This window comes from Nesoenas mayeri, assembly GCF_963082525.1.
Source record: "Nesoenas mayeri genome assembly, chromosome: 3".
In the NCBI taxonomy this organism is placed as follows: domain Eukaryota; kingdom Metazoa; phylum Chordata; class Aves; order Columbiformes; family Columbidae; genus Nesoenas; species Nesoenas mayeri.
In genome coordinates, this window is record NC_137544.1 from 95,758,450 (window position 1) to 95,999,573 (window position 241,124).

A 241,124-nucleotide genomic window follows, 5' to 3' on the forward strand; every position below is an offset into this window, starting at 1 on the left:
CTGCTTCATTTACAGAAGATTTACTAATTACAAATAATGCAGAAACTTTCTTTAAAAAGGAATGATCTTGCAGTAATATAATACACGTCATCTCTTTCAGTCCTTTTTGTTGCTCAGTTTGTGAAATGTAATGCTGACTGTAGAATTTAATAAAAAATCAACATTAATGTTATATGCATAAGGAAGGTGCTCGGATTTTCCTAATATTTTCAACTTTCCATATAATAGAAACACTGACTTAGAAGCCAGTCAAAAACAGTTTTTCAATGGACGTGGAAGTGTTTTTATTCATTCTGTTTGTGGATATTTGGATGCTCTTTCCTAAACCTGAAAGTTCTCTCTTGATAGTTGTCTGTGTGTACAAGTTTTGCTTTATAAAATAATGTGTATTATTTAACAGCAAGAACAGAGCAAATTAATTGCAGTGGATAATATACTTAACATTACCAGTGAACAAATGAAGAAGTCAGTTTGGAAGGTACAGCAAATAACCTCTTACAGAACCAAAAGAAAATAAACTGTGTCATAACTGGGGTTTCTGTTTGTAGGTTGCATTGCTTCAGTTTTACATCTAACCATTCAGCTTTCTAAAACACCAAAATATTCATTTAGGCACAGCAGAGATCTATACTAGTGCATGTTGGGCACATTTGGGAAGAGGAATCTCTTTCTAGATGATGTGTCTTTTCCCAAGGTATCCGGGTGCAGTCTGTGCTTCACAGAAGGAGGTTTGGCTTACTTGGATTTATACTATACAAAGGCTGAGAACTGAATGTATAAAAAATGGAAATGAATGATGTATTTTGAGGGAGTAGAACATGGATTTTTCCATGCAAAACCAGTCACACCAATAATTGGATTTGCCCTGGGATTTTTATGAATTAGTTATAGTATCAATAGCTGTCATGTTGGTTTTTTCTTCCCAGATCCCATTCCTGTGATTTGTTTGCTCTTTTGTTTTTCTTATTGCTTTATGCAAACCTATACTTTTGTATTGGAAATCTGCCTTAGATACTGTTTTTTTTAAACCTTGCATAAGGGCTTATAAGTGTGCTTTTGTGCTTTCAGTTAGGTCTTAAGTATGGAAAAGAATTTCTAAAGAACAAAGTATCAGAAACAAATTAGAGGCATTTGTGTTTTCCTCAGAGTTGTCTGTGCTTTTTTATTTCATAGCTTTTTGTTGTTTACCTTTGTTCAAAAGTACAGCAAGTACTCGGAAGAGTTTATTAAATTATTTAATTACTTTTCTGTGTGCCAATATACCGTGTAGAGATTACAATTATTGAATTGAATCTATCTCCTGTCAGTGTGGCCTTAATTATAGAACAGTGATGTTCTATGGATTCTATTCTTGAAAATATTGCATCTTTTCTGCATACATCTATTTGCTTTAACATCTAAACATTTCACGTAGGTCTTTGGGGAGTATTATAGATACGAAAAAGTCAGTTCCTTTCTGTGGTAAGGGCGAGATTGTGAAGGGCAGCACAGGCACGCATGGTATCCCTGCGCAGGGTGGCACAGGGAAAGGGAGGTGGCACTGGGTAAGGTCCAAAGCTCGGTCCCCTTGGTTCTGCCTCATGCTCAGGGCTCAAGACATCATCTGTGTTGTAACCACGCAGCGAGGTCTGACTTTGCAAAGGAAGAAGTTACGTGAGGCACAAGTTATACAACCAGAGAAATATGATGTAATTTCTAAATCCAGTTAAAATCCTCTAACCTCATTAGTAATTAGATTTCAAAATGTGGTGAGCCCTTCGAATGAATGCTTGTGCTCTTACTGGAGCTGAGCGTTGTTTATCAATTAAGAGACTACTTGAGCCAAAGACAGATTTTATGGCATTCGCTGTAGAAGATATTTTCACCTGTAAATTTTTGCAACCATTCCTGATGGCGGATGTAGTGCCAGCATCGGTACCTTCCCATTTTTCACACCTTTGGAGCAATTTTTTTGTTGTCTGAAATGTGTGTTTGTGTTACTCATTTATTCTCTTTTCTCCCTAATGACTTGCTCCTGCAAACTCCCCAGCACCCCGAGAAGCTGTCTGTGGCACTCACTGGACCTCAGAAGTCAAAGATACCCTGCACCTCTTAAAATAAGGTACTGGTGCAAAATTTCTGTGACCTGTCCAACTCCCTAAGATTTCTGAAATGCAAACCATCAGTTTTAATGTAGTGAAGCGGAAGACGTAATTGTTTTTCTTTGAAGGAGACGTTTTAGTGTAGGAATTGAACAGAGATAAGTCTGGCACATACCATTTCTAACAAAAAGTCTGTGGTAAATCCAGAGAACAGGGTTTGAGGGGAAGCCTTTTGGCCTGAGCTGTTCCAACTGGAAACTAACAGCCGGATGACCTTTCATTTAAATGAGAGTTGTATCAAGGCCTTTACTTGCTGATTGCACTTTTCTGGAAGAAAAAAAACATCTTGTGTAAAACAGTCTTTAATATTGCGGCTTGTCATTTGTAAGGCAGACTTGACTTTCTCCTGAAGCTGAAACCTTAGTAACAGCTAAACATTGGTTTAATTCTCCCGCTGATGTGCATGCCTATCTGCTATTAATGTTAATGAGAGGAGTGCATGGGCATCAACAGGAGAGTAGACCTGACCCTGAAAGTGTGAAGTGCAATAGAATCAGCAGATTAGAGCAGTGATACCACATAGCACCTGCAACACCATCAAATGTAATTTCAGTTATGGATGGAGATTAAAAAAAATATCCAGATACTGTCATAAACTTGCTATTTAAACATTATCTCTTTTTTTTGTTTCTTCTTTTCCTCAGCTTCTGAAATATTTTTTAAACTTAATGTTAAAAATGTTAAAGTAATCCTCAGACATCTTGATCATTTTAACTGAAACATTCAGCAGAGTTTTTTGTTAGAACACGCGATCAAGAATGTTCTGTATTTTGGTCTATTTAACTCAACCGCCAGATTTTGCAGAGCATCCCAGCTGGATTTCAGACTGCTTTGTTCTGAGGGAGGTTTGTGAGGGGAAAGTCACAGGAGCATTTGCTTGTCAGTGAATCATCGCCTGATGAAGAGATGTCACCTGAGAGCAAGAGCATTAAAATAAGAGATGACTTCGTACAATGGTAGCGATGGTGACTCAGATTCCACTCTTGGAGCCGTGTGGCCCTTGGAGGGCCCTGCTCAGAGAAACTGTGAATTGTGGGAGTTCATACATTCAAAGCAGCACAGGTTTGTGTGGGCAATCTGTGGCTTCTAACCTAGCATGTTTTACAGATGTAAGCAGGGTAGATGGTGTTTATTTGCGTAGGGTGAGTACCAACTGGCCTACAGCAACATGGATTAGTTTAGCCTTAAGAACTTATCACTGCCTCTCCTTAAGTTCAAGCAGGGTTTCTTCCTTTCTGCAGATTATGCAGAAATCTCATACACCCAATGTATCTGCTTATGTTATGCCTACCTGCATATGGCAGAATTATATAAATGCTAGCAAGCTTAATTCATATGTAACATGGTGTGACTGAATTAAATTGGTCTGATACATGCTGGATCACGTTTTGCTGTGCAGGCTTCTGCTGGTAAAATATAGAAGTAAGATTCTTATGGAGAGGAATGTGCCAGGAGTCAGGAAAATGGATAGTAGTGCTTCTGTAGGAATGAAGGCCAGGAAACAGCAGTGCCCAGGCAATGGGCAAGGCTCACCTCATAGCAAGAAGAATCCATTCACTTTCTTGGAAGCATCTACTGGTAGAGCTGGCATAAAGCCTCCAAAAGCTGCCTGTCTCTGAGGACCATACTCAGGAGAGCCGAATCAGTGATAGCACTGAAGGAATACCTCACGGACATTCAGGGATGTAATTACTATCATCCTTTTTTCTCTCTTATATATGAGGACAAGAGTCTTGCCCATTGTATCAAGTTAATTTTTTGGGCAGTGTTTTGCATATTCTTTGGACACTCACTGCATGCCGAGGGTCTAAAGTGGGTTGCTTTGTAACTTGTGGTTCATTTCCAAAGCAGGAGTTTGAATGAATTTACAGAATTAACTAGAAGCATTATCATAGCTTTGAGATGTACTCTCTAGGCCGTAGCGCAAGCAAGGAACAGGGCTTTAAACAAGTTTTGATAGAAAATTTTGCAAATGGCTTATTATGACATTTTAATAAAATTTCTAAGTAGTTGAATGTTATTAGGGAATATTTACAAAAAAGGACATTGAGCAATGATCTTTTTTTACTATACAGCTAGTTTGCTGTCCTTTCCAGTAAACCACAAGGTTCATTAGTGCTCAGTACTGTTTCATTTATGATAACTGTTTTTAATGTGATTTTCATGACAAAGTGTAATTAGTAAAACCTTTTATTCGATTTTCCCCTTTCTTTGCTTTTTTTTTTTTTTAAAGGAGCAGATCCTCCTTATATAATATATATACTTTCTTACAGAGCTTTCTTACCTATTTTTATATAAGATGGTTTAACAATGTAAAATTAAATGCTCTATGAGCAAGCTATATCACTGTTACACAATCTAAAGTGCTAATATAATGACTAAGGGCCTGAACCTACTGCCTTTTACTCAGGTCCTGGTTTAACCACTCGTCTTTCATGTTGTTTAGTACCTTTCCCTATAAGCAGTTCCATCTATTTCTCCGTGATGGCTCAGTGAAAGGCACTAGTAACATGAATAACAGTGGTAAAACTGAGCCTCCTCTCCATTCTTAGTGGGACATCTGTCACGAGTAAAGGCTGCTGGCTGTCCCAAAAGCATAGTTATAGATTATAGTTCCCTTGATCTTCAGTAATTTTGAACTTGTTTTCTGGTGACTATAAGCTAATAACTGATACAAAGAATACAAAGACTGAATCGTGCTGTTACCAGCAAGGTTATTAAAATGTGGTTCACATTTTAATTCATTCTTTCATTGGGATATAAGGAATTGGATTTGTGAAGCATTATATTGCATAGAGCGAGCGCACATTCACCGCATTTTTAAGAAGTATGAAATATACGGTATGTAGCATTTTCTTGCATACTTTTATACTGCCTGTATGCCACCGATGCACTCGGTGCCTTCTTTCTTTTATAGAAAACAAATATGTGGAGAAACGAAAGTCATCATGTGTAAGCAATGTCACTGCAAGTGAAGAGATGTCTTAACCTGATTATTCCCAGCACAGGAGGTTTCCAGTGGCAGTTCAGTTTAACACAATGCATTTCTTTGAGTTTGAAGTTTGCCCCTTTCCAAGAGACCTCCCTGTACGACTGTTTATTCTTAATTGATTGCTGTGTCTGATACTTATATCACATGATGTTAACCAAAGAACCAAGTCTGTTTCTAATTCTTTGGACAAATAATGTTTGGACTTGCTATCATTTAAAGACAGAAATGATGTCATGGATCTCTTTGAAAAAAACATAAAATAGGTTTCTGTAAATGTGACTCACAGTTGAGAAGTCAAGATACCTCTTTTCTGACTGGTTGTGCACTATTGTATTGGTAGCAAAGTGTTTGAGTTGTATTTCTTTGTGTATTTTGATCAGAATCCCATCAGAAGCAAAAAACAATAAGTCAGTGCCGTCAAATTAGCTTGTTTTACCCATTTTATACCTGAACCTGAAGTGTGCAACTTTGAGAATGGATTTGGCTTTTCAGTGTCTGAAGTCCTGATATTATTTGATAACTGTCTAGTGTGAATGCTGGTCTGACAGAAACGGCCTCATGCTGCATTGGATGTACACTTCCCACTAGTACCCCCGCATTGTATAATTTACATAATGTTTTCAACTACTGTTTCAACTTGCAATTCCTTAAATTTCAGTGCATGTATAGCCTTAAGCATTTAAGACACCAAGCAGAGTTTTAAGGGGAATAGGTTGTATTTGCAAGTCCTGTTAGGCACAGAAATCTGAGAATTATTTTTATATATCAATCAAAGATTGTAGAAAATGGGTATATTGCAGTCATGTTATCAACTATGCTCCTAATTACATGCATTTTTTCAAGAGCATTTTTGCTGAAGTTTTTCGAGGTGAAATATCAGTGCTCATTTTCTTTCCTCAATTTGTTGTGGTTTGTGTGGGGTTTTTTTCCATACTTTCATTTCTGTACAGAACCTTGAAGCCCCTAATGAATGTCCATGACTGAATTCACCCCCATTTTTGGAATTTCTTGAGCTTTTGTTTTCTGCTATATTTTTAAGTTGAATAAGCAGTAATTAAAATTCTCATTGGTTTTGGTTTTTGTTCTGTTTTGGTTGTTTACATTTTGACAGTAACATAATTAGAGCAAATGACTGTTTGCAACTGTTTATGCAGCTTATTGAAGTCTTAGGACTTTGTTTGGAACTGTCATTCCAATCCAGATGAAGACATATGTTTCGTGGCATTGCAGTCCACAGCAGGTGAAAACAGGAGTTCTGGCGATAAATGTGCAGATCTGCATATTGGGTGTCAGACTGTGAATCCCCAGAGAGATTTATAATTAAGTGTCGCATTGTATCTACAGTATCTCCAGTTGCGTGTTGTCAGATACGTGGTGTTTTGTTTTCTTTATTATTACCTAGCAAAAAACTGCTTTTATCATTTTGTGCTCCTGTATATTAATCTTGAGGGTTTCCAGTGTGCAAGGTTAGTTTAATGTTGTCAGTTCTCTTTTTGTATAAAAAAGCTGGAATTTCAGCATACGCATCCCATTACTATTCTGATTTTGGGGAGAGGCAGAATTCCATCAGCCCTTTTTAGTTATATTTACCTGCACAGCATAGGTAGCTTTAATCCCATGTAAGTTTGATTAAAATGTGCTATAGTATATTTTCAAACCATGGATCTGTCGCAACATTAAAATAGTCATTTTGCTATACCTGAAGCTTTGCTGCTGTGGATTTGTATTTTGTTTGCTCACTCTCTTTGTATTGATTACTTTGTGAAATGTATTTTTGTCAATTTGAGGACTGGAATGGGTATCCTTTGGTTATTTCAAAGTATTTTCTGTATGTGGAATCAGCTTTTTGCATGTAAACTTAATTGCTGAAAAGTATTTTTTAAAAAATGAAAAAAAAAGGAAAAATCACTTTGAAAAACGGTTATTGTCACTTTTCTTTGGAATTCATTAGATCGTAAACAAATGTAATAGACTTTCCTGTGTAGAAGGTAGTAATGCTTGGTCAACCATTTGAACTGCTATCATTTAAGAGAAGAAAATCTGTTTAATTTTGGCAAGGTAACTAACTCTAGCCCTAACACACTTTTTGGCTCTGTTTCCAAATTTCCTAAGTTTCCCCAATTCCCTTTCTGTTGCTCACAGTCTTTGTTGAAGTCATGAATCTTCTATTTAGAGAATTTTAAATTAACCAGTGTGATAATGTTCTGACAAATATGATGTGTATACTGGCAAATAAAGACACACTCAGGTGATGGTTCTGTTTGACTTTATACAGTTTTCTTCTGGAGTCACCTGCAATTCTCTCTGCTTCTTTGTCCTACATATATTTCTCAGAAAATATTTCATCTAACATATTTAACTTCGACTTTCTAAGGTATAGGTAGGCTGAAATAATTGAGGTGTGATTTAAACATGAAAGAACACATTCCACAAGCAACAATCATAATTTTACTGTGACCCAGCTTAGATCTTTTGTACTATCCTCTAATGATTTTTGAGGTACATGTTAGAGAAAAGCTTTCTGGGCTCTCAGGGCAGCTCTGCTTCAGGATGTGCCTGAATATATGCATGTTTTAATACATATTAGCATACATGAAAAAAGCATTGTTACAACAATTAAAGCTTTTTTTTTTCCTTTCCTAAAGGTGGGAAGACTTAGTTATAAAAACCTTTTACCATTTCTCCTCCTTTCAACAGACGGAAGGAGCATAGCCCGGTGATTTTTACCAGGTGGAAGTGGACAGAGGGGTGCATTTCTTTGCTGTATGATCCTGATGATCTGGACCCATCCTCAACATATGTGCAAATCCTAGGACTTCTACAAATAAGATGACATGGTACTCATTTCTTTTAAGGCTGACATTTTCAAAAGGCTATACACTTAAAAATAACTTGTCATTCTGTATGAAGACTGGTACATGGTACTGGTACTGGTACTGGTCTCCAACTAGACTCCGCACCATTGACTACCACTCTCTGGCTTCTCTCCTTAAGCCAGTTTGTAACCCACCTCACTACTCTATTGTCTAGACCACACCTCCGCAACTTAGCAACTAGGATGCTGTGGGAGACTGTGTCAAAGGCTTTACTGAAGTCAAGGTAGACCACATCCACGGCTCTGCCATCATCCATCCACCTTGTTACATTCTCATAAAAGGCTATGAGGTTGGTCAAGCATGACTTACCCTTGGTAAAGCCATGCTGACTGCCCCTAATAACCTTCTTATCCTTGATATGCCTTGAGATAGCACCAAGGATAAGTTGTTCCATTACTTTCCCAGGGACAGAGGTGAGGCTGACCGGTCTATAGTTACCCAGGTCCTCCTTCTTGCCCTTTTTGAAGATTGGAGTGACATTTGCTTTCCTCCAATCCTCGGGCACCTCTCCCGTTTCCCAAGACTTGACAAAGATGATGGAGAGCGGTCCAGCAATGACCTCAGCCAGCTCCCTCAGCACTCGCGGATGCATCCCATCTGGACCCATGGATTTATGGATGTCCAGTCTATTTAATTGCTCCTTAACCCAGTCCTCATCAACTAAAGCAAGCTCCTCCATTGACCTGGCTTCATCTGGGGTCTCAGGGGTACAGGGCTCCCCAGGACAGCCTCCGGCAGAGTAGACAGAGACAAAGAAGGCATTCAGTAATTCTGCCTTCTCTGTATCTTCCGCCACCAGGGCACCCACCCCATTCCTCAGTGGGCCTACATTGCCTCTGGTATTAGTTTTATCCGCTATGTATTTGAAAAAGTTCTTTTTGCTGTCCTTGACCCTTCTCGCCAGCTGTAATTCTAAGGAGGCCTTGGCTATCCTAGCTGCCTTCCTACATCCTCTAACAGCAGCCTTATGTTCTTCCCAAGTGGCCAGCCCCTGCTTCCATGACCTGTAAACTCTCCTCTTCTGCTTGAGCATACCCAATAGATTCCTATTCAACCACGCAGGCCTCCTGGCTCCCTTCCTTGACTTCCTACGTGTGGGGATGCTCTGATCCTGAGCGTGGAAGAAGCAATCTCTGAATGCAATCCAGCTATCTTGGGCCCCTTTTCCTTCAAGCAGTCTTGCCCATGGGATTTCCCCCAGCAATTGCTTGAAAAGGCCAAAGTTAGCCCTGCTAAAGTCCAGGGTTGTAATTCTGCTTGCTATTCTGTTCCTGCCACACAAGATGCTGAACTCCACCATCTCGTGGTCACTGTAACCCAGGCAGCCCTCAACCTGTACTGCTTCGACCAGACCCTCCTTGTTAGTGAGGATGAGGTCCAGCAGTGCACCTCTCCTAGTCGGCTCCTCCACCATCTGCATGAGGAAGTTATCATCAATGCACTGGAGGAACCTCCTGGACTGTGGCTGGCTGGCTGAATGGTCCTTCCAGCAAACATCAGGGAAGTTAAAATCACCCACAACAACCAGGGCCTGTGACTGTGAGGCCACTCTCAGCTGCCCATAGAAGGCCTCATCAACTTCCTCAGCCTGATCTGGTGGCCTGTAACAGATGCCCACAACAGTGTCACCCCTGCCAGCCTGCCCGTTGATCCTGACCCATACACTCTCAACTCGCTCATTATCCACTCCTGGGCAGAATTTAGTACATTGTAGTTGCTCTCTCACATAGAGAGCAACTCCACCACCACGCCTGGCTGGCCTGTCTTTTCTGAAAAGGGCATAGCCATCCATGACCACATTCCAGTCATGTGAACTGTCTCACCATGTTTCTGTAATTGCCACCAGGTTATAATCTCCCAGCCGAACATAGGATTCTAACTCCTCCTGCTTATTCCCCATGCTGCGCGCATTGGTGTACAGGCATTTCAGGGACCGAGCAGAGCACACCGATTTCTCCCTAGGGGCATAGGAGGCCACCTGGTCCTCATCAGTTTTAGAATGCTGCCCCACTGGGACAAGCCCAGCTACAACCCCATCCCCCTTCGAGCCTAGTTTAAAGCTCTCCAAATGAGCCCAGCTAATTCCTGCCCCAGCATTCTTTTGCTCCTCTGAGATAAACCTTTCCCACGTGACACTGTCCGGACTGGTGTCTTATAGAACCAACCATTATCAAAAAATCCAAAGCCCTGCCTGTAGCACCACTCTTGGAGCCAACCATTTAGAGAATGAATTTTCCTATTCCATCCCACATCGTCACTTGAAGATGGAAGGAGTGAAGAAAAGATCACTTCAGCCCCTGAGTCTTTCACCATCCTTCCCAAGACCTTGAAATCATTCTTCATTGCCCTTAGACTACGGGAAGCAGCTTCCTCCCCATCTGTCTGGAAGACCAGCAGTGGGTAGTAGTCTGTCGGGTGCACCAGTCTTGGGAGCTCTCTAGCAATATCCTTGATCCGGGCTCCAGGTAGACTACAAACTTCCCTAAGATGAGGGTCAACTCTGCATACTGTACTGGGGCCAGTATTATTCAATATATTCATTAATGACTTAGACGAGGAAATAGAGTGTACTATCAGCAAGTTTGCTGATGACACTAAGCTGGGAGGAGTGGCTGACACGCCAGAAGGCTGTACTGCCATCCAGCGAGACCTAGACAGGCTGGAGAGTTGGGCGGGGAATAACCTAATGAAATTTAACAAGGAAAAGTGTAGAGTCCTGCATCTGGGCAGGAACAACCCCAGGTTCCAGTATCGGTTGGGAAATTACATATTAGAGAGCAGTGTAGGGGAAAGGGACCTGGGGATCCTGGTGGACAACAGGATGACCATGAGCCAGCACTGTGCCCTTGTGGCCAGGAAGGCCAATGGCATCCTGGGATGTATTAGAAGGGGGGTGGTTAGTAGGTCCAGAGAGGTTCTCCTGCCCCTCTACTCTGCCCTGGTGAGACCCCATCTGGAATATTGTGTCCAGTTCTGGGCCCCTCAGTTCCAGAAGGACACGGAACTGCTGGAGAGGGTCCAGCGTAGGGCAACCAAGATGATTAAGGGAGTGGAGCATCTCCCTGATGAGGAAAGGCTGAGGGAGCTGGGGCTCTTTACTTTGGAGAAGAGGAGACTGAGGGGTGACCTTATTACTGTTTATAAATATATAAAGGGTGAGTGCCATGAGGATGGAGCCAGGCTCTTCTCGTTGGCAAACAATGATAGGACAAGGGGCAATGGGATCAAGCTGGAACACAAGAGGTTCCACTTAAATTTGAGAAAAAACTTCTTCTCAGTAAGGGTGACAGAGCACTGGAACAGGCTGCCCAGGGGGGTTGTGGAGTCTCCTTCTCTGGAGACATTCAAAACCCACCTGGACATGTTCCTGTGCAACCTCACCTAGGCGTTCCTGCTCCAGCAGGGGGATTGGACTAGATGATCTTTTGAGGTCCCTTCCAATCCCAAACATACTGTGATACTGTGTGATACTGTGATACATATTTGGTAATGGAGAAACTTCCAAGAGGAACACTTACATTGTGTCCATATTCTTTAGCAGTTGTTGAAAGGCATTTGGTGCCCTTGTCTATCAGAAAAACAAAAACACCACAAATGTTTTCCTGCAGATTATATGAGATCTATTAAAAGATGATAAAATGAATTATTCGATACTTGTTTAAAAATGAGGATTTATGAAGCTCTGAAATCTATGCAGAATAAGTGAAATAGGTACGTTATCTGTATGGTTACAGTTGTTCACCATATATGAACAGCTATTTTCTAATCAAAGATCACAGGAAAAAATAAGTTAATACACCTGTGAAACAAGTTCAGCTTTCAGCTGCATGTGTGGCACTTTTCGGTCACCCATGGTTCATGCATGTGTTATAGCTGAGCCAAATTACAAACAATGCTCATAGTTTTTAAACAGTTTGCGCAAGAGCAATTGCTTTGGGCAGGTAGAGCCAAGTTATAGCACTTCTATGCAGATACACCTTTACCCGTCAAAGGTTTTCTCTGAATAATTGTCTTTGCGTCGCAAATTCCACATTAGATAGTATTTAAAATTGCTTTGAAGTCACTAGGTACTTGTTTCCAAAAACTCTTGTGAGGGCTATTTAGCACTTTTCCTGCTGAAATTTGTAGCACACATTTTCTGTCTCTAGTATTTTTCCTCCTATAGTCCAGCAGTGCAGTTCTAATTTAGTCTTCGGTTCATATTAGACATTCCATTGTAGTTGTAAATTACTTCCCCAAAATTAATGTGACCATTACTAAGGCATTTTGTTACCTGCTCATCATTTTGAGTAGCTACATGTCAGGGTAGAGTTTCTAAAAAAACAAATTTGCTGTTGTATCTAAGTACAAAAGGAAGCCAAAAAAGCAGAAATTAAATAAACTCTCATCAAGTAAGATCATGCAACAAGTGAGCTGGGCTTTAGATAAATGATTTACTATTAAATTCAAAACCTAATAGGTTTGTGTGTTCTGAGTGTAGTTTACACTGGTTTGTTTTCCGCTTAATTAGAAGCCTTACATTTCATCTTATTAATAATGAAACCCCTCTTGTCAAATTGCGTAAGATCATGTTGAACTACTATGTATATTTTAGAGGCAGAATAAAATCCCCCCTTGTAGCTTTTCACATTATTTCATTGCATTGTGCAAAAATGACATTCTGCTTTTAATTTTGCTTGTGTGAAATAAGAAAACTTCATTTTTCAGTTCTGGTTGAGGAAGTCCTGGTTTCAAGAACTCTGATGAAGCTAGTTCAGTCTCTGTAGCCCACTGGTTACAATTAAAGGTTAACATGTAAACAGAAATTCAGCATGCCAGGCCAATTCGAGTTTATAAATGCAATGAATAAGAGTATAAAAGATGATAATTAGTCAATAATCAAAGCTTAAGTTACGATCTTGTTGGAGTGGTTTGACAGTTCAGAAAGGGAGCAGGCTCAGTCATGCCAAAAGAGACCAGATTTGTACCCCATTTGTATTAAAGTTCACATTTTCCATGTTACCACGGCATTTTCATCTGCCTGTGCAGAGGCCTAAAGTACCAATAGACTAAAACATCAGTCACACAAGCCTTTGCTAATTAATGCCTTCACCAGAAAATGGCATTCTTAGGAAATCGGGGAGATCTAGAATGTGGAGATCATTCATATATATATATATATATAAAGCATATAATTGGCTATTTTAAAAAGCTCCGAACCAGTCAGCTGGGCTAAAGGTCATGAAAATGTAGCTAAACCTAAGCCTTGGTGGCAAATCATCGCACAAGCTCGTTGCAGTTTTCAGAGGCGGCACAGAACACTTTGGAGCTGACAAGCCAGGCCAGGGGGCTGAGTAACAGCACGAACCGTTCAGCCTCCGCCATCTGTTCTGCACTCAGCCAAGCCAACAGTTGGGATGAAGACGTTCTATATGTTTCCTTATTTCCAAGCACATGGGTTTTTTTTTAACTGAACTTCTTCACAGCAGGCTTGCCAGCGAATACAAACTACTGTCATCGGCAGCAGCCGTATATGTAAAGTATTGATTGGGAAATGGCAACCAGACTGTTCCCAGACTCTTCAGCAGAGCTGTTACTAATGCAGGGTGAGGGTGTGATGGTATCTGATGGTCTAAGCCTGGGGTGAGAGTTGGGAATGCCCTTTAGTTCCATGTTCAATGCAGACTGGGTTCGTAACCTTGGCTGATTTACTTGGCCCTCATTCTCAGTGCCAAAATTCCCATTTTGTTCCATGTCATTGATGTGTCCAGGCACTAAATGATCTGTCAATCTATTAAATTAATCAGTAAAACTGATGCACCTCTTTCCTTCTATTGAAAGACAGTATGAAATACTCTCTTTAAAACATTGTTATGTAGAGATTGCTGCATGTGATACTGTATTCGGAAAAATACTTTTCTGCTTCTACTTAAACATACCAACTACGTATGCTGGATATGTCAGTTATGCAGTCTTTTTGTGATTATTACTGTCAGCAGAAGTCACTGAAGGATCAGCATAAAGCCTAAGAAGATGTTTTTAAAGTTTTCAGTGGGCCAGTTCCCTGCTGTAACTGAATTAGAGCCCAACCAAGCGCCGCTGACAGCACCAGGAGGGCAGTGCTAGGACGTGCACGGCTGGAGCTGAGCTGGCCCGTCCCTGGCAATCCACACTTACCTCACTTAAATACGATGCTGAAACCACCACCTGAGAAAACAGGTGTGAATATGGAGGCATTTTACATTGCTGACTGTCACCCACATGGAATCTGTCCAACCGCTTCTCATCCTAGTTTGAAATGACCTTGTACAAATTGTTAGGAGTTACATTCATAGGGGCAGGCAGAAACAATTCTATAATGAATACTTTCAAAACACCATAGAGTGTCATTTTGATGGGACAGAAATTGCTAGTTGGTTCTAGTATAATACATCCTTTCAAAACAAACAAACAAACAATTAGAAAATGTATAGCAATGTCATAATTTCAAATTATCTACATTTAATATGGTTGATGTTATTTTGGGGTTCTCCCAAACCTCCAACAACAATCACGCTTCCTTTTTTTCTTTCATTTCTTCCACCCCCAGGACACTTGTCCCACAATTTGTCCTGCTCCAGAGCCACAGGTTGCCCTTGTTATCTGACACAAGAGTCACTGTAGAAGGATTGACAGCGTTGGTGCTCAGACCCCAGGGAGCCCTTTGAGCGGGAGGGTGGTGGTGTGTGACCCTTGTGGGGACATCAGCACCACTAGGAAGCGGAGGGAGGACAATTGCTGAAGGTCATTCCAACGCAGGCATTTCTGATCTGTAAAGACCCAGGGATGCTGGTGCCCAAGCCACCACACATCTCACATGCAGAGCTGCTCCTTCTTTTCCTTCTTGGCTTTTCCGTGGAAGGGGGTGATCTACCCTCAGGCGAGCATTTCGCTGCCAGAAATATTTCAAGGAATTGCTCTTCTTTGAGTGCATATCCCACCCTCTAATTGCACCTAATATTTCACTGAAAGCTTTCTCAAAAGGTATACATGCAGCATAAGATCTGTGATGTCAACAGCCTGAAATACAAAATGCGCTTAAGCTGTTCATTGTCATCCTGGGCAATCCAAAGTAAGCGTCCCCAGCAAATGCTGCAATCCGAAGAACAAAAGCTGCAGAACAATTCAGTGAATTCATAGTCCATGTCACCACTGGATGACAGACGTTTCTGCCTTGTACAAAAAGTAGAAATGTTGTAGTTTATGCAAGCGGTGGACTTGAAAGAATGTTAACACGTCATAGTGGTCTGCAGTTAGATCTTCAGCCTTTGCTTCTATCCACTGACTCAATTTGTCAGTGAATTTCTCAATAAGTTATTGCTTACCTGGTTTATTTTCTGGATACATTGTGGAACTATGCTTTTCACTTGAATACTTCCTTTTGAAGCATTTAACAAATACTGATTGCGGTATATAGTCCTGTGTCGAGTCAGTGTATTGATATTCTTAACCAAACCCTGAAATGAGCCAGTTTGAAGATGAAGCCTAGAAAGCTCTTGGCAGTTCCAGCCACTGCTGCACACCAGTGTAAGGGAGGAGGCAAATACATCAATCCTAATTTAATGGGAGAATTTTCAGGTAGACAGTAATTGAGTTGGAATTTGGCCAAAGCCTTGAGGTTAAAGAACCTACTCTTATGAAATATATTAGAGGATCTTTCATGAATGCAAACAACTGAGATCACGGTTTCATCTCTTCTGCAAGGGATAGCAGAAAACGCTCGTTTCCCTCCAGGAATACTGTGCTGCCTGGAATCAGGCTGTGGCAGTGAAAAAAAATATGCTTTCTGAAACACCAGAACCATTTCCTCCTCAAAAAAGATCTCAATGTGTTGACCTGTAGGAGGAATACCTGACTCATGTATTATATTTTAGTAATAACCCTCACATCAATACTGAGAAACAGCCACTAAGCAAGTAAAGAGATCATGGACTAAATTGAATTGAACTACATTGGATTCAGCTAAGTTAGTTTTTTGGGTTTGTTTGTTTGATTGTTTGAGGGTTTTTTGGTGTGTTGTTTTTTGGGTTTTTTTTGTCTGAAAAATCCTGCTGATTTGCAGAATAATTTCAAACAAGTTTATTAAGCTCAGGTTGACTGGATAAGAGGAAGGTCTCCAGACTTGCTGTGTTCCATAGATAGATATTTCCATATCTATCAGTTACTTTGGATTTCTTATGTATTTATTTCTGAATATAGGTAATGGTTGGGGGAAAAAAAAAAAAAAGCATGACTGGAAGAGTTCTTGGCAGCACAAAAATGAAGGAAAATGGATGCTTTACAGGTACTAGAATTGTTTGCCTTTGAAGCATTCTGGGTGAAAAGAATTGTGTCAGCCTGCTGAACCCCAAAATGTAAGTTATGGTATGTACAGAGGGAATTAAATTTTTTTTATTTTAAATCACCTTCAGTGTGTGATACTTTAACAGCTGCAATAGAAGTACCTTTAAAAACAACAGCCTCTAAAATGCACATGAAGGTATTTACTTCAGAGATTAAAAAAAAATATAAGTCAAACTTCATATGAGTGCTTAAATCTTTCAATATGGAATTTGAAAAGCTGATGCATTTTGCTGCCTTGCACCAGGATGGCCCCAAAGGGGCAGATAAAGGTAACTGGCTTGGTTGCTTTCATTGATGAGAATAAGATAAGAGTAAATCCATTCATTTATATTTTTTTACATGCTATCAAAGTTAAATTCTTGCCAAACTAGCAGAGATAGTGGTTTGTTCCTGCTTTCACTACAGATTTACTATTGGTTTTAACCTCACAGTGGGTGTGTGGTTCCTAGCACACAGACATAGAAGGGCCTGATCCACAAAGCATCATTACTTACTCTGGAATTATTAAAGGCTTTAATGTTTACACCTGTGTCTGGAACAGCTAAAGTGGCACCAGGTGAATCAGGCTCAGGCTAACTGGTACCCTGCTGCAAAGCAGAGTGGCCCCAAGAGTGAAATCCAGTTCTAAAGTCTGCAATCAAATGTAAGTATTTAACTTTGAGCTTTTAGTAGGGTGATTACTTCCTTTGTTCAAGTATACTTTCAAACATAATATGTATTCTGTATTATCCAGATCAGATTTTTGGGGGGTAAAATCAACTATATTTAAAAATATATACTATATGTAAACTGAACAAGAAACTTAATTTTGGTGCCCTGCCTGAGATTCCGTGCATTCCCCTAATGCTTTCCTCCCCATCCTCTGTACTTAGAAATAAAGAGCAAAACCTGGGCAAGTGGTTAATTTTTTCAAGATGACATGGACTTGGTATCCAGCTAAATAATGTTCTTGCTTTTATATTTGATTCTTGGTTTGGATTATTCAAGGATATTTATCCTTCTCTCTTGGAATAATTTTGCTTTTGGAATAATTTCAGACAACAAACACAGTCTACGGTTTAACTTGCTGTGACCCACTCTGGCTCCCAGAATAATATTTCCTACCAATTTATTTCTCAGTCGTTGGCTATGCTCTGCTGGTTTTTAACTCCTTTTGTGCCCATCAGATTAGGAACTGCTGCCCAGATATTTTTCTTGAAGACCTTTTATTTCTGATTTACGGTGCTTCTCTAAGTAAAGAAATTGCTCTCATTGCTGTAAAGTAGTAGGAAGCTGCTAATGCTTTTTGAGAGCAGAACCACACACAGGAGGCTCATATAATTTACTTTGTAATTGAATGGTACATTTCTCAGCATCCAGATTTTTAGCTGTTGGGATTTCTTTTTTAAGATGATATATCCTTCAGAGGTTGTGATCTACTCCTATTTAAGACAACCGGGATGTATTTCCCCAGCTCATAATAATAAATTGCCTGAGCAGACTATTGCCAGCGAATCACCCCCCAGTTCTGCGTAATCCTCCGGTAACCTCGTGCAAACTTCTCCCAGGCTGTAGCAGAAACTTGGCACCTTCTTTTGGCTGTCCCCAGGCTGGGCTGCAGCCTCTTGGAGCTGTAGCCTCAGTGCTGCTGTGAGCTGGTTTTTGTCCTTGGATTGATGGGATCTTTCTTCTCAGGGCCAGGTTCTGTCGATTTTGTTCAGGCTGAGTAGTCCCACTGTGCACGGTGGAACTACTGGAGGGGTGAGGTGAGCTTGAGGAACTGCTCACCGGGAGCTGGGCTGGCACCGCCTGCTCCTTGGGAGCGGGGAAAGGAAAGGCCTTTTCTCCCTTTGTGAAAAGCAGACAGCGTGTGTAACAGAGAGGGATGGCGAAGAGGAATGCATCGGGCAGAAGTAGACGTGGGAAGAAGATTAATCTTAAACTCATTATCATGGAACAGCAGCTAAGCCAGAGCTAAAAAATACTTCAGAGATTTAACATGAGATCTAAATTTTATTTTAGAGTTCATGTTGCTATTTCATTCCAATGACAAAAATGAATCAACTGAGTAGTTGAACTGAAGCTGATCATTATTCAGTTTTTCTTGGTGGTTTGATGGATGAACTGATAGTGAAGTTTAAAAATCTCCTTTTAGCAAAAAAGCCACTGTTGAGCTCCAGAGTGCCTGAGGACTGGATATGCAGTGTCTTAGCTACTGCTGCTGGGGATGAAGGCGAAAGTGGATATGGGCACTGGAGTGAGCATCAAGATACTGGAAGCACAATGCAGATCTAAAGGAATACACAAGTGCTTCCCCATATTTTCCTGTTTCTGGGTGTTTTTTTTTTTTTAAATTTGGGGAATAGCATATTCCATTGAAATAGTGAATATTACTGCACATGTTTGTTTAAACTAAAGAAATTGCATGTTGCCAGACATTACTCATACCAGTTGGAAAAGTTCACAGGACTTAGCTTGGGCATCTCCCTGGTCCCTGGAGCTTAGATATAGTCCAGCACACACCATGTGGATAAACAAGAGGGTTGACACAGCTGTGCAGGAGCTAGGCGGAGGTTTTAGGGCAGACAAGCAGGAATGGCTTTGGGTAATTGCCACTGCACCAGATTCTGCTCTTAAAATGCTGTCCCTCCTACACATCAACATGCACAGGAGACACCACCAGGATACATGGTCCTTCCTGGTCCCTGGGAACATCACCCATGTTGGACTGTGCTGACCTTACAAACAGTCCCTACTCATGGCCATAAAAGTATTCCTGGAAAATGAAGTGCTGATAATGACCAACTTCCAGTGCCAAAGCAGAAACACTTGTGGGGATCAGAGAGCTATGAGCCCCAGCCTTAGTGAGGACATACACCTCAAAACAGTTCTCTAAATGAAAATTAATTCTCAAAATAACTTCAGGGGTTTTTTTATGCCACTGTTCAAGTAAAAGGAATAATCACTTCCCGTAGCACCAGCTAAATAATTGAAGGCAGATCTTAGCAGAGTATTACCAGTCCAAGGGCAGTCAAAATCTACACCTCCGCTTTTGCAATGACAAATTGTGCAGAGGAATACTTTTCTTATAAATGTCTGTGATCTGCTTATATGAACACTCTCATTACCTCAGCTGCTTTCACCACTTCCATTTCGTCTGTACAAGATTTCTTTTTTTTTCTCACTTTCCTTGGTTGTGTAATTATTTCATATAATAATTTAATTTATTTTTCCTTATCTCTAAGAGATGACTTTTTCTTTAGCTATTAAACCAATAAGTTGGACTTACAATGAAAACTGAACTTAAAATGTTTTATTTTATGAAAACTTGTTTTTTTGGGTCTGCGTTGTAAATTGAAAAGTAAGTAAAGCCTTTTAAATTTTGATAAAATTGGTCTTTTTTGCTTGCTTGCTTTTATAGTGACAAATGTTGAAATCTGAAAGCAAGGACACAGACAAGGAGACTGAGAAATGAACGGGCAAATTCATGTTAGTAAGAGTCAATCTGGATGCTGTAAGTCTCAAAACAATGTATATTTCTGTGAAATATGAAGTTCGGCATCAAAATATAATATTTCATCTTAACACTGTAATTTATGACACTACCCCAGAAAGCTCAATTTTGGGAAGATGTCCACAGCACACAGAGGTGAATGACTAATCCATTCCTGCTCAAAGTGTCTCTTACCCAGTCCAGGTCATTTGTGCTGCCCAGTTGCCTCATGAGCTCTTTCAGGCATAAAAAATGGATACTCAACAGCACTGGTATCACAATTTTATAATCTTCTCATTATTTAGACATTTCCCTTTTTCTAATTTATTTTATGTGCCTTGCAAAGATTTATTATGGAAAGAAAGCATTTTAAATAATCTTTTTAAATCAACCCCTTATATATCCCATACACTGGTAGGCTCTTTCCTGTCTCTCCCTTTCCTGGCTCCTCAGTGCAGATGTGCTGTGCTGTTGGCAGCTGGAAGACCTTTATCCTGCAACTCATCCTTCCTAACCTTAACAAAAACCATGAGAGTGATTCCCAGTATCTCTCACTGGGAAGGTGCTTCCTGCCAGTGCCCTCACCCAGATGGGTGTTGTTTCCCCTAGTTCAGTCTTTGCAGAGCGGCGGTGGAGAACTGGCAGTGCATGGGTGGGATCAGGTCCTGGATGGTTGGATGGTGGGATCAGGTCCCAGCCAGTTGGATGATGAGATGGGATCCTGGCTGGATGGAAGGCAAAATCAGATCCTGGCTGGTTGGATGGTGGGATTGGTTCCTGGCTGGTGGGATCAGATCCTGGCTGGCTGGATGGTGGGATTGGTTCCTGGCTGGTGGGATCAGGTCCTGGCCAGTTGGATGGTGGGATCGGATCCTGGCTGGAAGGAAGGTGGGATCAGGTCCTAGCTGGCTGGACAGTAGGATTAGGTCCTGGCTGGACTCATGTGGTTGCAGCTGCTCTGGCCACTTTGTGGGGACTTCCAGACAATGGGAAAAACTGAGAACCACAAGAGGCCAAGAATGGGTGTAGGCCAGTTGATTGCTGTGATTTTTGATCTATAGATAACTACATTTTCTATCATGTGCTAGCATAATGAATTTATTCCTAGTGATGGTCATTTTGTCTCCTTCATGAAGTCTATAGATTGCAGGATGACAAACCTGGGGAGTAACAAGACTCTGCTGCCTTTTGCTTTTCTTCCCTCTTTCTAGTCCTGTTCCTGTTTCTCCCCCTCCTTGGCTCAGTGTTTGTCCCTCTGTATCTCCTTCCCCGCAGCAGCTGCCACTTCCCAGCTGATCCCTCCTTCTTGTAACTAAAACGCCCAGTCATGCCATTATGAATATTAAAATTTGGCCATTAACAGTGCAGCGGGGTGGGGCGTGATGAGCTCCTACCTCCCAGCTTGCTGCGCCACCCCGCCAGCAGATTCGGGAAGGCAACACCGCACTGGTTTATCCTGGTTCTCTTCCCAACCCTGACAACTGGTTATAACTGGTTGAGCGATGGCTGGAGTTCAGCACAATTCAGATGTCTCAGACAGTCCGTATAAACATCATTCCTACTTAGAGGTCCCGCTGGAAGAAGTGTCTGTTGGGCACTTAGTGAATTACAGGCTTAAGAAACAACCTGGCAATGTTGGAGACCTCGAACCAGACGCAAAACTTCCACTAATGCAGCCCTTAGTGTTTTAAGTAGGTACTTGGCTGCCAATCAGTTTCAGGCAGGCTGTAAAGGGACTTTCTAAAAAAAATCTGACTGTGGACCAGCATCCCTGTTTGTTTCATCTTGATTTGGAGTGGTTAACTAGGAATTTGCAAAGGAAATGAATAAGGGGACCAGCTTCTTTCATTTAAAAGGCTTGTCTAAGTAGAACCAAGCGACAAAGGAATTCAGTGTAAGGTTTGCAATTTTTGTCACTCTTGTCTAACCAGATTTACATCGTCAGAAACAAAACAAACAAACAAACCCCCCCCAAACCAACATGAGACAGCACGAGTGTTTTAGAACGTGTGCATTACAAGTGATACAGAATATGTATTTATGATTCAAAATTTTAAACAGCTGAAAAATAAATATGCAAAGTAGATTCTTCTGTTTGCAGATGGTAATCCTGCCACACTGATTTTGCTCAGCTGTCTGATTTTTCAACGTCTGCATTCCTGATTCCCAGGGTTCCTGATTAAGAAATAAAACATGAGTCACGGTGCACAGTTACCTTCCGCACATCTGAAAGGATAACTCAGTGACTGAAAACAGATTATTAGAGGCTGATCCCTTCCTGCTGAATTCAACGCAGTGTCAGGGGACCGGGGGAAAAAAAGTCCCTGCTCTGTCCTTCATTGTTACAGCCGTAGGAGACGGGTTCCTGCCAGCTCCTGCAGATCAGTGCGGTTCTCCGGGGTCTCTGCAGGCAGGGACGGCCGGCGGGCAGCACGCTGCACGGCGAGGTGCGGCGCATCCCTTTCCCTCCCTCTCCCGAGGATGACTCAGTCGGTTATTAAAAATTTCCAGCTTCCAGCTAAAAATGGCATCAGAAGCAGTGCCCCGGAGGGAAGAGGGGGAGACGTGAGAAATGGGTTCTGTTCCTGTCTCCGCTTCCTAACACACACACACACACACGCGCGCACACACACACACACACGTGCATGATGTACAGCTCGTCTGGGAAAAGTTTATTTTGCAATAAGAAGGGTTAGTATTCTCCTAAAGGCTTTTGCGAAGACTGGATCCAATTTTCGGAGCCTGTTGCCAATATTTGTGAGTCATTTCCTTGGAATCCTACCTTTGGTGTTTATTTCCCTTAGAAGGAAACTTGTAAAAGAATAATAATAGCTCTCATTCTTCGTGGAAAGTAGCACACAGCAAAGTGGGAGACAAATCACTCTTTGTTCCAAAACACTTTTTTTGTTTGTTTTGTTTACTTTCCTCAGCAGACACAAAGTGAAGGCGGCAACATAATTAACCCCATAAACCATCTAATTTATGGTGCTGGTGACATGTGCGCGCTGCTGCACCGGAGTGAAAGTTAAGTGGGGAAGCAGTTTTAATTGGTACCTGGTTTAAAGAACAAGTGACGAGAGCTGCCTTTTGATTTGGGAAGCCGCCTCGTGTACCAGAAGGGCTTTGCTTTCTCAGCCCGTCCCGACTGCTGGGACCCCTCTTCCTCTCTGACTTCAGTCCCAATAACAACGTCTAGCACCTATTCAGTGTCAAACCCCACTGCCAAGGTTAACCAAGCAGAAATACTGTCAGTTATGGTTTGCGGCAATAGGAGCACCTTTTACCCCCAGGATACTGAAGTGTTTTGCAAACTCAGCTCCCTGGATGGAGCTTTCAATGTCTAGCAGGGCCGGGCAGCCACCAGCGGGGTGGAGGCAGAGAGCATATGAGACATTTTGGCTAAGAACACTAGAAAAAACATTTATGCTTACTGAAATAAATATCATGGGGCTTTATTGTTCTCCCAGAGCAGGCAGGCAAAGCAGCCTTAAATTTGCTTGCATTTTCATAGTTTTGCACAAATTCTGTGGCAAACTCTGTTAGAACCACCATTTAAGAGTTCATTGCATATAGGCTACCAAGAGTATTGATACGTTATGTAGACCTCTAAAGAAATAAAAACCTCTTTTCTGATGGTGTATAAACCTCCTCTAGTTCTGCTTCACAGAAACCAGAAGCAGGAGAAAAGTACAACTGTTAAGAATTCAAAAACACGTCTTCATTTTTCATTTTTTTCTTCAAAAAAATGCTGTTAAGAAATCAGGGGACGCTGACAAACAGGGGCAAAGTAGCTCTGAAAAGTCTTTATGGCAAGAATTCAACTTAAAAGCATTAAAAGGAAAAAAATAGCATGTAGGGATTAGGAAAGTTAGAAATATTTGCTTGGAATTCTGTCTTGAGAAAGAGATACTCTAGCGTCTGGAGCTGTATAATCTAAATTAGGAGAGAAGTGAAGATACCCTTGAAACACTTTCAGGGAAGGGCTGTATCTGGACACAGAAAGCAGTTTCTCATTTCAAGTTAATTCATTTTCCACCAACCAGTAAGTCCAGCTCTAGAAAAAGAAGGAAAAAAAAAAAGGCAAAAATTAGAAAAAAACCACACAACAGTGGATTCCTTGAAATTCCCCAAAGTGAGGGCCAAGAAACACAGGGAAAAATCACTAGACTTGGCAGGTCTATAGTTTATCTATACCTCCGAAGGATGAAGAGCTGAATTGACCCCCTTGGCACGCAGACCTGTTGTTCTACCAGTCTAGTTATTTCAGCCAGACTTAACCCTTGTATCACGCTTCTGTTAGAGGGCATTATATGCGTTTCTGACAGGAGGTACAGCTGAAGGAACAGAAAATCACCATTGCCCAGGGCCCATGCTGTCTCGCTGGGACTTGTCCTCGTTCCCCTCCTCCCTGCAGTCCCTGGCTCTGGTTCAGCATCTCCCTCACTGCAGACCAGGGACCACTCTGCACTGGTGCGATGCGGCACTGCTGTTCTTCTCAGCTGTTTTATACCAACAAGACAAGGAGGAGATCACTCTCTCTGTCTGCTCCCAACCCCTGGCTCTGGCTTTTGAAATTAAGTTTTCAGTTTAAATCCAGCATGGCCAGTTCTAGATGCTTTCCCACGCCTTGCAGCCTTGCTGCTTGCCTTGCCTCTAGGGCCCTGAGCACAGGAATGGTCTTTGACTCTTGGGATTGGGCTGCCCCAGTGTGCTGTGATTCAGTGTCCCCTCTGTTCCCACTGCTTCATTCATACTACAGCTCTGTGCATATCTATCCAGACAATAAACATTTTAATCATGGCCCTCATTATCTCCCATCTCTGTAACTTCCTCCTCCTTGAACTCGTGACATATCAGCCAGTTTGATCTATTTAAACACAAGTTCCCAATGTCCTCTTCCCTGTCCCCTGCTGTGGTTAGAGCCAATCCACCTCTCGCCTTTCCTCCGTGTTTGTCTGCAACTTGTCTTTTATTTTCATGTGCTAAATTGTCACAGCTCCACCTCAGCTGCCACCGCTCCACCACTGTCTCTACTGCATGGCTCTGCTATCTTTGCCAGTGATGTTGGTGTCCTCATGCGTTTATCTGCTTTTATGGTCAAGCCTTTATGCCCTTTTCCATGATGCTCTTGCCCGCAGGATGCTCTGCCTACCTCAGCTAAGCTGGCGATACCAAATTTCGTTGCAGCAACCATGAAGAGTAGAGAGTTTACAATGAAGTTTGCCTGGAATTGTTCACATGTGATATAGTTGGTCTTTTTTGGTTTTCATATATGTACACCGGTCTGGGTTTGTGATTGTGCCTTTCTTCAGCTGTCACTTGCTTTCTTAGGCTGCAGGTCTGCACAATCTGCATGCAGTGGGATCACTGATGGATTCTGCGGAGTCAGTTTTCTATGGTGCCAGTAAGGTGACAGCTACCAACATGACGGCAATTTTGCTTTGCGAGCACTGTGATCCAGGTGTTAACAATGGTGTAGTACAGTACAAATGCTGTTGTCTCCTCTGGTCAGGTTGTTGTGCAATGGAAACAGTCCAGAATATATGGCAGAAACTGAAACTGCTGCAGTACATGGGTACAAACCCAGGAGTTAAGAAAGGAATAGCCATCTTAAGTCTATCCCTTTGTCTTTATTGATCTTGGTAAGACCTGCAGCATTATTGTCATAGGCATTTTATATTTAAGTTTAGGTTTTTAGAGGCATTCTGGAACTGTATAAAGAGCCCTTTTCACTGACATCACATTAGGCTTGTTATAATGTGAATGGCATCATTACGGTTCTCTCATTAACATCATAATGGCTCTGAAGGAATAGTGAGTGAAAACCCCAGCAAATGGAGTAGTGTAGCAATGTATAGTTGTCTTACTGTGTAAAACTGCATATGGAAAAAGTTTGACATTTTAACCTTTAGGCTGCTGTAGATGCCTCGGGGTGTCCTTGCACTGCATGCATTTGGCTGACAAAATGGAAAAACTGTGGTAGTCTAAGGATGCAGGGCTGGGTTCAATAAAGCACTGTGCTGGCTTCCATGCCACTGAAGCCCACACAAGGCTCCCAAATGGATTTTTCAAAATTGAATCCAGCCCTAAGTGTCAACCTTTTGCTGTAATTTTGTATAGTAAATGTATTGTATACTCAAATGTACATCTTTCATCCTTTATTTCCAGTGGCATTAATGGAAATACAACAATGCGTGTGCTGTTCTGCAAAGTCGCATTGAAACAAACAGGATTTTGGATGAAATCCCTCCATTGCATATGATAATGTAATAGAAGTGGGTTCGGCTTACGGCTGGAGGACGATGAGATGTGGTTCTATTTCTGGCTCTGACACTGATTTGCTGTGTGGCTTCTGGCAAGATGCTCAGGAGTGGATTTTGCCACCCTTAATGGGGAAAAACAGTAGGTTGGCTCTTTGGGAGCAATGCCAGAAGGCCATTTTTGTGGAGCTAGGTCTGGTATCACCTTGTACTTCAGGCTTCCAGTTTTGCTATGTCCACCTTTACCTTCTAGGAGACCGACTCCTCACATGTGCGGAGTACTCGTAGCTCTCTTCCCACTCATTTGCAGCAGCTGGAAATCGGTGCTTCTGAAAATCAAATGGGAACGAATAGCACGCTGAGAGTCACAAACCCTTTCAGCAGACTGGTTCTCAGCTTCTGTGTGCTGAAACAACTCCTTTGCTACAAAATAGGGCTTTTTTTTGTAGCTGAGTGCTGCCTATACAGCTTTGTAATGCATGCTGAGATCTGCAAGCTTTGTTTGGGGCTTCGGTTTTCTGGTTGTTTTGGGGTTTTTTCTGTTGTTATTTTTTTTTCTTTTTTTCTTTTTTTCTTTTTTTTTTTTTTTCCTCCTAGGGAAGTTCTATTATTTATGCCTTGTTTTTATACAATTTGGAAACATGGAGAATGTGCATGGGCAGTAGCTGTTTATAGAAGTTAACTGGCCTGCCTCTATTAATTTTGCATGTTGTAAATAGCAGAAGCAGTTCATTTACTTTACCGGCTGTCCAGAGAACTCAGTTTTTCAAGATAAATCAGCAGCACTGTGCAGAAGGCATCTCAACACTTCCTTCCTTCCTTCCTGTGTGTTTCTGCTTAAGCACAGAAAGACCTACTTGTGATGAAATATGGTAGGAAAAATAATGCAGTCGAAATCTCCAACTCTCTTAAAAAAATTCCACGAAGAGATGCTGAATTCATTACGAGTAAAGAAATCTGGACCTTTCCAAAGCAGCAGTGAATTTCTTCCAATGCTTTTTCTCTGAGGACAAACACTGAGTGCTGACATCATGCCAACGTGAGAAGATTGATGTCTCCCTGTGAGTGATTCCTTCGAGCAGATTAATGAGAACAGTCCATGGGTGCTTTCTAATGACAGCCTAATCTTTTCAGCCACAAAATATATGACTTTTAAGCTGGTTCTTGGGCCACTTTTTGGCCCTGCTCTTAGGTCAGCAGACTTGACCCACTTGTTGTTTTGTCCAGTCTTTCCATGTGTTGGTACTCAGCTGGTAACAAAAGTTGTGGTGAATAAATTATATATATTGTCTGTGTCATGGATAACTTCCAATGGGAATGTCTAGTGGCTTGTCATTCCATGTGTCATTGTCTCCTTGCTCAGAAAAAGCAAGATGGCATTAATGGGCTGCTGCAAGAAAATGACTGTGGGCTATATGCAGTGCATAATCAGTAAATTGACTCCGAGGAAGGGGTTTAGGCATCTTTCAGTGTGATTGTAGTGAGGTCTGGTGGCTTTTACTCAGACAAACGGCTCGGGGATTTCAGCTGACTTCCCCTTCACCTCCCATTTTCTGCCCCGGTGAGGAGCATGGGGCTGACCCACACATCTGAGGAACAGAGAGCACATACTGGAAGCCCATTTCTTCATCAAGTAGCAGCCTTGTGCATTCTTCCAGGATTTAAGAAAACAACTGGCAGATGTGAATGATTTATTTTTCCACCCTCTTCTGCTGCGATTTATTTTTACCTCTTGTTAGCGAGCGCTCCGCTGCTAACACAAACATTTGCTGAAATTCCACCTGCCCACCTGCAGCCCCTCCTCTCGCTGCTTGCTCGGGCCCTCGTCTTCCTCCGGGAGGGCTGCACCGAGGGGAAACTACATCCCGCTTTCTTAGAGAGAGGAGGAGGAAGGAGAGGGAGGGGCCAGGCCGTGTCTGGGCGCATTGTTCCACGCTTCTCTGCCAAGAAGTAGGTGACTATGAACTCATCCCTTTCCCCTCGCAGAAAGTTTGCTCCCTCCCCTGCCCTCCCCTCCCGCCTGCTGTCGCGGCAGGAGGCAGCTCGCAGCCTGGCGCTGGCCCTGGAGTCCCCGCTCCTGCTTAATATTCCGCCTGCTCCGCCGATGTTGTGCTTGGCTCCGGTGGGACCGCAACTCACGGCTTGAAACCGGAGCCAATTTTCTGTCTTAAGTCTCGCAGTGTTTTGACTGGAGGCAGATCCAGTTCAGTCCGATCGGGGCTAGTGGAAACAACTACCTAAGTCTCTGCTGTCTTGTTTCGTTTGGGAGGGAAGAAAGAAGAAAGGAACGCGATCCCGAACTGCTGGGCGCGCTCTCTCTCACACACACACCCCGCTGCACACACACACACACACACACACGCACCGCAGGCACACACAGACGCGCACACACAGACTCGCACACCCGTCGGTGCCGAGCGCTCTGTGCCAACACCGCCGGGAGAGAATGGGAAGCGAGTGAGCGGATCCGTGCCGGTGTGTGAGCGCCGCTGGGGCCGGGGCGGCGGCGGCAGCGGGGCCGCGGGAGCGGGGCGGGCGCGGGGCCGCTGGGGGGGCGGCGTGGGGGCAACGCGCACGAACTCCCGGTGCCGGGGACCCTGCGCCTTTTGTGGAAGAAGGCTCCAGTCCTTTTCCTGCCGTAAAAAGGAAAAAAAGATGTATGTCTACGTAAGATAGATATGCGTATATTTGTGATATATGTGACTACAGAGGTGTGACTGCCGAGGGGCACAGGAGGCGGAACGCGGCGGGGCGGAGGGGGTCAGCTGAAGGGGTGCCGGGCGCTCACCGCGCTGCTTCGCTTCCAGGTGCCGGCGCCCGCGATGACCCTGGTGCTGCCCATGCAGCGGCTGGGCCGCCCCATCGCCGCCGAGGGAGCCGCCGACCTCGCCGCCTACCGCGCCCTCTGGGAGCCGCCCTGCTGCGGCCGCCCCGGCCCCGCCGCCCCGCCGGCCCCGACCCCGCCGGCCCCCGGGCCCCCCGCCGCAGGTAGGCACCGCGCCCATCCGCCGCGGGGGCCCCGGGCGGACACCCGGCCCCGCAGCGGCGAGGGGACGGAGGTTTGTCCGCGGAGGGGGGCGGCGGCGGGCCCAGGCTGAAGACGGGGGCTCTCCCGCGGGGCCGCAGGTGCGCGGGGTTCGGCGGGCGCCGTCGCACTCGGCTTCTCCGGCGCGGGGGATGCGCTGCTGAAGGCAGCTGCCCGCCCGCGGGCAGGAGGGAAAGTTTTCCCGAAGCCGAGCGTCCTGAGGACGGCAGCGGTTTCCCGTGGCTGCCTGTTAAAGCAGCTGCCCGAGCCGGGGCGCCTGGCGAGCTCTCCGTTAGGTGAGGGTTTGTTTTCGATCGCTGCAAATGTATGTGAAAATATGCGGTGGAGTTCTCCTGTAGCGCGAAGGGAAATGAAAAGTATTTTGTTTGGAGAACCTCCGGCAAACCGCATGTCATTTGTCATATCTGATTTATTACCCGCAGGATCACATTACAGGGGAATTTCAAATCCTGTAACAACATCCAAGATCACATACTTTAAAAGGAAATATGTGGAAGAAGAGGATTTTCATCCGCCACTCAGCAGCTGTACACATAAAGTATGTTTTCTAATAGTCATTATTTTTACTCTGAGTTTCAGATGCTTAGTAACACTCGATTGACCCATTTCCAGAAGGCTTAAATACTCGGCTGAAATTAGGAGAATGATCCAGCTGTTTGCTCAGAACAAATAGTTGTCACATTCATTTTTTTTATTGTCATCAAATTGCTTAAGAAGCAAAGGTGTTTATAACAACTGTAAATGGAAGTGCCAATAATAACTTTATTATTCAGATTATTTTGTTCTTAGGTAGTTTATATCATGTTTACAGAAACAGCCTCGTAACAGTGTTTGAACAGGAGAAATGAAGAATATAAATAAAAAGGATCTGTGATTCTCCACTTCATTCAGAACTTTTTTCAGGGGAGAAAAGAGTAATAGGTTCCATGTACCCTCAATGGGTTACAGATCCTATAGAAAAACAGATTTGGAAAGTGAGTACAAGCTCCTTCAGTATTTAATCCTGTTTATTAAAAAGGTAATAACTCCAAAAGAACAGATTAGTAAATGAAAGAATATATTTTTTTAAATGAAAGCTGTCAAGGGAGGGATTAGTGCAAATATTTCCTAGGTCAGTGAATACATACATTTAGTTTTTTTTTCCTTTTTTAATGGGAGATTTTGTGCTCTCGTTCATCAAGGGCTTAGTTCTGTAGGGAATTGAATGTCTGGAGTGATGTGCTTGCGCCTTGAGACCCCATCCTTACCTTGCTGGATCGTCCCTGGCCTGCGGTAGTCCAGTGCTACCCATGTGCTATTGGCAATAGAGAGGACACAATATAATCCGATTAAAGTACATCTTATGGGAGGCAATGGTGTACCACAAGAGCCCCAGAGACAGAAAGCTAAAGCGGATCAAGATGCAGAGGAAGTTTATACATCGTCTTTACCCACATCGCAGAGTCAGCCATCTGAGAGGAGAACTGGGTGCCTCATCCTTGCCAGGGACACTGGGCAAGGAACTCTGCCTGGTGGGATCTTGTTTCTGTGGAGAGATTTCCACAGAGGAGAAGCACACAATAATGCTGAGCTCACTTCTGAGGACCTTAGAGTTGCCAAAAGAATTTTCAGCTACAAATAGTGTTGGCTGGAAATAAGTACCTGACCAGGAAGGTGAAACACTGCCCTGCCATCAGTTCCGGAAGGTGTCCTTTCTGCTGCCAGAGCAATGAATAAGTAACACTGAGGGTGTCGAAAAATGTGTTCTGGTTAGTGAGCGTGTCTCCCACATGTTGCATCACTAGCTAGCTTTTTTCTTGGCTAGAATGTTGGATTTTTGTATCACTGATTGTTTTCCTCGCAAAGGGGAAGAATAGTTACTTATCCCATTCTAACAGCTTAAAAACCAGTTGTAGAGGTAGTGGTAAGATAGACCTGTCCCAGACGTTGTCTTGGAGAGCTGTACCATGTCAGAAACCCTGGGTCACCAGTTTCTTCTGTTTAGCACGAATATGTTTTCTACTTTGCAACACTGAGCTCTGGGGAAGGGAGAACATCCACCAGATTTATTTGAATTTCTTACCTCTGCTGCCCATTAAAGAAAGTTGTGTTCTGAGATTTCTTGTCCCATAGAGAGTATGATGGTAGGGCCCAGAGCCCCTCTCCAGAGGGCTTGTTGGCAAACATTTGTAGTAGAAAGCCTTTGACAACTTGTTCCTACTGGTGGCCCTCCAGGATGTATCTCCAGGAGGATCACAGTTCACAGAATCACCGAATGTTAGGGCTTGGAAGGAACCTCGAAAGATCATCTAGTCCAATCCCCCTGCCAGAGTGGGAACACCCAGATGAGGTTACACTGGAAGGGGTCCAGGCAGGTTTTGAATGTCTCCAGAGAAGGAGATTCCACAACTCTCCTGGGCAGCCTGTTCCAGTGTCTGTCACCCTCACTGAGAAGAAGTTTCTTCTCATATTTAAGTGGAACCTCCTGTGTTCCAGTTTGTACCCATTGCCCCTTGTCTTATCATTAGTTGTCATTGAGAAGAGCCTGGCTCCATCCTTGTGATACTCAGCCTTTACATATTTATAAACATTAATGAGGTCACCCCTCAGTCTCCTCTTCTCCAAGCTAAAGACCCCCAGCTCCCTCAGCCTTTCCTCATAAGGGAGATGCTCCACTCCCTTCATCATCTTTGTTGCCCTGTGCTGGACTCTCTCCAGCAGGTCCCTGTCCTTCTTGAACTGAGGGGCCCAGAACTGGACACAATATTCCACATGCAGTCTCACCAGTTCAAGTCTCACTGGTTTGCTCCAGGCTTTTACAGCTTTACGGACTGTTGCTGCAGTAGGTATAAAGGACGCAAATTAACCTGTAGGCTTAATATAATTTGTAATGACTCATATATTGTAGAAAATGACTCTGTCTAACAAAGGACAGCTTCAGCTGTGAACTCACATGAAAACACAGCCAATTTTTGTTTTTATGAGGCGCTGTGCTGCTTCTAAACCCTGTAGACAGGACAAGGCTGTGGAAAGAGCTAGAGGGCTGAGGAGAGCTGAATGGATGTGAAAAGCAGCTGTGCTTTAAGCTCTTTCAGTCCTCATAGCTACGACTTCCACTCTGCAAAAATGCTGTAACCATGTGGGAAAGGGAAGAATGATCAAGCCACAGATGGGGGGGATTTAGAGCAGTCTCGCTTTGTGCTGTGCTGCTTTCCTCCTACGCAAACCAAATTCTTACTAAAAATGAAAATTAGTTAATAGTGCTTACAGTAGCATGCCTTGCCCCCTCTCTTATTTTGATTCCCAGGGTAGCGATTACAGGGCAGAATCCGGGGCCTCCCGGGGGCAGTAACCTGCTTGTGCTGCCAGTGCTGAGAAAGGGAGTCCTGGAAGGACCATGGAAGGGAGAACAAATCTGTGGGCATTGAGCCAGGATTTCTGCAAATCCCTATCCTCTCTGCATTTCCTGACCTTGTCCCTGCCTATCTGCGTTCCCACCAGTCCTGGAGAGCGCAGGGTGTAGTACACAGGCCAACAGCTGCTCTCCAGATGCTGCGATGCTTTGGGATGGGTTTCTCCCTGCCTTCTTCTCCCCCATGCGCTTCTGTACACAAGAACGGTATAAGGGACGTTGTCAAATGGAGGCCTCCTCACCTGAGGACCTCTTCAGCTGGCAGTGGATGAAGTTCTCTGATACTTGCTGTGTGAGCCAATGGCTGTTGGTTACGTCTTGGAAACCTTGAGGCTGTAGGGGAGAGACCTTCACTTGGCTTCAGAGCTTTGGGGGGATGATGGAATTAGGTCCATTTACATCAGGAAGTCCCCAGTCATCACTGGAGTAAAACTGTGCAACCATTTGAGTTTTAAACGCAAGTGCAAATAAAGAGCCAGGTGTGAGCATCTGGATTTCCCTCTCCCATGCTGGATTTGTGCCCTGTGATTGCCTCTATGTTGTAACACTCAGCTACTTACCTCCTAAATCTGAATCTATGTTGTGGCTGAGAAAAAGCAGGTTCCCAAGCCATCTTTAGGCACCTCTCAGGAAGAGAATGAGAAAGTTAGCAGCACAGGGGGATTACTTTTCTTCATTTTCTCTCTCCTTGCCTGGAACTAAAGTGCCTGCCTTCAGCTCCGTGTCTTTTGTCTTTTGCATTTTCAGACAATCTCCGTGTTTGAGGAACGGGCCCATATTCTTTACATGTCTTTGGAAAAGCTGAAATTTATTGATGATCCTGAAGTCTACCTGCGGAGATCTGTCCTCATCAACAATCTAATGAAGAGAATCCACGGAGAAATCATCATGCAGAACAACTGGTGCTTCTCCGCCTGCTCCTTCGGTGGCACCTCGCCACAAGAGTGGTTTGTGCCTCAGGACTGCCCATACAGAAAACGCCTCCGGATGGCGAAGGAGGAGTATGAGAAGCTCCACACGTGCTGCTTCTATCAAGAGTGTGGCAGTCACTATTTAAATCTACCCTACTCCGTTAATGCTAGCACAGAAAATACTTCCTCCTCTTCCTCCTCCTCCTCCTCCTCCCCCATTTCTTTGCCAAGCTGTTCTCAGCAGGTGGATTATGACATTGGCAGTGCCCCTTCTTACAGGAGTGATGGCCATATCCCTGCTAATGAAATATTCATCGCTAATGCCAGGTCTCACGGTAATCAGGAAAAAGCAAAATTTAATGACGAGAAAGGAGGTAATGAACCTGAGCAAGAGAGCGTCACCCTAAACTGTGAACCTCTAAGAGGCATCCATGCTCTTGAATGTAAAGGCAAATGTTATGACTATTTTGAGACTGGATGTAATGACAAGAGCAACATAAGTGAACCTTGGAAAAAATCCTTAAGGAAAAAGGAGTCTTTACCAAGTAATAAAATATGCTGCAGCAAAGGAAGTAAAATATGAGGCATCTTTCTTGCTCTGTTGAAGCATGCGCAGCACGTCCATTTGTCTATCAAGATAATTTTTATTTTGAATGGATTTTTTATAGTTTTCTACAAATGATACAATCATGCCACAAACACTACGTGTAGTTTAAATGACTGGAGAGCAGATTGTGTAAGCGTCTCTGTGATGTGCATCAGCGGGCTATTTATAAATATGGAGACTTCATAAGGAATGCAGTTGTGTTAATGCTTAGCACTATAGTCTGTACAGCTATGGTGTAGCTTTCGTTACTGAAAATACCAATCAGCCAGATGGGGAAAACATATCGTTTTATATATCCCCGCCCCCAAGAAGTCTGCCATTAATTAAGAAGAACCTCTGTTATGTTTACCAAGGAATTAGAAGTCTGGTAAACAAATTGATGCTACCAGCAAGGGTGATGTGCTCCCTGTAACTCAGTATTTGCTCTGACAAAGGACCGTCTTCATGGACTGGGAATAAACTATCCTTACATTTTGTACTGACACTTACGAATTCCTGGATTCAGCGTCTTGCTCAACTGACAAAATAGGACATAGCATAAAGAAATAACCTGTTTCTGGGATCTTAATCAGAAACCCAACATGCAGCTCAAGTACTTGCACGTTGTCACGTTGGCTGTAGTAACTGATGAGGCTTGTTGTTATACAGGGCAGGTTTTTTTTTGGTGCCTTACATTTTGTCTTAATTTTTGCCAGTGTGAAAATTAAGTATAAATCAGTGATACAGCAGGGATTTAACCTAAACAGAGAAAAAAAAAATACCACAAACCACAGGGTGGATCAATATTATTAGGAACCTTTAACCTTTGAAGTACTGAGTTCAACTTCCTATTCAAACATCTCTGTTCTTCCTTTTTGATGCTCAATTGCTTTTTGATTTGCCATCCTTAGGAAGGGATTTAAGAAACAATAGAGAGCTGTCTCTTGTAAACAAGCATTCGATGCTTGAGTGTTTCTATGGCAACTGTCTGTTGCTGGGGCTCTTTTTTTTCCTTCTTCGTATAATGAAGTTCATGAACCAGTGGCATGTTTTATACTTTATTCGGTTTCACATAATTTCTCTCTTTTAGATTGCAAAAGCATGCGGGAGTTTTCTATGACTTTTGCTGTTGATTTAAAAAAGACAAGAAAGCAAAAAGCACAATGTTAATTGATAATGTGGCGATAAACATGATTTTATCTGAATGAATGTAAGGGGTTTAATTTTAAAAAAGAACATTTTGGAGAAATGAGCTGAGATTTCAGTGGCTAAGGACAACATTTAATCATCCCTAGGTAGACCATTTGCAAAAGCGTGCCGTTTAAGTGCCCAGAAGACATTAGTCGGCTTGGACTGAGAGTATTGAGTCTTAGATCCACCAAATTAATTAGTTCCCACAGTCCCCATAACAACTGGCAGGATGTGCTTGGCAAAATAGCCACATCCAAGCCATGGCTGACTCATAATAGCTGCCTGTTTCCCCAGCAGCCTGCATCCAAGTGACATCTTCTCCACTTGGTTCTTGTCCAAAGGCTGACATTCACCTCTGTGCCGGGGGAGCGGCCAGCTCGGCGCAGGGCACGAGGGTCCCCAGTGGGGGACACCGCCCTGGGCTGTCCCCGGTTGGGTGCTCTGGGTCAGAGACCTCCTGCTCTGGGTCTCCCAGGCTCAGCCTGAGTCCTCCCGGGCCATGGTTATTTTGGGTAGCGTGCACACCCCACAGTCACATTTGCAAACTGGGTGGTTTTCGTGACTAAGGCCAGTGGTCACAGGGGAAAGCTTCCTGCACCACCCCCCTTGCCAGCCAAAGTGACCATAAAGACAATATCTAGGATGTAAATCAATGATAACCTTTATGTAGTCAGGCGAGTTGGAACTGACAAGTTTGTAAGGGTTGTCATTGTGAAGAATGACAAAGAAAGTATAAATCCCACCTGATTTCTCCAAGAAAAAAGCTTTTTTATTAATAAAAATAATATTAAATATAGATCTCATTCATACAGTGTATGAGTAGGATCATCATTTAGACATTTGTCCACAAGGACCAATTTTTAAAAAAATCTGATTTTTCTTGTGTTACACCCAGATAGTCTAGTAATGTCTGCTCTTTTCCAATATTTGATAAACACTTGATGTTTTAAGCTTAAATATTAGATGCTTGTATACTAATGTGTTGTTGTAGTAAAGTGAAATTTCCTTGACATATATTTATTAAAATGACCAAAATTCATTTTAATTTTACATTTCCAATGGCTACTGGGTCCTTTCCCCCATGTTCCCCTCTCTCACTCATGGAAATGCCATTTAATCAAACTGCTCCCTGCTGAAGAGGTCACATCGCAGTTGACTGTGCACCTCAAGGTGGGTCCTGGATGTAGCTCAGCCTTCTCACAAGGCTTTAGGACAGTCTGAAGGTGCACTGAGGAGCAACAGACTTCTCTGTGGGTTTGCACAGACAGCCAAGGGTAATGCCAGGCCAGATGCTGCCAAGGCCACAGATCAGCAAACCCTTTGGTGGGGGATGAAAGCTTTTTGACCCTAAGGGGCTCCTTTACCTTCAGGAGCAAGCCTGCACGTATAACCCATTGCAGAGTCTTCTGAGTTGAATTTGCACCTGGTGAAGTGGTGGGTCAGCAGAGCTCTGTCTACTCTTCCCTCTCCAACAGCTTCTTCAATTCCGGGGACACCTAGAGATGAACCTATTACAGCTCTGGGCAGTCTTATTGAGTGACATTGGGGTATGTAAGGGGTGAAATGTCATCTGATGAAGGTTGGCCTAAGGATAAGTGGTCTTCTATGCCTTTCTCTGGACCCTGCCTCACAAAATAATAGCAAATACTGAAAGTAGATATATTGGACTCAGGGGTACAGCGAGTTCTGTTTGCTTCAGAGGAGACAGAGGTGTTACATGTTAGAAAAGAGAGTTGGAAACACCCTTGTCCAATTGCCAGGAATGTAATAGACCTCGATAGGCTAGCCTGAATGGATCTCATGCTTTACATTTGGTTTGATTTATGGCATGTGAAGACTATAAACCTGATAGGCCCTTTCCCTGTTGCACACTCCAGTACTAAGGACATTTTGCTAGTATCACATATTTTTAAGAAATAGTTGTTTTTCCAGGATTATCCTCATGCCTTTTATCTGTATGTCTCATGCGTACCTTCTAAATGAATGCTCCTGAACTTGACCTACCTGCCTGGAAGAACTGGGCAGAAGAGCTTCTCTTTAGGGAGATTGTTTTATTCCCTATCATAAGATACTTCTCTCCTAGAATGCAAGACTATAAGATACTGTGCTTTTCACCAGGCTCATAATGGTACTTCAATAATATATGGAAAACAGCAACACAAAAAGATGTTACTGTTGTCAGGTCTATTTTACTGTCACTAAGAACAGAAGTGTCATTTTACCTTCAGGATCGCTTTCCACCAGGTAATGCATTTCCCTTGGAAAAGCATAGTTCATTTGGACTGAAAAAATTATGTTCCTTTTTCAAAGCATGCAGCATAATATCAATGTGCTTCATATATACTTCTGGTAAAATTTTACTGTTTTTACTGGATTAGCTAATCTGTTGAAACAGCCTAATGTGGTTACTTAAGCACCCCCTGCACTCCAATAGCCTCAGCTAGCACCGATTTGCAATGCCAGCATAGCAGCCAGCTCTGCAGAGAAAACAAACGCAGGGTGAGACGCAGGAATGAAGTGCTTCTTTCAGTCCTGAAGCTGTTACACCCCAAAGCAAAGTTGCGGTAAGGAGATATTTTTCACATCTCATCTTCTTGCACGCCCTTCATCCTCTTTTTACTGTCATTTTGGTGGAGACCACAATGCGCTGCTGGGGCGGTGCACTGGGTGCCACCACCCTTTGGGTTTGCACAGGGGAAGTGCGAAGCCAGCTCAGAAGGCGCAGTGTGATCTGAAGTGGAACGTCAACAAACTAAGCAGGCTGCAGTGCCTCTTGCTGGTTTGTGGCCTTCTGGAGGCCCGGGCCAGGTGTGATCCACCCAGATAAATGGCCTTTCCAGCTGCTCGTGGCTCAGATTGCCACTTTGGTAGGGATCTGGTGATTAAAGGGCTCTGACTGAAGCAGAGACATGAAGGTGATTTCTAGCCCACATTTGACTCGTGCCCTTTCATTGCTTTCTTGAGATAAAGGCTATACCCAGAGGTGTAGCAAATGCAATTGCTGCCTACTCATGCCAGGAACCTTGATAAAAGAAGTTTCTTAAGTTTTGTCATGAAAAGAGCCAGTTAGTCACATTATAGAAAGGTTTAAACTGCTGTGGGGTAAAGGATTTCATCTGGCATTTTATTCAGTGAATGCAGCTCTCACAGGGAAGCCTCTAAAAGAGCCATAACCTTTTTCACTGCCTGTCCTCTGCTTTGCAGCCTGGAAGAAAGGGGCTGCCCTTGCTTTTGGAGGTAACCTTTTGGGCTCCTCAGTACTGGAACAAGCTTTTCTGCAGCTGCACAAAGCACCCCAGAGGCTTTTCCTGGCAGGGTGTGCAGAGCCTGCTAAAAGATTGCAGCCGGGAAAGTGCTGCGAAGGATCTTGCTGGAAATGTTGGGAGATGTGAATCTTCCACAAAGCATCCCATGTAACAGCCAAGCCGCTCAGTCACAACTACTTGGAATACACAGTAATTTCCTGTGTTTTTTCAATCTCACTTTAACTCCTCTGACAGATGGGGAAAGATGACTAAACCGAGGGAGTTTACGAAAGTTCGTCTTGTGGTGTTTGCAAACTGTCTCTGTGAGGTCCATTTTCTCTAATGTAAACACAGCCGTGGCAGGGTGCCGAGCGCTTTTGCAGCAGTTAATCCAGCTCAGCGTAAGGCTGCTAACGCGAGGTGTAGCCGGCTGGCGGGTCCACACCGGGGAACCGAGCACAAACCAGCCCTGGGATGATGAGACCTTCACTCCTCTTGAGTCTCCATGGAGAACATGAAACAAAGCAGCTGTGGCTGTAAGACCAGAATGAATTTGCCATTTCAGGGTCAGTGACTTTGCGTGTCAGGGGGCTTGGGGTCAGGTGTGGAAGGTTCGATTAAACTCCAGGGAAGTAATCATGTGTAAATGGTTGCATTTGGGGCAATAGTTGGCCTGTTGTTGCTCTCCCTAGTCTTTAAGTCATAGCAAGGAAGTGAGCATGCCCTAGAGAATGTGGAGTTTCAGTTCCTCAGCTTTGCAAAAGTGGTGCAGACTGCAAGGTACACGAAGCTTTCTCACCAGATCCAGCTGAAAGGCCAGGTAGGCAAGTACATTAACTTCTCTCAGTCTCTGTGTTCGACTTTCCCCCTCTGAGGAATGAGGGAGTGTGAGAAGTCACAGATGGGTGATCTGTGTAGACTCAGAGGTATGCACGATGAGAAAAAAAAAAGCCAAAACCCAATAAAAAACCCCAAACAGGGAGACACTGAATTTGAAAAGTAACTTATCTTCTATGCCTAGTAATTCTTCTCAATTAATACAGCATTATTCTCCAATTTACTGCAGATAGCATCTAATCTGTCATAGTGGGATTGCAGAAAGGAGATAAATTGTCCGTCTGCTCAAGGTCAGTCCATTTAGTGCTGCCTCCTGCAGAGGTACTTTCCCCATTGAATACCCCACCAGGCTCATCCATCTGTGCTGTGGGCTGTGGCTGCCTCCTGAAACAACTAGCAGCTCTGGCCACTGCAAAGGAGGTGATGGGATGACAATGGTTGGTGGATGTGTCTCCTCCACGAGACACTGGCCGGTAGCTGTCATGGCTGTGTGTCTCCAGCAAGCTCAGAGGGACCACACAACATCGCTTCCACTGTTCCCTCATCACCTTGTGTTTCCCATATAGCATGAACTATGATGGGTGTCAAATGTTCCAGGAGTTTGCTGGCTGATGGTTCAGAGGCTTTTGCAGCCAGATGATGGGGAATCAGACCCTCAGCTGGTGTCAGATAACGCTACACCATTGATTTTTGGAGAAGTTGTGCCTGGTGGTTTTATCAGCTGACCATCCACAGCTGGTTATTGTTGGTTTTGTCTTTCCGCTCCTGCTGCCTCATTTTCTTAATCAGAACAAGTTTCAAATGGCAATTACTCTTTTCCACCCAAAACAGTCTGGGACTGGCTACTCCATATTTACCCCTTTGGTTAGGGAGAGCCTCTACCACAGGAGTTGGAGTCGAGCAGCGGATTATTTTCAAATCTGGTTTTATTCCCTGACTCCAAAATAACTTCTGTTTCTAAGTGTATGTGTGAAATCTGTGCTCTATTCCTTTACCAACCTTAAAAACCCTTGTAAATTTTTATTTTTGCCTCCATCCATTGCTCTTTCATTGTGAAATCCTCTGTACTTATTTCTGTGAGTAGGCCCCACTTACCAGCCACATCATGGGGTCATTTATTCCTTTGAATAGAATAGTGTGGTTTTGGCTCAAAATGCAATTGTCCTTTATGTTACAAATCATCAGACAGTGCACACACATTAAGCGTTGCTACCCTGTAAGTGTAATGTACTTTCAGTATTATGTTTTCCCCAAATTTGTCTTCTGTGAGTCTCAACAAGTATGACCAAAGTGACCTACATTTCTATATATATCTAAAATATTATCATTATTATTATTATCATATTCTAAAAATACAGTTTGACTAATTTTTAAATCTTGAGCAGCTTACATTTTACCTGCAGAGACTGAATACATATTATTCCTTCTTTGACCCTTTCCTCTGTGTGACAGATTGGATTCTGGTTTACCAGCAGACTAATTAGAGTAATAGTGGCAAATTTCATTCTGTGTTTGCTGTGAGAAGTAAGGTGCATGGTATTAATTCAATCCTGAGATGTACCTTCATTGCAGAATTGCACCAATACTGAAACTTTTAAATAGCCTGTGTAGTCATCACAGTCGTGAAGAAAGTATTAAAATACGAGTAGGGCATAAGCTAGTGTCAGATCATTTTCCTTATTCTGCATGCAGGCTGAGACAAGGATTTTTATTGTATGAATTTATCCACCCGTTGAAAGCATCCGTTTGCTAATTCTGAGGCTTAAAGATGACAGTGGAATGTCAGCTTTTGAGGTATTTCACTAGTGACCATTATAAATAAGAAATCCAACTAACAAGCTTGCCCTGCATTCCCAGTTGTCTTCTGAGTCTCTCAAGCTGCCGGTGGCCCCCACTAGTCCCTTTCCAGCTGCCAAAGCTCCCTTTTCCCTTTGAATATTTCCATGTGCTATCAATAAAATATCTTCCTAGGCTCTAGAAACACAGGGACAAGACAAACTCTCTGTTAACTGAGTGTCAACATAAATAATAGAAAAGGTAACGAGGCCGATAATTTTATTCTTTTAATTTTGAGTATATGAAGCCTTTAAAAAAATTATTGTTTGGAAACTTAATTTTGATTTAAATAATGCAACCACAGCATTTTCTGGCTGTCATGAATCTGACACCCGCACACTAAAAATCCTTCATGATCACATAGCACTACCCTGGTGGGTGCCAAAATCAGAACCTCGTCAGAGCCTCTGAGGTTTGACTGGATGTTTTCCCACACTGCCTCGTTTTTCCGCTTTGCTCAGAAGTGCTGAGAAGATACATGTGGAGGGGGAGGGGACCTGAGAGAAAAATGTAAATCATGGCAACCTGACTGTCAAGAGGGTATCACTTTTTAATTCCTAGCTTGTGTTCCCAGCAGCAGCGGAGCTACAATATTAAATTGTTTTGTTTTACCTCTAGGCTTGGTTTACAGGTGCCGGAAGAGATGCAGCCCCAGCCCCCCCAAGCACAGAGGTAAGGGACCTTGCAGCAGAAAGCTCGCCTAGAGGTTTTGTTCCCCTTTGATAGGTCGAGCTGGCACTCATTGCGGGAGCAGCTGGGAAGAAATAATTAGCATAATAAAGAGCTATATTATAGTATTGCATTGTGCATTTTGAGCCTTCAGATACCTTGACACGTTCGGTTGCGTGATACATAAATCTGAATTCCAGGTAGAAATGGAAAAAAAAAACCAAACCCAACCAAAAACCAGAAAACAAAATGAAAATAAATAGATTGTCCCACCTATAAAATGAAAACAATTTGAATGCTTTAATTGCAAATGTAGAAATCCTCAGTGTTTTGAGCATAGCAATGCTGCAAGTGCATTAATCTACAACCAGGTGCCAGTAGCCATTGGCGTGACTGCCCAGTACACACAGTGAAGGACCATGGTTCTCCCTGGCTGGTGGGAGGGCCTGAGAGGACACAGGGCAAATTCTTCCCTTGGTGTGGGAGCTGAGTGACTGGGGTGCGTGGGGATCATGGGCTTGGGCCACTGCAGAGGAGCTGGGTGGACCCAGCCTCCCACTCAGCCACCTCCTGCCCTTGTGGACACAGAGGTGGAAGGGCCGTGCTCAGGCAGTGGGTTACCAAGGAGAAAGCTGTGGGTGCAAACGCTTTATGTTTTCCCCTGTTTTCATCGTTGTCCAACAACAAAGCTGCACTGTGGGGGCACAGATGATTTTTACCGGTTTAGTTGTGCAGGAGGTTCCGAACCCCACAGAAAGCTGCTCTCCCTGCCAGGGTGCTGTCCCCTGGGTGCTCCCAGCATCATCTGCTCTTCTCCCACCTCAGCTCCTGCCCTTCTATCTTGGCTCCTGCCCTGTGGCAGAGGTCAGACAGAGCCTCCTGCACCCTGTGGTGTTTGCAAAACCTTGTGCTTCCTTCCCCGGTGCCTGTGAAATAAGCTGCTTTGTGCCACTTACGTGCCTGTGCCCAATTGTGATCTGTTGCCTGCTCGCAGCAGCGTACCTCTCTGCTCCCTTTTTTCCCTCCTTTTGTCTGTTTTTTTGGCTGAGGAAAATTACCCACCCCAGGAGTTAGAAGAAATGCAGAGAATGAAGTAGAAGGAGCAAAAATATGCCAGGGAAGGTTTTTCAGAGCTGATCCTCCCCTGGGTCCAACGTCTGTCAGATGCGCTTGCAGCATGGAGCTGCATCATGCTGTCAGAAAGAGGGATTTAAAATCTAACCTGCATATGCAACTCTTTCTGTTGCTGCCTTGGATTAAGAGTCCCTGGCAGGGCAGGAGACTAAATCTCAGTTTAGGAGGGCAGCCCTGCAGGCAGTCAGTATTGCAGCGGGGAGCTGTGTAAGTTCTGTCATCATCCATGGTGGTGGCCATTTCCGCAAAACCTGAATATACTTCAGCCAGATATTTGTATTCAGCACAATCCTCGTCAAACAGGGAGATGCAAGTTGAGCAAAGAGCACGGCATATCCTACAGCTCCGTCCTGGCTGTGCATGCGATGGGAAAGCTGCTGAGCCTCTAACAGAGATAACTTAGGGGAAGAGCCGGAGGTAGGCTTTTGGGAAGGACAAAACCAGGACATTGCAGGAACATGTTATGGTTCTTAAATGGTTGTGGTAGTTTTAGGAAGCCATAACTTTCAAACTGTTACTAAATTCACGATGTTGTTTAGGTTTTATGCCTCTGATAGTTATAATAAAATTTATCAGAGAAACATGTTTGTCAAACCTAATGAGACTTTTTACATTTAAAACACACTGACATTGTCTTGCGCTTTCCTTTACAAGTAACATCTAAAATAAGAGTTACAGTTGAAAGAGATTCATGAGGAAAAATTACATAGATCTATTCTTTTGTTTACTTTGTGCACTTGACAGCCCCTGTACACAGTCAGGTTCTTTGCTTTGCCTGTGCAGTCTGTCAGTCAGTTTTCTGACATTTATTTGAGCCTTTCACATAGCAGCAGAGAAGACGGAACTGGTTTTCATAAGGAAAATATGTCCATGAAAACACAAAGGGTGCCAATGGATTCAGTGGTAGGGAGTGTTGTTGGGCTATGCTTTGCATTCATTCATTTCAGGAGGGGAAAAAAAACCCCAATGTTTAAACAGACTGTTTCTTTTTACAGCAGAGAATGCTTCTTTGCAGCCCGAGAGCACAAAACACTACACAAGAGCACTGATGGAAATTTTAAAAAGCAAGAGCTGAAAAAGCAAGAACCTCAGGTAAGCTCCTGTCTGGTCTGGGAGCGTGGGGCAGTGCCAGCCCACGCACTCGCACTGCACTGCCACACATACTGGGACAGTCACGTCTGGCCACAGCAAATGTGATTTTCCCCCTGGATGAAAAATCTCTTTCTTAGGATCTGCAATGACAATTACTTTGGGTCTTGCAGAGGGACCATCAGGTCTGTTCTCTCCGAGTCTGTTTCTAACATGACTTCAGAAAATGCATTGTTCCTTTCTATAATAAACATATAGCTTCACCAACCATGACCATTGCCAGTGTCTGTTTTCTACAGCTCACAGTACTTACATGGAAAAACAGGCTTTACTACTTCTTTCATCCTAATTTCACTCTTTCATAAGAAGTGCAGTCAATTTAAGCAAAGCATACCAGACTTAGCAGAGGATGGGTGCATAATCCGCTCTGCCGCACCTCCAGTGAGATCAGTAACTCTGCACGGGAGCAGAACCCTTGGTAAGACTCGTTGGAAGGGATCTTCTGGGCCACATACCATAGCAGGACACCCGTGGAGTTGTTATTTCCTCCTCCTCCCAGCGCTGGACTGAGGAAACAGAAATCAAGCAGGATTGAGAAGTTTTGGGGGTCAATGAGAGCTGCTGGCTGCAGTGCTTTAAATGCTTGACGCTTGCCAGACCCACTGTGCTTCCTTTGGGCCAAAAGTATACTGCTGAGGTCTGTAAGACATAACCTTCCTCGAGAAACAGCAGAAGATTAGAAAGGTCAGAAAGCTCTGTGTGTGAACTTTTGTAGCTGTATCTGTATGCAATTTCTGACATCTTTGAGGAATGGCAAGTATTTTGAAGTGTTTGGTGACAGCCAAATCTGCACAATATGAAGGACCTCCATGTCCCAGCCCTGTGTGTGACTAAGTGGTCTTCTCCAGCTGTCAATTTGTCCTTGCATTTGTCCTGGGTTTCGACTTCCCTGGGTCATGCAGATTCTGCTTGGAAGATCTGCTCCTGTTTGAGTGAGACTTATTGGGAAGAAACAGCTGCTTTTATGGCCCTTGCATGGTTGTCTGGAGGAGAGCTGCTGTCCTGCTGGGGCTTCCAGAAGTATGGCTACATGGCACCCAAAGGCAACTGCTCAGATGGGAAGGTGCACCTTGGGTGCAGCCCTCCACTGTAGGTGACCCCATGGGTCAGCCCTCCTGCCCTGCTCTGCTCCTCTAAAAGTGTCTCTGATGTTGAGAGGCTGTTGAAGAGATGTGACCATGTGCCTTTGAACCTGGGAAACTGGAGGTGACTTGGTGGTGTCTGAACTACAGTCCTACCTCTTTTAATTTTCTTTTTGTTTTGCATGAACACTGCTTTGAGTCAGATTCTTTCAAACTTCACATAGTTGGACAAGAACTGCTGCCAGACCCTCTGCTTTGAAGCAGAAGAGAAACACCTCTATAATTTCCCTAGCCAGCGCCAGAACATGGAGGAAGTCTGCCATGGTGCATGCCCCGATCCTGCTTTGGGGAATCACTCAGAGCTGTTCCTGTTTTGACAGAGCTCATTTACCTTTTCCTAACTGCTGTAATCTCTTAAGAGTGCAATTCAGGTTGTTAATATGAGCACCTTCATAAAGAATTTCCATATGCAAATTCCCAGTCTGAACTTTGCTACAATGAAGTCTGTGTTGCTGGAATATATTTCTCTGCACCCACAATAATCTTCTTTTTATTCTCTATGCACCATACCCTCTTCTACCTGCTCCGAGCTGCTTTCCACAAGCTGGAAGTTGAGAGCGTGAGTCTAATTTCACCCTTCAGTAAGCAGGGAATTCAGAAAATTCAGAAGTGCTGGGATCAGTGCTGGGTGCTCTGTGTAGCTGCTACGCTGTTGTTTTCTCTGCAGGGGAATCTGAAGGATGCTCTCCGAGGTCGCTGCCGGCAGCAGCAGCAGGCTGGGTTTGCCATGCCGGAGGGAGGCTGGGTGCAGCTTGTTGGAACACACGCACGTGTGTGCGCACATTCGCTGGGCTGTTTCCTGCAGCCCTGGCCTTGTTCAGTCTTGTCTCTGGGCTCTTGAAAGCCAGGGTCATTAGGGCTGTTCGGTCTGGCATTTGTTCATCCCACATCCTTCTCTGTATTAGACAATGTCTACCTTACAATGTCTGATCCTGATCCAGCAGAAAATATTCCATTAACGTGACTTGAAGAGAGGAATGTATTTTTCCCGGCCTCAGCCTGTGAAGTTAGTTGCATGGTGCTGCTTTGCACATTACGACTGAATCAAAACTTCCTTTTACTGGCACTGGCTGCAGCGCTTTACGCCTAAACCTGGGACACAGAGGAAAAAACCTATGGATCCAAGTCAGAGCAGGAACTGACCTCAGGCCATCCATCGGGCCTCAGGTCAAGTCTGCGTCTATCTCCTGTCATACTAAGCTGCTAAAACCAATTATCTCAAAAAAGGCTTTCCTGTATCTTTACATCTCATTAATTGATGGGTCCTGCTCTCTGTCATGCTGGCACGTCATGAAGAGTCAAAAGTGGGAGCGGGAAATTACATAATGAGTCAAACAACAGAAATTCAATGTCATCTGTTCAAAGAAAGGCTAGATTGGTTTAATGGAGGTTGGAAAGGGCATAGCATACATGGAAGTGTGCTGTTTACTCTCTGCTGATCTTGATCACGGGAAATTATGGCAAACAGAAAAAGAGGCATGAATTTACAAAGTGACATAAGGGCAGAAAACAGCAACACAAAGACACCAGTGGGAAAAAGGACTATTTAAGATGGCTCTTGGCTATAGAATGGAGCAAGATGAAATTAAATACTAAGAAAATATCAGCAAGATCTGCTTGAGTGTGGAACAGCCTCCAGAAAGAAACTGGGAGAGCCTTTGCTGAAGCCACTCAAAACTAGCCTGAACAAGGTGCTGGAAGAGATACACCACACAGAACAACTCTGCAGCTGCCATAGGGCTGCAATGATCTAATAGTTCTTTCACACCTTTAATCTCTGTGATCCTGCAGTTAATCATCATACATTCATTGTGAAATCTCTGCTCAAACCATTTGTTAAGCCTCTATCTAACCAGTGAAATTGTATACTCTCTAGAAAGGACAAACCTAGGAGTTTTAATCCAAAATTAAGCCAGCAGTGGGCTTGAAGCTGTGATTTTGCAGACAGAAATTTGTATCCAGGTCCAAACTTTGTATCTCAACAATGGGTAGATCTGAAACTCAGCTTCTTTGTTTCTGCATTGTGCTGCTGTAGAAGCTGCTTCCAAGAGATTTAGATAGTGAATCAGAGACAAGTTATTTTCCAGTGCTGTGGCAGTGACTAGCAACTACAAATAGCATTGAACCTCTTGAATGTAAGGGCATGAAGGGAGGCTGTTTTGTCCTTACGCTATTTTTCCCTTGCATCCTCCCTCACCGTTTCTTTACAAGCCCAGAGGTTGGGACTTGGGTGCAATGAAGACAGAGGTGGCCAGAAGAGAGTCCAGATCATCTCCATGATAAAGCTGCCTTCCTGGAGCTACAAGAAGCACTTCCTCCAGTTTGTGAGCTGCAAAGCATCGAGGTGGCAGGAGCAGTTGCCATCTAGAAATTTGTTTTTGTCACTCTGAATGATTATTATAGACCTGTTAGCAACCCCCTGGCACTATGTAGGCTTGCACAGCAATTACTTTTGCAATTACTTCTGCATCACCCTGCTGGGTGTAAACTTTAAGAATATCCCAGAAATAATGTTGAGTTTTGGGTTGATGGGTTCCCAAGCAATGAACTGTCAGATGAACTGTGGCCTGTTGTGCTTCCTGAGTTGTAGGGCAGGTGCAAAGGAAAGCAAATAGCACCGGTGCCCTTCCTCTTGAGCAAAATCTCATTTCTGGATATTGTCTGTAAATCAGAGAACATGGTGATGGCAAAAGGGCCACCAGCAGTGCGCTGGAAGGACACAGAGAGAGGGGAGAAATGTGCTGTAACTGAGTCATGAATATATTTCAGGAAATATATTTCTCTGAAATTTGCTGCCTCCCTCTCACTCCAGTCACAGACAAGCAGTTTCTCATTAGAATTTTGATCTCCCTCTTTTATTCCACCAGCAGTCCACATCATTCTTCCTTTCATTTTCTTTAAGCTGGTCTTCTCCTTGATGGTGCTTTTCTTTATGTATGGACCAGTCCTTATGGAGCTGCAGAAGCAGGGAGGCCTGCCCTGCTCTTACCTTAACTACAACTTTCTGAACATTTTTATTAATAATTCCCTTTTTCCTGCCATGTTACCTGAGGGTCCTAAAAACAAATTGGGTAACTCTGACTTCCCTTGCACACTTAGTATTCCATGCTCACTCCATGCAGCGCAGATAAAAGAAGTCAGATTTTTGCATAAGAGTTGATACTTTTTTCTGTGCTTTCTGCAATGAATATGACAGGATATGGTTCAAGAATGCACTAATGTCTTGACAATTTTTGCATCCAGATTATGCACATTAGTAACATGAGCAGTTCCTGGGTATGAATAGATGAGCTGCTTACGGGATTTTTTGCTGTGTCAAGCATGGGAAGCAGGTGAAGCTGGAGGAACTGGAAGGAAGCAGTTTTGCTTACAAAGACTGTCATTCTGAGTTTGGATGTTCTTTTTTCACCTAGAAAAGTTTACTAGTGGGTTTTGTATGTGAGTTTATTTTCTTCCCAGTGTTACTTTTGGGGTGCAAAGGGAAGGCTTGGAGGAGCTGAGGCGGTTGGGTCTTGAGAAACAGTGCAATGCTGGTAATACTATCCACCCTCCCTTCTCCAGATCAGCTGATAAAAGGCTAGAAAGAAGCTCTGCAACAAAGAAGAAAGAAAGAAAAAAAGAATTAAGAACTTTGCCTTACCCAGCCTTAATGATGGCCCAGAACACTTACTGGGGAGGCCAGATGACCCATTAAAAAAACACAATTCAGTTATGCCTCGGAACAGAGTAAACTGAGATCAGCAATAAAGCAGCTTTTGTACAAGTTGGGAGGATGCTGTAACATGCCAGGGTATTTTGCTAGTAGTGCCTTTCAGAGGCTGTGTTATGGCAAGTTACATTTTGCCTGGGCTATGTCCAGAGATGAGTTTCCTTTTGCGTTTCTTCTTTTTCCATTAATAAATTTTCTGCTGCATTCAGCCACAGATGAGAAGCAGTTTATGTGCTTGCCTGGCATTCTTAAGCAGTGGAGTTGGAAGTCAAGCTAAAGGAGTTGTAGGTAGAAAGGGCAGAGGAGTGTGTTAATGTAGTAATGCTGTGTCTGCCAAGAGATACACTGCCTAGCAAAAGCTATGAGCTAGAAAATACCCCAATATTTTGTACTAGCTTTCTTAGCATCCTCAAAGAGGGATGTCTTTTCACCATCTTTCTAGTTGTGTTCTGGATTACTAAACTGTGTCATTCCTGATTTATTTAATGATCCTTACCTTCAGTGGACTTTTCTTGGACTGCTTCAGGAAAGATCCTGTCCTATTTTAGAATGCTGCTTTTGGGCAGGAGGCAGGGATAGCCTTGCCCTTGCACATAACTGTTATAACTTCTCAACCCACAAATTCAACCTCAGGATGAGCGCATGTTGAAGTGGGGCTCTGTGTCCAGGGCATTCCTCAGACAATGGCCCAGTTCATCAGGAAACATCATGAGCACCAGGTCTGGACCACAGTGCCAGGGTAGCTCTGTTCTCTTCTTGTCCTCCTCTTTCTTCTTTCTCTGCTGTGGTTCATCCAGTCTACGAATGTGGTAGCTTGACAGCAGACAGCTGCCAGATGCCCATGCAGCCGCTTTCACATTCCCCCTCCTTAACAGTTGGTCAGGGGAGAAAATAATATGAAGAAAAGCTCATGGGTCAAGATAAGGACAGGGAGATCACTTGTCAATTACTGTTATAGGCAAGAGAGACTCAACTTGGGCAAAACAAATTTACTGCCAACTAAAATAGATTGGATAGTGAGGAAAAAAAAGATAGAATGGCACCTTTCCTCCCTCCTTTTCTTCATGCTCAGCTTCATTCCCAACTCCTCTACCTCCTGCAGGGGACTGGGTATAGGGATTTTGGTCAGTCCATGATGGGTCCTCTCTGCCCCTCCTTCATCTTCACACTGTTCCCCTGCTCCAGCATGCGTCCTCTCCATGGGCTGCAGCCCTTCACGACCTTTGCTGTGGTGTCTCCTCAAGCTGCAGAGAGACAACCTGCTCCCCTATGGTCATCTCTAGGGGGGAATCTCTGCTCTGGCACCGACAGTGCCTCTTCCTCCTTCTTCATTGCCCTGGGTGTCTGCAGGGCTCTTTCACACACTTTTCTTCTGTGCCTGTGTGGTGTTTTGCCCTTTTGCACAAGCTTTCCCTGAGGTGCCACCATCTTGGCTGAGGGGCTCAGCTGTGGCCTGTGGTGGGTCTGCTGGCAATGTCTGTGACCAGAGCCAGGCAGCCCCAGTCCTTCCTCACAAAGCTCACCCTGCAGCCTCCCGCTGCCAGCACTTGGGCAGGGACACCCAGTGCCATGACTTAAACTCAGATGGTCAGAAAGTTCCTTCTGAGGGGCTGAAGTCAGGTTTTTGCTCTCTGTAACCCAGCAGCAATGTGTTGTGGGTGCCTGGGGGCATCGGCCACTGCTCTCAGTGGATGCTGCTGGCTGAGGGAGCTGTGGGTGGAGACACCAAGCATGGCATGTGCCACGGAGGACACTGCCAAGGAGGGCTTGTGGTGGAGACAGCCAGGTGTGTGGTGACAGGGTGTCTCTGGAGGGAGAGGTGTGTTTGAGGAGAGCTGTGGTGGGCTGTTGATGACATGAACCATGCGGCTGCAACGCCCTTGTGGCACTGGTGCTGCTCCATGGAGCACACAGAGGTGTGAATGCATGAGTGTGTGCTATGCCACAACAAAATCATTGCTTTGGCCTCAGAATGCTTCTGTCTTGATTTTTTTTTTTTTTTTTTTTTTTTTTTTTTTGCATTTTAAGTCTTTATTACAGACTGGGGACCTTTGTTGCTTGTGTGTGTGTGTCTGGTTCTTCCTTTAGAAGACACAACGTGCCACCAAGTAACTCCCTGTGGTGCAGCACTCGCAGTTGGCCAAGCATGGCCCATGCCGTTGCACCCTTTGGAAGGGTGTTGCTTGGTGGGGATTTCTCAGAGCTGAGAGGAAAGTGGTGAGGGTGTTTTTTTCTCCCCTGGGCTGCAAAGATGGCAGCAAGAGAGAAGTTCTTGAACGGGAGAAGTATTTCAGGGAAAGGTGGAGAGGAGGCATGTGCAGCTGGAGAAAGGCTGGGGCTGAGGCTTTTTGGATTTCCTGAAGCTGTGGGATGTGGGAAGCACCGTGGGTGACAGACTTGGACGGAGGCGAGGAAACAGCCCAGCATGCGGTGGGCACCGGCCCAGGAGGAGCGTCAGCCGCCCTTCTGTGGGAAGCAGTCCTCCCCTTGCCGGGCAGGCTCTGCCGCTCTGCAGGGCCTGTCCTGTCCTTCCAGCGCCGCAGGGCAGTCTCCTGTCCCCTGTTTGCAGCCCAGCACAGCCTGGCCAGCCAAGCTGAGGGGCTCCTGGCCAGCCTGGAGTTGGCATGCACACCCGGGCAGTGCTGCTTGCCTGGCTGCAAGACCTGAAATCAGTGTTTGCCAATGTGTCTTCTGACTGTGTTTTATCTAAGAAACCCAGAGCTTCGGCTCTTTTCTAATCAAGAATTCATCAAGACAACTGCAGTTGAGCATGCTTTAAAGTAGCAAGCTAATATGGGCTCCTCTTGAAGTTTTGCTTTTGCAGACAGTTATGTTTTGTAACAGATACCAGCATGAACCAAGCTCCTAGATCCAAATACCTCCCAGCTTTTAGATCTGTATGTTCAGAACACTTCTACTTAATCATTAGTGAACCAGAATATTAAATGGCATCAAAGTGTGGCCATGAGCTAGAGATTTTGTCGGTAAGGTTTAACCTTCGCAGTTTCAGAGCCAAAGCTTTGCATAAAGGAGAAATTCTAGGGTAAATGTAAATAACACACACGTCTGGAGGATTAGCTGTCTCTTGTCCAGAAATGCCACACCTTGTAATTAAAGAAGAGGCTGTTAGTATGTGACACAGGAATGCAGAGGGTGTGGACCATCTCAGATTTACAGGCTATCAAGTTTATGAAAGAGATGAAATGCTGTTTAGTGTTACAAAGGTGGTAAGACCTTTGTTCAGTGTTGCCCCAAAAATCTGGCAAGCGTCTAGTGGGAAAACACTTTGCAAGTAAGATCTTGCTAGAAAAAGAATCTGTAGGAAAAATTCAGTAGGGAAACTCCAGTAGCTTCTGAAATGACTGCTTTTCTTCATGCACTGCAACATGATAATGGTGTCTCGGCTGAATGTGAATGTGTGTGTGTGAGTTGCCTACTGTGAACTGGAAAGTTTGACTGAATATTTTAATTTAACTTTAGAAGTATCCATTAAAATAAATTTGCGTGAGTGAACTTTAGCGCCAAAATAAGTGCAACAAAAGCATTTCAGCATGTAAAAAACAGTATCTGTGAAGAAGATCTGAATGTAAGCACAGGGCTGAGGAAATTATTTTGGTTGTGTCCTTTCCAGTGAATTGCTATACCTCAGGATATTTATAGCTGTGTAGAATAATGAATATTAACGCTTGTCATCTCACATCCAAAGTGTCATGTTAAAAAAGGGATTTGAACTCTAGAGATTAATGCGGTGAAAATTATGACATTTGGCTCAATGAAAGAAAAGCTTTGAGTTAACCATAAAAGACTCAAATGGATCCAAACTCAAGGATAGCCTTTATTTATTTATTTATTTTTCTCTCCAGACCACCATGGTGACTCTATGCTCCATGCCTTTGTGTCCATGTCTCAGATCTGAGTAAGGCTGCCTCCAAGACTCCTCTACAGGTCAGTCATAACACTAGTCTCTAAATCTAGTGAGTTTTGCCTTGGTTTTTGTACTCATGAATGGGCTAGAGAAGCCAACAGAATCAAATGCACTAACACGGCACTAGAAAATTAATCAGAGACATCCTCTTGCACAGCCGTGCTCACTAGAAGTTTGCATCAGGTCTCCTGCAATGAAGGCAAACTAGAGACTTGATTACCTGACTCTTCTGCCTGGTGAATATGTTGTTTTTTTCATTCTTTTGCATGGGCAAGCATTTAATTTTTCTGAAAGAATCGCAGAAATCCCCTCCTCTCAAGGCAATTTGGCTTCTAATGGGAAAAAGAAACATAAGCTACAGTGCTCTGAGTGAAAGGGAAAGCAGCTGATTCAGATATCTGGAGTCTGGAGGGCACCATTATAATTCAAAGCTTGACCTCCAGTTGGATGGTGTTTCCTTTCCATGCTAGGACTGGATTTAGTTGTGTCATTACAGATGCACCATTGTGAGGCCAGATTTTGCCCAGCTGCTCCATGGGTACACAAAGAGCTGAGAAAGCTGCAGGGAGCCTCTTCGTTGTGTGTTCCTGGACAGCAGCCAACCCACCATCAAAGGTTGCTCATTCCTTGAAAAAGCACAGGGCTCGCTTTCCGCCCCCCAGCAATGCCACGATTGAAAGGTGTCCGAAGAGAGATGGGAATGATATTTCCAGTGTCCCAGTTTATGGGACGGAGTGTACAAGGTGGGCTGGACAGGTAAATCTGCAGTGACAGAGAAGATAAGCAATGCCTAAATGGAAGGGTACAGAAAACTGTCTCTCAGGGACAAGATGTAAGACATGATAGAGCTTTTAATGGGCAAGCTGTCATCAAATTTCCTGTAGTCTTCAGCAGTGTACTTCAGTATGCCTCTGATTGATTTTTACATGCATTTGCAAAAACTCCTGAAACTGATCTGTACGCTGGCCTGCCTCTGACCAGCACAATTCTTTGTGTGTGTGTGTTAGTTTGCATCAAATACAGTCTAATTCTTATGTAAAAATTCCATGGGAAAATCCAGGAATGACTGCATAACTGATTTGGTATGGCACTGGGCTTTAATTGTTTTCAGATTTCAGTTTTCAAAGCCAAGAAACCAAAACCCTAAATAATGTTTCATTTCTATCCCTTTGCAAACTGAGTCTCTGTGGAACACACAACTGTAGCACTCCACACTGTATATAGAAAAGCACTTTCAGTGTCCTGCAGATGTCTGCTCAGTAGCTTCCATATGGCAAATTACTTGTTATTGGACCAGACTCGGCTCATGCTTGTGCAATTCTGTTGCAGTTGGCGAGGAGGTAAGGCAATCACAGCTCGATCTGGCCCGTTGGGTCAAATAAAGTCTCTGCACACTCGAGTAGGGGTTTCAAGCTGAATAATGTTGCTGGAACAATTTCCAGCCCTCACTCACACTGGTGCAGCCTTTCAGAGTGCTTGAAAGGCTCATGGGTCTAGTAATAGGTGAAGAGTTCTCTGCCACCTGAGTGCTGGGCGTGGGTGGAAACTCTTGGATATTCCTGGCACCTGAGGAGCCTTTATTGGCCCAATGCAATAAATTGGTGGTCTTAGTGAGGCCAAAGACCAGATAATTATAGAAACAGAATCTTCTTCCAGAAACTGTTCTCTCTGTCAAGGCTGAAATATTTTGGCAGGGGCAGCTTCCTCAGTGCCTCTCAAGTGCTATATTTTTTGTGGCTTAAGAGAATGCTGCATTCACTCGGGGTTTTGAGCCACCAAAGTCCATTCTGTTTTCTATTTATAATATTTTCCATGTTGATGTTGGGTTTTTTTTTTTTTGGTGAGACTTCTGTGTGTATGTCTGAAACAAAGACCAAAATTTGAATTTAGACTCTGCAACCCAGTCTTGCCAGTACTGGTGTCTGTGCAGCCTGGCTCTGTGCCCACTTGGTTTCGTGTTATGTTAGTGGCACTACAATATGAGGAGGATATGTTTTATGATGGTGTTGAGTGATAGCTGGAAATTGTTTCTTACATTCGAAACTTCATTTTGAGATATTTTTGATGAAAATGTGCTGGCTTCAGCTGAGTTGCACCTGCCTAGATCAGGTTGGGTCCAGCCTAACCAACGTAAGCTCGTGAGAGCCCACCTGAGGATACCTAAGCTTTAAAGATCCCTCTTCTTATTTAATCAAAAACTTTGCAGTAAATAAAAGGTTTTTTACAACTAGAAAAGCTGAGTTTGACCTAAAGTTTTCAGATAGGTGCTGCAGTTAACGAAGAGTTCAAGCAAGGCATTAGGGCACTGGAAAAATAAGGAAGAAATTCAGTGATCCTAACTTGTCTGCTTTTGCAATAAAAACAGTGGGGACACATAAATAAGAAAGTTTGCTCCTTCAGCTACCTTGTTTTGGCTTGAAATTTGCAAATCGTATTTGTAGCTCCGCTTATTTGGAAACAGCAGGAAACTCCAGTCTAGTTATGAAGAGACACTCGCCATCTGCAGTCTAGCAGTACTTGCCAACTATATGTTTGGGACACAGCAGTCTAGGCAAAAGTCGTATCATCTGACCCTAATATATCTGTTTCTCAGTTTAGGGTGTTCTAAGCATGTCAACAGAGCAGCTCTCAAACACGGCACATTTTGAAACGAGTAAATTATAGCACTAATCTAATGGCTGATTTTGTTTTTCTGACCTACTTAATTAGAAAAGTGTCTAAAAATGGAAATGCTGTTTGGCTTAATGTGAAGACAGAGCTGGCTTCCCCCCCACCAACATCTGTGTCCAGAAAGGAAGAAAAATCCTGTTTTGACTGGCCTTCCTCCACTAGTCTTTTCATTTTTTTTTTTTTTATTTCTTGTCTAAAGCAAAGTAAGTTACATAAACATTCCACCTCTTTCCATAAATTGGCTGCCGTTTCTGAACAATAGAGTTACTGTGAAGAGAAGAAAACCACAGACACACCCCACAACTGTTGGTCACACAGCCAAAGAGAACTAAAGACACATTCTTTGAAAGTACCAAAAAGGAAATCCATGGTCTTAAGGCAAGACCTTTTATGTTATGTTTGGAAATGTTTCTCATTTCTCTCTTTCTTCCCCCACCCCCGCTGCTTCTTTAGCTTTCTTAGTTCAACATGTTTGAGGGAGTGAAATGGCTCTAGACAGAACTTTATTCTTTGTGGAGATGTGTTGATAGTATTTGTCAGTACTCACTAACCTGAGACTGGATAGTGAAAGAAAGCTGAAAAGTGGGATTTTAGAAAGAGGAAAGAAAACTTGTTACTAATAATGCCTTTGAGGCTTCCTCGGTATGAAAAACACTTCACTTGAAAGAAGAGAGAGGCTAAGACAGAAATCTCTGTTTAAAGCTGATGGTTGTCAGTTGCAAAAGTAATAATTCTCTTCAGAGAACAATAAATCTGTAGAAACAATTGTTCACCTCTCTGAAGCATCTCAACACACTTTCCAAAAGGGAATTCACACCCATGGCAGCCTGTGTTCCCCAGCTGGGCAGGCTGCTGCACCAGGAGGTTAGGCGGTCCTGTCAGAGTCACGCTACAGCAATAAATACACCCTGAATTACTCTCCTTCACTGTATCCATCAGCCTGCACAGCCTCCTAAACACAGAATACCAAGCGGTTTGGCACTGTCTGTCGATATTCCCTCTTGGAGGCTCTGGGATTATGATCTCTGAAAGGCAAAGTTGCCGCTGATCTTACTGGGAGTTAAGCAAGCGTAAAGTCAGCAGAATCCTGCAGGCACCAGGAGCGCACAACAAAGCCGTGCCCATAAATCAGCGACGAGGTGTCTACTCGCCTCCTGCTCACTGGTATGCACTGCGGCTATCACAGCAGCCCTGCACGCAGCTGTAAAACCCAGCTGCTCTCCAGCCAGCCGTAGGGGCCAGCGGAGCTCACTGCTCGCCCATCGCAGCAGCCCACGCTCAGGTGTCCCCCTGGCAGAGCCACCCCACTGTCCTGGGGGCTACCGGGGCTCCCCACTGTGTGCCCGCCCTGCCGTCACAGCCCTTTGCGCCTCCATCTCTTGCTCCGGAGCAAGTCGCAAGAAATATTCAAATTATCTGTGAGGAGTGTGCTTGCGTTTCTGAGTGCATCTCTCTGTAAGTTAGTAAACATGCTTTGTCCAGGAAAGCAGCAGAAGCAAGTAAATGTTATACCGTGTAAGGAAGAAAACAATGAAAATAGCTGTTTCGTCAAAGTAAAGGCAGAAAGCACGTTCATTTTTCTTTTTTTTAAAAAAAAAAATCAGAATAAACCTCAAATGCAAGGAAATAAAGAAAAGGCTTCTGAAAACCAAAGGTGATTTTTTTAGAACCTCTCATGGTTCTCTGAAATTTTATTCTGCAGTTGCAACTTGCAGTTGTTTCCATCACGGCATTACTGAGACTTTTAGACAGGGTCCAGCCCCTCTAAGATATACAGTGTACATAAGCTGCTTCCAGGCCTCCAGCTTGAGGCAGAACACAAATGAAGGAGGAGAAAAATGAAGAATTATAATTACTTGCATGCTATTAAGCCCGGATATAGCCAGAAGCTAATCTGGTTTTAGACCCCACAGTGGCTGGTAGGTGCAGTACACAGCCTGTGGACTGAAAAAGGTTAATTTTTTTCCTTTTGCCTGCCAAATCATTTCTCTACTCCACCCTTGGTGTCCAATTTTCCAATCCCTGAGTCAGTGTCTGAAGTCAAAACAACCAGCTGGGCCTCACTAAACCTTTCACTGTGGGAAAGCTCAGCTCAAAATGGCTGCATTGTTTCTCTGTAATCTTATCCTCAGTGTTTAATATCCTCAGCAATTCACAGAATTTTCAGGATTGTGTTTTGGCCCTATGGGAAATGCTGACCTAAATGGTGTGAAGTTTTTGCTCTTATGTTATAAGGGAAAATATTCTGAAAAAGTAAACTACCCATTTACTATCTCTGTTGATGTATTTTGCCTACTACTTTGAGCAGAAAGCTGCAGGATTGAACTATATACACCTTTTTTGTCAAATTAATTCCTTAAACAGAATCTGATGACCTGCTAAGATGAAAGCACTGGCACTGGAAATGTACCTGTCATAAAGAATGTGTCATAGTGACATCTGCTAATGGAGAATAGTTTGTCCAAAGATTTTCAAACTGCCTTACAAAATTACTCATGGGAAAAGCATGCGGTATCTATTAATGTCTAAAGATCCTTATATAGGAAAAAGAAAAAAAAATGATTAAGAGTAGGATTACAGAGCACAGGATGAGTCTGAGAATAAGAAGACATATTAATTTGGGGGATGTTGTGTTGTAGCAGCATTTCCAAAGTTTTCAGTGTTAAGTACAACAAACAAAGGCCATTTTTAAAATAAACCCAGGAGGATCTCCAAATGTAAATAAATAGAAAAAGCGGCGCTTCAAGATGAGCAGTGCGTTAGATTTTGAAGGCTGGGAGGAAGTTGCTGTATTTGCTGTGTGTTGGACAAACAAGCGTGCCTCCCACTGCAACGTCTGCTTGAGTGGTGCCAGCCGGTCTCACGAGTGCATTGTTGGAGCAGGTGTCAAGGCAGGGCTTGTGGGCTGACCTCAGCTTTGGAAAAAGAAAAGCAAAACCAGAGGGACGGTCATATTCTCAGCTGTGAGCTGAAGGCAAAAAATCCTCCTTTTGGTGATGAGGTTTAAGTATCAGGCCAATATTGTGACAAGGTCTTTGATGTCAGCTGCATGTTCATGTACCTGTTGTTCAAATTGGGATGGCAGTGGTCAGGCAGGCTGGGAAGCAGAAGCAAGACTTTTCACAGTCATGGCAGATGGTTTGGTTGGTTTAAACCATTTGATTCCCTCATTAAAAACATGATGTTGATGCAGTGTCTGTCATCATTGGCTTATAATGATGTAAGAAAATCATCTACTGGAGAAACTCTGAAAGCTCTGGAGCTTCCTGGTCATTACAAATGGCTAAGTGCTGCAAGAGGCTGAGCCTTACAGCAGACAGCTGCAGCCTTCTGCTCCCGGACCTTGACCCCCAGTCCATGCCTGTTTCCATGCTGTTTCATAGCCTTGCTCCTCTATGTGGTCTTCTTTTAGAGGTAAGCATTTTTTGTTTATGGAGCATGTAGATGTCTTTTATTTAACAGTGCTCATTTTTAATGGGAGCCTACACCTTGAGATACTTGATGACTAGGTATTGTTCTGTGTGCTCACTTGGAGGATTAGGCAAGAAGCATCACTGATGCACAGTGTATGTACTTGCGTGCAAATTAGGTTTCTGCTGTTAAACATATGACTGTGAAAGATTTGGTTCACCCTTTTAGGGTTATTTTTCCCTTTAGGGAAAGGAATCCATTTTAGAAAACATACAGATCAGATGTACAGTTCGAGTTTCCACTTTTACTTAGTTTGCATGAAAAATCACCCCCTGACTTATTCCGCTGCAATTCAGTGTTTGCACAGTTGTCTTCCCCATTGCTTGTGACGTGATCTCTCCTCACCAGTGTGGAATTCAAAAGATCAGTTGTGTTACAATTGCATAAAAAAAGACTGTTGCGATTGCGACCACAGCAAATTATACCAAAAGATCTGTTGCTAATCTAGGCGAGAATGTCAAAGCCCTTCAACGGTGATTTGCTTTGGCATTGTCCATGGCACTGTCCCTGGGCTCCACATGAGGAACATGCAGGTGCTGTGCAGGCAGTACTTGGGCTTTTGGCTTTCTCAGAAACAGTCTGCCAGAAAGATCACAGGGATTGTGCAACTGAGAATTCAAACTGATTAGACATGTGTTTTTAAGTGAAATTGGAAATGAGGAGATCAGTGAAGACAGATGCTGCATTATGTACAAAAATCTGCAACTTGGTTAAACTGTGTTTCACATGACAATACGTCCTTATAGTGATCTTAATAGAGGGCAACTTTCCCTTCTGTTGACTTTTCCTACTTTTCCTGTTATTTGTACTGTAATAGCCCTGAGCCTTCTTACTGTCCAAATCCAAGCAGGTGTCATAACAAGGCCTAATAGTTCATAACAAGGCTCTATCAGCTAGTGTAATCCTTAAATCTAAGTAACTCACCATAAAATCTTGTCTACTGGCACAGCTGACACAAAGTCACAAGCTCAAGGGCATGATCCACCATGGGGATATGTGAGGTAACTGGGCACACTGCACGGAATAGGAAGGACATTGTGTGATGACCTTAGGGCCATCATGCTACTGAGAGACATACTTGAGATCATTGCTTACAGTCAAAGCAGATTGGCATTTGTACTGCTTTACAGCTTCTAATTCTAAAAAAGCACATACCTTTCCTAGCGTGAAGTTGCAGCCTGATAGAAAAATATTCACGTAGTTACAGACAAACATCCCTACCTTTAAAAAATTTGCTGTATGTATAATAGGCTGTGGGCCAGTTTCATGTGGCTACCTGAAATCCTGACACCAAAGGTACAAGAGATGTACTCCCAAGAGAATCAGAAACTTTTCTTTTAGTTAAGTTACACAGAAATATCCTTACATAGTTCACAATTCCATTAAATCTTTATTCCATTTCCTTGTTAGTTGGACCAGGCAAGTGTGTGATACCCTCAGCTGTACTGTGGTCTGCTTGTATTCCTTCCTATGTTAATTTTTCTCCCAGGTATGTTATTTTTGTTAGAGTTTATACTTGTGCTTGTTTAGCTTTAGCAAGAAACGTCAGCTCTTTCTACTTGAAGTCCCCAGTCATGCACTTCTACTGTTTTTCCTCAGACCAAAACATAATCTTTATAAACCTTGCTACTTTCTACAGCAACAAAAACATGTTGTATTTTCCAGTAAAATGTCTCAGGTGCCAAGCACAACCCAACTGGCAGTCTGAAGAATCTGTCTCCGAAAAAGGTTGGCGAATATGTGCAAACATGAGCTGTTTTTCTAAAGGCACTTGCCAGAGCCCTTCTGACACACCAAGCTTAGAAAAATATTTGGCATCAAGCCCTTCTTCCAGAATTTCTCCATTTGTAGACAGTGGAAAATGCTGCCTTTTCATGTATTCAGATCTTCTGGGTCAGTGCATAAGCAGAGCCTTCTATCTTTAGTTCAGCAATGGCTGGCAAATGCACCCTCTCTTTTAGCTTTTACTCACGATGCAATTATTTGTTCAGTTGGTCCGTGTTAGTCTCCTAGCTTCTCCATTGATATAAGAGGATATTTCCTAGGGCAGTAGCCATAGGATGGATGAAATCTTTTGGCTTTTTTCTTTACCCTGGGAGGAGTATGGTCCCTTGCACCTCCAACTTGCCAGTCCCCCTGTGACAAGGGATTTATGACATTCCACAGGAGAGATCATATACCTCTGCATAAAAAACATATGCCACATACTGTGAACAGGTTCAAAGACTGAGAATGAGGATTTCTGAAAGTCAAGTAGACATGAAGACTCATGGAGATGAGGGAAGAAATGAACTAAGCTTACTCTTTTGTGCAACTAAGCTATCTCAGCAGTTTGGCTGTATTCTTGGTGTCTCTGTTTCTTCCCATCTGGCTTGCAGGTCTTCCTCCAGACTTCCTGTAAAATTTCATCACTTACCTATTATACACTATATACTATATATCTACGTGGGCTTTTCCTGTATTGCAAAGTGCAAATTTATTAAATAAGCATGGTACAAATTCTGAAGCTGGTCGCGGTATGTCCACAGTAAGCTGGTAAGCAAGTCAGTAGAGCAACCTAAATCCATGAGAAGTCATCTCCAAATGTGCTTTCCAGGCATATCTCAGTTCTGAACTACAACAGATACCACTTGTTTTTATAACTCCTTCATGAACAATGCAGTGTTGGTCTCTGTTAGAAGCTATGGACCCAGCATGTAGACTCGCTGGTTAGACTAAGACTAGGTAAAACCCAAATAGTATTTGTGAGTTTTTCCTAGTTTCATCTTTTGTTCCTCACATTTAAGTTATTACAGAAGTTAGGATGAAAAACCTGACTGGTTTATTTCTGCAGAAGTCAGGGTGCAAGATCAATAATATTTTATGGCTGAAATCTTTACACAAGGCAACACCTTTCTAGCAGCTCATCACATTTTGTCTGCATGATTTCCTTATCCTGGCAGAAACAGGTGACCAAGAAATGCAAAGAAAAAATAATTTGGGGTTAAGTTCCAATTAACAATTTCCTAAAGAAGCCATTTATAACTGAAGCTACTTTATAGTTACTGTAAGTCATATCTGTTTATACATTCCACATGCACTGGGGGCAATTTATTCCATTACTTAAGTGTCAATCAGTTTTTAATTACAATCACTTGAATCTTAACAACATTTGTAGGGTCAAATGATGCTGCAAATATTTCATCAAAATCCTTGATGTTGTAACTGTCCAGCTACTATATAAATAGGTCAAGGTCCAAAGGCTTTGCTGCATCACTACCCAACTAACAAAACCAAGGACATTTTTCTGTACAGAAGGTAAATCTTCATACCTACTCATACTAGGTAATAAGGAAGGCTCTCTTATCAAAAGGCTCCCTTATCAATTAGACTCTCAGGGATTCTTTTTTTTTTTTTTTTTAATTGTTGCAATTGCCCATTGCCTCAAATGCTCAACTCTAGACTAGATGGAGGCCAGGTCTGCTAACATATGTCATGTTAATCACAGTCATTTATTACACAAGCAGGTAGCAGTGTACTCTGTTGTAGGCAAATCCTACAAACTTGTCCCATGAGCATATTTTCTGGGTAACAGCAGAAATAATTACTCAAAGTCAGAGTTATTGCTGTGTGTTCTGACTGATAGTTTATTAAATGAATAGAAAGTGTTGTGATTTTTTTCTTTTGTTTTTGTGTGTGTGGTTTTTTGGTGTGTTTTTTTTTTTTCTTTCACTTGTGGCTGATAATGAAATGCAGTGTCATCCTGAAGGGTCTCTTCACAGCTATGTAGAATCATATGAAGTTGTGAGACATGGTCCTTCCCTCCTTCTGATTTACACATGCGTATCATTTTTGGCAGCTGTTTGTCTCATTTGTTCCTACAAATCTACAAGGCTTGGAACTGCAGACTCCTTTGGTAACTTGTGCCAGTACTAAGCTACCTCTTTAGCAACTGCCTGCTCCCCACTGCTCTGAAACAGGTTTGGCTCTTCAACTTGTTTGCTCTCTAGACATAGCAGGACACTGGTGACTCATGTTAAAGCATGCAGATAATACGTGCTTCTCAGGGAAGAACATATTTGGATGGACAATCTGTAAAACTGATGTTTCTTCTTTTTTCAATTAAACCATTTGGCAAAAATAGATATTAACTTTGCTTTCCTGTTAAAAAAAAAGCTGTTTAGGAACTCTGTGGGAACTGATCCCACCCAGCTCATGGTGACCAGCTGGTTGTCAATGACTCTAAGTTCTCCATGGGCCAACTTATTTTTCATATCCTTGCAACTGTCCTCCCTTGTGTGTTTGTGCTCTCTTGCAAAGAGGTCGCAGACGAGTTTTGTCCTTTGTCCCTCCCATGTGTTGGGGCTGGGCCGTGCTTCTCCCAGGAGTGAGCGGACCTTGTGTAGTTATGGACAGGATAGCCCTCTCAAACAAAATAACCCTTTGCAATTCATAACAGGAACATAAAATAGAGTATAAGAGAAAAAGCAGCAAAAAGAAAGACAAGCTCTGTGTGCCTGCCATTTTGTTTAGTAACAAACAGGGACTGGCTGTTTCACACAGCTCAGCTGGAATCTGTGTTTCTCGTCTGTTTCCCATAGTAGTTCCCTGTCAACTACCAGATCCTTAAAAAGAAAGTAGCTTTTGTCCCTTTGTTTCAATTTCAGGGTCCTTTGTTATATTCTGCGTGTGAAAATGTGGATTTTTGACTTTTACCTGGAAATGCAAATGAAACCAAAACTTTTCCAGAAAGCAAACCACCACAACTAGAGGATGTCTGGAATTTTTTAAAAATGGTCTTCATACATGGATTGTTGTATGACCATATTTTAAAAGTACTTTCTTTTAATAAGCTCACTTATTTTTTTATATGGAAGGGATACTCAAAACTGTCAGTAGGCTGAAATTCACTCATATTTTGACACAACTGGGTGAAGTAAAACTCAAGTTCCTGCAAAATACCATTTTCCCTGGAGACTTCTCTCTGTCACTGGCAGCTAAATAAGCAAGAGACAAAATGAGTGCTTCAAATAAGCTTGTTTGGGGGTTCTCTCCACAGGCGATGTGAAATACAATGAGCTTGGGAATTTCGCGTTAATTCCTCTTGGAATAAACATGATAAAACCATGAGCCACTTAGCAAAGTAGGAATTTCCCAAAGTGCAAATACACTTCATGATGTCCTCCAGCAAAACTGAAAGCCACAGGAGAGGGAGAAGCAGCGTGGTTGGTGGCGAGGAACCGGGCAACGTGCAGCCTCCCTTGTCCCACACAGCTGTGCTGGAGGGGCAGCCCAGGGTGAGGGTGCCCAGCGGCCCCCAGCAGAGTCATCCTGTCCTGGTCTTGTTAAAAACAAGTTTCTCTTTTAGTGAATTTCCCTGTCAGCTGAAGTCTTCTTACTAACTGCTTTCCTGAAAGCCAGATACATGTTTTGGTAGACATAGCAATGGTATGCAAGGTCGCTGGACTGATAAGGATGGATGCACATCCCATGAGAGGGGCAATGAGAAGTAGTGAACTGAAACTGATCAACTAAGTATTCCATCCCATTTACATGATACTTCATATAAAAGTGAGAGATCACGAGGATCTCATCCCTTTTCCTTATGGCCGACATTAGGAGAGGAGCTTGCAAGTCGTCCCTGCAAACTGAGGCCTAGTGACAGACTGAATCCAGTTCCTGCTGGCTGCAGAATCCAGTCCAGGACTTCAGGTGCTGGCCCTACATCTGCAGGAGCAGTTGCCGGGACTTTCAAGATTGATTTTGTATATTTTGTATTATTTTCTCTATTTTTATTAGTAGCATTAGTAAAACATTCTTAATTTTTCCAACTCTCTTCTCTCTGTCCTTCTTTCCCTCCCAATAGCCTGTCCTTAGTGGGAAGCGGGGAGAGGGAGGAGCTGAGGGGGAAAAGGGGGCAGAGGAGGTTAACAATACATCTGTCATGGTTTTATTGTCACCCCGCAATCAAATCTCGACACATCCCCAGGGCCACCAAGATGGGGCTGTGGGGTGATATATCAGCCACAACAGTTGCAGCTCAAGGCGATGCAAGGGGTGGCCCACTGAAATGTGTATGTGGAGCTTGGATGTCATTGCAAGTGGCATCTCCCACAGCACTCACAGACTGCGGTGGAGGTGGTGGGGGCATGTTGGGCTGCTTGACGTTACTCCTGACCACCCCTGGCCAGGATGGCTGCAAGCAGGGGAGAGAGAGGGAAGGAACCTTGCGTCCTTCTGGGCACTGAGCCTGTGGCAGGAACGAAAGGGCAGGGATGCATTTGGCAGCACCCAGAAGGGACAGTGTAGCAAGGGGCCTCCATGGCAGCACTGCCAAGTGACGCTGCCCGAGGGGCCGTGCTGTGCTGGGGGAAGAGTCCTCTCTGGAGGCTGGAATGGAAAAATGAGAGAGGAAGGAAAAAGAGAGATTTTTGGTACAAAATGGAGAGAATCTAGGTTGAGAGGGTGTCTCCTGTGAAAATGGGTAGTGTAATGAGAGAGGAGGGAGTCACTTTAGCTGAAGAAGCAGCTGCAACAAGGGTGTGATGAAAGACAGTAAATCCAAACCAGAGGTCTTGCTGGCAAACCTCGATCCTCCTCAGGCATCTGATCTTTTCCCTTGGCAGACCTGAGCACTTAAGGGCCTTCTGTAAAGAAAGAGCCATTTCCATTTTTCTGGAGGTGAGCAGGCTGTTCAGTATTTGCAGGGAAAGAGACCTCTCAAAACATTTATGGTGGTGTCTATTTGTTCACTTGTTTTTCCTAGCAGGGTTACAGTTTCCATTGTTACATGCTGCATTTAGGGTTTGTGATCTATGGCAGTTGTACCGTTTTACTCCAGCAGAATTTTATTCAAATATCAGATGATACTTTAACGTAATGGACATGTTCAAAATCCTTGAAGTATTTTTCCCCCGTCTCTTAAACTGACATTGCCATGCACATGTGTATCCTGTGTATCTTGCCATGTATAAGCTTTTCCTGTTCCTTCATGTGTATGCTGATGATATGCTATGATTGCATGTTCTGATAAGAGACTGGAATAACAAAACCACATTTTTTTGTTTTCTTTCTTTCTCAGAAAGAACCGCACTCTGTTAGGAAAGATGTTGAGAGCTTATTCTTTACTGCGGCTAGTCCTTCCAGGCATTTATGTTACAATATCGTCAGTTCTTGGATGACATTCCCTTCAGTCAAGCTACAAGCTTGCCTTTCTAAATTTATAGCTTGCTCAGTGAATACAGTCTCTGGTAGCAATCCACCAGTTGGCAAGTCTGTTAGAGGTGTGATGTTATCGGCAGTTCAGTTTCATGATTTTCCACGTGCTGCAATACTGTACAAGAAAAGCAAAACAGCAGGGGAAGCGTGCATGTTAGGGAGGATAAGAGCATAGCAGAAAGCTGCCTGATTCTCAAACAAGTGAGAATTCCATATGATAACATGGGATTACAGTGGATTTGCAACCAGGACACTGGCTTTTACTAAGTCGGTGGATCAAAGCTTTTTCTCCGCATTGTCAGCTGGTTGAGTGATGTTTGCCTGCTCCATTTCAGATGGGAGGCTGGAAGTCGGTGTAGAACATTGCCTGCAAAATCTTGTAAAGTGACAGTGACTGCAGATCATGGGGCTAAAGGAAGAGGACTGTACGCATGCTCTTTTTCTGCTGTCAGGTAGAGAGGGCCTCTGTGGAGACAGCATAGAGCTGGGAGTCATGGCATGTGTATGCCGGGTCCTGCTCCTAGCTCCATACTGCTGTTTTTGGGGGTGTAGCTATACCATGAGGCCTCATATTAAAGCACAGACTGTTAATATTTGTGTCATAGTGCTCTGAGGTACTCGTCCAGAAAGGAGATGTCATTAGAGCACCCTGTATTCCACCCAGTCTGGCTAGGATTTATGGGGAAATCTTCACCATCAACCCTGTACAAGGAGCTCCCTGCACCTTTTCATTCTCCATTTCCCAGGACAGAATAGTCATTTTAATCCCATTTCTTAACTCTGGAAAGTTAAACTAAATTAACAATACAAAACTGAAATACAGAATTGCATTTTTGCCAAGTTGTGCCTCTAATTTCAGAGCTGCATGCTGTGGCAGACTGTGACTGTTTTTTTGTCCAAAAACTTAGATTTAGGAGACTAAATAGTGAGTATGGATCCAGCAAGGACCTAGAGGCTAGTGGCGTTGATGTCACATTCACTTTGCCTCTATACGAAAATGAATTAAGTTTCACAAAGGCAGAAAAGTGAAGGACTGAGCTGGCGAATTAAACCAGGATGAAAGGCGGTTGAACATTTTCTCATATTTGCTGTAAATCCCATTGGGTAAAAGATGGACCATGTTCTCTCCTCTTTGATCCTAAGAACAGCTGTAGTGAGTCAGACCAGAGGTTTGCCTGTTCCAGTGTCTCGTGTGTGATATGGTCTACTAGCGGAGCCCTGGGTAAAAAGTGTAAATACCAGACAAGCATAGAGTCTTGTTTCTCTTCAGTGCACTTTTCCAGTTTCAGGTAGTCTGCAGGTAGGGGTTTCATCAGCCAGAAATTTTATCCACATCTCCATGCTGAATAGGTTTTCATGGCATTTTGCAGGGATCAAAGTCGCTTCATTCACAGAGCTGTCTTCGCTCTTGAGGACAGGACATGAGCAGGCTGTAGAAATACAAATGACCGATCCACCAAGAGCTGGTATTTATCAGCTCTGTATTGTGGAAATGAGTTTCACTTCTTCAGTGTTACACGACTCCTACAGATGCAAGAGGAGAATTGGGCCCTTTTAGTCTATTGTATATTGTTTAACAGGCCATGCCTGTGCACACAGTGAAAACTTCAGATTTAGCATATGCTGTCAAAAGCTATTAGCCTCCACCTGTTTATCACTTTTTTTTCTTTAGAAACTAAATTAAAATGAAAAGCTCCTGAAGATCTCATAGGAAGTTTGCAATTCATATGAAAAGGGGATGAAGTGCACTTTAGATCACTTTCTAAATGGCAGCTTGTGGCATTTCTCCTGACCAAGGACTCAATGGAAGACAAAAATATGCAAAGGAAACAACACTGCAGGAGTATCCAGGGTACTGAGTATGCATGTACAAAACATCTTACCAGAAGTATATCTGCTCAGTCCATTAACCCATTCTAAAGGGAGAAACTCTAACTGATTTGGGTACAATAGTCAAATAATTCCATCAAACCAAATACAAGGAGAAACAACATTTTGTATTTCTTAATTATGCTAACTTTCCTTTTGGCTGTATGCTATACATAATTCTGCACGTGCTCCCCCCCCAAAAAATGAGGTAATCCTACCTGCACCCCAAAGCCCCCCACACTCTGCTGTGGGTCTTTTTCCAAATCATAAACTCTTCAGGTGACTCTTAGGGGACTGCTCATACACTGTTATTATCACAGTACAGGAGCTCACTGCGCTTGTACCCTTGCCAATTTCCCAGAGATTTCCTTTCAAATCAGATTGTGTGATCAGATCCCATTAAAAATCCTCAGCCTCTATATAAGCATAAGCACTGTTCAGGTTTGAAATATAATTTGGTCCTTTATAGAAAAGCAGAATTTTCAGAAGAAATGTGATGCTATGATCTAATGATTTAGGTTCACTGTTTTTGTAAAACATAAAAAAATTGGCAGTATCCTCTCTTTGGTAATCCTTTCTCGGAAAAACTAAGCTTCTTAATAAATCTTGGTAGCCATGGATGGAAATCCACCAACTGCAACAGTGTTTATTGACCTTTCCAAAGTGTTAGATTTAATTAGACTTTCATTACTACAACTGTATATAAATTAGTCAAGTCAGCTCTTTTCTGTGTTTTCACTGATGAGGTTCTCAGCTTCTTTAGCCTTGACTGGTTCCTCAGTTTAAAGGACATGTTCGTGCTACAGTCTGCAGTGTGTTGTGGAAATACCTCAGCTGACTCAGATACTGGAATCAGTTTAATTGCAGTGGCCTGGAGATGAGCAGAGGGCTTACCTCACTTCTTGACAGGCTAATCTGCAGTTTGACTATCCTCATTTAAAGCCAACTTGCCCATTACCCAGGAGGAAGAAATTTTTTACAATGAAGATGGTAAAACACTGGCCTGAGTTGCCCAGAGAGGTGGTGGATGCGACACCCCTGGAAACATTCAAGGCTGGGCTGGACGGGGCTCTAAGCAACCTGATCTAGTTGAAGGTATCTCTGCTCATTGCAGGAGGTTGGACTGGATGAGTTTTGATGGTCCCTTCCAACCCAAACTATTCTATGATTCGATGATCTCTGCATTAGGCTACAGCTGTAGTGCAGATGCGCACCTCAGACGTTTCGTGGTGCTCGAGCCTTTGCTCATGTGTTTGTTCAGTAAGCCCACTGAGGGAGCATCTTGCACCAAAGGAAATATGACTGGGGTCTTCAGTGTATACTTTTCTGCTTTCTTCTGTGCTTTCAGTGTCAAAACAAAAGTGGCTGTAGCCAAGCCCAGGAGTGTCTGGTTTTCTCCATCTATATTGTTAGAGTAGTGCAGCTATGGAAACATGGCTACAACACTGAGGAAATCTTTGTTTATCCAGTTTCAGTCTTATGGTGGACATGTATCTTTCCCTGCAAAGGGGAGTATGGAGTGGGAATCATCAGAGAAAAAGTACCTGATGTCACACCAAATACCGGTATTCAAACCTTTAGTTGCATCGACATGCTTATTATGAACACTTACCAATCAAATTGCTTATGGTGCCTTTTCAGGATATTTGCTCCCTTAGTAACACTGACCAAAGTTGTAAAAATATGTTTCCATGTTTAAAAATACTGGCTATAGCCCATGCACTTAAATACGTACAAATTCATGCAAACATACAGTGTACTAAGGGCTACCAAATTTTCTAAAGCACTCAAAATAAAAAGTTTCTGTTAAAATATTTCTATTATCAACACAGAACCACAGTACTTTGACAGACATTTTCTTGTTACTGAAAATCTTTATGTGTGGATGTTGGAGAGGGAGCATTTATGTATATAAAAGTACTCATTAATGTATATTGCTCAGAATGGTGATCATATAATCAGCCCAGTCGGAAAAGGCCCTCAAGATCATCAAGTCCAACCATAACCTAAGTTTAGCACAATGTAGAAGTCCATTTGACATCTCTTTCCCCAGAAGACCATACTCTGAGAACTACTGGGATGTAAGTTCAAAAATCTTCAGGAATTTCTCACAAATCAACCATATGAATGTGTACGTACAGTGTAGATCCCTGTGAGCCGTACAGCCTCCCTCAATGCTTCTAACACACCCTGAGACACTCATTTAGATTTTTCTACCTTCTTTCTTGGAGGCTTGTATTAGTGAATTAAATCTGCTGGTATTTGGAATATCATTTTTTCGCACAAGACATTAGGAAAAAGTCCTTTAAGGGGGCATTGTATGTCTGGAAGAGGTTACTCAGAGAGGTGCTGAAATCTGCTTCCCTGAAACTTTTCAGGACTTGACTAGACAAAGTTGTGGCTCTGCTAAAATACTGCCTTCCTTTCCACTGGTGTTTTCTGTTTTCCTATGCAAAATACTTTGCTTTTTCCTCAATGTTTATATACTTGACCAATGCAGTAATTTAGTCTAATCTTCATTACTCAGACTATAATAGTTCACTAGGAAAGCTGTCTCGTAGTTGACTGACGGTGTACACTGTAAAGAAACAATTCAGTCTTGCTTTAAGGATTTCGGGTGGTAGTGTATGCCCCAGTAATGTGGAGAGTTGACCCAACAGATAACTATCCTTAGAGCTGCTAATTTGCGGTTTGTTACCTGAATTTTTCAGCTTTCAACTTTTGTGAATTTGTTTCTCTGATATCTGATATAATCTTCCTCTGCAATGTTTACAAACAGAATTAAGACATTGTTTAATGCGTATAATTCCATTCATTTCTTATTATAACAATCTTAATTTTTTTTACCAGATGATTTTAAGTTTGGTACAGGATTCAGGGCTCTGTTATGATCTGTATTGATGCAGGCCTGCAGAAAGATAACTAAGAGACATTGCTTCTGTCTACCACTCTGGTACAAAGTAGTAGGGCAGAATTCTTGAAAAAAAACATATATATGTACATACATGTATCTTAAACAGCTGTGCCCTCAGCAGGGTCTTCAGGGTACATTCTTCAGAAAAAAATCATCAGTTTAGTTCATTTTGTTCTACTCAGATTGAGCAAGATTAAATTGTACTCCTTATCTACTGGCATTCCCTTTTAGACCAAAAACTCTTCATAGCAGGGAGTATGACTCTTGTTTACTTAGGAAATCACTTGCTGTCCTTCCAGGTCTTACAAGATAGACACTAAGTGTAGATTGCAGAGGAAAATCTTCAGAATGATTTAGAAAAGCATTATTGATTATTATAGATTTGTAAAATTATGCAATAAAAGTGACAGTAGAGAAAACATTTCAGAATGATAAATGGATTTTTTCATTCTCTGTTTGCTCAACCAGTTCAGTGGAGGGATCTTTTTTGTGGCATTTCTTAATCTGCCTGAACCAAAATGTGCGTAAACATAATTCCTGATGTGATTTGAGTGATATTGCCAAGTATTACTGTTGTGAGGTCTATCATGGCCACAACTGAAAACTGGTCAGCTGCATAGTAGATTCACCCCTAGATTTCTAAAGCTAGCCTTAGGTTTGTTGAGTGTACCTCATACATTTGTTCACCTAAGCTAAAGTGCAGGTCAAAACCAAGGCTACAATAAACCTTTTAAGAAACCTTTTAAGATCCCATGAGCCACAACAAGCACTTAGACTGACAGGAATCAGCTGTGCCATGAGAAATACTGTGGTGCTGAGGGGGTAAGGACAAATCCACACATGGATGTGATACTTTAGTGGGAATAACACATAAGTTGTGTTGCTGTACCATGATGAAATAATGAAAGCTTGATGTAATGCTTCTGATTAGCTTTTTCACTGGTTAAGTGTGCTGTCATTTGATACTCTGATGGAGAGATTTTTGGAAGGGAAGGGTTGAGCCCTGTGAAACCTCAAAGCACTTTCTTTCCATTGTGGGTAGCTCAGTTAAGCTCTTATTAAACTCAGCTTTTTCTAATTTTGTAATTCACCTCCAGACATTTGCTTTTGCTCCAAAAACAATATTAGCTGTAGATGTTTGTCTGTGTTTGTGGTGTGGGCTATTTTATTGCTTTTTGTTGTCTGGATTACCCTTTTCTACAGTCAGGTATCAATTAAATATTTGGTCTTTCTTTGGCTGTAAAACAGGTTGCTAGTCATCAGACTGACAGTTTTGAATTCAGGTTTTAACTGAGGTTTACTAGTGAAAAATATGTATATACGTTTAGATACACGGGAAGTAACGTGTTCCTGTTATAACTTTTGTTTACATAGAATGATCCATAAGTTGTAAAAGGTTTCTGGCATTGAAAACAAACTTAGTTGCAGTGAATTCCCTTCAGTATCCACCAGAATGTGCTTCACTTTTCCTGGAAAAAGCCCTTTTCAAGTTAGCTGCTCAAAATGTAGCAAGTGGTGAATTGCAGATAGCAAACTGGGTGTTTGAGCTCATGCTTCTTACAGCAGTGTTCTGGAAAGTGTTTGTGCTTAGGCTTTTAATAAACTCCCTCTAGAGATCAATTACCGTGATTTGTCTAGTTACCATGGATAAGAGGTTTTGGGGGGTTGTTGTTGAAATGCTGTGTTAAACTGTACAAGGATGCTTTTACTCAGGCAGAATGGAAAGAGAACGGGAAACAGAACATAGCATCTCTAAGGGAAAATAATAATTGAAATAGTCTTAGTAAAAGGACTCAGCAACATTATCAGGTCTTGTAAGACGGTTTTGTCTGTGTGGTTTAGGCTTGTTCACAGGTAGCCCAGAATGTAGGTCAGCAGGAGGAGACTTGTTGGAAGGAGGATAAACACCGATAAGTTAATACTCTTGACAAAGTTTTCTCACTATAAGGTTTCAGTATAATCAAAACCAGGTTAGCATTTGAGGAAAAGCTCCATGAAATGGAGTAATGGAATTAGCTTTTATGTTTTTCCAGGAACCTAAACCACATTTCCTGTCACAACTGTATATTATTAATACAAGGCATCTGCTAAACTGGAGCTGCACTAAAATGTGCACAAATATCGCGTCTAGTTGAAATAATTTATTTTTTGACATTTGCGGTGAAAAACTAAAGCAAGATGCTGCCTCAGCCCATCATAAAAAAAAAAGAGAGTATGATTTGGAATACAGCAAGTTTTCAGCATGGGCTCGCAGATAGATAATATAGTTCTGTTAATGTAGCAGCCAGGACTGTTACTGCCTGCATTTTTATGTCTTGCTTCCCTTTCATTTTGTATTCTGTGGTTGCAGCAATTAGTTTCCAGTCACAGAGGGAAATGAGCAGCTATCTTGAAACTCACTTTCCCAGCCCCCCTGTCCTTTAGAACTGGGAGTAGAAAGTTGTTTGTTTTCTGATTTTGGGGGAGGGTGGGGGGGAGAGGATGTGAGACAAAAGTCATCTTTTCTTACATCGTAAACAGCCTCTGCAAGCTTAAAGCGAAGGGCCCAAAGTCTGATAAAGAAGTAATTTCCCAGGAGACTAATGCCCTACCCAGACATTTTTCCACATTAATACCCGCTCTGAAAAAAAATAAAAATAAAAAAAATCTGTTACCGCATTTTGTTATAGATTACTTCAACATATACCAAGGATGACAGAGGCTTGTTTGGGAGCCAGACAAGCCTGGAAGTCTGGCACTGAGTCCTGGGCTGTGAACCAGGACAACGAGACTCAGAAATTCCTGTGCAGCTTCCCCGGCCCTTTCCCAAAGGCCTGCGTGGAAGGGCTCTGGATAGTGTCACAGGTCTTCTGTGTGCTGCATATGTCATGTTAGCCTCATCAGGGTGATAAACAGTGGGAGAGGCTATCTGAAATCCCACCTAAATACACCAGATGGCTTAACAGAGGCCCCTGAGACCAGCATAAACTTTGCACTAACATAGCTATAAGCTGAGATAACGTGAGAGCCCTGGCATGGAGATCAGATCCCTTGCAGAGCCGATCAGCTGGTTTTCTAGCCCTCAACAACTGGTTTTATGCTGACACGAACCATCACTTGGTGATGCTTCACCACCTTAGCCCTGGGCTTCACTCTGTCCCTTCTCCTGAACAGTTCCTCCTGTTCCCACAGACCATGCCCTGAAAAAATCCCTCAGCACTTTCAAGGATTTGCTCTTAATGAAATACAAAACCATACTGAAATGAGCAATGTGAGGAGTCCCTCTTCTGCTTCCATCATTAGTCCTTTTTCATCCTTGATCCGATGTGATCCCTTGGCAGTGTTATGTCTAATTTAGGGATTCTGAGATTAAGGGACAAACCTGTTAGTTAGTTCATGTCTGTAGTGCTGTGCAGGTTTATACCGGCTGAGTATCTGAATTTGTGTGCTAAATACCCTTTTGCAGATTATTCAGGTGACATTTCACATATGGAGGGAGTAACGTGCCTATCCAGCCATACAGCTGGTTTGAGCTCTGTGTATTTTGGCTGTGAAATAACAATGATATCCAGAACCCAATAGCTAAGGAGGATTTTTATAACCTAGTTTTCAGAAGCAGATCTGAGGATCTGAAAACCAAGCTGGGTGTTTTAAGGTTCACACATCTACCAGGATAAAGTTTTTGCAATTAGAATTAAATAATAATTTCATTGGTTGGTGAACCAAAACCAAATCCTGCTCACCCAGTTCAGACTGTGAAAAGAAAAAACAGTTTGGAGTTTACTCTCCAATGGGACTAATTATTCTCTATATTTCACCCATCACATTATAATCCTCCTCAGAGGAAAAAAATAAATGTTCTCATTGAATTCTGAAACAGGCATTCTTTTCTGACAAGTTGCTCTTCCTTTGAAGAGGCTAATATCCGATGATGGAAATCATAAAGAATAAATAAAAAAGCTTTGTAAAGAATTATTTACTTAAAATTACACCGTCAAAGAGCTTTTCATAATAATTAAAAAAAAAAAAAATCACAATGTTTGTGATGAAAACACTATTGAAACTGCAGTCTGCTTACTCACCTGGTGGCATTTTCATGTTCTTACTTAACGAACAAACTCTGCGTTTTGTTATTGTAAAGCTGCCTGGGAGAGCTGAGCTGGTAGCATTGACTCTTTCTTCAAAGACAGAAGTCTCAATTGAGTAAATCAGTCCTATTCAGCAAACCACTTGAGCAAGCTCTTGAGTGCCATTAATTTGAATGATTTTCTGACCTGGAGATGAAAGGGTCCCCAGTAGCTGCACAAGGCTTTGCTCTCATTTTCTGCAGTAGGAAGAGGTGTTTTGGGTACAGGGTGTATATTGGGGTGAAACTGGCTGGGAATGGTCTCTCTCCTCAGTAGCTGTATACCCACAGTGCCCATTTCCCTGTGAGAGCAGTGTGGGTTGATATGCGAGGGAGAATGGACTGACAGGTGAACAAGAGTTACGTCTTGTAGAGGACAGAGAGCAGTTTAACACAGTCAAAACCAAACTGCTCTGGTACTACGTCCTTTGAAAAGTAAACTCCCTTAAAAAACCAGACATGGTCAAATGAGGCTCCTGTGGATCATTACGAGCCTGGGCTTTTAAAGAGTAATTTCATCATTCCTGGAAGCCCATCATGTAAGTGTGCCTGATGAAACACACCTCTTGGCTGCCAGGTGAAGAAATAATTTTTCCTTAGTTAGGGAGCATCTATCCAAATGAAGAAAAGCAGCTCCACACTTAGCAGATCTATTTTTATATGTGAACCAGTGTAATTTGGACCTGTGTGATGTTCCTACCTGAACATGTGAAAAAAAAAAACCTTCCCTTTCATACATAGGAAAAAGTTGTCTGAGTTGGGAAGTAATTTGTCTGAAGTAGGGAATGATTATGTATTGCTCCAGGCCTGTTTGCCTGCTGGAGTGTTCCTGAGCAGCAGAAAGTGTCCTAGAGAAGACGGTATACAGTTTCAGTGGTACTATGCATGTAGGCTGATACCAGTTATGTGAGGGCAGCTCTAAGACTAAATGGTGCTTGTCCCAGTCTGACTGAAGTCCCCTAATCAACATGTCAGTGTTTTAAACATGTTTCCATGCTCTGGTGGCTCCTGCTACCTGCTCTCCCTCAGCTGCAGGACTTCTTGAACCTGGTTCTACCCCTGGCCTCGGAGTTTGTCTCTGTGGGTACCCGATCTGAATCCATGGACTGCTGCTGTGCCCTCTGTGAGCTGTCCTGTGTTACAGCTACTCTTATCCATCAGAACTGGAATAATTGCTTTTCCTATTGATCTACATTCTTTTTCAGGCTTAGCCTAATTTTCTAATCCAGCTACTATCTAGTGGAAGTAGGTATTAGAGACTCTGGCAGTTTAAGATCCTCTGATTCAGATACTTGAATGGCTACATGGCCAACACATGCCATCAGCCAACTCCTAAAACAATGTTAGAAAAGAGCTGCATTACCCTGAGAAAGTGGCATTATCCTCTCCTAATTTTGAAAACTATGCTGTACCTATTCTGTGGCCTGTTAACAAAAAATACGCTGCAGCCCACACCAATGAAATATGTATCCCACAGCTAAGTCCACACAATTTTTTCTTAACACACAAGCTCAGACATGGTTTTCAAGCGTGATGAATAGAGAACAATGTCCTGTTTGTGTGGGTGTGTGCACTGTTAAGCAGGCGAGATTTGAGTGACTACAGATTTTTGAATAGGAATCAAAAAAAGGTCATTTGGAAATGGACAATGTTTGCTCCTGCACAGTTTGTGACTAAACATCTGGGATTCACAGAGGACACTAGAAAAAGATACTAGTAGTAAACAGGATTTTGCTTGTTTCTTCCACAGAAAGAGCAACACCAAGAATAAAAACTGTAACAGAGTAGAAAATGATCAAAATTTGTGCTGTGTGCACTTAAGTGTTTTTAACAATTATGTTCTTTGTTGGTTTATTCTTTTTTTCTTTCTTCCCCCCCCCACTCAGGGCCTCAACAATTTTCTCTAATGAAAGAGAAAAGATGCTGATGTTATACAGTAGTGGAAAACAAACCAATTTGTTGAAAATTACTGTTGAAAAGTGTTCTTCACTAATAGGTTACATTTATTCTCTTGAAACATTGTGCAAATTTTTAAATTCTTCTGAGGCTGTGGTGAATGTTTTTCATCTTTACAGTAATGTTTTGAGGAATCACAGATAGCAGGCATCTCAGAAGGGGAACATAAGTACCCTCCCGAAGCAGTTTTTACCATAATCTCATACTTCTCTACCTATTTTCTCCCCTCTTCAGAAAATATAAAAAAAAATTACTTGCTTTCAAGCTATAATAACTTAGCAATTTCTTCATTTATGCCCTTCAAGAAGGTATATATCATACTTACAGTTGTTTCAACTGCCTCTTTTCTGTTGATTCCCCCCGTTTCAGAAAATGGACATAAATGAGAGTAGCTATTGATGTGAGGAATACTGATGCATTATTTTAACATATTTTCTCCCTGTAAACATTCATTAGTTGAAAAGGAACGCTTTTCTCAAAGCACTTCCCAGCACATTGTGTAAAACACAATTACCCAAATAGACTACTCCAAGAGCCAGCATCGCCCAGGCTTTAATAACCCAGTCGCTGAAGGCTTGTTGGCTTTCATACCAGAGCCGTCCTCCCAGCTTCTCTCAGTTGGGGAAAGCAAATGTGCCTTGCAGCATGCCCTGAAGGATGATAAAGCCAGACCATTATTGGCAATAATTAGCCTTTAGAGGTAAAGCATGAAGTATTATTCTGAGGACAAGACAAAACCTGAAACTCCCAGTCCTGGCTCGGACTATGATTCTCTCCAAGGCTTTGGGTAAATCACTTGATCTCTTCACCTCTGTTTCTTTATCTGTAAAATGATGATAATATCACTTTGTTTTGCTGAGTAATTTTACAAGATGCTGGAAAATTAATGCTTGGGAAACACTTTGGTGATAAAAAGTGCATCTAAGTGTGAGATTTAATACAAACAGCTCATAAGAATGGTGTTCCACACTCTATTACAAAGTAATTGGGACAGATGAAATGCTGAAGTCATAATGCAGGACCTACAGCTTTATTTATAAAGCAACCCACAACAGAATTTCCTTCGAAAAATCTATAGAAAGTTGAAACCAAAAATGCTCCCCACTGTTTCCTTGTGGTAAGAATGTTGCAATAGAAATGGTGAAGAGAGATATTGTTCAGAATATTTTAGACAAAAGGTCCACAGAGTGTTTCAGCTGAGAACAAACTGGCAACTCAGTGGAGAGTGATCCTGGGCAGGTCAGCAGCAGTCCAGCAGCTCAAGTGTCTTCCCTTCGTGTTGTAAGCAGCCACAGATCAGGTGGCAGGAAGTCTGGAGCAGAACAAAGCAGACCACGTGAGTAGCTAAAAATGACATTAGAAGGCGGAGTTTTCTCAAAGGCCACACGTTAAAATGAAAAGCAATTTTAACCATGAGTGGAATGGAAGACCTTTATTTTTTAGCCTTGTTCTTTACGTATGGGCTGCAATTCTGAATGGTGAGGCTAACTGAGCCAGGTTTTGTCTGAGCCTTCCTCTAGAAACTCCCTTCTGGAGAAATGGCTGTGTATGAACAGTCAGTTGAATGATGGGCTGCTTCCAAAGAAGGACCTGTTCTTCTTCTGTTCTAAAACAGAAATTGGATAAACTGGAGCTACCTGACTGAACACCACTACTTAAAAACCATTAATGACAGTGGTGCTGAAATTCTCTAGCATTTCCCTGTTTGACCCAAAATATCTTCAGGCACCTGGAGCTCTGTTTTATTTCTTGTGCAGATTCCTTGTGTCCCAGGGAGTGCTGTGAAAACTTATAGGGGGTCTCTGAGCTGGGTGGCAGTCCCACTGTGCTGCCCAAGGGCTATGTGGAGTATAATTGCCCCAGAAGCCAGAGCAGGTCCCGCTCTCCACACCCTCAAAGCAGCCATCACCACTTTCAGTTTAAAATATAAATGGTTAGGCTTCTTTGGTACAACCAAAAGCTCAGAGAAACCTTAGGATGTGAGAGTGATAGAAATTGCATTCTCTTCCACCTGTCTCTGTAACAGAAGGAAGCTTGTGAAAAACAGTGTGGTGGGGAAAGAGAGGTCTTCACTTTTCCACGGAAGGGCTGTCACCTGACAAAAAAAATAATGCAGAGTATCTGGGGTAAAAGAGAAAAAGATGCAAGTGTGGTGCTGTACTTAGTATCTAGAACACTCACAAGGGGAAGGATTTTTCTGTTTTTCGGTCTCCCATACCACTGTCTTTGTATTTTGCACTAAATCTCCGTTGACTCAACTGTGTAAACCACTATCCAGAGACAGTGACTCTCAGTTGTCTCCTCCAGGCAGTCTAGAGGATGATCTGTCTTGGAGGGCTTGCATTGTTTGGATGGGCTGGTCTTTAGTTCATTTTCCATGTCAAGGTGCTGTTTTAAAGAGGTGAATCCTCTTCTCGTTTTCCAGTAAAAAGCTATCAACTCAGACTATATAAGGCAGGAATATTATGGCAGTTCATGGTAGATATGAGGTTTGAAACCTATTCCAAACCTACAGCAGTCAATGAAGACATTGTGTACTGAAAGCAGCACCTTGTCCTGCGGCAGCAATTTGATGTATTTGCAAATCATATTGCAGTTATAAGCCACAGTTGGCAGTGACCCACTTTTTTATTGTACACAATGTTATTCAGTTGATTTGTGCTAGTCACAGAGCAAAATTTTGGCATTTGAAATAGCTGTAAATATTTATGAGTTAAATGCAATTTTTGCTAATATTTTAGCACCATTATATGAAGAGATTATCTGCAAAGGGTGAGATGTTGCTGGCATTTTTCACAGGCACCAAAAGAGCTTTTGAATACTTTTCCTTATTGAAAGGCATCATCTCAAGAACAACCTAAAAATGCTTCAAGTATGACAGAGCACTTCTTATCACATATATATTTATGGCCTTTTACATAAACACAGAAGCAAAATAGAAGATGTCTGCATCATGAAGTCAGGTTTTTTTATGACTTGGGAGCCCATCTTGGAGTACTACTCTCTCTTCAAGGAAAGGTGAAACAAAAATGGAGAAAATTAGTGGACAGTCAATGCACAAAGCAAGAAGGCATCTCAGATCAAACATAAAAAAGCTTTGTTTTCTGGAATATCCTGACCAGTAATGTAATGTCATCCATGCATTTAGGTAGGAAACCAGCTATAAGCTTTTTATTTACCGTTCAATGTGCAGGCAGGTGTGGACTGATCTAAGTGTGCATATGTGTAAAGGGAACGGGACCCTGCAGCCATAAGGCCACAGATGTACCAAGTAGCCAAGGAACATGCATGACTGTGGCCATGAATATACTTGCATTGACTTCAGTATTCAGTGACATTTTAATATTGATATTGTGGTAGAGTTTAGGAGGAATATTGGCCATTAAGGCATCGTTGAGTAAGGCACCACACACTCATGGAACAAGAAGGCAGTCCCTGAGGAGAGTGAAGCCCGAATAATAAGGGAAGTATTCACGTTGCTCATGAAACTAAGATGTAGCAAAATCCATTCACAAAAGACAACAGAATGTCTCCAGTCTACTTAGAAACATTTCTAAGCCATGATATTTCTTCAAGAAAGTTGACATAAAAGACTGAGGTCTATATCTTTACCTGATTCCTATGAGGGAGAAGTTTCTGAATCTTCTGGCGGTTGTGTCTGAACAGCTGGAGACTGGACAGGGCTGTGCTGGCTCCATTTGTGATGTGAACAGTCAACTCCACTGAGTCCTCTTATTTCACAGACCTTAAAAAGACAGAAGAAAAATATTCTGCCGAATAGAAATAATCAAACTAGAATGTATTCCCAGTCTTTCACAAGGATATGGCAAACAATAGGAAATAAGGGATAAATCAGTAAAATACAGGTGGTTGTGGTAGCTGAAATGATCCTTCACTGGCTGTTCATATAGCGAAGCGATGTGAAGAGATGGAGAGTTTAAAAAATTTGCTCAGTAGGCAGAGAGAGAGACCATTCCATCTGAATATTTTTGTCAACTATCATATAGTAACCTGAGATGTATTTTTTTGCTACATTTATTCCATTCACTGAGTTGATTAAAAAGGCAATGTTTTCAGGAATATAGCTATGGATTAAGTTTAGATATGCACAGACAGAAGTAATTTCTTATGCCACTGAAAAAGATGTGTATAATGTAGTATAATAGAATGAGATTTGCATCTGATTTACAACCTCATATAACTAAATTTAAAACACCTTTTGGCTCATTTACATTTTGTCAGCTACTTGCCCTGTTGGAGGTCGGGTGGGAGTCTTGCCATAATTTGTAATAATGTAAACTACAATTGAGTAAACTGGCTGTGATCTGGCCTTTTTTTTTTTTTCCTAAATTTCATTCTGCTATTACTTTAAAATGGTAAGAAAATTAATGCCTAAAGTAGAGACTTTTTTTTTTTTAAGAATCCCTGCTCCTGTGTTTGGACTGGACCATCTATTCTGCTCAAGGATGACCAAGATATCAAAATACTAAGGTGTTTAAATACCCCAATAGCGGATTATCACTTCCTCACTAGGAATCACAGGAGGTTTCAGTAGGATGGCTAAGGTATGTAGGAGTTGACTCACCATCCCCGTAACTCCCATCATTTCACACTTACAGCTATGCAAATTCTAAGGAGTATTGTTGGAAAAAGAAAAATAACCCCTTTGTGTTTAATAGCTGACTACTTAGAAACTGAAGCTCAAGCATGATTATCTAAGACTCAGGTGGGATAAAGGTAGTTGCACCTCATCCCAGCTGTGCTAACGCTACACAAGTGGACTCCACATTCATGGTGAGAGCAAGGCGGTATGACTTTGCTTACAACACTGCTTTCATTGAAGGGAAAACTGGGTAATCAGTAAAGAAGTCCATTAAAAGGCTTTTACCAGGAGCCATGGTTTTCAGGGCTTTAGTTAAGCAAAGCAGGTAGTGAGCTGACAAGGAAGTCTCTGAGATGTTCAGCATGAATCCAACTGTGAGCTGCTTAGTTGCAATACTGTATTAATTTACTGTATCTTTTACAAAAGTAATTTTATGAATCCCCAGTCAGAAGCATGATGGTAATTTTCCAGCCTCAAAGCATGAAACAAGTTCTCAAAGATGCGAAGGATTCATTAAAAAGAAGCCAGGAAAATTATTATATCTGCATGCACAGAAATACTGACATTGCAATTGCAAGGATCTCTCTATAAACAATGTCTACATAGATATGGGTAAAGGTGATGGGAAAAACAAACAAACAAACAAAACACAAAAACCAACAACAAATAGTTGGCACTTCACAAGAGCCAGTTTCAGGGTTGGGAGACAGAGGAGAAAGGAACCTGTAAAGATGTGGCTATCTGCAAGGCTGACCAACTTAGTGTAACATTCACTTTTCATTAAGCCAAGACAAACAAGACAAAAAGGGCAAACTTGCAGGTTGTCTCCAAGAGTCCATAACTCCATGCCTGAGATCTCTGAGGGAAGGTTCACGTTAGCCTCAGTTGTGTCATGTTTAACTTGGCCATGGCAAGACTCACTTGGCTTTCTTCAGAAATACCACACCTTTTATATTTCTGACTGTTCCTATTTTAATACAGCTGTTTTGCTATGTGGACATTTCTTGTCATACTTGTGATTTCTTCTAAATATACACGGCTCATCCTCCTGTCTACTGCTGAACTTCTAATCTGCAGACTCTCAGCATGTGCTGATCATGTCTCATCATTCAGATATTGCAAGCAGGGGGCATTACTGTGTGATTTCCAGAAGGTGAATCAAAACAAGAGGCTTGGTTCAATGCTGTAAGATATTGACCTGTGAGGGAAAGTTCTAGGTCACTGCTTGTAATTCCCAGAGAGACTTTACATTCAGAAAAGCAGTGAGAAGCCCTACACTTTAGCCTGCCTGAGGACTTTACTGCTGTATTCATGAATGCTCATTTTGACTTCTTAACTGCATGCAAAACAAATTATAAGCTGAAAAAAAAAAAGGGTTTCCTCAAAAACATGAGCTTTGGTTCACTTTCCCAGGTGCAAAATGCCTCAGTCACTCACCTCATTGCCTGTTGCACCCCCCACCCTACCTCACACCGTGGCCATGACGAGACCCTAGAAATTAGGAGTTCTGTAGTGAGTGCACCTCAGAAGAACTTGCATAGAACAGCCCTTTTAAAGGGTCTCCTGCTATCTCCATCCTTGATTCTGGAATTATTTGCCTAAGTTTCTGATGATCACATAAATAGCTGATCACATAAAAAAGGGAGACTCCCACCAAATGGAATTTGAACTTTACAGTCAAAATCCAACACTTCCAACTCAGATGCTATAACAGCTTCATAAAAGATGGAAATAAAAAATAGGGACATGAACATCTGCTAGAGATGGACTCTCTTCTAGTGATGCTTGAACTGATGTACAAGAGGCTGGCACTGCACCCACCACTGGATACCGAGGCTGTGGTGGAGACTGGATGACTTCCTGCTGGGTCCCAGTACTGAAGACAGACATGGACTTCTTTGGCAACTTGTTGCCTGTGCCCTCTGTAGCCATTCTGACAGTATCATAGAACCATAGAATGTGAGGGATTGGAAGGCACCTCAAAAGATCATCTAGTCCAATCCCCCCACCAGAGTGGGAACACCCAGATGAGTTTATACAGGAAGGGGTCCAGGCAGGTTTTGAATGTCTCCAGAGAAGGAGACTCCACAACCCCCCTGGGCAGCCTGTTCCGGTGTTCTGTCACCCTCACAGAGAAAAAGTTTCTTCTCATATTTAAGTGGAACCTCCTGTGTTCCAGTTTATACTCATTGCCCCTTGTCCTGTCATTGGTTGTCACTGAAAAGAGCCTGGCTCCATCCTTGTGATACTAAGTCTTTACATATTTATAAACATTAATGAGGTCACCCCTCAGTCTCCTCTTCTCCAAACTAAAGAGCCCCAGCTCCTTCAGCCTTTCCTCATCAGGGAGATGCTCCACTCCCTTCATCATCTTTGTGGCTCTGTGCTGGACTCTCTCCAGCAGTTCCCTGTCCTTCTGGAACTCAGGGGCCCAGAACTGGACACAATATTCCAGGTGTGGTCTCACCAGGGCAGAGTAGAGGGGAAGGAGAACCTCTCTCAACCTACTAACCACCCTCCTTCTAATACACCCCAGGATGCCGTTGGCCTTCCTGGCCACAAGGGCACAGTGCTGGCTCATGGTCATCCTGCTGTCCACCAGGACCCCCAGGTCCCTTTCCCCTACACTGCTCTTTAATAGGTCATTCCCCAACTTATACTGGAACCTGGGGTTGTTCCTGCCCACATGTAAGACTCTACACTTGCCCTTGTTATATTTAAGTGAAACCTCCTGTGCTGAGTTTGTACCCATTGCTCCTTGTCTTATCACTGGTTGTAACCGAGAAGAGCCTGGCTCCATCCTCCTGACACTCACCTTTACATATTTATAAACATTAATGAGGTCACCCCTCAGTCTCCTCCAAGCTAAAGAGACCCAGCTCCTTCAGCCTTTCCTCATACAGGAGATGTTCCAGTCCTTTCATCATCTTCGTGGCTGCAAACCTTCAAGCAGAAGTGATGCTCTGAATTTGTTCCAGAGAAATACCTCTACCGTCACAAATCATCATTCTGCCCAAGGTGGATTGTTTTGTTCGGCCTTAGATAAACCTTCCACAGGTGTACTCAGCATCACACCAATTTCTTGCCGAAGGACAGATGCCTTGAAGAGGCTGCTGAGCCTGTGTGGCTGCTGGGACACAAAGCAAGAGATGTTTAAAAAACTTTGCCTCCTTGCTGATCAAATGAGAAGTGGGGTTTTCTGCTGCCGCCTTTCTAGGGTTTTTACTCTTAGATTCCTCTGCTGCCTGTCAGTGACTTACAGCAGCATCAGGACTTGCTTTTTATTCGTGACATCTAAAATGTTGAGGACCATCTTCAATGCGTAGGTGTTCATGCCAACGATGTTCAGCAGCTTAGCTTAGATCTAGTTTTGCCAAGTCATTCATTGAGATTCTTGTCATGTTTTACTATATAAAACCCTCTGAATAAGGGTGGGGGGAAAAAAAATAAATAATAGTGTCATATAGAAGTCCAGGCAGTGAGATCTTCCAGCTGGGGCTGTTGTCAGAGTTCTTCAGCGTTCCTGCTCCATCGACTTGATGGTCACAGAGCATACATGGGCTCTTGGATGTCACCACATTACTAATGACAAAGACATCCTTTTCAGTGCAGCCTGATGTAAAAGCTGTAATTTGTTACACCTCTTCCCTTTCCGAAGCTGCAGTACCGCTCCTGCAAGCACACTGTTTGTGTTCTGCAGCCACCTAGAGGGCCTGCTGCCTGTGCTGACTTCACGCTCTTGACCAGAAACCACAAAACAGCAGGAAAATACAAGCTCTGCTGACCCTTAGTGGCCATAACTCGCCTGCAGTGCTGTGGAAAAGTTTCTACAAATTCAGGACTGCTGTTCTGGTGCTGTTACACAGGTTATCGTTACATTTTTTTAAAGGGGAAGGGCTGAGGGCAAAAGTTGGGGAAGCACTGTCGGCAGAAAAGAGGATCTAGGCATCACAGAGGAGAATGTACCTGACTTTGAGATTTTTACAGCAGTTCCACAGGGCATACGCAACACCTTGCATCTAGGGGGTATATAAAAATTGGCTCTGTAAACCAAAGATGAGCCATTCCCTGGCACAGAGAGACAGAAAGTAAAACTGGAGGCAAAAAGGCAAAATTATTAGGGACCACCATGCGGCTTTGACAAAGGCAGACATGATTTTTCGAGATACCAGGAGATGCTTGTCTGGTTCAGATAGGGAAGATTTAATCCCTTGTACTGGTGAGACTTAACCTGGAGTATCAGAGACAAGTTTGGCTTTTAAAGATCAGGAAACAGGGATTTTAATATGCAAAGAAGGCCTTAAGGTGATCAAGAGAACTGAAACCCTATTTATTAGAGAAACTCTAAAATCCAGCAAGATGACATGCAAAAGAATATGGAACATTTCTCCCATTAAAAAAACACATCACTGATGTCAACACCAAACAGGGATAAAAGTCACAGGGTGTGAGAATAGAGGAGTAAAAACTGCACAGACTTTATGGGCTGGGAAGTCAATGCATTTTTAATACTAAGAGCAGTGAGGCTCATCATCTGTGTCTGAAGTGCCAGGAGGAGGAAGCCCTTGCTAAAGCACAGGTTGATCCATGAGGTGGTTGTCAGCACCAGCACTTCCAGTCCCACATTCCTGCTTTGGTGGTGCTCTTCAGACCTGCTAACTTGTCAAGCTGTGTCATGATGACTGCAAAAAGTGTCTCTGCCTCGGTGTACCGTGCACTGCAGGAGGGGGTGGAGGGGAAAGTCTCTAAGAGGTTGTTACGGACATCCTTTTCATCTGAATGCAACCCTTCATTTTTACTTCAGTATTAATTTATATCACATCTTGTGGAACAACTTGTTGAATATGTGTTTTCACTCTTCCTTGCAGCACCTGTCTCCCAGTGCCATCCCTGTGGCTTGGTGTCACGGAGGCACCCCAAAGTCAGTTTTAGGCGAACAACAAGTTCCAAACCAGACTTTATTCTGGCCAGAAAATTGCAGCCAATAAACAGTCTAGAAAGAGGGTTTATACAATTAGTTAGCACTCCGACAACATAAAGTACAGGTTCGGATATCAGTTGAGGAGATTATTGGAGTGCAGCAAAATAAGAATAACGAGGACCCACAGCGTGCATGCACACACAAGAAACAAACCAGACCCTCTGATTCCAGGTACCCGCAAGAAATAAGCACTCTCTCAGGTTAGGCAAGGACTCACACTCACCTGGTTAGACAAGGACTTATTCGAGGGTATATCCAGTAAATTACCACTCACCCAAATGGGCACGTGAGGCACTCTCAGTCCCAGGAAGTCTTCTTAGATGGCATCCCAGTCTAAGGGGAGAGCTCCAGTTCACAGACCTACTGCTCCAAGAAGACCACTACAAAGGGGGCCTTTGGCAGGAGCCCCGTTTTATGGTCCGGTCAGATCTGGCTGTGGGCATTACAGCATGGTCCAGAAGCTTCTCAGCTTCTCTGGGCACCTCCTCTGCTAACCACCCGGTTAACCACTCAGGGTCCCATTAAGGTGCTAAAAGAGCCATTAACTGCCCCATTGAAGGCTCCAGATCTCAGGGGGGATGTGCCACTGCCATACTTGCTCCAGTGCCTGTGAAGCACTGGAGCTGGTGCCGTTTTCCCATAGCACCTTTATACAAGTGATGCTCTCTTACCGTCCCTCAGCTGTGAGGGTGCCTGCATCTGCAGTCAGGTCCTAATAAATGCTATGGGGAACACAGACCAGAACGACAACTTCCTACCCAAATGGCTCATGTGCTTGACATAAGCCAACTGCCGGGTTCTCAGCAGACCTAAGCAATCCTGCACAGCACATTTCATTCTCACAGACAGCAGCGTTTCTTATTTAGTGAGGAGAGACTGAGAGAGCTGCGTCTGTTCAGCCTGGAGAAGAGAAGGCTGAGAGGGGATCTCATCAACATTTATAAATATATCCAGGATGGGTACCATTCAATATATTCATCAACAACTTGGATGATGGAATAGAGTGCACTGTCAGCAAGTTTGCTGATGACACCAAGCTGGGAGGAGTGGCTGACACACCAGAAGGCTGTGCTTCCATCCAGAGACCTGGACAGGCTGGAGAGTTGGGCAGGGAAAAATTTAATGAAATATAACAAGGACAAGTGTAGAGTCTTGTATTTGGGTAGGAACAACTCCAGGTTCCAGTATAAGTTGGGGAATGACCTATTAGAGAGCAGTGTAGGGGAAAGGGACCTGTGGGTCCTGGTGGACAGCAGGGTGACCATGAGCCAGCACTCTGCCCTTGTGGCCAGGAAGGCCAATGGCATCCTGGGGTGTATTAGAAGGAGGGTGGTTAGTAGGTTGAGAGAGGTTCTCCTTCCCCTCTACTCTGCCCTGGTGAGACCACACCTGGAATATTGTGTCCAGTTCTGGGCCCCTGAGTTCCAGAAGGACACGGAACTGCTGGAGAGAGTCCAGTGCAGGGCAACAAAGATGCTGAAGGGAGTGGAGCATCTCCCTGATGAGGAAAGGCTGAGGGAGCTGGGGCTCTTTAGCCTGGAGGAGGCTGAAGGGTGATCTCATTAATGTTTATAAATATGTAAAGGTGAGTGTCATGAGGATGGAGCCAGGCTCTTCTCAGTGACAACCAATGATAGGACAAGGGGCAATGGGTATAAACCGGAACACAGGAGGTTCCACTTAAATATGAGAAGAAACTTCTTCACAGTAAGGGTGACAGACACTGGAACAGGCTGCCCAGGGGTGTTGTGGAGTCTCCTTCTCTGGAGATATTCAAAACCCACCTGAATGCATTCCTGTGTGATCTGCTCTGGGTAAACCTGCTTTAGCAGGTGGGTTGGACTACGTGATCTCCAGAGGTCACTTCTTACCCCAACCATTCTGTGATTCTGTGAAACGCGTTCTGCCGCAGCCGGCGGGGAGGCGGGAGCGGTCCCTGTCTAATTCGCATCTCCACGCAGATGCAGAGCCGCTGCTACCGGCGCAGCGCGCCAGGTTCGCCCCCCCGCGGCGGGGAGCGCTGCAGCGCCGCCCAGCGGCCCGGAGAGGGCGCGCAGGGGCGTGGAGCTCTGCCCCGCCCCGCCCACCGCGGGGGTGGCCGCAGCGCATTAGGGGGCGGGCGGGCGGAGCCGCGCGTGCTGTGGAGCCGTCCCGCCGGAGCCGTGTGCCGCCGTGGGGCTGGAGTCTCAGCGCGGGGCGCCTGGGGACGTGGTTGCTGTTCCTCCCGCTCCGGGTGTCGAAGCCCTCCTCAGGTAAGAGCGGTCCGCGCTCCTTCTTCCTCTCTCTACTCCCGCGTCGGCAAGAGCAGCCCGGGTCCGGCCCTGGCTCTCGTCCTGCCCCTAGGGCTCCGCCGGACCTGGGCCGTGCCAAGCCTTCAGCACTGGGCCCTCCGCAGCCGTCGCAGCTGGGCAGGGCTCGTCTCCCGTCCCCTGCCGGCGGAGCCCGGGCCCCTCTGTGCCCCGAGCCCGCCCCGCCGCAGGGCAGCAGCAGCGCGGTCGGTGGCCGCTGCTCGGCCCGCCGCGGTCCCGCCGCCAGGGACCGGCGAGGGGTTGCTGCTGTGTCCGATGCGTCTTGTCCCGCTGCCTGTCTGTCTTCCGCGGGGAAACCTCTCCCGTCCTCTTTCCGTGCAGGGAGGCGGCCGGCGGGGTTAGTGGGGGAGCAGCTCCCGGGCCGATGCTGCTGCCGCGCTGGGAGATGCGTCTCTACGGGCTCCTCGCCGTGGGCTCTCACCTCTACGGTTTCTACGAAGCGCACCAGGTGTCTCAAAGTAAGTCTGCAGCGGAGATGTGCTCCCTTCTGCAGCGCATCCTGCCCGCGGCTGGTGAGGCTGCTCAGCTTGAGTTGTCCTCTCTGGGTTGGTTTCTGCTTTGCTCCTCTGCAAGGAGCACCTGTGTTCTTCCTGGCTGTGAACTAGTCCTGTGTGAGGAAGAGGTGGTCATGTACTAGCTGGGATGAGAGCTTTGTCCCAAGGCTTTTCTGCCTCAGGTGCTGGGAAGGCCCTTGGCAGTGGTGTCCTGGCACTTGGTTATTCGGGAACTTGTGAGGGAGACCTTTGAAGCTCAGCTGCTCAGATGGGGGAAGTTTAGTGAAGTTGTGTCTGAATTTTTTTTGAGTGCTCACACCTGCAGCTCCTTGGAGGTGGGTGGTTCTGAAACAGCTGTGCCTCCTGATGGTGCTTGCTGGGGATTGAACCTGGAGAGGCTTCAGGGCAGGTGGGTGCTTCCCTGCCTGGAGCTCTGGGTTGTCTGTGCAGCTTTGAGGTTGGTTTGTTTCCAAACAAACACCTGTGTTTTGTGTAGCCTCTTATTATCTGCTATGGTAGGTTGGTTTATTTCCAAACAAACACCTGTGTTTTGTGTAGCCTCTCATTATCTGCTATGGTGGGTTGGTTTTGGTTCAATGTGGCTGCATAGTGCAGAGGAGGGGTGAGGTTTTGAACAACTTAAAGACAATTTGTAAATGGAAAAAAGTTGTGTTCTGGCACACTAATATTTTAAGGGGAAAAAAAGGGAGTATTATCTAATAAAAGTAAAGCTAGTTAGAGAGCCTTAGGGAAATGTGTATTTTATCTTGTTGGGTTTAATTAGTAAGGTGTTCTACAGTAGTGACCCTAGCTGACTTTAATAAAGGAACAACAGAAGTGTCAGAAAGGCACTTGCAGGGCAGTGAGGAAAGTGCTGTGTAAATGGGTACAGGGCTGTGCACCTGTGTGTACAGTGTGTCTTCTGTAGAGATGGCAAAAATTTGCATGGGAAGGAGCTCTGGAGGTGGCTTCTCTGAGCAGCTTTGCCCTACTCTGGCTCTACTGGTCACTGTCAGGTTTGTGTGCCCTTTCTGTTCCAGTGAGAGAAACCAGACAGCCCTCAGAAGGGGGAAATAGGAATTAGTGCAGCTCCTGTGTGGTAAAAGGTTGGTCCCTGTCTGCTGCTGCTCCTCTTGCAAGGGGGAATCAAAGCATAAGTTTCTGGGTGGGTCAGTGGCTTTGCCTTTGCTGCAAGGCAGAGCTGTGACCTGGTCAGGTAGGTTACCTGTGGAGCGGTGACATGGTGTCGTGCCCTTTCCTGGCTCCAAGTGTCCCCACTGGCAGAGGCAACACATTCTTGTGTTGTTCTTGAGCAGCAGAAGCCACATCTCTGGTTTTCCTAGCTCTGGCTGCTGTGTCCTTAGCAAAGGTTTGCTTTCTTTGCAGAGTATGAAGCTGTGTTGGATAGAAGGTTTGGGCTGGAACCAGGGACTCTCTTTCGAGGCCTCAAGAAGGTAGGATGAGTGACTAATACTAGCATTGCTTATTTTGTGTCTCTGTCCCCTTTGATCTCCTGAGCTTCTGGTCTAGCTTCAGAGGTTTGTAGTAACTTTGCAGATTCAGATACTCATGGTTAAGTTTGGTCTGTTTCTAATGAGGAAAAGGGACTTCCCAGGTGTGCCTAGGTCTGAGAATCATAACCGAAGTTTTGTTTCTCTTATTGATCCCCGGCCTAAGTGTGCCTCCTTCGTTACATCACTTAATAACCCTCTGTTTTTCTGTTTGGTCTTAAAAGCTATGATCACCCTTGATGTTTCCTGCAGCCCTTTTTTCGTGTCACTGGCTGGTTTGGATAATACTTAACATCAGTGAACGTGTTTTCTTCTTTGTTACCTTGTAGTCCAGAATAGAGGATAACAGATTTTAGGGGCATAAGGGCTTAAATAAACGATTGGTCTTAAAGAAAAAAAGAAAAAATCTAAGAAAACTAGGGCCTCTCTGCCTCAAACCAAAAAATGACCGAACACCTCCCACCTTGCTTGTGTTTGACCTCACGTCCTTTTGAAGAAGTGCAGCTAATGCATGCAGCTAATATTGAGTATGATCTACACAAGACCAGGAATGCATATCTGTGGAAGTATTTTGGTGTTGAGGCCCACCGTCACTGATGGTAAGGGACCCTTGACATGTGTTTTTGAGAAAGTCATAAAGCAGTTGTAGACATGAACTTTTAGTGGGGCTCTGTGTGAGACAAGGGGCTACCAGCTGATCCCTCTTACTTCACTTAGGTAAAAACCTACCTAGGCTTTGTTGAAACAAGGAATGAAGCTTCTCTTCCAGCAAGGTGTCTTTTCACCCAAGAATTCCTTAGGAGAGGTGAGGGGCATGTGCATGGAAAGCTGTGCTGTGCTTCTCTGTTGCCTGTCTTAAAAGGTTGATGGAAAGTGGGGAAAAAAAAAAAATCTTGGTTAAACTTTGAGTTAAATATAATCTAAAACTCTGTCAGTGTGTGTTTTCTTTTTCTGTCTGAAGTGAAAAAATACAATTTAAAGTTAAAAGGATCAGGGCAAGCAGAGGTGTGAATTTGCTGGGTTTGAAGAGATGGTCAGGAACAGTAGTAGCAGCTTAATTTGTTGTTTCCTAAGAAGCTTCTCAACAGTGAATAAAAGCAAGGATGTGTTGGACTGAGGAGCCCCTGAGAAGTGGGACTCTTGTTCCTGGTTGCATCTCTGTGTAGTCACTAGCCTGTTTCCCATGTCCTGGTGCAGAGGGATGTGTGGTTGCCTCGCTACCCGCTTTATGGTTAGAAAACTCCCATGGCATTTGTGGGGAAAGGCGGTGATTGCTGCTTGGTCAGGTTCGGTGCTAGCATGGGGGCCTAGGAGCCGTGATGCCATCTAAAACTCTTTTTCTGAATTTCACACCACTGCAAGTCAAAAAGGAGCTGTCAGAGCTCACCTCTGTAAGTGATGAGACTGTATTGCTGAAGCCAGATTTTCCCCAGATGCTGATTTCTGTGGTGTTGGGTAAGAGACCTAGTGTGTTATGGAGACATTTCCTTATCTTGTAAGGATGTGCTTTTGTGACCAGTTCCCTTGATGCTCCAGGATCCCATTGACTTTGAGTGGAGCTACTGGATCGAATGGGGAAAGGAACGTATAATGTGGCTTCTGGCTGGTCACCTGCTGGTATCACAAGTGTCCAGGCTCTTGATGGAGAAGGTATGTATGGATTTTCTTCACAGCAGGGAGTCTATGGGGTTTCAGCTTACTCTGGGTGTGGGAAACTCAGCACTGAGGCTACTGAGTATGGGAAACTGTTCTGTGGGGTGAATTGCGTGAGTGGGTGTGTAATGATGCACAGGTGAGAGCAAAGACATAAGTTGCCTTAGGTCTGTCTTTGGACACTTCAGCCTCCAACCCTTGAAAGTGTGTGCTTTGTTGTGCCATTAACCAGCATAATTTGTCCTGTACACAAAAGGCAGGTATGGTTATTCCTTTCCAGTACTGTAAAGTGACGACTGCTTGGGTTTTGGCATAACTGCATGATTGTGGGAAATGACTAGCATGTTGTGTCACATCTGCTAGTTTGGGGAAGGAAAAGAGAAAGTTATGTTCTCTCCCAGATCAAGGAGGCTGTGGGTTTCACACACACTGCTACAGAAACCCCTTCCTTTCTATCTTTATGGATACAGTTGGGTTTCCCTGTATTTTGTCATATGTGTTCTTAATCTTTTTGGCTACATTTGTTTCTACTATAGACCCTGTGTACCGTAGCACAGATATGCAGTGGTTTTCTTCTCTAGAAATAATAATCTAAAAATTGTTCATTTTTCTTTTTCTCACAGTATAAACCATGGTGCTTGATGGTTTATGGAATGGCTGCCTGCTGGTTGTTACTGGGAATCAAGGGCTTTGCTGTAATTTTGTTACATGCAGCAATTTCATTTGCTGTGGCTCAGTTTCGGCTGTCACTCCTGACATGGTTATCCTCCCTTATCCTGCTGTCCACATTACGCATACCAGCTGTGGAAGAAGCCAAGGTAATGTGGGAAGGATTAATTAAGCATCAGGTGAATTATGGTGCTGTTTGTCTGTTATAGCACCTATCTTGATGACAGAGTGCTATCCCTTCAGTTGATGTAAGCAGAGGATGGCTCAAAACCTTAAGCAGTAGAGCTGCAGTGACTTGTGCTAGAGCTTCTACAGTTAGCAAAGTTGTATTTCTCAGCTGATGCACTGAGACCAAAGTATGTACCTTAATGTGTAAGAGGTGTGACACACCAGGTGTGACAATACTTTACTAGTGTTCTAGTAAACACATTTGTTGTTCTTTGGAGCTAGAATTGTATCAACTTAAGCTGCTGTTCTTTGGGTTTGTATCCAGGAGTTGTTTAATTGAGCCTGAGTGTATTTTATTGGTGACTGCAGGCTTCTGTGTGGAAAGGGAGACTCTAGCACTTGATATGTACAAGACAAGTTGCTTGCTCACAATGGGTTGATGCAACCTCTGTTTTGCTCTTTCTCTAATGGCTTTTGCTGGGCAGTACAGACTTGGGAGAAATGGCTGTGCAGTTGTAAGGAAATGTCCTTGTATTTACTCAGACTAAGGGGAAAAACTGGGTATATGTTTTAAGGCTTGTTGTTCTGATCACAGGGGAAGTGCAGAGGGAAGATGAGTGGGTAGGGTCTCTTTGTGTGGTGCAGACAGCTTTGTGTCTTGCTGAGAGGAGGAAAAGGCCCACTGCAATACAAATGCAAAAAGGAAAAAAAGGCAAACTGTGCTGACATTTCCAAGTTTTTTTTTGATGATGTATGTGTGTGTTGTTGGAAGCAGGTGTGACAGAGTGTCAAAAACTTGATAAAGGCTCAGTAACATCTTTCCAGTCTTGGGCTTTCTTATTTCTTTTAGATCTGAACTGCAGCCTTGGCTTCAGCCCTAGCAGTCCTTTGGCTGTCAGTAGGATTGCCAGCTGGTTTGGATATTGTATTACTGGACCAAACCTGAGGGAGATAATGGCATTCCTGTAAGAAAAGCTCTTCTGCTGTCACAGTTTTTCACAACTTAATATGTTTCTGAAATCAAACTATTGTCTCTTTATGCTGGCTACAGTACCTCTGGAGACCCTTTCTTCATCAACAGCCAGTGCTTGTTGTGTATGCATTAAACAGTGCTGTTCACTTTAGATGCTGGTTTCAGCTGCTGTTTGCTTTAGTTTCTTCCTGCTACCAATGATCCTGAAAATTAGGATCTGGGTGGACATTGCTGTCCTGCCGCATAGAAAACACAGCTTTGCACTGTTGTGTTCTGGCTTTTTGTCTTGCAGAGAAAGTGGTATGACACTGAAAATGAGTATTATCTGCTGCTCTTCACGCTGTCTGTCCGTGGTCTCTTCTGCACTAGCTTCAGCCTGGAGTACTGCTGGCATGGACCTGCCCAGAAGTCATCCCACTCATTCCTGTGGATGCTGGCATATGTGTTTTATTATCCCACATTCCACAATGGACCTCTTATGAATTTTGATGAATTCAGTAAGCAGGTAATGGTAGTTTTAAGATCACACAGTTATAAATTTTCAGTGCATCTGCACCTCAGGTGAATTGGGTGAAGATCTATTGAAGTGCATGGTGATCTCCTTTCAGCTGCCGAATCTAGACACAGACCCTGTATTTTGGGAACAGATAAAGCATGATAGGTTGATTTCTGCCTCCTTCCTGCCCCTGATCTTGAGAGATTTTTTTTTTTAATATCAATCATGAGAAAATGTTAGGTAGACAATTTCATCTAGTTTTCCTTGAGATGCTCTTTTAACCTTGTGTTTTTGTAATGTAGTTTACAAGTAAGCCTGAGATTTTTTTTTTCTGCTTACTTACTTGACAAAAACTGATACAGATGAGACTTTGGAACAGATGGTGTTCCTAATGTTTGTTTGTATCTATCATCCTTTTCTCTGTAAGCATTGAAGTATACTGCATGGAAAAGGGAAGGCTGTAGTTAGAAACCAGTCTTGAGTATTTATGTTTGTATGCTAGTCCTGTCATAATACTGAACTTGCATAGGGATGGTAACTAACACTGAGAATATATTTAGTCAAAATATAATTTCAAAATAAGTCTTTGTATGTAGTGCTTGGGTGGAGAGAGTTTGATTAGGTTCCAGTGTTAGAGAAAGTGGAAAGAAAGCAAAACAGGTTTTGAAGGCTGGGTCATTAATCTTCTCTATCAGGCTCTGATCTCTCTTCCTTCTGAAATAAACATTTTTCCCTCAATGAGGTACTTTGAAAAATAAACCACAAACCTACAGAAAAGGATTTTTCATTCCTGCGTATTTTGACTTCAGTAAAAGCATCTAGAACTGATTCTATAATATTTTTCCTACTTAATGGTGGTGCAAAGTATGTCAGTTTTTACTTAGTCCGTGGAGTTTAAGAACTGTTTGGGTCTCTAAAGCAATCTCTTTTTTTTTTTTTGTCTGACATCATATTCATCCCTTCAACCAGGGAGCCACTGACATGTTGTTACGTTTGGAGAGGACTCATAATTTTAGCATGTAGCTGCTGAGCTGAGTTTTTGTTTTCTTCCATCAGATGGAATAATGTAACATTTTCAGCAGCACCTGCTTATTAACTCTGAAATGTATTTCAGAGTCACAGAAAGCTGCTGGTTTGTGTTAGGAATTCCTGAATACTCCAGTTTCCCTCATGTTGGTGTGAGAACAGCTGATGATTTAACTGGAACACTTCAGACTTCAGCAAGCTGAGCAGCTGCTTTAATGTGAAAGACATACCTATTGTACTGCATGTGTTTTTCTAGTGCCTTGCAGGCTGCTTTTCTGGCCTGCTTCTACATGATTGGGAAACCCCCAGATTTCCATGCTTTATTGCTTTCCTTATTTCTTGCACACTTGAGTAAGAAGCATAATCACCACCCGTAGTATCTATAGCTAATATCATTGGGATAAAGCAGGTGAATGGACATTTAAAACCAAAAACCTACTGTTTCAGTTTATAGAATTTTCTGATCAAGCCTCAGCAAATAGACTGGGCTTTATGGAAGTGAAAAGTGAGATTCTGGTAGACCCCTGAATGACGAGTCATAAGCTCATTTGTCTTTAGTAGCTTTGGAGGAGGCAAGGCTGAATGTTGTTATCCTGAGCTTGGATGTTGTAGGAAAAGTCCATATAAACTTGCATAGAAACTGAGGTAACTTTAACTGTTTTGTAGCTTCTGAAGTGTGTTCAACTATATTTTTGTACCTGTAGCAGGAGGAGAGTTTGTTTTTTGTTTGTTTGTTTTTTTTTTTTTAAGGAATGTTTTAGAAGACCAGTGAATTACCATGTTGAGAGCAGCTTGGGGGTAGCTGGTAGGAAAAAGTGTGTGTGGGGGTATTGCTTTGAAACTGAGTTCATTTGATATGGCTCAGCCAAGACCCCCATATTCTTGGTGTGAGGACAAAAAAAAAGGATTGAGAATAGGATGACTGTATTTGCAGTAAGTTCTCATTTAAATATACACAGACCTCTTTGGCTAAAGCAATAAAGATGGGCCAAACTGAACAACCTTAATGTGTTTCTCGTTGGTGTTTGCTAAAGTGCATTGTCAGAGCTCTTACCTGAGCCAGAGGATGTTGCTTTGACAGGTGAGGCTGGAGAAGGGTTTTGAAGTTTGCACTGCCCAGCAGTTGATTCAATGTGTGCAACAGAAACAGTGTCTATTTCTGCTATCAGAAAAGACCACCTGCAGAACCCCTTCACTGAAGCTGAGACGAGTGCTCCTGCTGAGCACACTGGAAAGCAGGAGTCCTGGACTTGGAGAAACTGCTGTATGGCCTAAAGAGCATAATACAAATGCTGGCAGTTGGCATCTCTTGCCAGGCAAAAATAAGAGACTGTGACACTTAATCAATGGCCTTGTTGAATTCTTGGACTGAAGCACATCATAGAGTTCTAGTCATGGGCTTGAATGCGTGTTGTGCAAAACCCTATGATGGTAGTCTCCAAGCTTTCATCAAATAGGTAGAATTGAATGTTCAAAATGGGTGTCCTGCTTCATTTGTAAGTGAGCAGAGCTTAACTGCATGTTAGCTGTGCTGTGTGCTGGCAATTAGGGGTTTTGTTTGTGCAGGTGGGTTGATTGCTATTCTTGTTACATGTGTTTTTGGTGGCTAGTTAGAGACTGGAGGAGATGTGCACATGTGCAATGATAGATGTACAAAATATGACTACATTTTTAGACAATTCTGTTTCTGTTATTAGTTCATATTCTCTTTTACTGTGGAAAGAAGTTAAAATAATAGTATACCAATGTGTTTACTATAGTTAGCAGGGTGTTTGGGATGTCTTGAAGCCTGTCAACTGCAAGCCTTGTCTTATCTGATATTTAACATGCACTTAACTGCCATTTGCTCAGCATGTCATGTAGGTCTTGCTGACCTTGGCAATGCTACAGGAGAAAGATGAAGAATTGTCCTCAAATCTCATGCAGCTGGTAGAGCTGGAGGTATTTTAAGAGTGAGCAGTTGTGTTTTTTAGGACTCCTGCTTGGAAAAGCTTCTCCTTCGTAGCTGTAGTTTCTTTAAACATTTTTTATCTCTAGAGGTTGATCAAGTTACAGGAATTAAAGAAAAGTATCTCATGTTTGGATTCTGTTCAGGTTAACAGCATTTGCCTGGCCTTTTCTACAGCACTTTGGTGCAGTATATGTTCACATTTGGCTTCTTGTTGATTTCTCCTGCTTGCCAAGATTGAGAATGGGCAGACCAGCCTCCCTCGAGTATGTCAGAAATTTCCAAATAGTGTAGTCAAATGGTCCCTTAGTAATAATAATGAATAGCAAGTGAAATTGTAAAAAGTTCTCAGGATGAGTATTTAAGTAAAAGTCAGTTATGTACCATATAACCTCTTTGGGTCTCTTCTTTAGATGAGGAGACAAGAAACCTTCAGTTTGAAGACCAATCTCGGCATCCTAATTATGGGGGTAATTCGTATTATCTTTTGGTGGTGCCTGGCTGAGCTGATGATTCACCTCATGTATATCCATGCTCTCTACAGCAGTGTTCCACCTTTGGAAGCTGCATCATACTGGGCCTTGGGTGAGTATAGAAACAATAGCAGAAATCTTCCTTCTCCCTCCACTTCAGGAACCCCAGTCCACTTCTCTTTTATGTCCATCTGTAGGTACTTGTGAATAGTACATTATGGCTGGTTGCTGTCAGAAAGGTAGTGTACAGACATAATATAACAAGTAGATCTCATAGGAAGCTCACAGTTGAACTTATTGAGCTGCTTCCTAAGTTAAAAAAATATTCTGTATTTTTTTCAATATAAAGTGTGTCTAAACTTTGGTTTAAAGTAGCTTCCCTCCAATAAAGTTATAGAAGCTTAAAACAAAAAGGTTAGTTTTAGTAGGAGGAGAGGAGATGTTAAGAATTAAAGTGCTTATTGATCTCCCTCTGTTTGATGTTTCTAGTTTGTATTCATGTTGAAAGTTAACATGACAGTACTCGGGAAATAAGAGAGGGAAGGAATTACAAAGTGACCTGGAAGTAGCAGTCAGTGCCATTCAGTTCTGTATTCCTGCTTGACTTCTTCTTCTTCTGCCCCTTCCAGCCTTCTGCTATTTCATTAAAATGCTTAACTATGGGGAAAAAGTGAGTGCTGGCGAATGTAGCATAAAACAGCAAGGGCTTTGGGTGCTGGCATGTGGGTAGACATAGGCTAATCTGTAAGCGACTGGTGTATGTGGTCGGTTTGATTTTTCCACTGTCCTGCTATGTGTATCACCAGGTAGGAGAAATGCAAGCAGAGAAACCCCAGGCCCTTAAAACTGGGTTCTGAAAAAGCCAATTGCTGGATTGAAGGAGAAGCCTCTTACTGTACCAGCAAGTAACAGGAATTGATACACACACACTGGTATGGTCCCATCAAGCATTCATTTGAGATCATGGATGATTAGCAGTGTATGTGTTGGAGGACACTGGTGTATTGGACTCTGGTCAGTAGAGGGCAATGTGTGTGCTCTGTATGCTTATATATGTATATGCACATATATGCACTTAAAAATGATATTTCAAAATATATATTATATATAAAAAAGAGTGAGAGCAGAAAGTGAGAGGTTTGCCTCTGTGGTTTGTTCTACCCCTCCTCACTCAGTCACTGTTTACAAAGTGGATTCTGAGTTTTCATCTGTTCTAAGTGTCAGTTCATTGATGAATTAAACCTGTTAGCTCCTGGTGTTGACTGTATGTCTGACAAAACGCTTTGATGTGTTACTGAGGATGTGGAACTTCATACGTGGTGGCCATTGAATAAGGCAGGCAAGGCTATGGAGTTGAGGACAAAATATTCCAGCTTTGGTGTTACTGGCAGGTTTCTCCCTCACTTATGACTACCAATGTTGATTTTAAAAAAAGAGGAGGGGGAGGTGGAAAAACTTACTCTCCGGACAACAGCCAAGTAGGCTGTATATTTATTTGATGAAATCAAGTGTTATATCTGAAGAATTAAAATGCATTTTGAACAGATAAAATGCCTTGAAGCAACAGGTGATGAAAGCCAGTGTTAAAGCAAGCTTGGACTGTAAAGCTGCCTGATTAAAATATGATCATTTGAATTTAAACAAGTCCTCTGTGGAGAGGTGTTCAAAGTATAACCCTACTGTCATTGAGCTTTGTCTTTCTAGTAATTAAAGCAATGTTTAAATATTATAGTGCAAATGAGATTGAGGCAGAAGTTTGTCACTTCTTAAAATGTTTTGTCTGCAGGTTTTATCACAATGATTTTACTGGTCTCCTTAGAGCCGAACAAGTGACAGGGCTGCTGTTGTGACTTTCTTTAGGGAGCCACTGATGTGAGTAAGAGTACTGGTGATATTTTTCTATTGATCTTTATGGATCTTACTATGCCTCTACACTAGTTCTTGTACAGAGCCACACACTCCCCCCAGTTATTTTGCATTATTTGTTTCACCAGTTTCATCAGATAATAGTCTTGACACCAAGGAAGGAGCTTGTTGTTGACTTGGGAGGATTAACCACATGGTATAGTAACCTTTCTGCACTGCTGAGGTTATTTGTTTGCTTTGTGTTTCCCCTTTAACTACAGCAGCTTCAAAGCAGCACGAAGCATCTCCTTGTATTGTGATGCCTGGCTGCTTTGATAGCCTGGTAAACTTAGGGGAAAGGATGTGAGGCTGTTTTGCAATCAGCTGTAATCAGCCCTGATTGGGGAGGCTATAACTGCTTCTCCATTTTTCTTCTGGATTATTTTTGAGCAATGAGCAATAAATTCCAGCGGTGCAGGTAAAGACAAACGTGCTAAGAGATTTGACATCTTACGGGCCATGATGATGGTCAGCGTACACCTCAGAAGTGTGAAGGTACACAATGTTCTCTATTGCTTTGTGTGGTGTTCCTGTGAGGTGAGACTGCAAAGAAATGGAAAAAAGAAAATTAAAACCAACCAAAACAAACAAAAAGCCTAAACCAAACCCTGAGTTGCAGTGCTTGTTTAAAAATGCCAGTGTACAACATTAATAAATGTGCATGGCTATAAATGACAAGGCAGAAGTGCTGAAGTTACATAACTGGGTACATACAGGTATTAACTGAAGAAAAAATAGTACCTGGGAGAATGTGCTACCAAACAGTAAGAGAAGTATTTTCCCATGTGTGGAAGGAATTAGGCAAATGAGTTTCTAGAAGCAGCAATATACCAAATGGTGCATGCGTGGTTTTGATGCCTGTGTATTTTACTGTTACAAAGATGCAAGCTGCATCCGGTATCACTCTTTGTGTTCATTAGCTACTGTTAGTACACTTTGTGAATTGTGTAGTGTTTCTTTTTTAAAACTTTTAAAAATGTAAAAACTTGTGTCATTTTGCAACTAAACCAAAGATCCTCTTAGGTCAAATGTTCGGGTTCCTTTCTCCATGCCCTTTACAAGCCAGTGCCTGCATCACTGTCACAGCACTCTTGGCATATAGGTTATGTTACCTCATTCCTTCCAGTTCACTTGCAAATGCCTAGTTTGTGTGTTCTACTCTTCTGAATGCGAACATGTCACAGTTGATGTAGAGTTTCTCATTTTCTAGAGGAAGCCGCGTTCTGTCCCAGATAACCCAGCTGGGCTGTGTGTTTCTCATGACGTGTTACCACAGTGTTTCAAAGGCTTGGAGGGCATTGCTTACCCTTTGCTTGTTGAATATCCTCCAGTTCCTTTATTGGCTATGTAATCTGGGTAGATGAGGCCTGTCTCTTGGATAAACAATGATGTGGCACATGCTCTGCTCTGTTGTTGTTGTTGTACTATGGATGGAAGAACTGTTGTCTTTTCCAACATGTTCTTGAGGCTTCTGCAGCTGAATGACAGATACACTGACTTTATGTAGTAACAGGGAGCTCAACAGCACTAGTTTAAAGATCTTAAATAACTGCTCTGTTTTTTTTCTTCACTGTGACAACGTAAGCATATCAATGGTAGCATTCACTCTGTTGGGGTACAGTCATTATATAGAAACTGGAATGGATGATGAGTGTTGCTAATTTGTGTGTTGTCTGATTCTGAAAATGCAGAAGTTAAATGCTGCCTATGTTTTCCTTATGAGGCTTCGTATTTAGCCTGCAGCACCATTTACTTATCTCTGCCCATCTGAGGAGAGCTTCATGTCAGTCTGACAAGGTATAAGGAATGATGAAAGCCAGAATTTTGCATGAGAATGTATTGTCTAACACCATCGGTGCACTGGATTAATCCAGGATACTAATAGGTATTGTTACTGTGAAAATATATTTGACGAGGAATCTGTATATACATGCTTTGTCAGAGGTGTGTGTCTGATCAGTACATCTTGTATGTATGTCTCTGCATGCATGATACAAAGCTATGAGTGTTCCGTGGGTTTAATTTATTGGTCTTGGCATGTGCCATTTGCTTGTCCTAGTGAAGCATGCACAAGTTAGTGTGGATTAGCTATCGCTGTTTTAATTATTAACTAGGCTCTAGTACTCCAAAAGGGTGTTTATTTTCTTGTCAGCAGTATGTAAGTCAATCTGGAATGATATGATCTGTTCAAAGGTGGAGAGCAACCTATTTTAATCTGTAGTTGATTTCATGTTTTGATTTGTTAAAAGAAGAAATGTTGTGTAAGTGCCTGTTTGAAAGTGAGACCTTCAGAGTAGTCTGTGTGAGTTGGATGTAGGATGCTGGTTTTGATGTGGTGTGGTTCTTTTTCTAATAAATCTATAGATAAGAAATGGATTTCCAAGTTCATTTTAAGAAGCAGGTAGTGGTTTGCTATTGAAATTAGATTGTCTGTGCATCTGTCTGAATGGTAACGAAATACTAAGAGTAATATGACTTCTTTTTTTATCCATTCTGTAAGGTAATAAGGCAAATCTGATTAATAATTGTCATCTTTATGTCTGTTTTGAAAACTGGAAATACGAACATGAATCAGAAAAATTAGTAAGACTTTATTCTCTAAAATATTGAGTTGTTCGCTGCTTTATAGAAAGAAGTGGGGAGAGGGAAGTAAATTTTTAATAAGCTTTCCCGCAGGCTAAACTTCCAGTTTAGTATTGGCAATTAACCTACTTTTATGACTGCTTTTTTTACTCATGTTGTGGCTTAACCCCAGCCGGCAACTGAACACCACACAACTGCTTGATCACTCTCCTGGTGGGACTGGAAGGGTAGAAGTGAGAACTCATGGGTTGAGATGGAGTATATTAGGTAAAACAAAAGCCGTGTGCACAAGCAAAGCAAAACAAGGGATTAATTCACTGCTTCCCATGGGCAGGGAGGTGTGCAGCCATCTCCAGGACAGCCAGGCTCCATCCTGTGTTATGGTTACTTGGGAAGACAAACACCATTGCTCCAATCACCCCACCCTTCTTCCTTCACTCAGCTTTTGATTGCTGAGCATGTTAGTTAACAGTAATAACAACTTAGATGTATGTTGTTAGAGATGGTGAAAATGCCCCTTTTTTTCTTGAAACTTGTGTATTATAACTGTATCTGAGAATGTGTAATCTTTTGTTGTTGGATTTAAAATCAAATATATTGATTTTTTTGGGGGAGGGTTTCAAGAGGGTGGTGGTCTGTGTCTATAAATCTGTCTTTCTGTCATGCACAGCCAAAGGATTTTGAATTTTACCAGTGCACATACAGCTGTGATCTTCATAATCAGTTAGTGTGGGTATCAGCATTCAGCTCTCCAATGAAATTTGTCAGAAAGGAAATGAGAAACTGAATGAGAAGGGAATTAAAGCAGAAAGTTGGCTGTATAGATGATTTAGCAGTAATCTAATGTATGGCTAATTGGCTCGTATTCAGATTGTGCTTCTGATTGTTTGTTTTTCTCTGGGGAAGAATGTTACTGAATACTAGATGACTGCTTCCCTTGAAGGAAAATACCATAAGCTTCATGTCTAGGTATTTTGTTCTAACATCACTTTTTATCTTGTGTGGCACAACTATGTCTTATATCGTGCACATGGAACGTGATATTAAAACTAAAAATGTTGGATTGTAGCAGCAACATTCTGGCCATGTGTAGGCCAGCAGGAGTTCTGCAATTTACATTATTAGTGCCAGAACTTCACCCTAGGTTGTTACATATTAGATGAATTTTTAATGTTTAACCTTTCATTGTCATCCATAATATACGATGATTTAGATTTTCAGAGACGTGTACTGCTGGAGTCAGGTTGAAAACTTTGTCTCCAATGAAAGTCTACTGGGAGACTTTAAAATTACATTAAATATATAAAGTACTGCAGTTAAATCACAAGTTAGTTAATATCAGTGAGGGGAAGCAAAACACTGGAAAAGAACATGATATAACAATTGTGGGTTTTATATATATATAAAATATATTTTTAATATATATATACATATATAAAATTTATATATATATCTGCTTTGAAGTTATAATAATTTTATTTTCCCTTGCTTGGGATTAGATTGTGTTTGTATCAACTGTTGGTCAGATGGAAAAGTTCACTAAAGTCAGTGGAACTTTTAGAAGGAGTAAACTCTCACCGGTTTCTGTGAAGGTGTTGGTCTCTGCTCTTCACTGATTTTTTTTTTTTCTTATGATTAGTGGCCAAATACCATGTAAAATATTATTTTTAATAATCTTGCTTTATTTGTAATGCAGTCTAAATTTTTTACTTGTATCAGTAATAACTTTGAAAATAGTCGATATGATTTTCATCTCACAGCTGTGCTAGGTGCCAAAATTTCTCCTTCGTAAATCAGGCAGCTAGAGCATCTTAAGGGAGACCTTTGTCCCATGGATTTGAAAACTGAAATAAGCCTTAAGCATTATGTCAAGTGGAGTTGCAGACTTTCCATGCCTTGGCTGCAGCAGGAGGGATCTTGGGGAGTGTTTTGGGGAACACATATAATCTGACAGTACATGGAATGTTTGTGGAGCTATTAAAATAAGCTGCAAAGATAACCATTGTTTATACCTGTTCTGCAGGAAGAAGTGAGGAGTGGTTGGTTGGGTTTTTTCAAAGATAAAAAAGAGTATTGTCTCTGTGGTGAATGCTCATCACTTACATCAGTATGTTCTGATTTTTTTTTAGCTCAATGTAAGTCAGTGTTTGCTTTTCATAGCAGTTAATACCCACAGTCCAAAGATATTTTTAAGTGGAACTACAGATAATAACTTATGCCTTTACATTGGAATGATGGTATTATTTTGTGTGTGTGCCTAAAGTCATAATTGCATGAGCCTGTGTCCTATAGCTGTTAAAAAAGTTGGTATTGTGTATCACATCAGCTGATGTGCTTGCTTTAGTTCTTTGAATAATGGCTGTTTGGAAGTAATCAGCATTAACAGGTTTTAAAAGTATTTCAGGACTTGTTTAAGGTATGATATTTTTTTTTTCTTTTAGGTGGCCTGGCTTTAGCTCAAGTGCTATTTTTTTATGTGAAATACCTGGTTCTATATGGCATTCCTGCCCTCCTCCTCCAAATGGATGGACTGAAGCCTCCAGCTCTGCCTTGCTGTGTGAGCCTCATGCACAGTTTCACTAAAATGTGGAGGTCAGTCATTATTGCTTCTCAGACAGCTTATTACTGATATATGACAGTGAGAGTATGAGAACATGCATGTGTGTGCTCATGGGCACATACACGTTCGCTTTTGTGTCCTTGTGCTTTTTCCTTCACCCCTGTGATTTGTCTTTTGTTCTTTCTAAATGAATTTCAATTTGGTTGCCTTTTTTCACACTGCAGAGGGTAGCGGCAAGTGCCTCTTTCAGCGTTTTTATCCTCTTAAATATTAGAATTAGACTCAGCCTACTCAGCTTCACTAAACAGCAATAATTTTTTCCAGATATCTATTAAATGGCTCATTTTTCAGTCTTGGTATAAAACCCACATATCAACTAGATATCCCTCTAGAGAAGGGAAATAAATGCTTGATTAATCACCCTGCAAAGAAACCTGTAGTTATAAGACTTTAATATGTAGAGTCATGCGGTGAAGTCTTCAACACATTAAAAATACTTCAAAAAACGGTGGCTTTTTATAATGTACGATGACTTTCTCAAACAGTACAATATTTCACAAAAAAATATCATTTTGAATCTTACAGTTGCCCTAAATCAGTGATCACTGAAGTATTTTCCCTGAGAACTCCCTCCCAGGTGGATTCTGCTTGATGTTCAGCCTGTGTGTAACACTGGATTCACTTTTCCCTTCCCTTGTTTTCCTCTCCACTATCTCTAGTTCCCCCAGTCTGTGGAATGCTGTGCCCCAGACTTCTAGAAGCTTGACATAAAATGATTTAGACTTGTGAGCTTTTTAGTGCGGAGCTTAACACAATGGTGCTTACCCCATTTGATCTCTGACTACTATGCAGTATTAATAAAGCTTTTTCATTTTATTCATAGAACAGCAAGCCTGGTATTATCAGAGCTTCATTTTAATTTTAGTTTTGTCTTGATGCTAGTTGTAACAAGAAAGCTTTATAGTTTATACTAGCTGGCAACTGTAGATAAGTAATATTCAAAAAAGTGCAGTGGAAATAGAGTACAGAAAACAAATGAACTGTTAAAAATTATTTGAGCTACTAGCAAATGCCTCTGTTCAAAATCTCTTCTGGAGCTTGAACTGAACTTATGACCTACAGAGTTAATATAGAAATCTGTGGCTTTTACCAGGCACTCTCCTGAGAACAGAATCTTCACTCCCAGCTATTATTCTAGGGAATCTGTGTATTGCTCTGGAGGTGCCAAACAGAATCATAAAATCTTTTTGGCAGGAAAAAACCTTTAAGGTCATCAAGTCCAACTGTTAACCTAGCACTGTCAAGTTCACTGCTAAACCATGTTCCTAGGAACATCATTTACATGTCTTTTAAACAGCTCCAGGGATGGTGACTCAACCACGTTCCTGGGCAGCCTGTTCCAATGCCTGACAACCCTTTCCATGAACTCATGTGTCAAACAGATGTTTGTGGTAACAAATGATGAAAAGGTACTTTATGCCTGTGAAGATGTGCAGTGTATCACAGTAGAAATATTGGGTATTGTTTAAAAAAAAAAAATCCATAAAAGTAATAAGAAAATTGAAACTACTTTCTAAGCGTAAAGTTTCATTATTTTTTACAGAAGAAAAAATGAACTGCTGATTTTTACCATTTGCCCAAGTATTTCATTCATATATGTATCAAACATTCAGTGCAGAAATAATAATAAAATTATCTTACAGATGGGATTTGTTTGTTTTCTTTGAAGGTTTTAAAAAAAATTAGTTTATATACAGATGATTTGATGTACAACTCTGTGGATAGTAGAATTTCCTACAGCTGCTAGTGAATTATGGGTCAATCTCAATTATCTACAAAATCTCATAGCTTGCCGTCTGAATCCCTGAATTATGATGACCCTATGCCTTTACAGTGAAACTCTTCAATCACTACTACCCAGAGGCTTTGCAGTCTTTTTATGTGTTTTGGTGTGTTATATAGGAATGCCTATGTTAAAAGTGAAAACAGCCTTTGTTTCTAAACTGTATGACTGTCTGAACAGGAGAGGATGTGTGGAAATAGTGGGTTTAGCATAAAAGCTAGGAAAAAGATGGTGAAAGGGAACAGCTTGTGTTGTGAAGCATTATGAACAGTGACACTGTTTCCTTGAAGTGCTAAATACTTTCTTTGTAGTAATGCAAATATGCTACTGAGGTGTCTTCCACCACCACCTGGTGTCCTTTGAGCACAGCAACAAAGATTTTGATCTGATGCATCCAGGCCAGTGTCCGTTATAATTGATGTATACTGACTTAATTCACAATGTGATACAGCAGGCGGAAGAGCTTTCAATGAGGAGGGTAAGAAAGATATTGCAGCTTGTCTAAAACTTCTCTAGAACTGAAAAGCGAAGCAGGTATTAGAAAAACAATTTGGCTACTCTGCCTCCCTATTTATGGTACTAAACTATAAACCAAATTGTGTCCATTCAAACTTAGAATCAAAAGGCTTTAATTAAAAAGGAGTTATCAAGTTTATAGTAGATTCTGCCAAATTTGCATTTTATTTAATCAAGGCAGTTGCTTGAGTTGAAAAATTAGCAATATTGTTTACTGTTTCAAGACAAATACAGGTTTCAAGACAAATACTCTGGTTTCATTTTACAAGGATATCGTTATCTTGCTAAACATGCAGCTGGATAGCTAATAAATGATAAATTTATTACTATTCAAAAGCTTTATTATAGCTGTGAAAAAGAGATTTTGAGCTCCTGACTTCCAGCTGGGGTGGCAGTTCAGTGACACATCAACTTAGAGTTTTCAATGTCTGCTTTATGTTAAGTCATGAGGAATTGAAACTTGGTTTTTCTGACCGAGGTTAAAAGCATGGTAATGTCTCATTTGAGAGCAACCAATGTTGTTGGAAGCTTACAAGTGCTTTTAAAGAACTGGTCAAGGCTCATAGCTGCCACACAGCTTCTCAGGTGGGAGGTGAATTGTGTAGTACAACTGGAAAAAGTGCTGCTGCTGAGACTTGCAGATTTGTTCAATATGGAAAAAATACCCTAGTAGGGAGTAAGGGTATGGAAACTACCAAAACAATAGATAGCACGTATATAAATCCTATATCAATTTTCAACACGTCAGTGAATGACTTTGGCAATGTATTCCACAAGAAAACTTGTCAGTTTGTAAATTAGGATATTTAGCACAGATGATGTTCATGGAAAAAAAACCCCGTTGTGCTGCCATTTTTATGTTTCTGTACTATGTTACTGAGTGTGGCAAGGGTTCATCAGCAAAGATGTTGAGTACATTGATCAGATGTGTTTTGGCATGCTGTGGGAACAGCGTGGTATAAGAAACCACTTATGTCTGGTCACAGACTGGTAAGAGATATGCAGAAGCATAACTCCCCTGCCTTTACACTTTAAAACTTCCACATTCCCAAGTATCTTATCCCAAAATAATTTGGAGACGAGGTTGTTGGGGAGAAATTGTGTTAAAACTTTGTGTTTAATACAGGTTAGCCTCAGCAAGGGTAGAGGTTTTTCAGAAAGGCGGTAAGGAGTAGTATTTGAAAGGTAGATTTCAAACGAAATGGAATTTCATCTGAACTAAAGAAAAAGGAGTTTAAGACATGCCGCCAGATAAAAATAAAGTAATGCAATGATGGAGAAAGATGTGGCTGCTTTCATCTGCTGTGCTTTAAAGTTTCAGATTCTACCTTGTACATAACACTGCAACTCTTGACCACACAGAAGTCTGACATAAGTCACCCCCCCATTTTTTTGCACGCTAACGAGTGGACTAGGAGGGCTATATTGGGTGTGCACAGACAAACATACACACTTTTATATGAACGTGTGTTAAGTTCATCCCATAGATGTTCTGGTGACATCCAAAAATGGTGTCTGGGTTAGAATTTGAAAGAAACTGGCTGCTGTTCAGTCTGGTTTACCTGCCTCGTCATTGCAAAAGCATTTCTTGCCTTGTACAGAAAAAAGTGGGCTATATGCCATGTCTCAGTGAATTGCTCCAGATTATGGATTAGAATTTTTCTGGTGGCTAATCACATCTCTGCTGCAACCATGCCACAGAAAATAGATCTACAAATGAAAATGTAATCTGCTCTGCATCTGTTTCTTCCTCATCCTGATACATTTTGTCTACCTTCATTGTTGTTCTTGAAACCTTCCCTGCTCAGGAAACAGTTCCTTGTGTGTGTCTCTTGGAAAGGACCACACAGAGCCTCTTCCCTTCCTTTCAGGTTCTTTTCTGGGAAAAGAACAAGTCCCACACTGATGCTATGTGTGAGTGTGAGCACAAGGGATCACTGTCTCCCCATGCAGTAATTTTGGAATGGTGAATAGAAAGCAAAAACTTACCATCTCTTATTTCTGGCTTAAGCACTTGGTAGTATTTACATCTAATTGCTGTTATTAGATTGTGGTGAGGATTGGAATAGATCTTTAAACAAGAAAAATGGATTTTCTGACCTGTAGGGGGAAAAAAGTAATTCTCAAAGTCTGTCACCTGTGTTTCTCACTCTCTCAGCCCAGTTTATCATGTATTTTCCTTCTTTGGGCTTCTGATTTTTGTATTGGAATAAATAATTTTGGGAGTTAAGTTTTAAAACTTACCACAGAACCATAGAATGTTGGGGATTGGAAGGGAACTTTAAAGATCAGATAGTCCCATCCCCCCTGCCAGAGCAGGAAGATGAGTAGGCTGCTGAAAGGCTTTATGTTATATCATTAAAGAAATTTAAATAAGATGAGAAATGGTGTTTCTCTCAGTTTGTTTTGGAAGCTTGCCTCCTTAAATTCCCAAATAGCTAATGTCTGGCACAAGGTAACACAAACATAATTGTCCAGGTGGAGCTGTGCTGTGGCCATGTGTATTGAGGATGACATCCCTGCATCTGGGCTCAGAAAAAGGTGCCTTTACAAGTTTAGAGGCTTGTACTTTAACAAATTCTCATGTAAGACTCTTGCTTTCTCTTTGAGTGTTGTAGTGCTCTTTTGCTGTGGTGCTTCTGAACAAGTTGATGGATGGTCTGAAGTTTGAGATGGCAGATTTTCTCCTTAAATTTCTCATTCCCATGAGTTTAGTTATCTGATAATACGCTAGTAATAAAAGCAAATCGCTGCTGTGCAACCTTTCATTTGGAGCTAATTACAGGGGAAAAAGGACAGATGCTGAATGATGGGTCGCAGGTATCCTCAGGAGTCAGTTTTGTTACAGATCCTTTGCGAATTTGCATTAGGGAAGGAGAGGCAGGCAGCAAAAAGGAGCTCCACATCTCTGTGGCAGTGCAAAGAAGGGGATTCAGTCTAAATCACCCAGAGTGTGGTGGAAATTTGGATGGCACATCCAGACACGTGGCTCAGCCCTGCTGCCCACCTTGCTGTGGCAGGGTTGGCAGCAGCAGCATCAGCTGCTTCCCAGAGCTCCAGGAGGATCTTCCCTGGGATCTGTGCCTGGGCAGAGGGTGCTGGGCCAAACCTACTTGTGCTATGGATAGAGAATCTTACTTTAAGTGGTGTAAGTGGCCTTACAGCAGTCAGCTGCAAGAGGATCAGGTATTTTGAGGCGATTGGTTTTGTATTTATCCTATAGATGTAGACAGCTATGTTTTTGAAAGCGTCCTACTCCATGCCTCTGACTGGACTCACTCAGTAGCTGGAACTGAGAGACAAGAAAAGCTAAAACAGGCTTATACATATTTCCCTTTCCTCTGGAGATCAGGAATGTCACTTCTGGTGTATTGCCAGCCTTTGATGTTTTCAAAGAAAAAGTTGTCTAGTGTGTTTTACAGTGTATCAGGTAAAACAAAAATGTTTTTAATGATCTAGCTTCTCACTGTTTTTAATTAAAAAAAAAAAAAGTTAGTGGTGCAACATTTCTATTATATTTAAAAATTAAAACGTACTTTTTCCCCACCCTGTTTTAAGATTTTTTTTTTAAATGTGAAAAAGGATTATTTAAAAGGATAGTTGGATTAAATAGAATTACACCCAAAGTGTTGAAATGGCCTAGCGCTCATGAGTAAGGGGAAGTTTTATTGAAATCTTAAGAACAGGAGAAATCAATATTGCTGCAGTGTGCGGAAGTCCAAATACATCAATGCCTGTAAGCCATGTTAAGCCTTCTTTTGCAAACTTGAAGTCATAAGATATGGTTTGTGTGTCCTGTCTGGACAAGTACACTAAATTGGGTCCCAAATTGGTAGTAACAATAAAATATTTAAGAACAGGTTTGTCATGGAAAGCTTGCATTTGCATGTATTTGTGGATGATGTACTTTAAAGAGCTTAAAGAATATTAGTTTTCATTGTTTAGAAGCTTTTTATGTGATCTTTGAAGATGATGGATGAGTCTTGGAAAGGAAAGGGCTCTTTTTTTCCCTTCTGTTGGTACGTAAAGACTAAAGGTGAACATAAGGCAGGACTCGCTCTGTCATTCCCACCAACAGCCCTGTGGTAGGTGTGCTGCTGTGTGAAATACCCAGCTGCTGTGTGCAGTAACAACTGGAATCGGGTGAAGAGAGCCCTCCTTGGAAAGGCTATGGAATTATATATAACCTTTAAACATGGCACCTGCTTGCCACTATCTGAATACTTAAGCTGCTCGCCCGAAAGTTGGGCATTTAATTGCAGAATTAGTGTGCATTTTTTAGCGGTGGAATAACTTGTTTTGAAGTCGAGAAAGAACACTTTTCCTGATTTACTTGTTGTATTTTTACATTAACTGGCTTGATGCTTACAGCAGGGCATTGATCTGTGACACATTGTTTTTTAACTAGTGTGTCACCTGAATATGTGAAAGACTTTAGTTCTGGTCTGGTTAGTCATTCTCTCACCGATAGAGACAAAAGATTTAATTGCTTTTGATGTCAGCCAAATTAGTGCATGCTACAGTTCTTATCTACTGTACAGCTTAATTTACTGGTTATATTAAAGCTTTAAAAAGCTCCTTAAATTTCTTCAGTAGAGAAAAAAGAAAATCTATTATTTGTCTCTTTGCAGTGTAAAACGAGGCAATAATGAAGCACCCTAATCCTTCTTGGATTGCATAAATTGCATAATTACTGGAAATCTATTCGTGTGGTGACTGCTTTGTTACTGTAATTTAAAATTGCTGGGCTTTTTTAACAAGCTAAGCCCACCTACTGCTGATCACCCATGAAGCCCATTCTTCACAGTATTTGACATGAGCTCTGCATAGATACAAACTATTTTACTGCTGCTCACATTTGGCAAACAACATTCTGCCTGCTCGCAGCCACTGTATAATATGAGTAATGGCTATTAATAAACTTCATTGTTCTGTTTGCAGTAAGGATAGGGATCTCCTAGTAATTGGACAGTTGTGCTGCTTTGCAAGTCTTCCTTGAGGAAAACCGAAGAACAACGTACCCTGTGGGAGTTTGCCACTAATGGGCATCAGGTTTCATCCACTCTCCATGAGTCTACCATGAGCTTTTGAAGAATTAGAGAAGGTATAAAATTAAAGTAATATTTCTTCTGAAAGGTTCTGGGGGAGATTAACAGAGTACAAATGAGAGTTGTGCTTTTTGAGAAAGTGTTTGCTGAACTGTATCACCAAGATCCAATATGAGAGATATGTGAGAAGCAGAACTCATTTATTGTCTTAAAGCCTCCTAAGTAGGCAGACCTGTGTGTAATCTTAAGTGTAGAGTAGCAATGACTGATGCCTCCTTGAAGTTCTGCTTATCTTTCTGGCCAGGAGATTGCAGGGGTGAGTGGAAGTCACCACACAGAATCGTTAAAACTTTCCTCAGGCTTTTGGATATAATACAAGTTGTGTGTTGAAGTTGAAATGAAACAACAAAACATATTAGATCATTAATCCAATTTGTAGGCTGGAGGCCACTAGCAGTTTGTGAAGACTCTTCATGTGGTCCACAAAAGAACTTTCTCCTTGTGGCCATCTTATTGTAGATTATTTTTGCTGTGCAGGTCTCCAGCCTTAACTCCAAGCTAATAACTGAAACTTCACATTGATATTTTCTATTCAGAGGTGAATGTGTCTGTGACAAAATGTATACCAAAGTTGGACTATACCCTGCACTATACAAGCTGTCCAGAGCTAGTCCAGGTGTTTCTGGTTCTCTTGAAATCAGTAAGGGTTTTGCTGCTGATTTTGCCTGGGTCAGGATTTCATTGTGACTTCCCACCATTCTCCCTGTGATGCTATGGAGGAAGTACTTTGCAAGTAAAATATTGAGTTTGCTCTGTTTGACCTTAAATATGTGATTACTTTACAAAGTGCTCTTTTGTGAAGTAACATGGATGTTTATGTATTGGCCATATTGGTGCTGAATATTGGTACAGCACTGAGCAGGATCTGTGGTTGGAGGCATCCAGCACAGGCTGAACCCAGTGGCAGCTTTGGTTATTCTAATAGGGGAGGAAACCAGAAAGCAACCTGGTACTGCTGAATCATGCCAGGAAGAAACAGAACAGAAATGCAAAGTGTTTTATCTAAGCACAAAGTGTTAAAATTTTAGCATGTCCTTAAGCAAGTGTTGGAGAATATGATAAATATATCTTCATATATACACAGGTCCTGCTTATTATTACTGTAACAAATTGCTTGTCAAAGACATGATATAAAAGTAGTTGACAGTCTTCATATTTTTTCTTTCAAATAATATTGGTTTTCTTTTTTACTCATAGTTGCATTTTTGCATTGAGACAAAGGAAAGCTGCTACTACTGGTTTGCCGTGTTGCAGATGGTTAAAACTTAAAATCAAAGCTCACAAACAAAAGACAGTCCATTGAAGTTTGAGATCTGGGCTTAGACAGGTCCTTAAGATCTTGATGTCTAAAAGAACTTTGAATTCACTTACACAGGAATTTTCTCACTGAGTTGAGCCAGGATTTGTTTCATTGCATGTTGCATGGTAAGAACTGTTTTGGTTTTGAATAGGAAATTGTAGGATTTGTTACTGTTTATCTTGAAGGAATGCCAAAAGAACTGCATATATGTATTTGTTCCAGATTCCAATACCATGTCAGTGGGCAGAGTGTAAAATCAGTATGTGGGTGGAATTCAGCAAGTGTCTTGCACTAGTTGAAAGTCTGACTTGAAAAATGAGAGCTCCAAGAACATACTTGTATGTGGCAAAAGAGTCCCCAGAAAATGTTGCACTGTGATTTCCAAGGCTCACTGTCCAAAAGTCTATTCCATAGTTTAGGTAATATTAATAGATAAATCCAAATGGGCTGTTGGATTGGATCTCATTTTTCTGTTTTATCTGCCTCATCATTCATCTTCCCATCTTCATTTTAAAAACTAACAACCCTAAACAGTCTGGACTTTTTAGTTGAGTATTTGCAGTTTGCTTGCTGTTTATTTTTACTGTCAAATACCTTGTAACTATTGCTGGTTTTTCTGTTTGAAATTGTGCATCTGCTTTCTAAGTAGTGTATCTTAGCATGGTGGCAGTTATATTATTTAGGAGGGAGTGTGATTGTCACTGAGAGACAAGCTGTGCTATGAAGGCATAATTTTCAAGTAAACTTGCAGAAAACAATATATCTGAATCTGTGCAAGCTATAGACAGGCTAGAGCGTCTTCTCAAAGTATGGATGGCTTTCCCAGATCTCTATTTAATAATGATGATGAATTGATGGGTAGTAGTCGCTACTTGGAAAATATGTATTCTATTTGGTAGGCATGCTCCCCCGGGGGATTTGCTGTAGCAAAGTTTTATAGTTCATTGAGACATTAAATAATAGATTATAGCAAATTCTGTATGCAGGTTTTGTATCTGATTTCATTGTAGTAATCTTATTCTTCGGACAACACTCTAAAACATTTCAGACTTATGTTGCACACTTGCAATGATTGTAATTTGAAAGCTTTTATTTTTTGGATTGCCAATTGGGGAGGTTGCCATCAAGTAGTGTTGGAAGAAAGATGAGCAGAAATAGGAGGATCAGGAAGAGTAGTTTAGAACTGCTAAATGGTGGGGCATCTGTCAGGTATTTTTGGCTTATGCTGTCTTCTGGGCATCCCTGCTGTAAGACGTTGCTTGAGAAAGAGGGTCAGTGAAGCAATTGAGGAGTATTGTGTTGGTGGAAGCAGCTGTCATTCCATGACCTCTCTGTCTCCAGTGCAAAGTGTTCTGGTGTGGAGAGACTTTCAGTCAGCAGCTCATCAGCAAAGTGCCAGATGTGTTTGCGACTGCTAATGGAAGTGCTGGTCTTGCAAATGCTGCTCTGTGGTTAAATAGGGTGGGCTCCTCTGAAGATATGTGATTGAATTAGACTTTCCAATGTCAAGTTTAGCCACACTGGTAAAAGGAAAGGCCAAGAACTGTTGTTGAAACACTGCAGCAACTACAAAGCCCGCAGGGTACAGAGTACTGAAGCTGTAATAAATAACCCACTTGTTGGATTTCATCACCAGCATAAGTGGCAACAGACAAAAGTTCTGAATTCTTAAAAATAGATGTTTTGGGGAACACATGTGATTCTAGCACAGGATCCCCAGAATTATCAAGTATTGTTATTGTGAGTGATAGATTTTTTTTTTTGTCTGTTCAAAAATGTGCGGAGTATATCTTGTATTAACCATAGTAGCTCTCCTTAAATCCTTTTTCTATTGTAAATAGATTTGTTTTCTATGTATATGGCTGACATATGCCATTATTTTAAGTTCACTAGAAGTGTTGGTTATATGGCACTCTTGATATCTAATCTGTTACTCTCTCAGAATGGAAGAGATTGTGCTATGTGAGTTTTCCCCATGTATTAAATTATATCCCATAATGAAGAACAATCCATTAAAATCTTACTTTCTCTAGGCTCTTAGGCTGATCAGAACCCTGATGGTGAATGTAACAGGTGCTGCACTTGTGAAAGTAATTTTTTCTTGCTCTTTAGGGAGTGTGGTTTTGATTCTTGTCTGTCATCTAAGTGATTTCAGGGCAGTTACTCTAGATATATCTAGAATTTTATTTTTGTTTTGAGGAATACTTGGGGATAAGTAGTCTCCGCTTATTTCTGTGAAGCATCCTGTCTTTAGTCCATGCATAAGACTTTCTGGCTTGGTGACATTGCACATGCTTGCAGTGGGCATCTTTGCTGAAGTGCACAGTCAGCCAAATGCTTCCCAGATTATGCTACAAGATGGGTGATTTTGGTTTTGCTTTGTTTCTAGGAATAACATGCAGTCCTGGAGGGGAACTGGTGGAAACCAAAACTGTGCTGGTTTCTCTTCAGCACACGATTTAAAATATGTGTATACAAAATCAGGGTTTAACAACTCAAATTATTGCAATTTAGGTTCATTAAAGTAGTTCCGTTAATGAGCTGTGCTTTAAATTTATTTGTATGATTCTGACACGTGCTTAGTAGTTACTTTTTTAATGCTGTAAATCATTGGAAATGAGGTCTTGCAATCAAACTTTGTTGCAAGATGGGATCCTTTAGACAGCACAATGGAATCCTGGTCCCCAACACAGCTCATTAGTAGCAGTTTTCATCTAGGTAGGTATGGGGTCAGATCCTGAAGTAATGTAATCTGACATAATTTAATTGAATTCAAAAGTTACATACTGAAGGCTCATACAGCTTCTCTGTTTAGATGAGGTTGTTATGGACATGGTTTAGTGCTGGAGTTAGGTTATGGTCGGACTTGATCCTGAGGGTCTCCTACAGCTGAAATGATTCTGTGATTCTATGTTAGGGAACCTGAGTTTAGACCCCAGTTGGAGGAAGGCCCAGGTTTGCAGAGCAGGACCATAAACAGTCCATCAGATAACGTGATGGTGATTCTCAGGAAACAAGAGTCTGTCACTGCATGTCAATCTGTAGCTCCACTGACAGCCACCCTGTCTGCTGTGCTGGGCTAAGGGCACCTGGCCAGGAAAATTGGAACCAGCTCCTGGGAGATGGTCCTGACTAATTCTTAATCCTGATAAGTATGTGCCAGCCTGCACTAGGCAGATACAGTCAGAAAACTGTGCTCTATAGCACTGTGAGGCGGCAAGTGGCAAGACACAGGATTTCAAAGTAAGGGGGGACTGTAGTATTTGGATAAATGGCAATCTTGGAGCATGTCTGAAGTACCAATAACACAAGAGAGGGAACAGGTGACTGGCTCATCCGATACCCTACTTTGTGGCAAGAACAAAACTTGTCACAGTTTTTCTCCTTTGGCTTTTTGATATGTATATATGCCTTTTTGCACCCTGGAGACAAAAAGACAGAGTTTGAACTTTTTTTTTCCTGGGAATCGTCAGGATTACAATGTTGCTGCATATGCTATTGCTACAGACCATGTTTCATACCAGCATGTTTCTGCCTTTTCATGTAATTTCTGTATTTTTCATGTATTTCTCTTCTACCCTCTAAGCTTTGTGCTGAATGCAAGTTGAGAGGCCTGTTCTCACACTATGCATTTAGCTTTTGATGCAAAATCATCACATCTGAAAAAATTTTAAGATGTACCTTGAGGAGAGAGATGTATGCTCGCAAGCAGAGATTTCGAAGATCACATTTTGGAAAAGGGCCTTGTTGGTTTAGTATATGTATATTGTTGGTCACTGATTTCTAGTTAATGTACTGGGAAAAGATGAATTTGATTAGGAAGGATTACATGTATAATCTTTCATTGAAATGTATCAGAAACTAGAACCTCTATGCTTAACAAAAGCATTAAAGTTCTGTACAGAGCAGAACTGTGATTCAAAACTGATGCCCTTCAGAGGAACAGAATTAGATACATTTTTATAAAGAAAATAGCTATCAAATTGACTGCAATGAGTAACATGATTATGAAATTGAATATTTTTGATTTTTTTGCTGTTCAAAGACTATTTTGGTAAACTAGGTTTTGCCCATTATTTCTCAAAAGCTTAAAATAATATATTGCTACTGACATATGAACAGTATAGACAACTTAACTGGCAAGTCATTCTTCACTCCCATTGCTGTGGATATCCTTTCCCTTGTTTTAATTAAAATCTAAAATAACCTTTCTTTCAGAAAAATTTTACTCATTATAAGATTTTTAAAAAGCATTTGTAAAACTTATATGTAGCTGTGCCCTAAATTGCAAAGGCTACCAGATATAACCTGTATTTTACAGAGAAGCTCAAGGTTGAACAAGCTGTTTAAAGCTGGTTATAAATGGTTGCAATATCAAGTATGGGTGTACTTCATAGGCAGTAGATAATGTCCATGTGCATGTGGTGGGTATAATTGAATTAATTGTGAGAGCATCCTGTCATGCCAGATTCCTATGATGTTGAAGGGATCACTATGAAATTTTTAATACAAGTGCAGTGTGATTATTTGTTCTCTTTTTTTGATTTAATGAAGTTGTTTTTTCCACCCCCAAGTTTGTCTGAACACTATAGTAAAAACCTGCTTCTTGTTTTTTTTTTTTATCATCTGAGAATGAAGGGATTAATTATATCTACTGGTTCAGCTTCCATTGCTACTGCACTGTATTTTCTTTTCACTTTTAGACTTAACTGCAGGATGTATTTAAATATGAACAAGTGGAAAAGTGGAAAGTAGTGTCTGTGGTAGTGTTTTGTCAAAGCCAACCTCCCAGAACCAGTGTTGGAGTACTTTTACGTAGCACAATGTCTCTGTTCGTTATCCTAGATGCTTAAAAGTCTACGCACCAAACATCCACAGCCTTAAGTAATGCAACTATTTCTCCCATTTACAGTTTGAGATTGTTCAGGCTTGGTTTTGCTTTTGGAACTAATCAATGATACTGTCTTGAGGTGTCTTTAAGATGAAGGTGCACACTCTGCTACTGTATATTCTTGTAACTACACTGTGACCAGCATAATTATGTCTTTAAATGACCACTTACACTGTTGAGAATTCAGGATCTTAGGTAGTCAGTTGAAATGTGTCAGTGCAGCATCAAACTGAGGCATAACGGGGCCTGCCTATGCTGCATTCTACCTAATGAGGCTCTGATCCTTTTTCCTCCTTTTCATTCTACTAAATTGAATCTATGCATGTTCATTTTTAATACTTATGGAAGATTTTGTGGAAATATTTTAATAGCTATAGCCCATATGAAATAGAGTTAACTTTTTTTTAATAGCAAGTGCATTATGTTTTGGAAAGAGGGAGAAATCAGAGAAAAGATGGCATGTAAGTTCACAGCAAACTGTCTAATCCTCCCTGTCTGTCTGAACTCCTCTGCCTCAGCTTTGTCCACCCCAGTCTCCTTTAGCTCGCTTATCTCAAGTTAGCAGGACCATTCAGTTTCCACAGTCATTGTAGGCTGAGTCTTTTGGCTTTTGCTTCAGCATCAAAAAGCGGTGATGTTTTGTACTCCACATCCCTGTCCACAAGAAACTCAGTTATTGTGCACCCTCAGCAGCTATAGCAGATTCGGTTGTTGCCATCAGATGACGGTGTGAAGGATGTGAAATGATGAGCTTGGATGCAGATGTGTGAGACAGCTGTTCAGCATACAGCTGTTCCCTGGGACTGTATGAGTTTCTTCTTCTCCCCATCCCAGCACAAACATACTGAAGTGCTCAGTCCTAGAAAGAAAAGTGTTTCAGAGCTATAAATATGGGCTGTGGGCAGCTGTGATACAGAATTCTGCCTGTACAACACAGAACATTATAGAGGAGGGGGGAGCCAAATCACAGTATGTGTCCAGGCAGGAGGAATGCAGAAAGATAACTGGATACACTTCATGCAGTATAATTACACAGTAATATAACAATAATGTAAAATGGAGAATTATTTTAGGGAAGGGATTGTGAAAATATAGGTTTAACCATGTGCATGTACCCAGCAGAGTATTTCTTCTGTTGTGAGGCAGCTTTTAAGTGAGAGATTTGCTACCCTGCTCTCCACCCTGCTGAACAAGTGAACTTTCCCTCCCTATTAACACCTAGAATTTTTACTGCTCATTATCTATTTGCTGTTATAAGGATGCTATTAACTATCTGATGACTTCTCTTGCTGTTTCAGGTAGAAGACAGCACACTGCAAGCAATACTGTTCAGATAAAACCATGTTGTACTCAAATCACCAATTAGTTGTTTTTTTAGAAGGGGATGCTCAAGAGCTTAGTATGTTTTCAGTGTACAGAATGTGAGCCCCTTCCAGACCAAGTCCAGGACTAGAAAGAAGACACTTGCATTTCCCAGTTGTACTGTTATGCACACAGTTTATCACAGAATATTAATCTGAGATTATATTGATAGTGCCGTAAAACTAGCACATATTTCATATATTATGTAAATAAATCAGCAGATACCTTCTTGTAGTGTCAAGGGTTTGCTAGTACATTATTCATGAGCTTGATTCTGCTGAACTGGCTGAGGGATGGAGGAAACAAAAAAGGCAAAGAAACACTGGCACTAACTGCCAGTGTATGTTAGTGCTGAAGTTTTCAGGCATGATTCTTGTAATTTAGTGTGATTGAACTTGTACTTATTGTCAGAAGTCCTTGAAGTTACGTTTCTCACCAGATCTGAATGGAATACACTTGCAAGGCCCACTTCTTTGTATATTCTGTGTATCTGAAGGAGGCGTAAGGGGGTTCTTTGATTATTCTGTATCCTGGAGAGAATGCTCAGCAATCCCTTACATTTTAATGCAGTACAGAGCAGAAAAGGGAAAGAAAGGATTCCACAGTAGTTTTGTGTAGAGGATGTACTTACATATATAACAGGAAACATGCGCACTCACTAGTCATCATGATGCTTAAAAAATTATTTCCAGTAACAAAGTATACACAATCTATGCCTTATGCTGGGTTATTCTACTCTGAATGTTACTGCCTTATTGAAGAAACACTCAAACGAGGACTTTATGAGCTTGTTAACATGAATCTAAATCTTTCTATATGGTGATCATATTAAATTTTGCATACCATTACAGAAAGGAAATTGCATACTACAGTTCTGTTTTTATCAGTTTCAGTAGTCTTATGTTTATCTTTGATATTACTGATTCTTTTGAAATACAGTGTTTGTACTATACTCAATGAGTAGTATTTATTAATAATTAAAGTATGGTGAATCTTTTGTCTTTCAGAAGTTTTGACGTTGGGTTACATCGCTTTCTGGTCAGGTAAGCTAATGCTTATTTTGAATTGCAATTCCATATTAAAAAGCATTTCTGTTATAAGTGGACATGGTTGTGTGAACTCAATACTACTTGATATATTTTTGTGGCAAGATCCTCATTTGTCTTTTGCTTGTATATTAGCTTGAGAAACTCTGACTATTTGGCTTGGGTATCTATCCAATGTCAGTCTCTAAGGAACCTCTTCAGATGTCATTCAGGAAAACCTTGACTCAGGAAATTTCAGTGGTGGTGTTCTGCCTGTTCCTGAGGAAATCTTAATTGTTCTTGTACTGAAGTTTTTTTCCACTGGAAAGTCCAAGTACCTTTGTACCCTCTAAGTGCTTGAATTTTGCAGAAAATTATGGCTGTGGAGGAGAGTTTTATTTTCTCAATAGAAGGCTAGATTGATTCAATGCACAGGATGGACTATGTTCTGAAGTGAATAAGGAAAGTGGAATAGTTGTTGTGTTTTGCTGACATTTAGAGGAGTGCAACGATTAAAACAGGGCACTTCAATAATAAAAGGGAGGTTAATACATTTGAATGCTACACTGAGGAACTGGTTCTGCTGTTTGGAGTTCTTTTGTGTGAGCAAAGTCGTAAGTGTTCACTAAAAATGTGTTTGTATTCATGTTTAATAACACACCTATCACTATCTACTGATCTTCACAAAAAAGTGTTATATGTAACATGAAAGATGAAGTTTTCCATGGTCTTCAGGCCCTTAGAAAATTAATTCTGTAAGTTATTTCATCCCACTGAAATGTTGCAATATCTGTCTGTGAAGAACTTTACCTTGGAAGAATGAATGCAGTATGAGAGCCAGAGGGTGCTTTTTGGGTCCCACCACAAGGACTGGGTGATCTTAGGCTTCCCTTGGTTTGGCCTTGCTACCAAACTCATTATCTTAGGATACTTGGTCATTTTTCCTGGATAAAGGCTCTGTTAAACTTTCACATTTGCGAGTCCTTTTTGCCTTAATACAAAGGGCATATCTTAAAGGGAAGAATACTGAGTAGGATCATACTGAACACCATGATTTTGTGGTTTAAACTAAATACAAATACCATGAAGGATTTGAGATCATACAGAGCCTATTATCACAGCGAAAATCAGGTGTGTTTTAAGGCTGACATCTCATAAGCTTTGAACAGTTAGCTTTGTAACCTTAGTGGTGTTTTCCATATTTCTTTGTATGTAACAAAAACTTCTAACACACAGCTGTCTTCACTAAAGCCATAGTGTCAATATTGCTGAAGATATGTACATTTCAGTGTGTAGATATAGTTTTTAGACTACCAAATGTATTAAGTTCTGCTATCTGTTCTATAGAATTAGTCTATATTTTGACCAGCAGATTAGTTTATTTTTTAAAAAATAATAATAGAAATCTAAATCACCGTAAAAATAAATGGTTTTAAAACATTCTACTGTTGTAAAGGGAATATAGTGCACAAGATCTCCTGGGAATGAGGACAACTACTTAACCAAGAATAGAATCATAGTAAGCACTGATGCACTAAGTTTGAGCCCCTGGTAATGCTTCTGCCACAAAACATGCTTCCACTTGGTTGTCACAAAGGATGTAATAAGATATTATTCTCTTGTACTGCATTGTTTTATATCCTGCAGAGATGCAGCGCTGGAGTTGGATGCTCATGCAATCTCTGGACTGCAAATAGCCATTGAATTTGGATGAGCTGAATGTCATCTTTGACTAATGTGTCATTTTTTTCAAAGCCCAGTGTGGATTTTATGCAGTGTGGTGTTCTAACCTTAGACAGCTTTGATACTTCATTCTCAGTCTGTCACTCCTGTTAACAACTTGAGGAGCCATCAGATACTTTCTTGGTAACTCTATTGCTAAGGAGGAAACATCATTGCCTTCTGTTGTGGCAGGATGAGTTTTGCTTGGATTTCCTTAACTAAAAGAAAAAAAAATCCTTTGTTTAGTAAATGACTTTTGGACTAGGAAACAGAAGACTTGGTGTTACATCTCTGCTGTTGGTCTGCCAAGTGACCTTTTAGGAAGTTACTGCCTTTGTTTTTGCCTATTTAGACAGTCTCTGCTCTTGAGAACTTGCAGATCTTCTCCTTCTGTGTTCATGTAGTATCTGTCATAAATGGTCCTCTTCACAGTTTGGGTTTCTATGTGTGAAATACAAACAGCGTGTGTGTGGGGGAAACCAAACCCAAACAAAACCCAAATAAACTAGAGTTGCAGGAAGTGTTGAAAAATCTGAGTTGAGATTTGAAATGTTCAAGAAATGGTATATTGTTTGAAATATAAGAATGCCACCCTGCAGTGGAACAGGGGACCAAGTATGACACTTTCAAATATAAGATTAAACCCAGCCTCAGCTAAAAGGACAACCTGTGTGTAATTACTTATTAAAATGCTGATTGAAGGAGCTAGAACTGCACATAGCCTGGCGTACACAGCCAATGGAGCTTGCCCAAGTGAAGTGTGACACCAAATATGATAGAATTACAGCCATACAACTTCTTCTATGTTCTTAGCAAAAAAAGTTTTTATATATATATATTTCTATCCATCCCTCTAGCTCTGGCTTGAACTGTGCTTCTGATGGTTTTAAAGATAGCTCAGAATAGTTTTAAAATCCCACCTTTTAAAATGCATTTGTAATTGAAAAGTGTGTATTATACCAAAAGGCAAACTCTGTGGTGTTTATTGGCTTGGTCTGAACTGGATTATAGGACTAGGTTTCTAATCACTGTACTTGCATGCTGTAATATGGTGGTGTCATGGAACTACTATTTGTGAAATTAAAGTTCAGCTGAGTATGTTGTGCTCTGGGCTTTGAACATTTTGTTAGCTATACCATAGTGTTTGAAATGGGAATCTTGGAAATTCATGGGGAAAATATCAGTAATTTCATTATGAAAACTGGGTTTTGATACTACTCATTAAAAATGTACTACCACACTTGGAAGGCCATGGTTTTCACACAATGATATAAAAGAAAGTATTTGTTACTACTTTTAAGATAAGCAAATTTGTTAATCAGTGGTATTTAAATCATACAAGTACTATATAAACAGAGTATTTTTTTTTCATGGTGACTACAGGGAAAAAAACCCTGTTTCACTTAAATCTAGATGTTCTCAGAATGGAGCAATGGATGTATTTTCAGAACTCAAAATGCATCAAAATAGCCTTTGGGGTGGCAGTTTAGAGGGCAAAGAGCAAGAGAGAGGCTGCCTGGTGCTGTTTGTTCACTGAAGCTATTTTATCCAGGCATGACCAGGGCATTGGATGAAATAAAATCATGAACATAAGAGAATATTTACTGTCCTAATGCCAAACAGTGCTTCCTTTAGGGCAACATTGATGAGGGCAGCAGAGAAGAATGACAGTTCCTGGAGGCATGATCCTTTTGAAATATCTCCAGGCTTTCAGCACTGCTGTGCCTTTGAAAAAATGTGAGTCATAATCATTCCAGTACGGATCTGGCTTTGAAAAGAGCTGCAGGACCACACACCCCCAGTGTCTCCCAGAGGTGTCCATCTGTTAGCAGTGCTGACAGCTCACCCCATGGTTTGCAATTACTTTACCTTGCTCAGAGTTGCAGGTTGTTTAGGTTTAGCTTATTACCTGCTGCAAAGGTTCTCCAAATATAAAGCCTGAAAATCATCTGTTTTTCTAGTTTTTTTAGGGAAGCAAGGCATACTTTAGCTCTGGCATCAAAATTTAGTATGTGTTGCCACCTCTGTTTTTTAGTTAGAAGCAGGACACCTCCATGTAAGGGCGGAATGGTCCCATGGTGAAAGAGCGATTATAGTTCTAAACAAGGTATTGTTATAAAAGAAAATAAGGAGAGAAGTCTGTTCATCAGCTAGCTGAACTGCTGTTTTGGTCTCTGTGAAATCCCATACGATGCTACCCAAAGGAGTAACAAGATAATGATGTTAGTGAACTATCTGATAACTGGTTTAAGTAAATATTTTTAGAAGTGAAGTTTTTTCCTTGTTCTACTCTGTTCAGAAAGGTACTACTGAGATCAGTTCCTGTGGGATCAAACTTCTTCTGAAGTGTAGACATTCCCTCGCAAAAGACATCGACTCTTTTCTGAGGTGGTGAGAAGTTGCTATCTAAGTGTTACCCTTATGGGAAGTGTAGACTTGCTGAAGAGCTCAACAATTTTCAGGCCATCCCAAGTTGAAGAGGTCTGTGCCCCTGCTTAAAGAAACAAGCATTTCTTGTTATCACTGTTTCTGTTAGAAAAACAAACAAAAAACCCAACTAAAAAAGTATCTGATGCAACAGTCCCTTTCACTTTGTATTTCATCCTTCCTCTGACTCCAGGGCTAGATAAGAGGTGATTCTAGGTTTTGGCAGCTTGACACACATTGCCTGCCCTCTCATTTGGAAGCCAAATACCAGTGCTCATGCTGTGCAGTCTCTCTGCTGCTGCTTTGAATGTGGCTTTTTGTTTCACTCTGTGTCTTGGTCACCTAGTCATCCTTACTGTGTGCACAATGATCATAGAACAGTTTGGGTTGGAAGGGACCTTCAAAACTCATCTAGTCCATCCTCCTGTAATGAGCAGGTTCACAACTAGATCAGGTTGCTCAGAGCCCCATCCAGCCTGGCCTTGAATGTCTCCAGGGATGGGGCATCTACCTCTGGGCAACCTGGGCCAGTGTTTCACCACCCTCATTGTAAAAATTTTCTTATAGCTAGCTATTTCTTATAGCTTAGTTTAAAACCATTACCCTGTGTCCTGTTGTAACAGGCCCTGCTAAAACGTCTGTCCCCATCTTTCTTATAGGTTCCCTTTAGCACTGAAAGGTGCAATAAGGTCTCCCTGGAGCATTCTCTCCTCCAGGCTGAACAGTCCCAGCTCTCACAAGAATGTATGCCCAAACTGTCTCCTGGAGCAAACCAAATAATTTCCTGGAAAACAAAAATCTGAGTGTGGTTCTGGGGGTTGTTCATGGCACAGACCCTTTCCAATAGGTGGTGTGGATATAAATAGGCCAATTTTGCCTTCCTGTGCCCCATGCAGTCCCCTAGTATTTCCCCAGTAGCTTTTACCTATAGGACCTTCCTTGTCTTTTCAGGCCATACTTTTGTTCAGCGCATAACCTTTTGCCATGGAAAGCGGCCACAGTGCTGCCCTCACCTTGCTTCAGCTGCCTTGAGAAAAACACAGCGCCTTAAGGGGCAATTTCTGCATTGTGTGGATATGGCTGATCTATTCCAAATTACGTTAATCCTGAGCAGTTCTGCCAGATATCTGTGCTACTTTGCCTGGGAATCCTGTATGAGCAGACATTTGGCTTTTATATGTAGCTCATGTGTCAATGGGAGACCCACTGAATAAGCAATATTCTTTGTGTTACCTGTGACAGTTTTATGTTTCTATCTCATTTTTCTCACTTGACTCACTGCTGGCACAAGGGTGCTGTATTGATTAAGGAGGAAAACAATTTATATTTATCTGTAATCAATCATCAAAGTAATGTACAGGGTGAAAGCTGCCAAAAATGTAAGTAACACACTGCATCATTCCATGTAAATCTACTGACATGCTTCCTAGGGGAGGATCCAGTCATACTGGTATGTGCAGGCAGGACGTACTGTGTGTAGGGTATGTATAACTGCTGTGCTTTCATTCTCTTTTGGATCCTTTCTGCCTCCAGTCCCTGGCCTTCATACCAAGCGAGGGCTAATAGAGTGTGAGGCTGTAGCAAGTGGTCACCAGTCTTGACTCTTTGGATCACGGTGCTCCTCTGGAGCAGTGCAGGTAAAGCCAGAGGAAGGAGCAGAAACAGAATATTCAGCTGAGCGTGTCCAGCTATGAAACAAGCTTCTAGAGCAGACCAACACAGAAATGGGCTGTTTCCAAGTTACATTGCAAAAACATCCTTTTGGAAAAAAAAAAGAAAGCTGCACTGTAACAATACCTCCTTAGTCGGGGAGCTTGGAAGAACAAAGGCGATTCTTGCTATCTTTTGTATGGCTTGTGATGGAAATACGATATGCAAGAGTCAGCCTTTGTAGAGAATTATTTGAAATTTTGTGATTAAGTTAGCACATTGAAAACTCAAGAATGTAGCCTTGTCGCTAATGAAAGCAGTTGTAGTAATCGCTAGATGTGATTGAACGGCTTTGTGTTTAATTGATGAGCAGTTTTAAGATTGAAGTGTTTATTTTATTACCGTGAAGAGGTATTGGAATTATTTCTTGTTTGAATTTACTTTTAACATGGAGCCTTAGTGTTTCTGCAAAAATAATTTTTAAGTTCGAAAAGAAAGAGTAGTGCAGCAATCAATTTATCTGTAGAGACCCCAGCATGGAGGAGCTGAAAGCTGGAGGTCTTTTTATAAAATCTTGCAGTTCTGTCCAGCATGCATCGCAGACTCCCCTGATCTCTGCTTTCAGAAGTGCTCCAACTTTTGCAATGTTTGCTGGTGTTGGCAATTTTTGAAGGGTCAGCACTGGTCTAATTGTGTTTTTGTTGAAAGCAGTGGTAACAGTGAAGTGGTATAAACAAAACAAAACCACAACATCCAAACACAAAACCCGAAACACAAACAAAACAACAAACCCTCCCCCTGGGTAGTGCTTGGAAGCTTCTGAAATATTCCCAGCTGCAAGATCCAGCCTTATTGCTGCTCAAGGGCGTAGCTGAACTGCTGTGGGTTGCGGTGGGAGGCTCCATGGAGGTTCTGCTGTGTGTGTGTGTGCTGGGCATAAGTATGGACTGTACAAGTGACTGTCATGTATGAAATCAGTTGGGGCTCTTTGCTTTGCATGGGACAGTATCCAAAAACCTCAAATTTGTTTAAAAGAATAAAACACCAAAAACCAAACAACAAAAAACCCCACTTGATCAGACAGTAATGAAGAATGATGCAGAATTGCTTCAGAGCAACTGCAGTCTCTCAAATGCCATCTCAGAATTAAACCTTTCTTTTTTTTCCTTTTAAATAGAGAAAACAATCTGTTGTTACATAATGAATTAGCATTGAGCATGTTGCAAAAATAAGGCTGGGGTTTGTATAAACAAAACTGAATCTTTATGTAAATGTTATGTAAATGTGACATTTAAGTTAAACTGTTGGAGTGCGGAAGTCGGGATTAACAAGGTACAGATCTCATCATGTTTATGTGTTGCAACTGTTGAATTAAAGCGGTTTGTTATTTTTGTTGCAGGGTGTTTGAGTTACTGTCTATGGGCAAGAAATACACCCTTTGTGGAATGTGAAGGAGCTTGAGATTCAGTTCAGGCTGCTTTTAAATAATTTTACTGAGTAGTTTAATGGAGCTGGATCAAAGATTGTATTTCAGTATAACAGAGGAAAGTATGTGCTCAGGATTCCTGAACCACCTGCGACTGTAAGGATTCTAAATTTGTTCTTTGTGAAGTCCAGGAAATTAGTTCATGGGAACATTTAGATTGCAAGGGCCAGAATTTGGCTGGAGTTTACACACGATTTTAGTCTGATGGACTTTGCATCTTTTATGACTGAACCAAACTGTATTTCAGAGTCACAAAACTGAATATATAAGAAATGTTATTTATGTGATGGTATTATTTATATAATACTTCCAATTCCACCGAGCACTGGTAGTTAGAGGCAAACATGTGTAAAGGTTTCATATGATCTAGAGTATAAATTCACAGATTTCTGTATAACTTTTTCTTTTTGATTAATTCTTTTGTCGTTCTCACCTTTAGTGTTGTCTTTTTTTTTTCTTCTATGCACTTTGGTCCGTATTTGTACTTTGGCATGCTAAGAGACACGATTACAACTTCCAAAGAGTGGGACGCAGTCAGTGTAAACTTCAGTTGCAAAGTTACTTCGTGTTTTATGTTTTAGATGTGTTTCGGTAGTCTGTGTGCTATTTTTGTGTGATGGTATATTGGACTGTGGGGGAAAAAAAAAACAACCACAAACCAGTATGAAAAGAGCATTCTTTTTTTCCTCTCAGCTTCTGGTAAATTAGTTGTGTGCAGCACAGCTGCTGGAAGTTACAGACTAAGCCTTGGTAACCTGAATAGTTGCGGCTCTGAGGTTTCCTTTCATTCTCCCCTTTAGAAATAAACGCGTTGTGCACCTCCTGCCTGTTTTCCCCTCCCGCTGCAGCAGAGAACGAACCCTCGAATTGCAGCGGCGTTATTCGTGGCTGGCGGCCGGTTCGGCACCCGGGGAAGCCCCGGCAGGAGGGGTCCCTGTGGAGCGCCGTACCCAAGGAGCCCACTCGAGTTTCCCGGCCGTGCCGCGGGGTTCAGCCTCACCCCCCCAGCACCCGCCCGCGCTGCCCCGTGGTGCCGGCAGGGGGCGGCCGTGCCCCGCTTGCTGCCCGCGGGCTGCCGGGTCAGCCGGGGAGCAGGGCACCCGGAGCCGCAGCGGGGTGTGCTGTCTGAATGCGGGCACAGAGCTGCCTGGCAGCGCCCGCAGCGCTGCAGGTTGTCTTTCTGCGCTTGTACTTCCCTTAGAAACGTCTCAGCTGGAAGAGACCCTCAGGATCGGGTCCAACCGTAACCTAACTCTAGCACTAAACCATTTCCCTAAGAACCTTGTCTATGTGCCTTTCAAACCCCTCCAGGCATGGTGACTCCACCACTGCCCTGGGCAGCCTGTTCCAGTGCTTCACAACCCTTTCTGTGAAGAAATGTTTCCTAAGATCCAATCTGAACTTTCCCTGGCACAGCTTGAGGCCATTTGTTCTTGTCCTGTCACTTGGTACCTGGGAGAAGAGCCCAACACCCTCCATGCTACAACTTCCTTTCAGGTAGTTGCAGACAGCAATACAGTCTCTCCTCAGCCTCCTTTTCTCCAGGCTCAACAGCCCCAGCTCCCTCAGCCGTTCCTCATCAGACTTGTGCCCCAGACCCCTCACCAGCCTCATCACCCTCCTCTGAACTCTCTCCAGCACCTTAATGTCTTTCTTGTTGTGAGGTGCCCAAAACTAAAGTCAAGTTTTGAGGTGCAGTCTCACCAATGCTGAGTACAGGGGGATGATCAATTTTAACTAGTTGAGGCTTGGGAATGGATGGAACTTTGTATGTTTAAGCTGTGCTTTCTCTATAACTTATTTCTCTTCATGGTCGACATCATGGGGAATAACATCGGAGTCCATAAGGCTGCCTTTGTGTTTTTTGGAAGACAGTCCCATTCTATGTAATGTGCATCCGCAAGGATGAAATCTATTATGCGAGCTCCTCTGCTTTTGTGTCTTCTCTTCCTGAAAAGTCCCAGTTCAGACAGTAGGTAGTTTTTATGACATATGGGATTCAGGCACAGCTGCTCAGAATAACCAATCTGGGTTAACACAGTGGAATGCAGAATGACTCCGCTGCCCCTCTGGGCAGGAAGGCTCATGTGTATTTCTCTTCCCTGGCTACCTTACTGTGTGGGGTGTTCTCTCCTGAAGATCATGGCTCTTTGGCTCATCTTTATGCTTGGAGTCAGCTTACTTGACTTTGCCTGGGCCCAGAGTGGTTTTGAGGTGCTTTGTGATACAGCATGTCAAAACAGCAACCCCTTAACCCCTTAATCTGAAGTCAGAAGTTACAAGGTTTTCTCACTTCGTTGCACTTGCATAGCCAATTCTCAGAGGCGATACTGAAATGGATGGCATTACTCCTGATTTTATGGCACTGCAGTTGTGTGCAGCAGTTTCAGTGGGATCGATAACCCAGTAACCCCTGTGGTTGTTGTTAATACAGTCTGCTCTCATTCCTTGTCTCAGACCATATATGCTCCAGTGTATGGACTTGGTTCTAGGTTCTCTGAATAATCCAGGGACGTTTATAGAGTTAAGGAAGTTTGTGAGTTTAAACATCTACCTTAGAGCGAGGTGCAAAGAGTGGGCATGAAAACCAAATATAAAAGAGGGGAGGAAAGGATGAGGGCAGGAGGCTTGATAACTCATATCTAGTTACTTGCAGATCAGGTGCTTGGAAGGTTTCAGTGTGGAGTGAAAATACTTTGAGACACCTGAGTGGTGTCATTAGACCTTGATATCTGTGTATCTGTCTGCAGCAGTATTGATTTCAGTAGTAAAACCCAAGTAGAGGACTCGACTGTGGTTATTTACAGCACCGCTAATGTATTCAGAACTGTAAGCAGGATACCCAGGAGAAGGTAGAGTACACTACTGAAAAGTGCTGCCTGTGTGGGATGGGAGGCATTTTAGTGAATGTCAAGCTGAATAAGATACTGTATTGAAAGCCATATTCTCTCCGGATTGATTCCTCGGTGGCACGTAGAGTTGCTGAGTGCAAATCACAGGCTGGTACTGTTATGGAAGGCTCTGGGATCTGTCTGCGGATACAAATGCTGCTCTCACTGGCGGGTGGTGTTGTGATGTAAAGTGCAATCCTTGCTCCACTGTGGACTGTGGGAATTCAGTGAGAGCTGAATTTCACCCTGAAGATCTCCATGTTTTTTCTTTTCATAGATGAAGCATGATAACGATCATCCTTTGTAAAATGCTTTGAGATCTATGGATTAAGAATGCTATATAAGAGCTCAACGTTGATATTTAGTATAATCTCTTTACGTAACACCAAGAACAGATGATAAAACAGGACAGGAAATAACTATTGGATTTGGAATTGTTCTATCACAGATATAAACTTAAGGTAAAAAATGGAAATACTGTGATTTTTGGAAATCTGTATGTGCTCTTAATTGCATTTACTTGTGTGGATTATGAATGTAAATAGGGAACTGTAGTAAAAAGTGGTCTTTTAAGCAGCAAAGATAAAATCAATAAAGCATGCATAAATTATGTAAGTTAACATCTTTGCAAATAAATGCTGTTTATGACACACAGTTTAAGGGGAAATACTCCATCCCTAGTTCCTAAAGGAATTGGGCCATGTGAATCAGAATCTCAGGCAGACCTCCATCTTAAAGGTCACAAATAAATAATTGGGTAGAACTCATATTTTTGAAGGAATGAGGGGTCAAAACCTGCAGACTTCTAGTTATCTTGCTGTCTGAAATAAGTGAGTAAAAGAACACACTGTAAGCTTCCTAGTATATCCCAAAAATGTGATTGCAGTGCTGAAGAACGAGCTAAGGTCATGGCGACTGGAAGATAATACTTTTTATCAGCTGTCATATAGTTCTTGTTTAGTTTCTCCTTGAGAAGATTTAGCATTTTCTTGCAAGCAACATAACCGGACACCTGAAAAGTAACTCGACTTTCCAGCAGCCTCTGCTGCTCTGTTCTGTGTGGACAGCAAAAGACAGTTGGCTTGCCTGAGTTATGTGATGTCACCGCAAACTTAAAAAGCATTAAATAAAGCAGAATTCTATCTTGGTTGATGTAAAGAGCATCAGGATGTAGAAGCAATAAGTATTACTCTACTATTTTTTGTGAATACTGATATTATATAATGAACAATATCTTCTCTAGCTATAAGGATAATGGCATTCCATGTGTAGTGCTTTTCAGAGACTCTTCTGCTAGATTTAAGAGATTATTTCAAAATGTATGTAGCATTTTGGTACAATGAATTGCTTTTCAAATCTGGATTAGGCTATTGCTGTGAAAATATTACATATTAGACATTCACAACTTGCTAGTGAGGCAGAGTAGTTTTAAATACTGACCTTAAATTTTGATCAGTGATAGGGAGCAAACATTAGAATATAAACTTCAGAAGTTTTTCTTCAAGTGCTGCCAAACTCAAGTATACATATATGTAATATATATAAATATATAAACTATTTTCTGGATGGATGGTATTAGAGTTACTTCTTGTTCCTTCCCCCAAGCAATAAGAAGCCTAGCTAAAATGAAAGTTTCCAGGAAATCAGAATAAAAATGACCTGATTTAGATGACACTTTTGCTGAAAAGTGCTGTTATGGAGAACTAAACTTTCATTTAGGGTGATGACTCAAGATAAGAGGAGCTGCTTTTGCATTAGAAGCGAATGATTAAAAGTACCGCTGTTGAAATGGATAGAGCTCGAGAGCAGCCTTTGGTGGTCAGTCAGTTTTAGCTGACAGCCGAGCAAGAGCTTATAAGTGAGACACCTGCAATTTTATCGTTGTTCTCAAGGCAAGGAATCATCTTCTATTGAAATTAAATTACACATGAAATATTAGTAAATGAACCTGAGTCAAGGGCTTCCTCTGTTCCTGTTCAATAAGGGTTTGTCCTATATAATGTACGTGAGAGCAATAGCAACTGGTATATGTCCATGTGCCTTTTAGAGCTTTGTTGGACGGTCAGCTGTTGAAATAGACGTGACATACTGTGGGGGCTTTCTGTGATGTAGATAGTAATAAATATTTCATTTCTTCTTGTTTATAGTGTCTCATAGGTTTTAAACTATGTAAACAGCAAAATGGAGATGGTTAACAAAGTAACCATGGAAACCTGCTTTATCCTCTTTCTCTCCCTCTCTCTGTGGAATTGTTTTTTGATGATAGTTATGATTTCTCGCACCGTAATTTGAAATGAACCGACAAAATAACCCATAAAAATGGTATTTTCAGTTGTTCGTTATCTAGTCACAACCAATAGACAAATATTTGTGCGATCAGTGTAAAGAGCTTCCATTCATGCTCTTTATTTGGGATAGCACTGAAAGAATAAAGTAAGGGATAGCAAATAACAGTATGTAATGCAGGTGAAGTGCCCTCTGAGGAGGAGGCAACCCGCAGCACTTTGTTCTGTTTGAACTCTCAGAGTGGGAGACACTCTCTTGGCACTTGCAGTCGCTTTGCAGTTTTTAAATGGGAGAGTGGTGCTTCCTTTTTGGTTCATTTAGCATATTGACAAAATACCGTCAGGTTTCGCAGAGCTGTTCATCCCTGGATCTACAGAACTGATAAAAAGGAATATGAAAGGGAGTTATGTTTTATGTTTAGAAATCACTAAGCTTTAGCATTAGAAGTGCTGGAAGACCAGTATTAGTTTAATTTACCTTTCTAATTAATTCTTCACAAAATAATAATTGCAAATACGAAATAAATATTTTACATAATCTGATACAATTTGAAGAAACATATTAAAATTTCATTTCAGTAATATAAAACCGCATTTTATTTTTTAGATTAAATTAGTTTCAGTGATTAGTTACAAGGGACATGCTTTTATTGTCCCTTGACTTCTGTAATTTGGAGTTGGAGAATAACAACTTAGTGGTCCTCCAGCGGTCTGGAGCATTACTCTGTTTATTACAGTACAGGTTGTGCTGCTTTCAATCAGGTTTTAAGAATTTCCATTGCCAGGATTTCTATCACTTTTTGTCCCTGCTTTTATGGGCAACAGTTCTAGTCCACTGAGATGGACTTTGGAAGATTTTCCCTGTCTTCTCTGGTTCCTGATTCCAGAACTGAAGATCTGTTGATATTTTGAACTCTCTAATCAGAGCTTTGTATGACTCAAGAGCAGTGGTTAAGGAGCGACAGTTATAATGGATAACTTTGTACTTTCTTATTCATGGTTTTGCCTCAGGTTTTGGTTTGTGGTACCATAAGGCATTCTGTCTTATGCAGGTTTCTAGTTGCTAAAGGAGTTGTTGTAAAAGTTAGGAATTAGTTCCTGACTTCAAGTAAAGAAATCGTGTAGAATCCATTAGTACTTCACTTCTGTAGATATAAAAAATAGCCTTAATAAGGCCAAAGCGTTGAATACACCAGGCAGACATTTTTCCTGCAGGCCAATCTTCTGTTATTTGTAGTCTCCTGTAGATGTGATATCAAGCTCTTTCTTCTGGTTTTTGAGTCTCAGAAATTAATAGTGGCAATGTTAGCATAGCTACAACTTAGTGAAAAGTTGTGATTTAATTCTCTGTGGTCGAATTTCTGGGCATAATCTGTGAAGAAGAGTTATGGCAAATTCCAACAGAACTGCAGATGTGGTACAGTGATACATGGATTTCTCAAAGTTGACGTGGTTTTATTTGCTTAATGTTACCAAATTAAATGATATTTCAGTGCTATGAGGCAAGTAGCCATATTGCAGAAAATTAACCTTCCTTGCTTTCTGGACAGTGTTTAGAAAAGGGTGTATGGTGTGCAGGTCAGAGGCATAGTGCTCAAAAGTGAATTTAGAAAAGTGAGTGTCTCATACCATATGTGCCCTTAGTTCCTCTCCAAATTGTTTTTGTGCTTCACAATGCTATTTAAGATTATTTTTTTCCCTCTTCTTCTGGTGAAATGAGGAAAGATGAAAACTTGATCCGCCTTGAGTAAGGCACAGTGACACAAGGTTTTGAAGTGCTGTCAAGTGCACAGACCAAATCAACAGGGAAAGCCTGAAATTATTTTTCTCAAATTCCTTTCACCTTAAGTATGGCTTATAACAAAAGGCTCAGAAAGCAATATTCAGGCAGAAGTGTCTCGCTTCAGCTGATGGTGTCTCTGAAGAGTTCAGAAGTAAATTAGAAAAATAATGAGTGCTTTCATTAAGATGTTTCAGCTTTGGAAGCAAATGTGTTGGAGTTACATGCTTTTGCTAGAGCTATAGATGCACAAATTGTTTTTAGGGTCAGCTGACATATCATTTAATCACTGAAAACCAATATATTTTTGACCATGATCTGCATCTTGGAGGCAGCACACATTTTGACTGGGTGATTATCATTTCACTGAAGTCTCATAGACCCTCTAGGACTTTTAAAAGTGTAGTAACAGGTGAGTAACTGTGCATATGTGTGAATAAATGCTAGGCCACTTTCCACCTGAGCAAAATTACTTTATTTTTCTCCTAATTAACAACAAAGTTATTCATGCCATGGCCTTGGGTCAGCATTTTGTGCTTTGTTTGTGTCTTCATAACATTCAGCTTCAGACTTTGAAAATACATACAATTTTCCTCAAAAAGTTCCCATGTTTGTGTTGAGACTTTAGGTTTTAGTGCTGCCCCCAAAACTACTGATGGAAGAGACTGCTCAGAGGTGCATGCAGTGTGTCCTAATTTTGTCAGCTGTCATATAGTTCTAGATCATTTCAAAATAAATCAGTGATCAAAATGTCCTGTAGTTCAGACTCAGAAGGCATTGGAAGACTAACAATAAAATTAATGTTTCTGCCTCTTGTACATTTCCTTTTGATATCCAAGTTCAGTAAGGAGCTCCCTGCTCACCCATGCAGGCCTCTTGCTGCCTGTGCTTGGTTTCTGATTTGTCAGGATGGACCTTTCTTGAAATTGCAGCAGGCGATCCCTGAATGTCAAATAGCTTTCCTGGGCTCCTCTTGTCTTCAGAGCCATATATCATGGGATTCTTTAAACAGATCTCTGAAAAGAATGATGTCTGCTCTTCTGAAATCCAAGGCTGTGGTCCTGCTTTCTGCCCTGCTCCCTCCTCTCAGGTTCCCGAAGCCCATCATCTCCTGGTTACTGCAGCCAATGCTGCCTCTGATTTTCCCACCCTCGGCCAGTTCATTATTGTTTGTAAGTACAAGGTCCAGCAGAGCACTTTTCCCTGTTGGTTCCTTGATCACCTGTGTCAGGAAGCTGTCAGAATTCTGCTAGATTACTTGAGGGCTGCTGTGTTCTTCCTCCAGCAGATATTGGGGTGGCTAAAGTCCCCCATGAGGACTAGGTTCTGTGTACATGAGGCTTATACTTGTTTGAAGAGGGCCTCATCTCCTTCATGATCAGGAGGTTTATAGCAGATACCTGCTGTGGTGACACCCAGCCCCAGGTTCAACTCCACAGGCTACAACTACTCCCACAGGTTGGGCAGGTCCCCTCCTGGGGTGTATGAGAAGGGGAGTGGTTAGTAGGTCAAGAGAGGTTCTCCTGCCCCTCTACTCTGCCCTGGTGAGACCACACCTGGAATATTGTGTCCAGTTCTGGGGCCCTCAGTTCCAGAAGGACAGGGAACTGCTGGAGAGAGTCCAGCGCAGGGCAACAAAGGTGATGAAGGGAGTGGAACATCTCCCTTATGAGGAAAGGCTGAGGGAGCTGGAGCTCTTTAGCTTGGAGGAGACTGAGGGGTGACCTGATTAATGTTTATAAATATGTAAAGGGTGAGTGTCACGAGGATGGAGCCAGGCTCTCCTCAGTGACAACCAGTGATAGGACAAGGGGCAATGGGTGCAAACTGGAACACAGGAGGTCCCACTTAAATATGAGAAGAAACTTCTTCTCAGTGAGGGTGCCAGAACACTGGAACAGGCTGCGCAGAGGGGTTGTGGAGTCTCCTTCTCTGGAGACATTGAAAACCCGCCTGGACACCTTCCTGTGTAACCTTATCTGGGTGTTCCTGCTGCGGCGGGGGGACTGGACTAGGTGATCTTTTGAGGTCCCTTCCAATCCCTCACATTCTGTGATTCCTGTCCTGCAGATCCTGTATCCATCCATCACGGCACGGCAGTGGTGGAAGGGCACAGACTCCCAGCTCTTCCCGCCTGTTCCCTGCTCTGCCTGTGTTAGTGCAGGGGTGTTTCAGAGAGACACCCGAGCACACTGAGCCCCCAGGACAACCTTGAGAGCTTTCTCCATAAGACCATTCCACGTTATTATTGTTGTCTTTTGAGCAAAATGTGCTGTAAAGTATATAGAGATCTACTTTCAGTAGTCCTGAAACAAACTACAGAATTGTTTTAAGCTAATATCCTTTCTTGAGTGTGTCAATCTTTCCTACATTTTGATTTGTTGGTAATTTACAATCAACATTAAGGGATGTGGGGTGCTTTTTCTGTGTAATGAAATTAGTGCTAGCCCTTAAGAAAGTATGTTAATGAAGAAAACTGCCAGATGACTCCATTTAGATGTGCATTTGATGATGATCATGGCTTCCTCTGTTTTGTTGGCTTATCTTGGTTGTAATTTCCAAAGAGCAGTGTGATTTTTTTTTTTTTAAAGATGTCTAATTAATCAATATTTTTTGATACAAAGAAACAAAAGAGAGCTTTAAAGAGAGATGGTTTATTTGCATTCTTTTATATGCAATACAGCGTTTTGTGATCTATATTCATTTATTCTGGGTTTAATAACATTCCAGCTGTGCTTTTTTGAGTTGTCGGTACTAAACAAAAAGGTATCAATGAAATATTTACATCTTAGCACCTGGGAAACTGTTGTGCAGTGCACAGTTCTGCCAACACTGTGAGAAATCTCAGGTCAGAAGAGTTATTAGCGGCAGCGTGTGAGGAGGGGAGCACTGACATGGCAGTGCTAATGTTCTTCCAGTCTGGATGGGAATGGGTAAAACATGTTGTCAATCATTAGGCTTAGGAAATTGGGGAACTATAAGGAAGAACAAACAGAGGTCAGTAGCACAGATTTGCTTGTCTTGTATGTAATCCTGGCAATAAAGTTGTTTTGGAAAATGCTCCTGTATTTCCAATACCTTTGTGATTAATGATGATTTCTAGCCTTTCACCTTTGTAGAAGCACTCCTGTCTCATAACTGATGCAACTGGAATCAAGATTGAGTCCATTGTTTTTAAAATCCCTGTTTACCATGCATAGGGACATAAGTATTGTTTCTCCTTGTTCCTACACATCTACCTGTACATGCTCAGTGTACAGTTCACAGTCCCAGCCCTGCTGAAATGCCCAAACATAGGGGGAAATACCATTTAGTGACTGTAACTCTTTCCTAAATAATGTTAGTGCTTTATTGATTTAATCTAAAATATAAAGCTACGCTGTTTAGACTTATCAAATCAGAGAGGGAAAAAAATCAAAATCTCTTCACAGAATCACAGAATGGTTTGGGTTGGAAGGGACCTCTGGACATCATCCAGTCCAACCCACCTGCAAAAGCAGGTTCACCAGAGCAGTTCACCCAGGAATGTGTCCAAGCAGGTCTGGAATGGCTCCAGAGAAGGAGACTCCACAACCTCCCTGGGCAGCCTGTGCCAGTGCTCTGGCACCTTCAGAGTAAAGAAGTTTCTCCTCTTGTTCAGATGGAACCTCCTGTGTTTCAGTCTATGCCCAGTGCCCCTCATCCTATGGTTGGGCACCCCTGAAAAGAGTCTGGTCCATCTTCTTGACACTTGAGATATTTATAAGCATTTATAAGACCTCCTCTCAGCTTTCTCTTCTCCAGGCTGAACAGACCCAGCTCTTTCAGCCTTTCCTTCTAAGAAAGGTGCTCCAGTCCCTCATCATCTCTGTAGCTCTCTGCTGCTCTCTCTCCAGAAGTTCCTTGGGTCAATGAAGAGGAGGAACCTGGACTGTTTATTTCTGCTGCTCATGCAAATACCTGAGAAGACATGATCTAAAGGCATTTGGTGTTTGCAAGAGCGACAGGCTTTGATTCCTCTTTACTTTACAAAAAACATAGCCACAAAATGTACAAATAGGCTGAAAATTGCTGTTGTTTGCTTTTGGTAGTGTCTCCTACCCATGCTGCCAAAGGGTAAATCATAACACTGGGCACTGGAGAAGTGATTCGTCTATATTCAGGGGAAGAGTGAAACGATAGGGAGTAGGAAGACGGTGTGTGGAACGAGTTCTGACAGCGCGGCAGGCTGGGCTTCTTGGCGGCAGATGGCATTAAAATGTCAGAGCATTAAAATATGCGTGTCTGGAATAGGATTGGGCATGTTAGAGGTAATTATTCCACAGAAAAGTGATATTTCCATGAAACAGATTCTGAGAGGATTTAGGATGGTTGCTGCTGTAATTAGCTACGTTAGGCTTATTGCCCTGTCTTTCAGCCCTGGCAGAAGATGGCCACAACCACTTTGGTTAACAGTCTCAATTATTTAAATAAAAGCAGAAATGAATGAAGCTTCCAATCCTGCCTTTCTAATCTGGGAAAGGAAAACCTTCTTTGCTTGGAAAAGGTCTCCAGAAAGTGTCTTTCCAAGTTGCCCAAGAGTTGCTCTGAGATAGGTTCCTATTGACCCTTGTAGGTATAAGGTTATTCTTTCTCAGTTGATGTCCAGCATCTTTGCACGGTTTACTCGTATAGGAGGGCCATCTATTTTCCTGGTCCTTAAATATTAAAAACTCACTTGTTAACAACGATGTTCATATCTTTTACTGTAAATATTTTGCCAACGTCTGGATTCTGGGATCTTGGTAAATCATACAGGCTGGCCAATAAAGCACTATATTGATAGTGAAATGTGTTGCCTTTATCTTATTAAAACAGCAGATAAGCACTGTGTGCTGAATCCTAGCTGTCTGCATTTTTGGATGCATTATTTATGTATTATCCGAAGTGATGGGCGTAATGAATATGTTAGTAACAGGTGCTCTGTGTGTTAAGGTAAAAGTCCTCTGTGGTGTTTTACCTGTAGATGCAATATGTGCTCTACTTAGTTGCTTATAGATGTTCTGTTTTCTACCACAACATACTGAAGGCCACAACTTTGCATCTGAATCTAAAACAGGTTTTTGTCAGCGAATCCTCTTGTCAAGTCGGTGCCAGGGGCTATTGTGTCCATTTTTCAGCAGTTTGGCTGTTAAAGGATTCTGTTTATCCATCCTCCTAGTGCTTAATTCATCCTGTGTATTATGATGGCTCTTCAGAACACCTTGTGTATCTACTCCCTAAACCCTTGTTGTGAGCCAGACTCCCTGTATGATGAAGCGAGAGCACAGGCCCATGTAACCATCTTCTGGACAAAGAAACATGAAAGGCTCATGGAGTCGCCTTGTCCCTACTTTCCCAGCTATTGTGGATTCTCCAACAGAATTGTAGAGGATTCGTAAGTTGATTTCAGAATTTTTCTACGCCTAGGTCTTGTATTACTTGGTTATTTTTAGTATTAGGATCTCAGTACATTAATTCCTTGTAACATTGGTCATGTAAAGCCTCACATTGTATCCTAAAGAAGGTAGCTTCTAAGCAGTTTACTGCATTAGCCCGTGTTACTTTAACTCAGTGTCCATACCAGTTGCTTTTGCTACAAACTATATAGATAACTGAAGGTGACAGTGAAACTGACATTGTCTTTCAGTTCCTTTATATCTGCTTGTCTTAAACTCTCTGGGAAGTCCTCTAGCAACCAATTTTCCTTTGGTCATCTCTGCAAGCTCCCCCTCTTTGTCCAGCAACTTGCAGAAACAGGGCAGTTCAGTCACTACTCTGCAGATACCACGGTGAGAAAAGGTGAAGAAATTGGTAACATAGTCTGTAGATAACTACACTGATTGTCAGATTGCTCTGGCTTGGCCCTTGAAGCTTTTATCAAAGACTGCAATGAAAGTTATCTATCTTTAAGGTGAAGGATGTTTTAAATGTTACTGTTGTGAAGCACATATGTAAATTTGGTATACATTTTGCTACAATTATCCTTCCCTTTCTTAGACTTTTCCAAAAAACTGCATACACATACTGCAAATAGAGATACTTATTAAGTATACCTACTACCCTCGGTTTAGGAACCGTAGGTTCAATATCCTACTTTTTGATGTGTTTACATAGAACAAATATCTGAAATTCTTAACATTGCAACAGGTAGGTTATTGTCACTTAGATACTAGTTACATGACATTTTGTTTTGATCGTATTCTTCTGGTACAACAGCAAAGTTTTCTAACATCTTACTTGCGGCATGTACCTCCAGTGAATAGAATTGTAGAAAATTAAATATGATAGGTTTTGATTGTGGAAAAAAACCAGCATTATGCCGTATTTATGTTATACGTGACAGGGAATTCCATATAGCCAAACATTATCATTTTTTGCCTCTTTGCTATCAATCACAGATTTTACCTGAGATTTTTCACAAATTTTTAGGATTTTTGCCTAAAAAATGAAAACTGCTCATGAAAATTACTAAAAATTGCCAAAAATTACATTTTTGTGTCATTGTATCGGAGCTGCCTTTTCTGTTGCAGTGCCCTCTCTGTTTCTGCAGCTTGTGTTCCTCTAACAGCCACTCGCTCTCTGCCTTTTAAATCAATTTTAATCCTTTGGCACAACCTTGTACATTCAGTGCATTTAAGGGTTTGGAATTTTGGGGGTGATGGGTAAATTTGTCTCTTTTTAAAACATCTATTCATGTTATCAATGCCTTTCTTTTTTTCTCATTCTTTATCGGCTGGGTTTTTTTCTAGCCTTTATAATTTCTGCCACTCTTGGCTTTTGCCCCTTCAGCCAGCCTGCTTAGTGCTGTGGTGCCCTTATCTAGCCACTGTCTTAAAATAGTTCGTGATGGTGATGATGATAAAAAAACCAACAGTAGCAAGAGTGACTGGTAATTTCAGCTAATTAGAGTGTCTGCTCCCTGTCAGTCAACCCTGCTCTGCATTCTCCCCAGTCTGTTTTTTCACTTTCCAGAAGTCCTTCTCCATGCAGGTGCTGGAGCAGACACAGCACCAATGGACAGTGTACGCGACACTGTGGCTGTCCCAGTCTTGTTAGTTATATCCCTGCCTTTCCATGACGTTCTGTGGGAAGTATTCCTGTGTCCTGATTCATATTTCAAGGTTTCTCTAAAAATATCTGTGTTGAGCAGTGTATATACATCCCATGCATACGGAAACACTGTAAATGTAAACCAGGCTCCATCTGGTTCCTGCAGGTTGTTCACTGTTGCTCGGTGCGGTGCCTTGTTTGGGTGGGATAGCGGGGCCAAGCTCTGCTCATTTTGTGGTGTTTCATGTATTTGTCTTCTCTCCTTGTGTTCAAGATACATGTTTTAGACCCAGTTAAAAATTATGAACATTTGGCTTTACCCTTTGGAAGGATGACTTTGAGGATGGTTCTTATTATCCCTGCACTGGTAATTTACAATTTCTTTGTCATTGTTGTGGGTTTTGTGTTGTTTTTGTTTTTTTTCCTGGTGACATAGCATGTTTGTAGGCTATCATTATGCAGTATTTCATATCTATAGATGGCATCCCTATTGTCATACATAGTTGCAGAAGTATAATGGGTAATACAATAAGCAATTTCTGCCTTTGGTGCAGTCAAGTACTAGCTCATATGACTCAAGTGTCAGGGGAGGACAAGACAGGATTTGGAACTGGATTCTAGGGCAACACGGCTCGATTTTCCATAGTGTTGGGGTTTTTTTGTTTGTTTTTTGTTTTGTGGTTTTTTTGTGGTTTTTTGTTTTGTTTTGTTTTTTGTCTTTCTCTTTTTACAAATTGTCTTTTATATTGTGGAGATAGTGTCCAGCTTATCTATCTTCAGCAGCACAGTGCAGCGTGCCCTTGAAATTGTGTTGCTTCGTTCAGAGAGTGCTCTGTCTTTTATGATTTCCATGGCTGAGAAACTTCTGCTGTTCCTCGATAGCGCCCTGGTGTGATGACACACGTCGAACAGTCCGGCTGGCACCGGATCTGAATATTCTCATGCATTTTATCACATGTGAAAGTTGACCTGCAATCTCTATACTCTTGCTCTGCTGAGTACTAATCACGTTCAGGGGTTGGGCTCTGTGGGGCTCAGAGATCCAAAAGATTTCAGTATGAAGGTCCAGAAGGCAGACTGGGGTCAGTAACCCTAATCTTCAAAAGTAATAAGGTCTTCTACCTGCAGGCTAAAGATGATCTTTTCAGGAGTTTATTCTGTCTGATAATATAGCTCATGGTTTTGTAGTGAGTATCTACACAAACTAAGGGCCATGGTATCACCTTTTAGCCCATAGGCAGAGCAGGGTTCTCACACCTTGATTACTTCATTTCCAAGTAAACTTTGAAAAATGCATGCAGCCCCTTTACACACCAAACTGCTGTGCTATATTGCAGGCATGTTTTTCCCTCTGTGGTGAGTGAATAAACCACAGAGTATGGTGGATTTACTGTGTGTGTTTTGGGTTTTTTTTGTTTCATTGTGTTGTTTTGTTTTGGGTTTGTTTGTTTGTTTGTTTGTTTTTTAATACAGTGCTAGAATGCATTCAGATACTATAGTGGTGCGGATAGGATAAATGTTTTTATAGAACAAGCAAAGATGTGGTTTGACAAGCACAGACTGTTTCAAATAAAATACAGAACACTTAGCAGTGCCTGAAAGTAACTTTGGAATAAACAGAAATCTTTTGAGTATTGTTTTTAATAGATATACTATCCTTGATCACACATGACAGGCAAAGAATAAACTATGTTAAGATGACATTCAGTGTAGCTGTCTTGTCTGAGTGAGATAAGTAGAGTGAATGGAATCTGCATTTTTGACCATTACATTTATAACACATCTTCTTTTGTTTACCATTTTATCAGACTTAATATGGCTTTCCATGTATCTGTTTCATGCAGACAAAGTATGGGAAGCTTCACTGAACCCTACTGAGAGAGTGTGAACTAGCTGAACCCTGTTAGATCAGATTGTGTATTTTAAAGGTATTTTCGTATGCATTTGAAGAGTGATTGCAACATGATAATTCATCTGCCTTGAAAGCAAGTTTCCCTTCCCAAGTATGTGGAAGGAAAGAATATGTTTTTAGAAATGTAATGAAAAAACTTATGAAGAACAATCTTTAGAGTACAAAATTCATAGGTAAGCTGAAGGAAGGGTCTAGAGAATAAAGGACTGCTAACCGTGTTCTTCCTATATGTTTGTTCAGCCATGAAGAGATACGTAGTCATACATTGATAATGATGACGCTTTATACTTAAATCACTTTATAATTTCCAGGTGCTGCACACATTTTAATTAGCATCTCACTGCTTCCAGTCAGCTCATTCTCACTGAGTCAGAACACATTATTCCTCGGTAGGCAATGTTTCAGCATAATCAACTTTCAGCTTGCAAACAGTCTAAAAATCTGTTCTTTCTAGTGTACAAGCAGTTATTAAGACTTATACATGGCAAGGTCACTTGCATTTGAATAATTATGATATAATTTGGAAACATAATTGCCATCTGGGCAGCAAAACCATTTCCATCATTATCGGTCAAATGGCAAATTTCTAAGATACACTTAATTTGTCTCTCATTCCTTCTTCAGCTCTGCTTTAATTTTCAGAATTTGTGTTGTATTTTAGTTACCTAGAAAGAAAAGGATGCTGAAAAGGAATGAAAAGCATGGCAGGTATCTTCCCTTCTGCAGTTCGTTTTCACGTAGACTTCTTTTCATGGTATTTTTCTTCACTTCTGCAAACCTGCTGATGAAAACAAGTAGTAGGGTGCTTTCAAATGGTGCCAGCACAGTTAGCTGCATCGTGATCTGTGTTCGCTTTGAAGCATTTGTGTTCAATCAGTTAGCTATTGCGTGAAGCTCATACCAATGCAATGTAGTAGGGGTTAAAAATTTGGGTCCATAAAAAAAAGTTTTGGGGAGTTTGTTTAGTTTGGTTTTATCTGTTGTTAATGTCTGCATCATCATAACTTAAGAAAGCCTAGAATTTGAAGGTGAAAATGTCAAGCAATTATTTTCTTAGTGTAATACAGCTCTTGGTCATGTTTGACAACTTGAATGTTTTGCATACTTGACTATCTTTTGCCAGCAGCAAACATAAATGAGAGACAGTGAGTCATGCCTACCTTTGAACTGGTCAAGTGCTGTCAGTAAAACATTCTCTTCTTTCCTCTTGGCCCTTTTTCTCTCTCATACATACATGCAAAAATCCACAGGGATTTAGCTGAATGATAACTGGGGGTGTTGCAGGCCTTGCCATGCTCCTTAGTGCTTTAATAAGCCCAGTACAGCGTTACCTGGCAGTAAGCTATTAAGTCTTCTTCAGCAATGAAACCGGGATAGCATCGCAAAATCCTGCCCAGCGTTTACTGGTTTCCTGCCAAAGCATGAGATAGGGTGAGTGTTGAGCCAGGGATGCTGGGTATTGTGTTGAGGTTGGTCGAGCTGCACTGTGCATGTCGTGATATTGTCCCGGTTTCTGACCCTTCTGAGAGGCAGAGATGGGATATTTGAATACTTTGCACCAAGTGCTGGATCAGTCTGCATGCTATAGGTTTGGTGACTGGTAATCCTAAGTGGGTTTGGTTTTTGAGAGAATACTCTAGGCATAGTAACTAAGAGAAAAATTTACATCGTGGAAAAAGTTGGGAAAAAACACTATGTGCAGTCCCGGAGCCTGTGAGAAACAGGATAAAAAAGTGCTGTTAGTTACTACTCTTTTGAAAAGAGGGTGAGTATAGAAATGGAAAGCTGCTTGGATCGCTTTAAAAAGTTGAGTTGTTCATGTTAAGTACACACTTGATGTTAAGCATGTACATACTGTCCCAGTTAAGCAAGACAGTGAGGTCTCTGCCTAACGTGGGATCTGTAGAGTTTAAATATGCCATCTCTGTGCAATTACATGACTTGTCTTATTCATTCACATACTGGCTATCAGAGCAAATAACAGTAGAATAGCATTTGTACTCTCATGGTTTTGTCTGAACTGGCAAAATGTTAAATCTAAGTAGCGTTATCAACTAGAAAATTCTGAAACTTGGACAGGACAGGCTTGTCTTACATTGCAAGCCCTCTGTACAGGCTGCTGTCTGACGCTGGATATTCTCTTCTGCCAGTCTTCCTCGGTCTGACATGGCTGTGTTGCATCATTGATCCTTGTGAGATTATGTACAGGAAAGATAAAATACTTGGATTCAGAAAAAGGTTCTTTGCTGCTGTAAGGAACGTGGAAAGAAAACACTTTCTCAATTACTGAATCTCAATGACTAGACGTGGTACTGAAATAATGCTGAAATGTTGATTTTAGTAACGCACTTCAGTTTTAACTGAGACAGGGCTGGAATGGATCCCTTGCTGTTAATAGACTACACAGTAAACAAGTGATGCAGTCCATTTCTTTATCTTGTTTGCACCAAGTGCAAAAAAACCCAAGAGGGAGGAATCAAGTCTGCATGGTGTAAAACTTCCTCTGCCTCTTTTCCAGCAGACTAACATAAAATAAGGAATATATATGTGTAATGCTGCTGACCAGGCCCTTTTATGCAGTGATCTGAATGGTGTTAGAGTTTGTCAAGCACCAATGGCTGGTACTTTTGGCTTCCTTTTCTCTCTTTATTGAATAGTGGACTCAACCTCTTTTGTCTTTGAAGTACACAAAAAGTATTTGATACATGTTTTGTCAACAAAACCAAAGATTGATCATAAAGACATTTCCTTGATAATTTAACCTTTCAAAAATTCTGAGTTAAAATGGAACAGCGTGGTGTTTTTTTGTATTGCCATTCTCCTTTAGAAAGTGAAAAAGCATAGCAAAGGTGGCTGAAGGTAGAACATGGAGAAGAATGCCCTTGCTATTGATTTGAACTTTACCTACTCAGCAAAACAAGAGCCAGAGGAATCACAGCTAGGCTTCCTTCACAAAGTGTGCCGATATTTGACACTGAACTCTACTAACAAGGTTAAAAAATGCTGTATGATAACTAAGGCCAGGTTTTCTTGCTCAGATACAGCTAGCAAAAAAACCTATCCTGTGCAAAGATCCTGCTGATATCAGGGTTATAACCATTAAGAAATATGTATTTCAGGACTAAAATTAGGTCCAAAACTCAATTTGCAATTTAAATTTTGCCTGCACTCACTTTTGTACACTCTTTGTTCTTGTTACAGTAGGAGCTAAAACTCAGCTCCTGATCTGGGTGGCAGGAGCCCCACCTGAAATCCTCGACCTTCTGCCAGCAGTGCATGCTTTAAAGGTTTTAACACCAACTCTTACACTTGGCTTTGTGCTGTCTCCTATAGCTTTAAAGTGATGTTGGTGCTCAATTAAATGAGTCTGTGATTGAATCCTTAGATTTCCAACCTTACTGCTTTCTTGTCGTGCCGGGCAGGAGCAGAAAAGCCATTACCTAGTGGGATCTTCGAGGTAGCCCCAGCAACTTGTGCTCTTCAGCTCAGAGGGGAGGTGATGAGAGAGTGAGGGAACAGTGGCTGTCCGAGAGGGATTACCTCAGGAGGCCGTGTCGTATGCTCAGCTTATCCCATAAAGGCACAGAAAAGAGCTGGAGATACAGAAAACAATGCTGGGTATTGCGTTGTGTGCTTGTTCTTTAAATAAAATTTGAGCTTAACACTGACACCTTGCTGCTTAAATGCAAACTCAGTACTGTGCATGTGCTCAAAAAGGGGTTTAACTGGCAGGCTTGATATTAAGAACTGCAATTTAGATTGCATTATATTTTCTTGATGGTTTCTCCACTACTTCTCAATCAATATGCAAGTAAAAATATCAATAGATCATGGAAGCATAGTAAGAGTTCTGGTACAGGAGTGCTTAGAAGATTAAAACTGGACAGCCAGGTCATAATTATGTATGGCATTCTGCCCAACATGTGAGACAAGAAAATCGTTGGATCTTTCATGGGGTATCAGGTTTTTATAATAAAGAATTTTAAATGTAGGGAACTTTTATTTTTACCATTAACATGGAAGTCCTTTAATGTATGTACTTTGAAACAACACTCAAACTGGAAGAACTATCTGTCAAGTTCACTGTGCTAAATCAAATCTCCAGACTATGCTAGTGGTAAAATAATTTCTTTTTGTCTTGCTGCTCTGTTAAATGTATGTTCTGCTTAATGAACCCCACCCCTGCATGCACAAAACCCACAAAATGTGCAGGCATCCAGCCAAAGCATTTGTGAGAATATATGCAGAAAAAGAAATATGACCACACAATTTTTCAATACCTTTTAATAGCAATGAGTTGTAGCACCATCTCTGTAACTATAGAAAGACCAAGAAATCTTGCTGATTTTTTCAGACCTCACATTCTGAAAAGGTTTGATTTGACTAATTTTAGGAGGTAGAGCAGGGGAGGCTTGGTGCAAAAGATACTTGGCAATGAAAATCGGCACAGAACCCAGATCCCTGTCCATCTGAAGCTGGTGAAAAAAATCTTGCTTGCAATAGAAGAAAATATGGTCTGGCCTTTTCTTTTTGGAGCAAATAAACTGATCTTAGTTATCAGTGTCCAACAAGTCCAGTGCTCTTCTTTATAATAATTTGGTGCATGTGCATTAACACAACACTTACATTTTTCCTTAGGACTAATCTAGCAACCTGAACTAATGGTTTGGGTATCTGGTGAAGTGTTTGTAGCCATCAATCATCATTCATGTTTTGTTAGCCAGCAGTTTCAGCCTGTTGCTGTCTCTACACTAGTCAATCAGCTCTAAACTGTCATATTACTGTATCCATCTTCTTTTCAACAGTATTAAAGTGTACAGGATAAAATGGAGACTGAGGCAGTCATAGACTTGCCAGATGGTTACGAAGAGAGGATGGAGTGGTCTGCTGTTGTGGGACTGGGACCTCTTTAGTTTATAGAAAAAGATGAGAAACACCAATGAAGAGGCTAGCATCACTAATGATCAAATGGGTGAGCAAGTGAAAATGAGAAAGTAGCATTTTGTGGCCACTCAGCTTCACATTAATTCTCACTGAACTTCAGTAAACAGTACTGTAGAGCTGGATCATCATCATAAATCTCTGCAGTGGTGCTGTTAAACAGAACATTTGCAATGTAAACAGAAGATGTTCTAGGACATCATCAACACACTTGACCCCAGACAATTACATTTGGCTTTCTGGTATGCGAGAATTCTGTCCATATGGCTATACCCTGCCACTCTATGAACTCTAAATTGAGAATCATGAGTTTTAGTTAAAAGCTGAGGGAGAATGGAAGACTCTTCCTTGACCTGGCTTAGCATATCTCATCTACGTCAGGGCAAGCAGTCAAATCACTGGTGAGGGTGCACCTGAAATTCAGGTTCTTTTTCGTTGCCTCTTAGCTTTGGGTCTCAGCCAGGAGCTGATGGATGCCTAGTTGCCATGTAAATGCCAAACGCCAGCATCCTTTCTTCTGAAGTAATCCATCTGTGAAAGGGAAGAGTGCTCCCAGAGGCAGGGGTCTGTCTCAGCTTGGAGGCAGAAAGCATTGGACAATGTTGTTCTTCTCAGAGCTCTCCATAAGTCGTGCGATACCTGTGTGAGCGGTGATTTGTGACAGAGACAAGCTATTTTCCAGTCAGGACCAGTCTCTAACAAGATAGTAGAAAATCAGCAGCTGAGAGCAGTGGTTCCCCACTACCTCCTAGTTGAGGCTGGAGTTAAGGACAAGTGTTCCACCTCCATCTGGTGTCACCCATGGTTTGTGGGTGCAGAGCATCACGGTTGCATTCAGTGTGGCAGGATGTTGCCTGTGCTTCCTTTTTTGTCACCTTCATTGCCACCATGGCAAAACTGCAGTAGGATGGAGATCTTTTGTACTTTCTGCTGCTCTCTCAAGTGTGGAGCTTACAGCCCTGGGAGGTGCTCACACCCTGGTGCTGAGGGGTGCGAGTTATTGAATACTGAAGCAGTTTAAATGCTTCATTCAATATTTGGTGAATAATTCTACAAGTTTCAAAGCTAAACCATAGCTATCCTACCGTGATATTCTTTCGATTACTGTTTAGACTTCAACTGATAGATTTGGTTTCAGTTGAGGTTTTCCAAGGAAAACATGGCAGTTTGGTGTTGCTGTGTCTATTTAACTCTTTGAAGCTACGTGTTATTTCTTAGCTGGTTAGCCCCAAGTACTAAGGGTGGTGTGAGCACAAGCTGCTGTTTCGTAGTCTGTTCCCAAGCTCCCCCAGGAACTTGTTAGGCAGTTCCCAAGCTGAGTGGGGTTTTCTTGCTCCTGTTTGGCTCCCCCCACTTTTGAAGAAAGAAAAGTTCTTTTGTGTTTTATAGTCTGTTGAAATCTCAAGAAGCAGAAAACAGGAAAAACAATCACTGATGACCCAGTGTGTAAACCAGATGCTTCCTTGAATACTTTTCAGATAATTTAATGAAGGAACACTGGCTGGAACGTTGCTGACAGTCTTAATGATCTTTACCCTGTTTTCTACCTTTTCTGGTCTACATTTGTACTTCCCAGTTAAAGCCAGTTTTGTTGATTCAGCATCTTGGGGCTTTTTGTGAAGATTAATGCAGAGAAGTCATTCTTTTATCAAACAATATTTTTTCTCTCTTTCTAACAGTCAGACTACCCTTAGACAACTGGTCAGATATACAGCTAAGTGGTGTAGGAGGACAAGAAAATTCATGGTATGTTTTCTGCGTACCTGTCTGTGATGCCTTGATTGATGATTTTCCCTGACAGGCTTTTACTGTTCCTTTTTCCTTGAGCATGCACTTTTTTTTCCCCCCCCCATTTCTTTCCCTTCCTTACACATATATTTAAATTTCTGGATATAGCTACAGCATTTCTTAACTATTACCTTTGCATTGGGATAATTTGTTGCCGTGTGTTTAAATCATACTGATTTGTTTAGCTCTGTCACTGCTGCCTTCACAGGAACTGAACAGGGAAATATCATCCCTGTTTTTAAATGGGGAAAAAAGAAAAAGCAGGGGAACTACAGGCCAGTCAGTCTCACCTTTGTGCCTGGCAAGATCATGGAGCAGATCCTGCTGGAAACTATGCTAAGACACATGGAAAATAAGGAGGTGATTGGTGGCAGCCAACATGGTTTCACTAAGGGAAAAAAGAACCTTACAAATTTGGTGGCCTTCTATGATGGGGTTACAGCATTGGTGGATAGGGGAAGAGCAAGTGATGTCATCTATCTAAACTTGGGTAAAGCATTGGACACTGTCCCCTGTGACACCCATGGCTCTAAACTGGAGAGACGTGGCTTTGAAAGATGGATCACTCGCTGGATAAGGAATTGGCTGGATGGTCGCACTCAAAGAGTTGCAGTGAATGGCTCAGTGTCCAAATGGAGACCAGAGATGAGTGACGTTCTTCAGTGGCTGGTATTGGGACTAGCACCATTTAACGTCTTTGTCGGTGACATGGACATTAGGATAGAGAGCACCCTCAGCAAGTTTGCTGACGACACCAAAGCTGTGTGGTGCGGTTGACATGCTGGAGGGAAGGGGTGCCATCCAGACGGACCTGGACAGGCTTTAGAGGTGGGCCCATGCAAACCTCATGAAGGCCAAGTGCAAGGTCCTGTGCCTGGGTCAAGGCATTCCAAGCACAAACACTGGCTTGGCAAAGAATAGATTGAGAACAGACTTGAGGAGAAGAAGGACTTGGGGGTGTTCATTGATGAGAAGCTTAGCATGACCTGGCAATGTGTGCTCACAGTCGAGAAAACCAACTTTGTCCTGGGCTGCGTCAAAAGAAGCGTGTCCCAGCCCACGGCAGGAGGCTTGGAACTAGATGATCTTTAAGGCTTCTTCCAACTCAAACTATTCTGTGATTCCAAGACATTTCCCACTTAAGTTTTATCTGGATTGAACCATGTTCCTGACTGGTGTTACGAGAGCATGTCTATGCTTTTTTACAAATGAGGAAAAAATTAGGTCATTGTTATTCAAGGGTGCTGCTTCAAAAAAAGTAAACATTTTGCTTCACTCTGCTTAATTAAATTCTAGATTCATTCTCACTTATATAACAGGCAATGCTGATTTGGGCTGATAAATAGGAATTGTACCCTACATGAGAGAGGATTTAACTCTTCTGGTGGTTGAAGAGTTTTTGACACAGGCTGGAGAGCGTATAAAAGTTCTTTAGTGTGGGAGGTGCTGTATAATCTTAATGTAAGTCATCCTCGCTTTGCCTAGACATCTCAATGCCTTGGCTGTATTTTGTAAGTAGTCTTTTCCCAGAACTGCAGACAGTATTTTCTAAGAGATGTGAACTCAGGAGAGGTGAGTGAATTACTCAGCTTATAATAATGTCAAAGTCTAACTCACTAAATTGTGCCCATGCAACTTGGAGGAATATGTAACACTATTCATTATTTAAGCAGATATATTGCTATTGATCAGGTTTCCTGCAATATTTAAGCAGCATCTCTTCTACATTTATTCTTCTCATTAGTTATGTGCCTTCACTTTGTTTCAGAGATGCATTTGAAGCACATTTTTCTGATATTGGCTTATAATCTGAAGGTTGTAACACTACTGAGTCTTCACTGACTTTGGAACTTTGGATCTCAAACATTATCCTGGTCTCACAAAAATTTGTATTTCTGACACACCCAGGTAAAAGTCTTCTGATGCCTTGATTTCTGCTTGTCTGTAGAACTACACGGCCCAGTGGGGCAAAGGTACTGCATGGTTTGGTGAAACTGCTGTGTGGTCTGTGGGTACTAACAGAGCCCTTTGACATGCCTGTGTGCAAAGTGATATATATAAATGCAAAAGAATCATCAAGCTCTCCACAAAAGGGTCTCTGAAGATTACACAATCTTTTCTGTTACCTAGCAAACTGCAGAGGGCTGTTTAACTTTATCACAGTGTATCTAAGCAAAAATATTTTAATAGGGAAAATAATATGGGCTCTATTATAGTGACTACATTTCATGCACTCCTTTGGCAGAGATGTGCTGGAAAAGGTAGCTGTTAAGTGGACAGTGATGAGTATATTTTAAATATCTGAATCCACATGCATCTGCATTTTGTCTGATGTACCAGGTGTACTAAGATCAGCAGGATGGCTAAATAGCTTATGCTTACACCTGTGGAATTTGAAGCAGCTTTCTAAGGGGGGAGAAAATGTAGCGGGTTATTCCTGGCATGGTCAAAGCAACAAATGACACTTAGCTAACAGTTTTTCACTGACTGAACCACAAGTAGTTTGGTATGGGCAGACACATGCACAGGAAGAATTAGTCTCTGTTGCTTTAGCTGTAGTTGAAAACTACTGTAAAATGTGCAGTTGCGATTGCACACTTATGATGAGAGGAGAGATGGCAAGGGAAGAGGTTTGTTGCAAAGGGTTTATTTGTGTGGGAAAATGATGCCTATTCAGGCTCTGGTGCAGATTTGCAGAGTTATGAATTTTGAGCTGCGACCTCCAGCTTAAGAGTCAGAAGTAAAGCAAGCAGGTGCTGGTGTGGTGAGCACATGCACATGAGGCGGGGCGGGGGGGAATTTCTTTTGTTCATGGTGTTGCCTATGTATTTCGTCTAATGATTGTTTAGTGCACAGTGGGCAATTCCCGGTGCAGAAAGCAGGAGTGGGATCTCTGCGTATCTCTGGGTAATGCTGTAGCCACAGACTTCTTTTTTTTCTTGTGTATTTAGTCTCTGAATCTCATTTTCTTTTCTGCCTGGTGGCAGCCTGGTAACAGGCAGCTGGAGCACTCCTCTGGGAGACAAGATATGTCGGTCTCCTTGGCGAAGAGCCTGACCTCTACCATTTTCTAAGCAAAGAGTGACAGTGCTATTAATAGCTCCCTCCTGGAGCCAGGTTTTCAAAGGAGCAGAGCCTGATTGCTGCGCTTCGTGCTGAGCCTAGATATTATCAGCACATGGCAGGTGTATTGTGAGTATCAGGAATGAATTGGGCCCCTGAAGGAGAGTTAAGCTCAGAACAGCTTCAGGGAGCTCTGCAGACTGTCCATGGGAGGAGGCAGGAGGTGGTGGCTGCTTCCCAGCCCATCAGCCAGCTGGGGACACAGACCCCCTGCCCAGTAGCTGAGCTGTGGGCATTTAACTCTCCACTCTTTTGGCAGTAACATATAAGCTCCTACTGTCAGGAAAACAAACAAACAAAAAAACAAACGGGGCCCTGATTTGGACTTAGTGATTTAAACCGGTCTTCTTGGCTCTTTGGTCATCTGGAACCTCTCCCATTTCCATTGTGATCAAAGATAGTTGACTGCACACAGGTGGTAGGCAGGGTCTTTCTCTTCTAGATGTGGCTGGGAGAAAACTAAACACAGCAGCCGATCAGGAATGAAACTTTTTCTATTAAAAGGGAGTATTATGATTTAGATTAAAATTTCATTTGAAAATAAATTAATATCTTTGAAAACATGAGCTTCCTGGGAAGAGTGAATTCCAAATGATTTCTTCAATATTTCCCAATTATCTGCCCTTTGACATATGGACTTGGATCATTTTTATTGGTGTTGAATGCAAGGGAAGAAAAATACATGACACACTTTTTGAATTTTTAGTAGCAAACTGCATGCTCAGTTTTTGCTAGGAAACATGCTAACAACTGGTAAGTGACCCAAAATTCAGGTCATATTTCTAAAGCTGAGTGTTGCTGCCATCCAGCGAGACCTAGACAGGCTGGAGAGTTGGGCGGGGAATAACCTAATGAAATTTAACAAGGAAAAGTGTAGAGTCCTGCATCTGGACAGGAACAACCCCAGGTTCCAGTATAGGTTGGGAAATTACATATGAGAGAGCAGTGTAGGGGAAAGGGACCTGGGGGTCCTGGTGAACAACAGGATGACCATGAGCCAGCACTGTGCCCTTGTGGCCAGGAAGGCCAATGGCATCCTGGGATGTATTAGAAGGGGGGTGGTTAGTAGATCAAGAGAGGTCCTCCTTCCCCTCTACTCTGCCCTGGTGAGACCCCATCTGGAATATTGTGTCCAGTTCTGGGCTCCTCAGTTCAAGAAGGACAGGGAACTGCTGGAGAGGGTCCAGCGTAGGGCAACAAAGATGATGAAGGGAGTGGAGCACCTCCCTTATGAGGAAAGGCTGAGGGAGCTGGGTCTCTTTAGTTTGGAGAAGAGGAGACTGAGGGGTGACCTTATTAATGTTTATAAATATATTAAGGGTGAGTGCCATGAGGATGGAGCCAGGCTCTTCTCGTTGGCAAACAATGATAGGACAAGGGGCAATGGGATCAAGCTGGAACACAAGAGGTTCCACTTAAATTTGAGAAAAAACTTCTTCTCAGTAAGGGTGCCAGAGCACTGGAACAGGCTGCCCAGGGGGGTTGTGGAGTCTCCTTCTCTGGAGACATTCAAGACCCACCTGGACATGTTCCTGTGCAACCTCACCTAGGCGTTCCTGCTCCAGCAGGGGGATTGGACTAGATGATCTTTTGAGGTCCCTTCCAATCCCAAACATACTGTGTGTCACATACCCCATTGGACAGCCTGTGTGTCTCAAAACCCGTTTGATATGAGTGTTCTCATTAATGCTTTGTAACTCAAATGGACTTAATTCCTCATTAAACATTTTTTGTGGTAATTTAACAAGGTTTGCCTGAAACCAGCATTAGCTTAGATATTTTAAAGGGTCTGCATTTGTCAAGGTCTCTCTAAACATCGCATTAAGCTACTGAGGTGAGAGAATCTTACAGAGCTTAAAAAGCTTTTCCAACAGCCCAGCACAATTATTAGACTATATAAAATAAAAACCAAAGGGTTTCACAGTAAGAGTAAGGCTTACCTCTCCTAATGGAAATTTTGCCAAGTGATATTTCAAATACCTCTGGTTTTTTTTTTTTTTTTTCTATTTCTGGTGCAAATATGTGGGGTTCAGCCTTCAAAGTCTTGTTTACAGGAGATGTTTCTGTGATTTAAAACAGATTTATTCATGTAAGGCCCAGTCTTGCAAAGGCTTACAGGTGTGCTTTACTTACGCACTCTTATGTAGCTCCATCCAAGTCAGTGAAAGCTTAAACTGACAAAACAGGAATTGTAAGACCTCACCCAGAAGTAACCATTTGCACAACTGGACCTCATTTATTTTTTTTTTTTATGCAATAGAGAAAAAGTTTGAAATCAGTGGTTTAAGGACACAAAAAGAAAACACAGGATTACAAATAAATAAATGAAGGAAGCCAAATCCCAGTTCCAGAGGGATTTCCCCTCTAGTTCTTACCCTATGTCTTACCACACTTTTCATTTCGACTAAATCCCTTTTGTGGTGACAATCCTTGGGATAATTTAGAAACAAAATATATGGTAACTTGGCTATTTAAGTTTATCCTCAAAATTGTTCTGGCTCACATTGAGCGTTGATTTCATAACTAATGGTGAAGAACTTCTTATTGACTTAAAGCGTTAAATTGTCCAGGCATAGTGCTGCCCAGATGAAACTTTGTGTATGTGTCCACAAATGGACACCATCAGTGTACAGAATCTCAAACTAATTCTGTTGTCGGGATGTAAGATGGGAGACTTTATTATTACTTTTGAAACTTCTACTGTGCTGGCCATGTAACAGTGTGGTTAACCCTCGAATGCTTTGAAATTTAGAGAAGCATTGGAATTTTGAACATATAACGTTCCCTGAAATAAAACACAAAAAGCCCATTAATTAACTCTATTTACAAGACGTGTACCATTACAAGCAAGTTAACATTTACAAAAATATTTACATTTCACCTGGTTCTGCATAAGACTCTCCAAGACCAATAGCTAAGGAAAGGGGAAGACAAATCATGGATAGTGTGCATCTTGCTGTATGGCCTTGCTTCAGGAAGAAATTTAAGCACATGTTGAAGAAAGACCCTGGACAGAACAGCATTTAAACAGGTGTTTTACTTGCATTTCCTTAAAGATTTAAATATGTTTAAAATTACATGCATGTGGAAGTAAGAGCAGTGTATTCGGGCCTCAAGAAATAAAAGCCCTTCAGAGTGATTCTGAACTGGTTGCAAATGCTCCTTTAGTAGTTTTCTAAAGTTATCAGAATAAAACCTTAGAAGGGAGATGTCATGAAAAGAAAAGAAGCAATGTGTTTTCCAAGGGAGCAATTGTCAGATCTCTTGTGATTGTTCTGTAGATTACCACTTCAAGAAAACTAACAAAATGGTTATTGGATTTAAAACTTATTCTCTGTAAGTAAATGTCACTTTTAAATACCTCAGCTATTATGTTTGTGCTTGCATTACTTTAGGGATTTAAATGGTACCATTTACATATTTTATCCAATTCTCTAATGTTCACTTAGTGAGTTAAAATTAAGATAAGTTGTGTAAATGGAACAGCTTGCTGGCTGCAGATAAGCTGATTTAAGCTACTGTAAGTGGGACTAAAAGTAATGCGCTTGGTTATTCAGAAGACACATACACAGTTATGCTTTGTGAAAATAACATGTTTAATAGCATGTAAGTTTTAGTTTGAAATCAGAACAGAGCCCATGGAAATATGGTAAAGACTGACAGCTTCTTTGCCTTGGGAGGGGAATGCTAAGAACGTCTGTTTAGTTGTGTCAGGTGTGTGTTTGAATAATTTTTACTATATAAAGTTCTCTCAATATTTATTTATATTCATGTACCTCAAATGCTCCCCCGGATGTTTTGAGATATTTAATCTATGTGGAGTTCTCTTCCTTGTTCTCTTCTCTCCATCTGATATGCACAACTTTTTGTTCTGACAACATGAAGTACTTTTCCTTGTTGTCATTAGGGGAGGTCTAGCCAATCTAGGAGTGGTTGGCAAAGCCCGGCTTGTGGCATTCACAAGTTCCTCTTTGACAGCCTGCCTAGAAAGCTTCTCTGTTCTTCCACCTTTAAATTGCACCTTGGAAGTTTTGGCAGGGATTGACTTTTGAACCCTTAAGTTGATGTTTTGTTTTTGAATACTCACCTGGCCTGCATTTTTTGATACTAAGCATCTTCCACAGGTCTAATCTTCCTGTCTGTAGTTTTCATGGATCAGCATTACCCATCCCTCTGAAATAACCTGAAGGGACATTGACCAATTATCATCCTCAAATCTAATTGCCTTAACATTCGTTTCTCTTTGGTAAATATTTTGTTGCTTTTCTTTATTTATCTGTCTTTGGCTCACTGACTACTATATAACTGTTGTGTTTTCTTTTTCTGTGGTTATATGAATTAAGTTGAAGTTGTTGCAGACTGGCACCATGTTTTTCAGCTAAGTCTGCCTTCCTGCACATTTACAGTAAATGCATAATCTGCTTATGAGCCGTTAAAAATTCTGCTACAAGGGTGTTCCTTTGAGTTGTGTTAGTCCGCCATGAGGACCCATGATTACTTTTATGTGCTAATAGTCCCCGAACTGGGGGTTTTGAGCTTTTCTGTGGATTTTCTGTGATTAGAGATGGAAATAGTCTTAAAAGCCGTGTGGAAGCTTAAAATGAGATATTTATGTAATACTGTTCTGCATATGGCGCAGCAGATCAGCATGCTCTACAGCAGCCTCTCAGTTTGCGTAAACCCTGAGTTTCTAATCGCAGTACAGAAGGACTGTAGGATAGATTGCAGGTAGATGGTAGTATTGGTATGAAGGAAAAAAGATGGGAAGCATGCAGATATATAAGACATATAAGATATATAAGACATCAATTCGAAGTAGCTGTTGTCGCTTTATCTCTCTCTCCCTGCCTCCCTCCATCTCTCCTCAGGGATTTTGTTAGTGAACTGGACCTACTAGTACTACAAGAGGCTCCTTTTCTTTCCTATCGTGCCAGGGGGGAATGGGTGAGGGGCTGTGTAGGGCTTAGCTGCTGGTTGGCCCTAAATTACAACAAATTGTTAGTTACAAAGTGTGTGTTGTGTTGTAAATGATAACACAGAAGTAACATGCTTCTCCTGTCATCTGACTTAATAATACTGTTCACTGGTTTATCCTCTCTCACGCTTCAGCGTAAATGTAGCTTTCTGTAACCAAATGAGTACTCTTCTGTGAAAACACACAGGGAAAGTATTGAGAAATTAGATTCTAAACTGCCACGGTGCTCAAAGATAAGCAAGGTGCATTTTTTGTAATGACAAGGGCTTTTGCAGTGGTTGTTTTGCAAGACAATTTTGGTTGTCTCAGAAAGCACGACATGCTGGCATGGAGCCGGGATCTGGCCCTGCCTGCTCACTGAGTTGCTTGTACACAGCCCTGCCACTATATCGGAGTATAAGCACAAGAACATGATGTGGATATGATGTGTGGTTGATGACGTACCAATTTTTTTCTTTCCTGATGTATTCTGTCACGTAATAATGGGTCTTTCACCAATTTTTCTGCGTTAAAAAGAAAAAAAAAAAGGAAATACAGAATTGCTCTTCATGCTGCTTGAGAGGAATGACTCAACAAACATCCATCAGTCCTATATACCGACTTTAAAATTGCCAGTGGGAATGCCCTGACAGTGGAAGGCGAGACGACGCGGTCTGAGGGCGGTTGGTGGCCTTGTGACAAGCAATGGCAGCCAGCCTTCCTTCTCTTTTCTCACGGCAGCTAGCAGGGAAGGAGGGAGGCGTCGCTTTCTGCTTCGCTTTTCTCCTCCAGGCAAGGAGGCAGACTCTACACAGTACAGGAGGGGAAGGTTGAAGTGTTAGTAAAGATTATGTGACTCCTTTGGGCTTCTCTCCTTGTGAAGACCTGTCTGAAGAAGGACAGCGTGAGCGAATTTCAGTTGCACATTTGCCATGGGCCTCACTAGGAGCTAAAACTTCACTGACTTTGAACATTCATCAGAATTATGAGTTATCGCTGTTCAGTTATCTTGCTGCTGTTGCTAAATGCTAAAAGTCAGAAAACAGCCTGTTTTTCTCTGCATGGTAATGTGAAAGCTGTTCAGACCAACCTAAACTGAGCCTTTTTAATTTTTGATCTAGTATTTATCTCTGAATGTAAAAACTGATAACCAGAGATAATTTCACTTCAAAAAATTTCCTTTAATTATCTCAGCAAGTAGGAATAGTCTCAAATATGAGTAGAGCGTGTTATGCTGGAGGAGTGATGGCTGAGGAGAACTGTCACCAGCAGTTCTTATAGACCGCATCTCCTCACCACTAACCATGAGCAGCCTGATGAGCTTCTTCAAAGTGTTGACAGAAATATGTGACTTTTTCAGATAAATGCTGGCCATGCCTTACTCAGAAAATGCCAGGAGTGGATGTGGCTCTCTAGGTAGGAAGGAAGTGAAATGACCCAGAAAACAGTGTCAGCTTTCAGAATCCCATTGCTTCTAGTATTTTGACTGAATGAGCTCTGCTTTCTGAACACTTATAAGGATCAATTAAAGACTGAGGTTCTGACTCCTGGATTCAGTTTAAATACAGAATATAATAGCATGCAGGGAGCTTCAGATTGGTTTGAGGGCTATTTTTGGTACATGTGCTCTGGAGGTCATTAGGCAGACATGATCCTGAGAGTGTAATGTGTGAACCAGATAGGAAATATTTTCAGTTCCTGTATTTTTTAACGAAAGACTTAAAAAGAAAGAAATCATAAGCTTCTACAAATAAAATATGTTTGCATGTGTCTACATTTCTGCCAAATGGAAAACATTCTATGAGTTATGACCATATATGACTTCATATAATATTTTAAATTTTTTAAGAGTCTTATAAATTTGAATTCACATGAAGATAACTTGTAATTTCTGTGCATATAAGTTGACTTGCAACTACTGGAGTTTAAAACACCTGAACATTTGTCTTTTGCAATTTTCAGAATATAGTTTGTGCTATACATTTGCCTAATGCAGAGTTCCTGTGACCACAAAATTGTTTTTTTGCCAAATGGCATATGCACATATTTCATGAAATGGTCTACAGAAACTAGGGCAAGCTCTAGTAAACAGATAATGTCAGATAATTATTCAAATTATTTTTTTATGCCACAAAATAACAAGTTTATTCTCTAGTGGATGTTTTTCTGAGATCTCTGTGAAGTGTCTAATAATGTTGCTTATCTGTCGTTTCGCCCACAGGTACATTTATGTTCCGATGGGAGGATCTCAGTCCAGTCTGCTGGGAATGCTCTTTTCCACAGCCCTCACTTTTGCCTTTGTAAGCTATTGGCACGGAGGACAGAGTTATCTGTGGTACTGGGGTGTGCTTAATTGGCTTGGAGTAATTGTGGAAAATGGCATCAAGAGGATACTTTCTATTTCACGAATTCAAGATTTGATTGTAAGTTGGATCTCTATTCATTTCAAGTTCTTGTTTCCTGGCCCCATGCTCATCTGAAGTTCCTGGTTATTAGTTTGGTTTAATCTAGATTAAAAGTCATGGGTAACAGATAAAAGTTAGCATTCCCTTACCCAGCCTCCAGTGTTTGAAGTAAGCCGTATAACTAGAATTTTGCAAAGTACCAGCAAAGCAAACACTGAATTATGCCTGGTCTTAAAAGCTTCCTCTGCAGTCTTGGAATAAGCAGTGCTTGTCACATTGTATATGGCTGAAGAGAAGGCAGTTTTAACATTTGTATTCTGATTTCACTCAGGATAGCCTTAAAATATTCATCTTCACTAAAATTAGGAGTGTGTATTTCCAGTCATGTGTTTCCTGGACAAATGCATGTGTAGCAGCTGCTTGCATCTGGGAACAAGCTTACACTGGGAAATCTTTTAACACTGAAGAGCCAAGTAAAGAAAATATTATTTTGCTCTGAAGACCTCTGATATTTTCACTTTACTTACACTTTTGACCTTCATGCTGTCATTTCCAAAGGAACAGATTGTCTTTAGCTCACAATCATATGCAAAAAGGACTATTTTAATTTTGATGGTCATTTTAGTCTGCAGGTTTGCTCACTGTTAGATCCCAAATCTTCTAGTAACTGTTTGTAAGAATAAATAATTCATATGTCTTGCTTCTTTAGTAGTGATAAGTACACAGAATTCATACTCCAATGTAGTGGTTTATTGGTGGTGACTTACTCTGCAGGCTGATGAAGTCCTGATGCTCAAGTAATTATGCTTGTTCTCCATCTCAGTCATCTCAGTTTTCACTGTTGTGGGATCCCATGTGTGGCAACTGATACAGCTAAGTAATTCAGGAACCAATAACAGCCAGTGCTACCTTCTATCGTCCAACTGTCCATCACTGCGAATTCAGTGGCAGTCTGAAAGCATGTTTTTTCCTTCCTAGAGAATGAGCTTATCAGATCCATTAATCCTCCATCTAGGGTGAAACTGAGCTTCACCATCTGACCGGCTGCATGCATTTGTCTTTGGACAAAGTTTTTTAGGCATCCAGCTGTGTGAGGAAAGGGGCTTTTTGTATTTGATGCCACTGCATCAGAGAATTTGAACAAATTCTTAAGGGATTAAGTGCTTACATAGCATGGAAATGAGAAGGATGTGGCATTATGAAGGTGGAGCTATATGCGTTGGATTAATTTCTAACACATACTTCTAATTACAGTTAACTGATGCTGGCAATAGCCTTTTTTATTTGTGTAAATTAACTCTGTAACAATGAACCAAGTGCATTTTAGTCCTTCCTCCCCTTTGTTTTCATCCAGTGTTTTTAAAGGCCTGTCCAATGTCTGCCATCTCCCTTGTTCTCCGTTTCTGTTTGGAAACGTGGCTGTAGACATTCCTTAGAAGCCACTTTCACATCTTTCCCTTAAATATTTCTGAATTCAACATTTTTGATATGAATAGTTTTGGCGTCTGAATTAATGAATTGGGCTGATTTTGCTGCATTTGCTTATGGCCAAGTCGTGCTTTGCCTTGTGCCTTGAAGGTTGCTCTACAACATGAGTCTTTGGAAATAACCCTTCATTGCACTCTCCTCACTCTTCTGGCAAGCTCCCATTTTCTTGTTCAACACTGAGGGGAGGAGATGAGTCGTTCAACTTTGATCCTTCCTTATCAAGGGACGGAGTGATGGGACTTTCCCTACAAAGCGTCACTTATGTTTAAAATTAACTGCAAATGCCTAATGCCCTGTACAAATTTCCCTTTTTCTCTTGTAATCTGGCTTTTAGAAGCATTCCCATAGTCTTGTCTCAGCGAGAGGTGTGCTGCAAGCTGAGTCACCATGGCATTGAGAACCCCATTCTGCAAGATGGGTTTTTCACTTAAATTTCATCTGTTGACAAGCTGAAATCGATTGCATTCTTGTGTTTCACTCACTGTGTTGGTTCTTGAAGGCTATTTTTTGAAAAGGAAGCTTGATTTTTCTCCCCAGAAGAGCAGATGATTTTTTGGAAAAAACACAGAGCACAGGTTTATGATTTATTTAACCCATTCTGTTTATCAAACCTCCTTATATATTGTTTTTAAAGTTGAGTTACATAATTCTGTTGAGCAGGAGGTGTTTAATTAGTAAAATATTTTTTAAAAAATCAAAGAAGAAGTTGAATTTTAATTCTGCTACCATTTTAAAGTTGAATTGATCACAAAGAATAACAAGAATTACCTCAAAACTGCTGTCCTTTTTTCCCCTACTATATTGTCTTAGTTGTCTTGCAAATGAAAGATTTATAAATCTAAATAAAGCACATTTGAGTCTCGTCCTTCACCGAATCCTTGTGCTGACTAAGAATATATATATATAGATATATATATAGATATATATAAAGAATTGGACCCTATATTTATGCAGATTTTATGGTAGTTTAAATCTCAGCACTTGAAACCTGGCACAATATGGGTAAATAACACTTTTGTAGCAGTGTGGCAGGTTTTAAATGTCATCTCAGGCATATTTAACTAGAATGATCAAAGAAGCATGGGTGTTATTTGTGAGAAGTAAAACCAGCTCATGAAATCAGCATATAAACTGCATCAGCATATAAACTGAAGATAGTAAATTTCCTGACCCAAAAAATGGGATCTGAAACTTTTTATTTGTACTGGTTGCAAACCATTGCCTGGCTTCCTGATTTCAGCTCTGGAAGAGCTTATGTATTTACCAGCTTACACCACTCTGAACTTTCACGTTTCAGTGAATTGTGTTGCTAGAAGTTATCTATGTCTCTTTTTTTCCCCTAGAGGTTACTTGTTAGATACTGGTAAATTAGAGCTGAATTAAGTAATATTGTCTTTTCATTAAAACATCTCATATAAACAAAAAAAATAACTGCCATGCATCATAAGCTAGGGCATATCTGGGAACTTTATATTAAAGTCAACAAGTTTCATTTTGTTTTTATCAGGTGGTGTTGTTTGGTTGTTTTGGTTTTTGGGGTGGGTTTTTTTGTTGCTTTTTTGGGTTTGTGTGGTTTGTTTTGATTTTACATTTTTCGTGAGATATTTAGACCAGTACTGAGCAAAGTAGCGCTTTGTTTCACTGATTCTATATTAATTCGTTACAGATGAACTCCAGTAGTAACTCGTTCAAAATCAGTGACAAAATTTGTATTGACTTTTAATAAATAATGTGTCAGATTTCTGAAAGAAAATGCTAATGGCTGACATTCTTCCAGTGATTTAATATTTTTCCTTAAGGAAAACAATATATAGATCTATACAAGAAATTAGATCTTAGTATAAAAATAGATTTAGAATGATTTAAACCTTAGAATAGATGACAACATCTTTAAATCTATGGATTTTTTAAAAAGAAATACTTGGAAATCATCCTAAAGAAGATGTAGCAAAGGGAGTGAAGTTGGCAGATTATTAAAACTAATGTTTTAATCTCAACTGAAATGGCAACATTTATCTTCTTAATTCTTTCGTAAAGTGGAAGTATGTCATTCAGTCTAGTAAGCATTTTTTAAATTGACACATAAAGATCTCTCTTCTAAAATTATGCTATGATGAATTTTTAGTTTAAGATTTTATTTCTAGCTTTATTTAGTAAGAAACTAAATATACCATGAACAATTCAATGTGAGAAACTAACCTATTTTAAGCATGGCTTATTTTAAAGTAATCTTTACTGTCTTTGTGAGTGTTTTGGTTTTTTTAAATATAAAATACTTTTATTTCAACATTGTCCTTTATGGCTGTAACGAGGTGCACTAATTAAATCCGTTTTAGTACACTGTAATTGTCTTCCTAACCTCTTTGCAAAAGCAGAACTATTTTGTATGATGTCTGTGTTTTAGGTTAGTGTGTTAGATTAGATTTGCTTTGAGTGTTAAGGTTTTTTCCCCCAGAGGAATGAACTCTAGACATTTGTCTCTATAGTTAAAATATCACTGTTGTTTCGGGTACTGGAGATGTGATCGATGACAATCGGGATCCTTAGCTTCAGAGAGAACAGAATTTTTGACATCTTTCAAAAAGCAAATGTATAGAATAGAATGGAATCATTTCCGTTGTAAGAGACCCTCAGGATCATCGAGTCCAACCATAACCTAACCTAACTCTAGCACTAAACCATGTCCCTAAGAACCTCATCTAAACACCTTTTAAACAGCTCCAGGGATGGTGATTCCACCACTTCCACGTTCCCAGTGCCTAACAACCCTTTCCATGAAGAAATTTTTCCTAATATCCAATCTAAACCTCCCCTGGCACAATTTGAGCCCATTTCCTCTTGTCCTCTCACTTGCCACTTGGGAGAAGAGCCCAACACCCTCCATGCTCCAACCTCCTTTCAGGTAGTTGTAGACAGTGATAAGGTCTCCCCTCAGCCTCCTTTTCTCCAGGCTGAACAGCCCCAGTTTCCTCAGCTGCTCCTCATCAGACTTGTGCTCCAGACCCCTCACCAGCCTCATCGCCCCTCTCTGCACTCTCTCTAGTAACTCAATGTCCTTCTTATGATACCTGTAAAGCTTTCTTCTGCAGCTGACTGAGGCAAGATCTGACCAAACATTAGGAACTCATTCAAGGGAAGTATGTTTGTTGACCACCTTGCAAGATTAGATCTTTAATAAGATCTCTGTAATAAATACAGACCCTTCTCAGCTGTTCTTCAGCACACACTGAGCTTTGATCTTTATTTTGCTTCATTTGGTGGAAAGACTATTTATATCACTGGCTTACTAGAGTCAAACCTGTCTGGCCTTTTCTTTTTTACTAATAGTTTTGTGTAATTCATATGTATTTTAATTGCATCATGATGATTCAATTAAATGACAAGCATTGCCAATGATACTTTTTAAATAACTTTTTAATGTGCTTGCTGTAGACTTTTGTTGGGCTTGTCGATTCACTTTCTGAGAATCTGTAGTAAGGTGGGGCAGTCCCTTAATCATACTCTTATTTTTAGTACAGAATTGGGTTTTGAGATATATAAGGTGTTTCAAAAAGAGAGAGCCAATTTGAAATCACATTGCTTTGAAATTGGGTCCCTGTTTTTGAAACATCCTGTAAGTATCACCCATAATGTCAAAACCCAGACCAGTGGATGGGGCTTCCTCCACACACTTCACCCCAACCTTGAGTTCAGCCATATCATTGGTCCACCCAGAAATCTCTACTATCCAAAGTACATGTACTTAGACTCAAAATCAATGGAAACTCCTTTCCCTAGGTGTGAACATTAGCCAGGGCAGACTTGTGACCACTGGTCTTTGTGTATGGTACCCAGAATCAGTAAGTGGAGTTGTCAATGTGCTGTTTTGTACTGAGCTGATGAATGAGCGTCAAAGGTGAATGTGGGCTGCCTGATGTATCCTAGGTTTTTCCCACTGACTTTTAGCTTTGCCAACAATAACTCTGAGTCAAGTAATTCTTGCCACATTTCTGCTTTTCCTTATTTTTTTTTTCCTCTCTTCTCCACCGTCTTGTTGTGTTAATTTGTCTTCGTGGAAGTGGATCCCAGAACATTTTGAGAGTCCTGTTAAAAATGCCCAAACACAGACACACACAGACTCACATTTGCACTCTGACACTGGTTTTCTTTACTGAGTGAACTTCTTGCCGTAGACTCAGTAACAAAGACTTAGAGTCTAACAGGTGGTGTTTTGTGTGAGAGTCAAGCATATGTGATATGGTACAGGCTTTTATACAGTGAATGACAAATCTGGCTGCAGTAAGATTTCAGAGATAACATTCTATGGTTTCCTACTTTTTGCGTACAAGCCTCTGTTTTTTGGTCAGATCTGTGCAAGAAATATGATTCTTGATGCCAGGAGTGGATAAACTGTCGTGCTTTTCCATCTGTCTTTAACCAGATGATTGCTGCTCTGCTGCAGACTGCAGTGGCAGCTGGGAGACCCCTTGCATAGCTGCTCAGTTGTCCTAACAAAAAAACGTTTCTCCCACCTACCAGCATTATTTAATTTATCTTCTGTTTTGGAGACATCAGGCAGTTTTCTAGTGCTCAGGCCATCATGCACTTTGAAAAGCAGCTCAATCATACTATGGGGTGAAAAGCAGGCAGAGTGATGCTGGTTATGTGCTTCTTTGTTAGTGTTACATGAATACAGCCTCCCTCTGTTGTTCACCTCAAAAATTAGTCGAGACAGTAGATGTCAACAGTGAGAGAAATACAAGTTAAAGTACTGAGGATTGGTCACACTCTTGTCTTTCTGCTGTGCCTTGGGCTACAGAAACTTGCCACAGGGAAAGTGAGGTTTGTATTTGCTGAGAGTGTTTATCAGATGTCTCCACGGGGATTATCACTGTCTTATTATTTACTTGTTAACAGTTTCGCAGTGGCAGTGTGGGAGGGCCATAAGGGTAGGACCAGATTGCAGCACTAATGATGGGTGGAGTTAGATACTTTCCCAATTTGATTACAATTTAAAAGGTAAAAATGTGAATTAGGGAACTGAGAGAAACAGAATGAGAACCATAAGAACAATAAGGATGTCAAGGACCTGGACACAGAGGAGAGTGCACGGTGCTCTCAACCTGTTTTCCTTGGTGAGAGCTCAGACACATTTATAGGAGTATGTACGCTGACATTACTTGGTTAAATTCCCTGCTTTAAACATAAAACAGAAAAGAGGATGGTGCATTTCAATGCTGTTCATTTCACACTTTTCACAAGCTGCCACTTCAAAAAAATGTTTGTGCAGGTTCTTTGAGGGTGAAGAGTAAGTGTAGGAGCCAGTACAGAAATTTACTTCTGTGTATGTCAAACTTTCACACATGCATATGTAAGTGTAGTGCATACATACAAGCTGGTAGCAGGCTTTCTTCAAACAGAAGGGGGGGTTGGCTGTTTGCTGAGAGATGCTATAAATGTAGAGCTTTTGGAAAATCTAAAAATGAACTGGTGCTAGTGCAAGACAGCGTTTTTGAGTGAATGTTTGGTAAGACATCAATAGAGAAGATGAGTATCTTCTCAAATACTATATATAGCATTTATTCCTAAATTCAGAAACAAGTTCTATTTGTGAAAATAGATCTTAACTGACAGCTGCTTGATTTTAATTGTGTGGTCCTCTTTTTATGGGAGTGATGTAGGGAATTACAGGTCATTTGTATCATCCTGTCTCTTGGAAAAATGTTGTCAGTCCTCGCCTTCATCTGTGAACCTTCCAGGAGCTAATTTTTACTTTTGCTTTGAAAAGAAAGTATATACCTTGAAAAGAAACAGGAGATGACCTCATGGCAGAGTTCAACTTGGGGCAAAGGGAGGGAACAACTGCAAGCAAAAAAAAATGCAAGAAAAATAAAGCAAAGAAAAGTAAAGGGAACTGTGTCTGGGTTAGAGCTAGATGGAGAATGGAGCAAACAGGAATGATTACCATGATTAGTGAAGGGTACAATATATGTTGATGGGAAATTAAATTTATTCTTCCATTTGGTGTGGCAGTTGTTGATGGATGAGATCTGGAAGCACATGCTGTTCACTCTCTACTTTCAGGCCTGTACCTTATCTTGTTACTGTTATAGCTCTGGGGATTCCATAGTTTCTTTTGGATTATTCCATAAATTGATATTTTGCATGTGTATTCAACCAGAACTCTCTATTTTTGTTGCTTTTCAATTCTGTGGTACCATCTCTGCTCTTATATCCTGTTCAACATCTCTCCCTCAGCTTCAGAGTGCAGGAGTAGGTATTATATTGACTGTCAGCCTCTCATCGGCTGCCTTTCCCTTGCTTCTGCTGCTCTTCAAGCCTGACTCCTACCAACATTTTATTAATGAGCACATGCAATCCCTCCCATCGTTTCTGCAGTCTCCCAAACACACTTTTGTCACTATTACCTATTGACAGTGTGTATTAGCAAACATTTTTAGGAGTTGCCCCACTACTTGGACCCAAACCATCTTAATTTCTGTTGCTCACTTTAAAAATTAAATAAACTGACATTCTGTTTGGCAGAGCTTTGTCACAATTTTCAGCCTTTCCTCCATCCCATCTGCTCCCCCAGCTGCTCAGTCACACCCTGCCCTCCGTTTTCGGTGCTCCTAGCTGCAGATCGATAAAATAGCTGGGAACTGTTAGTCAGGATGTGTCACTTCCCTTCCCACCGGCCCATCTGCTCCTCGCTCTCTTTCAGCTTTTCACTCGTGCTCTTGTTTTTATGCTGTCCCGTTATTTTTGGCAAATGGCCGCATTGCGGATGACCCAGATTCAGGGGATGCATTGAGGTGTTCACTCCTGTGCTAATGGGGCAATTACCAATGTTCAGGGGTAGATATTGAAGAATTGGACCATCATTTATCTAAGAACATTTTCTAAAAGAAAGCACTTGGAAGTGCTTTCAAGACTGACTGAGTGGTCTCCGTTGGGCCTTACTCTTCAGTTGAAGAAACATGAGGTTCAGATCCTTATATTGCACTGGTAAAAGGAACCCCTCAGCAAGGGGTTTAAGGTTTTTTCTGAGCATTTTCCTGATATGGATAATGGCACCACCTGCACTGCAGCAACTTAACGCACAAACATTTTAAACATCCATAACCGTCCCTGTCAAAATCCTTGTAAACGCTGTATAACAAGCCATCGCAAAGAATGTTTCCTTTCAGGTTTTTTGTGACATAAAGATGAGTCAACATTATATTAGCTTTTAAGCATTGCTTCTCTAGTAAAACCATTCAGGAATTAGAAAGGATGGAGTTTAATAAGTGTAGGAAGAACAGTTACTCCCCTTTTGTACACTGGGAGAGGCAGTGAAAGAAAATACAGGACTAGGTGTTATATTCTTGGTAGTTAATTTGCTTGATTTCTTCAAAACAACAATTAGTGCAGTTTGTGTATCTTTAAATTATTATGGATGAGTTGACTGATAGGTTTAAGTGGGAGACGATGAAATCTGTAGAACAGATAGTAAATAAGTATTAGATGTTTAAAAAAGACACCTTTTCTAAAAAATGAACTAAATTATTTTGACCCTTTAAAAACCAAAGGCAGATGAGAATAGAATAATGTAATCTGTGTAGCGTTGTAGTATCAAGCACATGTTTCATGTCACTCTGGCCATCGCATCTGACGGTGTTATTCCATGGGGCATATGTTCCCATAAGAAATATTCAACTACTTCTCCAGTTACCATATGCTCTTATTTTGTCATGTGCTTGGATTATCAGGTCTCTAGAAGAGTAGTTAAAAAATAAATAAATGTTGTGAATCTCTGTTTTACTCCATGCAGATGGACACTTGTTTAAATTGCAGCAAATTTAATTCCCTTTCATGGGTCTTGTTTTTTAGTATGAGCAAGCTTGATAACGTCACTGACGTTAAGTAGAAGTTTGCTTTAATCCGTCCCAGAGCTGCTATATAAATGAGATCCATTGCAAATGCAGCATACATAGATGTTTCCCGTCTTCGGAGCGTTTACCAAGAAGTAACCAGCTAATGTCTGTCACACGAGGCCTCATGCCACGTGTGGCACTGTCATCAGGCTGGGTTTGCAGCACGGTGGAAAACTTGCACCCCAGTTCCGAGGTTAAGAATGGTTGCTGTAGGAAAGTGTATGATTGGGTCTGTGGTGAAATACTGGGGAATACATTTCTGTAAGAGGACACTTGAGTGTGATATTTTGTATAGGACTGCTTAGTTTTGAGTGCTGTAAAGAATTTGGTCTTGGGTGTCTCCTCAACTTCAACATGAGGGGGTGGATGACTTATGCTAGTAAATATTCTCCAAAGTATTTTCTCTGTTTTTGGCTAGCTGGAAGATGTAAATGCATTCAATAAAAACATTTCTGGACCTTAATTTCATCTCCCTATTCCTCTCAGTAATACTGTTCTACACAGTCCTGTAAATCAGTGAAAAATGCAAATATATTATTGATTAGCTCTTACCTTAGAGAGAAGTTATTTTAAATATTGTTCTGCTGTCTGAATCCACTTCTCCTGCCACGTTTTTTTGTTTTGAACTCACAGTGGTGTAATTACCTTGCAAAGCAGATGAACTTATTATTTTTTCCCACATCCTCTCTGACTTCAAACTTCCACCATTTCACACAGAATCACAGAATCAAAGAATGTTAGGGATTGGAAAGGACCTCGAAAGATCATCTAATCCAGTCCTTTGACTTCTGACCCAAACAATCTATTCTGGTACGTGTTGTCCTTCATAAGCTATCTTTCTCAAGAAACAACCGATATGCAAGCTTCCTATTTTTGGCTTGGTTTTCACTTAGAGGCTAAATATGACATGCATGTATAACGGGAGATGGATTTAGGAATGGGAATGTTTGGACTGTGCAAATCCTTTTCATGGCTGTCTTCTTCCATCCCTTTCAAATGTATACACGGATTTACTTTTCAAGGTACCCCACTACATGATAGTATAATTTAGTTTTGTAAGATGACTGAGAAGGCCCAGTTGAAAGAGATCTGATGGTACCCAATTTTGCTAGACCAAGCAATGTGCAGAGAGAGTTTTTTTCCCAACAACTGACAGAAATATCTGAGGCTGATTTTCACGCACAGCAGGAATTGAACTGGAATACTAACCCAAACTTCATTCAGTTCCAGCAAAGGTGGCTTGAGCCAACCTTTGTAAGTCATCTCCTATGTCATGCCACATGTCTTTCATGTCTTTGGACTGTTTCAACAATATATCTTTTTAAAATCTTTTTTTCTTTTTTTTTTTTTTTTTTAGCTAAAAATGCTGCAGTACTTTTATTTCACAATGTGTGAGAAGGTGGGGGTCATCATGATTACTAAAAGTATGACAAAGCATTGATGCAAGTATTGATGCAAGATTACAAGTAAGATGGAACATGGAGGAAGGATGTGAACATAAGGGTTTCATCCAGGCAGCCACAGATTCATTATCATTTTAACCCCATGGTCTCTTTTGCCACTCTGTCTTCTGGCCGTATTTCCAACAGGAAAGAGGAAAGAGAAGGAGATAGCAGTAAAATACAGAGAAACACCACAAATCCATAGCAGCTGCTTGTATTGTTGCAATGCAACATGTTGTTAAAAGCATTAAATAGCATAATGAAGAGTTGTGGACGTGGAGAGTTTTTTAAAATTTTGTCTGCTTTGATGAAAACAATTTGCTGTATATTAAGAAAAATCCACACGCTGGTAGATACTTAAACCACAAATGTTGTTATGTGTTATCTAGGCCAGCCTGAGTCCTTTTTCATGGGTAAATTAATGCTTCCAGTGTATTAATTTGAGCACAATAGCTGCTCAGGTACTTCAATAGTTAGCTTTTTCTAGATGACATGAGATATTTAAAGAATGTTTTATTATTATTATATTTTTTTTTACCTTTGTTGCAGCTGAGTAAAAGCTGCATTGACATCAAAGACTCTCAGGAAGATGTTTACTGTTTTTTGGATCAATGCCTAGCAAAGTTAATGGAAATTAGCTAGAGAAAAATCCAGAAAGGTTTCAGTGTTTGTCTAAACTGTTTTTCTCTTAAACTGGTTGTACATACAGACTGGGGGACGAGATGGTGGAAAGCAGCTCTGTGGAGAGGGATCTGGGGGTTCTGGTTGACAGCAAGTTGAACATGAGCCAACAGTGTCCCTGGCAGCCAAGAGGGACCCGTGTCCTGGGTGCATCCAGCACAGCATGGCCAGCCGGGCAGGAGGTGATTGTCCCGCTCTGCTCCGCACTGGTGCGGCCTCACCTGGAGCACTGGGTGCAGGTCTGCGCAACACAGGATAAAAAAGATATTAAGCTACTGGAGAGTGTCCAGAAGAGGGACACGGAGTTGGTGAAGGGTTTGAAGGGAAGACATATGAGGAGCTGCTGAAATCACTTTGTTTGTTCATCCTGGAGAAGATGAGGCTGAGGGGAGACCTCATGGTGGCTACAGCTTCCTCACAAGGGGAGGAGGAAGGGCAGGCGCTGAACTCTACTCTTTAGTGACCACAGAACCCAAGGGAATGGCAGGAAGATGTGCCAGGGGAGGTTTAGGTTGGACATGAGGAAAAGGTTCTTCCCCCAGAGGGTGGTGGACACTGGAACAGGCTCCCCAGGGAGGTGTCACGGCCCCAAGCCTGGCAGTGTTCAAGAAGAGACTGGACAACACCTTCAGACACATGGTGTGAACTGTGGAGTTGTCCTGTGCAGGGACAGGAGTTGGACTCGATGATCCTTGTGGGTCCCTTCCAACTCAGGACATTCTATGATTTTATGATTCTTATACCTTATAAATGACAAAAGGCTTTTATTGTCTGTACTGCAGTTAATTTGTACTGTTTAACATATAGCACTTCTGTAGATTGTGATGTTTTATATGCGATACCTGGGTTTTGTTTTGTTTTGTTGTTGTTGTTGGTTGGTTGGTTGTTTTTCGTTTGTTTGTTTTTGTTTTGTGGTTTTTTTTAGTAACAGCATTAATGTTTTTTGGTGTTTTTTTAAAGTAGCAGAGCTTTTTTAGGTATTCATGTTGTTTGCCTTAGTCATACTGCTTTAGACTGCAAAACAGGCAGACCTCACAAACTCACCAGGTCTAATCAGTGCCTTGGTGGAAGATGCTTGGTGGAAGATGCAGTCCAGCAGCAGCTGTCCAATGGGTTATCCATCCCTACCTCTTTCTACAGCTTTACCAGAAGATTCTTTTTTTTTTCCCTTTCCGGATTAAAACTTCCTCTACAGAGCTGATGAGTAAGTTTGATAGACAAAGGGAGAGTGAAAGTTAGATCCGATGATAGACTGTGCCCTATAGATAAGCTGCAGCCCAATTGGAATTAATTAGCATGGTGTAAGAAAGGAGTAAATTTGGTGACACTTAGCACAACAGATCAAGCTACCATGATCATAACTGCTCCCTATTTAAACTTAATTGTTAGCATGAATTTAGTAGGAAGATTTGAAAGATATTATCTATTTATGTACACTTAAGCATTCTGAAAAGGCATATATTTTTCATATATGGGACTATGGATTCATACTGTGCATTTCAGGACTAGACAAACTTAAGATATCCTCTGCCTGTGTATAAACTGATGAGAATGTTTTGGGAGTCCTTGGGCAGTTTTGGAGATGCAAAGTACTAGAAAGGGAAAAAGTTGTTTCACTAAGGAGCTGTTGTTGTCTGTGAATATTTATATAATTATCTTATATTCTCTACCCTTATTTTATGATGCCTTAGTTTTGATCCAGAACTCTCAGAGAAAAATGTCATTCTCTGTTTTCATACATGCATGTTTTTCCTACCATTGTATGGAAGATTGACTGTTGCTATATTGCGTGTACAGCCTGATAGGGAGTACTTTTCCTTGAAGCTGATCTATCCCCATTTTTGTGCTGACTCAGACTGACTCATACACTAGATATAGTTCTGACTGGGGCTAACATTCCATTTGCCGGAGATCTACTTTGCAGCAATGCGTTAAATTCTTATGTTTATGCTTGTAACTGTCATTTATTTGAAGTTTTGTCACTTTATAATCTAGCAGTTGAAATATTTGTTTTGATGTTTACAAAACTAGCAATTGAGTTGTCTAGGAATATATTTTTAGGTCTGCTTTGAGCATGTGTTTATGTTGTTTCACGTATCTGAGCATGAATTTGTGGCTGCAGCTCTTAAAGATTAATTGCTGCTGGTTTTTTTTTTCATGCTGCAGTCACAAGACTGTTTTCTGTAACGCCAACATTTATGACATGAAGGCTGAGAAGCTCCTGGTATTTTCCTTAGTTCCCATGCCTGGCAAATGCTCCTCACTTTACACATGGAGCATTTGGTCTTTTGCAGATTCAGGCCTTATGTAAAGAGGCTTTCAGCCTGGGGCTGAGATATTTTTCCTTATGCAGTAATGAGACAACACTTCCATGTGATGTGCTATAATGCTTTTTATAATTTGTTCTAACAAATGAATATTGGAGAAAGCTAAAACTTTCTCATCCTTCTTTCACCATCTTCTTGCAGTCTCTGTGCTGCACTCACACCTCAGATGATAATGCAAAGTATAGATTCAGAAAAATGTAAACTAGTATATGGTGGAGAGAGACATAATTTATTTGTATCATTACAACAACAGTAGCAAAAACTTTACAACAGATACTTACGCTTCTCAAATGTGAGCACTAGTATTTGCACTGAAAAAAAGTTTGGGACTGCATGTGTATTTACATTTCTTTAATATGAAATTAGCTGTTAATTAAGAGTCATTGCAACAACCAGCTCTGATCTGACTCTAATCTTTCTGTGAAGTCTTATTAATTAGCCAAAAAATTAACGACTTCTGAAGTTATTTGATGCTGTTTCTTTTGTACTAAAGTGCTTTAGTCCATGTTGGAACTTATTGGATAGTATTATCCACGCCAGAAGCATGTCATTACTGTTTATGTCCATCAACAAAAATTCATCAATGAGTACATTTAATTTTTAAAAAAATCCTTATATAGAGAATGTGTAGATCTGTGCCCAGTTCTGGGCTCCCCAGTACAAGACAGACCTGGACGTATTGGAGTGAGTCCAGCAAAGGGCCACAAAGATAGTGAAGGGACTAGAGCATCAGCCATAAGAGAGGCTGGAAGAGCTGGGGCTGTTCAGCCTGGAGAAGAGAAGGCTGAGAGGGCATCTTACCTATGTGTATAAATACATAATTGTTGGGGGGAAGAAGACAAAGCCAGACTCTTCTCAGTGGTATTTAGCGACAGGACAAAAGGCCATGGGCACAAAGTGAAATACAAGAAGTTCCATTTAGATGTAAGAAAAACTTTTTTACTGTAAGGGTAATCAAACACCAGCACAGGTTGCCCAGTGAGGTTGTGCAGCCTTCATCACTGGCGATATTGTAAGCCTAACTGGACACAGTCCTGAGCAGCCTGCTCTGGCTGACCCTGCTTTTATCACCTTTCTAGGTAACCTCCAGCCTCTAGGTCCCTTCCAACCTCAGCTGTGATTCAAGACCCCTCTTTATCATTAAGTCTTACCCAAACTTAAATGGCATTGGTGGGAGTTCTGCTAGATGTTTTAAAAGCTTTGGGGTCTGTTCCATAAGGATTTGAGCTTCTGTATAGAAGTTGCTTATTGTAACTGCAATTTCTTTTTCTAACCTTACTTGAAAAATTATGGGGATTGTTAACTTCATCTGCACCTTTTTTTTTGCCTCTCAGGAGCGTTTCTTCTCTCCAAGAATTCGTCGTCGACTTCATGCTGTCCTAGCATCTGTTAGCACTGCAATGCTGATTTTATCAAATCTAATATTTCTTGGAGGAAATCACGTTGGAAAAATCTACTGGAACAGGATCTTTATGGAAGGCAAGTTTATTTTTATGTGTTTTCTAGATAACAGAGCTTTCCAAATATTACCTTGGGTGGGCTGAGCTGTGTTGTTCTATCAATCCACTAACTGGGAGTAACTGTTTTTCTGTTGCTGTTCGAAACCATAAAAAAACTGTCTGACAAAATCTAAATAGCTTTGCAGGCTGTGTGACTACAAAGAAACATTGCTTTTCTTTCATCAAATCTAGGAAGAGAGTTATCAGTGAAATTACTGAAGATCAAATAATAAATGTGTGACAAATTAGCCAGGTTGCATTCTTTTTTCCTTTTCTGCATTTCATGTATGTCAATAAGAACAGGTGTACTAAAGCCAAGCCCATAGATGCTGTGGAAGATTAGTAAATAGGATCTGCAAAATACAGTGCAATTAAACAATTAAGTCTTTTTTTTGTAGTGGATCTGTTGTCAGGGTAGGGACATTGAGGACAGGGGAATTTGGGTGACAGCATCAGGCTGTGGTGTTGCTGAATAAGCAGTATGCAGCGAGCACTATGCTGTGAGCTGACTCGGGAGACAAATCCAATTGTGTCTTGTTTGTTTGTTTTTCCAGACCTCAATGTAAGCAGGAACAGTTTTCTTCTGAGGTTCTTACTGCTGCCAGAGCCCCACATCATCAAATAAAGGTCTTGTAGAGGAATATTTCTTCCTCAGGAGGGAAATAGTAATAGGCTTCTGTGCCTAGAAGTGCTCTCCTAGAAAGACCACCACTGTATATTGCTCCTTCATGCAGTATTCCCCCTCTTGTTCCTTGCAGTGGTTTAATATTTAGCTCTGAGGTTCCAAGGTCCTACTTTAGCATCCCAAAATAATGAAAGTATTAAAGAGTAAGTTATGTGCATGAACTCAGTGATTATTCTTCTGAACTCAAGAAAAAAAAAACATTCAAACAGCCCTAGGAAAGGTACATTTTTAGCATAAAATATAGTGAAGCTTTTTGTTAATATTGGGCTGGGAAGATGGGGTGAAATACTCGTTCATGTTTGGTTTTTGCACTTAAAACATAAAAGATTTGTTTTCTGTTTTCTTAAAAAGGCTTTGTTTTCTCTGAAATTGTTTTTTCCTCCCAGTTAGCTGGTTAATAGTTTCAGTAAAAAAAAAAAATATCTGAGAGAATAAGTTCAGAAGTACGGTTAGACATCACTTCCTATGAATTAAATAAAATTTAAAAAAAAAAAAAAAAAAAATTTAAAAAAGCACTAGTGAAATTGTCCGCTTCAGGATTGTTTTCTTAATGCAGTTTGTGTATTATAAACTGAGAAAGTAAGCATTCCTCTTCAGAAGGGTTAGCAGTTGGAAGAATGCTGGGGTTTTAGCAAGTAGAACATTAATTAAAATAGATCAATTATTGATTGTTTTTCTAGGTTTGGGTTGGTGGTGTTGTGGGTTTTGGTTTGGTTTGGTTTTATTCTCTAATACTTCTTTGGCCTATTGCTCTGCATATAGCTTGAGTACATCTAGTTACTTCAGTATTAGGTACTGGATGTCTAAGATAGGAATAGGAAATTAGTTTAGTCAAGTGCAACTTTGTCTCCACCATGTGTTAATCAAATTAGCTTTATTTTTAGAACATAAAAGCTTTTGCTTAGTGCAGCTCATACTCTACTAGTAGAAATCTCAGTGTTAAGCTTGATCACACAGATGACTGAGTATATTCTATTACTGCATTATGATTCTAACAACTCATGTGTCTGAAACACCCACTAAGATCTTATTGTATCAACATTCCTGCTCCGTTGTGGTTTTCCTACTGTGGAACAATTGCTGCGCATTGAAAGTCAAATCCAGAAGGATTGTTCAGAACTATTGTCTTCAATTTAGAGTAAATTTAAGTGCTGGTGTGTAGGAGATGTGTTTGGAGAATGCAGTACTAAAAGGTAAAGCTAAATCAAGTTGTGTATAGCTTTCACTGTTCTGGTGAATTCAGTTCGTCAATATATTTAGACCATACTAAATACTACATATATACTCTCTGGGCATTCTTTTGTTAGGCCAAGGACAGATGAGATGATCTAGCTGCTTGTCTTCAACTCAATTTTTTGTCATTACCTTCATAAAAAATTAAATGTGGATATGCCTGTCTTGTTTGAAGAAGTGTATGGGTGGTGGTAGTGGGTGGGTGTTCTGTGAGGCAGGAGGGTGTTTGGTGTAGGTTTTTATTTTTAAATTATAATTCTGGTGTGATGGAAGTAACATTAAGTATCTTATGCACTACGATGTTGAAGAGCTTTGATGAAAACAGATGTTGATCTCCCATCACTGTCTTGTGAAGAGTAGTTCAGAAATCTGGCAAGGGACTCCCAAACCACTTCTCTGCATAATATCCAAATCTGTGTCCTTGCACTTGGTAGACAAAGCAACATTATAATGTCCATTACATTACTAAGATGTGGTAGATATGTATCTAGTTAAATTGAGTCAATAATTTTTAGCTTTGGGTCGAGTATAGAGAAGATACTTGATGAATTCTAGGCTATAATATAAAAATCCTACTCTTGCTCTTGATCTGTTTGAAATTTATCTTAGTTTAGGAAATGTAAGCAGGGTTTTGCACGACTCTAAAACCAAATCTAGAGAGTAGACATTTGCATTTGGAGGATATCTGTATATTCACAGCAACCTGGGCAGCAAGACTTGAGATTAGTTGAGGTAGCAGAGGGCTCTGCAGCAAGCGTGTGACATAAGGAGGTAAGGAGTAGAGAGCTGTGGAAAGAAAGCTGTCCACCCGGCATCAGCTGCAAAGAATAGTCAGTTCCTTTCCTTTGTTTAAGTTCCACAGAGTTATATCTACAGAGATTTTGTGCGTATACAGGTAGGAAGAAGAGAATAGATGTGCATTTCTCAGTTTGTAAATATAATTGGCATATATAGGTCCCTAACAAAATTAGTCAAGAACATATGCTAAACTCGAGCAATAAAATGCATCTTAGAGCAGAAAGCAGATCTCCAGGTTTAGGTGTTGAGCATGGCATTTTCAGCTCTAGCAAGTAAATGAACCTCAGAATATAAGTATTTTAAAGTCCTAAATGCCCAACGTGTAGCACTTTGTAGTCAGAAATTACAAGTTCTGTTGTATAATGTCTAAAAACCAGTGCTTGGAGAACACATTAGCATGCGTGTGACAGTGATGAAAATTTAAAATGGCTAACTCTGAAAAGGAAATTTTACTGAAGCTGAAGATGTATGAAATGCACTTCTAGTTTTGCTCTTCGGTTACTGAACAGGATCTATTGTGTTCTTTTGCAAAGACTGAATATTATAAAAAATCTATACAGTTGTCTGAGCGTGCGGAGGAGAGGCCATGGGTGTGAAAGCAGTTAGAGCCCAGGCCAGCATAGTCAGTGCAGGGAGGACTGTGCAAGTGAGCTACATTTGTTGTCAAAGCTTTGTGGATTGCTTTCTAGGAACAGGATTTGGAAGAAGTAGTTTCTCATGTGTGGTAGGGTTTGCGTGCTGCAATGCCCCTTGCCATGCCATAGTAATCCCTCCTCTTTTCCCAGAAGTCTCACTTGACTGATACTTGAACTGATTTGCAGTGCTTTCCACAGCTCCTATACCGCTGACAAGGAGAACTTATATTTGAGCATGCCAGGTAGCAGTATTTTTTAGTATTTGCTTTCCTCATGTGAAAAATAAATTATATTTATCTGGCTTTAAAATTAATTTCTGTGCATCATTAAAATCACTATTGTCAAAATTACGAGAGCAGGAGTGTGTGTGTCTTATATGTATGAGTATTTGTTCTTAAATTTGTTCTTAAATTGTTCAGACCAGCCTTAATACTTGTTTATAAAAGTTAATTTGGACACATAAGTTATTTACAAAGAAAACAGTTCCTACAACAAGCATTTGCTCTGACTTTTTTTAGTAACACTTTATCATATGAGACGGTGTCATTCTAATAAGAAAGTAGGAGAAATGTCTTCTACCTAACAAACTGGTTTTCATCCTGTCTTCAGGGTAATTAATTAATTAATCCTTCGCTTCAAAATAAGAGGCTCCAATGAGCAGGGTTCTCTTTGGAAGGGCTCTCTCCTGGGACCAGCACGGTGCAGTGCTTTCGGTTAAGAGGCTGGCTTACCTTAGCAAGCATGGCCAAAGGCATTAAGCTGGGAGGGGACACAAGTATATTGGGTGATAAAAGTATAAAATGCTTCCTCCACTTTCTCTGGCTTGTGAGGTGGAGAGCCCAGATCGATGAGGAAAGCACATGGTGTGTGTCAGGCATATTTTACTTTGAATAGCTGTCTGCAAACTGGACAGCTGTCATTTAACTTAGCTATAAACCAGTACTTTGAGTATCCAATTTACCTTGCTAAATTGTGAGGAGTGTCTCTCTTGAGGGCAGTTTATCCCAAATACATCTATCTTAGCATGGGATGAGATGCGTTGTCACTCTTCACTGAGTTCAGAGGCATTTTGTATAGGCTAGTTTAGACTAGATTGAATGTCCAACCTTTGAGAAGGTGTCCTTTAGTAGACAGCCAGCTAAGAGTGCATTTCACCTTGGCCACAGGAGTACACTTGGGCAGAAGTCCTGCAATGGGCAGTATCTGACTGTTCTACCAGATTGCAAACTTAGTTCATGAACCGCTTACAACTAAAAAGATCTTACACCAAGATGCATTGACAGCAGTGTAAAATACATAAAATAACCTCTTCTCCTACATGATGTTCTGAAGGTTAAAGTTAAAATATGTCCAGTTTTGGTTACTGCAGTTTAAAAAAAATAGTTATCATCTGACAAATAGGGAGAGGGAACTACAGCAACATCTTTCACAAGTCTAGGAGCCATGACCGTGAAATAAATGGCGTTGTTTTGTGTTGAGAGGAAAGTATTCGGGAGAGAAATAGGTATGTAGACATTTCTTCAAAGAAAACATTACCAAGCTATTCTGTATTCCTAGAGAGGTCAGGAGAACGAAAAAACTCTGTAAAATGTAGCAAGGAAGCTTCAGTGGAGGTAGGAGAAATCTTCAAACTGTAAGATGGGGAAAGTATTGAAACACATTACCTAGGGAGGCTGTTTGATTGCCATCTTTGGAGGACAGTGTCCATGTGGACAAAAGTCTGTCAAGCAATGTAGAAAATACTGAACCTCTGAATGGTCCCAGACCTGTTCCAAACTCTGTTTTTTCCAGGTGGTTTATCAGCAGATACAGCTGCTTACATGGAAGAGAAATCTGTGAACAGAACACTAGGATTTTTATTTGGATTTATATTTCTGCAGTAAGTTAAGGACCATGGTAATTTAAAAAATGCAGTTTTAGTAACATTTGGTAACAGTTTCTTTGTGAAGTTTGGTGATCTGATGGGGAAAAACGTCCATAGTATTGGGGCTAAAGGTGCAATTTAGTGGAAATCATGGTGCAATTTTAAACTGCTGACAAATACTCTCATGGAGGATTCTGAAATTATTTGCGGTTTCATACTTGGTCTTCGCTTCTAGTATTTAGGATGAAGTGCATAGTGCTGTATATGAATATTTCATTTGATAAATCTCTGAGAGCATTTAAAACCAATGGTACTATGCAAAATTAAAGTGATTTCTCAATGTCTAGTATTTGTTTGCTGGTTGAAGATGGTGAAGCCTTTATTTTGCATCCATATGTCCCTTTTGGCTTGCTTTGAAGCAAAATTGTGTTTTATGCTGATCAGAATTCAGTTATTTGGTTAATTTATAGGGAAAAGACGTTTTCTCATCACTTGACCTAGTTTATGGAGGCAGAAAGGCTTTGGACTTCTTCACAGCTGTACATCACTACCTCAGATTGTGTTTCACAAGACACCTTAGACATTGACTTGCAAGTGAGAATTTCCGTGATAATGGCATACAAATTCAGATGTTTGAGTGAGCCAAGGAGTTTGGTATAACATGCATAAATGTGGAATTTTTGGCTTGCTTTGGCAGAAACAGTAGACCATCATCTTATGACATTAAATTAAAATGATGCTTTTTTATATTTGCACCTTATTGCATTATTCTCAGAATTTACATTTATTTTATGTAAATCGCGTAGTGAATGAATTGAGAATTGAAAGGGTATCAGGATCCTTCAAGACACCATCCTGGACTGCTGTTACCATTAGAAATTTTGCACTTGATTTTGAAGACAGTGAATCTATGTCCTTTTTTTTACAAAAAGTTACTTGTATGTTAGTGGTTGAGTGGTTGAAAACCACGACTTCATTATTGTCTAATTCCATGTGCGAGATGTCAATAATAAAAAAAGGCAAGAGATTCCTGTATCAGTTGTTGTATGCTTTATTCTGGCTCATGTAAGGCCATGTCTGCCCATTAGATGTGTTGCTGATCATATGCCTCATTTGCTGCAATAATGAGTGTAAGAAAACATATCAGGATGATCAGCAGTTCATATGACAGCATCTCTCCCTTCACAAGCTATCTGAATATTGCTACTTAGCTTAGTTAGCAGATTTAATTCATTTTAAGGACTGAAAGAAGCTAACAAAAAGAGGTGGAACAAAGATTCTGCTGTAGAGTAACTGGCATATGGTCTTGCAGCACTCCTGTTCCTCCAGATTTTCACTGAGAAATCCCACTTGCTGCTCTTATGCAGAAACTCACTTAAGTTCATTTTTTCTAAAAATACATTTATGAATGCTATATTGATGGATTGCATAATTTAAAGAAATATTGCATAGTGGCAGGAATAGTACTGAAGATGTCATATTTTTAAAAATGATCCATTCCTCTTCATGCACAAAGGAAACTTGTTTTTACAATCATTTATGTGACCTTGCTTGGTGGGTACAGTTCATTGGGAAGTGAATTGGCAAAATACCAAGAAAAAGAAATTTTAGTCTGCAGTAATAAGGAGGCAGTGATATTTTTCCCCTTCACTTCTCAAAGGATCAGAGCTGTATAAAAGCAAATATTCACACTTTTGGGAGGGTTTCTTTAGAGTTGAAACAATAAAGCATGTTCTGCTGTTTTCTGTTGGTTTGAGCCTCTGTTCTATGTGAAAATTGTTGGAGAATTGTCACATTTAAATTCAACTGCTCCTGTTGGATCTCAAAAGTTTACTATTTGTCTTTATAATTTCAAGGCCTGAACCTGCAATCAAATCAATGCAGAAAGATCCTTCTATTTGGAAAGCCTCAGAATGTGTGCAGACACATCTGCTGGGATCAATATGATCGCAGGGTCAGAATCAGTCGGAAAGGACTTACCTCTCACAAACCATGTCAAAGCCTTTGTTTTACTTAGTGCTTGCACAAGTACAGAAAATGCAGGAGAGTCTACACTGTGGCTACATGTGCAGCGTTCACTGTTGTGCATTGTGTTCTACGTGACTTACAGAACTAAGTAAACTACATGGCACACAGAAAATGGGGGGTAGTTCCTCCATTGTGCTGCCTTCTTGGCAATGTACAGCTCTTTTATAAACAGACAACAGGTTTGCTATTTAACAAATTACTTAGGCAAGATTCATACGATGTTTTCTTATAATTGGAATTATGCCAGTCAAGTGTAGGATGGTACGAAGAAGAGTTGGTGTAGTGGGTTGGCCAAGTCCACGCCTTGCTGGTAGTGATGTGCTTAGTGTGAAAGCTGGAATGAATGATACCACCAAACATGCATGTCTTACTGGTGTAGCAGATTAGTATGTGCTGTTTCAGAGGCTGAAGTAGTTTGAATGTGTGGATGTCTTAAACATAGCATGAACATAAAAAATAAAACTAGTTTTTGTCTCAAAAAACCTTAAAATTGCTATGACCACATGACTGCTTGTTAACATGTAATTCGGCTTGTAATTCCTATAGCAGAGCTCAGCAAAGAAGTAAGAGGATGGGAATGGTTATTAAATTAATGGGAGAACTTCTTTAAAAAAATTATCTTGTACACCTCTAAAATGCCTTTCTCTTTTGGGTCCTTATACACATAACGTACAGTGACAGACACGTCAACAGGCCAGGTAGGAATACCCTTGAAACCACGTTTTCTTGAAAGCATTCTTTGGGAATTGCTAACAAGACAGGAATAGCGTTCCTCATTTCCCCTGTGAGCTCCAGGTTAACCAGCAGGGACTCTGCCAAGGGGAGCAGTGTTGTTGCTTCCAGAAGCAACACTGGAAGGTGGGAAGGTACCTGTGGCTACGCCAGATCTTTTTTGCCATGCATGGCCAGCAAGAGTAATTTTTGAGGACCATCAGCTTTTTTTCCCACTCCAGGTCCTGCTCATCCTCAGTGTTGAGAGTGAAGAGACAGTTTGGGCCTTATATTGTAGGGGAAGAAGTGACCCATATTGAGCGTGGCTGTTTCTCTTCCCACCTGTTGCACTTGCTGCCTCTTGCCATGCAAAATAGCCCAGACAAGAACCTTAGGAGGGCAGAGGATGCTCACAGTTTTGCCTTCTCATTGTCCTGGGTTTTTTGCCATACACAGCAGGAGTCTCACAATGACTCACAGTAACATAGCCTCATATAAAATACTCGAATTGCTGTTTAATACTTACTGTGTCACTGTGCTTATTGGGAAATTTATACAGAAATGAACTCATGGATGTGGTGGCAAGCATGCCACTGATTCGTAAGAGCCATAATTTCAGCGAAGACTTAACAACAGTTGAAAAAAGTTCTCTGAAGAATGATGCAATCTTCTTTTCCCCTATTCAGAAATTTCCAGGAGTCTTGTAGCTGCTGCTTCTTTCTCATCATTGAATCCTGTTGCTTCCTTCTGTCAGCTCCTTTCATCTGTCTTCAGATTTGAACTAGTCCTGACTCTCTCACTTTTTACAAATGCTTACTGAGAGTGCAGTTCCCAAATACAGAAAGTAACTATATAACAGCAGGAACTGGAACACCAGCTGTATTTAGTTTTGCAATCATTGAGACTTTCATGGCAACTTTCTAAGTTGTTTATTTCCTGAAAAATGATGTTAAAACCGCATTGTGGGGTTCCACAATTACTGCCACTTGGAGCCTACTAGATCAAATTTTCTCAGCTTATAGGAAAAAACACTTTTTTTTTTTACAAATGCCAACCCTGCATTATCAGCTTGAGATGGGAAATTCAAGCTGTGTTCCTTCTGGCTCTTGCATCTCTGGCAGAAAGTCAGACATGCTCTTAACAATTCTGTTGTGAAGGTGCATGGGCCACAGAGGATGCTGATCCTCTTCTAAAGGTTGGGTTGCCTGTGCAACAGGAGGGAAAAGCAGTTAAGAGCTTATTTTTCTCACTGAGGAAGCTTGACAGGAGTTTTTATTACCCTGTAGCCCAGTTCTGCTGCATAAGTAGGCAACATTTTTACACTAATGCTGTTCTGTCTGTAATTCTCTATTCACAAACCAAGGTAGTTGTCTCAGACTATTGTAGCATCTTTCTTTTTATCTCTGAATGAATTTATTTCAACCATCAATTAAATAGACACTTCTGTAAAGGATAAAAAAACTGAAAGTACAAGAATTCTGCGGAAAAATGACTGATTTAATTAGGTCTTTTCTCATTGTCTTTTGGGGTTTTTTGGGTAGGGTTTTGGTTTGGGTTTTTTTTTCTGTGAGGGAGAAAGCAAAACATTGTATTCATATTTGATAAAATTTGTAGACTTACACCCTCATAAATGCTGACAGTTCTGTGAAATGTCTTCTAGCTCCTGTCATCATGTTTCTTACTAACTTGTGTGCTGTGGCATGTTTTGTTAGTGCACTTGATCCCACTCCACAAAGATCTACTGTTCTACTGTTTGTAGTTGAGATTTAAGTTCATGCCCAAACTGGAATATATCAGACTTCAGTGGACTTAATCAAACCCTATAAGAAACGGCCCCATGCGGTGGGGCAAACTTAACTTCAGTAATCCTAGAAATGTTCCATTTTCCTGTTAGTGCATATGCGCGTGTGTGCAGGTGACAGTATGTAGCTGAGATACTAGACCAAATAAATGCAATAAATATTAATGTATTAAATCCAGTTGTAAAGTTGGAGATCATCATAAGAGTTCCCAGTTGTTGTTACAAATTACATCTGCTGCTTGCTGTTCAATCTGTAGTGAAATAATTATACATTTCAGAGCAGGGAAATTCCTCAAGAATGTTTCTTCCAAGAAAGTAATAGACTTCCAATATTAGGGTAGTTTTTATTTAATGAACTGTCTTCCATTTTATCTTTCCCTTTTCTCATTTACTGTTTCTAAATTTCCTAATATAAGGAGAGCATCCACTGAAAACCAGTTGTGACTTGTTAGGTTGTGGATATCTTCCTAGGTGTTGAATTTTCACTGTTAGTAGGCTATCCTAAAAGCCTCTTACAAATGTCTTAGCTCTCCATGCTTTAACAAGATGTGTTTTATTTCTGACAGTTGTTGAGATACCCAAGTCTTTTTTTCCTTGAATCTCTGTTAAGCTGCCAGACCTGTGTATTCCTGACCATTCTACTAGTTAGCAGTAAATGGTGTGAGTCATTTTTAGCTACAGAGCAGCATGCCAGTATTTAAGCATCTTAAGCAAAAAAATATGCTCTCTTGTTAATAAATGATTTAGTTATTCTGATTATTTTTTAAAGTTACTTCCTTATTTTTGCAGCTTGCTTGGGAAAACCAAAAAATATCATAATAGGGTTTTTGGTGTTGTTAGCATCCATGCTTCTAACTATTGATTTTCATTATTTCTGCCCTCTTTCATGTGGTTTTTATTAGACCCACAGCTAAGCCTTCTATCAAATATAATAATCCTTGTGCAAATTCTAACTTAGGCTTTGAAGCAATCCTGGAAGAAGAATGACTTGTGTATACCAATTATCCATAAAAATTCTCCCACTGGTGGGACTTTTATGTCTGAATAAAGATTTATCTTGCATCTCTATTGAAAAAAAGTCAAGTTGTGCTACCTGTGTGGAGTATTGCTATGGGAGAGGGTTGTTTGTCTCTTTAGAAATAGTAGTAAAGTGTTATTGAAGTAGTTGCATTGTTCAGATGGGAAAATATCTTCTTCAGCAGTTCTTAACATTGAAAGAAAAGTGTAAGTATATTGTTCCATTACCTGCAGGTTAATATGCATCCTACAGTGAGGAATAGTTTGCAAATAATTGGAAGTGGTTTAGACTTGTGAATATTGTGACTATAATGCTTTACCCCAACCCCTTTGTCTGTTAGTAAACAGTGAAGGCATTTTCTATTTAACAAATAGTTTTTATGTAAACAGTTGAAAACCAGCAAATCAGAGAATCTTAATGTTGGTCCAGTTGCTATTACCTTTGTATGCAGAATGCTTAAAACAGTGTTCTTTGTTCTAGCATCTGTTGCATGCAGCTGAGAATGTTTTATATATTCCTTCATTACTGTATATAAAAACTGCCTCAGTTATGTTCTTAGTGTAGCAATTCAGAAATTAAAACACAGTTGTGGAACAAGATAATCTTCAAGACATGGGCACAGTTCAGTACAGATGAAGTCCAACATGTGGGTATCTTTTTCATTATTTTTCTTTTTACTCCAGTATCGAGATAGGAGATGATTTGCTTATTCCTGTCCAACTAGCATGTTTAAATGTTTAAGAAAAGTCAAACTGTAGACTGATTAGCAATGTGGAAAATGAAATTACTGAAAAACACTAGAGAATTGCTAATGGCATGTACAGTATTTTGCCTTAGTTTAAGTTCAGATTTTTTCCAGGTCAGTAGCAACTGAGAATTTGTAGAGCCTGATTTTTTTACTGTGCCTGTGGTATACAAACTGGGAAGAAGGGTTGGGATAAAGTTGCTGTTGTTTAGCAGGAACTTAGCAGGATCAAGGTGGGTCTGAAGACTGCTCTAGCAGTAGAATAAGCTTGGAGACTGAACTCCCTCTCTTGTCAATGGTTTGGCCATTTGAGACCACAGCTATTGCATAAAAGCTATGAAAAAAGTTATAGATTCAGTTTTTGTCACACCCCAGGTGTGCTAGAAGGAGTTTTTGCGTGGCAGTTTGGATATTACTTCCTGCAAAAGCAGTCTCCCTCTAGCTGATCTTATTCCTAGCCCTACTAAAGATGTCCGAGCAGAATGAGATTCTGTTTTCCAGCATTTTCTTATACAGATTGGTTGCCAATTCATCAGATATAACAGGAGATCTGCATGACTAAGACAGCTAAGTGCCTCTGTGAGTCAGCAGGTAGAGCCAAAGAAGGATCATCGAGGCCCACAGGGGAAAACCATCACTAGAGCCCTGATGGAAAACCATCAGTGTCCCCCAAAGAGACTTTTAACATTATTTTAACCGTAAGTCTACGAGAGCAGATTACTGTATTTAGCACCTTGTTTTTGTCCACATGCCAAAACCTTTCCTAGTGCTCAGCAAAGTGTGTAAACAGTATTGTGCCCAAGTTGATACAACACTCATAATGTGATTTGGCCAATGTTGCATATTAAGTCAGGGGCACAAGTGCATGGAGAAACCAGGAATCATTAGTCCTATTCACTAAATCATCCTTCTATGAAAAGTTAATGGTTATAACTTGAGCTCTATAATTTATATCTTGTTGCAGGCCAGCCAAGTGATATGCTGATAATAGCTAACCTTGCCAGTGAAGAGGAGAAGTTTCATGCTAGACATTGAGGATCTGTCTTCTTTTTTCTTGGATGAGCATGCAGCAGAAACAGAGAAAGCAGTATTTGTTAGTTAGATGGGGCTAATTCAGGTATTACAAGTAAACTGCAGCAGACCCTCGAAAGTCTTTTTAAAAGTGCAAATATTCTTTCAGCATTGTGGCAGACTGTCATGTGGACGGAGTTTTAGTAAGTTGGCCAGTCCTGGCACACCCAAAGGTCTATGTTCTGTGGTATCATGCATCTAGCACCCAGTACCAGTCAGGGAAAAAATGAGTAAGGAACAGGCTGGGTCTGGAGAGTGCAGGACAGTGAAAGCTGTTGTTACAGTGGGAGCCAGTGCACACTCCAGCCTGAGCAGTCCAAGCCACGAGGGGCAAGGTTGTGTAAACATGGTCCTTTTGCTTCTTTTTCAGTAGGACTGGGGACGTTCTTGGCAAGGATAAAAGTTACTTGGTCCTCATTGAAAATCTGGTCAGTGAATGTACTGCTGACTTTGGTGAATAACCTCACGCATAGGGCAGAACATAATTGTTGGGCAGTGCTGCCTAATTGCACAGGGCAGTACATAATGTTACACCTCCCTGAAACAGCAGGATTTAATTTCTGTTATGGAACTGAGGAAGCAGTCATTATTTCTTTATCTTACAAATATGTGTTTGGTCTCTGCTCTCCTCTGCTATAGACAGAGGAGTCAGATATTTTGGCTTAACTGCAACTAAAGTGTGAGAAATACAAAAGACAAAAACTAATTAATATTCTTTTAACTGCTGCTCTGAAGGAATGGAGCTGTATTCTCAGCTCCTTCTTAAGCTCCAGCGGAGATTAAAAGAAGACAATGACTACAAGGGAGGACAGAAAAAAAGAAATGGAAACAAGGCAGACCCAGCCAAGAAAAAGGTCTGGCCTAAGCATTTCTTTACACTGCAAATTCATGCAAAATAAACCTTGAAGAGAGCCCTGCATTGAAGCCTACTCTGTCTTTGCAGATTTACTCCATGGCTTTTGCATAGGGTCTCACTCTCTCTTTGCTTAGAGAAAAGCTGTTGTCCAGTTCCTTTTACTGGCCTGGTTTGTGAAGCAAACAGTCCCACTCTGAAGTAGCACAAGGAACATGGATGGTGGATCATGCAGCACAAGATACCAGTCAGCAACTCAAGTGCAAGAGCACATTCCGTTAGATGAGCAAGTTATACCTACTTAAAAATGTAATACGGACCAACACTTTCCATCTGTAAAAGCAGAGTGCAGATTCACATCTCACGGCTGGCTGGTTTAGCTTGTGTGGCTGGCACTGATACAACCGCCAAGGATAACCCGAGCAAGGTAACTGACTTTGACATGGTAATGCAGCTAGTACAAAATGTAGAGTTGGAGGCTTTTTTTCTTTTTTTAATGCTGTATAAAGGGTTAGGTACAAATCAGCTTCTGTTGCGCCAGGAGCAGTTCAGAGCTTGTGGTGAAGAACCAAATCTGTGAGATTATTGGTGTCTGGCATCTGAGATACTAATACATCCAAGGAAGTAGTATTCTGACTTTGCCCACATTCTCCCTCATCCCCTATTCTCTAAGTTTTAAAAGGATTCTTTTTCTCTTTCATTGTGGCTGTTCTGATTGGCTTTGCTGGACATCTGCTAGGTTTGTGGGATTATGGAGCCAGTGTTAAGGAAGTGAATCGAGGCAGCTTATAGTTTACTCCTTTTCAATATGTATAACAGCTTGAATTCCATTTAACAGTTCCAGTAGATATCCAAGAACACTTTGTTTCAAAGATCAAGCTTTACTTTGGGTTAATACTGGGTTTAATGTTGGACTATCACCCTTGTTTGTGTTGTAGGTATGAGAGGCCAAAGCACAGAGTGCATTAATGCAGCTTATGAACTCCATGCATGCTGATTTTTATTTGAAGTGTAAACTGAATCTTTTCTGATCACTGTTAATGTTACCTAGAGAAATATACCAAACCTATGAAAGTTCCTTCAGCAATCAAAGCTCTTATGTCCATTACAGCTGGTAACAGGTGGGCTTTTTTCTTGTTAAGGCTGATTCTCTCAAAAGAATTTGGATTGACAGGACAGAAACAGCTCTTTGGACTCTCCAGTAATGAAGACAACCTTTTCATTGCTGGTACAGGTTAGAGCAGCTGTAAAGCTTTCTCACTTTCTGCTGAAATTGACAACCTGCAACAGCTGTCAGCAGGCTGAAGACTGCTAGACTCTACTGTGGTTTAATGAAGTCCAGCTAAGGTCTAGGAAAGATTTAAAGCCCGCCTACTCTGGCTGTGCTACCCCGACCGTTTGTTCTTTTACTCTTTTACTTTAATTCTAAAACAAAATATGCTCATTTATCACATGTAGGGTGACTTGTTTCTCTGTTATGTCCACCATTTTGAAGTGAAACATCATGAAGTATAACACCTTTTGGCTGTATTTCTCTTTCATTTGCCTTAAAAAGAATATAAAACCCTTCGAAAGGATTGAAAACTATGTCATTTCCTGCAACATAGTGTAATCTGGAATAAAACCCAAACCATATTCAGTCATCTCAAATTTTTACAAACATACACTGTCCCTGGTAAAATTCCTTTTTGTATGTTCTTTCCCTAATTCCCTTTACAAACCAACCAAACATTTGGTGGCCTGAGCCTTTGTTATCATCATTATTATTAGCAGAGCTGGCTCCAGGAAAGCATACATGTGTTTGACTTCATCAACACTTACATTTTACTGAAATACCACAAGACATTAGTGAGGCTTTGTATTTAGCAGACAGTGTACTTGCAAGGCATGAAAGCAGGCACGTTGCCCTTGTTTTGTTGTTTTGTTCATGTTTAATCCTTTTAAATCCTTTTTCTTAGTCGTTTCCAGGAAAGAATTAAATGCATGGCTCTTTCTCTGACTACTTTCATTTCTATTCATTCTTTGTCAGATAGTTCCTTTTGACAGTTTCAAATTTTACTGGTGGTCATTGAAAGACATCAGAATTCACTCTGGGCTAGAGGATGTGTGATGGGTAACCTATCACTCTTGACTGGCAGACTGACAGTAATATTGCTCTGCAATAACTGTCACAGATCAGTGACCATTTAGGATATCATGGGTTTTGTGGGTTCCTTCCCCCTCCCCAATCCCAATATCACCCTGAACATGTCTTCATATAGGAGAATAAAAATAGTTCGAGGACATCAAAGAGCAGACAACTGCCTGAGGAGACTGAGTAGCATACAAATGATTAATGAAATGATGTATTTGGTACTAGCAGTATTATTTTTTGGATAATGGATTCAGGAGGAGGTAAATCAGTAATGGGATTTAAGAAGCACAAGAGGAGATTTCAGTATAATAAATTGCATTCACAAAGATGTTACCAAATATCAATAGGTATTACAGGAGCAGGGAGGATTTTTGTTTGAACTGCAAACAGCACGCTCAAATTTTTAACTCTGTTGAACACTACATTGGTAAAGAATCTGTTGAAGATGGCACTAGTGCTTTGCATTACTTTCATCATTCACTGTGCTCCTGTAGGGAACTGAGCAGGTTCCCCTGCTGTGTAAGAAATACCAGATGTTCATTAGTCCTTTGCTGTCTCCATGAAGAGGCTGATAACTTCATGGCATATGAAATTGTCTATCTCACCCCTCACCAAATGTCCAGATTGTTTTGTTGAAACAAAGAGCACCAATGTGAAATCTTCAAGTCCCACAATATGCTGGTTTTCACAGAAAGGGTTTGATCTTCCCTCTTTGCAGTCTGTGTCTGGACAGGTCTTTCCTTTTTCAAAATAGTTTGTTCTTCTACAGGACTACTTGGTGTTCTTTGTGAATCACCTTATTAAAAGACTTATGGAAGCCTATAAATATGAAGTATGGTAATTGGTTTTCCTTCATTCACTCTCTTGGTGTTGTAATAGTTACGACAGTTTTCCTATGTGAAATTATGCTGCCCTAATAATTGAAGATATCTGGAAAACAGTGGAAATGATAGAATTATTTCACTAATTCGTCAGGTACGTATGTAGGATTTACCAGTCTGTGACTCTGCAGTTTGAACATGTGTTGGTTTCCTCCTTGTTAAACATGAACACGTCAGGCAAGGAGGAGGAGAACTGAATTGAGCACAGACACTCCATCATACACCAGAAAATGTAATTGGAAACACGCATTCAGTGGATGGTTGTAGCTGTGTTTGCTCTCTCTGTGTCACAGGTGGTCTTGGCCTAAGCAGGCCCTTCAAGCAGACGTTCTGTCTGCCTGCTGCCCCAGGCAGCCAGCATATCCTGGGCCTAGGGAACGTGGTACTGGCACTGGGATAAGGTGCTCCCGCAGCCCTCCAGCACTGGCCTTCTGGTCTGTTCTTCAGCCTGCCAGAGCCCACCCTTCCTAGCATCCCTGACCGCAGGCTGAGCTTTTCCGACACAAGGAACTCTTCTTCCCTGGCTGCTACAAGCTGATGGGACAGATTATTTCCTTCTGTTTATAAGTGGCCCTTTACAGACTTTACTGTACCTCCCCATTATTTTTTCCATGTGTCTTTCCATCAGTCCTTTATGTTGTCTCCAGGTCTCTTATCATTCTTACTGGATGTTTTACAGTATGCCTACATGCTCAGGTTAGGTAACCCAGTGAAGCTGCAGAAATGCAGTATTCATATTTCATTAAAATCTCCGTGATATGGTCTGGCTCCAGTTACAGTGGGGTAGCGTCAAGTTCAAAGTTTCAATTTCAAATTCATTTAAATGTATAGCCATGCAGAATTGTTTTGAATACAGCTGTTCTTCCTATTGGCTAAAGGAGAAGAGTACAATGCTTGCCTGGCATCATTTTACCATAGGGTAATTTCAGGTAATGAAGATAAATCAGGTTTATTTTATGAGTATAGTCGGGTACTTGGTTTTGAAGAAGCTTTAATCACAGTCCCAGAGCTGTTGTAAAGAGAGGCTGAGTATTTCAGTTTACTCTAAACAGATTAGAAACAGCTTTGCTTATGCCATTGTTGGCATCAGTTTTACTGAGCTGGAGTAGGAGTGCTCACATGGTCATTACTGCATTTGCTTAATTAAAATGAGCTGAAAACATACCTTTTCATTAGATCAGTATTAAGCCACAGTTTTGTTTAGGCAAAAGCATAACATTAAGTAGACATTGAATATTATCGCTGATGTAAGTTGGATCCAAAATTTATAAATACACAGAACCTTAAGCTAAAATGGGTCTGCCATTTTTCCTTTTACTTACCATGCACTGGGGAAAAACTCATGAGGTAACTATCACCGACTAATTTATACACAGCAGCTTTTAAGGGTTGGTTAAATGTCTGAGATAACCTGTGTGCTCAAATCAGGTAGAAGTTTGCCTTGAATATTGTCTGACAAATTTATTAATGCTCAAGTTTTCAAACAGAGAAAAGGAATGTTAAAATGCAAAACGTGTTTTATGAGATGCCCTGAGGAAGCCTTCTTACACGTAACTTTGGTTGAATTTGATGTAATGCTGGCATTGCTTTTTACAGTTTGTAATTTTTGCATTTGATTTCTTTCTGGTAGGTCTAACCTCCTGCCTTATCGGTGCTCTCCAGGTCTCAAAGGGAGCAGTGGCCCACAGTGAATCCACTGTGCTTATTGCTGTTTCCACATAACTTATCTGAAATGTAATGGGTATACTGCAGGGTTTCATCTATCTCCTTTATGACAATAATTAGTTCTCTGGGTTTATCTTTTAATTTGTCACTCTACAATTTCTGTTTCCTAAAATAATTGTTCTCTTGAAGTATTTTTAATTTCATTGGGTCTTACAGCTTGTCTATATAGAAAAGTAATTACGAAGATCCAAATGAGTCCTCAATTTAAAGTTACCAGAGCTACTACAGAGTAGCATATTCCTGGTCAATACTATGGAGCAGACATTCTTTATTATATTTCAAGTGGAGCGTAGACATTGTTTGCCCTCCAGATCATAAATGTAAACTGCTTGTCTGGCAATCGAGATCTGGTTTCTTTCAATCTAGTTCTAATAGCATGGCATTTTTCCTCTGAAAAAGGAAGAAAAATGAATTTGCTGGAGACATGGCATGGAGCTTTTTATCCTGGCAAAGGGTTTGATACCCCATAACACTGAAGTACACATAGAACTGATATGTGGTAAACAACCTGAATTATGGCAAGTGAAAAAAACACTTTGACAACGTTATACATGAGTGAGGGGCAGGTGAATGGGAATTTGTGGGGACTGCTGTCATGAGTGAGTTATTTTGGCTAAAAAACATATATTTTCAAGCATATTTCATTAGAAATATTGTCATCTTTGTTACTTCAGCCAGAGGACAGGTACATTTTTCTTGTAAAACAAAGTTCTATTCTGACTTTTGAAGCAATATTGAAGAAGCCCTGTAGCTACACCATGAAGAGATGCCCGTGGTAGTGCATCAGGTTGGCTTGGGTTTGTTTTTTTTCTCCCTAGACTTGCAACTGTACATTAGTTCTTTTCAGAATAGGAGTTTAACATCAAAATAATTACAAAGGGTTGCTTGTTCTTTTTTAAATAACTCCTGTTTACCTGCGGCACATCTGTCAGGTGTGCCGACAGCGGACAGTAGAACCTTAAGGCATTGAAACTGCTCCCCACTATTTGTGGTTTGAACCTCAAGTACTGTCTTTCCTTGTAGTGCAGAAAGGAAAAATTTCTAGGGGATGGGAAAATTTGGTTTTGTCATTATGCTAAATGTATGTTAAGCAAATGTCTGTACACAAGAGCACATACGTGGAAGTCATTCACTGAGGCCATGCTTTCACTCTGTTTTCGTATTTGCAATCCAGTCTCTGCTGAAAAAAAAGGCAGGAAGCTCATAGCAAAAATAATATTCTGTGGTTGTTTTGTTGGGTTACATTGATATTGTTGTTGTGGTGGTGGCTTTTTTTTTTACTTTTGAAGCGAACAATAGTTACTGTTAGACCATTTTAAAAAGTTACTATGGAGAAAATCTGTATTTTTTTGTCCTGACAACTGAAATTAAAATGCACGGATGAAATTGAAGCTGAAGTAGAATTTGCATTGAAGAACAAGATTTTGTTCCATAACTTGAAAGAAGAAACAAAAATTAGGTGTACAGCTTTGCATAACAATATGAACATTATATTAGGGTTCCTCCAGAATACTGTATTGGCATCTGAATTTTGGGGTGCCTGTCATTTATTTCTTTTACCTAATAGGAAAGTTTAAGAGGCAGTATCCTCTTTCCTTTTGCTCTCATCATCATCCTGCTATTTGATATAGTTTTGACCTGCAATAACTAATTATAGTTCTTTAAGGACATTTAGGAATTCTTCTTCCAAGTTTCTGTTGTTTGCATTTCTCCCAGAATATCAAGTATAACCTTGTGAGGGTAGTTTGACATTTCTGCAGCTGCATTCCATCCCACTGTGTTCTCCTCACGACCAGATTTAGTGAATTTCCTATGTTCTTTATCCAGAAAGAGAATAGATTTATTGGACATAATTAGTTTGCTTTAAATCATCGCTGCTTATCATTCTTACCTTTGTCATCACAGAGGTTGTTTGTAGTTTTTGTTATCTAAATATTTGCGGCATTCTTTTACTAATTATACATGCCAGCACTTACAGCTGCTCTCCATTAAGTGAGCCTAGCCGCTCTGCAGCTACCTTTTCATCCTTTAAGAAAGTCAGTTGGTGATGTGGAAGGGAGATCAACTCCCTTGGTACCCTGGCGAGGTATGGTCTGGCTCTTGGGCAGCTCTGAGCTGGTGTCAATGGAGAGGTGTTGGGGTGCGTTAGCAAGGACATGTCTGTTGGATGACAGGCTGGGTCAAGCACAGAAAGGAGGGCTTCACTGTTTCCCGTTTTGCTAATCATGAGTGCATCTCGGTAATATAGTATCTGATGAATGGTGGGATGTCTATTGTCTGCATACATAATGGAAAGTTGAGCTGATTCAGACTTTCTGATTTAAAGGGTTTTTTTCCCATATGTCTCTCTTCTTGTGATATTTATCAGTACAAAGAATGCCCTGCAAATGCAGCCAGTTCTATGAATCTTTTAGCTTTATCGCAAAGGTAAATAAATCTGGAATAGGCATTGTAAATTATTAGCAATGGGGTGGATTGCAGTTATAGTCACCCATGTTCATGATTGTGAGCTGCATTTATACACCTTTCCTCCCACAAAGAATGACAAAAACAAATTGAAATATGACAGGAAGATGATGGATGGAGAGTTGATGGACTCAATTGTCTTCTTGGAGTTGCTTTAAAAAAAAGGAAATAATTGTTTTATGTTACCATCTTGCACAAAGCTGATACCTTTTTTGAGTGCCAGGGAAAAGGCAGCACAAAACATTATATTTGCATCTCTGGAGCTTGTGGGTCAGTCACTGCTTCATTAGTTCATGTGCAGGAATGACAGCTCAGTGCAGAAAGCAGATTAGCTTCTATTAATTACTGTAAATCCCTTATAAAATCTTCTTGGTGGAATTAATAAATAATTAGTTGCTGCTGGAAGCAACTGAGATTTTAAACACATTAAAAAATAGCGATGACTTAGAACTGTATCATATTAGCTTTGTATTAGTGTTGAGATTGAAGATGGCCATGAAATTGTGACAGTGGCAAAATCTCCCTGGCCATCTAGACCACTGCCATCTCAGACTGACATTTGTAAGAGCTGAAATATTTTTATTCTCTTTAACTCCCGTCCAGGTCTAATACTGAAGGGATGAGTTTGTATTCAAGGGTGTGTTTGCTGGCTGTCTGCTGGAGAGATTTTGCTGAATGACTTATTTGGGGTAATGTAATTAAGCTTCTCACGGCTTAGAGCCGAGCCAGAAAAACACCCGTGTAAGTGTGCTGCAGTGCTCTGGGCTCACTGTCCTTGCGCTCGCCGTCCGCAGTCGGCAGGGCACGGCTGCGGCAGGAGCAGATCCCTACCAGCGGCAGTCGGCACTGAGGGGCTGTGGATTACAATATGCTTCTGACAAGAAACATGGAAATTTTAACATGGTCTAAAGTGTCTCAGGATGGATGCTGTAACTTAGGTGCACATTAGAAATTTGGGATTAAGTAGGGAAGGCTGAAGGGGATCTTTCTGCCCTCTTCAGCTTTCTAAGGGCAGGGTATGGAGAAGAGGGGAACAGAGTCAATTTAGGGATGCATGGTAACAGGACGAGAGGCAATGGTGATAAGCTGCAACAAAGGACTATCCAATTAGTTATTATGGAAAGAAGTTTCAGAATGAGGATGTTTAAACAGTGGAACAGATTAGCCAGCAAGGTTGTGGAGCTTAGCTGAACAAAGTCCTGAGCAACCTGAGCTGGTGCTACTGGCATCTGGAGCAGATGACCTCTAGAGGTCCCTTCTGACCTAAATTAAGCTATAGTCCTAGCGTACATCCACGTGTCCATGCATGGTGTACTTCATGAAGAGAAGAGGTAATTTTGGACTGTGTTTGTTGGATACTATTTTAAGGTTTTAATTTGAGCAGAGAGGAATCCAGTTCAGGCAGGTCACATCGCTCTGTGATGCAAAGTGCTGTAAACAGACACAATCTGATGATTCGCTTCTGAAGTGTATATTTTATTTTTAAAAGTTATTTTTAATTTATTATTATTTTTTAAACTCTTCCTAGTGCACTGTGTCAGGAACATCCAGCACAAACTAGATAATTAACACTTACAATCAGATATATTGTTTAAAGTTAATCACAGGTGAAAAAATGATGTTGCAGAACAACTCTGTGTAACAGCCTGGCAGAGTCAGCAGCCTGCAGCACATAGGAAGAGCTCCAACTTGCTTCTCATACTCATATGTTTTCCTGCTCGCTGACACTGTGATAGATTTTTGGTTACTCAGATTTCAGTTTAGCTTTTAGATTTACTTGAGCTGCTGTAACAGTGAAATGTGGTTGTTCTTTGGTGAGGATTGCAGCTGAGTGTGGCAGATAAAAAGCTTATCTCTCTTCTACTGTGGTGTTCAACATTTTGAAAAGTTGCTTCTAGTTTCAAGTGGAAACAATACAGAGGGGATTAGCTTTATCTTAAGAAATGCAACAAAACAGTGCTAACGAGATGCAGAGACATCCAGGCTGAAACTTACTATTTGAAGTACCTCCAGGATGGGTGCAGTGTAAGGACGCTGACACACAGTTCAATGTTCAATATTCCTCTTTATCCTCTTATCTGCTCTTTTGGCTTTTTTTTTTGTTTTGTTTCCTTTTTTACCACCATTCTCATTTTACTTTTCCATTTGCACATCCTATTTTCTCATACACTATCCCCAGAATTTCTGTTTTGTTATGTCCTTATCTGCTTATGCTGCAGTTCTTTCCTCCTTTTCCTTCTTTATATCTTTTTTTTTGTTGTTGTTGTTTTTTGCTTCCTTTTTCCTGATTTCTTCTCTTCCTGTGTTTTAAACCACCCTCAACATTACCTGTGCACTGGCCCAGTTTCACTTGTACCTTCACCTGTCATTGTACAATTGTGTATTCTCTTATTCCATTTCCAAGCATGGCAGGATTTGATTTTGCTTCTGCAGAAAAGGAAAATCCCCTGCAGATCACTGAAATGGCTATTTGCTGGCAATAATCACCATACAACCCTTAGGCCTCCTGACTCCAAGGTCATACTGAAATAGCAACAAGCACATAACTGGGTGCAGGTCATGGGGGTCTGCAGAGATTGAGGGGTCTTTGGAGCAGGGGATGACCTGTGAGGCTGGTGCTGTTGAGCTTCCCTGAGCACGCCCTTGCCACGCAGCGAAGCGTTGTGCTGATGCCGCTAGGCTTTCTCTTGTGCCTGTCAAGGATGACCTGTTCCAAGAGTCCTTTCCAAAGCAGGTTTCTCTTTTTTGTCACCTCCAATTAGCCTGATATGAAAAGGTGTTTACTCACTCTTCTGACTGCCACCGATTGATTCTGATCAATGGCAGCCTCTTTAAAGTTTAATTGCTCAGCTTCATTTTTACACATTAACTTAGTTCTACAAATCACTGCTTCCCCCCTACAATTTTTCATTATCTTTGCTTGGAACAGTTATCAAAAAGACAGCTTGGCGGTAGACCTTAAATGAGTTACGGCTTTGGCTTCTGAACCTGGTACTTAGAAAGATGGAAGCAGAGGAGCACAGTGTGTCCAGCTTCTGGTTTGACTGGCTGCAGCTGCAGCCACGATGTGGGCTGAGTCAATGTGAGGTCTAAAGCCTATACAGCGGTATTGGAAGTTGCCAGAGCCCTCTTGCCAGCAGTGCTTGTTGTCTCTGTTGTGAGTTACGTGGCTTTGTATGCTAGAAAACTCTGTAGCTTTTGACTTTAATTTCATATATTAAAATAAGAAATTGAGGAAATGTTTTATTTCCCAAGTTACCTTTTTTTTTTTTACAGTAAAATTGGTGATGGAATGAACACAACCTACCTGCCTTTTTTGTCTGTTGTCTGCCAATGATGCATCCAGTCATAGGGAATGAAATGGAAAGCAGCTCGTGGTGGCATCCAGCCATCTTGCAGTGAGAGAGGCTGCCTCCAGAGCTCTGCTACAAATGAAATAGGCCATTCCATTGATGAGTATTGATCACTGTTGGCACGTATTCCTGGGGCTCATTGCATATTCAGGGTTGTAGGGAAGAGAATGAGCTGTAGAGCTTGGGTTTGCATCCTGGGCTTGTGCAGACTTGCTGTATGGGCTGACGTAGCTGTAAGAGGTTGTGAGAGCAGGGGGGATGAGCTAAATGCGGGTCTTGCTACAACAGGCAGTGCCAGCTCCTGATGATTGTATCAGGTGGTGAGAGTAAGGAGAGAAACACTGGCATCATGGAAGGCACAGAGTAGGAAAGTGACCCTGTTGTCCTGTAAAGGACAGAGCTGAGGAAAAGCAGTGACATCGAGTGCTCCAATACTGTGTGTCTTTGCTCTTGTAAGTAATTGGCAGGAATGGTGTGTTTTGGTGCTCAGAGTCAGCAGAATGGCTGATCCCTGTAGTATAGGGCTGTCATGTGGGAACATTTATTTGAGAAGCTCTTTGTCCCTATCTTGATTGTGCCTTCCCATGAGATACAATTGCAAGGTGATAAGGGCTGTTCCATAGTTCTGAGCCTGATGGAGAAAATGAGCCTTGTAGAAATTGTTCCTTCTTTGTAGAAAAGCAAACAAAAAGATGTATTGACAATGTGAACACGCCACATGGAGTGTCTTCCTTCTCTGTCCCTAGTGAAACAGGGGACTGGCACTGTCACTCTCAAATGAGACTTAAACTGCAGAATTACAGATGAAAACAAATAGAATACCTGGAAACTTTGGTGACTCTTTAGGGTCTGGCACCTAACTGAAAGAGTTGGACCCGTAAAACTCAGGGTGCAAAGAGTTACTCATTTATTAAAGAATTCAACAAGTTACTCGGTAAAACAGAACAAGGCCACTCAGTATTCAGAATGTTGAACCCAAATTATACAGCTGATAAAAAGCAAGAAATAGGAGACTTTACTGTAGCACCTAACTAATAAATCTGTTCTGAGAGAAAAAGCAGGAGCCACAGGAGTTCTGTTGCTGAGAGTCATTGGATTTGATACATGGAAAGGAGTGAGATTCCGCTCACGCTGCTATCGAGTGACAAAAATCTGTCTTTCATGTAGGTAAAATAAGGCTGTGCTTTGTCGTATTTCTCTGTAATAATGGGCTCCCTGCTTCTCTTTACTCATTCGTGTTTGAACAAGTTATAATTAGCAGCGGCATACATTTGGCAGGCGGCGATGGGCAGGTGGCCATGCCACTTAGCGGAGCTGGAGCTTGGGAAGAAGTGGCTGCTGTCCTAGGGCTTCCCTGCCAGCTCAGGTGTAGCAGCTGACCCTGCTGAAGCCCTCGCTTCCCTAGCATTTGATTTTTGGATGCGAATTGTTTTAGTGAGCCGAATTTCTTATTTTATAGTGTTTGACAATGGCTTTCCAATAACATTTAGCACATCTCGCAGCTCTTCTCTAATTGAGCAAAATCAGGTGTTGGGAAAAAAAATAGCTATATCATGATGTACAGATGAGTTTATCAGCTTGTCTAGTACTATTTTCATGATGTCCCTCATTAACTGTATTACTTCTTGTTGCCATGCAGTTTTGTTAAAGGGCAGTATAGTTTAATAAATCCAGTAAAGGCCAAATTTGAATAAATTGTGGCTAATTACAAATTCAACTGGAAACACGATGTGATGTAAAACAAAATTATACAATTCTTCTTCCTCTGTTGTCGTTAAGTGTTTTGCCTGTTAAATATACTAGCTTGGTTTTCCTGAAGATCAGCCTCTCCTTTTTTTTTCTTGTATTAACTTTCCAAAGTAGCTACCTTGAATTTTCAGAGTGGTGATTCAAAATAAAGACTAAAATTGCAGGATTAATTTCAAATGACTGAGGCAGTCCCCGTCTACCTTTGCCTCCTTACCTGAGCAATGGGACTGTGAATTGGTGTCACTTGAATCTTCTCCTCAGCGTTACCAAATGCGAATATCAAAAGAACAAAAGTCTGATCACAAAAAAATGTATTAATGCCTTAAAAATAATTTTAGACCTTTGTTTCATTTGTATTTTCTATTGTAATTTTGATTTCTTGTCATTTGGCTGCAGTCCAATTGAGTTTCAGGTAGCTTTGAACAAATACAAAGACTGAATACAAGCTCTAGATTCAATGAAAAGCTGAAATATTTATGCAACCCCAGCATCTGGGGCTTTTTAAAAACAATCTAGTGTTCCCAAGATAGGAATTTTGATTCCAATAGCTTCAGGTAGAAGTTGAGCATTACTGTTTCTTCTTGTCTCCATCTTGGAGCTGATTTCCAGCTCAAGAAAGAAGCAAAGAAAGAAAGACAGAAAAAAAGAAAAAAAATGTGAAGTTGAAGGTGAGAGTAATTGTATCAGGAGCACTCAAATGGACTTGCAGAGGCCATAGAGGAAATGTATTCCTTTATATGTGCCAGTGTTCTCTTTTTCGGAAGTATCTTATTTTTAGTTGATTGCTAGTACTATTTTAAGAGCAGTAGGATTTCTTTGTTATGGTTTGGTTTATGACAAATATGTCCTGCATATTTTGCTTTAGCAGAAGTGTTTCAGGATTTTCAGTATGGTCATTTCATGAGACAAGAAAAAATACTTAGTGAAGGTGGGCTCTGGCCATGAACTTTATTTGCTTGAAAGGCTGAGACCCTTTAGCCCATTAACTTCCTGCATTTGCTTATGCTACTTGCATGCACATTCTGTTTTTCTCCACTCCTGTGGAGGAGTCCTGCTGTCAGTAGACTTCACACAGAGATGAATTATTTGTCTTGTGTTGCCTATTGAGACTGTAGTGGAGCCACAAATGGAAATCAGATTCTTTGATTCTGGTCTAATGCTCCATCTTTTTACACTGGTTTGAGTTTTGCAGGTAAAGTAGTACATGCACGGTACAGCACAAAAGCTTTTGTTGATCATGTAAGCTGTTGATTCTGATGAGACCTTGTTATAGAATCATAGAATAGTTTGGGTTGGAAGGGACCTTTAAAGGTCACCTAGTCCAACTCCCCTGCCATGACAGGTCATCTTCAACCAGATCAGGTTGCTCAGAGCCCCGTCCAGCCTGGCCTTGAATGTCTTCAGGGATGGGGCATCTACCACCTCTCTGGGCAACCTGGGCCATGTTTCACCACCCTCAGTGTAAACATTTTTTTCCTTATTTCTAGCCTGAATCTCCCCTCTTTTAGTTTAAAACCATTACCCCTTGTACTATCACAACAGACTGTACTAAGAAGTCTGTCTCCATCTTTCTTGTAGGCCCCTTTTAATTATTGAAAGGCACAATGACGTCTCCTGGGAGCCTTCCCATCTCCAGGCTGAACAACCCCAACTCTCTCAGCCTGTCCTCACAGCAGAGCTGTTCCGGCCCTCTGATCATTTCTGTGGCTTCCTCTGGCCCCTCTCCAACAGGTCCGTGTTATTCCTGTGCCGAGGGTCCCAGAGCTGGACACAGGACTCCAGGTGGGGTCTCACCAGAGCAGAGCAGAGGGGCAGAATCACCTCCCTCAACCAGCTGGCCACACTCCTTGTGATGCAGCCCAAGATACAATTGGACTTCTGGGCTGCAGGCACACATTGCCGGGTCCTGTCTAACCTTTCATCCACCAGTACCCCAAATTCCTTCTCAGCAGGTTTGCTCTCAATCCCTTCATCCCCCGGCCTGTATGGATACTGGGTTTGCCTTGATCCAGGTGCAGGACCTTGCACTTGGCCTTGTAGAACCTCAGGAAGTTCATATGGCCCCACTTCTCAAGCTTGTCCAGGTCCCTTTGGATGGCATCCCATCTCTCAGGTGTGTGAACCACACCACTCAGTTTGGTGTCATCTCTAAACTTGCCGAGGGTGCCTTCAATCCCACTGTGTCACAGTTCTGGTCCCAATACAGACCCCTGAGGGACACCACTTGTCACAGGTGTCCGTCCAGACATTGAGCCATTGACCACTACCCTCTGGATGTGACCATCCAACCAATTCCTCATCACCAAACAGTCCACCCATCAACTCTGTATCTCTCTGATCTAGAGAGAAGGATGTTGTGGGGGACCATGTCAGAGGCTTTACAGAAGTCCAGACAGACAACATCCGTAGCTCTTCCTTTGTCCACTACGTAGTCACTCCATCGTAGAAGGCCACAAGGTTGGCCAGGCAGGACTTGCCCTCAGTGAAGCTGTGCTGTCTGTCTCAAATCACTTCCCTGTCCTTCATGTGCCTTAGCACAGCTTTCTGGGAGGATCTGTTCCATGATCTTCCCAGGCACAGTGGTCGGGCTGACAGGTCGGTAGTTCCTGGGCTCCTCCTTTCTACCCTTTTTAAAAACAGGTGTGATGTTTCCCTTTTTCCAGTCACCAGGCACTTCACCTGATGGCCTTGACTTCTCAAATACCATGGAGGCTGGCGTGGCAACCACATCAGCCAATTACCTCAGGATTCTGGGATGCACCTCATCAGATCCCATAGATTTATCTGTGTTCAGGTTCCTCAGGTGGTCATGAACCTGATCTTCTCTTACAGTGGGAGGGACTTTGCTCCCCCAGTTCTTGTCTTCTAGTCCCTAAACTATAGGGAACTATATAGAAAAGTGGTAGAAAGTAGGTGCATGCAGAACATCAGGGGCTCTAATTGTCACCTGTAAGATGGAGACCCTGCCTTCATCCCTTCACTTCGGTTGCATAGCCATATTATAAGAAAATGCATGATAGCGCTATGGTACAAGACACAGTCATTCTGAGCACACGCATAAAAAACTCACCTTCTCAACCTATGCTTTTTATACCTTGTGATTATTTTGCTCATTTGTCAAAGTAGTCTGTGACAGAGCAGCAAACTTGACCATATGTTATATCATTTGGATCTATCAGAAGGTTCTCCCTGAGATGAATTACTTTGAACAGTAAAAGTACACTAAATAAATAAATAAATGGGGTTTTAATGAAATTATTCTGTGCCACTTCTGTATGCTTGTATATGAGTGAATTCAAAGGAAAGAAGTAAACATGACATCCTAGCATCCAAAGCTTGTGCCAGATGTCTTATGCTTGGACTCAAGTCCTACACAAATCAAGAAAAGCTGTTGAGTTTAATTGAAAGTCAGCTCTGGTCTGCTTTGCTTGGTCTCATGCTCAGTACAGAGCTTGTCAAATAGAGACCACATCTGTGAAAGAATGGCTTCTTAGAGAGTAAGAAAACCTCTGTTGTGTTGTCTTTAGTGTGTGGTTCCCGGTATTTAAATCTCACTGCACTTAATGAGACAGAGGAAAAGAATAGGCATAATTTTAGTTTTCTCTAATTCCTACTGGTATCCAAGGAGTTCTCTGTGCTGCAGAACAGAGGTTCTGTGATCCCTAGAAGTGGGAAGTTAAGAAGCACTTTCTGGAGCATAGAGGGAGCTGTTCTGTGCCTGGCACCACACACTCAACCTTTTGAATAGAAAAGGAGACTTCCAGGGCTGGTCTACAAGCTGGTGTTGCAAACAAGGCAAATCAAAATGCCAATGTATTGCCATACAAATGAGAATGATAGTGAGATCTGCTTTTCGTTATGTGCTTTATCAATGCTTTTTGATCATTGCCATATTCTCCTCTAGAAAAAGAGCTCCAGAACAAAAATCAGATTGGAGCTGTCAAAGTGAACAGGAGCAATGGTAACTTGGGAAGTCTTCCAGAAACAGCAATCTGCGTATGGTGCACAGCATATGTGATTGACAGTAGCGTAATGTTTGTATCTTACATTTCCGTTCACCCTCTACACCAAGAATACAAAACTTGTAGCTGGTGCAGAAATTCTTACAATATCCAGTGAAATAGATAAATTTTGTTCTTGATTTCATGGAAGAGTTGCGGGGCAACTTGGAAATAAAGCAAGGTAAGAGGGCAGTACTTATATGAGCTCAATTTAGCTTTCAAGTTGTGCAGGTATAGTGTAGGTCAAGACACAAGTATCTGAATCAGGTAGGTATATACATAGTTTGTGCTACTGTGCCTAAAATTACAAGGTTGAATGATAGGAATGAGAGAAGTTTGCACTTTTTGAGTGATGTCAGGACTCCACCTAAAACTATGGTCTCCAAAATAGACAGGCAAATATGAGGTCAGTGTAAAAAAAAATCAAGATCAGTATCTCCACTGTGAAATACAGTGATATCGAGTGGAGTCAGTTCACACTAAAAGGCAAAATTGCTTTTATTTGAGGTTGGGGGCTCAGCTCTGGCTTTGTTGGTACACTATAGACAGGGAATACTTTGGGGAGGGCTGCACAGGGGTGGGAGGGGTTTCTTTCAGTCACCTAAAATGATCTCCTTAGACCATCCTGCTTCCTGTGGTGAAGAACGAAGACTTCACAGTGCCAGAACAAATATGCCTAATTTAGATGCGGGGATATGTTGCAAACAATGCAGCATTCAGGAATCCTGCCCGGTTTGCTCCATGTGATATGCTGCCATTTCTTACAGCAAATAAGCAGGATGGCAGGAAGCAGCTTGCTGTGCATTTCTTTCCTGCTTAAATGGCTTGTTGAGCTGATAATTAATAAGCAACAGGACATTGGATTTATCATAACTTTACTGGATGGATGGTAAATTACTTATCACTGCAGGTGGTCAGAAAGTACAGTAAACTTGTTAAAGACTTCACGTCTGTGGGAACTGCAGCCATTGGTGTATGGAATAGAACACTCCCTAAAAACTGTAATATGCACATGAATTATTACTATGTGGAATTCCACATGGGATTCTTAAATTATTCCCATTTGCCTCAGCTGAAAACCATGTACAATAGCATTGCATCATCTTACAGTTAAAATAAGAGAAACTTCTGGGTTGAACAGCAGAGTCGTATGTGGTTTCTGTGTCTGCACCTTCGTAGAAACAGTCTTAAATTGAAACAGTGGTTCAGGACTACTCAGAGATTCAAGTACTGAATCCTTAAAAACTTAAAATTCCTTAAAGTGTCCTCAGAGTTTTCTTTACTAATTCTGCTCAAATCTGATTCTGTTTAGATGTGATGCTCTAGTGAGGTAACTGTTCGGTGTCTCCTGTGCATATGCACAACGAATATAAGGCATGCTTATATTTAGCAAGGACGTGCTGGCTGACTTGCAATATGTATCCTGTGGGCTGGGTCCTGCCACAAAGAGCCGGGTGCTGGAGAGGGCTGCTGAGCGCGGTGCCACGTTCTGTACCCTCCGGGTAGGTGATGTTGAGCAGGTGCTGCTGACTCATGAGCGGACGAGAGGGCTGATGCTCAGCGGCAGCAGCTGGCTGTGAGTAACGCTGCTGCACAGGAAGCTTTTGCTTGCCCATGGCTATCTTTCGTGGCAGTTTCTGTTCTTGTGTTCTCCTAAGGTCAGCTCTTCTATTCAGGTGATCAAAGTGCGTCTTCGAGACAGGAATGAGAAAAGCTTCAGGTGATGGGCGCATTGATCACGCAGGCACCTGCACGCTCGTGGGTCACGGCAGTAGGCTGTGCTTTAATAATGGACTGGATCAGCAGTCTCCTGATGTGCAGGTACCCACCTGTTCATCAGAGCTCAGTTCAGTGTGCACGCAGGTGATTGCTTATGCAGTCAACCATGCCGTGCAGTGGGGCAGCCTCACTTTCTGGAAAAATTAAAGCATTGCCTTGTCACTCTGCTTTTGTGGCTGCACTGCAGCTAGTGGGAGCAAGTCCTCCTGAGTCTTGTCCCCACTGAAAATACAGTGCTAGAGTCTAGACGTCTGTAAATACAAAAGATCTGTTAAAGCTGCAAGACTCCATGCCAATTGTAAAGTTTCTTTTTATTATTACCATTTTTTCTTTTTGCTGCTAGAGCCATGTAAAAGAACTTGAAGGATTTTCAATCCTATGTGAGGAATCCTCACTCCCAAGCTTCTGCTGGGGGACAGAGTGGAAGTGTCATAGCTGCACACTGAAGGCCTTTTTGAATTCAAGCTTAAGACATGATTTTGTGAATGTCACTAGGCAGGAATTAAATTATCCCATTTGAACAGTTTAGTTCTTTGAAGAGGCAGTTCTTGGTTCTTCTTTAAAAGCTTGAAGCCATTTCTTCATGATAGTCTGCTAATGCAAGGACAGCGCTAACAGGTTGCTTCTAAAAGCTCGTCACATTTATTTATATCCTTGATGGAAGCATGCCCTGCGAAAGCTTCTCTATTAGGGCTGCAATGTAAGAGAAGTGATTAAGGGGCAGCTTTGAAAGAGCTGCATGATCAATCAGATAGGACAGTTGCAACACTTCATTCTCTCTGCTTTGGCAAGCACTGACTGCTTGGCTGCTTGGAGCCACCTTTGCATCACCAGCAAATGCTTTGGCCTGGACAGAGACAGCCGGATTCATAGCAGTTATCAGGATTTTTCCAGATAGCATAAGGCTGGAGGTAATGGTCCCGAATTCTCCTCTTCCTGAGAGGCAGTGGGCACTCTTTCAACTCAAGTGGACAATCTTTGGCCAGCATCCTGTGTTAGACTTGTCCTAACACAGCAAAGTCTTTCTTGGAAACTAGAGCACAATGGGAAATGGTTTCCCTGTCTCAGAGAGGTATCGAGTCTCCAAAAAATTTCCTGTCATAATATAGGATAAAACTGGTTAGTTTTCCTGACCTGTCAGCATCCAAGAAGGTGTGTTTGCCTTAGGTTTAAATTTCATTTTTTTTTAATTGAAAAACAAAATCTTAGCTTGTATTTCAAACCAAGGTTTTTGGGGCAGAGATTATTTAGGTTACCTCCTGTAGGAAATTGTAAAAGGTTCTATTTCAACAGGATTTTTTTAGGACAAACCACACACACAAGGTTTGTATAAATTTGGTTTTCCCTGTCTGAACTTGCAAGGTCAGTGTGACAGTATATTTGGGGTCAAAAAGGTTCTCAGCCAGCTACTAGTATCTAAATACCTTGTGCAGAATCCAGGCAACATACTCATATATGTTAAGTTTGAACGTTTGTTCCTGCAAGGTCAGCATCGGATTCTTCAGAGAGAGAGGAGTTCAGTCAGGATTACACAGAATTATTAACAGAATTAATTAACTGAAGTCCTGGATGGAGACAGTAGACTGGAAAACCACCTGTAGTCCTCCTCCAGTTGTAGTCCTTCAGCAATCTTTGCCTCTTTAACCATTGGCAACCAATAATTCAGTGTTTTAAAGTAGGTCATATTCAGTCTGTAGCAAAATGCACCAATTTCTAGTAGCTCTGTAGATGACAGAAGATTAGACATTGATCCAGTTACAGACATATGGTGTAACAGACCTGTCTGGAATTGGTTTCTTAATGTCTCATACTGTGCAATGCTGTGTATGGCTGTTTCCACTGTGTGCCTTCAGGTCTGACTCAAGCAGCTGGATGATTTCTTACCTGCTTAAGGCGTTACATGATCATCTGATGAAGAAGGATTTCAGCAGGTCTGAAGCTCACTGCACTCTGTTTCTTATATCTTGTTATCCTCACTTCGTTAATTTTGTGGCATACAGATGTGTTCTTTTGTTGCTGTCTGCATCCAAATATTTGATTAAATTAGGAGGTGGTTAAGCTTCTCAGAGGCAGCTGTTGTCCTTACCTCCAAATGCAAAGGAGTTTAACAACAGCTTCAAAATGCCCTGAAACAAGCAGTGACCTGGTCAGCAGGTCCATGCTGGCAGCAGACACACGTGCAGCAAATCAAGGAGAGACCACGAGTGGCGTGTGTGTCCATCAGTACATTTGCCAGTGCAGCTGGAGAGCAAAATGCTTGTGAAGGCATCAGGCTTTAAAAGAAACAAAGAACTTGGAGCTGCTGCGAAGCTGGACAGGCTTGAGTCTCAAAGCAGAGGAGCTGTGATCACTCACTAGTGAGTATTTCAGGGAGCAAGATGAGTCTGCTGGCTCTGCTGCAGCCCTCAGCTGCCCTCCAGCTCTCATCAGCACCATCAAAGTGTGGTTGTTCTTCAGCAGAAAGCAGCACACTGAAAACTGTGGCTAAGTACTCTTCTTTTAATGCAGTAGAAACAGTTTTGGTGTGTTAAGGAGACAGCATCACATTGACTCCTGTCTTTCTCATTAAAACATCTTGGCAAAGGATGTTGAACAGCTTCCTTGACCTGTTCCTCCCACAGGCATCAAGGCAACATATTCAGAAGCAGGACATTTTTTAAAAGTACATGGTGCATTTTTTATTTAATAATGAGATCCATTTTTGCTGAATTATAATCAAAACTTGGTGTATTTATGAATGAAAAAGATTAGTATAATTATGACAGAAAAGACTGAAAATTTACAGCTGCAGAGAGGAAAACATTGGAAAAAAAGCCTTCATCATTGTCTTCCTGGTGTGATTTTAGGTTTTTTGATCATAGTCCCAGTTAAAAGCAGGTGTTCCCTCACAAATGTATGTATACTAATTCATTAACTTGCCAGCAGGTGAACAAGAGCCATAGTTGGAGAATGAATTGCCAGTTCACTGATTAATCTGTTGGTTTTACCAGAATACAATACCCCTGACAAAGACATAGAAGAATGATAGCTCTTTTTGGAACAATCTGTTCCATGCTGCAGATGTAATAAAAATTAAAAAAAAAAAAAAAAGCAACAAACAACTGAAAGGATGAAGAAAACGGGGAGAGAGAGAAACCCACACTCATTGAGGACTAAGAGGCAAGTATATGGAAACCAGTTTCATCATTCTTATTTGTCATTTTTATATGTAGTTTTGAAGGAAAACTAATTAAAGTAATTGAAGTTATTTTTCTTGGTCTGGCATCCATAAAATCTCCTTGAATATGTAATGAATGTGGTTAATATAACAAAAGATCTAAACTGAGAAGGAGGAGGCTCTTTTATCCTGTCTCTCCCCTTACTGCTTCACCCTGATGTTGTGTGTTTGAGCGTATCTTTTTAGTAGTTAATGCACAATAAATAGTTTTAGTAGTGAATACACAAAATATTTTTGTTACAATTCTCACTTTAAAATACAGCGTCTTACCTTATCAGAGAAACAAAAGCAAGACTTTCACTCTTCAGGATTGCTGGGCACGTTTTAAAATTAGTAAACATGGTTAAATGCTCTCTTACAAAAGAGTGTATTTAGCTGTTCCCATTTAAAATAAAATCTCCATACGCAGGTGTACACACACACACACACTTGAGTGAATTTGGCGCTCTGGCAAATTACATGCAGCATCTGATTTAGAGATGGAAAAGCTGTTTATCACCCCGAGAGGTGGAACAGCGCAGGAACATGTTTCAAACTCACCTGGCAGAGGCTTTCTCCACTAATGAGAGAGCAGCTCAGTTTTGTTCTTTCAGTTGTTTGTGATGAGATCTCATCCCAGGTCATACAGATTAACACCAGGTGGACTTTTCCTTTAAGAACCAGACAGCATCCCTAGTTTTATTCCTTGCAAAAATAGCTGGTAGATGGTAATGAGCTTTTGCAGATGTTTGTAAGAGAAACAAAGAGAGAAAGAGAAGTTCTTGATCCAGCATCATCTTCTTCTTCATTTTTAAAAAATCTTTTTAGAAAACCAGAACACAGTTTTGTCTTGAGAATGGTGAAAGGAGAAAGTGCAAGTCTATGTAGCATCACCAGGTATTGCCCTTTTTTCCCCTCTGTGTGCAGTAGTATTGAAGGTCTGAGCATCAGTGCCTCTTTCACTTCTGTTCATGCCCTTTTTTCAGTAATTAATTTCTAATGGTGTTAATGAAACTCTCAGTTTAAATAGATGAACTAAAATAATAAAAAGCTTAACATTGCAAGTCCATAGTAACTAGCAATGAATACAGTTCACAGCTCCTCAAATGTGACAGAAATGAATTGCATGCATCTTCACCAATAATACATTTTAAAAATCAACTTTAAGACCAGTAAGCTCTTTATTTGATTCCTGAAAAAAAGAGGAAAAAATGGTTATCTGTATTTACTGCCATACGTAAACAACATCTACTTTTTCCTGTTGTATGTGTCTGTGAAGTGCCTGTGAAAATTAAGCGCCGGAAGAATACTAGCTCCAGCAAATATTTTAATAAGACTGACTTAAGAGAATGAGAACCACTGGGATAATTTATCCTTTTATAATCCTTTTAAATCCACATAATTTCTTTTCAGTGAGGCAATTTAACTTCTGTGGCATTCCAGTCACAGAGTCAACTAGTTGCAGTGATACTTATCAGTTGCCTCCATTTATAATCAACAGAATTCTTCAGATTTGCTTGTAGCAAGGGCCTTCTGCCTAAAACAAGAACTCAGGCATTTGGAAATGAAATGCTGAGATTCAGCTTTCTTGTAGAACTTTTCTCACAAGCCAGTTTAATGCATTTCATGCATTACATTCTATGAATTTGATCAAATAAACATAGGCAATAAGCATTGATTGTGGAAGTCCAGAGTCTTTACTAAGTTTGATTAAAAATATTTAAGAGCGATGCTCTTTAAGTTATGATGAGTATCTGGGCATGACATTTCAATTCTTGGGCTGTTTAATCAAAACAGAATTATATGTTTTAAATAAACTAAACAGTACACTTCTCTTCCATAACTGAATTTAGAAGCACCATCTATCACCTCCCAAAATATGGATAAACAGTTGGTTTGTGTCATGTTTGTACTTCCTTGCTGAAACAAAGCTTCTCTTTGAAATGATTTTACAAAAAAGCTTCAGCTGTTTTGTAAGAAAATGGAGGCAATGACAGAAAAAAGGCAAGAAAGAACCCTTAGAGTAAGGATTACAGGTTTTTTTTAATCAAAAGAAATTTTGTATTTTCTAATATATCATTATTATGAGTGCTTAGGTGAATGTTGTGAAGTCTGAACACTGTATGTGTCCCAACCATCTTCTAATCCCCTCTGTTATGTTATCATGTATATCATTTTAATGTTACTGTCCCTTCCTCCCAGAGGTCTGTACAGAGTTCGAAAGAAGGGTTTGCTTCAGGCTTTTGAGATCATCTTTATTTACCTGCCAAAAGCATCTTGCAATTCTAATGTAGTGATAAGCAGAGACCAGATGTTAAAAATGATGTGATTTTTATTGTTCAACATCATGTAACCCAATAGGAGTAGGATAGCTGCTTTTTACTACTGGAAGGAGGACATAAGCTTTTTGATTTGTCATAGCTTCAAGGTTGAAACAACGTTTGGACATCACTGTTGATCTGAATATAGAATGATTACTACACCCATGCAAGTCATGAGGCAAATAGTGTGAAGCAAAGATTTTACCTAGGGTCACCACTCAGAGGTTGTTTATTCTTTCTTGAAAACAAAAATGAAAAATATGCATTCAAAAGCTAGAAATTCTTGATTTAAGTGCTTTTCAAATTAAGGGAGGGGGACAATTTGTATTTGTATCTATGGTTCCTACGCTTGGCAAAAGGAAGTTTTGGAAGTATGGGTTAATTCTGTGCAAAGCTTCTAGTATTTTAAAACTCTGTGAATGTGAATAATGTTATATTGGGGAATCAATTTTCAAATATGGCTGTAGGAGAATAGCAAAATGTGCTGTTCAGTGCTGACAAGCTGCACAGGTTTTCCTCTCGGATTTAAATTGTACAGCTGTCTGTTTGACGATATAGTTCGAGCCTGTTCTCTGAACACAACCCCCTGATACTGTGATCCAACTAAGTCACTGTTTCTCAGTATAAATAAAAACATGTTGCGTTTCTCTATATACTAGATACTCTAGATACTGACTTTGGTTTTCAGTGGTTTCATTACATTACTTTAAAAATGAAATTTAGCATTTGCATTTTTGGTAGAAAAGCACTTAAAATGGGGCAGAAGTTTACTCAGATACGTCTGTCACAGTATTATTTGCTGCATTATTTACAAAAACTTGAACTGGCATCCATAGCTACAGCTCTTATTTATTCAATTTCTACATTGATACAAAATCATCACCTTTTAACTTATTAAACTTCACAGCATGATTCGGTAAGGCAATATTTCTTCTATAAATTATTTGAATAGATTACAAAAAATTCAGATATTCAGGAAAATCATCATTGGTTCTTATTAAATTTTAAACAAGTTTGTTTGTAAAGCAAAATACATTAAAACGCAATTTACATGCTAAAAACAAAGTCATTTGAAATAAATGCCTTATCTCCATCCAACCCTAGATGCAACTATTAAAAATAACATTTTTTGAGTGTTGGACTGTATCTTTCGTCTTACCAGCTTCCAAGTCTGCCCCAGTACTGTGCCGCACCATTTCCACCCACATATGCAGATTTCCAGTGGTTTTGCTGTGTTAGTATCTGCAGTCCTAAGTCTGATCTGCTTCTCCTCTGTGTCTCCTTCCACTGCTATATTTGAGTCTTCTGCTGCATTACAGCCTGTGCTGCACCTCCTCTTTCCCTCTTTCTGCAATCCCTCACCTCTACCGTGGAAGAAAATGTCAGTAAGTCTCTGGCTGCTTTCTGCCAACAAGTATATGTGTTATGTATGTTCACTGTCTGTTTGGATGCTCTGCCTAAATCTGTGTGACGCTAAGTTTTACACAGAGTAGTTGCTCCATTAGCTATGGAGTATGAAAGATTTTTACAGGGAAATCTGTGAGATTAGGAGTAAACCCTCAGGGCAGCTGGTCAAAGTCTCCTGACATGGTGTATTTAAACTGGAGTTACTGACACGGTCGTCCTGACAGAGGAGCGTTTTATATTCTCTGAGTCTTTTATTGCAACATATGTGAGGTCTGTGAAGTGCTTTGATGTTGGAGCTGTATTTAAGTGCCAGGCATTATTGTTTCGAATCTTTCAGAGTTCTGGTGGACATGGAGAGGCTGGTTTTTGTTAAGCTTTCCATTTTATCTTCTTCACACGTGGCCTCCTGCTGCAGGGACTTGGCTTAAAACTATAAAGTGCAGAATTAAGTATTAAAGAACATTTTGGAAAGGTGACTATCAGCTATGGGTGGCTGGATTTACCAAGGAAAATCACGTGGAGGAAAAGTCCTCCTGACATGGAACTGGAAGAACTCTTCCTTGCTCTGCAGTGGCATATCATGTGCCAGGCTGCAGAGTCCATCCAAGGAGACTGAACTAGTGCATACCTGTGTTCATAAAACTAACAGAAATTACCTTTTTTCCTCAGGAATTGTTTTGTACACTTCTGTGGTATTTCCTGAAAAACCCTTTTTTCTTTGCTGAAGAGCCATCTTCTAATTCTGCCTGGGTTTCTGGGACAATTGGTGTATTTCTGTGTTCAACAAAGCCTGGAAAGCCTGGAGCTGTTCATTTAGGAAAGTCTGACAGTGATTGCTTCTGCCACCCCCAGAGATCTTTTAAAGTGGAAAGAAGATTGGAAAGATGAGGGAAACAATGTCTTAATGGAAATTCCAAGAGCATATTGGAGAAGTACATCTGTGGCACTCTGTTGTTTTTTTACCTGAGTTGTGTGTTTTGTGTACACGATGAAGGGAAATCCGAGTTCACAATACTGTGTGTGTGGTTATTTTTTCAATGCTGGTCAACCTTCTCCACTGCTGTTTCCTAGTTAGTGACTTATACAAATACGTATATATGGAAATATATCGAATGCCTGAAACACATTCACTAAGGCAAAATGCCACATACAGCAAAGTCAAGGGCTGAGGTTTATTTCTAGTTAATCTCCCTGACTTGGTGTTCTGCTTGGGCATCTGGACAGAACCTTCCCTTTTGCATATGAAGGTAGTTCTAGCCCTTTTACCAACTCTGTGGCAGTGATACTTATCAGTTGCCTCCATTTATAATCAACAGACCTGCAAGATAACTATGAGTAGTTTTCCTACTTACTAGTTAAAACCAGTTACTGAATAAGAATCAACAGGCAGTATAATTTTGAATGAATATGTTTAAATTTCTGCCTAAGTATTTCTATATATCTGCACCCTGAGGACTTACTCATGGTAAAATGGGACTACATACTTTTGGCTTTTTCTTACAGTGAAATTAGGAAAGGGCTGAAGACTAATATTAGCAATGCTGTATCATACTAATACTGAAGTAAATACAAATAGGGTTAGGAGCACCTCAGACTTTTCGTTCTAAGACCACTAATTCTTTATTTGCTTTTTGAGGTTTTTTTGAGCTTTTATTCATACTTTCACTCAGGCCAATTCCTAGAAGAAAAAACTCAGCCAAAACAGTTCAGGCTTCTCTAAGCATGGAGCTGAACTACATAGAACCAGGGTTGGCAGTGTTCTTTGCAAGGCTAGAGGCAAGACTTAGTGTTTGCTTGGAGCTGAGGAGAAGGGGAATGAGAGAAGGAGAGGACTTTGATTTGGGCCCCAGAGGTGAGGAAATACTGCGTCTGGCAGGATTTGGCCATTTGTCTAACTGAAATTGACCAGTTACTCTTACTCAGAAATTCCTGCTCAAGTTAACGAGCACAATTGTGGGTTTTTGATATGTAATTGTTATTCAGTGACTTAGGGCCAGTGTAAACCTGTCTGGAGCCTGATGTGAAACACTTTGTGTTGGGACTGTGGGTCAGAGCCATAACATTGTTACATGCTGTGGCTCCTTTGCATCTTCAGTCTTACTTCCTAAGAACTCGCTGGTTGTGTGCTCTGGTCTAGGCAGAGATGCAGCCCGGAGCAGGCGCCTCTGGGCTTCTCCAAGAGCTAAAATGGACTGTAAAGGAAACGTGACTCTGGCTCCGTCCTGTTCTCTCTCTGTTTCTCGGGTAGGAGAAGCCTTTGCCACGTGCTTGGGAGGCACTATTACTTGCCTGCTCACATCCTGTGCTAGGTAGTCAACTTTGCTGGTGATACTGAGTATTAATGGTAAAAAGGACATGGGGCAAGCATGAGTAGGTGTAGAAGGACCTTACAAGGCTTCAGTGGTGTGGCAGTAAAATTGCAGATGAAATTTAATTCACTTATGTGTTAACTGCAGTTCACTTACACATTGACTGTATGTTGAAAGAGGAGAGGGAGGGAACAAAATCCAGTCTTCATACCTCTGAGCTGACTGTTACTGTCTAGGAGAGAGCCTGGCATTATCTCAATGACAGTCCAATGAAAACATCAGCTTAGTAGCAGAAAGCAGATGAACAAACAAAACAACAACAAAACCAACCCAGACATGAGCGTTGTCGGTTCTTGGGAATGCCATTTTTGCATGCTATGAGGCTGTGCTGTGCCCATATCTTGACAGTCATAAATTTGTCTATGGCTTGGTTTGGAAGTATGTACAAAAAACTCCAAAAGTGGTGTCTGGCTTGGAGACTCATCTAGTTTTAGGTTGGGTTTCTGCGGTGCTTAAGCCTACTATATGCAAGTTCATAAATGTATGACATGTAAGCATTTATCAGTCATAAGCATAAGGCTCAAGCATATATGGATTTATTGCATAGCTCTGAGTCAGCATAGCAGACTTCTGTCTGCACAATATGGAAAGTAGCATTTGCCCTTCTGCTCTCGCCGCTTTGATGTTATTTTGCACCAGTCTTTCTCATTGATTTCAACATGACAGCTTTGCTATATGGTCCTGCTTTTCAGATAGTTGTTCCTCTTGTGTTATCTGCTCTATAGATACTTCCAGCTGCATTTGTTCCTATCCCTGCCACAATTTGTTCCTTTCCCTGCCTGTTACTTTGTTCGGACTTTCTGCTTTACCTTGCTGCGTTTATCAGTCCTGGATGGGAGTTCATTTTACACACCACAGTATTCAGGTACAGGCAATTGTTAAACCCTCTGGCATTTACCTTCAGGCTACTGCTGAGCTCTGCAGTCCCTGCAGCCTTCCCCCCATATGAGAAAGCAAACAGGAGAGCTTGACAAGTTTTGGAGAAGAACAGCAAAGATGATGAAAAGGTGGGACAGTTTCCATGCACAGAATGATCATGCAGGGAAATAAGTTGGTACCAGCAAGGTAACCAAATGCTGCAGTGAAAAAGTTGATAGATCAAAGAATTATTAGTGAAGTTTGTTCAAGTGAAATTTACAGATTGAGAGCAGACACAAGTGTCACCTTCTGTTTTCCAAATGCTTTTCATTAAATTAAGAGTAGAAGATCTAACACTTTACAGGAGTCTGTATTTGTTATTTGTTATCTGTATAGTTATTTGTTAAACAGTTTCATTTTACAGAAGTATTTTGATCTGTCTATGCAAAATTGTGTCTGCTTTTTTTCACTTAAGGAGACAAAAAGTTCTATTTATTTTCCTGTCCTCTACTCCAACTGTTTTACTAGAGAGATACATCATTTTAATACTCAAGTGTTGCTATTTATGAAAATATTTAATGTATTCCTTTCCTCACGTGTGAAGGTGTACTGGGTAGTCTGGGGGCTTGGGGGAAGGATTATGAGAGAAGGTCTTGTCCTGTATTCATAGATGTGAAGTCCTCCAATAACAGTCATAAGCAAATGGTGTATTTCCACAGTGATGTAGGCATCAATATTTCAGCTGCTTTCAAGCCAAGTCTCCCAAATTATTGAGTGCTTGTAAACTCCGCCCAAGTTGCTGGGAGTGCTCATCACCATACAGCAAAGAGCATCATGCCCCTGCAAATGGATCCTATTTTCATACTGATTTTGTCAGTATCAGATTTCACAGAATCACAGAATGGTTGGGGTTGGAAGGGACCTCTAGAGATCATCTAGTCCAACCCACCTGCTAAAGCAGGTTCACCAGAGCAGATCACACAGGAATGTGTCCAGGCAGGTCTTGAAATGTCTCCAGAGAAAGAGACTCCACAGCCTCTCTGGGCAGCCTGTGCCAGTGCTCTGGCACCTTCAGAGTAAAGAAGTTTCTCCTCGTATTCAGATGGAACATTATGTGTTTCAGTCTGTGCCTGTTGCCTCTGATCCTATCATTGGGCACCACTGAAAAGAGTCTGGTCCATCCTCTTGACACTTGAGATATTTATAAGCATTTATAAGACCTCCTCTCAGCCTTCTCTTCTCCACGCTCAACAGACCCAGCTCTCTCAGTCTCTCCTCATAAGAAGACTCTCCTCTAGGTCCCTAATCATCAAGATTTAAATGTCTGGATTTTCTTTTCTCAGGTAAACCCATTTTCTACAAAGACAACAGGATTTAAATCTGAGGCTGATTATGTTGTATGAAAATTTTAGTAAGAGCCAACAAAGGGATTTGTGTCTAGCTGATTCTGGGTTCTTTATTCTTAGTCCCTACGCTTGGGGCCATTCCTGTGCAGAGGGCATCTTTGCAAATACAAGAACACCCACAGGCTGTACCAGCAGGGCATCTCGCATAGATCCATGCATAGTAACAGCTCAGTAAAGCTCGTCCCTGGATTGAAAAAGCATCAGGAATATTCTTGTAACTTCTACCAGCAGAATTACGTAGAAGAGGGATTGAACGTTATTGTAGTGTTACCTGATGTGTGCATTTTAGCTGTAAGGGACATTTAGATTTGCTGGGGCATTTGATATCATCTTGCTGCTTTCTGCTGAACAGTAAAATGCCTGACCCTGTCACAGCAGACAGGGGTAAAGGCCTCTCCTAGTAGCAGCAAGGTCATTCTGTGCAGAAGGCATCCTTTCAAGTGAGCCCAGTGTTGACTGATGGTGACACTGTCGTAGAGCTCTATGCACCTCGCTGTATGAGATAACCTGTTTGATAAGATGCAAATTTTACATCATGATGCTGTTTATTTAAAAAAAATAAAATAGCACCTGCCTCTATTGCAGTAAAACCTGTGTTGCACTGGCAACATGTTGGATAAAATTGCTCAAAGAATGTCCTTAGAAACCTGCACTGTTTTTAATTGCCACTCCTGAAGAGAAGGAGTGTAGTTTCTTCTCCTAATGTAATTTGAATCTGCTTTGGCCAAGGTTGCAGTAGGTTGCCAGGTTTCTGAGCAGTAAAATATAGCAATAAATAGATCCTTTCAGTTCAATGGTTTCTGTGCTTCTTGAGCTGACAGTGAAGTCTTCAGTGATAGCAGTGCATGAAAAATCCACTTTATTGTATACAGAAGGGATTGCCATGAATTAGGCATGTTTGACCTATGCCAAGGTTAGAAAGGGCAAGTCCTTGTTTAAAAAGTGATGATCATTCACTAACCTGAAGGTGTCTTCTTTACATGGCAATAAGTGTTGCTGATCTGTATCTCAGGGAAGCTGGCCCCTGCCTTTGCAGTCAAACACACAAGCTTTCTCTCATGCTTCTTTTTTAAGTAACATTATTGCTGATGAAAGGTTGTGAGATGAGGACAGGAGAAGTTAGGAGAGAGTCAGCATTTACCTGCTTTGAAAGCCTAGAGGAAATGCCTCTTTCTGTCTCATCCCACTTCTTTCATCCAGGATTGTCTGTCTTAGTGTATATGTTGGTCATGCTAGGGGCGGTTTATGATGCTTTTGTGGGGTTTTTTCTTCCTCTGAAAATCTGCCCTCACCTTTACTACCCACTGCCTAGGTAAAGTCGAGGTGTACTCCACATGGTCTGGACTGTTGATGCCTCCTAGGGAATGCTAAAGACAAGCTGGAAGCATCTCTAGGATGTGTTTGGTTTAGTTTCTGCACTGGAAAGTCAGATTAACTTTAAACAGTTAGGGGGTAGAAATAAAATATAGTCTGTGGAGTGGGGAGGAAACCTCTCTCTTCCATTCTGTGATAGGAGAGTGGGCAAGCCACAAGGCTACAGAAAAACCTGGGGTTTTATGTAGTGACTTTCTAACTGAGCCATGGAGCAGCTTCCAAAGGAGGCAGAGAGCTGAGCCCAGCATCAAGGGCAGCTCCGTGCAAGCCCCCAGCAGCAGCTTCCCAGGCGCAAGCATGTTTCCCTTGGGGAATCTGGTCCCATATAATTATTGCCCCAGCAAATGCAGTAGGTATTGTTGCTACAACATGGTGTGCAGGTGCTACTATGAGCATGGCCACTTACAAGGTAAAAAAACAACCAAACAAACAAGAAAACCCACTGCATACCCAGATGTCACATCTTAAAATCCTGAGTCTTCAGCATCTTGATGAAAAAATAAGGGTGGGTGAGGGTTTTTTTGTCCTGCTAATGCTTTGCACATTCTATATCTTTGCACTGTCTATGGTGGTATGTAAAATATCTATTATTTCATTTCAGTGGAGGCACAGTAGTATATAAAACAACTCTAAAGGTCTGACTATGGTCACCTTCATGTCCTTCTCTTACAGCAGTAAGTGCTGACCCATCATTTCTCTTGAAACTGAGACCATGGCAGTGCCGTACTTAGCCAAGGACACACACTTTATGAGTATTTTAGTCACTGAAGTTAATTACATCAAGACCATGTATTACATGTAGTACTTTGCCAAATCTGTACTGGTTTTGAAAGGTGACACAAATTACTTCCATGAAAATTTATAGATGATTCAAAATGACTGTATAGTCTGATTAGATCTTCATTAATCAAAGGTAGCGGTTATTTTGTTAGAAAAATGTTAACATTTACTTAACACGTTTTACAGAGTATTTCTACCATCATGTGAGTTCTGCAGGAGTAATTTCATTAATAATTCAATTCAGCTTTATGTACTACTGCCTTCATTAAAAAAGCTGGCTACTGACAGCACTTGTATTTAATGTTCTCTTAAGCTTGATTGAGATACAAGATCAAGTCCACTTATATCTCCAAGAGGGAAGACAATAAATTTTTTCTGCATTGGTAAGATTAAGGCAATAATTAAGCTGCTGGTAAACCTGTACCAAGCCTACAGCTCTTCACTGTAGACTAATTTAAGTCTTCAGTCTGAAACAAAATTGGCATAATTAGCTCTGAAAGAAGACCTGAAAGGCTGGACCCATTTTTACCAAGTAAAGGCCACCCTAGTCAGTAGTAATCACAACTTACAATTTGATCATTTTTAGGGTTGTCTTTTGCCAAATGACCTCCGGTATCTGCTCTGCACGAACGGGATGTGTGTACGCACCAAACCACAAGGCATGTGGAGCCTGCTGGTGTCCCTGCTGAGGCACACTCACGAGCAGTGGGGAAAGTTTATGGTGGCATACCAGCTTTGTTTGCTTTTACTTGTAAGATTAAGAATAACCACCTAAGATTCGAAAAAGAATATATTGTTATTGAATCTCTTTTTTTCTTATGTCCTTTTCTAAAAAACAAGTATTGTTTAACAAGAGTACTTGAATATTTTGCCCTCTCATAACATACTTGATTAAGACCATTTTTCGTCTAATGTAGTGTACAGTGGCTGTTCTTTACCCATTTTCTAACTGGACTGTTAGATCAGTATTGATGAGTTGAGGAAGCCTCTTATGGCTTCTTTTTTAATGGAGAGTTTATTTGTTCAAATTTTTGAGTTAGAATCTTGCTTCCCATCTTTTCTCTGTCACTGTTTACCTAGTTGGGTTCTTAGTCAACCACTGACATTTCTTCCTCCTTACTGGAGATTCACTTGATCACTGTAACCCTTTAATCTTCATTGTTTCTGAGTCTCTGTCTAGAGTGATGCCAAGTCATGCTTCAGCTTCTGTTCTTCTCTCTACTTTTATTTATTATGTTTTGGGGCCTTCAAGAGCAAATCAAAATAGAGATGTGCCACAGCCTTTCAAGCATTCCACTCAACAATTATAACATCTGTTGCAGTTCAGGTTAGAATTTAAAATAAATTAAGGTACATCATTCTCTGAAGAATAAAAATAAATTATTATTCTGAAGACATAGAAGATACAGGGGCTTCGGCAAAAGGGAAGGTAAGGATGTTAGTAAATTGCTAATGACCTTGGTCCATCTGCCAGGGTAATTTTCCTGCTTCGGTAATTGAAATCTATTCAGACGCAATTTAAAGGTCATCAAGGATGCAAGTCAAAGACTTAAACAGAGCTTCTGAACAAAGCATTACGGATTGTGTTTGACTTTTCCTTTTATGAATGGCTGAAGGATTCTGCCAAATGGTAGATTTCTCTTATTTAATCAGGCTTCTTTGTTAAGACAAACTTTGACTGCAGCCGAGCTCTTCATTTGGGTTCATTACTCACTGAAACACTAGAGGACAAAGAAAGGTCTTTTATCCATAGTTATCTTGCAGTTCTGCAGTGAAGTGAACACTGGGACAGATCCAAATAATGCTTCAGAAGGGAAATAGAGGGTCATCTGAGCAGCCTTGGCCCATATGATAAATACAGTGTGAGCAGACAGGAAGGATGCTGACACTTGTGTCAGAAAATGTGATCTGAAAAGCAGGACTTCCTAAATCTATACTGGATATGCCAGTATCCATTCAAAAGAATGTTTGAATTAAGTTAGTAATGCCATATATGATGGCTGGAGATTGTACCTTTAAGATTTCCAAGTAAAGAACCAGTAAAGGTAAATGGATACTATTACTTATTCTCCATTTTCCTGTGCAAAAATCAGCTCCTTTAAGTGACCATGCTTACAATTTTGAGAAGCTCTTCCATTTCATCGAATATGAGGAATTGATTTTTAGTAATAATTCATGTAGACCCAGTAGAAGATCCAACTGAAAATGAAAGGGAAGGGAGAAGGGAAGATGAACCTTCTATCATCTCTATTAGGTATCCTAATTTTTGTCAAAGAAATTTGCATTCATCTCCTTGTCAAGAGCAGCAGTAGTACTGCCTTCAGAAGAAAAACAGCCAATTTCAGTGAGGTGAGCCATATTCCCTGTCTCCTCCCCGCCTCACACCCCCTAAACTGGCAGTCTTTTGAATCTTCTCCAGCTAATCAGTATAAATGATGGACACCTTGACATCTTCATCTGGCAATATGCTTTCACCAACATACCAAGGGTTGCAAACCTCTTGCTTTGTCAATTTTAGCTAAAATGAAGCCGTCCGCAATCCAGTTAACCTCATGCATGTTTTTACTGAATCCCCTACAAAACAATGGCGGTCTTTCTTGTCTGGCTTGTTTTCCATGGCTAGCTTACCATATCCATCTAAGTGAATCAGATCTAATAAGATATTTTGTTCACCTCAGGTTTTAAAACATTCCATTTTCACATTTCTTATGCTGTGCTAAAACTATCAGCTGTATAGCCACGTTGACCATAACAGAGCCATGGGGACTGATGCTGAGAAGCCGTACCTTTGATCTGTCACCTGTACAGCCATTCCCCAGGTCTTGTTCTTCCCAGCACATGCTCCATCCCGCATGGCCAGGCCTTGCCTGGCTCTACAAGTCCATCTCTCCATCCTGCTTCAACGCCAGCTTTCCCCAAGCCCAGCCAGCCCCCTGTAGCCACCATGCTCTCTTTCTCAGACAGGTTACTCCTCTACCTTGGTGTTTTAGTTTAAAAGTGGGGATATGAGATAGTGTTGATTTGTCATGTAGTGATTGTAAACAAAGATGTTTGGTCATGGTCTGGACCCACTTGAGATGCGGCATGCATTAATGAGGTGTCCCCCCACCATTTACTGTGTCTAATCCGTGTGGCCACACCATTGTGCGTGAACTGTGATCTTTGAAATAAAACAAATCAGATCCAGCTCTCTTACAGTGAATTCTCTGAGCTGTTGTGATGGTGCCGAGATTGATTAATTATTCTGGTTGTGTGGCTGCTCCAGTAAAGAAGGCAGCAGGCACCACGTATGCTGTGGAGAGGTTTGCAGAGATGATTGTTTAGCGGGGCCTGTACATATGGAAATTTGTTCTCATTTTATCCTTTGTGCTATCCCATTTACAAATGGAAATGACTGCTTCGTAGCCAGTTCTCATTATATTTCTCTCCCATGAGATGTGAAATTAGTACTAGGAGAAATCCTGCGGTAGTTGGGGCTGAATCCTGGTCTCTGCACAAGCTGGGGGAGCAGGGAGGCAGCAAGGCCGTGTTAAGTAACTTCCTTTTTCCGTAGGTTTCCCATAGCAGAGACTCAGATATAGATTCCAGAAATTCTTCTAAATAAATAATGTATTTGCAAGATACAGTGTAGAGCAGCTCAAGCTGGGTATCTCCTGAAGAGGGACCTTGAATAAAGATAACTTTCAGCAATTAAATCCTCACAATCCAATCCCCTACACCCTGTGCCTCATTCCAGGCCAAATGCAAAATTAAGAGTCTGGGATCTCCTTGCTCTTCATTGGATCTTTTAATTTTCATCTGGCGGGCTGTCAATTAAAGTTCTGACCTTCCATTGCTATTTTGCACCCACAGCTGGAGAAAATAAGTTTTTGGTAATAGCCTAAACAGTTTTCTGTTAGATGCCATTCTGTTCCTTTACTTATCTCCAAGCAAGCAGCTCCCCTTATCTTCAAGCTTGAAGACTCTGTGGCCTTTTTCACTTAACGATGCAGAAAGTTCAGAGGTTCACAGCTTGTGGAAGTTATGTTAAGCAAACTTACTTATGCTAAGGGAATTCTGTATAAGCAGTTTCTAAACAAGTTCTGTAAGCAGCAGCATACCAAATAATTCAATGAACTAAGTCATTCTGTTCCCTCACAGCCAGCAGGACCCTGCCCTTGCCAGCACACCTCAGCAAGGGGCAGAGATGGTCACTGGAGGCAACTTGGGCCAGCCAGGGCTTGGGCAAGGTGGTGGTTTATGAGGAAAGGCCAAGGTGGAGCCTGGAAGACTGGAGAGTTGGGCAGGAAGAAATTTAATGAAATATAATTAGGGCAAGTGTGGAGTCTTTTATCTGGGCAAAAACAACTCCAGGTACCAGTATAGGTTAGGGAATGACCTATTAGAGAGCAGTGTAGGGGAAAGGGACCTGGGGATCCTGGTGGACAGCAGGATGACCATGAGCCAGCACTGTGCCCTTGTGGCCAGGAAGGCCAATGGCATCCTGGGGTGTATTAGAAGGGGGGTGGTTAGTAGATCGAGAGAGGTTCTCCTTCCCCTCTACTCTGCCCTGGTGAGACCACACCTGGAATATTGTGTCCAGTTCTGGGCCCCTCAGTTCCAGAAGGACAGGGAATTGCTGGAGAGAGTCCAGCGCAGGGCAACAAAGATGATGAAAGGAGTGGAGCATCTCCCTTATGAGGAAAGGCTGAGGGAGCCTTTTTAGCCTGGAGGAGACTGAGGGGTGACCTGATTAATGTTTATAAATATGTAAAGGGTGAGTGTCAGGAGGATGGAGCCAGGCTCTTCTCAGTGACAACCAATAAGAGAAGGGGCAGTGGGTGCAAACTGGAACACAGGAGGTCCCACTTAAATATGAGAAGAAACTTCTTCTCAGTGAGGGTGACAGACACTGGAACAGGCTGCCCACGGGGGTTGTGGAGTCTCCTACTCTGGAGACATTCAAAACCCACCTGGACACCTTCCTGTGTAACCTCATCTGGGTGTTCCCGCTCTGGCAGGGGGACTGGACTAGGTGATCTTTCGACGTCCCTTCCACTCCCTAACATTCTGTGATTCTGTGATTCACAGTCAGACACGGCATGCATACAGTATATGCATAAACTATATACTTTTATACAGTTAAATACAGGGCCAATGTGGAGGCCCCTGCAAAGTCTGGTCACGGTAATGAGAGCCTGCTGTTGCTTTCATGTCCACAGTGTCCATGTAAGGCCGAGCTATCTTCTGGAGAGGCAATCAAGCAAATCTACCCCTTGCCACCCTTGGGGCTCATGCTGTGTTGCTTATTCCGGGGCTGTGCAGCAAACATGACCAAGGCTGTGAATCACTGAAATGTCGCTTTGTTGCACACCTGGGCAAGGAGACAAGAAACTAGTTGAACATTACAGAGCTGATGCATGTAAATAGGTCACTAGTTTCCTCCAGAGAGGTGTATATGTGTGTGTGTTGGCTTTGAGCAAGATGTGTGTATTAGTGCTATTGGCACTCTTGTTAAATGCTTGCAGTGGTGCTTTTATTACATTGACTAGCAGAGCACCGGTGGGACAGAAAGTATAGCAGCCATGCATCAGATCATGCTCCTTGCTAATTTTGGTGGGCCAGGCAAGCACATGGAAAGATCATCTCTCATTGCACTAAGCTACACTTTGGTCAATAGGACAATTTAAAATATAGGTACTAACTTTCTGGCAAGGTATAGTGATACTGGTTTACTTGGTTATAGTTTGATGTAGTGTAACAGAAGTGGTGGTTGTGAGGTTTGTTTTGTTTTGATTTTTTTTCTTCTGGAAAAGGGAATATGGTGCTAAAGATATTAAAACAGAATGTATAGATATAGTTAGAAAATCTTCTTGTAGTCAGAGAATTGTTCCTGTATGTGCTTTGTTCCACTAATGCAGCCATCATACCTCAAAGGAACGTTGTAAGTCATCCCATTCAGCATCTGTTCAGGAAAATCTTTCTAAAATGTGGAAACAAGGAGAGCAGCTAGGGTAGTGTAACAGCATATAAATATTTCCACATGCATTCCTCTGAGCCAGCTACCAGGCAAAGAAGTGTTGTTACCTGCAGTGTACAGATGAAGGGGTTTGGGCTGACAGAATCATTTTGATCTCAGTTAGCACAGCAGTAGGTAATTCGCTTGAATTCTTGCTGATGAGACGCCCCCCATCCCCAGGTCCCAGAAAAGCGGAATTGGGCTCAGATTTTGCATGTTGTTGTAGCTGCCTGGGTATTTCTAATCCTTGTTTTCTGACATAGGTGATAAAGGGTTTGGTAGCTTTTGCTTCAGATGGGCACCACACTCACACAGGTAGACCTGTGTTTTCAGGTACTCTCTGGGCTCTGTGTCGCAGTTCTGATTCACACAGAAAGCAGGGAATAAGATATTTCCTCCCCATACTCGCTAGATGTACTCTTGAAATCTAGAATGGGTACAAGTGAATTGTCCAATTTTGATTAAATATTGATATCTTTCAAGTAATTTTAAGTTTGTTTGGGTTGTTTTGTTTTGTTTTTTTACTTTATTTTGAATGGTCTTGATGATGAACTAACTCTTTTTTACACAAAAATTGAAATTGATCTTACCCACAAGCTATCTGCAATTGAATTTTTTTACTGATAATTTTTCTGTTTAGTTCCTGTGACTATATTGGCTGCAGCAGGGTCAGGTTAGCTCACACAGTGACGAATGAAACAATGGTTTTATCACAAACTGTTCAACCAAGGTCAACCTTCTATGGCCCTTTTCCTACAGATACCTTGCGTGCACCAATTAAATTCTATGTGATAAGCCACCGGTGTGATGGACATTGTTCATTGTCAAGGTTTTCTGTTGGCTGATTGCTGCCTTCAGGCTCCACTGCCCTCCCAGGGCCTTAACTCTGCATCAGCCCTTTTCTTTGCCCTTTGGTGACGCTGTGAAAACAAGACACAAGTGGAAGGGGAGTAATTCGTACTGAGACCAGCAGCATTACAAACGCCTTAGTCCTGAATCGATTGCTACGGCTCGATAAGCGATGGCAAGATTGCCTGGTTACCTTATCCACACGCTTCCATCCCTCAAGATGTTTGGATTTCTGTTAAGTGAGAACTCGGTTCAGTGTCCTCTCTTGTAGTGCCAGTTTTACACCGATACAACAATTATCCCTCGTGTAGTGTTCCTGTAAATTACCAATGTGCTCTCAGCCCTTCTCTTACTGCATTAAGCTCTAACAGGTAATACAATTTTCATTACACAGGGCATTTCAGATACGAGAGCTCTGTGATAAGAAGTTGCTGTTTGTTTATTACGAGCATAGGTGGCTGTAAATAGTTCTTAAATTTGTCATGCTGTCTGCTTTTTTTCTTATTCTTAATGCTGTGGAGGGACAAGACAGCACCATAGAATTGCTGCTATGGTCTGGAAACATAAGTGTTTTTGAGGATGACAAGGAAAAGTTGTAGATTAAAAAGTGTGTTGCAGGTAGGAAGGGATCTGTGAATAATTCATCCTTAAATAATTCTTCACATTTAAAAATTAATTATTTTATAGTCATTTAAGCATCTTGTATTCATGACCATTCCAGGTTATCTTAGCCAGAAATCAGGTTGGGGAAATAAATTATAGTACTTCAACTTTTTACCCAAATATTTGCTTGCTGGTGATTGATGACACCTGTCTGAATCCCTGGTTTAAATCCTCTGCTTTTGAGAGTAAGTGGCCTTGATTTCTCAAGAGCTCCCTAGCACTAAAAGGCTAGAGAAGGAGTTTTGCTGTATGGAAAAAGGCTGATATACAAACCTAAATCCAAGAACCCAAATTAGATTGGTGCAGAAATCTTCCTGAAATTCAAGCTCTAATAGAGGGGAAGTTAATTCATCCTTCTGCTCACTGTGTCTTTCTATACGTAATGTGGGTATCTCTCTGCTCGATAAGAGGCAGATGCTCACCTCAGGATCCTACCAGGCAGCAGCAGTGTTCCCAGCTCTGCCTTTGGGACATTCATCTTCTTCTGGGGACTTTGCTTTTTATTCTCCTGCTTCATCTTGCAGCTGTAACGAAAGAAAGCTCATGGCTCTGATGTTATGATTGGCATCTATAATGCTCTCAGCAAATAATTACAAGTCAAAAATGGCCTAAAATCTTTGCAAGTGTTATCTTTCCATAACTGTTCACACTGTGTTTAAGGAAGTTGTGCTGGGAATACCTGAGCAGACATTTAATGATATGGATAGTGCTGTCCTTATGCATGCCAAGTTAGATACCTTACTCTAAAATGTTTTCTTTACATAACACTTTGAAGAGATAGCTCTCTTGCTTTGCTTCCAGGTGAAGATGCTTCTTTATTTACAATAATGCTTTTGAAAGCTTTTGTCTCTGTTCTAAAAAGAAATGAACAGTGACGTTCCATATTTTGTGGGCTTTGATTTCACATTAGCTGTGTGTAGGTAAGAGCAGACCTCATGGTGGCTACAGCTTCCTCACAAGGGGACGAGAAGGGGCAGGTGACAAACTCTTCTCTTTAGCAGCCAATGACAAAACCCGAGGGAATGGCAGGAAGACGTGCCAGGGGAGGTTCAGGTTGTACGTTAGGAGAAGGTTCTTCACGCAGAGGGTGGTGGACACTGGTACAGGCTCCCCAGGGAGGTGTCATGACCCCAAGCCTGACAGTGTTCAAGAAGAGACTGGACAAGCTCTCAGACACATGGTGTGAACTGTGGGGTTGTCCTGTGCAGGGACAGGAGTTGGACTCAATGATCCTTGTGGGTCCCTTCCAACTCAGGACATTCTGTGGATTCTAGGTCTCACCTAAAGACCTGGGAGGAGAAGAAAGGTTGCTTCTGTTTTACAGATTAACCCCTTCTTAATCCGAAAACTAAAGATGTTTGATTTTCTTTTCCTTTCTTATTAGGACTTGTGGCAGAAAGATTCTGCCAGGCAGTTTTAAGCAGTCTTTTTTATTGTTAATTCAAATTCAGCAGCAGCACGAGTATGGTTCTTTTGATTTTATTTGAATTACTCCAGAGTCAACTTGATACGCATGAGACCAGAATTACTGCCAAAAATCTCAGGCTTTTTTCCACTGGCTAGCTCTGCTGGAAAAACTAGTAGAGGGTGAAGCTTTATTTTAAAGCACAAAGCAGAAGGCATAACTGCTGTGATTCTTTTGTGCTTTATACAATGTTTAGAGGTAAAAATACTTAAGGTAGAATTATGGTCAGATAATACCACAAAAAAACCCCAAGAAATACAGCGTGAAGTTACCAACATCATCTTCCTCATATCATGTGATATTTACAGGGGAAATAATGCTTCTGATCTAGATTGTAGAGTATCCTGAGAGCTGCTAATGTCATGGTTAGGTAACATTAAATGAGATTCTGGCTCCAAAGACAAAAAAAGATAATCCATGCAGGGATACCTGCGTCCATGGAGCATTTACCAGCATTGGAAATAACAGCAGGTTGGTTTTTTTGTTTCACATACATAGATAATGCAATTAAAATAGTTTTGGCGTCATCATTGATTGTGTTGATGAGTGTTTTATAAAAGCTATAAGATAGGCCTTTCTTTAGAGCTCTACCTATGAAATTGTTTATTTGCAGCTTATATAATTAATAGGCAAATGTATGTTTGGCATCACACTGATATAGTCTGAATTGATTTCTTGTTGTTTAAGAAAGTAAGTCCTTATCAGCAGGCAACTTTCTTCAGTGCTGTCAAGCATAAAAATAAAATGGCTTTAGCTATGGTAAAGTGTAGTTCAAGGCACAGTAAGAAGACAGAAAAGCCACAGCTTTTCTGACCCCTATCTGCTCAATAAAATCTGTTTGCATTATGAAAACACTGAGAGACTACAGCTTTCTGCTCTCAGTGATGCTGATCTGGGTAAGCTGCAGTCACCCTGCACTGCAGATGATGGTCTTGGGCTGTTACCTGTCCATTTACAGTTTTTCTCAGCAGTGATAAGTACTCCTCAGAAAGCCATAGATGTAAGCATTCTCCAGGATGGTATAATTTAAAATTCATGTAAGTAGACTACTGTTAGACATTTGGTAATGTCTTTAGCTGGAAACTACTTTCTGTCTACTGAAGAGGAAGCTCCTATGGTTACTGGCAGTGTACCTAGCTGAGGTTCAGGTCTATACCTGGCAGCTAAAGATTTTGTCCTTTTCAGTCTTGTTTCCAGATGCTGCATGGGACAGCTTCTGAGTTATCCTCACAGCATTTCCCTTGTTTTCCTTTGAAATACCTCTTATTTTAGACTAATATTTTTTTTTCCCAAATATTTGGACCGTAGCTGCACTTGAAGCTTAGGTGTCTTCAACACTTGGAAATCTATAGCAATAAGTAAGGTCAGCCGGGACTCTCCCAGGCTGGTTCCCGTTGGCTGAGCTGCTCTGCTCCCAGTCTACACAGTGGATGGAGGGGAAAGATGTGGGAGCTTTTTGCTGGGGGCTACTAATGGGACAAGGTGACAACTTGAATATACAGACCCTGTGAACCTATGCGCTGCTGTACGTGGGCTGGGAGGATGGAGGTGCACAGCTGGGATTTCAAGGGCTGTGTGTTTGCTGGCAGAATTTATTGCCTGTCCCTCATCACGGCACTGGCGTGCCTCTGTCCTTCCATAGCCCAAGGAGAGCAACATGTGCAATGTGGAGGCCAAAAGCAGCAGCAAAAAGAAACCTTGCCATGGCTTAGGTTGGGGCTTTGCTTGCCTATCTGTATTCTTTTGCAGCTGAATTCACTATCCTCTATGTACTGCATCTTACCATCCCTGCAGTTATCCCTGACTGCATGGCTAGAGGCGATTTGATCGGCCTGAGTGCTCCCACGCAACAGCCAAGAAGCCACTGAAATTCTCTGCATTTGCTCTTTTTGACCAGGCTTGTTTGTTAGCAGCAGCAGCAGTTTATGTATCAGCAGCTGAACTGGAAGCACACAAAAGTAAAATGCTTATTAGTAGGAGCTCCTACACAAGGATAAAGGCTGTTTGCAGACAGCAATGCCTAAGTTAGCCATTAATTTAGAAAAGCACCACAGCTGAATTTAAGAATTTGAATAATACAAACTAGTAGCCTCCTCATTTTATGTTTTAAAGCCAGGAACTAGGAGTCTTAATAAGCCTTTAGGCTAAGATTTCAAGTACTAAAAATTCTGCTGGATTTGAAGAGGAGCAGCTACAGCAAGTAAAGCACACACTTGTAGTTTTAAGGGCCTATCCTCAAATATGGATTTAAAAAAATAGGAAAAAATATGATCACAAATGCTAGATTAAGAAGAATTTAAATAATTATAAGACTGCTTCCCTGACCAAAGTTTTTTCTACAGCTCTTGATGCACACAGAAGAAGTCTTTTAATAGCACTGCTTGAGAAAATACAGACTGCTGAGAAACTGAATTTCTAATCAAATTCTCCAGGTGGTATAGAGCAGAGTAGTGGGAGGATATTCTGGAGAAAAATGATTTAAACTGGGTTTAGATCACTGCCTACTCTTGTCAGCTCAAGCAGAGTATACACAGAACAGTGGAGACAAAGCAGATGTGATGGGGATAGGGTACAGCCAGGTGATTTAGGTTCATTAATACATTTTCTGTCGATCTAATTATTTTGCTGTACCTACCATATAGCAAATAATGCACATAAGCTGCAACCACACAAAAGGGGAATTACATGTCTTCATTTAATATTGTACATGATTATTCTTCTCTGCATTTGGCCCTACTACGTGATACCATAGTAAGTTTACTTTATTGCAGAAAGGGTAAAATTTAACATATACAAGAGCTTTTTCCAGCTTTCTGCCAGCTCTGCTTGCATCTTCATGTCTCTAAATTTTGTTCTTGGGATGAGCTGTAACACAGAAGTGCTTAGGGCAATGCTGTCAGCCACTAATAGACCACTCCAGAGCTTGCTAAGGGTGAGTCCAGCAATCTGAGGCAATGCCTTAGAAACTGAAGAAGTGGGCAATAGAGATATATATATAGAAGGACATACAGATATACATAAAAGCATGGAAGCTAACTCTACTGAATTCTAAATCGGTCTAATACTTCCATAATTGCTTCTGTCTTGTTTTCTTTATACCTGGGAATAGAGTTATTTACTATTATAGGTTCCAGTTTCACAGAGATCTCTTAAATGTTTGGCTTTACTTAATGAATGGTAAAATGACTTAAGCTAGAAAATAAAGGCTGTTCTTGACTCTGTTTTGTCACAAGATAATTGAAAATACCCAGTTTCCTGTCTGGATTAGTTATAAGTGAGTAAAGGGAGGCAGGTAGGAAGGAATTAGCATCTAAAGGCACTTTAAAGGAGTTTGTAGGAAAGCCCTCTCTATAAAGCATGATTTTGCTATTTATCATCTGACTGTGGTATTTTGAAGGGTGTATTATAAGGACAAGAATATCCTTCAAAAATAACCTTTAAAGCCAATATCTGAAAATTATAATTTTTTTCATACTCTGCTTTAGTACCTTCAGAAGAGGAATGAACTCCAGCAGAAACAGAAATCCCTTCCATTTGTCTTCATTGAAACACTGAGCTTGGTCTGTTGCAAGAAGAACAGTGTCTGTGAGAAGACAGTACAGTGGACGTTAGGTTTCTGTTCAGCTGTGCAAATACAGCACATCCTGCAGTGTCACCCAGACCCTGCATTAAGTAGGGCTGCATGTATCGTGTCTGTGTGTATGAAACCACTGGAAAACTTGCTGCACAACATGTGGAACAATTTGATATATACCAATTAGATCACATCTTACATTCTTTGAAGTTATCCAGTCCCACATGTCCATGCTAAATGCTAACACAGCTGAAAATATATAGAGTTGCCTTTTCCAAACACCTAGACAGAGTCCCTGGGTATCAGACTGCAAGGTGTGTGCATTGGCATCCTACTGGGCCTGCGCTGCCCTCATGGTCAGCAGTGGTCCACCCAGGTGTGACAAACAGACCTGAAGTTAAAATTTAAAAATCCAGAGGTTGTCCTCCACATGTTGGGCTAGATAATGGGTTTATTTCCACTGATCTTTAGATTTGAATGTGTTATTTTTCCTGATAATGTGGTGGTTTTACTGATCTTGTAGGGATGTTAGTAATTGTAGGAGGAGAGGTTTTGGCCTCAAATGCTGCTTTGCTTTGTTTTTTTTATTCTGTTTGACAAACTGGTGCCTGTTGTTCCTCCTCCCCACAGTCATGTCCCTTTAGTTCCATTTTACAAGGGAGTTGCTTCAATGTCTTGTCACATGTGAACTTTTGCTTAAGGATAAGTTTTCCTGAGTGCTAAGTCTCATAGCAACTTATGTTCTTCCAAATCCAAGTCAGAGTAAGGTGTACATTCCTGAAGTCAAGCTTTCAAAGAGATGACTTTTTCTGACTTCTATTGATTCAATAACTACTTTGTACTTGAAGGCTTCTAAGGACTGTGCAGACAACTCACATCTGAAAATAGCATTAAGGTCCCTAAGCTACTAAAGCAGTTTTGGAAAATGCAAAACTCAACTACAGTCCCTTTTTCCTACATCTCACAGGTCAGAGGGAACAAAGGGCAATTTCCTAATGTTTTGATGAGGATGTGAAACTTGGGTATGCCGAAAACATTTCTGACATTGTTTCATTACTGTAGGTGATTAGGAAATTTGAAAGAGCTTCCTTATGGATACTTGATTAGATGTTGGTTCGGATTATTTGAACTGAGGTAATAAGGACATAGCCTGGATCACAGCTCTTGAAAGACCAGTTGTTACTTTTGAGTTGAAAGCTTAGTTTTATCCCACTCCCTTCCAAATCCAGAGTGTGCAAGGAACACAGCCTTTTCTAGATGTTTGCAAAGTATCCAGAAGCATTCTTGAAGAGGAGATAGGAAGTTCAAAGGAAGGAGTAACTCCCAAGGCAATTCCTGTTGCCATTAGCATTAATTCTGTTTTGACCATGTAATGAAAACAAATCCTCTATACATTATGATGCAAACTGAGTACCTGACATATCCAATGGTGGTTTTAAACTGGCAAGACTACTGGGCAGTAGTTCAGCTGTGTGCAACAGAGCGTTGCCTTCTGCCCAGTTGAGACTGGAGATGATTTTGGGAAGAGGATGTGTGAGAGACAGATAAAGTGCTGCTGTTACCACACCACAGAATTCAGAGTCCTCTTCTCAAAGGAATTTGTTTGATTTTTTTGCGGAGCAGCATACCTGTATAAGCAGAGAATTTGGTTCTGATGCCATCAGTGTTTCTTACCCAGCGGTCCTTTGTTAAATGGGAAGTCCAGGTGGCTTAAAAGAAACTTGTGCAGGTAAAGCTCACAAATATTGCTGGATTTGCAAATACCATACACATTTGCTCTTGGATTTACAAATAGCATATGTTAATGAATACTAATTCATCTTTCCACTGAAAAGATTATAAAAATCTGAGTTGTCTTGTAAAACTTGGCCTTCAAACCTAAAATCAAATTACTGAAGACAGTCAAGAAATTATAAGATTTAAAGTGTTATGTGATGTGGTTTTGAATAGGCAAACTTGGTCATTTCCTAGCAGCTTAGTACTTAATTTGACCCTACTAATGTTGTTTTTAAGAGTATCACTTATGTATGCGATTTTGTGGAGAAATACTGGTTTAGAATGTGGATACATATGCTTCCAAGCAGAGTTTGGAGACCAGCACAGGTGAGGATGCAGTGGTTCAGGATGATAAGGTAAAGCTGAGGAGCCACCAGAAAGAACCCCTTGAATTGTGTTTGAGGGTGGGAGCAGATTGGCAAAAGGCCTGAGGGAAGAACATACCTTACACTGCTGGCAAAGAGAGATTTCCATGGAGCTGCAGATCCAAGACCATTGGTACCATTTGGTTGGCTGCGTTTACAAGGGGAAACTGTTTCAGCAAGGAAGGGGCTCCTGCAAACTCATGTGGCAAGAAAGCAGCTCATGTTGCTGTTTGGTTACAGAGGTCACTCACAACACACAGGTCATTTACGTGCTAGGAAGAATTTGAAATTGTGTCCCTGCTGGGTTAGCATTGCTCGATGTGCCCTTCCCTACAACATCACCTTCCGGAGACCGAGTTCTTCAGTCTTATGCATCAAGAAATGCTTTGAGATCCATGCAGCTCCTCCTAGAACAGCTGTGGCAAGATTAAATTTTAAAAATTCCCCCTTTCGCTCACCTATAGTGGGTCACTTTGTCTTCACCCTTCCTTTTCATCGTAATTAGATCAGGAGGAAGTAATTTATTGACTGCTACCCCTGACAACTGGTACTGTACAGGTGAGATTCCTTGTGTTCCAGAAGGATTGCCACAGGCCTGATTATATCAGCATGAGAGCCCCATGAACCCAGGTCATAGGCACAATGGAGGAATCTTCTTATAAATCTAAGGCATCTAGAAAAGATTTCCAGTGCCTGGCAAGGCAAGCTGACAAGCTCTCTTGTGCATTGGCTGAGGATAACAAGTAGGTCAGACTAAAGACTACTGTTGGCACATTTGCTGTGTGCCAGAGCTTTAAAGTATTCAAAAATGCAAAATATGTATGCAGCAAGATTTCCAAAAGTGGCCTTTAAAAGAAGAAAAAGACAATTCTAGACTTGGTCCTTTCTTACCTTTCAGGTTCTGTCTGTATAAAGCAGCCAGCACAATATTGCTGCCAGAAGAGGCGTGTTTTTATTACATCTACTGACATACTTTTGTGGGCAATTTTATCAGAGACAAAGCATAGCTGCACTTTAGCTTGCTATTAAATGTGAAACCAAATCTACAATGGCCTAATTTCACTGAAGAAGAGATTATTGTTAAAAATCCCTTTGGAGATACCTCAGAAGTTTTGTTTTGTGAAACAAATAATTAAGCTAAAGGTACAACTTTGCTTTAGGGTGTTGTGAGGACAAGAGGTTGATATTTGTAAATGTGTCAGTGAAAATCATTCAGGTTACAAGACTGTATTTCAACACGAAGCAAGGCCAGTACAATTAGATATTTGTGAAGCAAACACATAGATATTCACGGGGGGGAGGGGAAAACAAAACCCGAAACCAGAACAAAAACCACACACTACACAACTTTTTCAGAACCTGTTCCAGAGTGGAGGGCTGCACTGCTCAGGCTCTTGGAGCACAAAGGAATGGTCCCCAAAAGCGCAGAACTGAGCCCAAGGCCCCGAGCTCTGCTGAGGACAGGCTGTTAAGCTGAGCCTCAGCTGGGCATCAGCACAGTTTAACAGTCTCCAGACTGGACAAAGCCAGCCTGCAAAATACCTTGTAAGCATCCCTTCAGAAAGAGCCCTTCCTGGAGTATTGTGTTGTGGAGAGGTTACATCTTCTCTCCGTCCCTTCTCCAGGCCACTGGGGAATCTCATTTCTGCCAGCAGGTTCCTTCAGACCACAGTGTCCCCCAAGAGGGAGCACTGGAGCCATTTGTTCAGAAGCAGCTGCTGGTAGTACGAAGAGAGCATGCAGAAATCCAGTCATACGCATAACCAAGTTCTTATGTCAACAACAGCAACAAAAAAGCCACCAAAAAAAGCCTCAAACGCCTTCCTCCCTGCCCCCTTCCCACAGACAAAACACACTAAAGACCATCAGGGCCTGATGCTGGGGCTTTCAACCTATAAACTGTAAATTTCCTAAATTCTAAGAGGAGGAGGAGGATGGAGAAGGGGAACAGAGGTGCCAGGAAGTCATCAGGAAAGGCAAAATCATCTGCCTGATTCAGATGTCTAGAGATACGCGTTTTTCAAGTAATCTGCAACTCCACTGGAAAGCAGACGACCTCTTGGCTTGTGACCTCCTGCTTCCTGCTTTAGCTGTTAAAAAGCTAAAACGAAAAGATGGTGACTTTCCCTAAAAAGAATTTGAAATAATGACAGAACACGTAATTTCCCCAGCAAAAGTCTTGTTTATAGGAGCAGTCAATCTTTTTTAGTTTTTTAAAAAAAAGTCTAACAAGAACACGTCAGACAAATAGGGCTGTCTGTTTTGCACGGGCACAATGGTGTTCTGACCCCATGAGCTGTTATGGGGCTGTAGAGTGCACACATCACTTTTACACCCAGCTGCAGGGTATCCAAAACAGCCCTAATCAGAGGTTTCCCCAGGCTCTCTGGGCAGAACAGGTAACTGGATTTATTCTGGTTGTTAATAACCTGCTTGGTGGCTATGCATGCCTTTGTGCCCGGGAAGCGCCGTAGCCAGCCAAAAGCATCAGGGTTCATTCAGGGATCTGCTTGCTAGACAAAGCCTCCACAAAGGAGAGGTTTGAAGCAGAACTCTTTAATTCTGCAAGTACCGGTTGGAGGTACGGAGCAGGAATAAACCTGATCCAGTTCCCTGAAAATGGAAATGACTGGGGCTGCCAAGGGTCAGGCATCCCAGAAGCTCAAACAATCCAGATCTCCCCTTTCAAATTTGGTGGGTTGGCTCTACTTACTTAGGAGACTGAATTGCTAATAAAATTAATTAGAAGCATCATAAGTTGGTCATCCCAGGAGTATTTCTACTTGAAGCAGTCATTAATTATTATGACGAGAATTGTCTGTCTTTCTATTTATAGGCTGGCCATGGGCAACACTGACTGTTCTCGGGTTCCTGTACTGCTACGCTCACGTTGGAATCGAATGGGAGCAAATGCATGCTGTGAATCAGGAATGACGCAGAATGATGATTTTTAAGACAGGTTGATGGCTTTTCTACACTGGATATCCTACCTGCAGAAGGATGTGCCTGACCAAGGGATTTGGTTAATGTGTTAAAACCAAAAGCTCCTGGAATTTATTCTGGATTGGGAGTGTGGGAATTGAACCAGAAACACTGATAGACTATGGCTGGGGCTGGGGAGAAATTATGAAACATTGTGAATTATTTTATTTTTATAAAACAGCATCTCTGTGACTCTATGTACATTGGATTCATACATCTCAGAAGAGGTATTTTATGTATATTGAAGACTGTATCTTTGTCTTCCAATATTTTGCTGCCTATTTTGAAATAACGAAGAAAAAAAAATGTTTCCTACCTTGCACAATCCAAAAAGCCCAATCTCAGCTTCTGTCCAGTGGCACACGGGGCTGTGCCCAATACTTACGTTACTCCATGAAGGGCAGGATGCTCATCAGTTCTTCGTGATTGCTTTCTGATACAAGTTAGAACATTTTTGCTATTCTCGGCGACAGCAGTAGTTCAGCCTTAAGCTACCTCTCTACTTCCTGTAGCAAAGTCTGCTTTTCTCTCTTTAATTTCTTCACTTAAAATTTTGCCTTTAAAACAATATTTTTTTTATATAGTCTTAGGAATTGTTTTGTTTGTTTCCTTAAAATGAGGGAGAGGTCTTTACTTAATGAACAGCTTTTCTTTTTAATTGAATAAGACCCTAGAGGTCCTTGGGCTCTCAGCACTCTCTACCTTGTGTTAGAGCTAAAGCATGTATTATTACCTTTATTATGGGGCAAATCTCACCTTCAAGAGAACTGTTCTGTCTGCCTCTTGTCTTTGTTACAAAAGGAGATAAGCCAGCTCTGGCTGAACAGTAAATCTGTTCAGTGTGCTTCATTTTCTGATGTCCAGGCAATCAGCTCCTGCAATACAAAAGACACTCTAGGAGCAGCATTTTAAGATGTTAAAAAAAACCAAACACAGACACACACACAAAAACCCAACAAACCAAAGCAAAAAACAAACAAAAAAACCCCCACACCACAAAACACACACAAAAA

General features: G+C 41.3%; 2 protein-coding genes across 2 annotated transcripts; both read left to right on the forward strand.

The window, feature by feature from the left end:
• Positions 1-28,924: 28,924 nt before the first annotated feature.
• Positions 28,925-34,033, forward strand: SERTAD4 (SERTA domain containing 4; the record flags this gene model as incomplete). Its single annotated transcript, XM_080341196.1, has 3 exons — positions 28,925-29,090; positions 29,571-29,686; positions 33,287-34,033. 3 exons carry the CDS (start codon positions 28,925-28,927, stop codon positions 34,031-34,033), a joined length of 1,029 nt encoding a protein of 342 aa, XP_080197322.1.
• Positions 34,034-89,312: 55,279 nt separating this feature from the next.
• Positions 89,313-240,063, forward strand: HHAT (hedgehog acyltransferase; the record flags this gene model as incomplete). Its single annotated transcript, XM_080341463.1, has 11 exons — positions 89,313-89,406; positions 90,829-90,896; positions 92,490-92,603; positions 93,230-93,424; positions 94,709-94,921; positions 98,300-98,471; positions 105,289-105,439; positions 121,435-121,470; positions 161,683-161,884; positions 177,034-177,178; positions 239,966-240,063. The coding sequence occupies 11 exons, from the start codon at positions 89,313-89,315 to the stop codon at positions 240,061-240,063; spliced, it is 1,488 nt and encodes a 495-aa protein (XP_080197589.1).
• Positions 240,064-241,124: the final 1,061 nt, after the last annotated feature.